Source organism: Dunckerocampus dactyliophorus, chromosome 9 (assembly GCF_027744805.1).
Source record: "Dunckerocampus dactyliophorus isolate RoL2022-P2 chromosome 9, RoL_Ddac_1.1, whole genome shotgun sequence".
NCBI lineage: Eukaryota > Metazoa > Chordata > Actinopteri > Syngnathiformes > Syngnathidae > Dunckerocampus > Dunckerocampus dactyliophorus.
This window is the reverse complement of record NC_072827.1, coordinates 2,564,073-2,842,500: the sequence shown is the minus strand read 5'-3', so window position 1 is coordinate 2,842,500 and position 278,428 is coordinate 2,564,073. Positions and strand designations below refer to the sequence as shown.

Genomic DNA, 278,428 nt, shown 5'->3' with positions numbered 1-278,428 from the left:
TGTTCAGGTTGTCTTTGAAGACCTCTTGCCTCTAATCCAAGCAGGCTTCATCAGTTCATGCCCGGACTGGATAGGACAGCTCTGATCTGAGGGCATGGTGCAAGATTCAAGCATTTACAGTGCCGTGAAAAAGTGTTTGCCACCTTCCTGATTTATTTTTTTGCATGTTTGTCACACTTAAATGTTTAAAATCAAATGTTTGAAATCCTCAAACAAATTTAATTAGTCAGTAACAACACAACTGACCACAAAACACAGTTTGTAAATTGAACTTTTTAATATGAAGGGAGAAAAAAATCCAACGCTACATGGTCCTGTGTGAAAAAGTGATTGCTCCCTAAACCTAATAACTGGTTGGGCCCCCCATAGCAGCAACAACTGCAATCAAGCGTTTGTGATAACTTGCAATGAGTCTCTTACAGCGCTATAGAGGAATTTAGCAGAATTGTTGTCATTCAGCCACAATAGAGGCTTTTCCTTTTTAAGGTCATGCCACAGCATCTCAATAGGATCCAGGTCAGGACTTGGACTAGACCACTCCAAAGTCTTCAGCCATTAAGAGGTGGACTTGCTGGTGTGTTTTGGATCATTGTCCTGCTGCAGAACCCAAGTGGGTTTCAGCTTGAGGTCACCAACAGATGGCCGGACATTCTCCTTCAGCAGAATTCATGCTTCCATTTATCACAGCAAGTCTTCCAGGTCCTCAAGCAGCAAAACAGCCCCAGACCATCACACTACCACCACCATATTTTACTGTTGGTATGATGTTCTTTTTCTCTAATGCAGCGTTACCCTTACACCAGATGTGATGGGACACACACACCTTCCAAAATGTTAAACTTTTGTCTTGTCAGACCACAGAGTATTTTCCCGAAGGTCTTGGGGATCATCAAGATGTTTTCTGGCAAAATTGAGACGAGCCTTAATGTTATTTTTGTTCAGCAGTGGTTTTGGTCTTGGAACTCCGCCACGCAGGCCGTTTTTGCCTAGTGTTCTTCTCTCGAATGAGTCGTCTCTGCGCTCTTGGGGTCATTTTGGTTGGTCGGCCAGTCATGGGAAGGTTCACCACTGTTCCATGTTTTGGCCATTTGTGGAGGATGGCTCTCACTGTGGTTGGCTGGAGTCCCAAAGCTTTAGAAATGGCTTTTTAACCTTTTCCACACTGATAGATCTCAATATCAGTTATGTTTTAACAGGAGAGCAATCACTTTTTCCACACAGGGCCATGTAGGTTTGGATTTTTTTCGCCCTTAATAATAAAACGTTTCATTTAAAAACTGCATTTTGTGTCCAGTCATGTTGTCATTGACTAATATTAAAATTTGTTTGATGAACTGAAACATTTACGTGTATTCTCTCAGGTTGAGGCATGCCCCAACCAAGACAGGTTTCACTCATTTGTGGTGCAAAACGACAGTCAGTATGATCCTATCGGGTGAGACCTCTATCTGCCAACAACAGTGGTTGAGGTAGAATGACAGTAATTCTGCCCAAACCACCTCAGCAACAAAACACTCCAGTTGCATACAGTATGAGTTTTCTGTCAAAATTGACGGAACACATTTTTAATTTGCATTATTTCCAGGCTTTCGCAGGCCACAAAAAATGCTCGAATCTGGCTCCTGGGCCTTGAGTTTGACACCAGTGTTTTATGGCAAACTTTCCATCATTGTGCTCGGAAGATTTTACTTTTAGCAACAAATCCAGGTAAGTGAGCTTTTACTTTTCATGTTATTGTATTGTTACACTGTTTTTATATACAGTATAGAACTATTTGAAGACCAGTGAGTTCTGTCCTGTCATTCACTGTTTGCCAACTTGACTGCCGTCTTTGAATGTACGATATTAATGCATGGTCGACTTGGACTTGTACAGCTATTTGACGTGGAACAACTAAGATCAGGTTTCGCTAATCCAGTGGTTCTCAATTATTTTCTGTCATTTCTGTATGCACAGAAATGTTTTCTGTACTGTACAGGCTGAACTCGAAACTGAAACCAGGTAAATGCAACAAAATGGACAGCTGTGAAGCATACAAGCGTATTCAAGACTCGAATTGCATGTTGAGTACGATTTTAAATTTGTACGTGTTGGCAGGTCTGCAGTAACATTTGAAAGTACTCCCTGCCTCTCACGCACCCCCTACGCCTCCCCGACAGTTCACTGGCCCCCCTGCCACTGTTTGAGAAGCATTGAGCTAATGTAACACATTCTGTACAAATACCGTTCTTCAGGCTTATCCAATTCAATTGCTTATCTTCCACTTGTCGCCATTAGTATGCGTTACAACTGACGGTGTGTGTCCTTGCAGGGGGAACAGCTGTGGAGGAAGACACTGGCCAAAGCAAGAAAGTGGGCAACGAGCAGGTACATACTGTATATTCTTTAAGAACGTCAAACTCATCATTGCACATTGTGTGCACTGTGCCATGCACCAATCACCCTTCATGTCTTCCCGGATCAGAGTTTTAATTATTTCCAGTCATGCTGTAGTTCAAACTAGGGCTGTCAAAGGATTTTCTTTTTTTTAAACAATATTTATTTTTATTAATTTACACATATATTTATTACAAGAAACATGCCACTACACAGATCACACAACTCCACATCTTATTATGGTGTAGGTGATTAGTCCAGTAAAGGTTTCCACATATCTTCCAAGTCCCACTCTGTCCTTCCTCGGTCAACATAATTTTTTTCCAATGTCACATAGCTTGTCATTTCCTTTATCCATAGATTTATTGATGCTACATCCAATTTTTTTTTGCAGAACAGTGCAATCAACCTCCTGGCTTGCAGGAGTCCAAAGACAATCAAGGTTGATTTGATTTGAACAAACCACAAAATATTTTGGGTTGATCCCCTATCTAATGTAGAGGTACTGAGTAAAATTTTTAATCAGATTAATCACACTTTTCAAATTAATTCATCCAGATTAATCACCATTACCAATTGTCTGAAATATGCCTATTTTTTACTGCATTTCATTCACGGAAAGATAAGCAACAGGTCAAGTCTGATTTATATTTGTATGTATTAAAGAGCTCCAAATGAAATGAAATCAAGCTAAATGATGGAACACATGTCTGAAGATCGATTCGCCTCACACTAGTCTCTTTAATATTAGAACATTTGAATCACACATTACCTTGTTATTATTACCTTGTTATTATGTGCAATGAGGGGTTGCGCTCAAAGACACCACCATGATGTAGTTTAAGTTGAAATCACCTTTTGATTGTATTTTCTGGGATTTTCTCTTTAGTTGGACCACACACACACACGCATAATAAAGACATTGTTGTTGTGTTCGTGAGAGTGTCAGTGAATGCACCTCGCTGTAGTGTGACAAGAATGGGGACGACGGAAAGACGTGTTTGCGAGTTGGAGATACATATATGGTGTTGAAATTGCACTGCTGTTGATGTGTTCAGGTCAGAATAAAGTTATAAAAGAGCGTCAGACTCTGTGTGACTCTGTGGGGACGCTACACTGTGCCTCCGTCTGCCGTCATAACAGAGGTGTGGGCTGCCATGATGCGCATGCGTTAATCACACAAACAATGTGAACATAGTTGATGAAATGAATTAGTTACCGCCGTTAATGCGCAGTTTTTTTTTTAAGCCTTAGGTAAAACGTTTAAACACACAACTGTTACAGTGAACATTGTTGTTTGTGAAAGGCTCAACACAATTCAAGTTTTCCCCTGCCGTGCATGTGCCGTGCATATTTATTTATTTATGTATCTATTTATTTATTTATTTATTTTTGGGATGTCTGATATTGGCTTTTTTGCCCATATCAGGTATGCTGATATATGCCAACTCTCAATTTCCGATACCGATATGTGTAACATCACATATTTCCTGTCGTGGAAATAACACATCTGTTGTGAAGCTAATGGATACGGCATCAGCAATTAGCTTCTAAACATTGCTGTAAACAACATTGTAAAAACATCTGAGAAATACTTACCATTAGGCTTAGGCTGTGACATTTGTTTTAAAAGTCAACCGATGAGCCATCTACATTTTTTGGTCATCAAAAAGTCCAGGAAAGAGAAATCAAGTGTCATAATTGTCATGCTGAGCCTAGCACTCTTAGTGCAGCAGCACACTGTATTGGTTTCCGGGCCAAAATTAACATATTTTGCTCCATCAGATTTTCATCTGCAAATAGATATGTTTAAGTTCATTTATATCCTACATCCCTTTATGTTGCCCTGAAGCTCCGATCCATGAGTTGGACTTAACATTCGAAGGAGTCGTATGAGTTGTGGTGGTCCAACACTCAGTATAAATCCGATGCGAAATTGTAGAGGACGAAGTAATCTCCCTTGCAAACATGCATGCAAATGAAAATACACCCGATATCATATGAAAAAGCAGCATTTTCATCGACGTCCCCACAGAGCGCGCACACACGGTGTCAGATTTTACCTTCACTTACTTCTGGGAATTGTTACATTCCTACTAGTGAGAATAAGCGGCATAAAAAGTGAGCGACCGAGCTAGTTTGCTATTGACCACACACGGTTGTTTATACAGTTTAGAGGCAATTTGATGAGATCATCATTTGCGCGCTGGAAAATACGGGAGCCCGTAGCCCGATATACAACATTGTTTATTATCAGTGTTCATTATAGGGAAGAATCTCGATACCGATACTACATTTTTATGCCAATATCGGGCCAATAATATTGTTTTTGTTTTTCTTTAATGTATGTATACATACAGTATATCTCAACATGAATACTTTTTCTTTCTGTCCATTTCATTGTGAACACCCAATCACAGCATTTCCTTGGCTCCTGCTTATAAATTTACAGTGTCAAAGCACTGCTTGATCCAATAAAGCCATTAACTGTCCTTGAATGGTGACGTGGTTTTTGTGCTGGAGATTTTAATGGTGTCTTTTTGCTTGGCTTGGGCTAGTATGCGATGTGTGACCCCTGTTTGAATGAGCCTGGTTGAATGAGCCTGGGTCTTACGAGGGCATTGCCAAGGTGCTGGTGCATTACACAGTCACAGGAACATGTGCACATGATTTTGAAATTGCAGTAACGAGCATTTGTCATCAAGTTCACTCAGTGTAATTATGATCGGTTCTGCTTTGGCGGCGCGTCTTACGTGTACTTGTTCTTTTACAGGCATGTACAATTGGTGAGAAGAGGTCATTTGAAGGAAAGAGGAGCTTGATTGAAGAGAGAAGTCCAAAGGATGCTTTTATTCCACAGTGTTTAAATGGCCCGCGAGCTGGTGACTGTACAAGTGCAAACTTGAGAACACTTGACGACATCCAGAAATATGCGAGTGAATCGGAAAAAATTGCTTGTGGTTCATATTTACGCCATGAAAATCAAGGAAGTATGATTTCGGAAGACACAAAATCTGATTTCTCAAGTCATTTGAGACTGACCTTTGATATTCCAAAGCAACCCACGAATAGGCTGACAAAGGACTTGGACATAACAGAAGGAAACGTCAGACCTGAAGATGCAAACTACTCAAGCGAGAACACAAATGAGGTCGTGGCAGGTCACTCTGATAGCGCAGCCCAAGCCTCATGCGAAGAGGGCTCAAAAAACACAGGTCAAACAAGAAGATCATGTCGCACAAGGACAGCTGTTGACGTCAAACAACCAACACGAACAAGTCAAAGGGCGTGTAAGAAAGTGCTTCGGTCACCGGAACCCAGCAGTGAAGAGGAAGACATGGAAAAGGAGCCAAGCAAAAAGCACTTCTGCTTATATTGCAAGATGCCTTTCACCCAATTGGCAAAGCATTTGGAAAAGAAGCATGCCGATGAAACAGACGTGGCACATGCCATCCACTTTCCCAAAGGCTCCAAGGTCAGACAAACTTTGCTCGACCAAATACGCAATAATGGAGATTATGAGCATCATTCCAAAGCTCAAAAAAACAGAGGCGAAGAAGAAGTCACCCAAAAGGAGTTGACAAGTCCAAAAATATGCGTTCGGGATTTTCTACCTTGTCAGCACTGCTACACTTTTTACCGCAAAGCTGATCTATGGAGACATGAGCACTCTTGCAAGGCCAGAAAGGGAGATGAAAAATCCACAGAAACACCAAAAAAGGGAGGCACAATTCACAACACGACCTCACAGCTGCTTCCAATGTCTGCGTTCTTAACGGAAGGATGCAAGGAAATCATCCACATCATGCATCAAGATGACATCGCGAGGCATATCAGAAATGACCCACTCATTTGCAAGTACGGCAACGCCTTATCTGCAAAGTACGAACACGACAAGTCTCAGTTTGCTTATATTGGACAAAAGATGAGAGAGTTAGGTCGATTCATGATTGCGGTCAACGAGCTTGACAAAAGTGTGCAGTATTTGCATGAATTGTGTCTCCCGTCAAGGTTTGAATTAGCTGTTGAGGGGGCCAAAAAAGCGAGTGGCTTTGATCCAAGCTGCAGTAAGTTTAAAACATTTTCCCTCGTCTCAAAGATCGGGTACTCCTTGAAAAGAGCTGCAGAAATCGCCTTTGGCGAAAGTCGTATGACTGAAGATAGCCAAACAGAAAGTGAGGTGAAGCAATTCATACAACTGGTGGATACAAAATGGAACCAGTGTTTTTCTCGGAAATCTCTATCATTACCTTCAAAGCAGGAGGTCAGGAAAGTGGAAGTGGACACGTCAAGCGTGACAGAGGATTTGATGAAACTCTACAAGTTCATCACCGAAGAGGAAGATGAAGCAAGGAAAGAGCTAAAGGAAAGTCCTAGTGTCGCCAACTGGAAAAAGCTGAGCGAGGCCACGCTAGCCGATGTCTGCCTCTTCAACAGAGCACGGGTAGGAAATATCGGTAGACTGCTCTTGCATACTTACACCAGCAAAAAGCTTTGTGGTACATTTGTGCCTTCTGCGGATCAGATAAAGAAATGCACTAAGCTGGAGGTGGAACTTGGTGAACACTTCACTCGGTTGGAACTAGAAGGTCAGTATGGAAGGAATATGTTGGTTCTGCTTACCGAGAAGATGAGTTTGTCGCTCGACCTTCTCGTCGAAAACCGCCAGGATGCCGGCGTGTCAAAAAGTAACCCTTACCTCTTTGCACGTACTGAAGGGCCGTCCTTCATCCGAGGACTGGACTGCTTTCGAAGGGCTACGGTGGAATGTGGAGTGAAAAACCCAGAAGCACTCCTGTCCCCGTCATTGAGAGAGCAAATTGCCAACTGCTGGCAGCTAATGAGCCTCAGTGAGCGCGAGTTGGATCAAGTTGCCAAGCTGCTAAGAAAGAGCAGCCAGGAGTGTCACACGGTGGCCAAAAATGCGTCGCAGCTGGAGGAAGCGAGTAAACAATTGCTCCACTTGGACCGAACACGACTGGCAGTTTCAGATAACACGTCAAGCACTGGTGAGCATCTTTTACTTTGTGCTCATTGCTTGCAAATATAAGTCACATTTCCACCAAGAGGGACAATTTTATGTGCGGCAGTAGATTGTTGAATCCTGATCAGTCTTGTGTTTCCACATAAATTTCTTTGTCGAGATCTGTACTGTTTTCAAATTCTATTCCATTCTCAGGATGCTAGGGATGCTCCGATCAGGGTTTTATGCTGCCGATTTCGATACCGATCATGAAGGACTGAAATCAGCTGATACAGATACCAATCACATGGATTATACATTTTTCAATGTATGTATGACAAATTCTATTGGCCATATGGTATGAAAAATGAGCCATAAAATCACCTTAATTTGGACAAAAACACTACTTTTTGAATAGAACATATAGCACTGGTGAAACTGACAGAGGATGAGACGCCTTCTTTAAGGATACTTTGGATGTGAGAGTATATTGGTGCAGCTCTAGCAGGACTTCCAGGTGAGTAAGTGAGCACTCGGAGAACCCAGTGTCTTCCACCGTTGAGAGAGGCTGGTCATCTCATCTAATGAATTCAGTTATTTTTCGGGTTATTGGCTTAGCCTTCTGACTGTGACACATCTACAGGCGAGTGTCCACGTGGCTGCGTTAACTGCTGTTTGACTGATGACACCGTGAGCCTCGAAAACTCACCATACTCCGTCAAGTATCTGTTCTTCAAATGCCGTATTTAATTAAAGCTTTTTAACATGCTGCCCCCACAAGATTGTTTTCGTGGCATGTGTTGGTAGTTAAGTTCTACACAGCAGTTTTTCTTTGGTACACGTGCACACTGTGAAGGAAAGTGGGAGGAGCATGATGCCCAAGATGTTAGTTAGGGCAAGACACTACATGCACGCATGGATCGCTGCGGTCTGCGATAGTGCTGGCCTCAGGTGATTGGCTGTTGTGATAGGCATTGAAAGGCATTTATCGGCTTATGCCGATCACATGATTCTTCAAGGAAATCGGCCGATACTGATCTGTGGCTAATCAGTCGGAGCATCCCTATTCTGAATAAATCGACAGTAGCATGTCTAGTTCCAACCTACACAAGTGAACCTTGAAAATATTGTACAGTACATGTACTCTGGACACTCTACATTGGAAAAATGTGTCCTGAACGGTTCTCCTTGGTGGAACAGAGGCTATAGAGACAATCGATGAATATGTAGTTTACTGATGAATAATACTTCTCAAACACCTTCATGATTTATTCTCGCTTTCGCTTTTTAGGAACTCCATCAAAAGCCGCCTTGAAGAGACGACCCTGGAGTGAGAAGGAGCAGGGGGCCGTAAAACGTTACATGAGTGAATTTTTAAGAAAGATGAAGGTCCCAGGCAAAAAGGATTGTAACGCTTGCATAGCTGCTGAACCAGATCTCGGTGGAAGATCTTGGACAGATATCAAAAACTATGTGCACAACAGCATCCAGACCATACGTAGGAGAAGTAACCAGCACAAGGATGAAAGGAATGGCAAAGATGTGAATCCAAAGACACCAGTAGCTGAGGTCCAGACCAACACAAGGTCCAATTTGGAAGACCAGGCTGTTGGTTGTAGCATGTCTTCAGGACTTCCAGAACACTTGAGAGAAAGTTCAGAATGTTGCATGACCATGGTGCCACACACAAACCTGAGAGAACCGACCCAGTACACCCAAGAGATGCCTTTAACTTATACGTCCTTGTGTTCTACTAGCGCAAATATGGTCCATACAGGTCAGCCTTTGATGTCATCATTCACGCCGCTAAACGCTACGGATACTCAAGTAGTTCCGACTTTTACACCGCACAGCACTACAAATGCACTAATGTCTCCTGTGTACACAACAGACAACAGTATTCACCCAATGGCAACTCCATATTCACAAGATTCCTTGAGTATAACACAGCCTCCTATGTATGCCCCCCAGGAACATTTAAATGCCCCAATGCTGCCTAGTTTTAGTCCACATAGTGTTGCAAGTACCTCAATGCATCCTACGTACACATCATTGAACTCTACAAGTCCGCCAATGGTCCCTGCTTTCTCCTCACCTCTAAGTGATAGAAGTCGGATGATGATGTCCTCGTTCACACCTCTGAACCACTCCAGTGCACCATCCTACTCAACAAGTCCACCAAGGACTTCAATGACTGCACAGGTTGTCCCAACTGTGCACGGGGCTATCATTCACACCAGATTGCTGCCGGTTCAGGAAAGACCCTCCGCATCCTCCCCAAGGAAACAAGTCCCCCCGTCCGCTAAGCCTCAGAAGAGAAACAAAAGGTTGTGGAGTGGGGATGAGCAGGCAGCGGTCAGGCGTCAGTTTGGAGACTTTGGTAAACTGATCAAAGTACCAGGCAAGAAGGACTGCGATGCCTGCTTGGCTGCCGAACCTGCCCTAAGTAGCCGCACGTGGAGGGAGGTCAAATATTATGTACACAACTCAATTCAGGCAATTAAAAGACGAGGCCACGCAGCTGTCCCGCAACAAACGGAAGAACCGAAGCAGCAACTCGAAACGCCGATGCCTAACGTGGAATGGGACGGTCCTGTTTATCTGTCACTGTAATATAGTACTAACATGTTGGAATATGTTTTGTCATACAGTTTTTTAAATGTACTGAAACATTATTACTGTATGGAATAATATGCTTCCACCAATCTTTCATTAGCCATACTGATCCGTACAATGTGACCTGAGTGCCTGGTCATCCTGGTTTATTGGGAATCCAAGTCAACTGGATCCAGCTATTAGTAGTTTAATCATGCATGAATAACAAGTCAGTAGTAAAAACTGAGAGCATTGCTACCACAGCTGTGGCTGAGAATTAAACAGATCACTGTGTGCAGTGTGGTTAGTTTGTGTATACTCTAAGTGTGGAAGATCGTCTGTATTTTGGTTTATGTTTGTGGTCGCAGCAAACCTCATTGGTTGAGGTTAGCGAGCAGCATCCACTAGCAAATCTTTGCTCCCGGTCTTTCTGGCAGTTGTTAATTGATTACCTCAATATGATTCCCAAACTGTATTTTACACTTTAGCCGACTGCCCCAGTTGTAGATGGGCCTCAATAGTCATCGCACTTTGTATACACGTCTCATGTTAATTGTCCTTAATATTTATTCTTTTTCTATGTGTATTAAAAAGGTTGCTCAAAAGCAAGTAACAGTTTTAGTACTTACTCTGAGAGACACTACAGCGATGGTTTTACAAAAAAAAAAAAGTACTCTCAAATAGTCTTGCTGTTTTATGTTTTAAAGGGATTTCTAGCTTCTTTGTTTGCTCGTAACCATCCATCCGTCCTTCTACCACTCATCCGAGGTCGGGTCGTGGGGGCAGCAGCCTAAGCAGAGAAGCCGCATACTTCCCTCTCACTGGCCACTTCGCCCAGCGTGCCGTTCCCAGGCCAGTTGAGAGACATAGTCTCACCAACATGTCCAGGGTCTTCCCCGAGACCACTACTGGGAGGTGCTCGGGAGACATTCTGACCAGATGCCTAAGCCACCTCATCTGGCTCCTCTCGATGTGGAGGAGCAGCGATTCTACTCAAAGTTTCTTCCGGATGAAGAAGTTCGGATAGCCCATCCACCCTGCGGAGAAAACTCATTTCGGCCGCTTGTACCCACGATCTTGTCATTTCGGTCACTACCCATAGCTCATGACCATAGATGAGGGTAGGAATGTAGATCGACCAGTAAATTGAGAGCTTTGCTTTTTGGCTCAGCTCCGTCTTCACCAAAACGGACAGATGCGTAGTCCTGATCACAGCAGACGCCTCACCATCTTGTGTTCCATCCTTCTCGCACTTGTGAACAAAACCCAGAGGTCCTTAAACTTCTCCACTTGGGGCAGGAACTTATCCTCTGACCCCGAAAAGGGTGGAGATGGCACTGCACCCTTTTCCGGGCAATAACCATGGGCTCGGATTTGGAGGTGCTGATTCCCTGCTGCTTCACACTCAGCTGTGAACCGATCCAGTGAGAGTTTAAGGTCACGGCTTGATGAAGCCAGAAGGACTACGTCATCAGCGAAAAGCAATGCAGCTACCAAACCGGAACCCCTCAACGCCCTGGCTGCACTTAGTTCTGTCCAAAAAAGTAATGAACAGAATCTGTGACAATGTGCAGCACTGGCAGATTCCAAACCTCACTGGAAATGGGTCCAACTTATTGCCGCCAATGCGAACTAAACTCTGACACCGGTCATACAGGAAACGAACAGTCTGAACTAGGTGGTCCGACACCCCATATTCCCGGAGTACACAGAATTCCTCGAAGGACACGGTCGAATGTCTTCAAGTCCACAAAACACATGTAGACTGGTTGGGAAAACTCCCGTGCATCCTCAAGGACCCTGTTGGCTAGTAACATTTAGCTTTTTTTTTTTTTTTTAACACTGGCCAAGAAATGAAGTTTAGAAGTAACAGTTTGATTTGTTCTTCCAATCTTGTAAATGCACTGAGGGTCTGTCCACACGGTAGTGTTTTCAGGTCGAAACAGCAAAGTATTTTATCGTTTCAGCCTTTCATTCACATGGCGATGGCATTCTGGATATTCTGAAACGGTGTTTTCTGCACACTGCTTCCAGGGTAGGAAAATCTTGTCATCGTGTGGACAAGCAAAACACTATTTTCTGAGAATGATGACGTTGCCACCCCGTCGCTGTCAAGTGACCACAAAATTCTCCTGATTTTTTTTTTGCCTTGTGCTACAAAGTCATTCACAGAAGAAGTTCCACTTTGTTGTCAGACTAGACAAGAGACTTTTTTGGGCGCATTCTTGATCATCTCCTGGTTTTTGTTTGGTTGGGCCCGGAAGTCGACTGACTGACTTTACACGCATGCATTCTTTCTTCGTCTATAGTTTTGGTGTGTCCGGTGGTTTAGTGTCTGTGTCTGTTCACAGGGCCACATGTAAGTGTGCCTTATGTATTACGTTGTTTTCACCCAGGCTTCGTTATGCTTCAGCCTTGACCCCGAGACACCTCCAAAACATTTGAGCAACATGTTAAAAAAAAAAAAAAAAATTCACTTGGATTAGGTCCAGCTCCAACAACGATCTGAATGTGGTTGTGGTCACCATTGCTCACTACTACTACCTAGGAAGCTAAATAGCTAGTCAGTTGTGGTTGATCAATTGCAAGACAAGCACTCAATCTCCTGCAGAAGAGCAGGATCAAGACGCTGTCAGAAGTGTCGACTTAGCGACTACGCTGGAGCATAATGAAGCCTTTTACAGCAAGATTTGTTTGTTGTTTTTGTGCTTGTTTGCCACCAAACTGCCCATGGAACCCTTTAGAGGACAAGCTGAGCTAGCAACCGTATTGGTAAGTGACTTGTTATAATACTGTGCTTTTAAAACTCTTGCTAGCTGGCTTCCACACTTCCATTTGTTCATCTGCAGTGTTCCATTCAAACAAGCGTATTAGTAACTGTGCTTCTCACCCAGCATAGCTGAATTTATACATACAGTAAAAGTCACCTATAGCCTTTCTACCACTATTGTCCAGATATTTACATTATGTTGTTCCGAAATAGATGTTAATGCCCACTAATAAAAAGTATGTTTGTATACGTTGCCTTGTTGGCCCCAGTTAATGCCTTTTTATTATGTATTGTAAGAAACATAGAACCTGTGTTTGTATAATAAAACATTTGTTTCATGTTGATTTGCTTGGAGAAGTCAGTCATCACTTGGGGGTCAGTAGCCCGTTGTCTGTCGTCGCTCGTCTCCAGTACAAAGTAACAGAGGTCGGAGAAAGTCAGTGTTTTGTCTCAAGTCAAGACAAGACAAGACTGGTCGAGTCTTGCCTCAAATCACAGTCCATACAAGTCATTAGCACTCTTTAGTGTTAACCAAATTCCCTTTTTAACAGTGTAACACTTAAATTTGACAAATACATTGAATGCATTTAGAATTTTTATTTTAAATAAGACCAGTGTGACAAGACTTTGTCACAGAAAAAGAGTGTTTGTTCTTCAACCTGATTGGTCATTAACTAATTCAGTCCCAGCTATTTTTCAAAAGACAACCCCTTCTGTAGCGTCCATTTTAGCCATACTGATCTTTCAAGGCACACAGAATATTGAGTTCTCTGGCTATACTTGTATAAACATGGAACCTACCGAAAGAAGGATTAGACTCTTGTCTTTCATCAGAAAAAAAAAATGTTTTTCTGCTTTTTCGTTCTTTAGTAATCAGCAGTAGAACATAGGTAAGTTTCAGGAAAATATAAATTCTCGACTACAAAAGGGAAAAAAAACAGCTTTTTGTGAAAAGATCAATTTCTTTGACAAAACTTTGACACAAATTTTTTGCTTTTGTGACAGCTCAATTATCTGAACAACTATACCACAACATATAAACAACACCAAAATAACAATTTATTTACAAATATAACACCATCAACTATTTACAATTTTCACATTTTGAACTGAACTGTGTGTGCACGTGTTAAAATGTCCCCACAATGCGTAACCTTCTGCACGCTACAGTCCTCCATGCTCTCTCACTTCCTCCTTCCTGTCATGTGTGATTGTTCTGTCCACATGATCTCTGCCGAGGTCTTATCAAATGCACATCTGCCATCTTGTGGCCGTTTTTATGGCTTAAAATGGCTCTGAAGTGAAATCTGTGGAGAGTTGCGTCATCACCTCTTTGCCTCTCGGGCAAAAAGATATTAAATACGTCTAAATACGTTGTTGGGATTGGGAATCCGTTTTCTGTGCCGCTTGTCTTTGGGATTATAAATACGTCTTGGGTTTTGGAGGAGTTAATAGATTCATTCAGTGATGCAGGTTCTGTGGGAGTATTTGTTGTCTTGTTGAAAATGACGCAATAACGGTCATGTTCGTTGAGTACTTTGATTGGGGTTAGCAACACGCTCACTGAAAATCTCAAGTATTTTCAAGACAGATTAAATTCCAAGTCATTGATGTCAAAGTCCAAGTCGAGTTCAAAGTCATCAGAATTGTGACTCAATTCTGACTCGATGGAGGGGGTGTGGTCTGTTGTGGTAATAAAGTATCTGTCGAAGGTGATACTGCCCTCACATCTCAGCAAGCATTTTTATGACGGTACATGTTATCAAGGGGCAATGCTGTAGAAAATGAAGTTAAAATACCTTTCAACTAGGGTTATTCTAAAATCTCGTGAGATTAAAACGTTCAGAAAGATTTCTTGTTCAGAAAAAAAAAGTCTCATGGACACTAGGCCTGGGACGATAATAAATAAATGAATTAATCACACAAATGAAAATCAACTTGATACTTTTGCCAGCCTGAATATATTGCCATGTTCATGCGTGTCTGTTTTCCTCGTCCCCAAACAGACAAGAAGAGGGTTCACTCAGGGCATTGGTTTCAGCACTTTGGTGCGTTTGTTCCATAGAACAACGGCATGAACAGAGTGAGCCCTTTTGTCAGTTATACAGCCTCTTTGTCTCGGTGGGTGGAGGCGAGGGCGCGAGCATACACACATAGTGCAGATGAGTGTAACGTAGTAGAAATTAAATCACTAGATTACAATATTTTCTCATATTTTTTGGATAATTATTCATGATACTTTTCTTAAAAGTAGTCTTAAAATCTCTCATTTTCGTAGACCCGATCTCGTGTATCGTCTCGTGAACTGAGTGTCTCGTGACACTCCTCCTGGCTACACAAGCGAGTACCAAGACAGTTGTCTAGCCTTCAGTGAAACATGGTGGTGGTAGTGTCACAGACTTTTTTTTTAGCAACGAATGTAATTATGTTAAAAATATCAAAGTGGAAACTGTAAGTGTCAGTTAGATACTTGTAGTTAGTGAAAATAAACCAGGTTTTAGTAGAGGAAAAGAGCTGACAAAGTCCAGAGTAATGCCAGGGAGTCGCAGAGTACTTTTGCTTGCTAACTTCTAAAACGTTTGCATGTAGTGCTTCTGTTCTACATCTTTGAACTTTTTCCGTGTAGAAGGCCTCACTTTGGAAGCCTCTTAAGAGGCCAAAGAATGTTAGTGTGACAGGCATTGGAGGGAGTGATGCAAGTGTGTGTGCTGATACAGATAATAAGAACTCTACCTGGGCTCGTGTCAGGAGCTATGCTGTCTGCACATGTGCAAAATCCTCCACAAAAAAAATTTAGAATAAAGCTAGGGCTGTCAAAGTTAATGCAAGTTTCCTTTAACTGCATTTTTTTTTTTTTTGGCCCACACTGTAGTTTGAGGAAGTAGCAGTGACTGTGGAGCCACAAGCAGGAACCAAAATTGAGCAGAAATGGACAAAGAAAAGAGTGATTGATTGGTAAATTTAGCTTCAAAGGCCTGGCAGATGGCTGTCGCAACAAGACCAAAGTTATTTGTATCTACCGTCGCCGTGATTGGACTACGTTGACTTGTCAGCGAGAAGGTACTGAAGCACTGCCGTTTTTTTATTGTCATTTATACAGCACTACCTTGGCACACGTGTGTCCCAACTAGCAAGTGTTTATTTTAGATGCGAGCCATCTCTCGGTTGATTTTTTTTGGGGGGGGGGTGTTGGTTTTTTTTTTTTTTGCTTGACTGCAATTGTATGGTCCCAATCAGTTCAACAAAGAAGAGCAATGGAGGACATCTTTCTTGTACTACAAAGAGGCGGGTGGCCTTTGCATGCGGGTGTCACGTGCATCCAGAGCAGGAAGCATGTCAGGGCTGATTGTTTTTTTCTCTCAAATGTTACACATTTGTGTTTGTGTGTCCGTCTTCCACAGGATGTCAGCGGAATGTCCTTGAGCATGCTGGCGGCAGCCGGAGGACAGGACGACATCCTCAGGTTGTTGATACGGAAGGGCGTCAGGGTTAATGGGCGGCAGAAGAACGGCACCACGGCCTTGATGCACGCTGCCGAAAAGGTAACGGCCCTATCCTGGCTGATTGGTTACACCGCCCCGGCTAACGGGCTGTCATCTTTGCTTGCAAACATTTTGTCCTCTTTTTCAGAACTGTGTGACTACTGTGGCCATCCTGCTGGAGGCAGGCTCGTACGTCAACGTGCAGACGCTCGGCGGAGAGACGGCACTCATGAAGGTGGCGCTCCATTTCTTTCCTTGTATTGATTTGATTTGTTTTTTATTACAGCATACAAAATATGTATTTATTGCTGAATCTACTGTAATGTAATGTATTTCCCCCCATTATTCTAAGTGTACCTGTTCCGCAATATGTGCTGGCATGTGAAATTGGATCATGACTGGGGGGTGATTTAAAAAAAAAAAAAAAAAAAAAAAAGACAGAACACTAATGAGAAGGTTGATGATGGCAAGATGGCGGATGTTGTTTCACAGTGTTGCTTACCCTCTGTTAGGCCTGCAGGAGGGGGAACGCAGACATCGTGCGCCTCCTGCTGGAGAGCGGTGCCGACTGCAACATCCTGTCCAAGCACAAGACCACCGCCTTGTACTTCGCTAAGCTGAGCAACAACCTGGCCGTGTGCGACCTCATCAACAATCACACCAGCATGTGAGTGCCACAATGGAGAGCCTGCTTCTAATGATGATGCTTACACGCCCTTCCATCGCTACATGTCAGGCTGTCCAGCTTGGCCAAGGATGCCGTCCAAGCGTTTTTTGAGACCCACCTGGTGCTCCTGGAGCCCATCTTCCCTATGGCTTGCCACAGACTGTGCGAGTGGCCCGAATTCTCCGTGGAATTCACCTACAAACCGCAATCGCCAATAGAAGGTAAAGCACACAACTGTCACATGGGGGGAAAAGTGTTGGGTAACCAATCACTTTGGTAAACCACATACTAGCACGAGGTCACCAATGTTTTTCCTTTTGAGAGCTACTTTTACAAAATGAAAATGGCCAAGAGCTACTCATTTTTGTAACATTTCTTTTCAGAGCTTATTTTAAACCCAAACAAAGCGAATATGCTTGTTTTACCAGAACATGAACAAAATGCTGGTGTCCACAACTCACATGTTGTATTTCAGAATGCATTTCCTTCTACTGTTCTTTCATTATTAACTGAAAACCTGAATGAAAAGCAGGCTTGCGGGCACCTCATGTGGTCGTGGGGGGCTACCTGTTCCCTGCGGGCACCACGTTGGTGACCCCTGTACTAGCATAACCACAGTACTCTCACTCACTGTGCAATTATATCTTGCATGAAACCACGCAACTGGTGTTTACTTGTATACTTTTTACATTTGACAAAAATGAGCGTAGTTACGCACCCTGTTTTTTTTCCCTTCCCTCTTAGGCATGAAATAACAGCCCTGTAGTTACCTTTATACGCGTATTACACAATATAGTAGACTATATATATGGCGGTTTGTGTGTATATGTATGTGTGTATATATGTATAGATGTGTATACTATATAGAGTATGTGTAGACTATATACAGTGTATGTATATACAGTGTGTATCTCTATGTACGTGTGTGTGTGTGTGTGTGTATGTATGTATATGTGTGTGTGTGTGTGTATATATATATATATATATATATATATATATATATATACATGTATATACTCAACAAAAATATAAACGCAACACTTTTGTTTTTGCTCCCATTTTTCATGAGCTGAACTCAGATGTAAAACTTTTTCTGTGCACACAAAAGGCCTAGTGCTCTCAAATATTGTTCACAAATCTGTCTAAATCTGTGTTAGTGAGCATTCATGGTTCATAATCTATCCACCTCACAGGTGTGGTATATCGAGATGCTGATGGCACAGCATGATTATTTCACAGGTGTGCCTTAGGTTGGCCACAATAAAAGGACACTCCAAAATGTGAAGTTTAACTGTATTGGGGGGGTGGTACAGAGGCATCTGAAAACCAGTCCGTATCTGGTGTGACCACCACTTGCCTCAAATACCGTATACACCGATCCAGACCATGCCAAACACGCTCGCTATCTTCAAAATGCCATCAGTAGAAGATACTTGTGTTTGTTGTCTATAGCATACGCGCCTGCCCATGCCATGACCCCACTGCCACCACGGGCCACCCCATCCACAATACATTTTACTGTATTGATAGCATTTTGAATGCACAGAGATACTGTGACCTATTGTGTCCACCTCATGTTGCAGCATGATAATGCACGGCCCCAGGTTGCAAGGACCTGCACACAATTCCTGGAAACGGAAAACATCCCATTGCTTGCATGGCCATCATACTCAGCCAACATGTCCCCCATTGAGTATGTTTGGGATGCTCTGGATGGGCGTATACATGGTATAAGAGAAATGGTGGTCATAGTAGATACTGATACCATCCCCAATACAGTTAAACTGCACATTTTGGAGTGGCGTAAGGCAGACTTGTGAAATAATAATGCTGTCTCATCAGCATCTTGATATGTCACACCTATGACATGGATAGATTATGAATGATGAATGATGAATGCTTACTAACAGATTTGTATACAATATTTGAGATAGGCAGGCCTTTTGCGTTCATAGAAAAAGTTTTAGGTCTTTGAGTTCCGCTCATGAAAAATGTGAGCAAAAACAAAAGTGTTGCCTTTATATTTTTGTTGTGTGGGTGCGTGTGTGTGCGTGTGTGTGTGTGTGTGTGTGTGTGTGTGTGTGAGTGCGTGTATTAGGGATGCACATTTTTTGGCTTCCAATCTGATCCAATATTTTTTTGTTATAGTCTTGCTTATCCAATCCGATCCAGTACTGATTTTTTTTTTTTTAATAGTTATAAGCTTTTGTTGCAAACATTAATTTGTGGACCTGAATATGGTTATGAAAATAGCTCTTCAAAGTATAATGAAAACAAAGTATTGCTGAATGCACTTTTTTATTACACAGCATGACCAACAATATTACTCTAATATACTCTGTGAGCCAGGTCCCTAATCCAATAAATGATCCAATAAAAGCTCAAATAGGAAAAAATGGCCATGCAAAATACTTTTAGGGTAGGACTTATCATTTGATGTGATTATAGATCAATTTGTGGTGTGTTTTGGATTAAGATTTTTTAAACAAACTCTCTAGGGCCCTATGAAATCAATTTTATTTTTTTCCAAAATTCCATTTGGATTTTTTAGAATTCAGTTTTTTTACCTTTTCCATTTGTTTTACCAGCATAGAGTGTGTGCTATTTGGGTTAGTGAATAAAATGCAAAAATCCTTCCATTTATTGATGCAAAACATCATTGGCCCATTTTGTCCAGTCATTGAGAAATGGATGTAGCTTAGCTAACTTTTCTAAAGAGATGTCAGCCTCAGCACATATTGCTACAACATCTTCAACAAACTGTAATACCCGTGCTTGTGATTAAGGAAGATGGAGTCACAGATGTCATTCCAATCGTGTTATCAATGTAAGATATTTTAATGACACCCTTATTTTGTTGACACAATTACAACAATGAGAACTATGACGAAGAGCGCTTATTTTGAAAGCCGGAATGTGTTGTGTGTGTGTGTGTGTGTGTGTGTGTGTTGAGAATGACAATTGACGGTTTATAGGCGCCGGGTGCAAGATAAACGTGCCTCTCGTCTTTTTTCGCTCAGAACCTGCACGTCGTCAGTGGGAAATGTAAAATGGTCCTTAAATTAAAGCGGTAAAACACAACACAGTGAAAATATACTCATCCAACCTGACGCGCCCGCGCACACACACACGCAGCTGCACTAGCTAAACTAAGCGAACCCCGCTAGCTTCCATTCACGCTCCTTAACAGGAGTTTCCAAGGTTTTTGCCGCGGTTTCGACATGTTTCGTAGTGTTTGTGCGGTCCCTATTACCAACCAGCGGTTAGAGCGGCACTTCCCATGCGAGCTCCCTTCACCATGACGCGGCAGTCCGGGCACAATGAGAGGGAAGTACCGCTGTAGCTACGAAGCAGAGTATCCGACGTCCAACGTGAAACTAACCTAACAACGGTACATTATGGACGTGTTTACATGTTGGTGTAGCGTTTTGTTCTTCTTGCGGGTGGCACGAGTCAAGTGGCAATCAGCTTTGAGGCGCAATACTGCACCTACCATGTTGGAGTGTTGCTCAGAGTTACGAACGGCAACCACATCGGGAATATTGGGCGGAAGCCGATATTATGCCAGCCTGTGAGGCTGTGCAAGTGTATGTTGGTAAACCTCACTCCCTCTACCTTAAGAGCTGCGCTGAACACACGGTCGACAGTTCGGGCTTTTGGCCGTGTGGTCAGCGCTCTCGCCTCCCATTGCGAAGGTACTGTGTTCGAGGTGCGGGCGGGTTACAATTATCCGATCTTCACAAATACAGGATCGGGACATCCCTAGTATATACCGTATGTATATGTAGGTGTGTGTGTGTGTGTGTGACTCACACGTGTTAGCATTGGGAGTGTTTGCAGTGGCTATTGTCTCATCAATGTGACATTACTGACACTTAGTGACCAGTGTAGAATACTTCATATCATTGCGTCTTCTGAATGCCTTATATTTGTATTTTAGTTCATTCCGCCGTTTTTATGCTTGGAAATGCTTAATTTAGCCCAAAAAAACACCTACAATTTGCTTAATATAAGGTAATGAGGTAAGCGAAGATTTAGTAATGAATATATTTTGACACATCAAGAGAGTGCAGCCGTCAAATTCAGAGTGGCGAGATTACCGATACTGTAAACCGCTGTAAATGACCAAGTCCCAAAGATCTACCTCCTATTATAACTACAGAGAATATATACTGTATATGTAGTATATTTATAAATTAGTATTTATGTACATTATACATGCATATCAGGGGTGAAAAAAGGTTTTCAGCATGCAAGTTACAAGTCAAAATGGTCTACCTCTTATTATAAAACAACTTTGCAACTACTACACTAAATACTAATGATTAGTATTTCACATTCACCGTTTCAAAGTTGACATAACCCGAGTAGTATGTCAGTCAAAATAGCTATGTAGCATCATTTATACATACAGTTCATGTACTACGTCCAGTTAGCATTTGCTGCCAAACATTACAGATGTACAAGAAGTGAAAATGATGATGCTAAAGACAATGCAGCTCAAGTTAAGGCAGTACAGTATATTGAAATGTTTCAGCAATGGGCACATTTTCAAATTAATCATGTTACACCAACTAATGTGTAGAAAACACACATTTCTACAGTGGAGTTCAGGACACGAAGCAGAGCCACCAAACTACTTTCTTCTACATAACAAGCCGCTACAAGTGAACAGATGACTTGTGTTATAGATTTGGCATCTGTTACGACCCAGGGTAACATACCATATTTGAGGAGGGCACAGGAGGCAAGAAAATCAAGTCAGCCAGGTTGGTTAATAAATAAACTAAAAACAAACCCCACTTCAACCCAAAATAAACACGTTCTGATGCGCCAGCCCAAACGAACAAAAAGACGGTGAGGTGACAAGCCAACCCAATACATGGCTGTCGTCTTGTTACCTCACTGCTACATCTAAACAAAACCGACAACAGGACGACAGAGCATGGCACACCTGCACACATTTATATGCTCCAGAGAAGGCGGGGCCAATCAGCTGCTTCCTGCAAAATTTAACACAAAAAGATGAAGCACACATGATATACTGTATATACAGTGGTTTGAAAGATCATCAAATTCAAATATAACTCCATGACAACACAACTGAACACAAAATGCAGTTTTTAAATGTTTTTTTTATATTATGAATGGAGAAAAAATCCAAAGCTACTGTGTGAAAGCTAATAAGTGTTTGGGCCACCCTTAGCAGCAACAGCTGCAATCAAGCGTTTGTGATAACTTGCAATGATTGTCTTACAGCGCTGTGCAGGAATTTAGCAGAATTGTTGTCATTCAGCCACATTGGAGGCTTTTCCTTTTTAAGGTCATGCCACAGCATCTCAATAGGATTCAGGCCAGGACTTGGACTAGGCCACTCCAAAGTCTTCATCCATTCAGAGGTGGACTTGCTGGTGTGTTTTGGATCATTGTCCTGCTGCAGAACCCAAGTGGGTTTCAGCTTGAGGTCACCCACAGATGGCCGGACATTCTCCTTCAGCAGAATTCATGCTTCCATTTATCACAGCAAGTCTTCCAGGTCCCCAAGCAGCAAAACAGCCCCAGGCCATCACACTACCACCACCATATTTTACTGTTGGTATGATGAGCTTTTTCTGAAATGCCAGATGTAATGGCACACACAACTTCCAAAAAGTTTAACTTTTGTCTCGTCAGACCACGGAGTATTTTCCTAAAGGTGTTGGGGATCATCAAGATGTTTTCTGGTAAAATTGAGACGAGCCTTAACGTTCTTTTTGTTCAGCAGTGGTTTTGGTCTTGGAACTCTGCCATGCAGGCCGTTTTTGCCCAGTGTCTTTCTTATGGTGGAGTCATGAACACTGACCTTAACTGAGGCAAGTGAGGCCCGCCGTTCTTTGGAAGTTGTTGTGGGGTCTTTTGTGACCTCTCGGATGAGTCGTCGCTGCGCTCTTGGGGTTATTTTGGTTGGCCGGCCACCCCTGGGAAGGTTTACCACTGTTCCATGTTTTGACTGTGGTTCGCTAGAGTCCCAAAGCTTGAGAAATGGCTTTATAACCTTTTCCACACTGATAGATCTCAATTAATCTCAGTTAAGTTATGCTGTAATGGGGGGGGCAATCACTTTTTCACACAGGGCATTAATAAAATGTTTCATTTAAAAACTGCATTTTGTGTTCAGTTGTGTTGTCACTGACTAATAATTGAATTTGTTTGATGCTCTGAAAACAAGTGTGACAAACATGCAAAAAAAAAAAGAAATCAGGAAGGGTGCAAAAACCACTGTGTACCCCTACACCCCTGTTAGTTTATTCGTAATCGAAATAATAAAGATGAAAGTTGCATTTCCATGTGCCTTGTCTGTTCACCACTTACTTTGCGGCGGTGGCGCAGCAGCGAACCAGGTGTTGAGCTTAATGTCCGCTGACTGATTTCACATGACGTCTACAAAGTGACGTTAATGACGTGGGGGACAAATGCGATCGATCCACACTACCTTTGAGGTCTCCTTTCCTTCACACCGGCCGTAGTGACGATGCATCGTTTTCTCCACTGCAGCCACAGGCATCGTCCTCTTCATCTTCCACGCCAACTTTCTGAGCGAGGTCACCGTCCGCCTCGGCGGCCCGTGCAGCGTTCACGCCGTGGTCCTCAACGAGAGATTCCAGCTGCCCATCTTCCTGGTCGGTTCTGTCAAAAATGTGTTATTTTGGCCTGACACGTGGACAGCTCACATGGATTTGTGTGTTCACGCTTGTAGGACAATCACTTCATCTACTCCTTCAGTCCGGTGGTGGGAAACAACAAACTTTTCATCCGTCTGGCCGAGGCGCCGTCAGCCAAGGTGATGACCTCACACACCAACACTGATGTTTTTTTTTATATATGTATATATACTATCTGACAAAAGTCAGTCACATTTTATGACAGTATGCTTTCCAAATAAATGTGCATATGCTTTGGGGTAGTCGATGTACAACAGTATACAGTATAATGTATATTTACCATCCACTGAAAAGGAATCAACACGCAGCCATTTTGTCTAAATAGCTGGCAACACAGGTGAGCAGCAAGGTAATTGTCCTCATGTTGGTGGTTGTGTCATGGTCTGGGGCTGCACGAGTGCTGCAGGCACTGTGTAGCTGCTGTTCACTGAAGGTAAATGAATTCCAACATGTACTGTATGGTTTATTTGTTTCAGGCATGCTTTATAAGTTACATTAGGAACATCACATGGTTACATTTGCTTTGTTCATTTTCTGTGTCAAGAAAAGAATGGTGTTGAAAAAAATGAAATCAATACGCAAATAGGAGTTTTACGGCCCGTCACTGTTTCTTTCTTTACATTCTAACATACAGTAAACAAAAAAGCCCAGCAAAAATGGGAAAAAAGACAATAAATATGAAATACACTCAAGGAAAAAAGAAACTGGCCAGACATTCTCCTTCAGCAGAATTCATGCTTCCATTTATCACAGCAAGTCTTCCAGGTCCTGAATCAGCAAAACAGCCAAGACCATCACACTACCACCACCATATTTTACTGTCGGTATGATGTTCTTTCTCTGAAATGTGGTCTTACTTTTACTCCATATATAATGGGACACACACCTTCCGAAAAGTTCAACTTTTGTCTCGTCGGGATCATCAAGATGTTTTCTGGCAAAATTGAGACGAGCCTTAATGTTGTTTGTGTTCAGCAGTGGTTTTGGTCTTGGACCTCTGCCATGCAGGCCGTTTTTGCCCAGTGTCTTTCTTATGGTGGAGTCATGAACACTGACCTTAACTGAGGCAAGTGAGGCCTGCAGTTCTTTGGATGTTGCTGTGGGGTCTTTTGTGACCTCTTGGCTGAGTCGTCGCTGCGCTCTTGGGGTAATTTTTGTTGGCTGGCCACTCCTGGGAAGGTTCACCACTGTTCCATGTTTTTGCCATTTGTGGATAATGGCTCTCGCTGTGGTTTGCTGGAGTCCCAAAGCTTTAGAAATGGCTTTGTAACCTTTTCCACACTGATGGATTTCAATTACTTTCTTTTTGGTGGGGGGGGCACACACAGGGCCATGTAGTTTTGGGGGGCGAACACTTTTTCACACCACTGTATATGGGTCACTTGTAGGTCAAAACAAAAACGGCATTACTTAATGTCTTAATGGAACAGGCAATACTCCAGTATTTTTCTCCCTTTTCACACAGTTTGTAAATAATTTATGTACATTAATTGGGCAATAACTTCTTGGTAATGATCAATTAATGAAATGTATTGCTTAACATTGCTGAAGTCTGCAAAATAGATTGCGACATTGTGAAGCAGAGCCTTACCAAAAGCATCTTTGCCACAGACGTACTGTAATAAGAACATTCTGGACACATGCTGGCCCGTCAGTTATCCAGTCAAGTGCCCTGTCATGATGTAAACGCCATCTCAACTGGCTGTCCTCATGTTTGTCTTCCCTCAGGTGAAGCTACTCATATGTGCCTACAGAGTGCAGCTGCAGTGATGAACAAAGACACACACACACCGTCATGAGAGACAAATGACGACATCCTTCATGGTCCCACAAGGTCCCACAAGCAGAGCTGGTGTGGTCTTCCTGGCCCCCCCACAGGACCAGGCCTTCCTCCAAGTCAATGTGCATGATACACGTTTGTGTTTGGATTTTGGAATATGCAAGAGCAATTTTTTCTCCCCCAAGGGTTTTTTTGTTTTGTTTTTTTTGGGGGGAGTTTCTGTTGGGGGTTTTTTGGGGGTTTTTTAGCTTTCGAGAGTCAAGATAACTGAAGACACAAATCCTTATAAAGTGTGCCACTGTCCTTGAGTTTTTCTTTGTTTTTATGAAGGAATGGAGATGCTTTGTCATACCTTTTGTGGTGTTTGTAGGTGTGTGTTTTGTATATGGTGACATAAATGTAAATAAACATCTGGATTGTTGCCACCTGTGCAAGTCAACAATGTCACACTTTTGACCACTGCCTTTTTAGAAGTCATGTTTTACTGCATGCTTTAAACAAAAATCTTTGTTTTTGGACTACTGCTCAAGGCAGATGGCCGCCCAATGTTTCTTTTTCATGAGGTGCTTATGTGTTTAAGGCTGGTCTAGTGGTTAGCATGTTGGCCACACAGTAACAGTCTGGAGATTGGGAAGACCTGAGTTCGATTCTCCCTTGGGCATTTCTGTGTGGAGTTTGCAAGTTCTCCTCGTGCGTGGTTGGGTTTTCTCCGGGTACTCCGGTTTCCTCCCACATTCCAAAAACATGCAAGTTTGGTTAACTGGAGACTCTAAATTGTCCATGAATTGTTGTTTGTCTATATGTGCCCTGCGATTGGCTGGCGACCAGTCCAAGGTGTACCCCGCCTGTCGGCTGGGATAGGCTCCAGCATACCCCCGCGACCCTAAAGAGAAGTGTTATAGAAAATGGATGGATGGATGGCTGTACAACCAAATATTGGCCCACTCATGATGTTCTCTTCCTGAGGTAGAAGTTGCACCAACATGATTGACAAACTTTGAATTGACTTTATTTTCCAAGTACTTCTTGTTTTAACTATTTGACTAAACCGCGTGTTTGATAAAGGAACTCTCAGCTCACAACCATGCGAGGGCAGAGCACAAAGGCCTCCTTGAGTCAGTCTTCACAGCAAGAGACCCAACCCTCTTTGCTGCCTTCTGCGTGACGAGATGGAAATATTACGTAATTCCGGTTTGAGCATTTGAACGCACCTGGTAGGTACGTTCAGGTTATACAAAGTAAAATGCGCCATATTGCATAATAGATTTACTCATGTGTATCGGCAGTCGTGGGGGCCATTTGTAACCATTTAATGTATTTTATTTCCATTCATATGCGGTTTTATTAAAATATCCGCCGAATTTCGAGGTGAATCCTAAATGTGCAGATTAAATTGGGTGAGCTGGGTGTTCTTCGTTCCGCATTGGACCCGAACCCCGAAGGTTTGTGATCGGTCCGACCCAGCCATTGGTGTCTCTGTCGTGCAAATGTGAGAGTATACTGTACATGTGCTAAATATCTCCAAGGTTAAATCTGCCTAATGGGCCAGTTTAATTGAGCGCTATAAGACGTTCTGCGCACGCGCTGGACTAAAAAAAGGGTTGCATTGATGATGTGGGCTGAAAGAGGGCTCACTCTGCTTAAATATCCCAAAGTTTTCATAGGGGACCTCTGGTTTATAGTTTAACCTAAGTTGGTTAGTACAGTTATATCGGTAATGTTTGTCGTAGCAAATTAGACAAGTTTATGTGTTTGTAGGGATCGTTTGTTGCCCTGTCGTCGACTTTGATGTTTTATTGACGTGATTTGGGCGTCTTAAGATAGATGGTGTTTGTTGATGTAACCATCTCACAAGATGTCTGGTTTACATTTAAACCATCTTACAAATGTCAAGTAGAATGAAATCGCAACAAATTGGCTATTACGTTTGAAGAACCAGTCACGTTTTCCGTGTGCGTACAAAATGGCTGTCGTGCATGGAGAGAAGGTCACTCTTGGTAGGATCGATAAGATACAATAGTTCGCTCGTGCTAGTTCAAACGAAAGCAATTATCCTTGTGTACTCATGTGGTTAATTAATGTGGGTAAGGGTGTGTCGTAAAGTGAACACAATATTAGATACGCAAAGATTTTACGTTTGAAACATCACCGCGACACAGAGTGACTGATCTAACCGATGAACAATCTTTGCGTGTAAAGTGGCTAGTTGGGCGTTAGGCGCATGCGCTCCCCGGGATTAATGTCAAGGCACAAAAGTGGCGCTACACCGTCTCAAGCTCTACTCCGGTAAGCTAAAATCACACGCAAATCTTGTTTTTATTCTCTCCCTAGCCGACCGTGGCAAAGTTTGGGCAACTTTTGTGACGTTTTGGGAGGACACCTCCCGCTACAGAAGTGCCATTAGTGGCGAAGAGACGTTTAGGCAACAGCAAACAGTTGAATTTAAAAAGATGTGTCCCCTTCCTGTGTGCGCTGTGGCCACTCCAGTATTGTTCATTTAGCTCCCTAATGGCGGACGCCAGGCAGTGCTGTTGTTTACCGCTGGGGGGTAGGTGTCGGCGGCGGTGTCGGTGGTGTTATAGATTTATATTGTGCTTTGTGAATATAGTGGACTCATGACGAGGCTTTTGTCTGTGTGGCTGTTGGGGCTTACGATGCTTGTGTTGGAGGCTGCTTGTTTACCGCCGCATGACACAATTGAGCACAGTTCATGTGATATGTAACGCCAGGGCGCCCCTAGCGACGGCTTGCCGCCACTGTCGCTGATTGCGCCAGGATGGACTGAGCGTGGAGACTAACTTTTCAATTAAAGGTCCGGCCTTACAGGTAACACTAAAATCACCTTTTAACCCTCCAATATTCAGTCATCTTTACGTTATTTGTGCGTAGGGGAGATTAGCATGTACTAGATATGAGGATTATAAAGTAAAAACATCGTGTTGTCACGCGCGTGTAGAGGGGGGCATATGGCTTTTTGCATTTGATTTTATTTTTATCCATTCGATGAGTTTTACTTGTGATCATCTGACTTGCATTGGCGCAGTTAGCGTCCACGTCTCCTCCCTCCTTCAATCTGCCGCTAAATCCACTCGCCGTTGTGCGCCAGGAAATGAAGGGAACGGAACAGATTACGTCGGACCACGTTTCTTGTGGACCCCCAACTTGGCAGCCCCCACCCCCAATCCCCTCTCCATTTAGCTGGGAGTGGAGGGGGGATGCCCAGCTCTAGCTGGTTGCTTGTAAAGTTTTGGACCGGCCCGTCGCAGCCAAGTTTGTTGGGGGGGGTTGTCGGTTCGACAGCAGGACGCTTTAACGACGGTGTTGGTGATCAAGGGCACGATCAGGCAGTTTGGAACACGTGCTGATTTATAAGATAGAGGTCACAATAATCAGAGCATTGTGCGCTGAGGAGCGGTGGCCTTGCCTTGTCAACGTTTGACGCACATATTTGTGTCCCTTTTGTGTGTGTGTGTTGTTTTTGCGCCACATGCGGCGATGTGAGCCATGTCTCCACCTTGTGGGCAGATGTGCAAATGACGTCACTGAGGCGTCGTGCGCAAACGTGCTGGCTTTGCGCCTAATGCGAGGTGACGATGAGACCGATGTTGTTGATCTTGTCTGCGTCTTGCTGATTGCACCATTATACCGCCCCCCCCCCCCCCCCCCCCCCCCCCATCCCTTAGCCGTCCACCTGGTGTTGACGTTGGCAGGTTGTATGCATAATCTTCATTTGTCTCATTCACCTTTTTTAATGCATGTTGTCTTACAGCTCTGCATTGCAGTGTGCACAGGCATTCACCTTATTTCCCCACATAGTGGCCAGGAGTTTTATTTACTCAACTGCAGAGAGTACACAGTGGTCATTAGGGGTAAGACATTTTACTAAGGTGGGGAGTTTTTGTAAAATGAATGCGGTGTCTCCTGCAGGTTACAGTTGATGACAACACCGACACAAACACGTGCACGATGCACAACGCGGCAGAGTCGCAGACCTGCCATGCGATCGCTCCTCGACAGTTATTAGGGTTGTGAAGGATAAACCGATGCGACCGGATATCCGTTTTGACGAGCGAGCCATGCAGCTGCATCAGTAGCAGCCTCTCGGATCAGCCTTGGATTAATGGATTGTTGAGACATGCAGCGGATGTTGCAAGACGAGCAACTGGTTGACAGCGTGTCTCTTAACGCAAGAGCCTGCCTGGGCTGCTGGCGAAACGATTGTCGCACATGGTCCTTAGCTTAGCATGACTGAAGACAAGTGTATTGAAATAGCATTAGCAGCGCGCTCGCTAGACACCTTAAAGATTTTTAACACGTCCATCAGTAGGAGCCTGGACTTAGTTTATCAAAGAGGGGCATCACAGATATGCACATTCGCACTCAGTAGGGTCATCAAATCTTACCTTTATGCATTCCCACATAGTATCAGCGTTTGGGACCAAAGATGAGGTGAAAGGGAAAAAGGGGGGTCCGTATCAGTCCAGTGTGGGAGAAAGTTAGATGGTGCGTTCAAGGACCTTTAAATTGGGAAAACTCGGCGCTCGCATGTAAAATGCTTGTACATGCAAAAACTGCGGGATTTCGAACTGTATTTCTTTTTTTTTTACATAATGGCCAGTATTTCCAAAATTGATATCCATTTATAGTACATCAAATCTGTAGTTATTTACAAATTACTTTATTTTTAATTTTTTTAAATTGTTGTTCTTTTACACATTTGAAAATACTGTAAAAATGCCATTTTTATAGACTTGGCTTCTTTATTTTATCATGTAAGATTTTAAGGGTCACTGGCATGATTTTTTTTCAACTTAGCTTAAATATGTTGCATATTGTTTGTAATTATGCTGTACATTATTTGTTTTTTTGAAAGCAAACATTAAATTAGTAAAAATTGCATTTTTGTAAGTCTCGGGGGGGGGGGGGGGATTCTGAATTTTCTGCCCAGAAAAGGGGCGTTTCCGGAAGTGACGTGGGTGAAGCTTAAGCCTAGTAAATAACTGTTCAAGAGGCAGCTTGTCGTCTTCGTTCGGTATATTTTTCATCAAAATAATAGTCAAGCCACAACATTTTGTTGCCGTTGGCTGTTCAGTGTCCGAGTGATACTGTAAATTTGTTTTCTTTAAAAAAAAAAAAAAAAACTATTTTAGGATATAGGATTAATGAAGCAAGTCTATGGACCGCCGCCTCGCGTTCATTTCACTGAAAACTGCTATGAGGAAACACCCTTTCCAAGAAGCATTTGGCTTGAACGTACAGTATAAACACATTTCGGATGGTGGGAGCTATGCTGCACAGGACAAAAGGAGGGGAATGGCATCAAAGTTGCCACAGAACACAGCAAGTCATGTCTTATTTACATATTGTGTTTTAAACACTTGGCCACCATAGCGACAAGCATTCAAAGCATTATACAGACCCTTTCCAAAAAATTTGAATGTCATGGAAAAGTTGTTTAATTTCCATAATTCCATTCAAAAAGTTAAACTTTCATAGATTATAGATTCAGGGCCCACAATTTAAACGATTTCAAGTGTTTATTTGTTTATTTTTACGTAATTTGGGCTTCCAGCTCATAAAACCCACGAAAACAGGAATTCAAAAAATGAGAATACTGTGAAGAAATCACCATTTACTTCTCAGTTTTTGCAGAAAAAAAAGAAAGAAATTAAGATCACATCAAATCAATCAAAATATGGTACTTTCTAAACGATATGTCAATCTTCAGTACTTGGTTGGGAATCCCTTTGCCTTAATCACTGCCTCGATGCCACGTGGCATTGAAGCAATCAGCCTGTGGCATTGCCTGGGAGTTATGGAAGCCCAGATTTCCTTGATGCTTGCTGTCAGCTCTTCTTTGTTGTTGGGTCTGGTGCCCCTCAGGTTCCTCTTGAGAATACCCCATAGATTCTCAATGGGGTTTAGGTCCGGTGAGTTGGCTGGCCAGTCAAGCACTGTGATGGCATGGGCATCAAACCAGGTTTTGGTGCTTCTGGCGGTATGGGCAGGGGCCAGGTCCTGCTGGAAGATGAAATCTGCATCTCCATACAGATCCTCAGCAGAAGGAATCATGAAGTCCTCTAAAACATTCTGGTAGACTGTTGCGGTGACCTTGGATTTAAGAAAGCAGACTTTACCAACACCTGCACCGGACATTGCACCCCAAATCATGACGGACTGTGGATATTTCACACTGGACCTCAGGCAGCTTGGGTTCTGTTCCTCACCCGTCTTCCTCCAAACCCGTGGACCTTGATTCCCAAATGAAAGGCACACTTTACTTTCATGGGAAAAGAGGACCTTGGACCACTGGCCAACAGTCCAGTCCTTCTTCTCCTTGGCCCAGTGGAGACGCTTCCTACGTTGGCTCAGGTTCAGAAGTGGCTTGACCCGAGGAACCCGACAGTTGTAGCCCATCTCCCGGATGTGTCTGAATGTGGTGGTTTTTGAAGCTGTGACTCCCGCCTCATTCTACTCTTTCTGGATCTCTGCCAGATTCTTGAATCTTCCCTGTTTGATAATCCGCTGAAGCCCACGGTCATCTCCTTTGCTGGTGCATCTTCTCCTGCCACATTTTGCCCTTCCTCTAGACTTTCCATTGATATGCTTGGACACAGCACTCTGTGAACAACCAGCCTCCTTTGCTATGAACTTTTGTGGCTTACCCATCCTATGGAGGGTATCAATGATGGTCTTCTGGCCAGTTGTCATGTCTGTAGTCTTCCCCATATTGAACCCAACTGAAGCAATTTAATGACACCTGGGGAAGCCTGTGCAGTTGATTTGAGTTTAGTAGATGATTAGTGTGCGACACTCAGTTTAAAACATTCATGCCCTGCAAAATTTGGGCTTTCTTCACAGTATTCTAATTTTTTTAATTCCTGTTTTCGTGGGTTTTATGAGCTGGAAGCCCAAATTATGTAAAAATAAACAAATACTTGAAATCGTTTAAATTGCGGGCCCTGAATCTATAATCTATGGAAGTTTAACTTTTTGAATGGAATTATGGAAATTAAACAACTTTTCCATGACATTCTAATTTTTTGGAAAGGGTCTGTATGTGCAAAGACATGCGCCCTCTGAGCTCGCTGGAAGGTGATGGCTTTCGTTACGTGATGAACACTTTAGAGCCCCGTTATTCCATACCGTCCCACCAACACTTCACGGACGTTGCTTTGCCCCGATTGTACAATGAAGTAAAAAACGATGTGCTGGATGATCTGCATTTTGCGGAGCGAGTTGCATTAACATGTGATGCCTGGACTTCCAGGGACACAGAGTCATACATAACAGTAACAGTGCATCACATCAATGACATGTGGAAGATGCGTTCTCATGTGTTACAAACACGTCCAATGTATGACAGTCACACAGGAGAGAATATTGCAGCTTTGCTGAGTGAAGTTGTGGCTGATTGGGGCGTAAGTGCAAAAAATCCTGTAGTAGTTACTGACAATGCTCCCAGCATTGAAACCTAAAACATAGTCTGCAACTTGTAAAATACACTTGCTGCTGCAGTTATGTTTCTGACATTTCAGATCATAAAACATTTCATACAAATTTTCTTTTGAATGTGTACTAGATTAGTCATTAGTTGTTTCCAGAATCATATATTTTAAAAAATCGCAATAATTGTCTTGCACTTAAGTATCGCGATATATCGAAATCGAATCGTGACCTATGAATCGCGATACGAATCGAATGATAATAGTCAATGCACACCCCTAGTATATATGTGTGTGTGTGTGTGTGTGTGTGTGTGTGTATATATATTTATGCATGTATATATGTATGTGTATGTATATATGGATATGTGTGTGTGTGTGTGTGTGTGTGTATATATATATATATATATATATATATATATATATATATATATATATATATATATATATATATATATACACACACACATGTATGTATATACACTGCTCAAAAAAATTTTAGGACATTTTAGCAAAATGGACCAGTGTGCTGCATCATTTTTTCACTTTCATTTTTGGGGTGTCTTTGATTTCCCCCCTCTATAGGGTGATCATTTTGATTTCTATCAAATTATGCAGCATCATTTTGTTACTAATACATCACCCACTTATCAGGAAAGATATTCAACATCATTTTTCCCCCAGTTTAGATCTGATGTGTTTTGAAGTGTTCCTCTAATTTTTTTTTGCAGTATATATATATACACGTATATGTATATATATACACGTGTGTGTGTGTATACGTATGTGTGTGTGTATATACACACACACACACATATATGTATATACATATACATATACACAGATACATGTATACGTATATACATATACAGTACATATAGAGGTGAAAAGGAGCGTTTGATTTGCACACTCCCACCTACAGCACAGTATGGGTAGTCACACCTCATTGGAGCGTTTCTTTTCTTATTTGAGTTGTTTTTTAATGTTAACGTCATAATTCTTCATATCGGCCCAATAATTATCGGTCTGATACCCATACTTTTTTTTAACAGTGGTACGTGTATGCTGTACATTTGTATTATCAGAAATTTATATACAATCTATAAAAAAAATTTTCTGAGACCATTTTTTTTTTTAAAACAGAGTAGCGATTTACAAATTAGCAAATTTGACTGTATACAGCCTTAATGTGGTGGTCCAAACAGTCCAGCTTACTGCTCTGACTTCCTGTCACGTGATCCCCCTTGTGACCTGTGGCCCATCGCTTCTGCACACTCAGGGAATTGAAGAGGACTGAAAACCTGTATTACAAACAAGAAGGAATAGCTTGATTAATCGCCCTCTGCTTTAGTATTGCTTATAAAGGGGAGCGCCTCTCAGGGGCGCTCTTATCTTGTTTGATTATTTTATGTTATACAACCTCTGAATGATAATCGATTAATCGTGCCTATCCCTCATTCCGGTGCAGGTTTTTGACCCCGATGCAGGCGCCGCTCCTCCATGTTACGATGGTGTGTGTTGCGCCGCGGTTGTCAGCGGTGATGTGAAGCTCGCCGCCACCCTTGTTAGCGCGAGACATAAAAAGGGCATTTAGACACAAACGGCTCCATTGTGGTGTCAATAGTTCAGTGTTAGTAGAGCCACACGGGCTGACGTGCACGTATCAACGGACGCTGTAACCAGATGTAGAGCTTTGAGAACGTGTCCCTGTGGTGATGGTGGGCTTTGCTGTCACCATGGCAACCAAGGTGTAGCTTCATGGGTGACTGAGGCAACAAGGAAATTTGAAAAAGGGGAAAAAAGAAGGTTCAGAGTGACGAGCAGCAAAGGGAGGGATGAGAGCGACAGCAGGTGAGAGGAGGAGCATGCTACCTAGCATGTCGGGTCAGGATGAGGAGAGGAAGAGCCACGATGAGGAGGAGGATTAGCAACGTTAGCGTGCGGTGGAGATATCACAGGTCTTAAATACAAGCAGCCATTAGTTGTTAACACATAGCCTATTGTCATCGCTGGCTTTTATTTTGAAAGTGTGATGGGAAGTGCACACGATTGAGTGCAGAGAAAATGAGTCTGGTTCCTGTCTGGAACACGAGTTTGATTTTGCTTTCAGCATTCTTGCTCATACCAACAAGGAAGGTTTCATGTGGATGAAGGTGTCGAGCTTCGGCTGGTGTCGGTGTTCGCCAGGAGGGGGATGGCCTTTTGTGGGCACGGCCTGTCTCAGGGGTCACCTGCTCTACCTGTCCAGCTGTCAGACTCCATAAAACCAAAGGCGGCTGCCAGGGTCGCCTAATTGCCTTTTTGTTTGCGTTGCCAGGTGGTTGCCTTAGTGATGGATGGGGAGCTGGAACCAAACCCTGCTGTTGCAGAGGGGGTGGGGGAGCCAGAGGAGCACATGGATGCTACCCCTTCCCCTTGCCAGCAGGCCACGCCCCCCATTGCTGCAGCTGCAGAGTCAGTTTCCATGGCAACAGATGACGACGCTCCAAGGAAGGGCTGTACCGACGATGACGATGATGTGGTTCTGGTAGACGAGGAGGCACCCAAGCCACCAGCATCAACGTCTTCCCAAGACACGCTAGTGTCCAAGGATCCAGAACCCCCCGCTGCCACCGCAGACATGTCTGCAGCGGCGACACCTACGTCCATCGGCGTGTCCGAGTCTTCGAACCCGGCTACGACTGAACCCATCGTCATTGATGACGAGGAGGAGTCTGAGGAGAAGCAAGCCTCTTCTCCCTTAACGGCGCCCACTGGTGGCTCCTCACCCGGCACCTTCAGCACTACAGACCCGAATTCAGATATCCAAATCGCCAATGTCACAACGCTGGGTCAAAAAGAAGACGCCAAAGCAGAACCAAGTGCAGATGCCCAGGCGGACCTGATGATAACCTCTGTGACATCACTGCAGGGAGGATCAGTGGTAAAGACATGACTCAGTTTATTGTAAATACAATACAGGGATATATTTATCTGAATTACACTGAAAGTAATGTGAACGCATTGTCTTCAGGCATGTGAAGGCCGAGCAGAGGAAAACGGTCTTCAGATTTGCAGCGCATTCAGCTTGAATACCGACAACGTGTGCGGAAAACCAAGCGCTTCCTTCAACCCCGGGCGAGGTTCGACGGTGCAGAACGGTGACGCAGGGACGCACAACAGAACAGGTGGAGTCATCCACACCAGATGTCAGCTCTTCTTCATATCTTGTTGTATTTTGTGTTCAACGATTGCTGTTCCATCTCAAAATTGTATTTACAACTGACTCATACAGAGGACTCTCTCCTTCCCTGCAGACTCGTGGATTTCCCAGTCGGCGTCGGTCCCTCGCAACCAAAAGCAGACAGGTGTGGACTCTCCTTCGCCTGCCACCTCCCTGCCCAAACCTCCAGGACAGTCTTCCTCCTCCTCACCAGGTTCCCAGCCGCAACCCAGGACGGTGAAGGTGATTCTCCACTCACTCGTACTTGGTGACAGTAATTTGTGGTTTTAAGTTTGTATTCATTGGAGGACGGTGCTAAAATGAAGCTGTGGTGGGTTTACATAAGGACCGTGGTAGGGATGCTCCGATCGATCAGTCACCAATCAATATCTGCCGATTTCCATAGAACACACGTGATCGACGTATGCCTTTCAAAGCCGATCACAAAAACCAACCCGCGTGCGGCGGCAAATCATACATGTCTGCTGTGTCACGTAGGGTTGCCAGCAAAATGCCGCGTTTCGCATTGAGCTTGACACAGGCTATGCCAATCCATGCCAGTGTGTTGGATCACTCCCTTACGGGATAGTTCTGATTTTTTGACATGAAATTGTATGACATCCCTATCAGCAGTGTAGTGTATCAACAGCGACTTACCCCCCACATTGTTCTGCGAGAAGAGTTCTGGTCAAATTTTGGTGAGGAGGAACGTAGTTGGGGATTGCTGCGACGGGAGACTCTCGCCTCGCAGTAGCCTCTATCCGCACAGGTGAACACTGTGGAACACACACAAAGTAATCCGCTTAGGTTCTGGTCTTTGGACTCCAAATGTGACTTTTTACCACAGTGACATTTCGTTTTTTAAAACAAACAAGCAATTCGGTTAGTTCGGAGCTCGTTTTTGTCCCACAGGGAAGTGGATATCACGTTCATGGGATACGTACTAACTATATGTACTTACTATCTTGTTGTCATTCTACTAATTATCTCTTGTCCTCAAAACACTATTTGTCTTCGGTTGAACATAATGAACATAAACACACAGTGTGTTCAGCCTTATGATGGTGATCCTATCACAGAGGTCCTATCCTAGCCTGGGTCCTATCCTCCTATCCTAACTCGCCAGGTGATTTTGAGTAGTTCTCAAAGGTGTCGGGGAATAGTTGCTTCAACTCTTAGTAGTTTTTTATTATAACTGTTGACTGGAGACTTTATGGCTTTTATATAATGACCAATGAGCACAAAATAGCATAAAGACAATGGCCACATTGTTTGAGTGGCGAGCTGCTTGGTAAATTTAAATGTTGCCAGTCATAAATAAAACACAAATAGTTGACAGCTGTAATAGTGATGGAAGTTGGAGACCCCTGCAACCTGGACACTCAGTTTATTCTGTTTTAAGTTGAGCTGGACAGATTTCTATTTAATAAAGATATTTGTTTGTATTATTTTATTCTGTTCATTTTGTTACCTTGAGCTAAAAATAATTATTGAACACTTTATGTATTCGTGTTACTACAAAACATGCATCAAATTAGATTCAGGTTTGTGTCAAATAGTACTTGTAATTGTTTCACACAAAAAAAAGCCAATCCACCAGAAGTTATTTTTTCATAAAAACTAATTTGACAGGGAGGCTTAGAATTGTTCATTAATGGCACCCCTGACCAATAACCGTCATCACAAATAAATAGAAAAATGTACAGTTAATCCATGGGATCGGTATCGGCATTGGCCGATCTCACTCATGGATGATCGGAATCGGCAGCATAAAACCCTGAACCCTGGAGCATCCATATTGTCTGTGGTAATGGCCACACAATAAAATGCTTGTTTATTTCTTTCAGGTGACCTGTGCAAACTGTAAAAAGCCTCTTAAGAAAGGTCAGACGGCGTACCAGCGCAAAGGCTCCACACACCTCTTCTGCTCCACCACTTGTCTCTCCGCCTTCTCACACAAGCCCGCCCCTAAAAAAAGTTGCACCATGTGCAAAAAGTGAGCTTCTGCTGACTCATATTTTCAAGTCTGTGTTTTGGAGTTGTTTATTTTTCATTGCTAATGTTCTGGTCGCTGTCACTGTGCCTTCCAGGGACATCACAAACATGAAAGGTACCATCGTGGCCCAAGTAGACTCCAGCGAGTCCTTCCAGGAGTTCTGTAGCACCGGCTGCCTCGGTGCATACGAGAACAAGCAGAACCCGCCCAAGTCCAGCCTCAAAACCAAATGTACCGTCTGCGGCAAGCTCACAGAGGTCAGTGCTGGTGGCCTAGGGGATGCGCGGTGGAATGACAAGCAGGCCTTGGACACTCTAAATCAGGATTCTCCTACTAGTAGCTTGCCAGCAGATTTTGAGCAGCTCATCAAAGGGTCAAATATTCTAACTGTTAAATTCAGACTTGACGTCTGCATTGAATGACAATACAAGATGCAAATGAACAAAATTTCCCATGCTGGCACAGAACCGAGGAAGTTTAATACGACCAAATTCATCGCGCATTTGAAGCACACGGGAAACTACCACGGGACGACAAGATGTCATTAGCTGTAAAAGAAAGGATGACCAGCCCCTGTCAGTGGTGAGTACAGTCGAGTTTAAACTAGGGGTGTCACGATTAGGCATCGCCCGGTGTGCAATTTTTATGGTATGATAACCTTGAGCAAAAAATATAACGGTTTCACGGTATTGTAATTACAGCTCTACGTAAATATGGGTGTCACAAGATCCCGCAAGATTAAAAAAAAAGACAACCTTTTTCAGTCTCACAATCACTAGAATTAGGACGATAATAAATAATCACACAATAAAGCAAAATGAACAGGTTAATTTTGCCGGCCTCAATATATCTCCACATGCATGCGTGTCTGTTTTCCTCCAAAAAGGCAGGAAGAGGGTTCGCACTTTTGTCATGCGGTCTCTTTGTCTCGATGGGTGGAGGCGGGGCCGCGAGCAGAGACACGGTGCAGAAGAGTGTAAGGTAGAAGAAATTAAGGGAGGAAATTGCAGTATATTTACCTCCACAAAGCGCAGCCCCGAGGTTATGTTTTTGCTGCCGTTTATCTTTTTGTGTTGTGTTGTGTCAATAACTTGAAAAGTTCAGAATGGATTTGGATGAAATTTTCAGGAATTGTGGGAAATGGCATATGGAAGAAGTGATTAATTTTTGGGGGTGATCTGGATCACCGTCTGGATTCTTTAACATTGCGAGAGAGGACCATTTTTGGCATTTGTGCGTATACCTCCACCAAAAACAATGGTCAGAGCACTTTGGGGAAAAAAATGGAGCACAATTTTCCAACGGGTTCTACAAAATGACAAAGACTGAAAATGATATTTTTAGTCAATAAACTACTGAACTAATATGGATATTATTATGAATCCTATTGCTAATGGTATGTTTTCATGGTCAAGGAATCTAAATATGTAGATAAAATAAATGTAGGACTAATATTTATGCTGTAAATCGCAATATGGGGGAAATTATGGCGCTTGGCGGAGGTCTGCGCTCTGAGTGCTTTTCTACTTTTTCATTGTGCTTTTCTTAAAAATAATGATAAAATCTTATAGATTCAATCGCGTGTGTCGTCTCGTCTCGTGGCACCCCGAGCTCTAAAATTTTATTTTGAAATACCTTTATTGAAAGAGGAAAAAATGTCAAGTCAAAACAGTCGTATAATGTAATATGTTGAAAGCAGAACATATGTATTTCAATTAACAAAAAATAACTGAACTCTTTCTAAATAAATCAAATGCGTTTCTCAGTGCAGTCTAATATGGCTAATCCTGCAACAAGTCAAATTACAAAATATTTTCTTTGAAAAAATTTAAAAAAAAAAAAAAAAAGCAAAATGCAAATATAAAGGCAATGAAGTGGCTCAATAAGTCACAACATAATTAAAAAAAACAAAAGAAAACTCATAATGTTACGTTATTTCATAGTGGCTGGTCGCACTATTCCACAGACTTCTGTTTCCAGGTCATGTGGTTGTTGCTTGTTGTTCAGTGGAGAATAAATGCTTTCTATCACTGATCCTCCACTCCTGTCTCTTCCTGAATCACATCTCGACGGGGGTAATATGTCCATCGACAACAGTGCGGCCGCACCAGCACCGCGCAATAGTAACGAGGCAGCTAACTGCTTTTGGCAACACAGTGAAGCCCAGTTCCGACAGTGAGGAATAACACAGGCCGTATTTCCACGTAGTGGCTGCGCTGGATCTCCGCTTTCTCTCATATCGGGAAACGGTATGACACACAATTTTAGTGGTTTTGAAAGTGTGACTTTTTCATACCGTGGTATACTTTGAAACCGGCCCATGCCTAGGACTACTTTTCTGACTATTCTTCTGACTTTTCTGACTATTTAGTGAGGCTCGAGGTGCTCAATTAAGCATTTAAACCCGACTTTACTCACCACCAACAGGGGCTGGTCATCTTTTCTGTTCTGGCTAATGACTTCTTGTCGTCCCGCGGGAGTTTCTCGTGTGATGCTGCTTCAAATTTGCGATGACTTTGGCAGTATTAAACTTCCCCGGTTCTGTGCCACCACGGGAAACTTCTGCATGACAAGTTTTGCACTCAGCTGCAAGGTCCTTTTCAGACTTTAACAAGACAGCCGACATCGCTCCCACTCCATGTTTAACACGTTAGTTAGCACACGCTGTTGTTGTGATCACGTGGGCTCTACCCAGCCGCTGCTGGATGGACGTGTTGGAATCAACTGCTTGTATCGGAGATATTAGATGCAGGACGAGCCACACAGTGGCCTGTTGGTTAGCATGTTGGCCACACAGTCAGAAGATCTGGAAGATCTGGGTTTGAATCTCCGTTGGACATCTGTGTGGAGTTTGCATGTTGTCCCCGCGTGTGGATTTTCTCCAGGGCCTCCTCCCACATTCCAAAAAACATGCATGTCAGGCTAATTGGCGACTCTAAATTGTCCATAGGTATGAATGTGAGTGTGAATGGTTGTCTATATGTGCCTTGCCATTGGCTGGCGACCAGTCCAGGGTGTACACCACCTCCTGCCCAAAGTCAACTGGGATAGCCTCCAGCCTACCCTCACGACGCCATTGAGGATTAAGGGGCATTGAAAATGGATGGATAGATTTTTTGCTGATATTGGCTCGATATACGAATTCAATATTGGATCAAAGAGTACTACAGATGCAGTATTTGCTTTGAGGATGTTGATAGAGAAGTACAGAGAAGGCCAGACGGAGCTGCATTGTGTTTTTGTAGATGTGGAGAAAGCTTATGACAGGGTGCCCAGACAGGAACTGTGCTATTGTATGAGGAAGTCTGGAGTGGCAGAGAAGTATGTTAGAGCGGTGCAGGACATGTATGAGGAATGGAAGACAGTGGTGAGGTGTGCTGTAGGTGTGACAGAGGAGTTCAAGGTGGAGGTGGGACTGCATCAGGGATCAGCTCTGAGCCCCTTCTTGTTGGCTATGGTGATGGACAGACTGACAAACGAGGTTAGACAGGAATCTCCATGGACTATGATGTTTGCAGATGACATTGTGATCTGCAGTGAGAGCAGGGAACAGGTGGAGGAGAAGCTAGAGAGGTGGAGGCTTGCCCTGGAAAGGAGAGGAATGAAGGTTAGCCGCAGTAAGACATGTGTGTGAATGAGAGGACCCAAGTGGAAGAGTGAGCTTACAGGGAGAAGAGATAAAGGTGGAGGATTTGAAGTACTTAGGGTCAACAGTCCAAAGCAATGGAGAGTGTGGAAAAGAGGTGAAGAAGCATGTACAGGCAGGATGGTATGGGTGGAGAAAAGTGTCAGGTGTGATGTGTGATAGAAGAGTTTCAGCTAAAATGAAAGGAAAGGTGTACACAACTGTGGTGAGACCAGCGATGTTGTTTGGTCTAGAGACAGTGTCCATGAGGAAAAGACAGGAGAAAGAGCTGGAGTTAGCAGAGATGAAGATGCTGAGGTTCTCTCTGGGAGTGACCAGAAAGGATAGGATCAGGAATGAGTACATCAGAGGGACAGCACATGTTAGAGGTTTTGGAGATAAAGTCAGAGAGGCCAGACTGAGATGGTTTGGACATATCCAGAGGAGAGAGAGGGAATATATAGGTAGAAGGATGCTGAGTTTGGAACTGCAGGGCAGGAGGCCTAGAGGAAGACCAAAGAGGAGGTTTATGGATGTAGTGAAAGAGGACATGAAGGTAGTTGGTGTGAGAGAAGAGGATGCAGAAGACAGGGTTAGATGGAGGCAATTGATTCGCTGTGGCGACCCCTGAAGGGAAAAGCCGAAAAGAAAAGAAGAAGACACCCCCAGTGTAAATGCTTAATAGAGCATCTCGAACCTCTCTATATTATGCCAAGCTGCCGCTACATATCGGGTATATATTACTGTATATATATACCTGCTATATATTATACCCCGGATGCTCAAAGAAGTAAACAGGTCTATTGTTCACATATCTGCTGTTGCTGATTATTGTCCTCTGCCTTTTCTGACATTCCATACTGCAAAATAAGTCATAAAAGTATGTACTATTCGTTCTGACATCGGAATGATATCGGTATTAGCTGATATTCAAGGCTGCAATATCGGTATGTGATTGGAAGTGAAACAGCTGTATCAGGACACCCCTAAAGAAAATCATTTATTGCTGGTCCTTTTAATGCTAAATGTGATTTGTGGATACAAACATTTTGTTCATATTTTGGCAAAACAAGCTTATTCAGTTTGTTTGGGTTGAAATAATCAAAATAATTTTCACAAAATGGCATAGCTCCAGGCCATTTTCATTTCTCACAAGAGAAAAAGTTGTATTGGAGACACCTGCAGAAGCTTGATCAGACGCTCACAGACCACTGCTAAATCCTTGGGTTTTTTTGCTAGCTTCATTGAGGCTAGCCCTTGCTCTTTGCCGCCACTGTCACCTCGCAACCACAAACCCCCCAATCCCTCCTCCTCATCTCCGGTGACTTCAATCATGCTTCCCTGTCCTCTGCTCTTCCCACCTTCACCCAGTATGTCAAATGCCACACTAGAGACAATAAAACTTTGGACCTCCTGTATGCAAACATCAAAGATGCATACACCTCATCCCCCCTCCCCCCGCTGGGTCGTTCTGATCACAACCTCGTCCATCTCGTCACAGACTACACTGCAGTAGTGAATAGACAACCCCCTGTGAAGAGGCCTGTGAAGCAGTGGTCTGAGGAGAGCAGTGCTAGGCTCAGAGACTGCTTCCAGACAACAGACTGGGAAGCGCTCTGTAGTCCCCATGGCAGTGACGTTGACAGCATGACGCACTGCATCACAGACTTTAAATTAACTTCTGTGTGGAGAACACTGTGCCCTCCAAGTTGGTGCGGTGTTTTCCCAACAACAAACCCTGGGTGACCTCTGAGATTAAGGCCATGCTGAATAAGAAGAAGAGGGTCTTCAACTCGGGGGACAAGGAGGAGCTGCGCAGAGTCCAGAGGGAACTCCGGCATAAGATCAGGAAGGGGAAGGACTGCTACAGGAGGAAACTGGAGAAGCGGCTGGAGCAGAATAATGCCAGGGAAGTCTGGAGAGGCCTGCAGACCATGACAGGCCATGGCAAAGGAGTGGGGAGAGACCAAGCCAGTGGGGACAAGATATGGGCAGATGAACTCAATCTGTTTTTCAACAGATTTGAGCCCCCCCCCCCCCGATACCAAAGACACCGCGTCCCAAGGAGCCTAACCACTTCAGGCCTGTTGCCTTGACCTCTCACCTGATGAAGACCATGGAGAGGATTATCCTGCAGCACCTGCGACCCATGGTGGGCACTCAGCTGGACCCCCTGCAGTTTGCTTACCGGCCTGGGATCGGAGTGGACGATGCACCTACACCTGGAGGACAGCAGGAGCGCTGTGACGGTCATGTTTTTTGACTTCTCCAGTGCCTTTAACACCATCCAGCCGTCACTACTCAGAGTGAAGATGGAGAGTGTGGGAGTTGACCAACACCTGACTGCATGGGTTATAGACTACCTCACCAACAGACTACAGTATATGAGGCTCCGTCACTGTGTGTCTGACATGGTACTCTGCAGCACAGGTGCCCCTCAGGGTACGGTGCTCTCCCCTTTCCTCTTCACCCTCTACACCTCGGACTTCACACACAACTCCACACAGTGTCACATCCAGAAGTTCTCCGATGACACAGCCATTGTTGGTTGTGTTTCAGAGGGGAATGATCTGGAATACAGGACGGTCATCAGGGACTTTGTCAGCTGGAGTGAGCTTAACCACTACAACTCAACACCAGCAAGACAAAGCACACCGGTGAACATCCAGGGAGCGGACATAGAGTTGGTAGACAGCTACAAATTCCTGGGTGTTCACCTTAACAACAAACTGGACTGGTCCGTCAACATCCACGCCCTCTACAAGAAGGGCCAGAGTCGCCTCCACCTGCTGAGGAGACTGAGGTCCTTTGGTGTGTGCAGAACTCTCTTACGGACCTTTTATGACTCTGTGGTGGCCTCAGCCATCTTCTATGCTGTCGGCTGCTGGAGAGGGGACAGCACGGACAGAGACAGAAGCAGGATCAATAGACTGTTTAGGAGAGCCAGCTCTGTCCTGGACGGTCCTCTGGACTCCGTGGAGGAAGTGGGGGAGAGAAGGATGTTGGCTAAGATGACATCCATCATGGACAACACCTCTCACCCTCTACATGACACTGTGGGTTCCCTTAGCAGCTCCTTCAGCAGCAGACTGTTACACCCACGGTGTAAGAAGGAGAGGTTCCGCAGGTCCTTCATACCGACCGCTGTCAGGCTCTACAACACCTGCACCACCTGAACCATGACGTAGTCACTATGTATTCTTTACTTGCGTATCTTGCTTGCTGCTGTAACAAGTGAATTTCCCTGCTGTGGGATAAATAAAGTACAATACAATACAAACATGACAGCTCCATAATTATCTTAATAATTATGCACCCTCTATTTTAATTTGCATATAAAACAAGGGAAATGCATATTGCATATTACTTAGGGAAAACACACACACACCCGGAACATCAGTGGCGTTTGGTTACTATCAGGTAAGCCAGTGTAATCTCATGAAATGCAATACAAGAGCTGTATGGAGGGGAAAAACAAAACGTCTCTCATAAATGTAATACTGCTCAATCCTAATTGTGCTTTCATTAGCTTGCATCAAATTGGAATACGTGAGAGTCTACAAGATGCCTGGTGGGATACATGGTGGGCATCCACCACAGTGCATTAGATTGTCCCGAGTTTTTGTAAAGAATCGCAGTTGATGTCAAATGAATGACAAATCTCTGTGCGCAGATCCGCCATGAAGTCAGCTTCAAGACGGTGACCCACAAGATCTGCAGCGACATATGCTTCAACGTGTACCGCCGCGCCAACGGCTTGATCATGAACTGCTGCGAGCAGTGCGGTGACTACCTGCCCAGCCGAGTCTCAGCCAACCACTTCCTGCTGGTCGATGGCCAACAGAAACGCTTCTGCTGCCAGAACTGCATCAGGGACTACAAGCAGGTAGTGTAGGCCCCGACTCGGGCCGCTCGCTTGCCCTGATAGCAGGGTTGTTTTTAGGTCCATTCTTGCGCAACCGCACGCACCCTCTTCACAGCCAATTCTCTGGTAGAACTTGAAAGGCAGACGGAAGAGCAACGATGTCTCAGCATGATCTCAAAGCAGCCAGTCAGCTTTGCTCTGTCATTGCAGTGTTGGGAGTACAGTATTTCCACGCCATCTGGGGATTGCCATGGCGTACTGTCATGGAACATTCATGATATTTTCTGTCTGGGACAATAGCTCGGCATCCTCACACAATTTCCCCATCTTTGGTTTTATGATTTTGCTCTACGCTTAAGGAATGTCACCGGCGACAAGCGGCCTCTCCGCTGGATAGTTTGCTGGTCGCCACAAGTTAAAGGCTGAATTGTAGTTGTTGCCTGGCAACACCAGCTCATTAGACCGTCCACTAGTAAGCGGAGGAAACCATCTTGATGTTTGTCATCACAACTAAAATGCATGGTATAGGGACACGTACAGAAGGTGAAATGTGGAGTTCTCTTCTACCTCTTTGGGAAGTGCATGTCTTGATTTGTTGTTTTTTTTTTTCCATTTGTGAGGTCAGGTCCAATTTCTTTTGTAGTTAAGATCTTTAGTCCAAAAACATTCCTGCTGGGATGAAGAATTAAGATCCAGGGACAAGCAAGGGCTCCAGTTCAACCTCTGATTGAAACTGCTCGTTTTCGGCATCTGTGTCGCAGGCTCACAGTAAGCTAGCGAGCTGCTTGACTTGTAAAACGCTGATCAAGACGGGCGAAGTGGTGCTCGGCCTCGGAGCGGACGGCGCCATGGGCTCCTACTGCTCCGCCAACTGCATGAACAAGGCCAAGTTGTCGGCGGTGAACTACCACAGTGAGTAACCTAAAGCACCAGCTTACGCTTCATAAAAGCTGAAGGCTCTCACAAAAATAAAATGCACTTCAAGGCATTCTAGGAAATGTTACTATGGACCTACAACTGACCAAGTGACCAAAACATAAGGTACACCTGCATAGCGACGCAAACCAAAACTCTGTATGCACGTAAACTGTAGTAACCAGACGGAAAAGTTAAGTAGATATTGAACTGTGGATGCAATAGTGATACTGGGGTTGTCACGATACCAGGATCTCAGTATTCTATACCAATACTGTGAATTTCCACAATTCTCAATACTTGCTCGATACCACAATAAGAAATAAAATAATCATCAAAAATTTGTATTTTTAAATTCACTACCTAATTGAAAAGTCTTTCAAACAGTCAAGTATTTAATATCACTGTGCTTCCAACATCTTTTTGTACAGAATTTGAATTGCAGTACCAGCTGCCGTAAATGCTGATAATTATACACTGAAAAAAGAACAGCTGACACCTACTGTATAGTGTCCCAGTATATAAACACAAATAATGCTGTGCTTATAAATAACAATACTCAGTTATTTTACATTCCAAAAACAACAGCAGTTCTTTTTCTGTGGAATTGTATATATTTAATGGCTCAACGCCAGAGCTGTTCTTTATTTTTCCTTTTCCGTTTTTGTGTTGGCAGTTGGCACCGTGGTTGCAGTGTGGGCTGCAAGTTGCAGATCCTCTGCTTTACAGTGTTAAGGAAAAATAAAGTTTTAGATCAAATAACATGAGCTCGGAGACTGTCAGACAGTAAGGGTGTCATGAGACACTCAGTTCACAAGACGAGACGATACACGAGATCGGTTCTACGATGACGAGACGAGATTTTAACATTACTTTAAAAAAAAAAGTAGAATGAAAATATATACAAAAAACAAGATTTCGTCTTGCGCATGTGATCCAAGATGGCGGCGTAAACAAACTACACCCATTTTTAATGCCAACCCAGCAGGCGAACGCAAACCAAGGCCAAATTTTAGCAGAAATTGTGGATGTACACCGAAAAACGCGCTAACCAGGGCGGGCGTCAACCAAGTAACAAACTGTGACTTAATTTTGCTGAATGAATATAACACTCTTCCATGTAGAATTAACTATTACCTATTGTAATGCTAGTCCAACATCGACACAATTGCGCATCGATGATCAATTTCTGCACTTTAGAGGGTGCTCGCCTTTGAACGAGCCGCCAGCATTATATCCCGCCCTCTGCCTGGGCCGACCATGTGAGCTACGTCCCACTCGTGCACACCCCATGCAACAAAAGGATCATGTTATGTTACAAAAGCATTTGATTTCACTCAACGGTTCAACAGGACTATGACAACCACAATAGGATCCATTTTTAAATCCTTTTGTTAGAGCCTAGACTGTAGAAACCTTTTGTTCTCAAAGAACTCTTTTGTGACGTGCGCGCACGACGCATTTGCACAATACACCCTGAGAATTTGTCGTGAATACTGGCAATTTACTACTTAACATTTTTACTTATATTATTGAAATGTTTAAATTACTATTCTGTTCAACTTGTCACAACATTCCATTAAAAAAAAAAAAAGGCATTTTCTTTTCTTTTTTTTTAAGTATCGGTTCGAGCACAATCCAATGAGCTCCAATACAATCTCCTGTTTACAGATGCGGAGCCCACGTGTCACTTCTGTAAGAGGAATTCTTTGCCTCAGTACCAAGCGACTCTGCCCGAGGGAAACGTGCTCAATTTCTGCAGCTCACAGTGCGTCACCAAGTTCCAGGTGGATTCTCGATTCTCATCATTTTGCCACATCTCCTCCCCCTTTATGCCGGGAGAAAGAATCTTTTTAATACGGTGTGGGATGTCGTTACAGAATACGACTCTTCAGACGGCCACTAACGGACAGACGCCGCTCTCCACGACCAACAGCGCTGTCCAGCTCAAGTGCAACTACTGTCGTGGAACCTTCAGCATGAAGCCCCAAACTCTGGAGTGGGAGGTGTGACGGGAACCCGCGTGGGCTGCTGGTTTAACAAGGTGCACCACACCTCACATTGGGTGTCTCTCCTCCCTCCTCCTGTCCAGGACAAAGTGTACCACTTCTGCAGCAAGGTGTGCTGTGACGACTACAAGAAACTGCATTGCATCGTGACCCTCTGCGAGTACTGCCAGGAGGAGAAGACTCTGCACGACACGGTTAAGTTCTCAGGCGAGAAGAAGCCTTTCTGCAGCGAAGGTATCGATGCGTGTGCAATATGTGGGTTAGGATTTGAAATGAGAATAAGGTTTTTCATTTAAGGATGCTTTCGTGCTCCAGGTTGCAAGCTGCTGTACAAGCAGGACTTCATCAAGCGTTTGGGCCTGAAGTGTGTCAGCTGTAACAACTGCAACCAGCTGTGCAAGAGAGCCGTGACCCGGCAGCTCGGCGGCATGACCCGCGATTTCTGCAGCGACGAGTGCAGCAAGAAGTTTGACGACTGGTACCACAAGGTTTGTCCGCTGATGTTGCTGCTGCTGTTGCTGTTGTTGTTTAGTTTTTTTGCTTGAATGATCCTAAAATGTCCTTATGTGGCCACCAGGCGGCACGATGTGACTGCTGCAAGGTGCAGGGGCAGCTGACAGAGTCCGTGATGTGGAGGTCAGAGTTGAAGCACTTCTGTGACCAGCAGTGTCTTCTGAGGTTCTACTGCCAGCAGAACGAGCCCATCATGGCCACACAGAAAGGCCCGGAGAACAGCATCACGGGTAGGAAGGAACATTCACAGGCGTGATAGATTGTCATTCTCGGTTGTTTCAGATGAGTGGAATTAGTTTGTGATGTGTGTAGTCGCGCCGTCTTGAAGCAACTTGGGCATAAAAGATTTTTGTCTTTCAGGAACTGAATTACAAGGTTCCAAACTTGGGGTAAGGAATATTTTTAGGTTCCAGTTTAATTTGGTTAAAACAGTCATATGTCCCCTGTTAAACCCTAAAGTGTCTCTTGTTGCAGTTGGTGGGCCAGGGCACGTACACGGGCAGTGGCCTGATGAGGGACGTTAAAAACAAGGCGGTGCTCTGCAAGCCGCTCACCCTGACCAAGGCCACCTACTGCAAGCCACACATGCAGAGCAAACCAATACAGACAGGTACAAACAAAGTGTTCACAAAAGTGAGCATAATTCTCTTTGTAAATGCTGAATTTCTAATGGTTCTTCTTAGACTGTGTCCCTAACGAATCAAGGTATGTTTTTATTTCATAAGTCTGAGTCTTTCCACAGATGTTGATGATGGTGTAAAGAGAGAGTATGTCCCTGTTCCCATACCTGTGCCCGTCTTCATCCCCATGCCCATGAACATGTACTCCCAGGTCACGCCCACACCGCTCTCCATGCCTTTACCGGTAAGAACCCACTCTGTGAGTAAACGTTTACGCTACCCAGGCAGAGGAATTAAGTGTTTGGTTACTAAGCACAACTTGTCCCGCCCCGGCCAGCTTCCTGTGCCCTTCTTCCTGCCCACCACCCTGCAGGGGGCAGACCAGATCGTGCAGGCAATCAAGGAGCTCAAAGGCAATGTGCCCTCTGACCTCGCAGAGATGGACCTGCTGGCCGAGGTGGAGAAGCAGAAACCAGGTACCTTAGTAGTCCATAATGCCTCTTCCGGTTGGGTGTGGGTGTCCTAAGAACAAATATGGAAGACCTTTTCTGCATGTGTTTCAGACGTGAAGCCAGTGGAGGTGAAAAGTGAACACGAAGATGAGGAAGCCAGTAAGACAGTGGAGGACGACGAGGAGGGCAAATATGAACCTGATATGGACCTGGAGGTGGACTTCCCTCAAGGTAAATCAGTGCTTCAGTGTGAATAAACAAGATTTAAAATTTAGTTTTCCTCAGATAAGGGATGGGCGCAGTATGTCCTAAAATCCATATTACGCTGTACCGTGCGGCCTTTTCAGATAACGCTATATATCACCATATTTTCTTTGGCAAATAAATAATAGAACCCTTTCAGAACAGCTTACATCGGCCCTAACGAAAGCCAAACTATTAAAATATATGTATATGTTTTTTTAAAATGTTTAAAATTAAATGTATAGTCGTCCCTCCTTTATCGCAGTCAATTGGCGCCGGACCTGACCGTGATGAGTGAATTTCTGCAAAGTAGCATTCCTTCTTGATAAATACAGTATTTTTGTAGTTGGAGCATAGAACACCTGTTTACGACCTTCCAAATACATTTTTAAACATTATTAGAGCCCTCTAGACATGAAATAACACCCCCTATAGTCACCTTTACACTCCTATTAACCAATAAAGTAAACATAATAAGGGAAAATATGACAGACATGCACACACCCCTTCCTATGGTTTGTTTCATTTGATACTCTTACTACAGGCTTGCATAGCAATAATATTTACGTACAGTACCTGTCTTCTGATGCCTTTAAATTTGTGTTTTAGTTCATTTCGCCATTTTTATCCTTCAATGCTTAATTAAGGTAATATGCGTAATTTGACTAACAGGCCGTAGTCAACTGCAAAACAGCGAGGAACTGCGATATGTTTCATGAATGTATTCAGAAACACTATGGTAGAGTCAAGCAGTGCAAACCATTCCAAAAGGTTCCCCTGTTCGCTTTCAGCCATGTTTATAGTACTTTATCACCAAATACTTCAAGTCCATCGTAGACCAAATTTATATTGTTCCTACTGCACATCGTCTCTGTCACCCAGTACTACCTGAGATAAGTTTTGTGTTGAGGCGTCGCTTAATTGGAGCTGAAGACGGGATTTTGCTCAGTTGGATGTAGGGATGTAACGGTTACCGGTATTGATGATTACCGCGGTAAAACTCCCTGCGGTTAGTATTACCGCAGAACCAAACCATGTTTTATAACAATCTTGGATGAACTCACAGACCAGTGCCTTTGGTCATTTCCAGGAGAAACAGCCGTCAGCTACCTTGTATATCTCCTTCCCGAAGCACCAGCTCTAATGTAAACACAAACTCTTGCTCTAAAAAATGGCACCCTCATCCCACAATGTGTTGTACGATCACGTACCCTAAGCATTCAGACGTTTTTAATAAAACTTAGACTTCAGTGTGTGTATCAGTACTTTTTTTTTTTTTTTTTGCGCACCTTCAACAATATCGTGATAATAATCTTGATCATTTTGGTCACAATAATCGTGATATGAAATCATTACATTACATCATTAAAGAGAGCAAATGGCCTTCTCGTCTTGTAGCTTATGAGCTACTGCTGACTCATTGATGCTGAGTCATCCTTGGTCTAATTGACATCCCTTGCCTCAGCTTTAGACCCGCTTCCTGTCCCAGAGGCAATGGACGAGGACGTGAGCTCGGCGCTACCGCCAGTTCTGGCAGAGGAAAGGGAGCACACAGACGAGTCCATACCCCGACCTCAGCCAAGGACACGAGTACGCACACCAGAATTGTTTAATTGATCATCGCCCGAGCATGCCTCGGTTCGCAGATCCAAGCTCACACGCCTACACTACCGCAAACACCATCTTTGTGTTGCAGGGCAGCAAGAGGCTAGCAGTGGAGGAGGGATTTGATCAAGCCTCGCCCTCACCTCCCACGGGGCGTTCGCTGCCTCTTAAAGCTCGCTACGGCATCAACGCCTGGAAACGCTGGGCGTTATCTGCGTATGACCAGACAGACGACGGCAACAAAGACAGCAGTTCAGAAGCAGGTCAGCGTAACCTCGCAGAAGCATGTTTGGACATCTTGACCAGCATTTTGTCCTGTTAGCTAACAGGCGTGCTTGTGTTGCAGCTCCAGGAGCACGACTCACGAGTAACTTGGCGTCGCTGAGTGCGGAGGAGCTAAACATGGCACTGTCTCGCTTCGTCAGGGAGGCGTGCAGGCCCAGTGGGGAGCGCTACTCCCCGGACAGCATCCTCTACCTCTGCTTGGGCATCCAGCAGGTTGGGCATGGTTTTTACTCTTTTAGTCTTTAAAAAAAAAAAAAAAGCTGTTGTTGTTGTTCAAGTGACTTTAAAGTAGGGCTGCATGATTTTGTTGCTTTAGACTTGAGATCGCAGTTCTGTGGGGTGATTTATATTTATTTAGATTATTTTTTGTTTTGTTTTTACACACACACACATTGAGGGCCATGTCCTTTCCTCTGAAAGAAATCACTGTTTTCATTATCATTATTGTTGGACTCTTCATTGTCTTCCTCTGGTTGAAATAAACCTGCAATGGCCTTTCTGACATTTTACATGGAAGGTCCCGGAAGGACAGTTGATGGAGGGCTTTCTAAGGAGGAAAAACCACTGCTCGTTCAAGCCACAATACACCCATGCACATACACTTGTGCACAAAGTTTGGGAACACCTGCAGGTGTTCGCAAACGTCTGGAGGGGAGTTTAATAAAGAAAAATCAAAGAGCGCAGTGAACTTCACCGGCCAGGCTAGCAGAGCCAACTCGCCCCGGCCAGTGAGGTTTGCTGGGGGATGAGGAGAGCGAGCAGGAAGTGTCGGCTGTCATGTGGTCAGTGCAGTCCTTGAGTACAAAAGAAGTGCTTTTAAAAAGTCTGTTTACAAATTAGGTCATATGTTAATGTGACTCGAGTGCAGTTTTTTTTTAATATATATTTTTTGGTGCAGCCCTACTTTTAACTCATTCAATCCCAGCCATTTTTCAAACGACAACGCCTTCAGTAGTGGCCATTTTAAACTATTTTGACTGATCTTTCAAGAATTTTGAACACAGAATATTGTGTTGTATGGCTATATAAACATGGAACCTACCAAAAGAAAGATTACACTCCCGTTTTTCCTCCAGGAAAAAAAAAAGTTTGTACCTTTTTCCGTTCTTTAGTAATCAGCAGTAGAACATAGGTAAGTTTCAGGAAAATATCAGTTCCTGACCTAAAAAAGGGAGACTACAGCTTTTTGTGATAAAGATACATTTCAAGCATAACTTACACTTTGACACATATTTTTTACTTTTGTGACACCTCAAATATCTAAACAACTATACCAACACAAAAATTGGGTTGTTTTACATCAAAATAACCATTTATTTACAAATATGACATCATTTCAGTATTTTTCCAAACTATATATAAGAGCTTGTGCTGAGCAAAATATTTTTAACCAAAAACATTTTTATTTAATTGTGTCATTCATAAATTGCTTGCTTGTTTTAATTTGTGAAACTTTAAGCTTAATTTGTTGCAGAATACAATTTTAACATTTTTAAGTTAAGTGCGTCTGGGCTCTTACTTTGAAGGCTGGTTAAGTAGTTCTGGTATCCGGGGTAGGGCCTGAGGTTCATTTTGCTGGTAAGCTGGAAACTCTTTTAAATATTGCTAACTTTAATAAATAACATTAACATAACAAAAATATTTTTGTTTAATTTGTTGTTTTAATTTGTTAAATTGTATCGCTATCAGTTTTTTTTTTTTTTTTTTTTTTTTTTTTTTGTTAAACCGGAAGTCAACAAAATGAGGAATTGTGGCATATATTGGCTCTGACCAGTGACGTCAACCACACAGTTAACTTTGACGGTGCCATTAATGAACGACTCGACCAACCATGTTTTGAACAACGCATATTTAACGGTCGGTGAGCCAACAGCGGGCTCAGAATTTAACCGGTGGCTAGGGACAAACCAGTGGTTAAAATAACCGTGTTTTGAACGACCGTGCCCTGCTCCACACACATTCCTCCATGCTCTCTCACTTCCCTCCTTCCTGCCATGTGCGAGTTGTCCGTTAACATGATCCCTGCCGAACTCTTATCAAATGCATTTCTTCCGGTTTTATGGCTTAAATTGCTCTGAAGTGCTAATGCATTAGTGGAGGGTTGCATCATCACCTGTTTTTGCCTCGTGGAAAAAGAATGTATAAATACGTTGTTGGGATCAGGTGTTCTTGATTCTAAAAACGTATAAATACATCTTTGGTATTGAATGAGTTAATCATATCCTTTTTTTGTGGTCATGTGATTTTTAAAATAAGGAAACATCCACAAGAAAATGTTTTTTATCATTTGCAACAACAGAGTCCCTCAGTTTAGAGGTGCTACTTTAACATTAAAACAAACATTAAATGATGTGTAAAAAAAATAAATGTATTCACATAAATAAATACGCGATATTTTTTGGCCGACAAGAATGTGCGTTCTTTGCCTAAATCAAAAGAATTGGTGCCATTTTGGGACGGGGAACCAAAGTTTGTGTGAGTGTTTCTCTTAGGATACATTGAGCGATGCGCAGCTCTCCCTCCTGCTCCACATGGCAGCAGCTCTCAGCATGGCTGCCGATTGCCGCTCACTCTTTTCTGTACTTTTGGAGGCGGTGCCAAGACAACTCTAGTTTTGTGACTTGGGATTTTGTAACAGGTATTTGTAGCTTCATGGACAGGTTTATCTCATTTCTATTCCTTTTTGCATGTTCTTCCAGGCCTCATTGGGATTTACTGTTGATTTTATGTTGAATAGTTTTTGTGGTGGTCATTTGGTGTCCAGTGATTTTAACATTTTGCTGTTCACATCCTGACAAAAGTGATGATGATTTTAATATGAGGACACTCTTGTGGCATCCATCTATTGGAGCCTTTAAAAAACAAAACAAAAGTAAAACCTGTTGGGGTTTTTTGTTTGTTTTTTTGTTGTTGTTTAAAGCATCTCCACACCAAAGGCCGAAAGGATGACCTCTTCAGCGATATTTGCTACCAGCAGTTTGGGGAGGAGCTCAACAAGGTCCTGAAGGACTGGAAACCCAGCGTGCTTCTTGATGGTGAGTGAACCCACGTTGTTGTTCTATAATTTTAATTAGTGTCTAATGATTATAATTATTTTGCTGTTCACATCCTGACACGCTGTGATTGTACATTGTTATATGAAGACAGCTGTGTTGTTTTTGCACAACCACACAGCTAATAAGTCTTAAGTTTCAATGGATTTGTGATGTACGCTGCCCCCTGCAGGCTCTCTGTGGGGTCGCGTGGAGGAGCAGAGTCTGTGGAGCAGCCGTCAATTGGGAGACCAGACCCCTGCCAGCCTACTGCGCTCTCTGGTCTACCTGAACACCAAATATTTGGGCCTGCGCACTGCCGAGCAGCACATGCGCCTGTCCTTTGCCAACGTCTACGGCCCAGACACGGTCCATCCTGTCCTGTCCATCAAGTCGACCAGCACCTGCATCCGCGTGCCTTCCGTCTCTCAGGATCACAATGGTGTGGCCTTCGTTGCTGCAAATTGAATTTCTATTTCTGTTTGCTGATGTGAACAAGCGTAAAAGTGCTCCACTTTGACATTGACGTTGTCTTTTAGTTGTAAAGGAGTCTCGTAAGAGAAAGTTGGATGATGGTGACTGTGAAGCGGGTGACGACACAGGACCACGTGTCCCCATCAGGAAGCACGAGCGTCACCTTTATGAGCTCTACAGGTCCAAGTGGTACGTTTGTCACTGTTGTCATACGATGGCGTAAGATTTTGATTTATTACTGTTAATTCTACAATTGCTGTTTATTTAGCTAAAGATGACAGGATTTTAAATGGAAGCAGAAAGGCTGCTATTTCCTAAATGTGAAAATTACTAGGGATGTCCGATATGCCGATGTTGTCCATCTCTCAATTTCCGATACCGTCATCAGCCGATAACGATACCGATATGTGTAAAAGCACACGTCTCCTTTTGTGGAATTAGCACGCATCTGCTGTGAAGCTAATGGATACAGCATCAGCGGTTAGCTTCTCAATGTCACTGTAAACAACATTGTATAACATCTGAGAAAATACTTGCAATTACGCTTAGGCTGTGACATTTGTTTTAGAAGTCGACAGAGTAGCCATTTACATGTTTTTGAACATCAAAAAGTCCAGGGAAGAAGAAAATGTGCCATAATGTTCATGTATGCCACGCACCCTTAGTGCAGCAGCAGGCTGTATTGGTTTCCACGCCACACTACAAATTGCATGTACACAGTAATTCCGGGCCAAAATTAACATTTTTAAAGATTTTACATTTCATGAAATTACATCTGCAGATATTAAAGTGAATTTGTATCCTACACACCTTTTGTCTTGTCCTGCAGCTCTGATCCATGACTTTGAAAGGCTTAAAGTTGAACTTAACATTTAAAGCCGTCGTATGAGCTGATGTGGTCCAACACTAAACATGTAAATCCCATGCCAATTGAACAGAAATAAGTCATCTACTGAACAAACATGTATACGAATGAAAATACACCCGATATCATTTGAAAAAGCAGCATTTTCACGGATGTCCCCACGAACTCTCCTAATCGAGCACGCGCACATGGTGTCAGATTTTACCGTCCCTTACTGCTGGGAATTGTAATTAACTACTAGTGAGGATACGCAGAATTAAAAAAAAATGGATGAATGGAAGGAGTGAGCTAGCTTGCTACTACCCACCTATGGTTTTGTTTACACGTTCGGTGAGGTTGTCATTCGCGCCCCGGAAAATGCGGGAGCCCATAGGCCTATACAGTATACAGCATTATGTTTACTATTGGCTTTCATTATAGGGAAAAATCCCAATTTGATATTGATACTGACCGATACTACATTTTTAAGCCAATATTGGGCAGATATCATCGGTGGCTGATATTATCGGGCATCCCTAAAAGTTACATATAACATTACATATGCCTTCATATTTAAACTAGCTCAATCGATTAAAATATGTAATCAGATTTTGTCCATAGTTAACTCATAATTAATCACAATTAATTGCAGATAGTTTTTATCTATAATAAGTAGGGTTGTAAATCTTTGAGGTAAACGATTCAAAATGAATCTGGATACACAGGATAAGATAAGATTAAAAAAACACTACTATATTTTAAAGACTGAACGATTTGATTTGATACGATTCAACGGCTACATCTGTAGATGTAGACATTAATCTTATTATAAAATACAGAAGCCAGTTCTATAAAAGTAGCATTCTTACAATATTCTCAAATGTGTGAGACCACCGGGCCACGGGAAACATTCAGGCGCAATGATTGAAACAAAAATGAACACTTAAAATGATGTAGTTATTTACTAATTATTTTATTTAAGTAAATGGTTAGGAATTTTGGAAATATGGGCCATTATTTTATTTTTAAAAAATAATACACAGTTAGAAATCTCAGTTTTTGCCTGTTTAATGCGTGCGGCAATGTGTCCCACTTTGTTCGGCCGCCCTTGAACACACCATCTAACTTTCTTCCACGCTGCACAAGATAGACTACTATACTGTATTTTTCCCCCTTTGACATATTTGTTCCATATGTGCGAATGCATCAAGGTAAGATCTGATGACCTGATTGAGTGCTAATGTGCACATTTGTTCGCCACATAATCAACAAAGTTCGGGCTCCTGCTGGTAGATGGTGGGTCTGTGTTCATTTAGTGCTTTTAAGTTGATGGTGTTCCTGTCTTAATTTTACACAATACGTCATAAGTAAGATCAATTAAATCCCTACAATGTACACTAAGTCTCCAACTTACGAACACAATTGGTTCCAGACGACCGTTCTTAAGTAGGGGAAAAGGTAATATTACCAATGATATAGGTACTGCATGTACATGTATACATATACAGTATATGTGTATGTATGTAAATATGAGTTTGGATGCAGTAGTAATATTAAACGAGGATAATTAATGAAAAAAACTAATAAAAATGATATAATAATACGTAATGATAAATGTTATTTACCTTTGAAGAGGAGTGGTCGAGCATGCGTGGTGGTGGAGGAGGAGGAGTTATTGAAAAAAAGGACAAATCGTCGTCGTTAGACTCTTCTAAAAGAGGTAGTGTTCTGTGGGTGGTGTAGAATTAAGCAGGCCTATTAACTCTTCATAAACTTTAATCACATGCTCTGTCCGGGTTGTATCATAAAACTCAAAGCCTTCCTCTCTCCCTGTGTTCCTGTATCTGTTGGTCCCATTAGCAGTGTCACAGTGCCCTCTGCTGGTCAGGCATGTATAAATATGGGTTTGCGTCAAGCATGTACCAGTATAAATATGGACTTATAAGGCAAAACACATGAAAAAATAGACCAGTCGGCTTGTGTTCGTATCTCCAAATGTTCGCACGTCGGATGTTCTTTAGTAGGGGACTTAGCGTACGCATGTTTTGCTGATGTGTATCTTTCTTTACCGGTGACTAGTTAGTGTGCTGCTAATGCTATTTACGTCCATTCTGGTCTTCTGTCATGGTCACATTGACACAACCCTACAAGTAGCTGTCCTTTGGTTACCTTACAGTTGTTAATGCCAATGTTTTCTGACCCGGCGCTAATTAGACTGCAGCGGTTATTTGCCTGTTTAGACCACGCCCACGGCGACTCTGTGGTTAATTGCGTAGAGGCAATCATCGGATCCTTCTAAAAATATTTGTCAATGGTTTTGCCTTGAAGGATCAGGGCCTGTAGAAAGTCCTGTGATTAGAACTTCATGCTGTTCACATCCTGAAGCTCAGTGATGACTGTTTCTCATGAGGACTTCCTGCGCATCTTCACCATATGAGCAGTCACAGCTTAAACATTCACCATTGGCTCTCACCACTCCTCCTTTCTCCTCCCCTCTGACATTCTCCTCCAAACCCCCACAGCCCGCCATTGCTGCAGGAGCGCTCGGATGTCTTCTACGTTCAGCCCGATCCCACTTGCGACCCCAACGGGATGCTGTGGTTCACCTCCACGCCAATGGAACCCCAAATGCTGGAGAGCCTCCTCGCCAGAGTCCTCCTGGTCCGCGATGTATACACGGACACGCCACGCTTGGAGGAAGAGAAGGGGGAGGAAGGTGGAGATGAGGGGGAGTAGTAGCGAGTCTTATTTGGACCGGTAGATTGTTAGTAGATCCACAGGTGGGCGATAGTGAGTAGCACGTGTGCTCTTCCAACATTTTGTTATGTAATCTGCCTTCATTCCTTCCGCCACTACCCGCCGCGTCCTCCTGGCGAGGGAACGACATCCGCAGGGAAGCTGGATGAGCCGCTAAGAACGGGAAGAGAAAGGACTGGGATTCAAGTGGGTAAAGAGGGATGTGTGTTGCTGGGGCTGGATTCACTTGTTTTAAAAAAAAACAAAAAAAAACGGTTCTGTAGGATCCGGACCACCGCTCAGAAGACAATTAGGGAATGTTTTTGCTCGCTCGACTCAAAAGACAAAGTCTAAATTTGAATGCCGGTGAGGTGATTAGCAGGTTAACCGCAGCCAATGGGAAGCAAGTTGGGAACAGACAATCACTGCAACTTTGGTGTGTCCTCTTGGCATCCTTTTCACCCACAAACAGAGGTCCTTGAACGCCACCTCAGATCCCATAGTAGACACGCCCGCCCCCCCCCCCCCCCCCCCCCCCCCCCCTTTATAGCGTTAGTTAATCCAAAGTAACCCAAATGAGTCACCTTTGGAGACATTAAACCACGCAAAAAGAAAACAATGACTGCAACCAGCCACCAGAGGGCGTAACAGTGTGGGATCACTACACATGCTAGGCTAAGCTGCACGCTAACATGCTGCCTTTCTCCATTCATGTCCTGTAGCATTATTGTACGCGCTGGCGGCCTTGGTAGGTTTGGCGGCTGCTCTTCAAAAAGGAGGTCACATGAAGTGGGCTTGTCGCAAAAGGGACAAAACACCCTTCTATTTTCTTTTGAATATTTATTTATCCTCCTGTTTCTGTGTCCTCTTTGCTTTGTTTTGGTTTTTTGTTGTTTTTTTTTTTTTTAAAGGGGCTCCAAATTCACTCCACTGATGTACACGTGCACAACGAGCTACTCAACTTGAAGGATGTGCTCATCTGTTTTTTTTTTTGTTGTTGTTTTTTTAAGTTTGAAATTGTTCTCAGCCTCAGTGAAGCTGATTTGCTTTGAGCGTTAATTCATTCGTTATCGGAAACAAGTTTCTCCTAGAACTAAACTCAGGTTTGCTTTGAAAAGATTTGCCATGAAATAACTCCGGTTTGTATTTCTTCCAGGCTCTTCTGGCTTGAAATGATCTTGATGGCCATTAAGGTCGAATTGATGAGTTCTGGAGCATCTTTGGAGTTAACTGCAGAACCTCAGCGCCACTTGGCTGCTCCTCTCAGCAGAGGACGTATGCATGAGGTTCTGCTCTTTAGTCCACTTGAACCTCTTACAGGGACACTGGTCGGGTCGCTTCCTCAGTACCGGACTCAAATCGGAACCTTTAATAAGCGAGCCCCTTGGAGGCGACACTGCTGCAGCGGGCGGCGGTGTTGCCGGGCTCAGACTCGGGTCGGCGCGTGTGAATGTGCCTCAGTGTAAATAGTGAACGTCTGACACGTCTGGTGTGTGTGTGCGTGGACTCCTCTGCTGGTGCGCTCGTGTTCAATAAATGATTTCTTTTCTTTTTTCTAACCGCACGCCTCACTTGTCTTCATTCCTCTAGTTCTGGAAAGAACCAAACATGCCTTTTTATTTGTACGTATAAGGTCATACTCCAAAGAATGAACTTTTAAAATTAACTCATTCAATCCCAGCCATTTATCAAAAGACAACCCTTTCAGTAGCGGCCAGTTTAGACTATTTTGACTGATCTTTCAAGGCACACAGAATATTGTGTTCTATGGTTATATAAACATGGAACCTACCAAAAGAAAAACATCTTTCATCAGGGGGGAAAAATGTTTTTCTACCTTTTTCTGTTCTTTAGTAATCAGCAGTAGAACATAGGTAAGTTTCAGGAAAATATCAGTTCCGGACTAGAAAAGGGGAGGAAAAACGGCTTTTTGTGAAGATACATTTCAAGCATAACTTTCACTTTGACAAATATTTTTTGCTTTTGTGACAGCTCAAATATCTAAACAACTATACCAACACACAACACAAAGGGGTTGTTTTACATCAAAATAACAACTTACAAATATAACACCATGAACTATTTAGAAACTTCACATTTGGAGCTGAAGTGTGTGTGTGTGTGTGTGTGCGCACGTGCGTGCACATGTTTACATTTCCCTACAATGCGTAAACTTTTGCACGCTACCCTCCACGCTTTCACTTTCTTCCTGTGTGATTTTTTTGTTTGTTTTCCCATTCACATTATCATTCCCTGGGTTGGGGGTAAGGTCCGGCCCCCACCTCTGGAGGAGTTAAAGTATCTCGGGGTCTTGTTCACAGGTGAGGGAAGGGTGGAGTGTGAGGTCGACAGGCGGATCGGCGCAGTAATGCGGTCGCTGTACCCCACTGAACTCTATACTGCAATGACCCGGATCGCTTGCTGCGCATTGTAGAGTCCCTCTATATAGAGGGATTCTTGCGCATTGGAGGCCTGAAGCCACCGGAAGTATAAAGTAGCCATGTTGATTCACCCGAAACAAGAAAGCCTAATAACGAATGAGTTCGAGATGAGTTCGAGATGCCGTCTTGTGCTGCTATTAATGGCACAAATCGTGATACTTGTGAAAATCGCGAGAAGGGACTTACATTTCACAGGTAGGTAAATGCTTATAAATAATACAAATAGTTTTAAAAAAAAAAGATACTTTAAATCTGTAAGCATCTTTTCATCTAAGTAGTTGTAAATTACCCCTTATTCTCCTTTAGATTTCCACACTGCAATGCTCAACTTCTAAAGCAATGGGTAGTAAATATTCGGAGAGACAGGTGGATTCCTGCAGCCAGATCGCAACTCTGTTCGTCATTTCACCGAGGAGAGCTTGGACAGGACCGGCCAGACTGTTAGATGACGACAAAATGCAATTCCAACAATATTTGACTTTCCTGATAATAATAAGGTATGCCTTGCATTTAACTTTGATACTACGTTCACATCGAGAGGAGCCAGTTGAGGAAGCTTGGACATCTTGTCCGTGAGGTGTTCCGAGCATGCTCAGCCGGGTGAAGGCCCCGGGGCAGACCGAGGACACACTGGTGGGATTATGTCTCACAGCTGGCCTGGGAACCCCTTGGTGTCCTCCCAGTGGAACTGGAAGAGTTAGCCGAGGACCAGCAAGTCTGGACTTCCCTAGTGAGGCTCCCTCATGAAGTGGTAGATTATTTTTATTGTGCCTAGTTCACATGTAGTTGCATTATTTAGTTGACTTGCATTGCTAACGGAGGTGTATGAATGTTTTGTCACTGGCTTCTTCTTCCTTTTGTATTGTTAATTTGTATCTGATTGGTCCACGATCGCCAGACTTCCTGCATTCCACACAATCTCAAAATGTATAAAATGCCGGGCAGGGAAAGAAAGGATGCTTATTGCAGCTGCGCTGTTGTAAGACCCGCTTAGTAGTAGGCATACAGGAACTGTTATAGGCCCGGACGTCTGTACTAGATCTTTTTGTCAGGAATAAATCTCACCGGTTCATATTCTTTGGTTTGGTTATTTAGACTCTCATATCCTCCGATAGAAACTCACGCTTCACTCACTGATCTGTATAATATATCTGGATAGAAAATGGATGGCAGGATGATCCCTGCCGAGCTCATATCGAATGCACTTCTGCCACCTAGTGGCCGTTTTTATAGCCTAAAATTGTCCTGAAGTGAAACGTATCACTGGAGAGTTGCGTCATCACCTCTTTGCCTCTCGTGCATAAAGATGCATAAATGCATTGTTGAGATTGGCCGTTGGGGTTTATAAAAACGTACTACGGCATAGCTATTGAATTAGTTAACTTGAAGTAGAAGTGCACTTTTTGGAATTTTGCCCATCATCCACAATCCTTATGAGACATGAACACACGTCTTTCTCTTTTCTGTGCATTCTAAAGATATAAAAAGTGATGAAAAAAAAGAGGCAGCTAAGGATGCAACTATTTCCACCTATAAAGCCTTCTAAAAAAGCGCCAACGCTCCATTTACATAATGTGACCTGCATATTAACCAAGCTACTGCAACATTGTTACGCCCACAAAGTACATTACGGGCGTAGTGACACATCACCCTCGTGACTAACTTCACCAAAGTGGTGATAATGCCTCTTTTTAGCAGTTTTTGTATCTTTGGAATGCACAGAAAAGCGAGATGTGTTCATGTCCATCATAAGGATTGAGGATGATTGGCAAAATTCCAAAAGTGCAGTTTTCCTTTAAAAGCTAACTTAGAAAAGAATGAATACTGTTACACAAATGATGAGGGGGGAAATCAAAACAAGATGTGATCTTTCAGTGAACTGCTGCCAAACAAAAACGTACAATGAATCTCCTAGCCGGCCCCAAGAATGCAGGTTTTTGGTCCAAATGATTTTTTTTCAGCAGAAAACCATGTTCCCTTTTAGTGGCAAATAATTGACAAATATGTGATAACACACTACATACAATTTTTACATGTTCTTGATGATTCACTGATGTTTTTTCCTCAAGCTTTCAGATTTTGCACTTTGTTCAGAGGTCCTTAAATGCACCATAGTTGCCATGAGACGTGAAAGTGATACAAAGTCCATATATTTTGGAGCTGACAAGCATTGGGGCTACGATGGGTGTCCAAAGTGTAGCCCGGGGACCATTTGTGTCCTGCAGGTTGTTTCTGAATTGGCCCGAGGCTTATTCTAAAAATACAATTCAACTAGAGTTAGAGGAGGAAAAGGTTGAATATGAAAGGTTAATACGAATACCGTAACACTGTCTTAGAGCTGCAGCATCTCCAAGTTGAATCGCTGATTACCGTAATCGTTTATCCAATTAATCGACAACTATTTTGCTATTTGATTAATCGTTTCATTTAAAATACAAATGTGCTCGGATTTCAGCCTATTTCCTTACTCAAATGCAAAAAGTTTAAGCTCATAGCTCAACTAAAAAAAAAAAAAAAATTAAAAAAGGTTACTGAGTAACTGCGCCATTCTTTTTAATGAGCTGAAAATGGGTATGTGCGTGCTTGATGCCAGTGTTTCCAGGCTGCTAGTGGGAATGTTGCTCCAGGTGGTGAAGATGGCTTCACGGAGGGCATCCGCTGTCTGGAACTCATGTCCATTTTTGTAAACTCCCCAAATGTTCCTAATTGGATTTAGATCAGGATGGTGGTCCAAAAGAGTGAGCTTATTCAAATCAAATCAATGTTTATTTGTTTAGCACCTTACAACATCCCAATGGTGCTTCACAAGAGTAAAAACAGGTTATAGCAAATGAGATCATGGTACGATCTAATAAGATAGAATAAAAACAACTAAAACAAAATAAAAAATGAAAATACAGGCACAGAATCACAACTAAAGTACAGTAGTACCTCACATAACGTAAACCTCCTTTTACGGAAATTCCACTGAACGTAAAGAATTTATGTAAAGTTTTTGCATCGTATTGCGAAAGAAATTCCATATAACGTAAAGCGTCAAGTCGGTGCAAGTTCAGAAATTCTCATTGGCTGATTATCAGGGCACCGCCTATGCTCTCATCTCATTGGCTGACTTATCCAGCGTGTCCGTGTGTCTGTGTGAGAGACATGCTGCTCCCTTCAACCTCCTTTCATCATAGTCCCCCCTAAACTAGTTTGCACGCATTGAAATCTCTTCTTAATGTTTCTTAATGCAGATGGACAACTCCTGTACGACTGAGAGCCTACACAGATACTTTTCTTTGTGTTAAAATGGCCGTAGTCATGGGCCCTTAACCAAGTGTAAGTGAGAAGAAAAAAGGGAAAAGTTGTCGATAGAAACCAAGCAGGAAGTGATCCAGAAATTTTGATGCTTCACGCTCTCATTGGCTGATTATCGGGGCACCACATCTGCTCTCATCTCATTGGCTGATTATCGGGGCACCGCCTACGCTCTCATCTCATTGGCTGACTCAGACAGCGCATACGTGAGTTTGTGTGATTGACAGGCTTGTCCCTTCAACTTCCTTTCCTCTTCGTAGTCGCCCTTAAACTAACTTAAACAATTAAGTTAAGTTACAAATTAAAATTTTGCACACAGCATTATCGTGTAGTGCGTGTGCGTTTGTCTGTGAGATCAGCTGACTCTTCGACTTCGACTCGACTCAGGCTAGTCCTCCTCCTCCTTCCTGCCTCCACTTGCGCTCCTGATCAAGACATCTCATGAACGATAAGATTGTTTTTGTTTTTCAGTTTTATTCATTTACAGTAATCTTATTTATTACCTTATTTTATATTGGAATGTTATTCTACTATGTTTATGATAACGTTTTCTTATATTTTCCCACCATATTTGGTGGACTTTGAATATTTTGAAGGCCCAAAGGTGTGAGTTTGGGAAGATCTTGAAACGGATTAGGCTATTTACATGTATTTTACGCTTCGTATAACATAAAAACCATATAACATTAAAGGTATAACGCATTATTTACGTTGTAGGGGCGTCTACTGTACTTATAATCATCATGTGTCATAAGCCAGTCTGAATAAATGAGTTTTTAAAAGAGGTTTAAAAACTGACAACTCTAGTAGTAGATCGTAGTGCAGGTGGAAGGGACTTCCAAAATGTGGGGGCAAAAGCACGATTGCCCCATTTTTTGTATTTCATCCTTGGGACTTCTAATGTGTGTTGAGAAGAGCGCAGGGCCCTGGAGTGGTGACGGACAGTTGAAAGTCACGTAGGCCAACACAGTGTTCTAGGTGGGAGATGAGGACTGAGTGAAGGTCTAAAAGCACCAGCACTACAGAGTTTTGAGCATCAAGGGCTGTGAGGATGTCATTGTGTACTTTCAATAACACGCATTCTGTGCTGTGACGGGTTCTAAAGCCAGATTGAAAATTTGTTAGCAATATTATGCATAGACATATGACTGGAGTTGTGAGAAGACAAGTTTCTCCATGACCTTGGACAGAAAGGGCAGATGTGAGATTGGACGCAAGTTGGACAGACTTGATGGGTCTAGGTTCGTTTTTTTAAGAAGTGGTCTAACTACAGCTTGCTTAAGGGCAGTGGGGACAATACTCAGCCTGAAGCAGCTGTTCATAAATAGAACAAGGCTGGGACCAATGGTATCTATAACCTCCTTTATCTTTGCAGGGATAACGTCTAGAGGCCAGTTGGTGGGGTTTAACTGTTGGACTGATTTTTTAGGAAGAGAAGTGGAGATTGGCTCAAAGTTCTCAAAAGTGTGTTTTACAGGCGAGTCAGGCAGACTAGCAGTTGAGACCTTCGGGATGGAATGTCTGACTGTTGCAACCTTGTCCATAAAAAATTGTTGAAGTGTACTACATGTGCGTTCAGAAACATTAAAAACAGCAGTGACAGGGTTCATAACAGAATGAATGGTGCTAAATAACACTCTGGGGCGATAGCTATTGCTAGAAATGATGTTTGATAAATATTTTGTTTTTGCTTCCTTCACGGTTTCATAGTAAGTGTCAAGACTGTCCCTTAAGATGCCCAGTCATACAGGAAGTCCATCCTTCTTCCATTTGCGCTCAGCCTGCCTACACTGCCGTCTCAGGGCGCGAGTGGTTTCATTTAACCACGGGTCAGGTGTGAGTCTGGTAGCTTTGTCCTTAAATGGTGCCATGGAGTGCAGGATCTGGGAGCATGTGGAATGGATAGAGGAGAGGAAGGCTTAGGTCTGTGCCTGAGAATGCAACAGCAAAGCCATTGGCTGTTGTGGAGGTGATAACCCAGCAGCGGGAGGTGGGAGCAGGTTTAGGCGCAGCTGGAGGTGCTAGCGTCTGGAAGCAAATGAAGCAGTGATCAGAAATAGGAACATTCCGTATATTAGTAACTGACACAGATAGTCCATGGGAGATGACAAGGTCCAGTGTGTGCCCAAGCTGATGAGTGGGACAAGCAATAGACTGGGTGAGATCCATAGATTCCAGCAGAGAATTAAAGCATCAAGCCAGCTGATCTGAGGGCGATCAGACATGGATGTTAAAGTCACTACAGATCAGTATATTATCAAACTTTAACATGATTTCTGCCAAAAACTCAGAAATCATTTATAAAGTCTTTAACTTGGGTGGGCGATAAACCACAGCACATAAGACGGGACTGGACAGTGTGAGTACAAAACACTGTAGCTCAAAGCTGGCATAGGCTTTAGTGGAGAGTAGGCGCCACTTGTAGGTCTGCTTGTAAACAGTAGCAATACCCCCGCCCCTCCCAGACGGCTGCGGCGTGTTGAGGAAGAAATAGTTTGGGGAGGGGCGTCTCTGAGAAAGCGCTGTTGTCACGTGGGCAAAGCCAGGTTTCCGCCAGGAAAAGCAAATCAAGTTTGCTAGAATGGATAAAATCATTGATAAAAGTCTTATTATTCAGTGATCTGGTGTTAAAAAGAGCCATACGAAGTGAGCTCCAGTTATCCTGCAGCGGAGTGGAGGGAGCCACAGGGCAGAGACAGTTTTGAGCACGTCGCCTGGAAGCAGACTCCGGGGCTAACTGGTTTTAGCCACCGGTAGTATTAGATCGTTGTCCCACGCTGCTATGGCTCCAGCCAGCAACAAATTGCTCTTACGAGGGGGCGGTAGAGCCAGCTAGGTCCTCATTCTGATGTGTAATTCACCCCTCTTTCCGTGTCTTCTGTGGCGAGATTTACCGGGAAGTGGGCTGATACGTCTCAGGTGTGGTGGTATAGACGCCAGAAATGGTGGTGGAACACATTGCATGTGGTGCCGATGTCAAGGAGTGTCAGGCGATCATAAACAATAACCGGCGACACAACATTAAAAACCACTATGTATAGGAGCAGGCGGCGAGCCACACAGCGGCGCCATCTTGCTTCCTCTGGAAGAAGTCCTTTTGTGAAGCGCAGTGTTCTGTTGAAAAAGCCGGTCTTATCACGCAGACGAGGACCTTCAGTCATGAGGAATGCCTCCAACATCGCCACATAGCCGGCTGCCGTTTGACACCCCTGCACAACCTGAAGCTCCATTGTTCTATTGAAGGATCATGATCGCGCCTCCTCCACTGTACCATGTGGAAAACATCTCAGTTTGGATCTCCTTCTCATGGCAGCCACGTTGGAAGCCATCAGGACCATCAAAAGAGAATTAAACTTTCACCTTTCAATGTCCCATGTTTGGTGCTGTCCTGCAAATTGCAAACAGTTTTTCGTTCTTAAAAGCCTTCTCTTTCTCTGGCAGATGCTGTCTGGTGGTTACTGGACTGCACTCGGCCCCAGTAGCAACCTTCATGTGGGCTGAGGACGGTCCTGTGTCTTGAAGGGCAGCCAATGGGATCCTCCGGCTCATTTTTTTGGTGGGTCTAACGATTGACTGTTTTATTCCATGACCCTCAGGATGTTTGAAATGTCTTACTGCGTCCAAACTCTGCTTATGCAGCTCAACAATCACACCACGTTCAAAGAGAATGTTTTTTTGGTGCTTTTGCTTTAGCAGGATAAGCCGAGCATATTTGTTCAACTTTTGACAATTTTTTGTGATGTTTTGTATTAATTTTTTTTTTTTTTTAAACCTAGTGATGAAGCGGTTCAGTGCCATGACTGCCAAAATGTCCTGGGAGGGAAAGGTGAGCTCATCCAGCCGTTCATGCATGTTTGCTACTTGCTTGTTGTTGCTTCTCATCGTTTTGTGGATTTTTGAGGGGTAAATGAAAACCCAAATCACCAAAATGCACAAGTGCACTTCGGGTTTGCTCATCAGAGCTAGCTGATGTGCTTGCTGACATATTTAACCTGTCGCTTGCACAAGCATCTGTACCGACCTGCTTTAAGTCCACCACCATAGTGCCCGTACCCAAGAAGAGCAACGTGACCTGCTTGAATGACTATCGCCCTATAGCACTCACTCCTATTGTTATGAAGTGCTTTGAAAGAATAGTCATGACCCACATCAAAAAGAGCATCCCGGACACTGTGGACCCTCTACAGTTTGCATATCGCCAGAACCGGTCCACGGATGATGCAGTCAACACTGCCATCCACACAGCCCTTTCTCACCTACAGGGCCAGGACACCTACGTCAGAATGCTATTTATAGACTATAGCTCTGCTTTTAATACAGTCTGCCCCCACAAACTCACAAATAAGCTCCTCCCACTTGGCCTGTCACCCTCCCTCTGTAACTGGGTGTTTAACTTTCTAACAGGCAGGCCCCAGTCAGTCAGAGTCCACAATCGCACATCCAGCTCAAGAATCGTGAGCACTGGGACCCCACAGGGGTGTGTGCTGAGTCCGCTCCTCTACACGCTCTTCACCTACGATTGCGTGGCCTCCCAGAACAACACCAGCATCATTAAATTTGCGGATGACACTACAGTCATCGGACTGATCACTGGTGGTGTTGAAACATCATACAGAAGAGAGGTGGCGGACCTCATAGCTTGGTGTCGTGATAACAATCTCCTTCTCAATACAGATAAGACTAAAGAGATGATCATTGACCCAAGAACAAGGGAAAAGGAGCCGCATAGACCCCTGTTTATTGATGAGACTGAGGTGGAGAGGGTGAAAACCTTCAAGTTCCTTGGCACACACATCAGCGAGGACCTCACCTGGTCTCACAACACCCAACAAATTCTGAAGAAGTCCCAAAGGAGACTGTACTTCCTGAGAAGACTGAGGAAATTTGGCATGTCCACCACAATCCTGAGTTGCTTCTACAGATGCACTATGGAAAGTGTCCTTACCGCCTCCATCACTGTTTGGTACGGTAACTGTACAACACGTGATAGGAAGGCACTCCAGCGGGTGATCAAGACCTCACAGAACATTGTTGGGGCAGCCCTCCCCTCACTGCAAGACATTTATAAATCTAGAGTCCTACGAAGAACACACAACCTCATCAAGGACAGCACACATCCACAACACTCATTATTCACACTCCTACCGTCAGGCAGACGCTACAGGAGTTTGAAGTCCAGGACCACAAGGCTGGCAAACAGCTTTTACCCACAGGCCATCAGGCTTCTCAACGAAGCACTCGCACACGCCGCACGCAACACACGCACACACCCATAGCACTTTATTTATTTATTTATTTATTTGTATTATTTATTTGTATTAATATCTCTTCTGTTGTTGTTGCTTAATTTATTGGTATTTATGTTTCTTATGTTCTTATTCTTTCTTGTGTTTTCTTTCTTTTCTTGGGAGAATAAACAGAATAAGAATATCATTGCATGGTATAACTGCCTGTTTTACTGTGCACATGACAATAAAACTCTTGAATCTTCAAAATGTACTGGGTTACTGTTGTGATGGCTTCAATACCAAACTAGTCACGCCCCCCAGAGTTATTTTTGGCCTACAGGTTTAGCAAATGACTTTACCAATGTGGTTAACACTACTACATGCATAGCCAAGTCATTACCTGTGCAGCCTGCAGTCAGCAGGTGGCGCACTGCAACTGCATTGTAAAGTTGGCAACCAAAAGAAAGCCGTGTATGAGAGATGATGCAACCTTTTTTCTAGATTAAAGATGGAATTTTAGGAGAATCTAGTATTTTTTGGGGGGACAATAAAGTTGTTGTATTGCTGGTATAACTTTTTTTTTTTTAGATTAAAAGTCTGAATTTTAGGAGAATAATCTGTTAAGGTTCGGCTGTGCCGGGTTTTGGATTCCAATATGCAGAGTCGAAGCAGTCCGTTAAACAACGTTCATTATAACAAAAGGTGACCACCTAGCCGCACAGTGGCTAGGTGGTTAGCACGTTGGCCAATACAGCCTGGAGATCGGGAAGACCTGGGTTCGATTCTCCCCTGGGCATTTCTGTGTGGATGCATGTGTGGGTTTTCTCCGGGTGCTCCGGTTTCCTCCCACATTCCAAAAACATGCATGTGAGGTTAATTGGAGACTCTAAATGGTCCATAGGTATGAATGTGAGTGTGAATGCTTGTTTGTCTATATGTGCCCTGCCATTGGTACCCCGCCTGTCGCCCGAAGTCAGCTGGGATAGGCTCCAGCATGCCCCCGCGACCCTAATGAGGAAGAAGCGGTATAGAAAATGGATGGATGGATCTTTAATTACCCACCCAAAGCTGTTACTTTTAGTTGTATTATCCTCCCAACATTCCTCCATCACATCCTTGGCCAGATGTCCATGCCTACATCCTTTAAGTCTACTCCAGTATGTCAACATAAGTTGATCTCTTCTCAGGTCATACGCTACTTCTCCTAACTCCACCTGCATTGCTTTCATTGGTGTTGATGTGATTGCACCTGTACTTATCCTAAATGCTTTGGGAAGATTTCTTTCTATTTTCATTAAATGTGTTTTAGCTGCAGCTTCATAAACAAAACTTCCATATTCTATAGTTGCTCTCATCAAAGCTCTATATTTACACATCAGTGATTGTTTATCTGCCCCCCACTCCTTACCTGTGACAGCTCTCATTAAGTTTATTATCCTCTTACATTTCTCTTCTACCTTTTCCACATGGGTCTTCCATGTGCCTTTCTGATCGAGCCACATACCAAGGTATTTCAAATTGTCTACGTTTGCAATGTTTTGTCCATACAGCATCAGGTTCTGATTTTTCATGCCTTTTTTCCTGGTAATCATCATGTAACATGTTTTATTGGGTGATAGCTTAAATCCCCAGTCATATGACCATTGTTCTATCTTCTTTATTGCTTCCTCCATTTTACTTGTCACATTTATAGAATCTCGTCCCCTTGTCCAAATAACTCCATCATCTGCATGTAGGGCCGACCCAATCCTTCTATCCAGATTCATGAATATATCATTTATCATTACGTTAAACAAAACTGGGCTAGTTACACTCCCCTGTGGAATACCATTTGCTATACTGTATTCTTCTGACATCTCTGATCCTATTTTTACTTTGAATTTTCTGTCCGATATGAAATCAAGGACCCAGTTATAGAACCTACCTCTAATTCCCATCCTATTCATCTTAATCAATAAACCCTCCCGCCACATGGAATCATAAGCCTTTTCAACATCAAAGAATACAATATTCATCAAGTCTTTCATTTGAAAGGTTTTCACTATTTCATGACTTACTCTCACTACAGCGTCCATTGTTGATCGTCCTTTTCTAAACCACACTTATAGTTTGCAAGTAACTCTCGACTTTCAAGGAAATAATCAAGTCTTCTGACTAGAACTTTCTCCATCCATTTGCACAGATGTGATGTTAGAGCAATAGGTTGATAGTTCACACAATGCTTTGGATCCTTACTGGGTTTATTAAATGGTCAAATTAAAGCACTTTTCCATTGCTTCTGTATTTTCCCTTCTTCCCATATCTTGTTAAATAAATAAAATATTTTTCCCAACATATTTTCTGGTAAGTTCTGGAACATAATATAACTCAACTGGTCTTCTCCTGTTGCAGTATCTTTACTTTTATTTCATCCTATTAGCAATTCATTGATATTCATTTCAACATCCACCACACTCTCCTCACCATCCTGTTGTAGAAACACATCCCTATTTGGTTTTAACATCCTCTCCTTCCCTCGTCTATGATTAGCATCCAGATGGTCTCCACTACGCACCCCCGCAAACTTTTCCCCCCGCACATTTGCTTTTTCTTTATCAGTCCCAGCCATTGTTCCATTATCTTCTAATGCAGGTATTTGAACAAACACCTTTTCCCACTCATCTTCAGCATTGACCATACATCTCCTATCTTGATTTCCCTTCCAATGGCAGAGCAATAATCCCTCCATGCGTTTGTTTACTGTTTTTAATTCCTCTTGGGGCTATAGCTTTTTTCCTCTCACCTGGCTGAGGTTCTTCCTTAAACTTCTTAGTGCGCTATTTCTTTCTTTTCCCGCTGTTGTGCACTTTTCATTCCACCATGGAACCATTTTCCTTTCCCTCCAACTCACTTCCAAGGTATACTTTTCATTGCTGCATCTAAGATCTTATTTGTCATCTTAACTGTGCATTCCTCCATATCACCAATGCTTTGCTACATTCCTCCCTGAATTTTCCCCAATGCGCTTTTGAAAAGCACCACTTTTTATGTCTGGGTCTTTCTTGGATATCTACTTCTGCGTTTATTGTACAACTTCTGGGGAAATGATGACTTCCTAAACTTGTGCTTTCATTTCCGTACCATTCACAGGAACTTGCCAAGCTATGTGAGAGCAGAGTTAAGTCAATGCATGACATTCTATTTGAGCGTATATCTATTCTTGTTCCATTTCCCTTGTTGAAGCAGACTAACTGTCTGATATCCATGAGTTCTTCTACTACTGCTCCATTGTGATCCGTTTGCTTACTTCCCCATCAACTATGATGTGCATTAAAGTCCCCACACCAGATCTCTCTACCACCATGCCTCCTTATTATCTTCCCCATTGGTTCAACACCTAGTAGTTTACAGGGGTTATATATATTCATAATGATTATATTTCTATTTGCTTGATGTATTTCAACAATCACACATTCTATTTCATTTGCTGTTGTTATTCTAGTATATATTATTCCATCCCTCACAAATGTTGCACACCCTCCCCCTTGGTTGTCTTTTCTATGGAATGGTCTGATTCATAGCCATGCAACACATCCTCCAGACGGGGTCTAAGCCACGTTTCTTGCACACATATCATATCAGGTCTTTTGCTACTTTCTCTTCTACATTTCTTAAGTTCTTGTCCATTTGCTATTAAACTTCTTGCATTCCATGGTAGGATGTGGAGTACCATTATGAACTTAATGAACGTTCTGAGGTCCTGCATCATCGTGTATAGTCAACATACTATGTATTTCTTCTGCTTTCCTGTCTTTGATGTTTAAATATTGTTCTGCCGCTTCCACAACCGTTTTGATCCTGTCACTTTTCCTTTCCTGCCTCGTGGCCACATTGATGACTTTACATATAAAAGCTACAAAGTTCTTTTTATTTACTACTAATGTGTCTTCTTCAATTGCACACTTATGATTACATTTCTGTTGGGGAGCATTCCATTCTGATTGAGATCTTCTATGGCGTGTTCTCTGAGGAAGTCCTGCTGCATGTTCTGCATGTTCTATATGAGTTTCCTGATTCTCTACTGGTTTATTTTGCTTAATTACACACATACCTATATTCTTTACTGCTTCAGCATATGATACCTTATTCTCTCTTTGGTATTTTTGCACTTCTTTGGCATGTCTTTGCACTTCACAGCCGCCATATGCGGCACTATGTTCTCCTCCACAATTGCAACATCTTAGTTTAGCATCGCTAGCACACTTCCCATAGTCATGTTCTCCACCACACTTTGCACACCTTTGCCTCCACTGACATTGCTGTGCTGTGTGTCCCATTCTCTGGCATTTGTAACATCTTAGTGGTTGAGGAATGTACTCCCTCACCCTAAAATTCATACATCCTATACGCATGTCTGTCGGTATTGTCTTTTCAAATACAAGTAATACAGACAAACTGTCACTTTTTACTCCTCCTCTGCTGGTTTGGAGTCGTCTAGCTTCTGTTATTTTGCCACCTCTTATTTCTCTCTTCACCTCATCCATGGACATTTCCATCGCTACGTTTGATAAAACTCTTATTGCTGCTGCCTCTCCTGGTATGTGTACTTTTATTTCTCCTCCATCAAGGTACTTCAATCTCATAATGTTTTCTTGCTGTCTTTTATTTGCTGCTGATATTAGTATTCTTCTGTTATTGAGCATTTTGGCGTATTTAACTTTCCCTATTTCTTTTTCAATTGCTTTAGTCAGATGAACTGGATGAAAATGTCCTTTATCTTTGCTCATTGTAATAATAACTACAAAAAGGTTATCAAGCTGGAGGAAGTGGTGGACATATTTTCCAAGAAAGATGATGCTGAACGAGCAATAGGTAAGGCTGAAACACATTGTAGTGGTTCATATAGTGTAGGCCTGTGGAAATAGCATCCCCCACTGAAGCCATGGCATGCTCATCGCCCAGCAAACTGATGAACTTATCTAAATAGGGCAAGCTTGATGTTGGCATTTTGCCCTTAAGCTTGTCATTTGGAGGAAATAACATTGTTGTTATGTCTGTCCAAAATATGCATCACAAAACTTTTTTCGGGCTCCAAATGCAAAATCTTCCCTGCTCCGGGAGGGGCGACACCCACCTCCCACACCCTCCCCCCCCGCTCGGTTGCTTCGCTCCCTCGCAAAAGGTCCGTTCATTCAGATTTTTGAAAAATATCTGGTTACGGGCCTGTTGTGACCATGACTGTTTCCTTGCTGTTTTAACGTGTGTGTACTCCATCTCCTCTGCCCCTTCGTCGCTAACATCATCTGAGCTACAGCCCATTGTTACACTCACGGTACAGTTTGGTTGCACCCGCACTTTAGCTCCCTCCGCTCCACCGCCACCAGCTCTTCGTATCTCTTTTGGTTTGTTGTAGGTCGTGGCGCACCGGTCTCGTCGTACCGGGCCCAAATAGGCCGTCGGCCGAGACCTATGCACTTCCCGCAACCCACCTCCAGTCCAGATATCAAACCTCTCAACTGTATAGTCAACACTTATTGAATTCCTTATCTCGCACTTTTCACGCTTCAATTTCGGCGCCGTCCCTTGCGCTGTAGTTTAGGAAGGGAAGCTGGCTAATTGTCTGCAGGTGTGTCCAATTCGCCCTCCTGCAGACTCAGGGGTGTGCTGCAAAGAGATGACACCAGAGGGCAGCAGAGCAGCATCATGACATAATCGTGTTTTTTTTTTACACTTACAGTAAATTGTAACACTGCAGGTATAAAGTCGTACTTTTATGATAGATTAAAGATACGAGAATACGAGAATAAAGTAGTATTTTTTCTGACAAAGTTTTGCAGGTGTAACAAAATTTTTGGTAGATTGAAGCTGAAATTTTAAAAGAATAAAGTGTATTTTTTTCCTCAAGTTGGAAGTTTGCAAGAATGTGTTTTTTTTAGAATAAAGTAATATTGCTGGTAAAAAGTCATACATTTTTCTAGATTAAAGATGGAATTTTAGAAGAATCTAGTATTTTTTGGACAATGAAGTTGTTATATTGTCAGTATAAAGTGGACTGGTGGCCAGCCAATGGCAGGGCACATATAGACAAACAAGCATTCACACTCACATTTATTCATTCATACCTATGGACCATTTAGAGTCACCAATGAAGCTAACAACCCGGAGAAAACCCACGCACACACGGGGAGAACATGCAAACTCCACACAGAAATATATATATATATATATATATATATATATATCATCAAATGATCAAAATGATCAATCATCATCAATGATCAATCATCATCTCGTCAATGAAGTTTTTAATTTGCTCCGTGATATTCTCCTTTGCTTCTTTCTCTTCCTCAAGGGTGGTGTGAAAGGCAGCATTATCCTTCAATAGTGCCTTGATATCATCCTGTAGAATGTTGATATCATTGCATCATGATATTTGTTTTTTGTTCAAGAATAAAGATGTAATATTGAGGCTATAAAGTTGTACTTCCCCCCCAAAGTCAATAAAGTAGTATTGTTTTTTATCAATTTGTTTTTTAAAGAATGAAGACGTACTGTTGCTGGTATGAAGTCACTTCTCCCCACTCGATTAAAGTGGGAATTTTATGGCAACAAAGTAGTTTTTGTTATTATTTATTAATTCATTTAATTATTATTATTTTTTCATGATTAAAGTACTTGAGTGTAGTTGTTGTTTTTTCGTTGTTGTTTTTAGATTGAATTAGGTTTTTTCCAGATGAAATATTGTGTATTTTTTGTTGCTTGAAGGAGGAAAAGGCTTCTTGAGACGTCATCTGTACTTCTGTGAAGAAGGTGTCGGACGTTTCGCTCCTCATCCGAAGAGCTTCGTCAGCGAACTATCAAGTGCTGGTAGCTTAGGCCTTAAATACAGTAAGAGTGGGCGGAATTGGTGTGCCAACACCCTCCTCCTATTGGTTCCTTACACTAAGACCGACACCTTATTCACAGAAGTACAGATGACGTCTCAAGAAGCCTTTCCCTCGTTGGACAACTCCTGTACGACTGAGAGCCTACACAGACGCGTTTTTGTTGCTTGGTGAACAGAACCCAACAACCCTCTCACACTTTGTCATGCCATGCACACTTTTCTCCAGTAGGGGGCGATGTGGTGGCGCTTCTGAGCTCCGTATGACCTCCACTGACCTCATTGATGGGGGAGGAGGAACCAGGATCAGAGGTGGGTGACACCATCTTGCTCTGTTGGCTTCTCTTGTGGATCAAAGTGAAACCAACATGGACGCACGTCCCCCCCCCCCCTCGCTGCTTATCACCTTCCCTCTGACGCTGTAATCCTGCAAGCACATGAAATGTAGTCTTTTGTTGTTGCTGGTACCAAACTGGTGACAAATTCCCAATCATTTCATTTATTTTTTTTTTTACAGATAAGCTTTTTTCTGGGAGGTGTGCAGGGTGTCAGAGTTGGCCAGACTCCAATCACTGGTCCCAAGCAAGCGCCGCCTGCGAGGGAGCGTGCTTGGATGTAAAAACATTTTTTGTCACACCCCCGTGGGCTCCCCATCCCGACCCTTTTTTTTGTTTGGGCTCAATCCTCGGCCCTTTCAAGGGTTGACAAAGAGAGCGCTTCGCTCAGCAGGGCGGTGTGGACGAGGCGCGGGGGGCCAGACTATAGGTGGCGATTAGGGCCTCTAATGTGCCACCAATCCTCCCATCACATGATATGAACTAATGTGGCTCTTTCATGGTAAAATGGCCACTGGGTGGGGGCAGGGTCACAGAGGACAGCTGCATTTGCCAGGTCGGGTGCTGCTGTGACGTATGGGCAAATGTGGGGGCGGTCTGAGGGTGGCATGTTGAGCCAGGATGTGCATTCCTCCATCCTTTTAATGTTCTCTTTAAACACAAACACGAATATATAAATGATGCAATAAGATGAGAGCAAATGGGGGGGGGGCAGTGCTGGGGAAGGGGCGGCGTCCATGGGTCAAGTTCATTTTAGTTTGGCCCAATGCTGTCTATGAAACCCAGTGTGCCAAAATGAACACTGAAATGGGTCATGTGTCTGACAGGGGTGGTCACCTTGGGCATGGGACTGCCCACCCCGGACCAGCCCCTGACCCTAATTTAACAGAGGAGGTGTGAGACCCAAATGAGTACCGTGCTCCACGTCGGTTGTTGCGTTACACTTGATTCGAGGCACTCCAGTCCTGTTCAACTTTGATGTCACAATAATGAGTGTTTTTATCGGAGATGCAGCTTTATTTTGTCATCCTTTGAAAGTCAAATATTGTGTAAATACTTTTTAGGATCAGGAATGGAGTCCATAGTGTCACATAATGCAACGTCCACTTGTCCATTCCGAGTCCTGGCCTAACCTGTAGGTGTCCCCGCAGAGCTGCTCTGGTCTTCCTTCAGGCCGCCTGAGCCCCCTTTTGCATCCTTGTTAAAACTTATTGCTGCTGTCGTCCTTATGCTGTTTTCCTCCTCCTTTACGCAACGAACCAAAGATTTATTTATTTCCTAATGGTGCCCTCCAGTTGCGTAACTTCTACCTTCCTTCAGCTTGTCCAGAAGTCCAACCGTTTGTGCGATGGTTAGCATCTTCCTTTGGCATTTGGGTGTGACCGCAGGTGCCTTTGTCGGTGCAGAACGTTTTGTCGGGGAGAGAACTTGCAAACATACAGTACAGTACTTCAGAGCCACACTGCTAGCGAGCGAACACAACAGGAGACACGGCATGGAGGGGTTTGATGACAACGGTCCCTTAGCCGATCAGTACGCAGAACACCATGCGCGTTCATACGCTGTAAAAAAGAAAAGAATGGAAAATGTAGCGAGGGACGACTGTGCTACGGTCCAAACAAGCCAAGCGGCATGACGGCAATGTTACTTCAGCACACATTGTTAGCGTCTATTAAGGGTCAAGGCCTTTATTAGGAGGGAGGCCTTTACTGGTACTCCACATAAAGTCATATGCAGAAGCTGACAGTTTCCATCCTTTTTATCAATAAAACATTGGGTGTTTGGAGCTGCCATTTCATTTTGACAGGCCACATAACTGATGGACAGGGTGGTATTTCAGGAGTGAGTCCAGTGACACCTTAAGGTGTGATCCACGATCTCGTTCTTTGGGTTCTTTCGGCTTTGCCTTCCGGCTCAGCTCTCTCTTCACCACGACAGTCGGTACCACGACCGCATTACTGCAGATGCTGCGCCGATCCGCCTGTCGACCTCACGCTCTAACCTTTCCTTGCTCATGAACAAGACCCTGAGATACTTGAACTCCTCCTCATGAGACAGGACCTCACTCCCAACCTGGAGGGTGCAATCCACCCCATGGTCTCAGATTTGGAGGCTCTGAGTCTGATTCCACAAGCTGCAAACCTCCCCAGTAAACGCTGAAGGTCACAGCCTGATGAGGCCATCAGGACCACATCATCTGCGAATAGCAGAGACGAGATCCTGAGGCCCCCAAACTGGACTCTCCGATGCCTTGGCCGTGCCTAGAAATTCTGTCTATAAAAAGACTCAGTGACAAAGGGCCGCCTTGGCGGAGGTCAATGTTCCCGTAAACAGACTGGACTTACTGCTGGCAATGTGAACCAGGCTCCTGCTCCGGTTGTACAAGGACGTAGTAGCGCGCCACCAATCCCGTACTTCTGGAGCACCCTTCACAGGACACCACGAGGGACGAGGGACACGGTCAAATGCCTTTTCCAAGTCCACAAAGCACATGTAGACCGGTTGGGCAAATTCCCATGTACCCTCCAGTACCCTTACCTGGAATAGACTGTCCCAGGACGGCTGAGAAGTGTGATCCCCCTGTAGTTGGAGCACACCCTCCGGGTCATCCTTCTTTAAAAGGTGGCCTACCAACCCGGTGTGCCAATCCAGACGTACTGTTCCCGACTCCCACGCAACGTTGAAAGACGTGTCAGTCAAGGCAGAGCCTTGAGGAATTTGGGGGGCGAAGGAGGAGGAGTTTTTTTGGCAACCTCAGATACCTCAGCCACGGTGATGGAACTGTCTGCGTTCATGTCCTCAGACTCTGCTTCCTGTCTGGAAGGTGTATCAGTGGGACTGAGAAGTAGTGTTTTATTCGAAAATAAAGTTGTAATATTGCTGATATAAAGTAATTTCCCCCCCTTACAGTAAAACGGTCATTATATGAGAATAAAGTTAGAATATTGCAAGTATAAAGTCAGTCGGTTTTTTGATTACAGTTAGAATTTTAGGGGAATATTCTTTTTTTCCACAATTAAAGTAAACCAGAGAACAGTTTGTTTTTTTATAAACATTTTTTAAACAAATTAAATTGTACTTTTTTGAGAATAATGTGATGAGTGAACCTAATCAAATTACATTTTTTCAATATTAAAGGCGTAATTGTTACGAGAATTAAGTCGTATTTTTGGAGCTTAAAGTCACTAATCACGTGAGAATAAAGTTGTATTTTTACGAGACGGTTAAGTTGTAATATTGGGCATCGACAGTCGTAATGTTAAGAGAAGGAAGTCATTTATTGCGTTAGTGTATGTGTCACAGTGCGGCTGTTTGCAGTGCTTCCCTTAATTCTCTAATAATCATAACAATAATAACGTATTGATGGTGTTTTCTATGTAAAAGCGTGTCGACAAGGTAGAAGTCTCTCAGTGTCCACGCTTTCCCACACACAAACAAATTCATGTGACACCCTTGAAATACATAAAGGAGGCGGGGGAGGGGCCTGAGGTATTTATGCTGCGGGCAGAGTGTGAATTTGTGATTAAAGGCTAAAAATAACCTGTTGGTGGCACTGATGTTAATGCTCAGTAACCTTTGCTGGGGGTTATCCTTAGTAGAAGTAATATACACTATATAGACTTGGATCTTGAGGAGGTTCTACGTAGAGCTTCAAAATACAGAAAGAGGAAATGGGAGTGAGACAAAAACTATTTTGAGTGAGCAGTTTATTGCAAACAATCATCAAAGTGAAACAGGCTGGTATCAGCTGATCAAAAGTTGAAGAGCACAGCCTTTAAAAGGCAAAAATGTGGACTGAATGTGATTTAGTGTCAGATATTCACACTGCAATGATCTCTTGACGGGAAAGGCAGAAAAGCTTTCAGTCTTTGAACGCGGTGGGATTGTTGAGCTGCGTAGGCAAAGCCTCTCGCGGCGCGCCATCGCTACTGAGGTTGGACGCAGTAAGACACTCATTTCAAACTTCTTCAAGCATCCTGAGGGTCCTGGAACAAAAAAGTCAAGTGGTAGACCCAAAAAAATGTCACCGGCTCTGAGCTGGAGGATCCCGTTGGCTGTCCGTCAAGACACGGGACCATCCTCGGCCCAAATGAAGGTTGTTACTGGTGCCGAGTGCAGTCCAATAACCGTCGGACAGCATCTGCAAGAGAAAGCTTATAAGAACGAAAAATGTCTTCAAAGGCCTTGTCTTCTTGAATGCCACAAAATTGCTTGTTTAGAATTTTCAGAAGCGCACCAGACACGGGACATTGAAAGGTGGAAGAAAGTTTTATTCTGACAGGACAAGTACATATCATTTGAGATGTTTTTCACGCGGCACAGCGGCAGGGGTGCCATCCTGATCTGGGGTGCTTTGGAGCTTCAGGTTGTGTGGGGGCATCAAATGGCAGCTGGCTATGTGGACATGTTGCAAAGCCCGCCGGACAAACGACTTCTCCCAGAGGGATAAACTCACTCTTTTGGACCATCCTGATCTAAATCCAACTGAGAACATTTAGAAGAGTCCTTTTTTGAGCATTTTTTTCCTGCAGTATTTTAGGGCGGTTTTAGGGTTCTTTGAGATAGGGTCCTCAGCCTCCCTGGGAAAGTCTATTCCAGGGTGCTGGAGAGAAGGGTACGACCGTTAATCGAACCTCGGCTACAGGAGGTGCAGTGTGGTTTTCGTCCTGGTCGCGGAACACTGGACCAGCTCTACACCCTTGCAAGGGTACTGGAGGGTACCGGTCTACATGTGCTTTGTGGACCTGGAAAAGGCATTCGACCGTGTCCCTCGCGGTGTCCTGTGGGGGGTGCTCCGGGAGTATGGGATTGGTGGCGCGCTACTACCTCCCATTCAGTCCTTGTACAACCGGAGCAGGAGCCTGGTTCGCATTGCCTGCAGTAAGTCAAGCCTGTTTCCGGTGAACGTTGGCCTCCGCCAAGGCTGCCCTTTGTCACCCATTCTGTTCATAATTTTCATGGACAGAATTTCTAGGCGCAGCCAAGGTGTCGAGGGAGTCCAGTTCGGGTCACTAGGATCTCGTCTCTGCTATTTGCAGACGATGTGGTCCTGATGGCCTCATCGGGCTGTGACCTGCAGCGTTTACTGGGACGGTTGGCATCTGAGTGTGAAGCTTCTGGGATGAGACTCAGCACCTCCAAATCTGAGGCCATGGTTCTCAGTCGGAAAAGGGTGGATTGCTCCCTCCGGGTTGGGAATGAGGTCCTGCCCCAGGTGGAGGAGTTCAAGTATCTCAGGGTCTTGTTCACGAGTGAGGGAAGGTTGGAGCGTGAGGTCGATAGGCAGATCGGCGCAGTGTCTGCAGTAATGCGGTCGCTGTACCGGACCGTCGTGGTGAAGAGAGAGCTGAGCCGGAAGGCAAAGCCGAAAGAACCCAAAGAACGAGATCGTGGATCACACCTTAAGGTGTCACTGGACTCACTCCTGAAATACCACCCTGTCCATCAGTTATGTGGCCTATCAAAATGAAATGGTAGCTCCAAACACCCAGAGCCGGAAAGCAAAGCTCTCAATTTACCGGTCGATCTATGTTCCCACCCCCACCTATGCTCATGAGCTTTGGGTCATGACCGAAAGAATGAGATTGAGGATACAAGCGGCTGAAATTAGTTTCCTCCGTAAGGTAGTTGGACTCACCCTAAGAGATAGGGTCAGGAGCTCGGCCGTCCGGGAGGAGCTCAGAGTAGAGCTGCTGCGCCTTCACATCGAGAGGAGACAGTTGAGGTGGCTCGGGCATCTAGTCCGGATGCCTCCCGGACACCTCCCTGGTGAGGTGTTCCAGGCATGCCCAGCTGGGAGACCCAGGACCCGCTGGAGGGATTATGTCTCATAGCTGGCCTGGGAACGCCTTGGTGTCCTCCCGGTGTAGGAGGTGGCCGGGGACTGGAGGTCAGGGCTTCCCTACTGGGACTGCTGCCCCCGCGACCCGGACACGGATAAGCGGAGGAAAATGGAATGGAATGGAATGAGATAGGATCTGTTGAACAGCCTATTTCACTCTAATGCTTGTTTGCAATAAATAGCTTACTCATTATTTTTTGTCTCACGGCCATTTCTTCTTCTTGCATTTTGAAGCTCTACTTATAACCCCCTTAAGATCCAACTGTGCAAAATGTAAAAAACTACAGCATATACTGTATATTTTTATGTACTACCATGAACTAAGCTGTATTGGAAGACCACCTATGATTAATGCTGCTGAATTTTCCTTTGGGGCCTTGAATGCAACACGCCAGCTGCAGCAGATGACATGATAGTATGTTAATTAGCCGGGTTGACAATCACGCCACTAAACATGCCGCTGCTTTGCAAACTGTTCGCGCCTGCTGTGTGTCACGCCACGTGGCCTTTGACCCCTGCCAGTCTGCCACTGAGTTGTGGTGCGAGTCAGCCTCAGGCAAAGTGTTCTCAGCACTTCACACTACATCCATCCATCCATTTTCTATGCCGCTTCTCCTCCTTGCTAACCACTACACCACCGTGCAGCCCCTCACACTATATCATGCAGCCTTATTCCAAAATGGAATACCCCCAGTAATGACAGCAAGTACTGTACATAAGTATTCACAGACCAGGAAGAGTCCTGTCGGTTCTGAAAACCCACTTACGGCTGATGGAGGGCCACCGAGCTCACCTGGAAGGTTCCTTCTTGAGAACACACAAGCTAAGAGTTAAATAGAACTCATTGTTACACTGTTCCTTTTTACAAAGAGCACTTTAAAAAAAAGGGTCAATAGGTTGCTAAGCCTGTAGCTCTCCTCCTGGGTGGGCGGAGCCACATTCTTCCTGAAAGGGCGGAGCCACCGAGCTCACCTCAAGCCAATCGTGTTCCTTCTTGAGAACACACAAGCTAAGAGTGAAGTAAAAGTGATGGTTACGCTGTTCCCTTTTAAAAGAGTCAATAGGTTGCTTAACTTGCATCTCTCCCCCTGGGTGGGCGGAGCCGCATACTTCCTCAAAGGCCACAGAGGTCACCTGCAGCCAATCGGTTTCCTTCTTGAGAAAACACAAGCCAAGAGTTAAGCAGCACTCATTATGTTTCTTTAAAAAAAAAAATAAAAGAGTCAATAGGTTGCTTAACCTGCATCTCTTTTACTGGGTGGGTGGAGCCACAGAGTTCCCCACTAGCCAATCAGCTTTCTCCCTTGTAGTACCATCAACACAAGCAGTTAACATTCCAAAAGTAGTTTTAGACGTAAATGAACAAATAAGTGACCTTATTATGATATTATATTACACAATGTGTGTATATATATATATATATATATATATATATATATATATATATATATATATAATTTTTTAATATTTGCTGATGTTGATGCAATTGAGATGTGACTTCTTGCTCAAGTTTGTCCTCCCAGGCTTGCAGAAAAACAAACCGTCCCGGGCCACAGTCGCATGGAGGTGCCGTGGTGGCCATCATACTGCAGGAAGCGGTGACAGACACGTCTCCCATCACTCCTCAGCCACTGGACCCCAGCGCTCGCCACTCATGTACCGGACCCGTGAAAGTGAGTCATCAGCATTGCATTGTTCTTTTTTTTTTTTTTCTTTCCGTACACACATTTGGTGAAGTCAAAGGTTTGGACTGCGCTCAAATCAATGGACGCTTCATTAGGTACACAATATGATGCGATCCAGTACAAGATGATAGTCATGCGTGCTGTTGATTGACACCTAACGATATGTTCATTGTTGAGCGGGGTCTAATCGCTGGGTACGGCTACACAACAGGGTCAAAATGCTCTCAGTTCGGTGCGGCACAATCTACAGTAGCTTTGGGATGGGGTCGGGGTTCGGGGGGTGGAGGGGCAATAAAATGGCCTGCTTTTGTACTTTTTTTAAACATCCATTTGCTTTTTTGTAAGATTTCATTAAGCAGAGAAAAAAAAGCATGATAATTACTACGACAAAAGGGCTCACTCCGTTCATGCCGTTGTTCTATGGAGCAAGCGCACCAAGGTGCTGAAAGCAATGCACAGAGCGACCCCCCTTCCTGCGGAGGCAGGAGAAGAGGACACGTTTGCCTCCACATCGTAGGGAAATGTTAACGCAGGTGCATGCGTGCACACACGTGCACACACATGGTTCAGTCCCAGCATGTTGCATGTGGCAATATATTCAGGCCGGCAAAATTGGATTGAATTGAGTTCATTTTCATTTGTTGTATCATTTACTCAGGCCTAGTGGCCACCAGAAATCTTGTCACGTTTTAATCTCGCTAGATCTTGTGGCACCCCAAATAATGACTCATTCACGTCATTTAAAGATGACACACATGATGTTCAAGGTGTGTTATGTCTGTGGCGCCAAATTACTATTTTTTAACCAAAAAATATAAAAAGAAGACCTTGAAGAACACCTTGCATACGTATGTTACCAATAGTGGTTTAAAAAAATAAATGAATGTATTACAATGGTATTTATATTAAAATGACAATATATCATCAAATAATTCAATAATATACAATACATTTTAAATTATTACATTATAATTATTAAACTTGATTTACATTTAAATAATATACATTATTATTAAGAGATTATGTGTACTACAAATAGAACATTATATTATCTAAATAATATATGATTTAAAAATATATATTATTGAATAAATAATATCATATTTAATACAGTTCGAAGTTAAACTTTGTAAAAAAAAAAAAAAAAAAAATTGGCCCGGATCAAATGATTGGAGTTGATGGCTACACATTATTTACATTCATTTATTTATATTAATTTTGGCATATCATATTTATGAGAATTGTTTTTCATGTTAGTGGCATTTAATATTGGTTTAACTGCAAAGCGCCTACAAGTCAAATATTATTTTACTATTATATTTTAAAATAATATAAGTATGTGTGTGTGCGTGTGTTGTTATTTGGTTGTATGTAGATCATGATTTATTTATTTTGTATTTGTTTTATTTGTACAGTCTTTAGCGCCTTCTTTTAAAGTAAAAAAATGTTCCTTTTTTATTGGAAATGTCTGACCACAACTTGCAAATGAAAATATGAATGAGAAATACTGAAAAGTCACTTTGAGTTAGAGTTGCAAGCAACAGCCACACGTCTGGTACAAAAATGTTTTATTTAGGAACAGTTTTGTAAACATTTGAGGTAAATGAACATTTACATCAACTTGTTGTTACAAAAGGATCATTCACACACACACACACACACACACACACACACACACACACACACACACACACACACACACAGGCACTTGCCCACTTTAAGACAGCGTGGCGACTCAGCCGGCGAGATCATGCTCAGCATGTAACGGAACAGGAGGGTGTGGAGGCGCCGCGGGGTCAAAGGTTGCCAGGAGGGAGGGGGGCTTTTGATTCTGACGTCCAGTTGTGAACACACACGCCGACATTCTTCTCTTCAAGAACTTCAGATAAATAAAAGTGTTTTCTATTTAAAGTGTGAGTAGCCGATGGGACTTTTAAGACATTTTTTATGATGATTTTTTTTTCATTCCTTTGAGGATCATCGATAGCAGTGTTAGCATTTTCCTCCTACGTGTGCAAATCAACTACCAAAATGCAAACCGGAGGGAAAAACTGTCTGCAGCAGTGGTTATATGGTGTAATAGTTAGTCTCTAAGCATACAGTACTTTACTATCTTTGTGTGAGAGCTGCATTTGGTGTAAAAACGTTGGGAGAAAGACTACAACAACAGTACAGTGTTTTTCTAAAAGCCCCCGAAGGTGGCAGTGCTTGATGGACAATTGGTGTATTTTTTACACTTTGGGAGGTGGTCAGTGAAGCCAACAGCGCCGCAGCGCAACACAGACATGAGCGGGGCTCACAGGGTTTGACTTGTCAAACTTAGGAAATAGAAAGACGTCCCACCCCACATTGTTAGTTGTTTTCCTCCATAAGTATTTCATGTCGGAGTGAAACACAATGCAGTTTTGAAAAGAATTTTTTATTTTACAAAAATAGCACTGAAAGGTGAGCTCCTTTATCTGGGACGACGGAGTCTTAGGGCCACATTGAGGGGAAACAAATCTAAGATTTCGAGAATAAAGCCGTAAATTTACGACAAAAACTCGTAATATTACGGGAATAAAGTTGTAGATTTACTAGACTAAAGTAATCCATTTACGAGAAAACTCGTAATATTACGAGAATAAAGTCGTACATTTACGAGAATAAAGTCATAAATTTATGACAAAAACTCGTAATATTGTGAGAATAAAGTCGTAAATCTAAGAGAATAAAACAATAAATTTACAAGAAAAAAATCGTAAATTTACGAGAATAAAGCAACAAATTTACGAGAAAAAAATGTAATTTACGAGAATTAATTAGTAAATTTACAAGCAAAAACTTGTAATATTATGAGAATAAAGTCGTCAATTTACGAGAATAAGGTAATACATTTCCAAGAAAAAAACTTGTAAAGTCGTAATTTACGAGACTAAAGTCGTGAATTTACAGGAAAAACTCGCAATATTACGAGAATAAAGTCGTAAATTTACAAGAATAAAGCAATAATTTACTAGAATAAAGTCATACATTTACAAGAAAAAACTCGTAATGTTACCAGAAAAATAAATAAAGTCGTAAATTTACGAGAATAAAGTCGTAAATTTAAAGAGAAAAAACTTGTCATATTACAAGAATAAAGTCGTAAATTTACGAGAATAAAGTCATTCATTTAGAAGAAAAAACTCGTAATGTTACCAGAAAAATAAATAAAGCTGTAAATTAATGAGAATGAAGTCGTAAATTTATGATAATAAAGTCATTAATTTACGAGTATAAAGTTGGAAATTTACAAGAAAAAACTTGCAATATTATGAGAATAAAGCCGTAAATTTACGAGAATAAAGTCATAAACTCACAAGAAAAAAGTTGTAAATTCATGAGAAAAAACTCCTAATATTACGAAAATAAAGTCGTAAATTTACAATAATAACGTCCGAAATTTAGGAGTTAAAAACCTTGTAATATTACAACAATAAAGTCGTAAATTTACGAGAATAAAGTAATAAATTCCCGAGAAAAAAATCGTAATATTAGGATGAATAAAGTAATAAATTTACGAGAAAAAACTCGTGATAATGAATCCGTACTTTTTTGAGAAAATATATTAGTACATTTATGAGAATAAAGTCGGAAGGCGGAAGTGAGAAGGGCTAGCTGGACATGCTAATCTGTTGGTGCTCAACTGCTGTGTTTTGCTGCCACGTTCTAAATAAACGCTTGCCTGAAGCAAGAGGAAAGTTAGTCGCCGGACTAAAAACCCATGACACGTAATCTTACGACTTTTTTCTTGTAAATTCACAACTTTATTCTCGTCAATATACAACTTTTTTTCACTCAAAATCTGTTTTGTTTTTTTCTCAATGTGGCCCCAGTGCTCGAGACGGGGGGCCACTCTGGGATGGCAAGAAATTCATTTTGCTGTGTCTCAAATGAAATACTTCCCTCAGTACACTTGAACAAGTACACTGTGTACTTAGTTCCTGAGTGTGCTGTCGTCACCGGAAATGAGGCTTGCAATATTTGCCGGCTTCCTTTCTAACTCATTCAATACCAAAGACGTTTTTATACGTTTTAATAGTCCTGAACGCCCCATCCCAACAACGTAGTTATACGGCTTTTATGTTTTTTTGCGTGAGAGGCAAAAAGAGGTGACGACGCAACTCACCACTAATGCATTTCACTTCAGAGCACTTTTAAGCCATTAAAACGGCCACAAGGTGGCAGCAGTGCATTTGGTAAGAGCTCGGCGGGGATCATGTGGATGGAAGAATCACACACGACAGGAAGGAGGAAGGGAGAGAGCGTGGAGGAGTGTAGCGTGCAGAAGGTTACGCATTGTAGGGAAATGTTAACGCGTGCACACGCATTGTTCAGTTCCAAATGTGAAGACTGTAAATAGTTCATGCCGTTATTTTTTTAAACTAAATTGTTGTTTTACCCCTTTATTGTGTTTATGTTGGTGTAGTTGTTTAGATATTTGAGCTGCCACAAAAGTGTCAGAGTGAAAGTTCAACTTGAAATGTATCGTTTCACAAAAAGCTGGTTGTCTCCCTTTTGTAGTTGGGAACTGATATTTTCCTGAAACTCACCTATGTTCTACTGCTGATTACTAAAGACCGGAAAAAGGTAGAAACAAACTTTTTCTTTTCCGATGAAAGACGGGAGTCTAATGTTTCTTTTGGTGGGTTCCATGTGTATATAACCATAGAACACAATGTTCTGTGAGCCTTGAAAGATCAGTCGGAATAGTCTAAAATGGCCGCTAGTGAAGGGTTGACTTTTGAAAAATGGCTGGGATTGAATGAGTTCATTTGGCTCGCCCCATAAAATATCGTTTTCTGACTTGCGTGTACCTCCTGCTTCAAATGAGACGAAGGGGACGCTGTCTCTTTTTGTGAGTTAACCCCTCCCCTTCCGACACGTAGCCAAGATGGTGACTACTTGGCGTGCATCGCTGCACGCTCAGTATTTTGAGTGCACTGTGTTTTGCCATATTAAACGCACTTAAGCACTCAAAAGACGGCGTGTAAGTACGGAAGTACATCACTTGCGTCACGTTTGGGGGCGTGGCCAGGTACATTCTGGATTTTGCCCCGGGGTTTTTCGGAGGGCGCTGAAGCAGGCGCTGCTGGCTACCGGTTTAAAAGGTGCCGCTGATTAGTCCATCCGGCGCAGTTAAAAGAAGACGACGTGCATCTTCCTCGCGGTGACTCCAGGTCATGTCCTAGGCTCCGCCCACCACGGCGTGCCCTACAAGGCACAGATTCGTCCACTGCTGCCGCCTCCTCCGCTTCTTTTATTCCGCTCATACCGCCAGGTCGTCGGGTCGGGCCCGGACGCTGCTGCTCTTGCTGGCCCGACTTAGCCGCCGAGGGTCAGTGGCGGCCGTTACCGGGGGCTTGTGCATCTCCACCGTGGTGGCGAAGTGGTTGTCATCCGGCTCGCTCTTCCCCTCTGCCCAGCTGCCTGAGCCCTGGCTGGTGCTGCTGCTGGTGGGTGTGGTGATGCTGGCAGGAAGAGGCGGGGCAGCATCAGCAGGCTGCTGGGTGCCAGCAGACGAGGAGGAAGAGGAGGAGGAGGGCGTGGGGGAAGTGGCCTTCATCTCCCGAGTCTGCTGCTCGGTGGCCAGGTTGGCCCAGTTCTGCTGCGCGGCCAGCCTGTGGTTGTTGTTGTTGCTGATGTAGTAGTGGGAGGCGGGGCCGTGCTGGCGGAGGGCCTCCTCCTGCTGGAGGTTGTCCATCTTAAACTCCGCCCCCGAGGGCGCCGTCCGAGGCAGGAAGGCCCCGCTGCCGGCCGCCACGTCTGTGTACCTGGAAGGGTAGCTCCCGGTTTTGGAGGCCGAACACTCTGCCTCGACATCGGCTCGGCGCGCCGCCTCTTGCTCGGGTGCGAAGCCGTTGGTCATGCCTTGCTTGAGCTTCTTCCAGCCCAGGTGGTAGATCTCCAACAAGTTGAGGAAAAGCGACACGCATGCCACCACAAGCATGAAAATGATAAAAATGGTCTTCTCGGTGGGCCGTGAGATGAAGCAGTCCACCGTGTTGGGGCAGGGCCAGCGGGCGCACTTGTAGAGCGGCCTCAGCTGGAACCCGTACAGGAAGTACTGGCCCAGAATGAAGCCCACCTCAAAGAGGGTTTTGAAGATGATGTTGAACACGTACGTACGCAGCAAGGCGCCTCGGATGCGGATTTTGCCGTGCTCGTCCCTGATGGGAGGCTTCTCCCTTTTAGTCCCGCCGCCGCTTCCGCCGCCACCGCCACCGCCACCACCATCATCCTCGCCGTTTCTAAAAAGCAGTTCCTTCTCCTCCTGGAAGCGGTGGGCTTTGCGCATGTTCTCCTCCTTCTCCTTGCGCTTCTCCTCCATGCGCACGATGTGCAGCACGTGGCCCAGGTAGATGAGCGTGGGCGTGGACACGAAGATGATCTGCAGCACCCAGAAGCGGATGTGCGAGATGGGGAAGGCCTCGTCGTAGCACACGTTCTCGCAGCCGGGCTGCTGCGTGTTGCACGTGAAGTCGGACTGCTCGTCGCCCCACACCTCCTCGGCGGCGGCGCCCAGCACCAGGATCCTGAAGATGAAGAGGACCGTCAGCCACACCTTGCCGATGACGGTGGAGTGCTCCTGAGCGTTCTCCAGCAGACGCCCCAGAAAGCTCCAGTCACCCATGCTTCAAGATTCCCAGCCTGCGGAGAAAGTCGCGTCTGGAGGGGCGAGAAAGCGGGAGGCAGGAAGTTACATTCAGGTTATTGCAACGCTCAGAATCGGCCCGAGAAGGGCCCCGGCGCCGCACTTTGGACAACCCTGACGTTCTCTTAATAACAAACATGATGTCGTGATCTTCATTTCGGAATGGTTTTACCCCCCCCAAGCTCTAAAGTGCAGCCCGCGGCACATTCTAAAAATAGACTTTAACAAGAACACTAAAAAAAAGCCCCCAACTGCAGCAACAATGGAAAAATATGCAGAAATTTGACAAGAATAAAATGAAAATATGAACAGAAAAAGTCGCAATCTACTGAGGAAGAAGTGGGAGTTTTACGAGAATAACGGCGTAACATTAGGAGGAAAAATAACGTCCTTTTATAGCATTAAGTTGAAATATTCAAGAAAAAAGACTTTTTAAAAGATAAAAAAAAAGCTGAAATATTATTTGAGAAACAAACAAAAGAACAAAGTTGTAATTTTTGGAATATCAGGTTGCGTAAAAAGATGTTTGATGGGAGTAAAGCCATGATAGTTCCAGGAGAAAATTTACAAGTGAAATATTTTGGGGGGAAAAAACAACAGAAAGGGAAACTACAGTTGTCATTTGACGAGAATAAAGTCAAAATAGCAAGACAAAAAAGACGCATTCTAACGAGGATGAATTACGAGAATAAACTGATGATATTATGAGGGTTTCAGTAGCACAGTGTGAAATATTCAAGAAAAAATTGTGTATTGTTAATTTTATTTATGTTATGTGATTTTTGGTTTTGTGAGAGCAAGCAAGACATTTTTAAAATGTTGTAATTTTTGCTAAATTAGGTTGGGGAAAAAGTGAATGTTATAGGAATAAAGTCATAATATTACAAAGACCAAAAAAACCACAGCAAAAATGGGGGGAAAAAGAGCAAAGACTGAAATTCGTACTAATAATCGTCTTTTTCATCGATGTCAGTTTTTCTTAAAACATGTGTCACTTCTTAGCATATTTACAAAACATCACTTTTCATTTTTCATTATGTGGCCTATGCTGGAAAAAAGTTTGGACACCCCTGCTGTAAAGAAAAAGCTATTGTTGTTTTTCTCCCCGCTGGATGACGTTGGATGATGTTGGCAGCTCGGGCTTTTAGCTCGTCGCCTAGCGCTGCTCAACTCATCTGCGCACCCCGCTTCGAGCCCTGGGCGGGGTGCAGGGACGGACGTTAACTGTTCAAAGGTGTCGATTACTGAAAATGGGAGTGGGTAGAAACAAAGTCTGTAGGGAGAAGCGCTAACTTGTTAACTCATTCAATTCCAAAGACGTATTTACGCGTTTTTATAAACCCGAACACCCGATCCCAAAAAAACTATTTCCACATCTATTATGTTTTTGTGCACGAGAGGCAAAAAGAGGTGATGATGCAACTGTCCACACACGTGCACACACATAGTTCAGTTCCAAATGTGAAAACTGTAAATAGTTGATGGTGTTATTTTTGTCAATTAATTGTTATTTTGCTGTAAAACAACCCCTTGTTTGTGTTGGTATAGTTGTTTAGATATTTGAGCTGCCACTAAAGCAAAAATATTTGTGTCAAAATGAAAGTTATGCTTGAAAAGCTGGTTGTCTCCCTTTTTTAGTCAGGAACTGATATTTTCCCGAAACTTACCTATGTTCTACTGCTGATTACTAAAGAACAGAAAAAGGAGGAAACAAACTTTTTTCCCCGATGAAAGACGGGAGTCTAATGTTTGTTTTGGTAGGTTCCATGTTTATATAGCCATACAACACAATATTCTGTGTGCCTTGAAAGATCAGTCAAAATAGTCTGAAATGGCCGCGCGATCTTTCTCAGTTCAGAGTCACATGATCACCAAGTGCTTCCCTCTGTGAATGTTTTCGTAACAAATGGGGGTGCAGAGTTGAGTTTTAGCTTGTAGCCTGGTAGCCTGCAACAGTGGCCCATGATGTTGTTGCTCCAGCGACCAAGTCTCACCGAAAAGCTACTGACACCTAGTGACCAACGTAGAGTACGACATTCAATGCCTTATGTTCGGATTTCGGTTCATTTCGCTGTTTTTATGCTTGAAAATGCTTAATTTATTTATTAACGCTTAATGTGTACAATCTGCTTAAATATGCATATTTTCTGAATGATAATAGGCCGCATTCAACCACAAAACAGCGTGATTTATTCATGAATACAGCACAGGCCGAACGTTTGGACACACAACACAACCGAAGGTCCCAGCTTCGTTAATAAGGCAAGAAATCCCACTCAGTGACCCTGACGAGGCACACCTGTGAAGTGAAAACCATTTCAGGCGACTCGTGAAGCAACAAAAAGCAAAGTGTGGCTACTTAAAACATGAGACATATTTAGAGTTATTTAAAACATAAGACATTTAAAACATAAGACATATTTAGAGTTATATAAAACATAAGACATATTTAAAACATAAGACATTTAAAACATAAGACATATTTAGAGTTATATAAAACATAAGACATATTTAAAACATAAGACATTTAAAACATAAGACATATTTAGAGTTATATAAAACATAAGACATATTTAAAACATAAGACATTTAAAACATAAGACATATTTAGAGTTATATAAAACATAAGACATATTTAAAACATAAGACATATTTAAAACATGAGACATATTTAGAGTTATTTAAAACATAAGACAGATTTAAAACATAAGACATATTTAGAGTTATTTAAAACATAAGACATATTTAAAACATAAGACATATTTAGAGTTATTTAAAACATAAGACATATTTAAAACATAAGACATATTTAGAGTTATTTTGCACCGTTTTGTTAAGTGCATACTGTCATTCCACATGTGGTCATTCATAGTTTTGACACTCTACAATGTAAGTAGTCATGAAAATAAATGAAAAAGCAAACTTTTGGCCTGTACTGTGTGTCTGCAAAATCATGGTGGAGTGAAGCAGTGAAATTTCAAAGCGTGAAATGGCGAGGGGCAACGGCTTGATTTGTACTTGATTTGACTTTTATTCAACGCATAACTTCTTTACAACACACGATGTGACTTGAGACAGTGGATAAATAGTTTTATGATGGCCACAGCTTGACCCCGGAACAGACGAATCCACAGATCTCCTATGGGGTCCAGTCTTTTTCCAAATCCCAACCTATCGCGAGACACAAACAGTGTATGGAAGCCCTTTATGGTAAACGTCAGCAACACACGGTGGCTGCCGATTTACTGTACAAGCCACCTGAACACCCCTACCCCACCCCCATTTCTGTTTCCCCCCCCACCCTCACCTCTCTCCATGGCGTGCTAGCCTCGCTCGCTCGCTCACCTGCTCGCTCCAGTGCCCAGCAGGCATGTGCTGAGATCAACATTATCATGGTGGAAAATAGCATTTACACACACACACGCACGCACACACACACACACACACACACACACACACGCACGCACACACACACACACACACACACACACACACACACACACAGAAACAAATAGAGACGCCACCCTCCTTTCGATTGGCTGCCCACTGTACATCGTCCCAAGAGAACTGTCATTGTAAAGATGTGATAATAACAGCGCTGATAAAAGAAACACTATATTATTTGCACTGTTCATATTCCACATGTCACACTTATTTATGTTGCATTTGAAAGAAATATTTTCTCATTTGGCGAACTCAGCTAGTAAAAATGTGTTGGGTGCGAGTTTTATCATCTTAAAAGCGAATTTGCAGCCATACTGACGGTTAAGTATGAGACGATAACAGGACCATGTTGGACTCTTTACATCATTCAGTTGTTCAATTATTGAAGAAAAATGACTTTTGAAACACGCGCGCGTGTTAGATCAATGCAGCAGCTGCTTATCAGTCATCACGCTTGACATTGACAACCATTCAAAGACGAGAGAAACTTACTCAGAAGTTGTTTTAAAGGTAATAAATCCATCGACCGGGGTTCACGGGGTTTTCCGCACCTGTAACGAGAAGAAGATCGTCGCCACTTATTTCTTATGTATCATTAAATCTATTTATCTCACCTCCGATGCCCTTTTTGTGTGTAAAAACCATCTTTGCAGCCTTATTCTGACCGTGTGTGGTTATACATATATAACCACTGCACGCACATAGCGTGTATGTCTTATGTAGTAAAGCATCACCCTTTTGATGAGTATTTTAATGTTATGTATATTAAATAATAATAAATGTATGTTTTTTTATATAAATAAAAAATAGTTTAAATTCACACAAAAGCGTAGCAAATACATTTTTAAAAGTTAGTGTTGGAGTGTGTGAAGTCTAGCATACGCACACACACACACACACACACACACTATAGTGACAATGCAGAAGCTACCAGAGAGCAGCCACTATTGTGAGCTTTGTGTGCATTCCAAAAAAAACACTCATTTTTCTCACACGTTGTGTAAGTCAGTGGTGGCGTTGTGTACCTTTTACACTGCGAAGTGACACACTTTAACGTGGGGAAGCTGAGCAGACCGCCATCCTTGCTCACATCCTCTGAGGAAAAAAAGTCCCAAATTTAAAAAAAAACAAAAAAAACACTGAGTAAAAAGAGCTCCTGGACAAATTAGTCGACACACCAACTCCTCTGGGTAATGACCCCTGACCCCGACAACCTGGGCTATAAGAAGACAAAAACAAAACAACCTTTGCACACGTCTGCTGCGAGTTCTAGGGGGCAGCCGGGCGGCCCGGGTGGACTTGCCTGCCGCTACCAGCCATGTCTGCGCTGTCACAATGCGTGGACATGCATGACTGAACCCACGGAGTCACCACACACACACACACACACACACACACACACACACAAAGAAACACACACCACGCCCCTGCCAGTGCTTCTCAAAAAGTGGGGTGGGCCCCCCTTGGGGTCGGCAGGGGGCAGGGGGCGCTATGCTACGCACCGCTGTCTATGTTATACCATATTTACATTTCTTCTATGCTTGAATGACGCGGGTGCCAGCAACTCATACCGTGGTTTGTACAGAGCATTACTGCAGGTTCTCAATAGTATTCAAATCAGGGGGAAAGAACTCTGTCCCCTCAGGGGGGCATCCACATATAACACATGCAAGTCTTCAAATCAAAAGTCTAATTCCTCGCTTTTCTTTCCCAGAGGTCCAAATCAAGCCAGGCTATTCCTGGACGGACGCAGGGAGGACAAAGACAAGGTTCCTCATGCCGGGGGTGCGATTAGCACGGCGTCTAAAATAAGACACACGTTGAAAGCTGATAGGAGCCACTGCGCAGCACCACAACTAGACAAAGTTCACACACGGCTCGCCCTCCACGTGTCGCCTGGGAAAGGAAAGCGTCTCTGGAAAAGTGTGAGGAAGACTCGCTGTCAACCGTCGACACGGGACCGCCGCGAGCCGAGCTGCCGCTATTCGCTCTCGGGCCCGCTGGCAGGCTCGGATGCGTGACTGCATTTCAATTCAAATTCAGACGGAGGTCGGCGAAGTCTCAAGTTTGTCACCACTTGTTACTCTCTGCTATTACGTTCCGCTAAAATGTTTTTCACGACAGCCACATGGCCTGTAAATTCATCTCCAGAGTGGGACATCACTAATTTGAAGTGGATGGTCGACATAGCCTGCAAATTTTACTCAGCGTGAGACATCACTTTTGAGTCTACAAGTTTTACTCCAGAGTGAGACATCATTCATTAGAAGTGGATAGCCGACAGAGTCTGCAAACTTTACTCAGAGTGAGACATCACCCATAAGCTGACCATTTTTTCTCCAGAGTGAGACATCATTCATTTGAAGTGGGCCGCCAGCAGAGCCTACACATTTTACTCAGAGTGAGACATCACAGGTGATTGGATTTGACAGCCAGTATATGGGCTGTAGATTTTATTCCAGAGTAAGACGTCACTTGTGAGCTTACACATTTGATTTAAGAGTGAGACATCCCTTATGAGCATACTGTAGTTTCACAGAGCCTGCAAATTGTATAGAGAGACATTGCTAATTTGAAGTGGACAACCAACAGAGCCTGCACATTTTACTCCAAGTGAGACATCACTTGCGCGTTTACAAATTTTACTCCAGAGTGAGACATCACAAAGTGGACAGCCAGCAGAGCCTACAAGTTTTACTCAGAGTGAGACATCACTTGTTTGAATTAGGGAGCCAACAGTGCCTGCAAATAATACTCCGAGTGAGACATCACTTATCCATCCATCCATTTTCTATACCGCTTCTCCTCTTAGGGTCGTGGGACACCACTTATGAGCCTACAAATGTTACTTCAAGCGAGACATCACTTATGAGCTTGCTAAGTTTACTTCAGAGTGAGACATCGCTTCTTTGAATTAGGCAGCCAACAGAGCCTGCAAATTTTACTCCAGAGTGAGACATCACGTATTTGAATTGGAGGAGAGCCATAAAATTGTACTCAGAGTGAGACTTCCTTTATGAGCTTACAAATTTCACTCCAGAGTGAGACATCAGTCATTTGAACTGGATAACCAGCAGAGCCTGCACATTTTACTCAGAGTGAGACACACCGAATTATTACATTTGACAGTAGGTAGATCAGGGGTGTCCAAAGTGCGGCCCAGGGGCCATTTTCAGCTGCAGCTTGTTTTGTTTTTCTTATTGGTGGTTGGCATATTGCAAAAATAAATTCATCATCAATGAGATGAAATATGAGATTTTACACCAACTAGCTTTGTCACCTATTGAGCTGTATTGGATCTTTAATGTACAGAACGTCCCAACGTGGCCTCCCACCTTTTCATTTTTATTCATGCCGCCCTGGAGTGGAGGCTATGTATTTTACTCCAGAGTGAGACATCCCTCGAAGTAACTGATGCTGACTAAATAATAAGAAGAAAAACATGTCAGGCCAATCACAGTATCACACAAGGCCAAATTTTATTAGAAAAAGCTGAAAAAACACGTTTAAATGCAGAACACCGCAGCAGATTAAGCCTTCATGTTAACACCGAACAAAGAATCACCTCTCAAGTGTTTTGGTGCGCGTTAGCGTACATTTCATTGTAAACCACTAGATGCCGATGTAGACGTCGGCTTGAAAAATAATACAGTAGAACCTCCAAAGTGGAACTTTGTTTTGTTCTTCTTTGGCTTTTTTGTAGGAAAACTCTTTCACAACCAGCAACTGCTGGGTTTCCGACAGCACAGTTTTGTAACATTTGCAAACATTTTTACACAATTAAATGTTCAAATGGGACTTGAAACAATTCTATGATGGACACAGTTTGACCCCGGAACAGACTAATCCATTTGCCAGGATTTCCTATGGAGGAAAGATACTGTATAAGAAATGGGCAGTTTGAGAAGCTCGCGTGCGGCTTTAGAGGTTCCACTGTATTGGATGGAAAAGCAAAAAGAACATCGGTGCAACTTCATCCTGAAGTTCTTTCAAAGTGAAGACGCTTCATCAAAGTCCCTCAGAGGCAGAACAGTCACGCCACATGGCTTTCCCCGCAAATATTTGCAAGAAACGAACCGCACGGGAACGCATTTCACGCAGGGAACCATCTGCATTTGATAATAAGTGTTGCAACACTGTGTGGACAAAAGTATTGGGACACGTGCAGGACGGTGGAAAGTGAAGAAAAATGGAGTTGTCCTCCTCGTTTGCGGCTGGAGTCCACCATCAACACGAGATGTCGAACTGGGCCATTTGTCACGGCTAACCTTTTTGTGTTTTATATTTGTGTGACCAAACTGACCTTCTCGTGTCCTAATGCAGCATTTTAAATCTGCCATTTTGAGAGAACACGTTGTGTTTTCATAGACTCGTAGTGTTCATGGTTAGAAATCACATTTTCATGTCAAACTACGCCACGTTGGAGATCCTATGTCCCTTTTCTTGTGGCAAACTACGGCACGAGCTACAACATTTTGGAATGCGTCTACGGGAATTTTTGTGAGGCGTTTAACAGGCTTGTTCCTTCACTCCATTCTCCTCCAAGGAGGCCATTGTGGACCACGCAATCTTGGAGAAGGGTCTTCCCTAAAGTGTTCCCAGACAACTAACGTCCAAGTTGTGATTGATCCATTGATTGATTAAGAGTTGTGTCCCAACACTTTAGTCCAAATGTCCTGCAAAAGATGTGAAAATTGCTTATTTTGTGGCTTCAACCTGTCACCATGATGGCTTTTCAAGAGCAATGTCCTCCAGACTTAAGCTCATGTTCGGGACTTGTTCCCCTGGTGTCATGTGGACACAGAAGGGCCCTCACAAGCCAAATGATGGAGACCTGTGGAGATTTTGCTGGTCCCGTCCTTCAACACACGGTCTTGCGGCTGGAGGAGTCGGAGGAGGAGGAGAGCAGCAGCTCGTTCTTCTTGTTCTGCACGACGGCGTTGTCCCTGATCATGGTCTCCTTGTGGTTGTAGGAGAGTTTCCTCTTGCTCCGGCTGGAGCACCTCATGAGCGCCTTGGCGACCAGGTAGGCCAGCTCGGCCACGTTGAGCACCATGCAGATGGACGAGGAGGCCACCATGAAGATGGTGAAGATGGTCTTCTCGGTGGGTCTGGAGATGAAGCAGTCCACCTTGTTGGGGCACGGCCACTGCTCGCACTTGACCAGGCGGGGCATCTGGAAGCCGTCGTAGACAAAGTAGAGCGCGTACATGAAGCCGCCCTCGAAGATGAGGCGGAAGAAGAGGCTGCAGGTGTACGTCCACCACAGTGTGCCCGTGATGGGAAGACGCCGCCTCTTCAAGGTCTCCAGGTCAGTGTCGGTGGGCTTCTCGGCTCCGTTGGAGGCCAGGATGCTCCTCTTGTCGCCGCGCTTCCTGTAGGCCACGTGCATGGCCACCAGCAGGGCCGGCGTGGACACGAAGATGAGCTGCAGACACCACAGGCGGATGTGCGACACCGGGAAGAAGTGGTCGTAGCACACGTTCTTGCAGCCTGGTTGCTGCGTGTTGCACGTGAAGTCGGACTGCTCGTCGCCCCACACGCTCTCGGCCGCCAGCACCAGGATGGTGATGCGGAAGATGAAGAGCACCGAGAGCCAGATCTTGCCCAGGCTGGTCGAGTGTTTGTTGACGCCGCCCAGCTGGGCGTAGAGGGCTCCCCAAGACATGCTGGCCCCCGGATGACCTGCAGGGGGAGTTTCAACATCCTCAGAGACGATCACATTACTGCAATACACGTCCTGTGATGTCCTACTACGTAAAAGGACATATACTTTCCAATTCTAGAACTCCTTATTAAAATTAAACAATGCAAGCTTATATTCAAGAAATGATATATTATCTTATCTTATCTTTAGTATCTTATGTTTCAGTGTCTTTTCTACATTATGAGGGCGATGGAAGTAATGCATTTCACGCAGTATCGTTTTCATTTACATGCTAGTAAAAGCTGCGTTTGTTGGTAAACGGTGCAGTTCCACTTTCAGTCACTGGGCGGTGCTGTCGTACCAGCACAAAAATCAAACTCGGGCGAGGAAGAAATTGGCTAGCATTAAGTAGCGTTCACAAAACAACATAAAAACAAAATACAAAAAAAATCAATAAATAAATAAAATAAAAACAAAACACAAATCGGCAAAAAAGGCAAGTTATATTTATATATAATAAGATAATAGATAATAAGTTTAAAGTCTATATACTGTATATATATATATAGCGATATATTGTGGAATATGTTTGTCTTAGAAGTCATTATTGCACAATGTTAAAATACACTAATTGATGTAAAAACCACCTAAACTAGCATCTTCAATTAACAGTTTCGACGAACATTTTTAATGAATGAATTACCCTGCTAACAGTCGTTACTAAGATGAAAAAGTCGAAACAAATAGAAATGACAGCATTTCCGTTTTACAAGTAACTTAAGAAGTCAGATACATGCATTTTTCATACATTATTTTAAAGAACTTTCTCAACGAAATTTTTAACCAATAGTTTTAGCAATTAAATTGTTTGTTTAATCGTATGAATGAGCGCAAAGTTGAATGACTTCACTAAGAAGACTCACCTGTCTGCGTGGAGGCAATCCAATAAAAACAATATATCTTTAATTTTCCAGTAATAAAGAACAAAATCAGTCCCGTGTTTTGATGTCAGGATTTAAAAGAGGAACCCCCCACCCACAAAAGCAAAGGCTGCTCAAGCGACACGAGAGTGGCGCTGAAAGTTTACTGCAAGGACACCTGAAACTTTCCAAGCTCTTAGTCGTCTTCAAGCCGAGGGGCGGGGCTACTAAATCACTGCTCGTGCAGTGATTTAGTAGCCCCAATTCAAAAGTTGACAATTATATTTTACATTTATATTTATTTACATTTAGATTTTTACAAATCTTCACAATTCTAATATTAAAATTAGGGCTGTCCAATGATTGAAACTTGTAATCAAATTCACGAGATTTCTAATTAATTATCATTTATTTTCTGTACTGCTTAATGCTCATCATGATTTATCACAATTTGAATACACTAGAATATATATATAATGTATGTATGTATTATCAGTTCCAAATGAACTGAAAGAATAACTCGAGCTAAAAGATAGCACACGTCCGAAAATGTTTGCCGTATTTGTATTTGAATCACACTTTAACCGCTTTATTACCAGCCGTGAAGGGTTGCGTTCAAAGACACGTAAGTTGAATTGACATGTTTTGAGTGGGGATGTATATTATGGGATTTCCGAGCACACATCAAATTGTACTTTTGCAGTAAGAGTTATGTTAGTGAGAGATAAGAATATCCACTCACTCTTTTTCCTTTGTCTTTGTTTATTTAGACCAGGGGTGTCAAACTGGTGCCATGGAGGGCCGAGACACTGCAGGTTTTCTTTCCAGCCAGTCACTAAAGCAGGTGATTTTAATGATCAACACCTTCAGTTGGAGGGAAGGAGCTCATCAATTAAATCACCTGCTGAAGAAACTGGTTGGAGAGAAAACCTGCTGCGTCTCGGCCCTCCAGGGCACGAGTTTGACACGTGATTTAACCCACACATACCATAATAAAGTCGTTACTTTCTGAGTGTCCGTGAACACACCTCGATGACAACGAGGAAATGTCACTTAACAGCCCCGCTGCACATTCTAAAAATAGAATTTAACAAGAAAACTAAAAATAAAACAGCAAAAATGTTATATTTTACATCAATTAAAGCGACATTTTTACAAGAAAAATTGTGTAATCTAATGAGAAAAAGTCACAATTTTATGAGAATTTTTTTTTCCATTAAACTTTATTAATGCCTTACAATTTACAATAAAATAGTGTCAAACCATGGGCATGAACAAATAACAATTGGATAACAACAACATACAATAAGTCATATAGAGATGAAGGAAATAAAAAAGTAACAGAAAAGTGATATATAAATACATATAGAAAAAAGAAGATAATAAAAATAGTAATTAAAGTAAGATACACCAGGGGACATGAGCAATGAAAATTTAATTTAATTAAGGATACTGAAGTGGGAGCACAGATTTATAGTCTTGATAGCTTTTTTGTTATTAGCAGAGGATATTGATTTGAGGTACAGCTTCAGTTCTTTCATGAAAACATAAAAGAGAGGTTTCACTTTGGCAAATTTACTTGTGGATGTAGAATTTTGCAAGAATCAAAACAATTTCATGAGAATACTGTAATACTGTGAGGAAAAATAACGTCATTTTATTAAAGAGGGAAATTATTGTTTCATTAATACAAAACAACAAATCTTCTTCTCCTTTGGGCTTTTCCCTTCAGGGGTCGCCACAGCGAATCAATTGCCTCCATCTAACCCTGTCTTCTGCATCCTCTTCTCTCCCACCAACTACCTTCATGTCCTCTTTCACTACATCCATAAACCTCCTCTTTGGTCTTCCTCTAGGCCTCCTGCCCTGCAGTTCCAAACTCAGCATCCTTCTACCTATATATTCCCTCTCTCTCCTCTGGACATGTCCAAACCATCTCAGTCTGGCCTCTCTGACTTTATCTCCAAAACCTCTAACATGTGCTGTCCCTCTGATGTACTCATTCCTGATCCTATCCTTCCTGGTCACTCCCAGAGAGAACCTCAGCATCTTCATCTCTACAACAAATAAAGTTGGAATTTTTGGAAAAGTAGGTTATGATGCTACGAGAATAAAGTCAAAGTATTACAGCAATAAAGCCCAAATTATGAGAAGAAAATTTACAAGAAGAAAGTTGAAATAGTTGGAAAAAAATTTAAAACAGCACAAAAAAAACAGCTCTAATTTTACAAGAATAAAGTCAAAAGATTAAAGAGAACAAAAGTTGTATTCTAACATGAAAAGAATGAATTTTATGAGAATAAACTTGTATTACTATGAGGAAAAATAATGTAATTTTAGTAGCATTTAGTGGAGTTGAAACATTTAAAGAAAAAATATTTTTTAAATTTCATATTATGAAAAACAAAAATGGCATTTTTGGAAAATTAGGTTGGGGAAATTATAATATGATGGGAATAAAGTCATAATATTACAAGGAGAAAATTTACAAAGATTGTTGAAGAAGAAAAAAAACCAACTACAGCAAAAAAAAGGACAGGGCAAAGTTGATATTAATAATAGCTTTTTCACCCATATGACAAAGCTGAGGTGCACGTTTTTCTTGAACCATATAGAACTTCTTAAAATATCCACCTGTTGCTTGACAAAATACCTAAAAAGTTGCATCCTTTCATTTTTCACTATGTGGCCCTCGCTGGAGAAACGTTTGGACGCCCCTGCTCTGAGACTAAATTGCGCGTGGGGGGTTCATGAGGACGAAATTATCGAGAATTACGCGTGGCCGCGAGTGTGAAAGGTTGCCGATGACGCCGCCGCTCTCGTGACTGCTTCTCGGCATACAGGAAGTCATGTGAGACCAAATAATGCAACGCGCAACATCGATACTGATCTGGTCCACAAACACACCGCATGATGGACACCAGGCTGGACACGCGGCTCCTAATCCATTCATAGAGAGGGACTTGAGTCCTGAATTGTTGTTGAATCTTGGTAACACTTGGGAGAAGCCCGTTTCTGTTTCGATGTGGTGTTATGTGGTGCTTTGCTCCTGAATACGACATAAATTAGATGCTCCCTCACTTAAAGCAACGATGTGTGATAATTGGAGCTCATAAATGATGGCAACACTGTTTTTTTTCGTTGTCATGACTTGTCTATAGTATCAGTGGACCAGCCTGGACATGTTGTGTGTATTGCTCATACAATAATCTTCACTGCACACTAAAATGAACAGATGAGGTTTATTTGATGTTTTTTTGTTTCGGGGACTCGGCTATTCCTGACTGCTGCTTTAAGTGTGACCCGTCCATCTTCACTTATAGCAAAATGGTGTCAGTTGACTGTGAAAGTATTGTGCATTACAGTTAGGGATGCACCAAACAGGATTTTTTCCACTGCCGATCCAATCCCGATACCTTGGATTTGGATATCTGCTGATACCGGAGCTGCGCTGCAACCACGGCAAAAGGATATCAGCAAACGTGGCTGTCTCCGATGCGACATGCAGCGCAACACGTGCACACGTGCGTAGCACATAACTTCCTGTTTGCTACGTTATCATAAGTGTTGATTTGATATAAGGCTGTGCTGAACTCCTCCACAGGCAAGTATGTTATTGTAGCCACCCGCAAGCGTTGTGTTGCGTAGCTGTCCGACTAGGCCTGTCACGATAATCGATAAATTGATTAATCGAACGATAAAAAAACCAAAAACAGGTTGATAAATTGACGTGCATGTATCCGTGTGTTTCATCTGCTCGTCTCTCTGTGCCACACAGGCCGGATGACAAGAGGGTTCACTCTGCATCTGTCTGTGCGCATTGGTTCTATAGTGGAATGAACGGAGGGAGTGGGCCCTCATCTCTTTTAGCCTCTTTGTGGAGGCGGGGCTACTAGTGAGTGGATGCAGAGGTTTGAGCAGGTAGCTTCGTGAGGAAGCACACGCTAACATGAATGAAGGTGCGGGTTGCTGAGGCGAATGCCACATCTGACAGGCCCAATGGAGGAAAATTTCGGTTTTAAACAGAAAGAACACAGTGAGCGCATGAACACCAATGACCGACACGGACGTTTTTTGCAACCTGGGGGAAAAAACAAAACAAACTACTGATTGAGGTGCCTCGGGCGGTGGAGCCTTCGTCCCAACACTCAACGCTTACTGAGGCGTTTGGTTGGCAAATGGTGCGCACTCACAGACAGCAAAAACATAGATACAGGCAACTTCTGTGTCAAGCTAATGTCTCACACAGATACCCTATACACTATACTTGAGTACCATCTAGTGGTTCAACTGTGAATTACACCTCTCATGACAATTAAGGAAAAAATGGTCTCAAAAAATGTCAATAAAATCGATTATCGCCGATGATCTGTTGCACAATTATCTACCAGCAAAATTTATCACGACAGGCCCATGTCCGACAATTTTGTGTGGCCGTCAGTGCGGTGCATGTGTGGAGACAGCTACGTTTGCTGACAGCATTAAAGCACAGACGTGGCTCATGCATCAGAAATCGCCGTATTGCGCTGGTATCAGAACCCGACACAGACACTGGATCGGATCGGCCCCATCCCTAGTCACAGCTTTGTCTCCAAAAAGAAACTACAATTATGGCAAGGCTTCCTGAAATGAATTAAAGTTCTGGCTTGATGTGGTTCCTGACACGATTAGTGGTCCTTCTTGAGTTTGGCCAAGCCCATGAGAAGCTGGTCTCGTCTCTCCCTCCTGGCTGACAGATGCTGCTGGTCGTTGGGAATCAGCTCGCACATCTCCTGCACACACCACGGGTAGTAAAAGTGAATAAAATAATCCACAACGTGAGGAAATTAGCCGTAAACCGGTGTTGTATTACTAAGTGATGGCTGCTGACTGAGATAAGTGCATTTCCACTCAGGTAAAAGACCATGAATTAGGCATACTTACGCCAACAATGCTCTTGGCATCTTCAGCACAGAGGTCTGGGACGGGACCGAAGGACCTCAGCACCCTTTGGATGCCTTCTCCGTACCGCCTCACGTAGTCCCCAAGACCTGGACAAAAATGGCGGTTCAGAGCAGGTAAGAGAAAAACCGAGAAGAGTATGGCCGAAGAACACTAAAGCGGCGAGGCTAGCACTTCCAGGTGAAGTCGTATACAGTATTCCCTCGCGGTTCACCCTTAGCGGACTCACTGTTTCACAGATTTTTTAGTGCAATTTTAGTGCTTTTTTAGTGCCTGGCCCTTTAGGAAGAACTGCATTGTGGGAAGTTGACTGTTGTAGTTCTGCGGTGTCTCTCTAAATTCTCTCTTCTGTCTGCACTGCCCATTGTCTTCTGTGTCCTGATTGGCTGTAGACCACTGTCACTCAATCTCCTTCATGCCCTCTCTTGTTGCGCTCATGGCTACCAAACTAGCTAACCGTGTGAGCTTCTTGCTCACTGCTAAGAAGCTAACCGTATGAGGAAACTACAACGAGAGGAGGAGCAAGGATACAAAGACACGACAGCTGAACGGAGCCAGGATGAAGAGGCACGGCCAGAGGAGTGAAATATGCGAGTCACTTAATCATTTCTTGTGTCCAAAATTCTAATGAAATTTGAACTTTGAGTGTTTAAACATGAGAGAAATGTGAGAAAATGTTCATGCTTGTCTGAGAAAAGTCTCTAAAGTGTATGTTGAGGGCTTTTATAGCCTTAAAACATATATAATCATATTTAAAAAATATACGTGGCTACTTTTCAGATTTTACTTATTGCGGGCTATTTTGGGAACCTGTCCCCCGCGGTAAACGAGGGAACACTGTACATTCAGGAAAGGCTGTAGATGTGCTTCAGAAGTATTCACATGGTCAAAAAGGTAGATAAACCCGAGAATGACCTGGTAATGTTCTGAGGAAAAATAACGTCATTTCAGGAGCATAAAGTTACAATATTGAAGAAAAAAAAACAACAAATAAAGTTGTACTTTTTGGAAGATTAGTTTTCAGAAAAAGTTATGTTACAACAATAAAGTCAAAATATCATGTGGATAAAGTTGTAAGTACCAGAAGAATATTGACAAGAAATAGCTGGGGGGGAAAAAACAATAGCAAAAATTGAAAAAATAGCTGTAATTTGACAAGAATAAAGTGCAAATATTTAGGGACAAAAGTCGTATTCTAACAAGGAAAAAAATTGTCCAAAAAAAACCTTGTAATATTATGAGGAAAAATGATACCATTTTAGAAGCAGAGTTTTGTTTGTTTCCTCATAATATTACGACAATTCTTTAAGAGTTGAAATATTAATACTCATAATATTTTTTTGTATGATATTTTTTACAATTTTTTCCTCGTTAGAATACGACTTTTGTCCCTTAATATTTTTACTTTATTCTTGTAAAATTACAGCTATTTTTTTCAATTTTTGCTGTTTAAGAGTGTAAATATTGAAGAAAAAGTATGTCAAGTTTTTAAAAGTCGTAATATTACCAGGAAACAAACAAAGCAAAATCCATTTTTGGAGAATTAGGTTGGGGGTAAAAAACTTATAATGTTACAAGAACAAAGTTCAAATATTATGGGTATAAACTCATAATTCCGAAAAGAAAATGTACGAGAAGAAAGTTGAAATAGTTGGAATATAAAAAAAAACAAACAACCACAGCAGAAATGAAAAAAAAGGCTGTCATTTTAGGAGAATAAAGTCAAAATCTTGAAGTTGCAATTTTCTGAGAATAAACACTGAATATTTAGCAAACAGCAAAAATTGGGAAAAAACAGCAAAGAGTGAAGTTGATACTACTAATAACAAGCGTTTTCACCTTCGTGACAAAGCTGAGATGCAAAAAAACATTTGGACACCCCCCGACTTAAATCATCACAATGGCATCAAAAGTATGCAAACCTTCATAACAAACATGCTTACTTCCTGTCATCGCCGTCATTGATTGTGCTTTCATCATTTCCTTGTGACGAAGACGGCGGTCATTTTGTCTGAAGAATGATTAATGTGACGCGCCAATAAACCGTTAAAGATTAATGCACAACGGCGGTGTGGTCGATGACCGCCTTCCCTGCGGAACAGCTTCCGGATAGAACATTGGATTTGGTGGAACGTAACAAACTACATCAGCGGTGTCCAAAGTGCCACCCAGGGACCCTTTTCGGCCCTCAGCATATAAAATGAAGTATTAATGCCATATATTATTCGATTTTACCCTCATTAGCTTTGTCAAGCTAAGATGTGGATGTTTTGTCAGATAAGTTCACATATACTGACGCTAATTCTCAGCAATATACAGTAGAACATCATATTTTAGTCTACGTACGACAGGATGACTTATGATAAGCACATTGGTCTACCATGTAAAAAACTATCTAAATATATTTAGGAAAAATAAGTATGTTTAACCTTGCTCGGATTTCAATTGTGGCAGTGTGGTGCTTAACCCAACCTTGTGTGTAGTGAGACACAGTTGTACTGTATATGAGGCACAAAACAAACGATTCATTCCGCATGCAACAAATACCAGCACGCAGGTCGTAAACGCCTGTCTGAAGAGCAGCCAATGATTAGACGAGACGTCGTAAAGGGACGCCCGGTGCTTTTTGTTGACCCTCAGAGCCAAGAAATGTGCGAGTGTAAAGTTTTAAACTACTAAATATACGGCGATCCCTCGTTATTCGCGGTTAACTGGTTCCAGACCCAACCATGATTAGTGAGTTCCCGCAAAGTAGCATTCCTTCTTTATAAATGGAATATTTTTGTAGTTAGAGCATAGAAAACCTGTTTACGACCTTCTGAATAAGTTTTTTAACATTATTGGCGCCCTCCAGATGTGAAATAACGTCCCTATAGTCACCTTTACGCTTCTACTACCCAATATCGTAGACATAATGTAGAAAATAAGACATTTAAGACACAAATATAACTCGTGCTCGTGTGTGTTGCTGTAAATATGTTCCGGTGGCGCAGACCGGAAGCGACATCGGGGCTCCAGAGCTGAGTTTCAGCTTGGCATATGTTACGGCCAAGACAGTAGACCGTGTTATGGGGAATTATTGTCCCTGTTGGGAGATAATTCAAACTGCAATAAACGCCTGTTGTTCTGGTGATCAAGTCTGGTGCTTGTGTGTCTCACCCAACACTGCAGTAAGACTGACACCTAGTGACCAGTGTAGAGTACTACACCGCGTCTTATGAATGCCTTATATTTGTATTTTACTTCATTTAAGCTTTATCCAGCGAGGGCCACATAGTGAAAAATGAAAGGACGCAACTTGGATATTTAGTAAAAAGCGCATCTCAGCTTTGTGAAAAAGCCTATTATTAGGATCAACTTGGTTCTTTCCTCTTTTTTCCCCATTTTTGCAGGAATTTTTACAAATATTTCAACTTTCTTCTTAAATAATCTTTGTACGAGGGGTGTATGAAAAGTTTTAAGCATCAGAAAAACTAAAAAGGGATAAGGGATTTTGAATTTCTGAGGCAGTCACGCCTTTCTAATGCAGGTGCTTTATGACTGCACCAATTTCTGTTTTCTCCAATTTTCACTGAATCCTTGACCCCTGCTTATTCAAAAATCCACAAAAATATAAGATGCATGTTCGAATGTTAAAATTTGGCAGGAATACTTACAAAAAGTTGAACATAGGGTTGACCATGTACGATGCTTCATACACCCCTCGTAAATGTTCTTGTTGTAATATTAGGGCTTTATTCCCAGAATATTTTGACTTTATTCCCATATTCTAACTTTTCCCCAACATCATTTTCCAAAAATGATAACTTTATTTTGTTTCTCATATTAATTTTAATGTTTTTAATTTAACATTTCAACTTTATGCTACTAAAATCACATTATTTTTCCTCATAATATTAAATTATACTTGGAAAATTATGACTTTTTCTCATCAGATTAATATTTTTATTTTAATCCAATTTTAAAAATTGGAAATGCTTAATTTAGGTCAAAAACACACAAAATGCTTAATCATGCATATATTTTTGTACTAAGACTAGGCCGTATTCAACCATGAAACAGCACGATTTACTAATGAGGATATTTTCGAAAAACCATGATAGAGTGAAGCCGCAAAATTGGAAGCGCAAAGTGCTGAGGGGTTACTGTATTTCTTTTGATGCCCTTCTGCGTATTAGAAATAGTGGGGTTAATCATCTTTTTCTGCCCAATTCGAGCCTCAACAATGTGTTCAGAACTTTTCCGATGTACTTAAAGGCTGTGGGGAAAATCCAAGTTGTGATCCGATTCGAAAAGGGCACCCGACAGTGGCAGGACCGTCTCCAACATCCTGCAGTGGGCTCTACCTGCAGGTTGGCACCTGCTTTGATGGCCGCCATGTGAGTTTTGGGTTACTGGTGTGAGGGGCAGCATTCATCAAAAGGCGCCTTTGTTGGGCCGAAGCGTCTTTTTTTTTTTTTTTTGTCCTAAGCGAGTGACTGTGCGGCTTTCACACCCCCCGCTGACATTCTCCATCTACCTGAGGTTTCGCTCTGACGTGTTCGGTGGCGCGGGACATGACATGTATGTACCGTATGTGGACTGTCAGGGCTTTGACACCCACCGGACGCTTCATTAGGCACAGCTGCGGAGTCACATGAGGTGCGATACAACAGTTGTTGGTGAAGGTGGCCTGTACACCCTCTCAACAAGTCATACAGGAAATAATGGGGAAAAAAAGCCAACCAATCACAGCCACTACAGTTCACGCCTCCGCCATGCGAGGTTATATTACGTCTGAGATGCACGTCATGCTATGCAGGAGGGTTTGGAGGGGTAGGAGTGAACGGGTGTAGGGTACCCTGGCCGCTCGACACTTAATCCAGGCGTTGAGCAGCATCGGGAGATACCACGCTTTAGCAGTTACGGCGGCAACATTACCTTCAGGCGCATTGAGGTGCATGGTTTCCATGGGACCAATGAAGGCGTAGCGCATTCCCAGTCCCTCTGACATCACCAGGTCAATGTCCTGCACTGAGATGATGCCGTCCTGATGGAAGAGAGGTGATGGAGAGTCACAGCACCAACAAACACACACTACTGTTTGATACGCTGTTTTCTTGTGGGATGAGAATGGAGGGATGAGGACTAAGAATGGAGAGATGGAGGATAGAGGAATGAGAAGAAATGAATGGAGAGTCAAGGACAACCATGGGAAGATGGAGGTTGAGAATGACAAGATAAGAGTATGGCTAGAGGACTGGGGACCAGGGATGGAGAGGTTAGGACTACAAGATCAAGAGTCCAGGGCTCAGAAAGGGAAGACTGACGGAGAGATGAGGACTAAGGCTATATTGGGGCTATGGAGGGGTGAGGGCCTTTAAACGCTGATGATGGAGTGATGAAGCAGAGAGACGTGGTGGTGTAGGACTTCAGGTAACTGCCGAGGTCCACGTTGGAGGAAATCAAAAGCTCAAAGCAGATTTGGATTGCGGGCGGCAGGGGGCACAGGACAGGCCGGTCTTTGTTCCTGCCTAGCGTTCAACAACAACGAGCCTCTTATCTTAGCTAAGTGGACAGGTGGGCGGGGCCTTTCCTCCACAATGATCACCATCCGCTTTCTCAGCCGCTCTGCTTTCCGATGCTGGCCTTCACTCAATGAACCCATCTGTGTGTGTGTGTGTGTACACAATTGGAAGGGTTGGGTGTGGGGGTCTCTGTTGCATAACAAGGATCAGAGGTTCACTCTCACACGCCAAACCTTTTACTTTAAAAAACATGCTGACTGTTGTCATGACAACGGTCAGCATGACAACTTTCAGCTATGAATAAGTTCGAAATACAAAAAAAATCAGTTTTAATGTTTGTTTTTTTAAATCTATTTTTCATTTCCTATTTTTAGAATAAAATAAAATAATTTTAAAAATTGAAATGAAGTGAATGTGAAATATTTTGAAAATAATTTTGGTATGAGCTGGTCACAATCGGGCGTGGTAGATTTTGGTGAGTGTATGGATAGAGGCGCAGATGCAAAATTGACTTTTGAGTTGTTGCAGCATGAGTATGTTTACACGCACCAAAACAACCCAAGCATTTTTGCATGAATTGGCCTAAAATCAGCCTTTCAACACACATGTAAACACATGAATTTGAGCTTGATTGGCTTTTAAAGATGGGCTTAACATACTTGGATTATGCGATTGGAAATTTTTTTTCTCCTTGTGCATGTATGTGCTACCACTGTTTTGCGCACGTGTCAGTATCCAGGCCAGGATATTACCCGAAATTAATTGTGGCCAGGTGGTTCATGATTGCTGGATTAACATGAGCTGTATGCACAATAGCTGTTCAAGCTAATATGTGTCCATGTTCGGTGGTTGGTCTTTGCTCCTTTTCCCAATTTTTGCTGTTTTACTAATTTTCCAAGTAATATTTAAACTTTCTTCTTAAATAATCAATAATCTTTCTAAACTTATTTTTAGTATACAATGACCTTATTCCCATAATACTATGACTTCATTCCCATTATAACTTTTTCTCCAACCTAATTTTCCCAAAATGAAAACTTTATTGTGTTTTGTTTCTCATACTATTACGACTTTTTACAAAAACCTATTTTTTCTTGAATATTTCCACTCTCTTCTGCTAAAATGACATTATTTTCATAAAATTGAGATTTTTTTTCTTTTTAGAATACGACTTTTTCCTCTTAATATTTTGACTTTATTCTTGTAAAATCACTTTTGAAACAAGTTTTTTTTCCCATTTCTGCTATTGTTGTTTTTTTAATTTTCCAACTATTTCAACTTTCTTCTTGTACATTTTCTTCTTAAAATATGATCACTTTATTACCATAATATTTGGACTTTTTCTGCAACCAAATTCTCCAAAAATTACATTTGTTGTTTGTCATATTACAAGTAAAAAAAACAACAACCTTTTTTGTACTTTTTTCTTTATTATTTCCACTTTATGCCGCTAAAATTATGTTTTTTTTCTCCTAATATTACAACATTCTCGCAAAATTACAACTTTTTCTCGTTAGATTGCAACTTTTGTTCTTGTAAAGTAACTGCCGATTTTTTAAATTTTTGCTGATGTTTGTTTTTTTGTTCTAGTTTTCTTGTCAAATTACATTTTTAGATCGTGCCGTGGGCCAATAAAAAGACAGCCACGGGTCACAAATGTCCCTTGGGCTGCACTTTGGACACCCCCGATAAATTGTTCACTGGAGAAGAACAGACAACTGTGTCTACTGCTAGTGGCTACGAACTCATTCAATACCAAAGACGTATTTATACGTTTTTTAAACCCGAAAGCTCACTCCCAAAGACATATTTATACTTTACACTTTTACATTTTTTGCATGAGGCAAAAAGAGGTGATGACACAAGTGCACAATAAAAGCATTTTAGTAGAAACTAACTTTTTTTCTGATGAAAGACGAGAGTCTAATGTTTCTTTTGGTAGGTTCCATGTTTATATGACCATACAACACAATATTCTGTGTGCCTTGAAAGATCAGTCAATATCGTGTAAAATGGCCGCTACCGAAGGGACTGAATTTTGAAAAATGGCTGGGATTGAATAAGTTAAAGACAAAATTAGCATAGTACATATAAATGGAAGCAGCCAAATGGTTGCACTTGGTGAAAAAAGTAGCCATCACACTGCGCCGACCTGTACTGTTTCTGTGCAAATTGCTACCCATCAAGATGCTCATCATAAACTGAATAAAAGGCTAACAGATGTGTCTGGCTTGTAATTGTTCCGTATAATCACTTCACCCGAGACACAGTTGAGAGCGCAATGTGACTCGTAGAAGTCCTTCTCATGCGTACTTGCCGCCGAGACAGTGTTGCCAGGTCTCTGAAAACTAGCCCAAACCAACAGAGAACTTGGGAATTTACAAGAGCTTTACACAAAGTAAGCCCAAACAACAAGAAGCTTGAGAATTTGCAAGCGACTTCACAAAAAAACAACAACACTAAGCTGAGATGCTTTGGTTATATGTGACGTACCAAGTTAACTTCACTGTTGTTGTAGTTCTAGTTTTATTTTTAGGTTTAATCAAGCTATGGATCCACGTCCCGTCCACATGCGTTCATTTCTGCAAGATTGCGGCCCGTTGTTGAGTCCGTCTTTGTCACACAACGTTGTGTGCGTGAGCCGTCTTTGCGACTTTGAAAGACCCCGGAGGACAACACCGTCGGGCACGACGGCATTCAAATGACTTTGACAGAAAACCTCCTACATTCTCCAGCGTGACAAGCGGCTAATAATCCTGATGGACTCGTCGGCCCGCTCCGACGAGAAGCAAAGAAGACGGGAAGATCCTGCAAGTCACACGAGTTTGTGTCTGTTGATGAGACACACGTTGAATTGCTAATTGAACATCAGGAGTCAAGAAGTGACTCACAAACGTGAGGGGAAATAACCGACTTCCAGCCGACAAACATTGGAGAGCAGCAAGGATATGCGACAATCGTTAACTTGACTCTGACATTAATTATTAAACGGTCTTTAAATACCTTCGCACATGAGCACAATCATCTCGTTATTGTTCCTGGCTAACGAGTGGGAAAATGCCCGAAAGTGTACAACAATGAAAACATTTGACAAGTTGAGGGGTGGGCAAACTGGGGCCCGCCAGGCGTCTTAAGCCGGCCCACCAGGCATTTCCAGATTCCTTTTTTTAAACCTTTAACATCGAAACTGTGGCCGGCAACATGACTTGCAGTGCTACTGTGGCACGCTTGAGAAAAATACATGTCAGATGCAGTCTGTAGGTTGTACAAAAAAACCATCCAAACAACACAACTCAACACAAACGACGCTCAAAGTAACCTACAGTACCTACTGCACCATGTGGACATACAAATAAATATCTTCACACAATACCCATGCCTATATTCCCGTCGCAAGGCATGCTGGGTAGCTTCTTTCGCCCAACATTTTGCCATGTTTGTCGCATTTTTGCTTGATCATATCCACAGTTTTATTGTTCATACTGTTCTTGCCGCTGGACTACCCAGCATGCTTTGCGGGCATTTTGAAATAACAGTTGTAAGTTACATGTTACGTTTAGCGCTGAGTTGTCGTTTGTCACCTATGTAGTAGTTGACTTACGTGACACGTTAACCTTCTGTGGATGTGTTGTGTTTTTGTTTGGTGGCACCGTGAGCGAGTATGTCCTTCTGTTTGATGACCATCTATATATCGACGGCCCCTCCGCCAGATTTTTTCAACCCAATGTGGCCCACGATTCAAAACGTTTGCCGACCCCGGACAAGATCATTCCTGAAGATAATGACTTTGCAAAAAATGTCCAAATGTGGGGACAGAACTCATTTTAAAGTATTGAATGCTGGAAATAACACTTTAAAGAAGTCATGTTAGAGATACACTCCTGATCAAAATCTTAAGACCAGTTGAAAAATTGCTCGAATTTTCATTTTGCACATTTGGATCTTAATAAGGTTTTAAGGTTTTAAGTAGAGCTACAATATAAAAAACAAGAAGGGGGAGTGAGACAAAAAGCACTTTGAAAAAGTCATTTATTGAAAAGAACAATTCAGCTGAAATAGGCTGTTTATCAGCTGATCAAAAGTTTAAGACCACAGGCTATAAAAGCCAAAATCTGCTCCCAATTTTCATTTCCTGTCAGGCAGAAGATTTTGACACGGTGCCTTGCGGTTAGCATGTTGGCCTCACAGCCAAGAGATTTAGGGTTTGAATCTCCATTTGGACATCAAGTGGAGTTGGCATGTTCATGCATGTCACAAATAAACATTGTGCAAAATAAGAAAAATACTGCAATATGCAATGGAACTTATAGTAAAAATGCCATATTTACTTGAAATATTTTCTCTCAGCAAAATAGAGTCATCCCTCGCCACTTTGCACTTATAATGCAGCTTCACACTACCCTGCTTTTTATAAAATGTCTCAATTAGTAAGTCAAGCTGTCTCGTGGTTGAATACGGCCTATTATTAGTCAAAATATGCATATTTAGGCGAATTGTACATATTGTTTGGCCTAAATTAAGCCATTGCAAGCACAAAAATGTTTAAATGAAGTAAAATCCAAATAAAAGGCATTCAGAAGACTCTTTCAGAGATGCCGGATGATATGTAGTATTCTACACTGGTCACTAGATGTCAGTAATGTTACCGTAATGTTCAGTGAGGCACACAATCACCATACTTGATGGCCCAAACAGGCTTTTTTGCAGGTTTGAATGATCTCACAACAGGCACAATAATCCCGAACACGGGCTACTGTTGCAGCCGTAACCCATGCCAAACTGAAACTCAACTCTGAAATCTCGACGTCACTTCCCCTGGCACGAAACACATTTACAGCAACACACACGTGCACCAATCTTATGTGCGTCTAATGTGTCTTATTTTCTCTGTACAGGGGTGTTGTGTCATGTCTAGAGGGCTCTGATAATGTTAAAAGCGTATTCAGAAGGTCGTAAACAGAACGTTGTCTTTTACACTGTACTACCTGCTGTGGCTGTTCGAGCACATTACGTGAATCTCAATGTTCGGCACTAGTGTGGTCAAGACGTTTTTTAATTTTTATTCACGTACCCTCCATGACAATCTGCGTACCCCACTTTGGGAACCCAGGGTCTAGCACAACCTACACTATCTTACTTGACATGCACGTAAAGAAAAACATGATACGTTATTTTCAACATGGAACTTTGTCGTTAATCATAAACAACAAAAACACCAAATATATTTCATGAATATCTCTTAACCAACACTTTAGAGTCTTGCCACTTTTTTGAGTCATTTCTAGCTAAAAGATACCCATGAAAATAAATAGCATTCAAATTGAACTCAAAGCTCACCCAGGGTACGAATCGTTTTGGGTTTATACTTTTACAAGGGGGAACAAACAACACAAAATCTCTTGTTTGTACTACGTTGTTGTCATGTGAAGCCCAATAAAGTCTCTATGGGGACGGTCCACGACTGGCTCTATTCTGGGAAAAGTTGTCCACCTTGACAGCACGGTGGCATTTTTAGCATCTGCCACTTAATGGAGCACGCAGGGTTAATTCCCATAACAGGAGCCTCACAGGGAGCCTGAACTTCCACAGGCCAGTGTGAAGACACCTCTCACATGCTACATCCACATTTATTCTACACACACATTCCGCAATACCGTGACCTCGCGCCGCCCTGCCTCATTCCAAACCCATCAAATGAAGCGGGCGCAATGCCGCCATCCTGTCGTGTGATTTCTGATAACCAAGATGGCTGTCCCTGTTAAAGTGTGCAAAATTCCAGCAATATCACAGCCAGTCTCAGGTCAGGTGAGAGAGCAACGCCACCATTCCCTCAAGTCCAGTGAGAGCTTCAGGTCTCGGAAGTGAAGCGCTACGGACGTGTTTGTCTTCATGCTCTCTTAAGCGGTTAAAGGCCAGACAAGCCCACTTGGTTCGTCAGTGAGCCAAGAACCTTTCAAACAAAGAATCCACTTCAGGAACAAAAACAAAGTGGAAGCGACAAAGACAGATGCGTCTGTAACGTACGTGGTACCTCGGTTTTCGTTTATAATCCATTCCAAAGGGTCCGACCAAAACCGGATCAATTTTTCCCATAGGAACTAATGTAAATCCAATTAATCCATTCAAACACCCAAAAATATTAGCACAAAACACATTTTATAGACAATACTAAAGTTTTACATGCAGAAAACAAGGCGAAAGAGGAAAAAAATGAGGAATGAAATGAATAAATTATCATTAATATCACTTTTACCTTGACTGAAGACTCTTTTTGGCAAAGACGGCGATGAGTGAAGAGGGAGGAGAGGAAAGGAGTTTGCTATGAGTTATTTCTTGAATTCAATAGTGTTTCTCACCTTTCCTTGGCCCCATGGTGGGTTATTTTGCAGCCAAGCTCAATAAGAAAAGCAGAAACTTGTGGTGTAACGGTGTTAGTTAGCAAAAAAACTACACAGTCAACCGCTGATGGCATCATGGGGGAAAAAAAGTCTGCACCGTCCGTGATTGAACGGTGACGCAAAGTAATAACTGATCTCATGCTCATGTCAACTGATGTTGTTTACGTCCATTTTTTTTTTGTTCATACGCTACACCCCCATGGAAAAAGAGCAGTGAAACGACCAAGGCCACATACAAGAATGTATTCATGCAGAGTGACTTGGTGTGAGAACACAGATAGACATGTTTGACATATTTTCATCTGGTAGTGGAAGATAAACTTCCACGGCTGTTTGATTGCCTTGTTTTCGCCTTTGTGCTTGTTTCATGTCTTTACGCAACACACCACGCACACTCGCACAATTGGAACAAATCTCGTCACGACTACTATGAACGACTATTCGCTTTATCTGCCAAAAATTGTGCAAAGACACTGGGTGTGCATGTGGTCGTATTCAATGTTTGAATCCCATCCGATCACTGAAGTGACGCAAATTGCCTCTACGTCACGTGGTTGCAGGCCAGGTACAGAAATTTGGAACAACGTCCCAACTGCTAGAAGAGACTCTACTAACCTCAATACATTAAAAACCAATCTTGATGACTTAAGAGGAACCACATCTGCGGTCATTCATTTTACAATAATGTTATGTCTTATTCATTGTTGGATGTTGTCATTGTGTTTTATCATTTAATTGTCATCGGCACATTGCTGTTCTGTGTGGTATCTTGCTGTCACTTCCTTTGACCTGCTAGGAACTACTAATGTGAAGTAGCCTTTGGGCTAATTCTGGCACGTTTACATTTAAATCTTCATGGCTATGCACAGGCCCTTTAAGAAATATACATATATGAAAGAGAGAAAAAAAAGAAGACTATGCATGTCAAGTGTACATTATGTCCCACAAGCAAGCACTTGTTTACGGCTGTTGTAAGCAACACCAACCTCAAAAAACATCTCTCACACACGGCGCTACAGAGCACTTCGACATATTTGAAGCTTCAGAAAGGGTGGTCGGACGTGGAGCATTTTTGAACGCATTTTTGGTTTAATGTCGGCGATTATGTGGCTATTTGAAAGCCTACTACATAACCATTAGTTATCCTATACGCCAAGAATTTGGAAAATTGATGAAAAGGGGAAAAGTAAAAATGTTCTGTGGCTGTAATATCTCTCAGCCTGCTTAGCTTGATATTAATCAACAGGTGTTCATGTGCAACAGCTGCAATACAGAAGTGTGCGATGAAACGCATGTAAAACACAGAAGGCGTGTCCAAACCTTTTCCAGGGAGCACAAGTCAACAAAGGCGTTCTTTCACACATTCATAGAACCTTTTAAAAAAAATAAACATGTATAACAAATGTGTGAACAACGGCTCTTCGTGCTTGTTTTGTCTTTTCAGACTGTGGACAATCTTTTGTGTGTGATGTCTCACGAGGAACGGACAGTTTTTAATGGGCACCGTGACCTTGTCCCACACAGCATCCTATTGCGTATTTTAAAAATAAAATGAATGTTAAATGTTCATTTAACCCTTACATTCATCATTTATATGCATTTTGAATTGTTTTAGGCATGTACAACTAGAATAGTAAATCTTTAAAAGCATTTTTTTTTTTTTACATTTTTGTCTTTCTGCAACGGATGAATTGGATTTACACAATTTCTTATGGGAAAATTTGATTCGGTTGGTCTGGAACGAAGGAATGACACTAACCAAGGTTCCGCTGTACATGTTTTTTGTGGAGTAACTGATGCTGAACCGCTGTCAATCACTTCAAATGTGAGTCACTACCACCCCGTGAGGAACAGAGTGGTATTACACAACAAGCTAACGATATTATTTTTGTCTGGTAACTAACACACCCAAGGAGCTCAGGTTCTGACGCCGACTGAAGCACTGACCTGGACCAGCCGCCAGGATTCAGCAATGATGGCCGCCTGCACTCTGTTGACGGTGAAGCCATCAATCTCTTTCTTCAGGCGGACGGGCACCTGACCAACCTAATAGCAAAGTTGGGACAAGCACAAAAGTGAGTGATTGCTCAGAAGTGCTTTTGAATGTACCGCTAGGTTACGCTATGCCATTGCAATGTGTTCCTCTCGCTGAGCTTGTTATACGTGCAAAACCAGTAGAACGCAACAAGCTAGTTTTAAATTCTTATTTGGATTGATAATAACCTCATGTTGCAGCTTCCACGCTTAAATGTGATGTAAGATTGTTGTTGGGGTTGTTTTTTTTTACCCGAGTCATCAGAGCATGGGTGTTGTCCATCACGGCTGCCGTCGTGTCAGGGTGAGGTACCAGCTCCACGAGTTTGACAAGGTAGGGGGGGTTGACCTAGCGAACAACAGAATCCCATCACACATAATAATTAGAAAAGGAGGTATGACAACATGATAAATGTAAGCAACTTTAAAGAACCAATAGGGAAAAATTTATCATTGTTGTTGGGTTGGGATTTTTTTTATTTATTTATTTATTTTTAATGTAGAACTAACTCCCCCTACTGGAATGAAGTGTACTAACCATTAGGCCACTGTGGTAAAAGAAATGGGACTATGAAGCCAAGTCAAATAATAAAATAAATACAAATATTAGCAATATAACATTACCAGTTATGCTAACACTTGTGCTCAACATGTAGGTCTTTATGTTTGTTATGGATCTGACTCTATTCATTGGCGGGCGGTGCATTTGCTACCTGGGCTTCCAGGGGCGACCCAATCCACCTCCTAATACCACGACTATCACGTCACATTATTAACTAGATGATTGCAATGTCTGAGGACGTTGCGTGTGGATGCCCAAGCCTAATGAGGTGGGGGGGAAAACAAAGGAATAATAAAAGGAAAAAAAGGAATACAAATGGTATGTGACGTATAAGAGTACTGAAGACTATGACATCATGAAAGACAAAATATGTATGATGTATGTTAAATGTTACAGGTAGCCTTAATGTCTGGATTGTGCTAAACCATTTGATGTTGGAATTGGTTGAAAAATGTTGAAGTGCTTGAGTAATTAAGATCAAAGGAATATCCTTCAGTTAATTCGTTTTCTGGAAAAATTGGACTTTTGGGAAAAATTTGAACTTTTTTTAAATGTTAAAAATAGATATCCGTAATTGTGCTGAAAGATTTGATATTGGAATTGTTGGAATTGGTTGAAAAAGGTTGAAGTACTTGAGTAATTAAGATCAAAGGAATATCTTTAAGTTAATTCGTTTTCTGGAAAAATCGGAATTTTGGGGAAAATTAGAAATTTTTAGATGTGAAAAATAGATATCCTTAATTGTGCTGAACGATTTGTTGAAGTAGTGGAGTAATTAAGAACAAAAGAAATGACAGTAATTAAGATCAAAGGAAAAGTGGGAATGTTGGGAAAAGCTGGAATTTTTGGAATGTTGGTTTGAAGCCTTGGATGTGTGGAACGTTTTCATGGTGGAACAGTTTGAATCGGTTGAGAAATGTGCGAATGGTGGGAGTTTGCGAAAATCTGGGAAAAAATTTTGACAAAACTGAAATGATCACATAGGGTTCCCAAACAAGCTGAATGATTTGATGCTTGAATGGTGTTAATCGGTTGAAAAATTAAGGAGGAGTTGGCGGACAAAAAAAAGGCGCAATAAATACAAAAAATGGCGGAGAAACTTAAACTTAAACAACCAACGAAGCAACAAACCCAGTTAACACTTTATCCTCTAATACATTGTCTCTAAACAACTCCAAACTAGAAATGTCCACACTTCAGTATCATCTGGAGCAGTTCACAGTCAATATTTATTTAATAATGTGACAAAAACTTCAAAACTTCATTAAAATACATCACACTCACTCATAAGCATTGGTCTACTAGAAGACTTCCAGTGGAACTGGCGAACAAACCCTTTCCCAGGCTGACTTATTTCTAAAATATATATCAACTCACTATTTGTTCATATAAACGCACACAAAATTGTTGAACAACTCCATGTCTATCTCCTTTCTTCACATCTCAACAGGATTAATTAAGCGTGGGGCTGTTCTTGTGATGATGCGTTCAAGCGCACTGGTTAGTGTCAGCCCATCACTCTTTCGTGAGCGAGTGTGTGGTGAAGCTAGTCGCTAGCCGGCTAGTAGCTAGCCGGTGTGGTGTGGTGAGGTGTCACTACGCCAGTAACGCAGTTCTTCGGCATAACAGTTTTAATAACAGTAATGATAACAGGCCACACGGTGGTCTAGTGGTTAGCACGTTGGCCACACAGTCACAGTCTGGAGATTGGGAAGACCTGGGTTCGATTCTCCCTTGTGGGGTTTGCATGTTCTCTCCGTGTGTGTGGGTTTTCTAACCTAACATGCATGTTTTTGGATGTTTTGGGAGGAAACCGGGTACTCCGGTTTCCTCCCAAAACATCCAAAAACATGCATGTTAGGTTAATTGGTGACTCTAAATTGTCCATAGGTATGAATGTGAGTGTGAATGCTTGTTTGTCTATATGTACCAGTCCAGGGTGCACCCTGCCTGTCGGCCGAAGTAAGCTGGGATCCAGCATGCCCCGCGACCCTAATGAGGAGAAGCGGTATAGAAGAATACAAGAAGCGGTATGGTAATAATAACAATGTCGCTGTAGCTTGGTTAATATGCAGGTAACATTATGTAAATGTAAATGGAGCATCGTTGGCGCTTTTTGGAGGTTTTTTCAGAAGGCTTTAGAGGCGGAATATGTGCATCCCATTACGTGAATTCTTGGCTGCCTCTTTTTATATCTATAGAATGCACAGAAAAAAGAAAGACGTGTGTTCATGTCTCACAAAAGGATTGTAGATTATGGATAAAAATTCCCAAAAAAGTGCACTTTTCCTTGAAGTGACATGGGCCCGCATTACTGATTCCGGAGGCTCTGGGCAGATTACTGGGAGGATAATAGACTGTTTGGAATAAATGACTCAAATTCCATAGAACAACTAGCAGAATTTAAGATCTAAATGTACTGTAGACTATTGTTTCTGATCGTGTTCAGGCCAGCAGAGAAGGTCGTTGGCCTTGCTGGACCTGACTGCACACCACTGACACACTCATTACATTTTTGTGGGATTCAAAGGTCACACAAACCGGATGGGAGACGATGCAGCGGCTCCTGTTTTGGACTTTGGAGAAGACGTTGCTGGGCACCAGGCAGGAAGTGGAGCTGCTCAAGATCACGTCTTTTCCCACAAGACACTCCACTTCCTGGAAGATGTTCTGCTTCACCTCCAGCTGCTCGAACACACACTCCTAAAAAGAATCACGTGGAGCTGTACAATGTTACCAGGTACATTAAGTCAGGCTTGTAGGTGTATTTCTACGTCACACTTTGGACAGGAAACAAGCTAACCAAGTCACATTTTCTCCCAGTCACCGTCTTCGGGATGTACTTTTCACTGATTACATATATACATACTGTATACAAAACATATTTCAATATTCATGTAGAATATGGATGAATTGGATGAAACTTGTATTCAAAAAGTAAAAATGATTCAAGTACGCACTTCCTACAGCAATAAAATGCTGATCCAGCAGCAAAGAAAAGCAACAGGAAATGCTGCAAACCCAGACGCAGTATCTTAGCCATACTACTTGGAAAAAGTTTTGAGGCACAATTAACTATGGATTCTTTGTAAAAACAAAATAAACTATTGATTTATAAGCTAATGTAGTCTAGTTTAGTCAAGTATGATGAGGAATCTAGCGGCAGGAAGCATGACGCTGAACATCTACTGAAGAAAAAGTGCATTTTTCCCCAACACGTATTTCCGTGTGTCCATCAAGTGCTCTATTGTTTAAGTGAGAGCTGACTGCAGGATATTGATTTATTTACACTTAATGTCTGCTTTTTATACAGTCTAAGTCTCATGGGAGAGCCGAATTATTCAGCTCACTCATGTAGAGTGAACGCTGAAAGACTCAAGCATTCGCACATATGCTTTATGTATCAAAAAATAGCATTCTACTGCTCATTTTTACTGTATTTTGTTGTGAAATAGACATTTTCTTCCGGAAAAAAGTGAGCTCACAGGAAAATTAAATCAGATACTTAATCAGCAGCTTCACTCTACCACTTTTCTTCAAAATATATTAATAAATTATTGTTATTTTGTGTTTGAATACAGCATATTAGGGAAAAACGCATATAGTGGTGTACAAAGTGTCTGCCCCCTTCCTGATTTCTTATTTTTTTTGCATGTTTGTCACACTTAAATGTTTAAGATCATCAAACAAATGTAAATATTAGTCAATGACAACACAACTGAACACAAAAAGTAGTTTTTAAATGATTTTTTTTTTTTTTTTTATTAAGGGAGAAAAAAATCCAAAGCTACATGGTCCTGTGTGAAAAAGTGATTGCCCCCTAAACCTAATAAGTGGTTGGGCCCCCCTTAGCAGCAACAACTGCAATCAAGCGTTTGTGATAACTTGCAATGATTCTCTTACAGCGCTGGGGAGGAATTTTGCAAAATTGTTGTCATTCAGCCACAATGGAGGCTTTTCCAGCATGAAGCGCCTTTTTAAGGTCATGCCACAGCATCTCAATAGGATTCAGGTCGGGACTTGGACTAGGCCACTCCAAAGTCTTCAGCCATTCAGAGGTGGACTTGCTGGTGTGTTTTGGATCATTGTCCTGCTGCAGAACCCAAGTTGCTTTCAGCTTGAGGTCACCGACAGATGGCCGGACATTCTCCTTCAGCAGAATTCATGCTTCCATTTATCACAGCAAGTCTTGCAGGTTCTGAAGCAGTAAAACAGTCCGAGACCATCACACTACCACCACCATATTTTACTGTTGGTATGATGAGCTTTTCTAAAGTGCGGTGTTTGTCACATTCTGTGTCTGTCCTTTTTGCTGCCGCCTGTCTTCTGTGTCTCGGACTTGTCAGTTGCCAGATCGTACCTTCAGCTACGTCGCTCTTCGAGCTCCCGTCCTAGCTATTCCCAATTGGTCCCCTAGTCTTTGACCTACTGCATTTGTGAGTACTTCTTCCTGCTTGGCTACCCCAGCAGCGCCTCTGTATCTGACTCTCACCTGTTCCCTGCTACCTTTTGTAGTGGTGCTTTTTAGTTGTCCAGGCCTTTTCCCTACTACCTTATGTAGTAGTGTTTTTTTGTTACTTCTGCTAGGCTCGGCCTGTGTGTTTTGTTGGACTCTCTTGCCGCCTTTTTCTGTTCCTACCCTCTGTTGTACATTAAAACTTTTTGTTAAACCTTCAAGCGTCACTCTCTGCATTGGGATCCTTACTCCGGCTTAGCCGTTCATGACAGTGTTACTTTTTTTCCAAAGGTCTTTGGGATCATCAAGATGTTTTCTGGCAAAATTGAGACGAGCCTTAACGTTCTTTTTGTTCAGCAGTGGTTTTGGTCTTGGAACTCTGCCATGCAGGCCGTTTGTGCCCAGTGTCTTTCTTATGGTGGAGTCATGAACACTGACCTTAACTGAGGCAAGTGAGGCCTGTAGTTCTTTGGATGTTGTTGTGGGGTCTTTTGTGACCTGTTGGATGAGTCGTCGATGTGCTCTCTCTTGGGGTCATTTTGGTTGGCCGGACACTCCGGAGAAGGTTCCATGTTTTCACCTTTTGTGGATAATAGCTCTCACTGTGGTTCACTGGAGTCCCAAAGCTTTAGAAATGGATTTACAACCTCTTCCACACTAACAGAGTCTCAATTACTTTCTTTCTGGGGGGGAGGGGGGGGGGCATGTAGGTTTGGATTTTTTTTCTCCCTTAATAATAAAATGATTAATTTTGTGTTCAGTTGTGTTCTCATTGACTAATATTTAAATTTGCTTGAAAAAACAAGAAAAAAAAAAGAAATCGGGAAGGGGGCAAACACTTTTTCCACACAACTGTATTTACGCTTATTGTATGTATTTTTGTCCTAAATTGAGCATTTCAAGCATAAGAATGGCTAAATGAACTAAAATACAAATATTAGGCATTCTGAAAAGACACTGAAAGGCATGATGAAATATTTTGTATTCTATTAAGTATTAATGTAACCCGCCCTGTTTCACACTGCCCGCACCGGGGTTTGAAGACAGGACCTTCGGAATGGGAGGCGAGGGCAGTGACCACGCGACTAAAAGCCGGGACTGTCTGTCACAGTTGCCAGTGATCGCTGGTGGTTGAAGTGGTTGTTGCCTTGGTACCTGCCTTCTCCTGGCCTGTTTTCTCTTTTCTTTCAGTCACACCTTGAGCGGGCTGGAGGCGGGGACGCTGGGCACACCTGTAGCTTATTACTCTTTACCTATTTAAGCTGACTACCCGCAGCTGGCAGCCGCTGGTTTATTGTCTCGCTATGGCTGGCTACTCGTCCGAGGACTTCTGCTACACAATCCTCGTGCTATGCCTTTTGGACCCTGTCGCCTCCCTGCCATCCAGCTTTACTCCCAAGTTTGTACTGCTCTTCATGGTGTTGCCTTTATTTGTTTTTCTGTTCCTACTTTTGCCAAGACACCATCGCTTTCTGTTTGTGGAACTGCCTTTTTGCATTTTTGTTATTAAAAGTTCCTTTACCACCACACAAGCTCTCAGCCTCTGCATCTGGGGTCCAAACCACAACAAGTACTTAACACTGTCGGCCGCGTGTTCAGCGCAGCTCTTGAGGCAGAGGGAGTGAGGTTTACCAACGTACACTTGCACAGCCTCACAGGCTGGTATCCGTTACATTAATTCTATTAATACTCGGAGGAAAAAAGTAACAAGGAAGTCACACCATGCTAACACGTGTGAGTCTATATTATGTCTTATTTTCTCTTAATATGTCAACTATATTGGGTAATATGAGTGTAAAGATTACTATAGGGTGTTACTTTATGTCTGGAGAGCTCTAATAATGTTAAAAAGCGTATTCAGACGGTCGTAAACAGGTTTTCTATGCTCAAACAATGAAAATATTCCATTTATAAATAAGGAATCCTACTTCGCGGAAATTCAGTTATCACAGTTGGGTCTGGAACCGATTAACCACGATAAATGAGAGATGACGTTATTTACAATATTTTGTGATGTAACAACTGGTGTTATTGTCCTTAACTGATGCACTACCACAACAACACTTGTTAAAGACCTACAGCAGCCTTCGGTGTTTATGCTTGAAGACTCCTCATGGATAGATTAACTAACACTTGAACAAATTCATCCAAGCTATCAGACTAAAGCAGCAATTACCTGGACGAAGAAGGTGCCATGCAGTGCGAGCGGCAGATCATCGTAAGTGCTGAGCAGAGCGAGCTGCTGGGTGGCGCTAAGCTGCCCCCTCAGCATTCCGGCTTCCTCCAGCTCCATCATCTGTTTCCTGAGCAAGCACACACACTGTGAACAACATGCACTCCTAACCCACTACTGAGCGCCTTGTAGACAACAAAAAACAATACTATAAAAATACTCCAAAATACTTTTTGAATGACTCTGACGTTTGAACAAGTGTTCAGCGTTAACATTGGGGTCTGTGTCGCCATCTAATGTTTAACCAGCCATGTCACTACTCTGCGAGCCTCGTGTCCCCACAGTAGAACACAGCCGCTGATCATGTGAGGCCTATGTGTCACCTCTGCCCTTGCGTTGCACCATGTTGTGGACTTGTTAATGTTCCACTTGTGTTTTAGCACGTTTAGCAACCTGTCTCACCAGCAGAGAGGCTCTCATGGAGGCTACATTTGGCAGCAAAGGTAGATTTGAAGTCCACAGTTACCACGTTACATAGTGTTGGCACTAATGGAGTGTCAAGAAGTAATCAAACAATACTAACCCCATCTCCGTGACCGCCTTGGCTGCTTGTCCTGGTTGGTTGTCATACATCTTCACACTGTAGCCTCCACTGGCAAACACCATTGCCCAAGAGCGGCCAATCAGACCACTGTGGCAGAAAAAGTTTCAATCACTCAACATATTGTGCGGTGTTGTGCATATTCTTGTTGTCTCTGCACAATATACTGGAATATAGCCTGTACATCTGCTGTATTTTGATGACTTGACATGAGTTTTACGCACCAAATCATGCAAGTAGCTGAAAAAATATGTAGGCACTAGTGTACGGATATGCAAAATCTTGCAAATGTGGGTTTGTTGTCATTTCACATTTTCATACCACCTATGAGTCAGTAAGTATCTGATGCGTTTAGTTAAAATGCAATAAACGAAAATTGACCTTATTACTGTATGTCTGTAATGTTTACTTAACTGAATACGGGTCACTTTGGCCCAAGGTGTGCATGAGTTAAGGCCGGTGTATATGCATAACAGTGTACAGTATGCTTTACAAGTATATAACTAAGTCAATCGCATGTTAACTTTCATTTCAGCAGACTAGTTCGACAAATGTAAAGAGTGAGAGGGTACTGCAACTAGGCAGCCTGAAAGATCTTGTCTCGCTAACCTGCCGATAATGGCGATCGTCTTCATGTTAGGACCGCTCATTTCCATGATCACAGTACTTGGATTTGCCCAATTTGTTGGAAGCGTCTCTCCCTGCCTCTCTGGCGTCACGCTGCAACGTGCTGCTACGGATACCCGAAAGGCCCAAAACAGCCAGACTAGTCCGACAAATACACTTTTACAGCTTAAAAACATAGACGCCTTCACTGACAAGTACTGTGTTATAACAAGAAGGCTAAAAAGAAAAACTTTGAGCTGTCAAAGTACCTGGTTAGCATGTCCGTCACGCTTGTATCCTAGCAACTACTTAAAGACTGTTTTGACCAATGTGCGTGGAACTGGATAATGATTGACACCCAAGTAACGAATTGGGTGTCTTAAAACGAAAAGAGTCCCGCCTATACGACGAGAATACCTGGGATTGACAACAAACCCTGTTCGGCGACTACTTTCGCCGTTTTCGCACCAATTAGCGTTTTAAAGTTGCGCTTTTTGAGGAGACAACATGGAAAATGTACACCTGGCCGTTGAGGAGGATGATATTTACTCGGGATACAACGACTATAATCCAACTTTTGATACCGAGGTGAGTAGCGTACTCTCAGTCAGTCAGCTAGCTAGCCTAACTAGCTACCCATAGTTAGCGGAAAAACATCTGATAGCTTCTGTCTAGCGCAATATTACAATACGTACTTAAACCCTCGATAATTTGAGTGAGAATAATAACTATTCCAATTAATTAAAGGAGCTGGATAATGATGTGGGCTTCCAAGAAGCAGTTAGGACCAGTCATGGAAGAAGACCCCCGGTGAGTATTGACAGTAGTCTCGATGTTTCTGTCACTACAATGAGGAAATGATGAGGAGGGAATTGAGCTATTAAAATTAAAACTCATGAAGTACTTTTCCTTCTCATCTTGTCTTCAAACGTCCAGATAACCGCTAAATTTCCTGGCACCGCCACAGGAGGACGCCCTCTACCTTCTTCCTTTGGGGTAAGTATCACAAATGAGTTTGAATAATAATCAAATTCTATCTGATTACTATACACAATATGTACTATTTGACAAAAGTAAATATTGCATTGATTTGTTGTGACAAAATACAATTTTGCTGATTTTCATGATTTATTTTGCGAACCTCTTTTTCTAGAATCGGATGCCCATGACGTCTTCAATGGGCCGGCCCGTGACTGGAACTGTACTGGTAAGTTTGGCTCCTTTTTAGTAAGCTTGTCTGCTGGATTACAAAATGTTACACTTGCAGCATTTTCTCCATTTTTGATGGCTCAGGATGGAGCGGCTCGACCCATGTCTGCAGTCAGAGCCGCTGGCTTCACTTCGTCACGAGCGCGTGGTGAGCTTATTCAACATTTAACTGCAATTTGTTCTATGCAACTTCTGATTATATTGCGATATGCAACAACAAGTACTTCTACTCGAGAGATAACATGTCGGTTTCATGTTTAGGCTCAACCTTTGACCCGCTGGGCCAGTCCAGAGGCCCTGCACCTGCACTTGAAGAAAAGAAAGAAGATTTGTGAGTTATCAGTAGGCCTACTGAAGAGCTTATTTGAAGATTAGAGCTCTAGAAACGATCAAGTCTTCAACAAACCGTTACTATCATTTACATTACAGTGACGTGTTTTGTGGTGTTGCAGGCCTGAGGAGAAGATCAAGATCTTGGAAAAGAAAGTGAACGACCTGATAACAGAGAGCTGCATGGCACAAAGCATGGGCAATTCACAACTGGTCAGACACATCTACATTTCATGTCCAGGCACCGTATGTGTTGTCTTTCAGCTAATCAGCTGGGATCGTTTGTGTGATGCCAGGCTCTTGAAAAAGCCAAAGAGGCCGAGAGGAAGGAGAGAGCACTGGTGAGACAGAGGGAGCAGTCTGGCAACGTAGAACAAATCAACGTAGATCTGACCTACGCTGTAAGTGCACAAACTTAGCAGCCGTGCTTTCTACACGTTCCATACGCTGACGTTAAATCCATGCCTATCATCATTGTTACCGGTCTGGTTCTGTTGTTTTGTTGACAGATCCTTCTCAACCTGGCTAACCAGTATGAAAACAATGAAATGTATCCAGAGGCCCTGAGTAGCTACCAACTCATCGTGAAGAACAAGATGTTCACCAACGCAGGTGAGCGAAAGGCTGCGCGCTCATCACTCTGTGCCCCTTTGTCGCTTCACTCATACTGTTTTTTGGTGTGCTTGCTTTCCAGGACGTCTGCGGGTCAACATGGCCAACATCTTTGTCAAGCAGAAGAACTACCCCAAAGCCATTAAGTTCTACCGCATGGCGCTGGACCACATCTCAGACGACTACAAGGAGATGAGGATCAAGATCATGCAGAACATCGGCACGGTCTTCGTCCTGCTGGGCCAGTACTCGGACGCCATCACGTCCTTTGAGCACATCATGAGCAAGAGTCCCAACATCAGGACCGGCTACAACCTCATCCTGTGCTACTACGCCACCAGAGACGGGGATGCAATGAAGAACGCCTTCCAGAAGCTCCTCTCTGTCCCGCTGGGCATCGACGACGAAGACAAGTACATCTCCGCTAATGTGAGTGACCTAATAAATGTATGTCACATAGGAAAATTGTGACTTCATTGTTTGTGGGGGTTAATGTCTCCATCATGCCTAATCAGCCATGACGTATGTGAATAATTGTAATGGGCGCTGTAGGAGAAAGAGAAATGACAAATGGCCTTTCTTCTGTCGCTTGTTTTTGTTTTTTTTGTAATGTCACAAACAAGACGGAGCCGCCTGTGAGTGCCTTTAGAAGGTGGAGGGGCCCACAGCAGTTGAGAAGAGCGATACGTGCTTTCAGGTCAAAGTCTCCAACAAGACCAGAAAAAGGCCCTAGATTTATCGTGAGTTTTTTTTTTTTTTTTTTTTTTTTTTTTTAAAAAGGAGCATGCAGAAGGGTCTGAATACTTGCTAAGTATACCGTCATTTCCGGTGTACAAGCCGCTACTTTTTTCCAATGCTTTGAACCCTGCGACTTGTACAGTGATGCTGCAAATTTATGGCTAAAAACTACATTTCCCATGATGCCTAGAGTACAACTACAAGAAGTAGTGACGTGGACGAGTGAAGTGGAGGCTAATATTGTGTTTTGAAGACATATGCAGCGATCACTGACACATCTTAAGTAAGTTTGGTCAAGTGTAGAATTACTACAGCTTCTGTTTGGACTACTCGGACCGCCAGAGGGCCACTATCACCGATGGGTTTAGAAAGGCTCGACTACTGTGTGATGAAGAGGATAGCTCGAGCTAAATAATTTGCCTGGAGACAAAAGTGACCCCAAGAGCGCCAGCGAGAGAGACTGACAAAGTGTGTGATGAAGGAATTACGAGGCTGTTCAATTGGTGATGCTGAAGAACACTACTCGAGTGGTTTTATTTCCCAGGGGGTGGAGGAGGACGGCGATGAATGACTTTTCTGGGAGGCTACTGTTTAACTAGCCATGATACACGCACTGTTTCGGGGCGGGGGGAAAAGCATCTATTTAATCAAAAGGTATACAAATATTTCTGTGTAACATCTTTCTGTGTACTGAATATCCCATGTTACAACATGGACACCTGCGGCCTATAGACACATACGGCCTATATATGTACAATTCTTTTCTCTTCAAATTTAGTGGGCGTGGCTTACATACCGGTGCGCTCTATAGTCAGTAGCAACATAGTCGCTAAGTCGGCAACATTGATCTCGCTACATTCATAGACGGATAGTGCCAAGTCTGTTTAAGGCGGTCCCAATATACTTGTGGCGCACCACCATAAATAAATGAATGTATGGCAAACACTGAACTTTACGAACTTGGTTGAATGAATGGTTTTGTGGTGAAAGTCAGCAACGACAACTTATCCAGTGGCTCTTCTGCCAGCTGCGGTGTTCACCCTCTCCAATGTTATTTTCACCTTTTGGACTGTTGCTGTGAATTCCGCCGTGTTCACCACTTACCTTTTCCGACCCGACTCTGCCTTTTTAGGATGACATTAGATCCAACATGTTGGTGGAGGCCATTAAGAATGACAAGCTGCACCAAATGGAGAGAGAATTGTAAGAAAATCATTTGTTAAACCCAAACACCAGCACTTGCAAAAAAACAGCTATACCCTAAAATCATTTTCTACTAACATAGAAAAGCTCGGGCTGAGAAGTACGTGATGACGGCCGCCAAGCTCATCGCTCCAGCTATCGAGGTTTCTTTCGCCGCTGGATTTGACTGGTTTGTTTGTCGCATGGGGTGGGGCACAAAAAGAAGAGATTTTTTTTTTTATATATACAGTATATATCAAAAGTTCTGAGGAGCATACCTGCCAACTTAAAATTATGTACTTGCTCCCGAAGGTGCGTAGACATGGTGAAGAGCTCTCAATACGTTGAGCTGGCCAACGATCTGGAGATTAACAAAGCCATCACCTACCTCAGACAGAAGGACTTCAACCAGGTGAGTCTCATCAAGGGAAACAATTAAACACTTGTGTGTCTGCCGCTGTCATTTCAATCAAAAGTATTGGATAATATTGCATTTGAAGTGTGCTGCAGTGTTTGTTTCCCAATATTGTGCTTATATTTTCATCTTTTAGCTTTACAACTGTTTTCTTCACATCTGCTGGATGTGTCAGGCTGCTCATTCCTCATTGACTGCATTCTCTCTGTCTTTTGTGCCCATTCCTTCCTCATCTGCATGCGTTAGGCCGAGGTATGTGTGCCTTTTTGCTTCACATTTGGATTGCGGTGTTGTGTTTTGGAGCATATCTGTGTTGAAAAAAAAGAGTACACCAATCCCTAGTTTAACGCTGTTAATTGGTTCCAGACCCAACCATGGTAAGTGAATTTTTGCAAAGTAGGATTCCTTGTTTATAAATCCAATATTGTTGTGGTTAGAGCATAGAAAACTTGTTTACGACCTTTTAATACGGTTTTTAACCTTATTAGAGCCCTCTCGACATGAAATAACACCCCTATAGTCACCTTTACGCTTGTGTTACACAATATAGTAGACATAACGAGAAAATAAAACATAACATAGACTCGCACATGTTAGCATACGGAGCGTTCCTTTTTTTAATTCCTGTTTGTAAAGTACTTCCTGTGGGGGTTATAGTCTCATCAATGTAACATTACTGACACCTAGTGACCAGTGTCCAGTCCCATCCAATCCACTTTATTTATAGATCACATTTTATAAACACTGTTTTCAAAGTGCTGCACAGACTAGTAAAACCATAAATAATAAGTAAAAGTACAACTGACTACAGTAAAAACTAAAAGAGCAAATAAAAAGAAAGAAACTTAGAACAGTAAAATATCTGAAACAAGTAAATACAAGAAGTAGGTAAAAAATAAGTAAGTAAATAAAAAAGACTAAAATTAAATTAAATAAAGCAAATAAAATAAATAAAACCATTAAAAATAAAAAAAGAATAAAAGACACAGAGGACCACACGACTCACGCCAAGTAAAAAGCCAGAGAATAAAAGCAGGTTTTAAGACGAGACTTAAAGCTTTCAATTGTGGGGGCCGTTTTTACATGAGGGGGGAGAGTGTTCCACAGCTTTGGGCCAACTACGGAAAAGGCCTGGTCTCTCCTGGTCTTAGGCACCACCAGTTGGCGCTGGATGAGGTCCGAGATGTACTGCGGGGCCAGCCCATTCAAAGCCTTAAAAACAAACAATACAATCTTCAAATCAATTCTAAAACGCACAGGCAACCAGTACAGGGAGGCTAAAATTGGGGTAATATGCTCCCTCTTTTTTGTTCCTGTTAAAAGCTGTGCTTCAGAGTTCTGGACTAACTGGAAGCGAGGGAGTCATTTATGGCGTAGTCCAGAGTAAAGCGCATTACAGTAGTCCAGGCGTGATGAAATAAAAGTGTGCATGGCTTGTTCAAAATGTCGCAATGATAAACACGGTTTAACTTTGGATAGAAGCTGAAGATGATAAAAAGAGGATTTTACAATGGCGTTGATTTGTTTATTAAGTTTAAAATCACCCTCGATTATGACGCCAAGGCTGGTGGCTGTACAACTGACTTGGTTCTTGATAGGGCCCAAGTCCAAGAGGGGTCACTATTATTAAGGAGGATAACCTCTGTCTTCCCCTCATTGAGCTTTAAAACATTTTGAGCCAACCAGACCTTGACGTTGCTGTGTAGGATATTACATGTCGCAACATCTTTGAATGCGTCTTCTGAACGCTTTATATTTGTATTTTAGCGCATTTAGCCATCTACACAACACATAAACAAGGCGCCTGTCATGCCCACCTCCCACCCTCAAAAAAGGGACACCTGACAGTAAAAGACAGACTAATAGAAAACTGACAATGGAAAAATAATAAATGTGCATATATATTTTTTGGGCCAATAATCGTCCGTATTCAACCCTGAAACTTGACTTATTACTTAATATATTTATTAAAAACGTGATGGAGTGAAGCCGTGAAATTGGAAGCAAGCTCTACGTTTGGCCCTGACATCTTTTTACGTGTCATCACATCAGGCAGTGGCAATACTGAAGACATTTGAGAAGAAAGACAGCAGAGTAAAGAGCGCCGCTTCCACCAACCTCTCTGCTCTGTTCTTCCTGGTGGGTCTCATTCCTACTTCTGAGACAATCAAAGGAGATTTTTTTTTTTTTTACGTTCAAGGTGTACCTAATGTTGTGGCCAATTAGTGTACGTGTGTAGTAGTATTTTATATGTCATTTTCCAGGAGAAGGACTATGACCAGGCAGAGCGTTACGCCGATCTGGCCATGATAGCTGATCGCTACAATCCAGGTGCTCTCGTCAACAAGGGCAACACAGAGTTTGTCAAACAGGACTACGTGAAGGCAGCAGAGTTCTTCAAGGAAGCCCTGAGGAACGACTCCTCCTGCACCGAGGCCCTCAGAAACCTGGGTAACACCAGCTCGTTTCACACCCTAATGTGCTGGATCATCATCGTCATCTTTCTCTCTGCAGGAATGGATTCAGTTGTGGCCATAGATGTGAACTAAAAAGTGGTTGTTGTTTTTGTCTCCTTTTTCCAAGGTCTCACTTACAAGAAGCTGAATCGTCTGGAGGACGCGCTGGACTGCTTCCTGAAGCTCCACGCCATTCTCAGGGATAGCGCCGAGGTCATGTATCAGCTGGCCGACACGTATCCTTCTCAACATCATGCTGAGTGCACGAATGACCCTGAAACAGAATACTTTATTATTGTTATTTCATTTATCCAGACCAACTTTGTGGTTTGGGGAAGGCCCATTTCTGTTCCAGCATGACAAAATTCCTCTAGGCACACTCTTGAAACCTTGTAGAAAGTCATCCCAGAAGAGTGGAAGCAGTTCTAACTCCAAAGTGGGGAAACAAGTCTCCTCATAAATGCATTTAAACTTGTAATGGGTTGCTGTCCAGGAGGGGTAATGTGTGACTGTACTTGTACTGTACTACATATTTACCTTTGACCAGTGTGTGCCAGCTATGAGCTTCTGGAGGATCCCCAGCAGGCCATCGAGTGGCTGATGCAGGTCATCAGCGTGGTCCCCAACGACCCCAAGGCTTTGGCCAAACTGGGAGACCTGCACGACGTGGAAGGGGATAAATCCCAGGCATTGCATTACTACTGTGAGGTACAAAGCTTTGTGTGCACGCTAAATGTTGAACAGTAGCATGCGTCACATCCTGTGCTCTTACCGTCCAGTCCTTCAGGCTCTTTCCTTGCAACATCGAAGTGATCGAGTGGTTGGCGGCCTACTACGTCCAGACGCAGCTCTATGAGAAGGCCATTCAGTACTTTGAGAGAGCCATACTTGTACAGTGAGTCGCAGCTCCAACAACTCTTAAACCAGTCTTATTGCTTGATCTAAAGATGAGGTTGATGCCATGTTGTTCCTCAGGCCAAGCGAGGTGAGGTGGCAACTCATGGTGGCCAGCTGTTACAGGAGAAGTGGTGAGAATCAATGTGACTTCTTAATGCACGCCGTACCTGTCATGTAGTAAGGTACATGCACTAAGATAAGACCTCTGGTGGTGTGGTCCTGTCTTTTTTTTTGCTCTGTCATGTTTCTACCCACCAAGATGTGTTCAAGTGTCATGTCACGTATTAAAAGGGTCTTCTTTGAGATCATTGTGCCACTTATTAAACAGGCTTTTATTGTATCCATATATAGTAATCCCAAGTTTATCGCAGTTAATTGGTTCCAGGAAGTAGGATTCCTTGTTAATAAAAGGAATATTTTTGTAGTTAGAGCATAGAAAACCTGTTTACAACCCTCTAAATATGTTTTATTTTAACCCTAACGCGAAGTATGTTTTTTTTTACATTATTAGAGCTATTATTACATTATTATTGTACTGTTTTGAGATCATTTAAACCTGCAATAAAACCTATTGTTCTGGCGATCAAGTCTGATGCTTGTATGCCTGACACCTAGTGACCAGGGCAGAAAACTACATAGCGTTGCATATTCTGAATGCTTTATATTTGTATTTTAGTTCATACAGCCATTTTATGCTCGACAAATACTTAATTTAGCCAAGAAATACATACAATTTGTTCAGATTCCCTTGTAGTCAATGCGCAATCGCCACTGATTGATACAAATCTGTTAGAATAACAAGAAAGGGGAAAAGTAGGTTGGAATCAGTATCGGGCAATACGCAACGTTTCAGTATCGGTATTGGACATGAGGAAGTGTTATCAGGCCATTCCTAGTTAAACACTTGTACATGATTATCTAATGCATTTCATTGTGTGTGTTTTGAATGCTAACATTTCCTTTTTCTTTGTAGGAAACTACCAGAAATCTCTAGATACATACAAAGAAATCCACCGCAAGTTTCCTGAGAACGTGGAATGTAATTTTTTTTCCACCCCCCGGCATACTTATCAGTATGGCTGCCGATCAGCTGATTGAAATCTTTTTCTATGCGCGCATGTGTGTGTGTTTGAGTATAGGTCTACGCTTCCTGGTGAGGCTCAGTCAGGACATGGGCCTGCAGGAAGTCCAAGACTATGCTGCCAAGATGAAGAAGGTGGAGAAGATGAAGGAGCTCAGAGAGCAGGTACAAGTGATGCACTTGGAGTTGAAGCTTCTGTGTAAAATGGATGCCAACACATAGTGTGTGCCATCATTTAAATTCATATAGGCATAATATTAGGAACAGCTCTCTGTATAATGTATTGCAGTCTTTCCTCATGTATGTTCCCGCCCTCCCTGATAGAAAACACCTGGGTGTATCTTGTGGCCGAAAAAGGGGGTCACTGGTCAGTGCAGCTCCACAATGAGGATGAGAAACATCTGTTGTTTTTTTCCCCCCTTCCTTCTGCGGCGTGCACTGGAGAGGAGACTTTTTACGGTGTCAAACCACTCAACTTGCGCAATTGTTGAATCCAGTTTGTTTGGTGTGACTCACATGCTCTTATTCACTTACTGTGTCAGATGGTTGGAGTCTCAGTGTGTTCTATTCTCACCATAATTGCTTGGTGTGATTAGTTTGTGTTGTCATTCTTGGAGCAGTACTGGAAGGTGCGGCCTGTGTTGTGGTGTGACCACGTTCATTTCTGGCATATATGTCGCAGAATAGAATAATAGAACCACGTGCCGCGGCCCTGTGCACGTCTCCAGAGCCAGGAGCGGCTGCCGGGTAGGATGACTTTGTCAAATCACATCCAGCTGCTCTTCAGTGAGCTCAGAGAATGGTCTGGATGACAGGAATGCTAAATCAAAAGTCCACAAATCCTCCTCCGGGTTGAGAATATGTGACCGCAACGATCTGACAAAAGAGTCGGTGCTGTCTAGTGTTCCAGCAATGCTGTCATAGCTCTAATAAGCATCATACTGTGTTCACTCATTATGCGTTCCATCGCCCTAATTGTGATGGGCTTTTTCCACAGAAGACACGAGGACATGTCTGATGTAAGGAACGCTGTGGTGTCGAACTCAACCTGGCTGTATTCGTTTCAGGGCTGGCGGTGTAAATTGTGGATGTCACAATGAGTATGTTTACATGCAGTCAAATAACCCTATCATAACCGGAATATGAGCAATAACCCGGTTGCGCACGGCCTTTTTAAACACCAATAAGCCTTAAAAACCGGAATATGCTCATGCTGTTTTTAAAACCCGAATACTACCCCGGGTTATGCCTTTTCTAGCCCGAATATTGGGTCATGTATACTCCTATCAGGATATCCCGATCGAAAGGAACATCCGTTTGTGTTCTGCGCATGTTCTATTTGAACGGAATCTTGTGTCTTTGGCAGGAACTACTGGTAAACATGACGACACGTAAAAGCCCACACTTTTGGAGCGAGGAGGAAACGAGTCACCTTGTTAGTGGGGTGAAAGACAGGAACCTTATGTCTTTTATAGATAGTAGAAAGTGCAGTGATAGCGAAATCTATCAAAAGGTGAGCGATAAGTTACGGAAAGCTAGGTTTGTATAAACGCACCTTCATCCAAAGTGTCTGGGGGGCTCTGGTTGAAAGGGTAGCGTGGTAGCATTTGCTTCTTTTTCACGTCACATATGTAAATGGGTTATGTTTCAGAAACCGAAATATTGACCTTAACCTGAATATTGACTGCATGTAAACGTAGTGAATGTTTTTGTAAACATTGAAAACAACTGAAACAGTGAAACAATTTCTTACAAAGATCCTCGCATCACCAACACTTATAATCCCATGTATGGCACAGAAAATCCTCTGTGAAATGTCCAAATCTCCTCTTTTTTTTCCCGCAGAGGGTGAAGTCTGCACGAGAAGGCAGTGCACGAGGCCGGAGAGAAGGCAGCGCTGGAAGTGTCGGTGAGTCCAACTTTAACGTGCATCATACAGATATCACAGAGTCAACATAAAGCCCTAGCCCTCTCTACACCCTTGCCCGATGATGGATGCTTAGAAGCGGTGACACGGGATTGCAGTCTTCACTTTTCCTGCAAACACGCCTTCATGCTGCGGGTAACTTGCTGGAAGAGATATTCTCAGGGAGCAAATCTGAACTTGAGAAACCGCCTGACGGCCGGTCGTGATGTTTGAGGCGCTTTCGGATATTTGTGAAAAACTTCGAGAGTACCTGAGAGTTTTCCCTCTTTTCTGTAAAGTCTGTGTCGTGGCACCCCTCCGTACAAGAAACAATCACTCTTGTTCATCTGTTTACATGTACCTTTTTGGAGTTTTATGTCTTTCCTCCTTCCCAAACCTCTGCAAGCAGGAGTGTCCTAACCTTTCCACCAAGGGCCACATACTAAAAAAAAATGAAATCAGCCATCCCTCGCCACATCACGGTTCGAATTTTGTGGCTTCACTCTGTCACGGTATAGATTATATATAACAAAAACTGCTCCAAAAATCCTGTACAATAAGCTTTGAATCAGTGCAGTCTGTGCATCGCGACCCTTGAAAGTCACTGCGCCATCGCTGGTAGCCCTTTCAGGAGAATCACCCTTTTGCGTTTGCTTGCTTGTTACTCCCCACGACACTCACTCGCAGCACTCTGTGTGTACACTGGCTTGCGCCTCGCCAGCGCCAACAAACTGGCAAAATCATCGAGTTGATTTTTATTTATCGTGCGGATTTTAGCACATTTTTTTTGTGCCTAAATTAAGCATTTTCAAGCATAAAAATGGTGAAATGAACTAAAATACAAATACCAGGCATCAAGAAGACTCATTCAAATTGTGAATGTAGTATTCTACACTGGACCCTAGGTGTCAGCAGTGTCGGTAATGTTACTTGAATTGTTTGGTGAAGTAACAATAGGCTTTTATTGCAGGTTTGAATTATCTCCCAACAGGCACAATAATAATAACATAGTAATCATAATAATAATAATCATAACAACACGGACTACTTTTGTGACCGTAACCAATGCCAAACCCTAAACCTCCGACCTCACTTCCTGTCCTCCACACATCCAAAACACATTTACTGCGACACACAATCGTGAGTTTTATTTAGGTCATAAATGGCTTATTTTCTCTGAATATATCCACTATATTGGGTAAAGGTAACTATAGGAGTGTTGTTTCATGTCTAGAGGGCGCTAATCATGTTAAAAACCCTATTTAGAAGATCATAAACAGATTTCCCCTGCTCTAGCTATGAAAATATCGATCCATCCATTTTCTATACTGCTTCTCCTCTTTAGGGTCGTGGGGGTATGCTGGAGCCTATCCCAGCTGACTTCAGTCGACAGGCAGGGTGCTATGAAAATATCCCATTCATAAATAAGGAATCCTACTTTGCGGGAATTGACTTATCACGGTCGGGTCAGGAACCAAATAACTGTGATAAACGATGGATTACTGTACGTCTGTGTAGGCTCTCAGTCGTACAGGAGATGTCCATCGAGGGAAAGGCTTCTTGAGACGTCATCTGTACTTCTGTGAAGAAAGTGTCTGAGCTTCGTCAGCGAACTGACAAGTGCTGGTAGCCTAGGCCTTAAATACAGTAAGAGTGGAAGGAATTTGTGTGCCAACACCCTCCTCCTATTGGTTCCTTACACTAAGACTGGGCGGAGTAATCCTGCCATTAGCACCTCCGAACAAAGGGAAGTGTAGCTCCCTGTAGTTGGGTATGAACGACTCTGATACTGGCTAGTTAGCATCTATTGTTCTGGCTTGGCCCTGGCTCTACCTCATTTGCAAGACTAAGAGCTGTGGGTTTTGGTCTCAGTAACCTGCTGAACACAGGTTCCAAATTAAACCTCAAACCACCATTCCGATTCAATGATGGGTTCTGTTGTTTGACAAAAATAGCTTCCTTTACTCCTCTTTCAAACCATCTGTTTTCTTTGGCCAAAATCTTTACCTCGCTGTCCTCAAAAGAGTGATTGGTTGCTTTAAGGTGTAGATGTACTGCTGATTGAGGACCACTAGAATTGTCCCTGCGATGTTGATAAAGCCTTTTTTGGAGCATTTGCTTAGTTTCCCCAATGTAGTGCTCTTTGCATTCCTCATCTTTACAGTGGATGGAATAGACCACATTGCTCTGTTTTTGGTTTGGAGCCTTGTCTTTAGGATGCACTAGTTTTTGTCTCAGGGTATTTACTGGTTTAAAATAGGTAGGAATTTTATGTTGCCATAAGATCCTCTGGAGTTTTTCGGAGACCCCCGCTACATAAGGGACTACCACTCCTCTCCTTTTTGCTTCTGTGGGTTTTTGGGTTTCTTTCCCTACTCTCTTCTTTTGACATTTGTTAAAAGCCCACCGTGGGTACCCACAGGTAGAGCGCGCTCTCTGGACATGTTGCGTCTCCCTTTTCCTTCTTTCAGCACTAGTTGGTATTTGTTCCGCTCTATGTTGGAGGGTCCTAATAACCCCCAGTTTATGTTGTAGTGGATGGTTTGATTCAAAAAGCAGGTATTGGTCAGTGTGTGTGGCCTTTCTAAAGACCTCTGGAAGTAGCTGTCTGTCCTCTCCTATAATTACCTTGCAGTCTAAGAAGGCTAGTTGGTTCTCTTTAGCGTCCTCGCGAGTAAATTTGATATTGGTGTCCACCGCATTGATATGATCTGTGAAAGACTGAATTTCCTGTTTTTTGATTATGACAAAGGTGTCATCCACGTATCTAAACCAGTGCCTTGGTTTTGTCTCTGAGAAGGATGTGAGAGCCTGTTTCTCCATCTCTTCCATGTACAGATTCGCCACTATGGGTGAGACTGGTGAGCCCATAGCACAACCATGAATTTGTCTGTAAAATTTCCCTTTAAACTGAAAATATGTAGTGTTAAGGCAAATTTCCAATAATTGGCAGATGTGGTCAGCACTAAGTTTTGTTCTCCGATACAGAGTTGAGTCCTCGGCATCGGAGAACATTTTTGTCAAACAACAGAACCCATCATTGAATCGGAATGGTGGTTTGAGGTTTAATTTGGACCCTGTGTTCAGCAGGTTACTGAGACCAAAACCCACAGCTCTTAGTCTTGCAAATGAGGTAGAGCCAGGGCCGAGCCAGAACAATAAATGCTAACGAGCCAGTATCAGAGTGGTTCATACCCAACTACAGGGAGCTACACTTCCCTTTGTTCGGAGGTGCTAATGGCAGGATTACTCCGCCCAGTCTTAGTGTAAGGAACCATAGGAGGAGGGTGTTGGCACACCAATTCCGCCCATTCTTACTGTATTTAAGGCCTAGGCTACCAGCACTTGTTAGTTCGCTGACGAAGCTCTTCGGATGAGGAGCGAAACGTTCGACACTTTCTTCACAGAAGTACAGATGACGTCTCAAGAAGCCTTTCCCTCGATGGATTACTGTATATATTTAAATAAAAAACAGCCTACATCTCAGCTTTATGCTACAGGTGTCAAAGTGTATTACAGTAGATCCGCACTTTTATACCGTCTGGCTCAGCTGTCTTTGCATCACAGTGGTAACAGCGACCGCATTACTGCACTTGCCGCACCGATTCGCCTTTTGATCTCCAGCCTTCCCTCACTCGTGAACAAGATCTCGAGATAATTGAATTCCTTTACTCCGGGCAAGACCTCACTCCCAACCTGAAGTGTGCAATCCACCCTTTTCCGGCCAGGAACCACGGCCTCGAATTTAGAGGTGCTGAGTCTCATCCCAGAAGCTTCACACTCAGCTGTGAACCGCCCCAGTAAACGCTGAAGGTCACAGCCCGATGAGGCCATCAGGACCACATCATCCGCAAATAGCAGAGATGAGATCCTAAAGCCCCCAAATTGGACCCCCTCAATGCCTTGGCTGCGCCTAGAAATTCTGTCCATAAAAAAAAATCTGAACAGAGTCTGTGGCAAATGGCAGCTTTGCTTTGGCCCAACGTTCACCATGAAAAGGGCTCATCTTACTGCTGGCCACTAAAAAAGGAGCTCCAGACTGGGCCCCCGGGCCGCACTTCGGACGCCCCTCTCTTAAAGGGTACGAAAATCGAAGTAGAAGCTTGAGTGTTACTTTCTTGTCATCCTTCTTGTGTGTCACTTCGAGTTGTGTAACAGCACACGTGGAGCAGAGGTCTCACTCTGAGGCTTTGTGCCAGATGTTTGGGACTTTCAAGGAAGACAGAATATGTCCTAATTTATGTTTTTTCAGCCCTCGGTCACCGTGGTTACCTGGCAGCCACATATGGGCTGCTGGACTCTCTGAGCATGTCTGTCCTGATAGTTTAGAAGGACACACAAATTCCTACAGACACTTCAAAACAGTAAAAGTCTTCTCAGAAGTGCGCAAAGTTACCTTAACTTTTATTTCCTTTCCTGTTTGTGCACCAATACTTTTGTCTATATGGTGAACATTATTGGAGAAAATTCCTGTAGCCATTCTGTCTGCTCCGTACTAAAAGTGACACCCAGATGAGATACACGTCCCCACCGTGTTGACTTGAGTCTGAGTCGCTGAAACTAATTCAACTAGAGGGTAAGATGGTGAATTGCAAGTAATGTACAATAGAGGTCAAACGTTTTAGAACACCTCCAATTTTAACGTAGGTTTTTAAGTGTTAATGTGGTGTGTCTCTCTTCCATTATTAATTGCCTTTTTTGTAGCAACACATTACTCTCTGCAGTACAATACCGATGCCCAGGGGAGTATAGTACCACAGCATGTTCCAAACACTGCTTTTATGCAGACGGAGGAGGTTGTAAGTACTCCCAAATAATTAAAACCTGTATGAATTAGTATCACCAACTGTCAAGGCTTGATCAACCTCCATTTGTGCAGAACGGCTTAAATTGTTGACCCATTTTGTGGTCCCCGAAAATGGCCTTTTCGGATAATTCAGAGATTTTTGGGTAAACGTACCTTTTTTATTATTATTATTTTTTTTTAAACATCTGGCAATTCAACACTTCAAGATATTCATTGGTCTTGAACGACTTCAATTGCAATTAAAAATATATATATAAAAATTGGGTTGTTCTAAAACATTTGACAGGTAGTGTATGTTGTGTTTAGACAGTGGCCGCAGCAGCAGCAGTAACAAAGGAGAGCGTTTGGGCGCCCAGGTGATGTCACTTCCTGCTTCCAACGAGCCCTACGAGAGCAGCACCCCTAAAGAACTCGGTGAGGAGCCTTCAACTCTCCAACCTGCCAATCACGCTGCTTTTAACATTATGGTAGCACGTATCTTCACTTTCTTGAGTCATCATTCGTTTTGTCTCGTGTAGACGCTTCCTACGTGGACCCACTGGGGCCCCTGATGGAGCGACCAAAGACGGGGGCCAAGGTACGAGTGGATGACGACGACTTTGCGGACGAAGACCTTGGAGATGAGCTGCTGCCTGAGTAGCTTCACCACAGTTTGCACAAATCTTCTTTACAACTACAACTTTTTACAGCTACCTCTTTCCTAAACCTAAACCTGAACCTGAACCTGGACTGGTTTCTGTCCAGTCTTGTGCACAAAACTGCATTTCAAGACAAATCTAAGGAAGTAACGCGAGCATGCTCAGGAGTGGGGTGCGAGCTCACTTCCTGTTTTGCCTCGTTTACGTTTGTAAAATACAAAGTGCTTTCATGAGTCTTCGTTTGTATAGACATTATTTTTTTTGCAGCTGTTATTTGATCCATCGCACATTTAAATGCTAGGGCAGTCAAAAATATAGTTTTAACGGCGATAACTAATTTTATTTCATTAATTAACGCATACCTCAAGCCACACCTCTCTGTTATGACGGCAGACGGAAGCACAGCGGAGCGTCCCCACACAGTCACACAGAGTCTGAATATTGTGCTACTTTTGAAGAGACTAGTGTTAGGCACGTGTGCTATCTCTTTGCTCGAGTTACATTTTTAGTAAATTTGGAGCAGTTAATAATAATCCTGTCCTGTTGTTGAATCGTTTTGTTCTTAAAAGGGAGTAGAAATGAGCATATTTCACACATAGTGGCAAATGGTGAATAAGCATGATTAATTAATTTGAAAACTGGGATTCATTTGATTAAAGTGTTTAATCATTTGACAGCCCTAATAAATACGAGTTATACACTCACTAGTACACTTACAGTCAAATGAGATCAAGCAATAAAATAATTTTGCCTTTACAAAGTGCACTGGATCACACGGACACTTGTGTGTAATATGTTAATATTAATCACTTCAGCTGCATGTTATAACGAGCTGCAGTCATACAAGCACAAAAAGCATTACTACCTCTCTGACTGCCAATCAAAAGTGAGCATTATCTTTGTAAAGTTTCTCTTAGAAGTGTGTGTACCTGACGAAGTGGGTGTAAAAATAATTTTAAAAAAAGAAGCAACCAATAATCGACAATGGTTTTACGATGTGAAAGTATCAGGTCATATTTGATCCTGAGAGCAGCCGCACAGCTGCAGTGTGGACCGCCCACTCCCACGTTAGATGTTTTATTAGCTGCGCTCGATCTGCGTGGCAAAAAGACAGGACCTCGCTTTGAGTTGGATTGGACTTTACAAGCATTTTGGTGGAAGGCAGCATTTGAAATGAGAGCGTGGACAGATGGTCCCACTGTGTCCACGCCGGAGTGGCTTGTTGTTACAATGTGACATTCTGACGCTGCAAAGAAGCCCGCAGGAGCGAGCTCAAAAGTCCAAGCGCTGTCTTGCGTCTCAAGGCGAGAATATCGGTGAGGGTTTCCTGCGTGGGCTTGAGGACACTTGACATGCAGCGTGGGTTCCGTGTCCTGCTGGCGGCACTGCTGCTTCTCCACACCGCGGTGGGTGGCCGGGTGAGGAAGAAGGTCCCGCGGACGCGCTCGTGTTTGGACCTTCCTGAGGAGATCCTGGAGCAGATGTTCGGGCGTCTCTCTGTCGGAGTGCTGAGCGCCTTCCACCACGCCCTGCAGCTGGAGCCCCGGGACAAAGTCAACCTGAACTGCCCCAGCACTGCGCGGTCCGCGCCGGCCGAAAGCAAGAGCCGCCTGCCTGTCAACCTGCTCAGCGTCTCGCCCTGGGCATACAGGTCAGAGCTCCTCCGCGAATAAACTTAACATATGAACATCAAAATTGTTTTTACATGAAAATGATGACCCGCGGACAAAGTAGACTAAACACTACTGTGGTCTAGGCGAGGGGGTGCAATGCCCACGAAGAACCACCTGATGTTGCTGTGTGTCCAATAAATTTGTAGTGGAGTTATTTGGCTGCAAATGTTTAAGTTCACTAGCTGGCACCTGTTACAAAAGCTAAATATTTCCAAATTATAGTAGGAGATGGAACCCTGCTTTACCTGTTTTGTTATCTTCTCAAGAGGGTAATATTTGAAAATGCCAAGCAAGCTAGCTAGCTAGCCTACCATGACCAGAATTGTTCAGCTTTTTCTGGTCACATGTTTTGCCAGCCACTCGTTGCTAGGCAGATTTCATAGGGCTCACTCTAGCTAGCTAGCCCATGGGTCAATTAAATAATTGTAATGTCAGCCAAGCCCACAGTTGGAATGACATATTAAGACCTGACAGAAACGGGAAATTGATCCAAAAAACAATTTTACAATTGAATCATTGCTCTGTATTAAATATAAACACTCACTGATGCTTTCTAAAACTACGTCTGCAGGATCTCTTACGACCCAACCAGATACCCGCGCCACATCCCAGAGGCTTACTGCCTGTGTAAGGGATGTCTGACCGGACCTGAGCGCCAGGAGAGCGATCAGTACCGCAGCACGCCCGTCTACGCTCCCTCCGTCATACTCAGGAGGTCCGGATCCTGTGTCGGCGGCCGCCACTCCTACTCCGAGGTGTACGTTTCCATCGCTGTGGGTTGCACGTGCGTGCCTCTTCTGGACAAAGACAGGATCGTCCGGAACGGCAACCAGAGCCTGGAGTCTTGGAGAACAGAGTCCAAAGCTGGCGGGTCCTTCTCTGCAGCAGGAAGCAAGCGAGTGGGATGAAGATAAGTCCGTTTTGATGATCTCATCATCACATAATGAAGTATAATGTGAAAGTTAGAGTAAATATTCAGCCTTCACAAAGATAATGTTCCTCTTTGGTTGACACTGTCTGAAAGGTATTCATTTGTTTATTATTGTGCATTGCATTGTCGTTTGCAACTGCTGTTTCTAATATTTTGGTCAGTGTGTTATAATTCACTTTTCTGTAACCATGTGAAAGGGACATCAATTAAATAAGCAGACTTTTAAACAAATCCATCCTTTTCAGCATGCTTTGTTAATATTCTATATTGTTTTTACCATTTTTGTTTACGTAGTGTGACCCTGTGTCCTTCCTGGGCTCGCACCGCTTCCACAGACCCCACTAAACGAGCGCTCCCCACCGCCCCCAAACTGTAAAATACAAGAACACCGCCACCGGCTAGCAGGTGTTACCAATAGTGGTTTCACAGAACAGATTTTACAAAAAAAAAAGTCAACTTTCTTCACAATTACGAGTTAAACTGAATCAGATCTGTCGTTCTGCCCTTTCTACAGTTGCCCCTCGCCACATTGCACTTTGAATTTCACAGCTTCACTCCATCATGGTTTTTCAATATAAATAAATTAATAAGATATCGCTGTGCTGTGGTTGACTGCGGCCTATTATTAATTAAAAAAATATGCATATTTAAGCAAATTTGACTTGGCGGGCAGAGGACCCACTCCATTGTATCCTAACCATTGTCATTTGACACCACTAAAGAGCCAACCATTCCCGTCTGGACCTGCCTCCTCCTTATACAACCCCTGGCAAAAATTATGGAATCACCAGTCTCGGAGGATGTTCATTCAGTTGTTTAAATTTGTAGAAAAAAAGCAGATCACAGACATGACACAAAACTAAAGTCATTTCAAATGGCAACTTTCTGGCTTTAAGAAACACTAAAAGAAATCAAGAAAAAAAGATGTGGTAGTCAGTAACAGTTACTTTTTTAGACCAATCAGAGGGAAAAAATTATGGAATCACTCAATTCTGAGGAAAAAATTATGGAATCACCCTGTAAATTTCCATTCCCAAAACTAATATCTGCATCAGATTAGATCTGCTTGTTAGTCTGCAGTTAAACAGGAGTGATCACACCTTGGAGAGCTGTTGCACCAAGTAGACTGACATGAATCATGGCTCCAACACAAGAGATGTCAATTGAAACAAAGGAGAGGATTATCAAACTTCTTAAAGAAGGTAAATCATCACGCAATGTTGCAAAAGATGTTGGTTGTTCACAGTCAGCTGTGTCTAAGATCTGGACCAAGTACAAACAACATGGGAAGGTTGTTAAAGGCAAGCATACTGGTAGATCAAGGAAGACAAAGCGTCAAGACAGAACACTTAAAGCAATATGTCTTGAAAACAGAAAATGCACAGCAAAACAAATGAGGAACAAATGGGAGGAAACTGGAGTCAACGTCTGTGACTGAACTGTAAGAAACCGCCTAAAGGAAATGGGATTTACATACAGGAAAGCTAAACGAAAGCCATCATTAACACCTAAACAGAAAATAACAAGGTTACAATGGGCTAAGGAAAAGCAGTCGTGGACTGTGGATGACTGGATGAAAGTCATATTCAGTGATGAATCGCGAATCTGCATTGGGCAAGGTGATGATGCTGGAACTTTTGTTTGGTGCCGTTCCAATGAGATTTATGAAGACGACTGCCTGAAGAAAACATGCAAATTTCCACAGTCATTGATGATATGGGGCTGCATGTCAGGTAAAGGCACTGGGGAGATGGCTGTCATTACATCTTCAATAAATGCACAAGTTTACGTTGACATTTTGGACACTTTTCTTATCCCATCAATTGAAAGGGCGTTTGGGGATGATGAAATCATTTTTCAGGATGATAATGCATCTTGCCATAGAGCAAAAACTGTGAAAACATTCCTTGAAGAAAGACACATAAGGTCAATGTCATGGCCTGCAAATAGTCGGATCTCAATCCAATTGAAAATCTGTGGTGGAAGTTGAAGAAAATGGTCCAACCTGCAAAGCTGATCTGGCAAAAGCAATCAGAGAAAGTTGGAGCCAGATTGATGAAGAGTACTGTTTGTCACTCATTAAGTCCATGCCTCTGAGACTGCGAGCTGTTATAAAAGCCAGAGGTGGTGCAACAAAGTACTAGTGGTGTGTTTGAAGTATTCTTTTGTTGTTGTTTTTTTCATGATTCCATAATTTTTTCCTCAGAATTGAGTGATTCCATAATTTTTTCCCTCTGATTGGTCTAAAAAAGTAACTGTTACTGACTACCACATCTTTTTTTCTTGATTTCTTTTAGTGTTTCTTAAAGCCAGAAAGTTGCCATTTGAAATGACTTTAGTTTTGTGTCATGTCTGTGATCTGCTTTTTTTCTACAAAATTAAACAACTGAATGAACATCCTCCGAGACTGGTGATTCCATAATTTTTGCCAGGGGTTGTATAAATAAATAGATTGGATGTTGCACCAAGCTCTCAGACTAGAGCTGTCCCATTTAGTCTGACCGGTGTTTGTCCCACCAAGTCTTTGAGCATGAACTAGACTAGAACTGTCCTATCTATGAGATGCGAAACGTCTTCAAAGATAACCCGAACAGTCCAGTTGCGATGGACTGAATGCCCTGAATGCAATGACCTGCATGAATGAGAATGTTCACAGCATATTCACAGAGACATGCATTTCACTCCCAGTGTTAAAAAAAAAACACTTCATTGACAGGTCATTGGTATGTTCTGTTGTGGCCCTGCCCACCTACCTATTTTAGAACACAAACACACACACACTCACACACACACACACACCTCCCCGCATATCCACAGGCTGACTGCATCGTCATTGGTCATATGACATCACGGAATGAAGGTTGAAAATGATGACATCATAAAGGCCTCCATTTTTCCAACGCGGCATTGGCCTCAAGTTTTTCTGAGTGAAAGGATCTCACCTGGAAACAAGACAAATGAACAAGCGACATCTTGCAATAGAAGAGGATGACCTCTACTCTGGCTACAACGACTATAATCCACTGTTTGACTGCAAGGTGTGTTTCTTTTATTATTTACTTTATTAAAAGCCATCAAGCGTCAATCATCATTTTTCTTAAAGGAGCTGGACAGTGATGTGGGCTTTCAAGAAGCAGTCAGGAGCAGTCATGGAAGGAAATCAGTCATACAGTCGGTGTGTGCGTGTGTGCGTGTGTGCGTGTGTGTGTGTGTGTGTGTGTGTGTGGTGTTATTGCAAAACATTTTAAACATGCTATACACAAGACTGTCAAAAAAAACTCTTGTTCTCCACATTTTCTAGGGCAATGCACATCTTCCTGACATTAATACAGGGGGGCGACCTTTAACTTCTTCATCTGGAGTAAGTACGCCATCTTGGGATACAGTAGATAATAACAGTTGTGAACAAGAAACACACATGCCTATGTTTGATAGGCTTTGATAGGGGTGTCCAAAGTTCGTCCAAAGGCTGTTTTTCTTTTTAAGATTCTAAATACACTGCTTAAAAAAATTAGAGGAACACTTGGAAAACACATCAGATCTAAACTGGGGGAAAAATGATGTTGAATATGTTTCCTGATAATAAGTGGGTGATGTATTAGTAACAAAATGATGCCACATCATTTGATAGAAATGAAAATGATCACCCTATAGAGGGGGGAAATCAAAGACACCCCAAAAATTAAAGTGAAAAAATGATGCAGCACACTGGTCCATTTAGCTAAAATGTCATTGTAGCAACTCAAAATGATTCTCAGTAGTTTGTGTGGCCCCCACGTGCTTGTACGCATGCCTGACAACGTGGGGGCATGCTCCTAATGAGACTACGGATGGTGTCCTGGGGGATCTCCTCCCAGATCTGGACCAGGGCATCACTGCGGTACCTGGACGCATGGAGGAGATTCCAGGAGACAGGTAGTTACTCCAGGAGAGCTGGACAGGGCCGTAGAAGGTCCTTCAACCCTCAGCAGGATCGGTATCTGCTCCTTTGTGTAAGGAGGAACAGGATGAGCACTGCCAGTGCCCTACAAAATGACCTCCAGCAGGCCACTGGTGTGAATGTTTCTGACCAAACAATCAGAAACAGGCTCCATGAGGGTGGCCTGAGGGCCCGACGTCCTGTAGTGGGCCCTGTGCTCACTGCCCAGCACCGTAGAGAAGATTGGCATTTGCCATAGACCACCAGAATTGGCAACTACACTACTGGTGCCCTGTGCTCTTCTCTGATGAGAGCAAGTTCAACCTGAGCACATGCGACAGACGTGAAAGAGTCTGGAGATGCCGTGGAGAACGTTATGCTGCCCGCAACATCATTCAGCATGACCGGTTTGGTGGTGGGTCAGTGATGGTCTGGGGAGGCATATCCCTGGAAGGACGCACAGACCTCTACAGGTTAGATAACGGCACCCTGACTGCTATTAGGTATCGGGATGAAATCCTTGGACCCGTTGTCAGAACCTACGTTGGTGCAGTGGGACCTGGGTTCCTCCTGGTCCACGACAATGCCCAACCTCATGTGGCTAGTGTATGCAGGTAGTTCCTGGAGGATGAAGGAATTGATACCATTGACTGGCCCCCACGTTCACCTGACCTAAACCCAATAGAACACCTCTGGGACATTATGTTTAGGTCCATCCGGCGCCGCCAGCTTGCTCCTCAGACTGTGCAGGAGCTCATTGATGCCCTGGTCCAGATCTGGGAGGAGTTTTCACTTTCATTTTTGGGGTGTCTTTGATTTCCCCCCTATATAAGGTGATCATTTTCATTTCTATCAAATTATGTGGCATCATTTTGTTACTAATACATCACACAATTATTATCAGGAAAGATATTCAAGATCATTTTTCCCCCAGTTTAGATCTGATGTGTTTTTGAAGTGTTCCTCTAATTTTTTTAGCAGTATATATACCTTAACAACAATGCTAATACTACAACAACAGCAAAAATGGAAAAATCAACAATAATTTTTCAAGAATAAAGTCAAAATATTATGAAAAAAAAAGTTGGAATGAGCTCATTCAATCCCAGCCATTTTTCCAAAGACAACCCCGTCAGTAGCAGCCATTTTAGACTATTTTGACTGATCTTTCAAGGCACACCGAATACTGTATTCTATGGCTATACTGTATAAACATGGAACCTACCAAAAGAAAGATGAGACGTCTTTCATCAGAAAAAAAGTTTGTTTCTACCTTTTTCTGTTCTTTACTAATCAGCAGGAGAACATAGGAAAATATTCAGGAAAATATCAGTTCCCAACTAAAACGGGAAGAAGCTTTTTGTGAAAAGATACATTTAAAGCATAACTTCCACTTATATATTTTGCTTTTGTGACAGCTTTCACTTTTGGAACTGAACTATGTGTGTGCATGCGCTAAAGTTTCCCTACAATGCGTAACCTTCCGCATGCTACAATCCTCCACGCTCTCTCACGTTGTCCTCTTTGAGTGCTTTTACGTGCAAAAGATCCCGAGCTCTTATCAAATGCCTTTTTGCCACCTTGTGGCCCTTTCTATGGCTTAAAACGGCTTGAAAAGTGACTTCTTTTAGTCTGCAGTTGCGTGACCACCTCTTTTTGCCCCTTGTGCAAAAAAACGTAGAAGCTTTGCTATTGAATGAGTTAACGAGAAAAAACGCATTATTTTATTGGAATAACGTAATATTATGAGGAAAAATGTCATTTTAGTAACAAAGTTGAAATATTATTTTTTTTTTAAGTCATAATTTGAAAAACAAAATACAATTAGAACTTTTGGAAAATTGGGTTGCGCAAAAAGTTCTAATGTTACCAGAAAAAAAAGTCAAAATATTATGGGAATAAAGTCAAAATTATGAGAACAAAATTTTGAAAAAGAAAGTTTAAATAGTTGGAAAATAAAAAATATATATAACGAGAAACTCATTTAAGTAGCATAATTAAAAGAAAAATACTTTTTTACAAGAATAAAGTTGCAATATTAATAAATTAAGAAAAATGCTGTAAGATTATGACAGAATTATTGTACTTTTTCTGTGATTATAGATGTAATATTATGAGAAAAAATGTGTACTCTTGCCAGAAAAAAAGCTATAATTTTATTACAATAATGTAGTAATATTACAAGAATTTTTTTTAAAATACCACAAGAAAAAAGTTTAAAGATTGCGAGAATAGGGCTGTGATTTTATAGGAATAAAGTTGCAATATTAAAAGAAAAATGCTGTCAGATTACGACATAATTATTGTAATTTTTCTGTGATTATAGATGTAATATTATGAGAATGAAGTTGTACTACCACAAAAAAAGGTATAATTTTATGAGAATAAGGTAGTGATATCTCTTCCCTGAGCTACCACCTTATCGTGGTGGAGGAGTTTGCGTGTCCCGATGATCCTAGGAGCTAAGTTGTCAGGGGTTTCTATGCCCCTGGTAGGGTCACCCACGACAAACAGGTCCTAGGTGAGGGATCAGACAAAGAGTAGCTCAATAGACCTCTATGATGACAAAAAACATTGGACCACGTTTTCCCTTGCCCGGACACGGGTCACCGGGGCCCCCCTCTGGAGCCAGGCCTGGAGGAGGGGCACGATGGCGAGCGTCTGGTGGTCAGGGCTACGCCCATGGGGCCCGGCCGGGCACAGCCCGAAGAGACGACATGGGTCCCCCCTCCAATGAGCTCACCACTCATGGGAGGGGCCAAAGGGGTCGGGTGCAGAGTGAGCTGGGTGACAGCCGAAGGCGGGGACCTTGGCGGTCCAATCCTCAGCTACAGAAACTAGCTCTAGGGATATGGAATGTCACCTCTCTGGTAGGTAAAGAGCCTGAGCTGGTGCATGAGGTTGAGAAGTTCCGGCTAGATATAGTCGGACTCACCTCAACGCACAGCAAGGGCTCTGGAACCAGTCCTCTTGAGAGGGGTTGGACCTTGTTCCACTCTGGCGTTGCCAGCAGTGAGAGGCGACGGGCAGGGGTGGCAATTATTGTTGCGCCCCGGCTTGTGGCCGGCATGTTGGAGTTTAACCCGGTGAACGAGAGGGTAGTTTCCCTCCGCCTTCGAGTGGGGGGACGGGTCCTGACTGTTGTTTGTGCTTATGCGCCAAACAGCAGTTCAGAATACCCACCTTTTTTGGAGTCTCTAGAGGAAGTACTGGAGAGTGCTCCCTCAGGCGATTCCCTTGTTCTGCTGGGGGACTTCAATGCTCACGTTGGCAGCGACAGTGAGACCTGGAGAGGCGTGATTGGGAGGAACGGCCCCCCTGATCTGAACCCGAGCGGTGCTTTGTTATTGGACTTCTGTGCTCGTCACAGATTGTCGATAACAAACACAATGTTCAAGCATAAGGGTGTCCACATGTGCACTTGGCACCAGGACACCCTAGGCCGCACTTCCATGATTGACTTTGTGGTCGTATCATCGGACTTGCGGCCATATGTTTTGGACACTCGGGTTAAGAGAGGGGCGGACCTGTCAACTGATCACCACCTGGTGGTAAGTTGGCTCCGATGGTGGGGGAGGATGCCGGTCAGACCTGGCAGGCCCAAACGTATTGTGAGGGTCTGCTGGGAACGACTGGCAGAGTCCCCTGTCAGAAGGAGTTTCAACTCCCACCTCCGGGAGAGCTTCGACCATGTTCCGAGGGAGGTGGCGGACATTGAGTCTGAATGGGCGATGTTCCGTGCCTCTATTGTCGAGGCAGCTGATCGGAGCTGTGGCCGTAAGGTGGCTGGTGCCTGTCGTGGCGGTAATCCCAGAACCCGTTGGTGGACACCAGTGGTGAGGGATGCCGTCAAGATGAAGAAGGAGTCCTATCGGACCTTTTTGGCTCATGGGACTCCGGAAGAAGCTGACAGGTATCGGCAGGCCAAGCGGTCTGCGGGTCTGGCAGTCGCTGAGGCAAAAACTCGGACATGGTAGGAGTTCGGAGAAGCCATGGAGAACGACTTCCGGGCGGCTTCGAAGAGATTCTGGACCACCATTCGGCATCTCAGGAGGGGGAAGCAGTGCACAGTCAACACCGTGTATGGTGGAGATGGTGTGCTGCTGACCTCGACTCCGGATGTTGTGGATCGGTGGAAAGAATACTTCGAAGACCTCCTCAATCCCACCGACACGTCTTCCGGTGAAGAAGCAGAGCCTGTTGACTCCACGGTGGGCTCTCCTATCTCTGGGGCTGAGGTTGCTGAGGTTGTCAAAAAGCTCCTCGGTGGCAGGGCCCCGGGGGTGGATGAGATCCGCCCGGAGTTCCTTAAGGCAATGGATGCTGTAGGCATGTCTTGGTTGACACGACTCTGCAGCATCGCGTGGACATCGGGGGCAGTACCTCTGGATTGGCAGACCGGGGTGGTGGTTCCCCTTTTTAAGAAGGGGGACCGGAGGGTGTGTTCCAACTATTGTGGAATCACACTCCTCAGCCTCCCTGGTAAGGTATATTCAGGGGTTCTGCAGAGGAGGATCCGCCGGATAGTTGAATCTCGGATTCAGGAGGAGCAGTGTGGTTTTCGTCCTGGTCGTGGAACTGTGGACCAGCTCTACACTCTCAGCAGGGTCCTTGAGGGTGCATGGGAGTTTGCCCAACCAGTCTACATGTGTTTTGTGGACTTGGAGAAGGCATTCGACGGTGTTCCCCAAGGAATTTTGTGGGGAGTACTCCGGGAGTATGGGGTATCGGACCAGCTAATTCAAGCTGTTCGTTCCCTGTATGACCCGTGTCAGAGTTTGGTTCGCATTGCCGGCAGTAAGTCGGACCCGTTTCCAGTGAGGGTTGGACTCCGCCAGGGCTGCCCTTTGTCACCAATTCTGTTCATTATTTTTATGGACAGAATATCTAGGCGCAGCCAGGGCGTTGAGGGGTTCCGGTTTGGTGGCTGCAGGATTGAGTCTCTGCTTTTTGCAGATGATGTGGTCCTGCTGGCTTCATCAAGCCGTGAACTTCAACTTTCACTGGATCGGTTCGCAGCCGAGTGCGAAGCGGCCGGGATGAGAATCAGCACCTCCAAGTCCGAGTCCATGGTTCTCGCCCGGAAAAGGGTGGAATGCCATCTCCAGGTCGGGGATGAGATCCTGCCCCAAGTGGAGGAGTTTTGGTACCTTGGGGTCTTATTCACGAGTGAGGGAAGGATGGAACGCGAGATCAATAAGCGAATTGGTGCGGCGTCTGCAGTGATGCAGACTTTACATCGGTCTGTTGTGGTGAAGAGAGAGCTAAGCCAAAAGGCAAAGCTCTCAATTTACTGGTCGATCTACGTTCCTACCCTCACCTATGGTCATGAGCTTTGGGTAATGACCGAAAGGACAAGATCGCGGGTACAAGCGGCCGAAATTAGTTTTCTCCGTAGGGTGGCTGGGCTCTCCCTTAGAGATCGGGTGAGAAGCACTGTCATCCGGGAGAGACTCGGAGTAGAACCGCTGCTCCTCCGCATTGAGAGGAGCCAGATGAGGTGGCTTGGGCATCTGGTCAGGATGCCTCCCGGACGCCTCCCTGGGGAGGTGTTCAGGACAAGTCCGACCGGTAGAAGACCTCGGGGAAGACCCAGGACACGTTGGAGAGACTATGTTTCCCAACTGGCCTGGGAACGCCTCGGGATCCGCCGGGAGGAGCTGGACGAAGTGGCCGGGGAGAGGAAGATCTGGGCCTCCCTGCTTAGGCTGTTGCCCCCGCGACCCGATCTCGGATAAGCGGTAGAAGATGGATGGATGGATGGAAGGTAGTGATATCACAAGAATAAAGTTGAAATATTATGAGAATAAAGTTGAAATGCTGTAATATTGTAATACAATAATTGTCATAATGACAACTAGGCAAGTATCTGCTGTACTGTAATATGATGTATGATCGAGTGTGTACAATAATTTAGGCAAGAATATTTGGCGCACATGATGATTTTTCGGCATATTTTCCAAGTCCAAGCCGTACGAGTTGATAGCTATTTGAGTTGGAGCATATTTGCTGACGTGTGCTTGTTGTTTGCAGTCGAGGACGCCCATGCCGTCATCAGGTAGCAGACCAGTGACGGGAGCCGTGCAGGTAAGAAGAGGAGCTGAATAGTTTAGCCAATTTTATGTATGTGATTATAAAATACACTGTTGCTGTGCAACGTTCGGCATTTACAGTCCCGCTGCCATTTTGCAGTGTTTGCGCTACTTTTAATCAATGTGATTGATGTGTTTGACTTGAGCAGGGCGGTGTGGCTCGCCCCATGTCAGCCATCAGTGCAGCAGGTTACTCCTCCTCCCCCACCCGCAGTGAGTCGCCAACCACAACTATTTTTAGTCATGCTGTTGTCACACTATTACCATACATTGTTAGTAGGAATAACTGGATTGTGTCATTAGCTTCAGTCTTTGACCCTCTGGGCCAGTCCAGGGGCCCGGCACCCCCGCTTGAAGAAAAGAAAGACGACACGTGAGTTTCTATTCATTCATGATTCACCCTGTTTCTGTCAAAATCACCTTTTTTTTCCTCTCTGTGGAATTGTGTGGTGTTGCAGGCCTGAGGAGAAGATCAAGATGTTGGAGAAGAAAGTAAATGACTTGACAACAGAGAGCTGCATGGCACAAAGCACGGGCAACTCCCAACTGGTCAGACTCAACTGTCATTCCGACTCAACTTCATCCTCATGCAGACTGCCAGTCGTGTTGTTTGTGTGATGCCAGGCTCTTGAAAAAGCCAAAGAGGCTGAGAGGAAGGAGAGAGCACTGGTGAGACAGCGGGAGCAGTCCGGCAATGTAGAACAAATCAACGTAGATCTGACCTACGCTGTAAGTCTGATTCAGCTCCACGCGGTCGGGTCTGGAGCCAATTAACTGCTCTAAACGAGGCACAACTGTGCTCACCAGAGATTTCTCCTCAGTCAGCCGTTGTGAGCGTAACTTATCTTGTGCAACAATTTTCTCTGATCAACCAACCAGGACAGTGGGCCTGCCTCTCTGCTCTGATCAACTAATGGGAGAACTGAACTGGAAGGCAAATCAGAAGTCTGAATGGCTAAAAAAAAAAATAGCCCCATTACTAATTTTGTGTATGTGACAGCGACCTGTCAATCTTGCCAGGATGTCCGGGAGCCTGATTCTGAAGGCCCGGGTTGATTACATTGATATGGCAACACATAAAAACTGAAGTCTGATTGGACAAACATACACATACACTTCTGAAAGAAAGCACTGCAGCCAAGAAACACACTACAAAATGAAGATAATAGACTGTTGGGAATATAATTTAGTTAATCACATACTACAATTTAAGTTTGAAATGTATGTCAGTGCTTCTGGTAAGGGTTAGTCCAGCACAGAAGGCTTTGCTGGCCCCTCTCTACACACCACTGCTTACGATAGGCAAATTGATCTAACATACAAAGTGACTGAAAACCATCTTTGCGTCTGTGTAGGCTCTCAGTCGTACAGGAGTTGTCCATCGAGGGAAAGTCTTCTTGAGACGTCATCTGTACTTCTGTGAAGAAGGTGTCGGACGTTTCGCTCCTCATTCTTATCGGAGGTGCTAATAGCAGGAGAGGATTATACCACTACTCCGCCCAGGCTTAGTGTAAGGAACCAATAGAAGGAGGGTGTTGGCACACCAATTCCGCCCACTCTTACTGTATTTAAGGCCTAGGCTACCAGCACTTATTAGTTCGCTGACGAAGCTCTTCGGATGAGGAGCAAAACGTCCGACACCTTCTTCACAGAAGTACAGATGACGTCTCAAGAAGCCTTTCCCTCGATGAAAACCATCTTGTTAGTCAAAAGAAAGTTGTTGTTTTTTTTACCTTGATTTCATATACAGTGGTGTGAAAAAGTGTTTGCCCCCGTCCTGATTTCTTATTTTTTTGCATGTTCGTCACACTTAAATGTTTTACATCATCAAACAAATATAAATATTAGTCAATGACAACACAATCAAACACAAAATGCAGTTTTTAAATGAAACTTTTTATTATTAAGGGAGAAAAAAATCCAAACCTACATGGCTCTGTGTGAAAAAATGATTTCCCACCCCAAGAAAGAAAGTAATTGATCTATCAGTCCGCAAAAGGTAATAAAGCCATTTTTAAAGCTTTGGGACTCCAGCAAACCACAATGAGAGCCATTATCCACAAACATGGAACAGTGGTGAACCTTCCCAGGAGTGGCTGGCCAACCAAAATGACCCCAAGAGCACATTGACGACTCATCCAAAGGGTCACAAAAGACCCCACAACAACATCCAAAGAACTGCAGGCCCACTTGCCTCAGTTAAGGTCAGTGTTCATGACTCCACCATAAAAAAGACACTGGGCACAAACGGCCTGCATGGCAGAGTTCCAAGACCAAAACCACTGCTGAACAAAAAGAACGTTAAGGCTCGTCTCAATTTTACCAGAAAACATCTTGATGGTCCCCAACACCTTTAGGAAAATACTCTGTGGTCTGACGAGACAAAAGTTGAACTTTTTGGAAGTTGTGTGTGCCATTACATCTGGCATTTCAGAAAAAGCTCATCATAACAAACAGTAAAATATGGTGGTGGTAGTGTGATGGTCTGGGGCTGTTTTGCTGCTTGGGGACCTGGAAGACTTGCTGTGATAAATGGAAGCATGAATTCTGCTGAAGGAGAATGTTAGGCCATCTGTTGGTGACCTCAAGCTGAAAGCAACTTGGGTTCTGCAGCAGGACAATGATCCAAAACACACCAGCAAGCCCACCTCTGAATGGCTGAAGACTTTGGAGTGGCCTAGTCCAAGTCCTGACCTGAATCCTATTGAGATGCTGTGGCATGACCTTAAAAAGGAAAAGCCTCCAATGTGACTGAATGACAACAATTTTGCTAAATTCCTCCACATTGCAAGTTATCACAAACGCTTGATTGCAGTTGTTGCTGCTAAGGGGGGCCCAACCACTTATTAGCTTTAGGGGGCAATCACTTTTTCACACAGGGACATGTAGCTTTGGATTTTTTTCTCCCTTAATAAGTTGCATTTAAAAACAGCATTTTGTGTTCAGTTGTGTTGTCACTGACTAATGTTTAAATTTGTTTGATGATCTCAAACATTGAAGTGTGACAAACATGCAAACCCTAACCCAAACCACCGTATGTCCGACATAATACTTAAGATAAGCAAATTGGTCTAATCTAGAACATGCCTATTTTGGTATTTCATTCTCAGCTACCTCCATGCGCCTTTGCACCTACATTTTTCACCAGCAGGCTACTAAGAAAATAAAACATTAAATCAATAAAATACTGCATTGAAACTTACTCACTGACTCAGGCAGCATTTCTGTAAGTCCTGTCTGGACTTAACTGGGTCCTGATGTTTGTTGTTGTCTTTGCCAGGTTCTTCTCAACCTGGCTAACCAGTATGAAAACAATGAGATGTATCCAGAGGCCATGAGTAGCTACCAACTCATCGTGAAGAACAAGATGTTCACCAATGCAGGTGGACTAAAGTATTCTACCCCCCCCAATCCCATCTCAAGGTTGAACTTCTCTCACGTTGGTGTTGGTGTTTTGTACTTGCCCTCCAGGACGTTTGAAGGTGAACCTGGCCAACATCTTTGTCAAGCAGGAGAACTACCCCAAAGCCATTAAGTTCTACCGCATGGCGCTGGACCACATCTCAGACGACTACAAGGAGATGAGGATCAAGATCATGCAGAACATCGGCACGGTCTTCGTCCTGCTGGGCCAGTACTCAGACGCCATCACATCCTTTGAGCACATCATGAGCAAGAGTCCCAACATCAGGACCGGTTACAACCTCATCCTGTGCTACTACGCCACCAGAGACGGGGATGGAATGAAGAACGCCTTCCAGAAGCTCCTTTCTGTCCCGCTGGGCATCGACGACGAAGACAAGTACATCTCCGCTAATGTGAGTATGCTTGTGGTCTGTTTATACCAGGGATGGCCAAAGTGCAGCCCTCGGCGCGTTGTAAAAATAACATTTCAATGAGAAAAGTAAAAAAAAAAAACACTGCAGTCAGGACATCTGCAGTGTTGGCAATAATCTGTTCCAGGGTCAAACCGTAAGGCAACGTTTCATCTTATCTTTCAGGATGACATCAAATCAAACATGTTGATTGAGGCCATTAAGGATGACAAGCTCCACCAAATGGAGAGAGAGTTGTAAGAAAACTTGATTTAATTACATTTTTTTTTTATTTTTTTTTTTTGGTACAGTTCACCAGATTTTCGCCCTGTTTGTTCACACAGGAAAGCTCGGGCTGAGAAGTACGTGATGACGGCCGCCAAGCTCATCGCTCCAGCCATCGAGGCTTCCTTCGCCGCAGGATTTGACTGGTTTGTTTGTTTGAAGTAGTAGTTTATAAAGCTGAAGCCTTTAAAACAGGGGTTCTCAAACGGTCTCAACCTGGGACTCGCATTCCAGTGGTCATTAAGTCGGATCCTACTTTTTTTTTTGGTATGAAGTCAAACCAAATCAAGCCAAGTGTTATATGTCTATATGTGCTGCCATTGGCTGGCGACCAGTCCAGGGTGTACCCCGCCTCTCGCTCGAAGTCAGCTGGGATAGGCTCCAGCATAATGAGGATAAGCAGCATAGGAAATGGATGGATGGAAGTCAAACCAAGCAAATGTACTTGTTTTTTTAATCACCTGTCATATTTTAAAACATTAAAACACAAAAATACATGTCCAAAGTGCATTTTAGAGGAATTTAAGGCATGTTTTCCAAGGAAATGAGAGACAACATAAAAGGCATACATACAAATAATGCACACATTAAAACAAATGACCAAAATTGCACTAAATAAGAGCACAAAATCAGATATTTCCCTTATAACCGTGCGGTGAATATATACCAGAGAGGAAGATGACTAAAATATTGCTCCATTTTACTTCAAAATGTAAAAAACAAAAACAAACCAGTCAATACCTGTGCATGACATATTTGTAATTTAATCATGTAATTTTTTACTTGCTGGTTGTGACCCACCCAGAATGGATCAGTCATTTTCTATGTCTCCAATGATGTACTTTGCTCGGACGCAATGCATTATTGGAACATGTTTAAGATTTTATGATTTTTATGAACTCGTATAGGTACTTGTTTATATATTTATTAGGTCTACATTTTAAGTGTTAAGTTGCTGTGTGACAAGTTTAGTCTTCTTTGTAAGATGACACCGAGACTGTTACATTGAGTCATGACCGCCTGCGATTTCCAATGGGTTGACAAGATTGCTGTGAGTTTTTTCTTAGCTCATGATTGGCTCCTGTCAAATAAAGAGCTGCCTGGTCCTCACGGACTCGTGCACGCCACAATATGCCATTTTTATGATGTGAACACGTGCAGCTTATACACTGGTGTGGCTTATATACTTACAAATCTGTTTTTTTCCTAAAAATGTAGTGGGTGCGGCTTATACACCAGAATTTATGGTTGTTTTTTCTTTAAAAGGTGTGTTGACTTGGTGAAGAGCTCCCAGTATGTGGAGCTGGCCAACGACCTGCAGTTAAAAAAGGCCATGACCTTTTTCAGACAGATGCACTTTGACCAGGTGAGAGGCGCTTTTCGATGAGAAATCCCCTCCACTTTGAGATCAGACACCTTTTCTTGTGTCGTCAAGGCCATGAAAATCCTGAAGGATGTAGCCAAGCAGGACAGCAGAGTGAAGAGCGCCGCCTCCAACAACCTCTCCAGCCTCTTCATACTGGTAGGACTCGTCTTCAGATTCCGAGGAAGAGAGAAAGATGCTTGGATGGTCTTGTTTTTTGTAATGTGCTGTTCCAGGAGAAGGACTATGAGCAGGCAGAGCGATATGCTGATCTGGCTATGAACGCCGACCGCTACAACCCAGGAGCTTTTGTATGCAAGGGCAACACAGAGTTTGTCAAACAGGACTACGTAAAGGCAGCAGAGTTCTTCAAGGAAGCTCTGAGGAACGACTCCTCCTGCACCGAGGCCCTCAGAAACCTGGGTAACACCAGCTTGGAGAAAGATGCACCATCCACAAATACCACAGAGTGGTGAAAAAATGTTTGTTTTTGTCTCCTTTTTCCAAGGTCTCACTTACAAGAAGCTGAATCGTCTGGAGGACGCGCTGGACTGCTTCCTGAAGCTCCACGGCATTCTCAGGGATAGCGCCGAGGTCATGTATCAGCTGGCTGACACGTATCCTGCGATATCATGCTGACTGCGTAGATCTATTGCCATTTTTTCTGCATTAACAACAGAACTTATAAAATCTTGTTTACTTTGCTCTCTGGGCTTGATTAGCTGACCTGATTGTATCAAGATACAGCGGAATCCATTTTAATGACTTTGCTGTAGTACTGCACTCTTTGTTCCCATATTTGCCTTTGACAAGCGTGTGCCAGCTATGAGCTTCTGGAGGATCCCCAGCAGGCCATCGAGTGGCTGATGCAGGTCATCAGCGTGGTCCCCAACGACCCCAAGGCTTTGGCCAAACTGGGGGATCTGCACGACCTGGAGGGGGACAAGTCCCAGGCATTGCATTACTACTGCGAGGTCTAAAGCTTTGTGCGCAAGCTCATTGATGAACGATAGCGTGCGTCACATCCTGTGCTCTTACCGTCCAGTCCTTCAGGCTCTTCCCTTGCAACATGGAAGTGATCGAGTGGTTGGCGGCCTACTACGTCCAGACGCAGCTCTATGAGAAGGCCATTCAGTACTTTGAGAGAGCCATACTTGTACAGTGAGTGGCACTTCTATAAATTCCTTACTCCTGTCCACATGATAAGAATTCCAGGCGTAACTGTGGTGCGTCACGGCAAGCCATGTGACAATGCTCAAATCTCCATTTGGTCAGCTTTGAGCACGCGACAACGTCAACCGGAAAAAGGAAGCAGCGCAACGACTGCACCCTAAAGTGACTCGTTTGTTAGTGTATGTTCACAACTACACATGAGCTACACACCCTAAACGAACCCTAAACACGTCTTTAGTTTAGAATGCTAGCGTTTAGGATGTCGGCAGTCGTCTTTCTAGTGTGTTATGCCCGCAACGTCTTCTTACCACACACTCGTCCTTTTTGCCGTTGTACTGTGGTCTGCTAAATTGTCAATTATCATTATTGAAGTGATCAACAAACTACAATGTTTGCTAAGTCTTGGGTTTACTAGCGATAAGTCAGTCAGGACTCCTGCCGGCTTCCTGCTTACGTTCGTGCTCTGACCAATTGGAGAAGAGAGCGATGTCACGTGGCTTGCTGTGACGCGTTTGCTAACGTGGCTTTTCAAGTAGCCCTTCAGTCAGTTGTCAAAATAATGTAGTGAAATGAAAATGAAGTGAGGATGTCCCATGTCAGATTTATGAGAACAATATCGTGAAATAAAAATGAAGCGAAGATGAGGTTGATGCCATGTTGTTCCTCAGACCAAGTGAGGTGAGGTGGCAACTCATGGTGGCCAGCTGTTACAGGAGAAGCGGTAAGCATGTGTTGACTTAGGTAAGAAGTTGGCCACTTGTTCTTAAATGTTTGCTTTTTCCGTTGCAGGAAACAGCCAAAAAGCTCTGGAAACATACAAAGAAGTCCACCGCAGGTTTCCAGACGACGCTCAGTGTAATTAACTCATTCAAACCCAGCCATTGTTCAAAAGACAATCCCTTCAGTAGCGGCCAATTTAGACTATTTTGGCTGATCTTTCAAGGCACACAGAATATTGTGTTCTATGGCTATATAAACAAGGAGCCTACCAAAAGAAACATTAGACTCACGTCTTTCATCAGGAAAAAAAGTGTGTTCCTACCTTTTTCTGTTCTTTAGAACATAGGTAAGTTTCAGGAAAATATCAGTTCCTGACTAAAAAAAAAAAGGGAGAAAAACAGCTTTTTGTGAAAAGATAAATTTCACGCACAACTTGGACACATTTTTTATTTTGCTTTTGTGACAGCTCAAATATCTAAACAACTATACCAACACAAACAACACAAATAAAGGGTTGTTTTACAACAAAATAACATTTTATTTACAAATATAACACCATGAGCTACAGTCATGGGAAAAATGATTAGATCACCCTTGTTTCTTCAATTTCTTGTTCATTTTATTGCCTGATACAACTAAAGGTACCTTTTTATTTGGACAACTACAACAATGACAACAAAAATAGCTCATAAGAGTTACATTTTATGGCAGTACAATGCTATAGCTATTCATGTAAGAACTTAAGTGATTTTGGTTGTCATCAAGAAAACCATGGAAGTTGCTAGATATCAGTTCTTAAATTCCACTCTTATGAGCTATATTTGTTACCACCATTATATTTGTCCAAACAAATGTACCTTTATTTGTACTGGGCAGTAAAATGGATCAATAAACTGAAGAAACGAGGGTAGTCCAATCATTTTTCCATAACTGTATTTACAATTTTCACATTTGGAACTCAAATGTGTGTGTGAGCGTGTGCATGTGTTAACATTTGCCTGCATGCTACACTCTTCCACATTCTTTGACTTTCTCCTTGCTGCCATGTATGTTTTTTCCATTCACATTCACATGGCGAGCTCTTGTCAAATGCACTTCTGCGACCCTGTGGCCGTTTTTATGGCTTAAAACTTTATGGCTTAATCCGTTAGTGTCCAGTTGCGTCATCACCTCTCGTGCCAAAAAACGCAAAAGACGTATAAATATGTCTGTGGGATTGGTCATTCAGATTTATACCCATCCAGCCATCCATTTTCTATGCCGCTTATCAGCAGCAGGGTCGCAGGGGTATGCTGGAGCCTGCGTTCGGGTTTGTAAAAACGTACAAATACGTCTTTGGTATTGAATGAGCTCATCTTATTGTGTTTATTGACCGTGTGGCTGCTTGTACTTGTAGAAGAACTGTGTCTGGTCTGAACAGGTCTGCGCTTCTTGGTGAGGCTCAGTCAGGACATGGGCCTGAAGGAAGTCCAAGACTACACCGCTAAGCTGAAGAAGGTTGAGAAGATGAGGGAGCTCAGAGAGCAGGTACAAATAATTACTGTGAATAAATGGCAGTGCTTTAATGTAGAGTCATAGATACTTTATTCCTCTCCAAGGGAAATGACCAAATAGTGTTTTGAAAGCACAAGATTTTCGTATTTATTGCTTGCCTTTCTCCAGAGGGCAAAGGCTGAGCGAGAGGGCAGCAGAAGCAGGAGAGCAGACAGCGCTGACAGTCCTGGTGAGGCCATAGACCACATTTAAAGGAAAACTGCAGTTTTTTTGGGGGGGGGGTTTCGGCCATCATCCACAATCCTGATGTGAGACATGAAAACATATCTTTCTCTTTTCTGTGTGTTGTAAAGATATAAAAGAGACAGATCATTACTGAACACATGGGACCCACTTATTCCACCGATAAAGCCTTCTGAAAAAGCCTCCAAAAAGTGCCATCAATGCTCCATTTAGATACAACATGACGTGCATATTAAACAAGCTACAGCGACATTGTTATTATTATTATTATTATTATTATTATTATTATGTTACCCCACCTCTTGCCCGAAGTCAGCTGGGATAGGTTCCAGCATACTCACGACCCTAGTGAGGATAAGCGGTATAGAAGATTGATGGATGGATTATTGTTACGTGCACTACTCAGCTGTCTGTTTTTATATCTTTAGAACGCACAGAAGAGAGAGACATATGGTATGTGTTCATGTCTCACATAAGGATTGCGGATGATGGGCAAAATTCCCCCCAAAAAGTGCAGTTTTCCTTTAAGCCTGTCCAACATGCAGCCCACAAAAACTTAGCCTTAATAAGTAGACGTAGCATTAATTCACAATACAGTATTAATGATAGACTCATAATAGTGTGCCAAAGAATTAAATGGATCATTAAAATCTAGGTTAGTGCATTAAAATCTATTTTATATATTCTTTGATTGTCCATTGGTGCGGCGTCTGCAGTGATGCGGGCTCTGCGTCGGTCCGTTGTGGTGAAGAGAGAGCTGAGCCGAAAGGCAAAGCTCTCAATTTACCCGTCGATCTACGTTACTACCCCCATCTATGGTCATGAGCTATGGGTAGTGACCGAAAGGACAAGATGGCGGGTACAAGCGGCCGAAATTATTTCTCCCCGTAGGGTGGCTGGAGATAAGGTGGGAAGCGCTGTCACCCGGGAGACACTCTGAGTAGAACCGCTCCTCCTCCGCATTGAGAGGAACCAGATGAGGTGACTCAGGCATCTGGTCAGGATGCCTACCGAACGCCTCCCTGGGGAGGTGTTCAGGGCACGTCCGACCGGTAGGAGGCCTCCGCAGAGCCAGGACCCGTTCAAGAGACTATGTCTCTCAACTGACCTGGGAACACCTCGGGATCTGCCGGGAGAGGTTGGACGAAGTAGCTGCGGAGAGCGAAGTCTGAGCTTCCCTGCTTAGGCTGCTGCCCCCGCAACTCGATCTCCGATAAGTGGTGGAAGATGGATGGATGGATGGATGGTTGTCAATTGATGATATTATTATTTAGTCATTGATACATATCATAAGCCTTTTTTTAAATTGTAATAATAAGCAGTCTTATAGTTTTACAATAGAAATAATCTAAAGATGGATTTAAGAAATAAAATACAGTTTGTAATTTTAAAGATTTCGAATCAAGAGATGATTTAATTCCTGCATAATTCAACAAGAATCTGGACATAGGTCACACTTTTCCAGCATTTGTGTTGCAGACAGTGGCCGCAGCAGCAGCAAAGGAGAGCGTTTGGGCGCCCAGGTGATGTCACTTCCTGCTTCCAATGAGCCATACGAGAGCAGCACCCCTAAAGAACTCGGTGGGAAGCCTTCATCATTCCATTCATTCTGAAGACACGCTTCACAACAACAACAACACAATGAACATGATGTTTTGTCCCATTTAGACGCTTCCTATGTGGACCCACTAGGACCACCTGCAGACACGCCCAGGACGGGGGTCAAGAAACGAGCGGACGACGACGTCTTTGCGGGTGAAGATGTCGGCGAGGAGCTGCTGCCTGAGTAGCATGTCCGTCATGTGTGACACATACACCCGAGGGGTGTCACGAGACGCGACGATGCACCAGATTGCGTCTACGAGAACTAAACAAGGCGAAATTTTTACATTACTTTTATAAAAAGTCAAATGAAAAAATATAAAACATATATCTGACAATATATTGCAATCTACTAACTTAATTTCTGCTACGTTACACTCCTCTGCACTGTGTGTGTGTATATGCTAGCAGCCCCGCCTCCACCCACCGAGACAAGACTGTATGACTGACAAAAGGGCTCACTTCGTTCATGCCGTTGTTCTATGGAAGAAACGTGCCAAGGTACTGAAAGCGATGCTCAGAGTGAATCCTCTTCATGCCTGTTTGGAAGCGAGAGACGAGGAACACAGACACGCATGCACATGGCGATATATAGAGGCTGGCAAAATTATCCACTTCATTTTCTTTTATTGTGTGATTAATTACTTCATTTATTACCGTTCCAGGCCTAGCGCCACAAGGCAGTTTTTTGCTAAACAATAAATCTTGTCACATATTAATCCTGTGACACACACACACATACATACAGTAGTGTATACTGATGTAATGTGGTTGTGACATAATTGTTCAATTTGCATAATTTGGTATGACATTTTAGCAAAAAGTGTGTTACACATTAACTTTTATCGGTTGCTTCATTTTGTTATTTTTTTTAAGTGTCACAAACAAGACAGAGTCGCCTGTGAGTGCTTTTAAAAGGGGCGGGGACCCACAGCATCATTTGCTGCTTGGAGAGAAGAGCGATACATGCGTTCATGTCAGTCGCCAAAAGTCTCTTCACTAGATTTGGCACGAGACGCTTTTTTGAAAAAGTACTGAGAGGGGTCTGAAGATTAGCTAAATATAGCAACAAAGTTGGAAACGCTGATCCCTTCTGCTAGTCAGCGCTCATCATATACAGGTATGTGTGGCTGATGGGCGCCCTCTACAGGCGTGATACTCGCGTCCCCAACTAGTAGCAACTCGCAACAAATCACTACTCAGACGTCCACCGCGTGATGTGGATGAAACCGGAGGAGGTGGGTTCCGCTGGGCCTCAGTCCTCAGGTTAATTACAAGGTTAAAAAAAGTAAATTAAATTACAACAGTAATTGTAATTTACAGTAACAGTAAGGATTTGTGCACTGTGAAAAAATAATTTCCATTCAATTTGCTTCGGTCCGCCCAGGGCGTCATTCAAGTCACAACCGCGGCTGTCTGGGAGTGAAAAAAGGTGAGAGAAAGGCAAACGAAAGGTGTTTTTTTTTGTTCAGACTTCCTGGCGTCGACCCTGGTAACGGGTACATTCATTATAACATTCGTTATAACATGTAATACACGCACTATTTTGCGTATATTGGCCATTCTAAGCATTACCGGAACTGGTGCCTCGGCACATTGACTTCACATAGCAGAAACGAACGCCTACTCATAGCATTAACTTTTCCTCAGAAACCCATAAATTTAAACACAGCAGTAGTGGTGTCAGCTCAGATATGTAGCCTTACCTTGTTTGTAATGGTCTGAGGCGTTGTGAGCGCGACACTGGTGTGGTGAGGTTCGTCACGAGCCGGCGAGTAGCTTTTTGGTGTATTTTTCAGAAGGCTTAATAGGCAGACTATAGAGGGTCCCATACTTGCAGTACTGAGCTGTGTGTTTGTATCTGTTTTTATATCTTTAGGACGCACAGAAAAACACAAAATCCCCCCCAAAAGTGCTGTTTTCCTTTAGACCGTTACTTTATTTATCTCAGAGAAATTCATATTTCCAGCAGCTCTGCAAAAATGTAATGATAAACTCAATCACTTAAAAAAATAAAACAAGGCAAGATAGGAGAGGATAATAAAAATGAGAATAAGATAGTAAGGCTACACGAAGATGAAGAGGTTGCTAAAGGTGTTGTCAAGGTTGAAAAATGACCATCACTCTGTCAACATCAAGTGTGAACGCAGGAACAAAGGTTCTCCATCGGCAAACACATTGTCTTTTGTCTGCTGTGCAGTGTCGTGTGAGGTCATCCGTTGACAAATCAAATAAGACAAACCTCTCTTGGCTTTTAATGATCAATGCACGTGCACCAGTGCACGTAAAAGTCCAAATTGAACTGTTAAAGTGGAGTTAACCTTCACATTTTGACATGACAAAGAAAAGGTTCTAATGCAAGACTCATGTTTATTTTTCTTTAAATAAATAAACACTAAGAAATTGTGTCTTTTACCTGTGATTGGCTGGCGTCCAGTCCGGTGTACCCCGCCTCTCGCCAGAAGTCAGCTGGGATAGGCTCCAGCATACCCCCGCGAAATGTATGGCTGGATGTGTCCCTTTAATACACATCTCTCAAACTCGTGCCATGGAGGGCTGAGACGCTGCAGGTTTTCTCTCCAACCAGTTTCTTCAGCAGGTGATTTAATTGATGAGCTCCTTCCCTCAAACTGAAGGTGTTGATCATTAAAATCACCTGCTTTAGTGACTGGCTGGAAAGAAAACCTGCAGTGTCTCGGCCCTCCATGGCACGAGTTTGACACCCCTGCTTTAAAAAAAACCATGACATCATCCTTTGGTTAATATAGTCAAGAAATATGAGGAACCAATTGTTTTCTTTAGCCTTATAAAAAACCTTTTGATTTTGAGATGAATGTTTATTTTATTGTATCCATGTGGTTAGACTTTTTTGTTGCTTTATCTAAAAGTTGGTTGTCGAGGAGACATTTGCAACTGTTGTTGTACGCAGTCTTGGCCGCGTGGTGTCACTGTTTCCTCACAATTTCATATCAACATGCGGTTGAGAAGCGTAAGGGCATCACAAGTTGGACTAGTGCACTTAGTTGTCCATCTTAGGGGACAGTTAGACACTAGTATGCTTCCTAATTTGTGGGAACACTTTTGGGAAGGCCCTTTGTTGTTCACACTGAACACAGCAAGGCATGTTAGGAGGAGTTTGCTGCTGAAGAACTCGAACAGGGCCAACATCATTGACCTCTGACTTCTGAACTGGGCAAAAAAAAATCCCCACAGACACACTCCAACATGTTGTAGAACGTCTTCTAGTTGATTTGGGGGGTTTCTCATGTGAAATCATGTAAATAGAAATAATCTGTTCCAGGGTCAAGCTGCGGCAAACATAACGGCTTTGCTAAGTCTACAGGCAATGTTTTAAGTCACCTTTTAACATTCTCAACTGTCATACAAGTGTACAAATAAGTTAAGTGCAGTTAATGGAATATGATGTGATACTGGAGTCTTGCTGCTTTGAATTTCACATAACTCCCTGTCTATTGTCCCCTTTTTCTCTTACCCGCTCCTTGTCGATGCTGATCTTTTCCCACAAAAGAATCAAGAAAATGCAGGGTTAATCATTTGATGCTTGCTGAGCTGAGGTGTCGTTGACCTCTTGATGTACTAAACTGCTTTGTAGAACATTTAAAGGTCCCCTAGTATGCAAAATGGACTTTTTAACGATGCTACGACAGTAATTCTGTATGTGTTTCTGAGCACCAAACATGATAAAAGAGGCACTCAAATGCTCACTTTTGAAGTTGCACTTTTTCATGTCGTCATGAACATGAAAAAAAACCCCTGCCCCGATGAGCCCAACCACAGTGTTAAAAAAGGCTTTGCTACACATCCTAAAATAAAAAAAAACAACTGCCACTCAGCTACAGATAAAATCAGGGGCCTATTCTGTCATATGGGGGCCTCAAAACCCTTCTTTCTTTAAAAAAAAAAAAAAATTACAAAATGTAAGCATGCCATTTCGGCCACTTTTTTCTTGCTTTTGAAATCTGTTAGTTATCTGTCAGCTTAAGTTGCTAGTTACGCATCCATCCCCCCAAAAACGATTTGAAATATTCATGTTTGTCATCTTCTAACAAGTGTGAATATGACAACATTCTCCTATTTAAAATCCTCCTGGGGGATGATGATTACCTAACAAGCGAACCAGAGTCACAACGCTTTGACTGTAATTGATAACATTGAAGATTCATCTACTGCATTCTCCTCTGCTGCCCTTGTGTCCATGTTTGTTGTGACCGTGAAAAATGTTGACACCTTCACTCTTGTCTTCCGGAATCAATCTGCACACGTGCGAAAGGTGGAATAGTCCGTTGCATAAGAAGGGAGCGCAGTGGTCGAAATGCTTATGAAAAATGACGCACTTTGATGTCTTTTTAAGCATGTGGGTTAAGACTAAAACAGTAGTATGCACTTTAAATTGATGAAACAAATAAATAATCAGTTTTTCTGAGATGTTTGGCGGCCCCTGGAAATCTCGGGGCCCCAGGCAATTGCCTGCATTTACCTAATGGTAAGTCCACCCCTGTAGGTGATGTATAGCATCTAGATCACATAGAACGTTGAGCAAGTGCAGAGCTACAGTGTATGTAAAGTATGTGTGTGTGTGTATAATGAAGACAGGTGTGGACAAACAGTTCATTAGCATAAGAGCTACAGACACAAACAAGCTACAGACACAAACAGGCGTGGTCCTAGGAGGTCTTGCTAAATGCACTTTAAAACTATTTTGGACAATACCATACAAAAAAAAAATAAACATACTATAATATGGGATCTTTAAGCACTGCTGAGTGGACGTCCACTTGAGGGGTAATACCGGAAGTGACCTGTATGGAAGGTGTAAAGTTTTGCATCGGGGAGGGGCAATGAAGGGGTGAGGAGGGCGAGTTTACCACGCCTTGTCACTACTATCACTACCAACTTTGTCAGCCATATTGACTGTCACTGTGGGCACTTTTGCACGGCTTGGCGGAGGGGTCTCGGCCGTATCAGTGAACTCCGTGTCCGGTAACCATCGCCGAAGAGGACGTGGTGGGGGGGAGGTGGACGCTGCTATTTTAAGTCGCTGTGGATATATAAAGCCGGGCAGGCAGAGGAGGAAGGAGGAGTGCTGCTGGGCTGACAAGCTAGCAAGCATCCTTTTACCTTGACGCAGCGGCGGTGCTGGTGAGTTGGACCTCACCTCCTCATTTCAACTCGTTACCTCAAACATTGTTCGCCTCAGCCAGGTTCTTGATCACTGCGGGGACGGGAGGACGGGTGAGTGGATCCCCCGGTGCCACATTTGGCGCTTAGGTGATGGTGCGTCACTTCCAAGATGTTACGCAAGGAGCTTCCATTAGCGGCCAGGCTAATTAAGACGCGCGTCCTCGTTCCTCCACAGACACCTCCAGGGCACATTTTTAGGACTTGTAGGCGTCATTTGGAGAGGACATTTAATTGTTTTTTGGCTGATGATAGCATCTATAAATATGGAAAACTAGCTAGCAAGCAAGAAACTTAATTAGTAGGCTGCTCCATTGAACCTGTTTGGGCGTAGGTTAGCATGGATGTGTTTACATTTCGAACATAAGTGCTGTGCTTGTTATTGCATCCAGAATACGTTAGCTGCTGTCTCGTTTTTAATGTTTCTTTCCTCCTTGAATAAGTTTGCTGCAATGACTCGTCTATAAACCGCTCTGAATCATCACCCCTGCATGTCGGAGCCTCTATTTTAGCCATTTCTCACGTCAGCAGCTGCTATTGAACCAGCTAGCCGCTGCATGCATCAAGCCTATAGCGCTGAGTTTAAGAGGCGCTGATTGGCCACCGTCAACCGGGGAGCATGGTCATTGGCTCATTCCTTTGTAGCTCACGGCCACGCCTCCTCGTCAGGACCAAATTACATCTCATTTGAGAAAGAGGCTTTCTGCTTCTTGACATAAGATACCTGTGCAGCATGGTTTTAGATTTCTCTCAGCAATGACAGTTTTTATGACCTCTTTCACAATCCCACATTGTGTGGAGGCTTAAAAGGACCTTGTTGTCTAAAGTTGGCCATTTTGGACCTGATGTTAATAAGCTGTCGCTCTGCCTCAGCCATGTCCGGACTTTCCTCGGGCCGCATGTTGGTTAGCCCTGCCCTAGATGGTGAAGTTACATGCAGTACAAGTACAAGATACACTGCTGACTTCCTCAACTTGTTACCTTCCCCTCCCCTGTTTTTAAACTGCTTTGATGCTGTGATACACAAACAGAAATGGATTACATTCGTTATTATTCTGCCATCTGTGGTCAAAAGTGACTTCCTGCAAACTGCAGCTGCAGCAAGAAGATTACATCTTTAGCCGTTACAAGAAGAGAGCGATGCCAACCCACTTCAAAAAGCAGTTCAGCGTGCATTAGGTCAAAGTTGAAGCAGGAAGTGTCTGTGTGCTGCAACGGAAATCAAAATGCGCCCAAGAGGAATTATTTTAACCACTCTGTGCCTCCTATACTGTTTTATTTGCTGCTGAGTATGAAAAAGAAAGTACGTTGTTGTAATACGACAAGACAGTCTTCTTATTAGGAGTGCATGTAAAAATACTCTCAAAAAAGCAAATGCAACAACATAACCAAATGTTTTTACTTTATTACCGTAATATTAGGGTTTTATTCTTCTTAATTTGGGTCTTTTTGTCTCCTAATGTTTCCACTCTATTCTCATAAAATTACCATTTGTTTCCCATAATATTCTGTCTTGTGATATTTAAACAACCTTGTTGTAACATTGCAAGTAGTTTTATTATAAAATTACACCTCGTCTTGGAAAATAACTTTTTTTTTTTTTGCTTGTAAACTTCTGACTTGTTTACACTTTAATTTGCGTACCTGAAAAATCAAAGCATGTGAGGGCCACTTAGATTTTTTACAATTTATAAACCATCCTGTGTATATGTGCTGACAAGCTAAACGTATTTAAAAAGAAAATCAGCCTGCACCTCAGGTTTGTCTTATGGCTGGTGAAGGGTATTATGATGATGAACTTTCTCATCTGCTTGTTTTTCCGTTTTTGCTTTTGTTGCTTCTATTTTCCAAATCTTTCAGCTTTCTGTGACTTTAATCCCATAAAATTTTGACTGTTTTTGTGATATTCACATTTTTTCACAACTTCATTTTCCAAAAATTGCCACTTTTTCTTTTGTTTGTAATATTACGACTTTTTTGGTGTAATTTTAACTTGATGCTTCAAAAGTGTAATTTTTTTTCTCATAGTGTTATGACTTTATGCTCGTAAAACTACTTTTTTCTCTGTATATTATGACTTTATTGTAATACTTTGCGAAATTACTGCTGATTTTTTAAAATTTTGTTTTCACTTTTTTAATGTGCCGAGGGCCAATTTATAAAAAAAAAAAAAAAAAAAAAAAACAAAACAGCCACGAAAAAGCCACACATGGTCCCCGGGCCGCAGTTTGGACACCCCTGCCCTAGATGGACCAAAGGAACTAGGAACCAAGCTGGGAACACATCAGAAACAAGGCAAAAATGTTGGCCACTGTTCTCCAAAGTCAAAGCTGACGTGTGTGAATACGAGGCAAAACCACTAAAATTGTGCGTCATACCGTTTCTACAATATGAGAGAAAGTGGAGGTCCAGCGCGGCCACCAGGTGGAAATACGGCCTGTGTTATTCCTCGCAGTCGGAACTGGGCTTCGATGTCTTGTCAAAAGTCGTTACCTTCCTCGCTAGCATTGAAGGGCGTCCTTGTCGGCCGACGTGTTACTCACGTGGAGATGTGATTGAGAAGGAGACGGGAGTGGAGGGTAAGTGGTATAAAGCGTTTATTCTCCACTGAACAACAAGCAACAACCACTTAACAACATCTCAGTTGCTAACAACAATCACACAGCCCGGAAACGAAGGCTTGTGGAAAAGTGTGACCTGCCACTGTGAAATAATAACGTAGCATTGCAAGGTTTTTAAAAATGAATTACGTTGTGACCTTCTTGAGCCACTTGATTGCTTTAGTTTGCATTTTGCTTTGTTTTTTTAAAGAAAATATTTATTGTGTTGTGACTTGAGTGGTAGGATTAGCCACCGTAGACTTGCATTTTATTTGTTTATGATTTTATTTAGCAATAATTCAGTGATTTATTTGAAATACGTATGTTCCACTTTCATCGTGTTTTATGATATGCTTTAAAAATGACTGTTTTGACTTTTTTCTCTTTGTCGGTTCCCTCGTTTATCACGGCAACAAATAAATGTGCTTGTTTGAGCAATTGTATTTACTGATATGGGTTAAGGTTTGTAGCTTTTTATGCAAGACAATATCATTTAATTACATGTGATACATTCTAAAAAGGTCCATATCGTCCAACACTAGTTTAAACACTCTCAAAGTTCAAACCTTCCTTTGAATTGTAATGATCAACCTACAAGGTTGGACACAAATTATTACATGACTCGTGTGTATTTCACTCCCCTGATTGTGCCTCTTCGTCCCGGCGCCGCTGCGCTGAAAAGTTATCGTATCCTTGTTAAAACATACTGTTGCTGTCGTCCTATTTTCCTCCTCCTCCTCGAACCGAAGAGTCATTCATTCCATTATGTCTCCCTACAGCCGCATAACTTCTACCTTCCTTCACCATGTCCAGAAGCCCAACTTTTTGTGCGACGGTTGGCTTTTGGGTGCAGAAAGTTTCGTCAACATTGTGGGTTTTGTCGGGGGAGAAAACGTGCAAACATAACACAGTTTAGTGCTGTAATTACAATTCCGTCAAACTATAAAAGCCTGATATTTTTGCCCAAGGTTATCATACCGTCAGAATCTCATACTGGTCCATGCAGAGGGAATACCTTGAAATAATAGGTCTGCTTTCACGAATGGCTAAGGAAATTAAAAAATATTGACTTCTGAGAAGCTGAAATCAGAGGATATTTACATTTTTAGATAAAAGAACGATGAATCGAATAACGATATTCAAGAGATTCAAGATTCAAGAGAGTTTTATTGTCATGTGCATGGTAAAACAGCAGTTATACCATGCAATGAAAATCTTATTCTGTTCATTCTCCCACGAAAAGAAAGAAAACACAAGAAAGAATAAGAACATAAGAAACATAAACACATAAACATAAATACCAATAAATTAAGCAACAACAACAGAAGAGACATTAATACAAGTAAATAATACAAACAAACAAACAAATAAATAAAAGTGCTATGAGTGTGTGCGTGTGTTGCGTGCGGCGTGTGCGAGTGCTTCGTTGAGAAGCCTGATGGCCTGTGGATAAAAGCTGTTTGCCAGCCTTGTGGTCCTGGACTTCAAACTCCTGTAGCGTCTGCCTGACGGTAGGAGTGTGAAGAATGAGTGTTGTGGATGTGTGCTGTCCTTGATGAGGTTGTGTGTTCTTCGTAGGACTCTAGTTTTATAAATGTCTTGCAGTGAGGGGAGGGCTGCCCCAACAATGTTCTGTGAGGTCTTGATCACCCGCTGGAGTGCCTTCCTATCACGTGTTGTACAGTTACCGTACCAAACGTGAAGAGCGTGTAGAGGAGTGGACTCAGCACACACCCCTGTGGGGTCCCAGTGCTCACAATTCCTTAGCTGGATGTGCGGTTGTGGACTCTGACTGACTGGGGCCTGCCTGTGAGAAAGTTAAACACCCAGTTACAGAGGGAGGGAGACAGGCCAAGTGTGAGGAGCTTATCTGTGAGTTTGTGGGGGCAGACTGTATTAAAAGCAGAGCTATAGTCTATAAATAGCATTCTGACGTAGGTGTCCTGGCCCTGTAGGTGAGAAAGGGCTGTGTGGATGGCAGTGTTGACTGCATCATCCGTGGACCGGTTCTGGCGATATGCAAACTGTAGAGGGTCCACAGTTGCCGGGATGCTCTTTTTGATGTGGGTCATGACTAATCTTTCAAAGCACTTCATGACAATAGGAGTGAGTGCTATAGGGCGATAGTCATTCAAGCAGGTCACGTTGCTCTTCTTGGGTACGGGCACTATGGTGGTGGACTTAAAGCAGGTCGGTACAGATGCTTGTGCAAGCGACAGGTTAAATATGTCAGCAAGCACATCAGCTAGCTCTGATGAGCAAACCCGAAGTGCACGTCCTGAGATGTTGTCTGGCCCTGCTGCTTTTCGTGGGTTTGTTTTGTTTAGAACCCTGCGCACATCAGCTGATGTCACCATGAGAGGTGAGTCCTGTGTGCTCCCCAAGTCCAGCCACCCTCTCTGCTCATCAGGAGTTTGGGTGTCAAAGCGGGCATAGAACTCTTTCAGCTCATCTGGAAGTGTGGTTTGGCTGGACGTGGCTACGCTACTCCGCTGGCGATAGTCTGTGATGTGCTGGAGCCCCGCCCACATGCGCCGAGGGTCTGAGGTGGAATAGTAGCCCTCCAGCTTCTGTCTGTACTGTCTTTTGGCCTCCCGTATGGACCTCCTCAGGTCATATCTGGCCTTTTTGTAGTCATCAGCGGTGCCCATGACAAATGCAGTCGAACGAGCACGTAGCTTAGCCCTTACATCACAGTTCATCCACTGTTTTTGGTTAGGGTATTTTCTGTAATACTTGGTGGTGGTAACAGTCTCTATGCATGTGCTAATGTAGCCAGTAACAGCAGAAGCATATTCATCCAAATCAACAGTACAATCTTCCCTCCCCGCTGCAGTTTTAAACACATCCCAGTTTGTGCAGCCAAAGCAGTCCTGAAGTACTTGATCAGTTTCTTCATTCCACACTTTAACTGCTGTACTTACAGGGGGAGCTTGTTTAAGAAGTTGTCTGTATGTTGGATAAAGGAATATAGAGATGTGGTCGGCCTTTCCAAAGTGGGGTCTTGGAACAGCCTTCAAAGCACCTTTCATGTTGCTGTAGACTTGGTCCAGGATGTTATTTTCCCTTGTGGGAAAGCTCACATGCTGGTAATATTTGGGGAGGACAGTCCTGAGGTTACAGTGGTTGAAATCGCCAGATATGATGAATACAGCGTCTGGGTGTTTGGTCTCGTGTTTATCAATGATGTCATGCAGGAGGCCTAGTGCGTTAGCAGTGTTAGCTCGTGGTGGGATGTAAACAGCAGTTAAATACACAGCGCTAAACTCACGAGGTAAATAAAAAGGTCTGCATTTCACCATCAGCAGCTCAATGTCCTGCGAGCAGTGCTTTTCCATCGTCTGTACGTCTGTGCACCACCGTTTGTTTACGTAAACACAGACGCCGCCACCTCTGTGTTTACCAGACGCTAAAGTCCGATCTCCCCGGTAAGCAGCAAATGTTTCCAACTGGATCTCCGAGTCCGGTATATCCTCCGTCAGCCAGGTTTCTGTGAAGGTGAGCACACAGCATTCCCTGATCTCACGTTGAGCTGTAATCCTTGCTCGTAGTTCGTCCATCTTGTTTTCAAGAGAGCGGACGTTGGCTAGCAGCAGGCTTGGTAGCGGTGGCCTCGTCGCTCTATCTTTTAGCCTAGCATGCAGGCCGGCTCGCTTGCCTCGTTTACGCCTCGGATGCTTTGCTCGCCGGGTATTCAGCTCACCGGACCCGCAGGCTGCTGCGTTCTCCCGGCGCAGAAGAAAGGCAAAGTCTGAGAGGCTAAATGAAAGTTCATGGTGAACCCTGCCGATGTTCAAAAGTGTCTCCCTGTTGTAATGTACTGCGTGAGTGTGTTGAATGTCCAAAATGAACAATATAATAGCAAAAAATATATATATATTACAGTTGTAGATTGATCAATTCATTATAATTTCATTGATTCATTGCTACAGCTCTTGTCAAGTCTGAGTATTTTGACTGTTTCTAATAGTATTTTTTTTCTTGTCACACTTGTGACATTTTTGCACTAAAAATGACAACCTCGCTTCACTTCAGAATATGGCGACCATATTCCTGAAATACTAATTTATGGCTTCTGTCTTTTACAGTAAAATACAGTATATATTTAATATTCAAAAAATATTCTATAAAATATGTTTTTTCTTGTAATTCTCTGACTTTGGTTTCATAGTGTTGTTTTATTCTGTCCATGTTTTACCAATAGTCGTTCATGTGATTAAAATGATAAACTGAGCGCGCGCACTGCAGACCCTGCAGGTTTACACATGCCGTTGTTGTGGCTGAACAGAGCAACACACACACACACTTTAGATGTGTGTCAGCCACTGCTGGTTGTGTGTTGCTGTAAAGCCTTGGCCATTAAGTGTATTGCATTTTGTTGTCTGCAATCACATTTGGCGGTGCTGGATGGGGAACAAAGCTGATTGTTGTGCTTGATCCAATCAAAAGTAATCACAAAAATGACCAGTGTCGGTGTAACAGTAGACGGGAACATGAAGTATACGGATGAACAAAGCCCCGCCTCCCCCACGGAGCCATCATGTAGATGTAGAGTGCCTTTGTTAGGTATTGTCAGTCCTCCTGGTGCAGGTAGACTATATAGAGTATGTAGGTCAAGGTATGCTTTGGGTTCATCTCAGTGCTCGTTCTCTTAGCTTGGATGAGGCTTAATGGGACGGGGGGGGGTGTTGTACCATCAGGGCTTTAACTTGGAGGTTATTATGACGACTGACGACTTCCATGTCGGGAATTAGTCAGAGGAGGGATTAAAAATTAGCATATTCCTCATCTCGCTGAAAGAATTCATTGGGTCAGATATGTTCAGCAGCAGCAGACATTTATTATCAGTGCTGACCTAACTGAAAATTGGAAAGAACTTTTTCGTTCGGGGCGGCCGGTTAGCACGACGACAGCCAATTGGAGCCTGAAAACGCCGCAAAGCAACTTGCTGACGTATGATACATTTCAGCAAGTGATAATTGGACAAAGGTTCTTATTGTGAAAACTCCCCTTTTATATTGAACATATTGTTTTTTCAGCTTGAACAAGGTTCTGGAGTACATGAGCAAGTGGAAAGGGAAACAGAGGAAATTAGAACCAATGTTGTAAGAGTGGTAATGCCGAGCCAGCAATAATAACGCTGATAACTACATTGTAAAGCAGAGGTGTCCAAAGTACGGCTTGCAGCTGCCCTCAGCACACGTTCTAAAAATGCAACAAAACTTAAAAAAAAACAGCAAAAAAGGAAAATAAGAGCAGACATTTTACGAGGAAAAAAGACAACTATTACGAGAATAAATTTGTAATAACTGAAAAAATAGCATATAAATGAAATATTAGAGACTAAAAATTTATTTTTTTCAACATTTGTAATATTATGAGAAACTTGTTGCAATTTTAGGTAAAAGTTGTAATGCAGTGTTCCCTTCGCGGTTCACCATTTGCGGATTCACTGTTTTACGGGTTTTTTAAGTGCAATTTTGAATATTTTTTTAACAGCATATGAACACACATTGTGTTCTGCGTCCTTGTGTTGCATTAGAGCGATCTATGGGTGCTCTGTTGTATGTGTCTGTTGTTGTATTTACTACTGCTACCAGTAGAGGGTAGTTTCATGTTGAAGACGTGTGCAGCTCCACCTCGTCTGCGTGTGTACGTGCCTGTACGAGCATATTAGGAACCCACAGCAGACAATAAATACAGAGCCACAACAGTCCTTATTGGCTAAGGGAGAACCCGCCCATTGTGCTATGCGTCCTGATTGGCTGTAGACCATTGTCAGTCAATCTCTTTGGTACTGTTGCTAGCAAACTGTGTGAGCTGCTTGCGAACCGCCAATAAACAATAGAAGAAGAAGAAACTAAACCGACTAAATGACTGTTCGGTTCAAGGAGGACGACGACAGCGGCAGATAAAGTTGGCTACTTCACGGATTTCACTTATTACTATTTTGGGAACCTATCCACCGTGATAAACGAGGGAACACTGTATTACGATAAAGTCAAAATATTATGAGAATGAAGACACACTAACTCATTCAATACCAAAGATGTACTTATACGTTTTTATAAACCCACGCGCCCGATCCCAACAACGTATTTATGTCTTTTGCGTTTTTTTGCACGAGAGGCAAAGAGAGGCGATGACGCAACTCTCCACTAATGCATTTCACTTTTTAAGCAATTTTAAGCCATAAAAACGGCCACAAGGTGGCAGAAGTGCAATTGATAAGGGCTCGGCAGAGATCACGTGGATGGAAAAATCACACGACAAGAAGGAAGAAGTGAGAGAGCGTGGAGGCGTGTAGCGTGCAGAAGGTTAGGAATTGTAGGGAAATTTTAATGCGCGCACGCTGGCACCCACATGCACCCACATAGTTCAGTTCCAAATATGAAAATTGTAAATAGTTCATGGTGTTATATTTGTAAATTGTTATTTTGACGTAAAACAACCCTATTTTTGTGTTCATGTTGGTATAGTTGTTTAGATATTTGAGCTGTCACAAAAGCAAAAAATATTTGTGTCAAAGTGAAAATTAAATTTATCATTTCACAATAATCTGGTTTTCACCCTTTTTTAGTTAGGAACTGATATTTTCCTGAAACTTGCCTATGTTCTACTGCTGATTACTATAGAACGGAAACAGGTAGAAACAAACCTTTTTTACTCATGAAAGACGGGGGTCTAATGTTTCTTTGGGTAGGTTCCATGTTCATATAGCCGTAGAACACAATGTTCTGTGTGCCTTGAAAGATCAGTCAAAATGGTCTAAAATGGACTGAAGGGGTTGTCTTTGGAAAAATGGCTGGGATTGAATGAGTTAAGAGAAAAAACATATGAGAAGAAAGTTGTAAATTTGAAATAAAAACGAGCAAAAAAGCAAAACATAAGGAGAAAAGGTTCCTTCATACCAATAATATGCTTTGTCACCGATAAAACAAAGCTAAGATGCAGGGTTTTTTTTCTTGAAATATAAAAAACATCTCAGCATATCTACACGGGGTGGTTTAACATGGTCGTGGCCCCCACATCCTTTGGATTTTTTCAGTATGTAGCCCTCGGTGGAAAAAGTTTGGACACCCTCTTTTGTAGAGAATACGATGGCCAGCGTGTAGCACGCATGACTTTCACGTGGACAGCTGAGGAGCAACATTTTAAAGTGCATGTAGAGGTAGATAAAGTTGCTGGATGCTGCCCACCCATGGTACATCACATCCAGCCAATGCCATTTTAGTAAAAAATAAATAAAAACAGGAGGCTGCCTACAGCCACAGCTGTATGACATTGGGCTAATTAGAGACATGGGCAGTTGTTTGCTTTTGGAGAGACTCTAATTGAGTAGAGGTGTTAATTGGAGCATTGACAGTACCTTCAGGGCTTCAGGCTTGACCTCACGATGCAGTGATGGAATGGTGTCACATCAAAGTCAATGTCCTTAATCTTGGAGTCTTGGATGAGATTCCAGAAATGTCAGTTTGCTCCAGGAAGGTTCATTTCCGTATGTAAATCCTCCCTTTCAGAATAGCTTGTGGTGGACATTTGATAAAATTAGAAGTGAGCTGCACAAATCTTTGGTAAAGTTTTTTATTATTTTATCCGTAACACAGCGTGAAGGGCCTCATTGTCCTTATGCGTTGTCGTTTTTTGTCATCCTGGCAGGCGCTGGTGGCCCTGAGAGAGGCAGGAAGACGGAGGACGACTTCTTTCTCTTTTCTAAGCATCAGGGCAGAGAGAGGATGAAGATGCCCAAGCCGGTGAGTGTTTTTTTTTAACTCGCCTGTCATTCTCACCTTGGTTACTGAAAGTTTATGTTAGGTTTTGTTATTGTCGGTAAACCATGTTTGTCCAATTAACCTTTTTTTATTGTCTTAACAGCATAATAAAACATTTTTGATAGAGACATTTATGGCCATGTTCCAATCTCGTGAAATATCCTTTGCTTCAGAACTACTACTAATCTTTTAAATACTGTGCCGCTCACGACTCATTTGAGGAAACCTTCAAAGGTGGAAAAACGCCAGACCGACTGTTCCCCAATTCCCGAAAAGGCAGGAAAAAGCTATAGTATTAAAAGGCAGTGTGAAAGATGTTATTGATGGTTCTTGCAGCCAGTGGAGACGCTCAATAAGAACACAGTGTCATAACATGCTTTCATCGGTTGTTTCAGACATTTAATGATGTTTCCAAATAAATACTTTTTGAGGTTGGCCAGTTTTAAAGAGCAATGCTGTTTTTGTCATGTTCTGCAGCATTCAATGGGATTTTTCTCTTTTTTGTTTTTTATTTTTTTTTTTTTGTTTTGCTGTTGCAACGTGGGCTTCTTTTTCCTCAGCGGGGAAACAATGTTTCTCAGGACGGGGGTCAGGAGAAAGCATCACACAAACAAGAACCAGAGAGAAGCACTTTGTTCACCTCCGACATCCAAGCCGCCTTAAGGGGAACTCCCACTCTGGTTACACTACAGTATATGCTGTGCCTGTGACCTCAACACGCACACACACACTGCGCCCTTTCACTGCTCGGTGTGTGCGTTGTGCAGCACTCCGCCGCGGGCCCTGCAGTCACACTTGTTAAAATCATGTCAGCTAGCTTGTTAGCCGCGTAGCAGGTGAAGCCGGCGAACCTCCCACGAGGACCCTAACGTTCCTGTCTTTGTCTGCACCGGCCGTTGAAAAAAGTGAATATGCGTCTCGGCGCACCCCTGAGGTTGCGTTTTAATGGTGTCCTCCAGGCCTGGAATTCAAAGCTGGTCCGCACAAAGAGGCTCAGCGTCCAAGCAGACACGCTTACCGAATGTAATATGCTCAGCTGGTCCTTGCTTATCTTTTATCTTGTGTTTCATTTGATAAAAAGCCCACAATGCAACGCTTCACACAGGAGCAACTTGATAGTTTCCTTGTTCCTACATGGTGGGGAAACAAATAAGAGCTGAAGTGTGGGACAGCAGTTCCGTAATAATACTTTCATTACCTTTTATTCCCACCTGGACGGGTTAGCTTCTGTGTAGCACCTGTGAGTAATTGTATGTGTTTGCTAGTAAATGTGCTTAAAGCTAACAAAGAGAACAAAAACATGGTAACAATACGACAAAAGAACAACATTACACCCTGGGGGAGGTCACATGTTGCTGTAGAATCTCTTCAAAGGCGTATGGATTTTCTATATACTTGGATCAGCCCCTAGGTGTGTGTGTGTGTGTGTGTGGTCTGTTAAACCACGCTGCGAGACGTGCAGAGTCGTACATTATTGATCTCTTGTGGCGTATTGCACATGGTGTCGGGGCTGTAAATATTTCAAAAGGATTATTTAAGTTTGTAGAATGGCAATTATACAAGTCACTACGTCTAATTAGAGCAGGGGTCACCAACGTGGTGCTCGCGGGCACCAGGTAGCCCCCCACGACCACATGAGGTGCCCGCAAGCCTGCTTTTCATTCAGGTTTTCAGTTAATAATGAAAGAACAGTAGAAAGAAATGCATTGTGAAATACAACATGTGAGTTGTGGACACCAGCGTTTTGTTCATGTTCTGGTAAAACAAGCATGTTTGCTTTGTTTAGGTTTAAAATAAGCTCTGAAAATAAATGTTACAAAAATGAGTAGCTCTTGGCCATTTTCATTTAGTAAAAGTAGCTCTCACAAGGAAAAACGTTGGTGACCCCTAATTAGAGGCATCAAACCTCACTCATTTGGCTGTAACCTCCTCAAGGAATAATAATCATTGCTTCATTTACTGTAATAATGACAGAACATCATGAATGGATGACCAAAATACAGTCATAAATTTGCAGATCAAACCGTCATCAGGCGCGCATTCAAAAGTTCCTTATTGCCGCCCTTATGTCTCTAGCCAAAGTCACGGAACTAAGTCGTACAGTCAGTGTTTTCCACAGGACTGCAATCTATTTGTGGTCACAAGCAGGAAGTGAGTGCTCTGTGATGGGGGGGCAGGGTGGAGTTGGAATCTAGCGTGCTAAATGTAGCAGTTGCTAAGTTGGCAGTATTGATCCCTCCTGCTACGTCTTCTTTGGCAAATAATTCATTGACAAATGAGCGCTGTTTTGGGCTTGATTATGGCCTATTATTAGGGATGCGCTGATCTGGGTGTTATGCTGCCAATTTGAATACCGATCATCCACGAGTGAGATTGGCCGATATGATCACATGGATTGACTGTTGGCCAGGGCCATCATTAGACAATTCCAAGGGCCCCTGGAAAATACATAATACAATATTAAAAAATAAACTTTTGGGCGGATTTTTTTTTTTAGTTGTTTTTGTGTGAAATCATTTTTGTACTATTTGACGCAAACCTGAATTTCATTTGATGCTTGTTTTAGTGTAGTATGAATACATGGGAAATTAATTTTTTTAGCTCAAGATAGCAAAATGAGCAGAATAAAATAATACAAATAAATATCTTTTATTAAATAGAAATCTGTCCTGCTTAAGTTAAAACAGAATACATTGGGTGTCCAGGTTGCAGGGGGTGTCCACCTCTCATCACCAGTAGAGCTGTCAAGTATTTGTGTTTTCTTTATGACTGGCAACATTTCAGTTGTGCACTACTTGTACTTTATTTACCAAGCTGATCTCCATGCAAACAGTGCAGCCATCGTCTTCATGCTATTTTGTGTTCATTTGTCATTATAGAAAGGCATAAGTCTGAATTCAACAGTTAGAATAAAAAGAAACTACTAAGAGTTGAAGCAAATATTCTTTGAGCCTTTTGGTGAGCTATTCAAAATCAGCTGGCGAGCTCGGAGACCCCCTGTGATAGCATCACCATCATGTGTTTATGTTCATTAAACCACCACACACAAATAGCGTTTTGAGGACAAGACATACAGTAATTACTTTAATGACGAGAGCAAAATTGTTCCGTGACACTTGAAAAAGTTACTACGTACTAACCCATGAACGTCCAACATTGCTTGCTGGTTTTAAAAACAAAATGGGGTCCGGAGACCAGAAGCTCGGTTGATAACTCTTGCTAGCTCGCTAGCCGCCACCAGTGATAGCTAGGCAAAGCGTGTAAACAAAGATGCATGAAACAAACGGCAAGAGGTTTGATAAGAGAGTGATTAGCGTAGCCTGTGGCAAGCTGTCCAACTGAAGCCATTGAGGTTTTCCAGACTAGTTTTGATTCTCGCAGCAAAGTACGCCCCTTGTCGGCTCAATATGAGTGTTTGCAACCCAGCGTGACCCAGCAGACATGTAGCGTTTGTCGCCGCACGCCGATTGTTTTTTGTGATTGGCTTTGAAAGGCATTTATCAGCATACCGTATGCCGATCATGTGTTTTTTTACCGAAATACTGATCGGTGGCCAAGTGATCGGAGCATCCCTACCTAATATTAGTCCAAAATATTGAAAGACAAGTCACATGTAGTATTCTGGTCACTAGGCATCACTAATGTTCCATTAATGAGACATTACATTACCGTCACACTACATGATGGAGTGAAAAAAAGTTAGCCCGTTCCATGTGATTGTGGAAGTGGTACATCTGTGGTACTTCTTACTTTATCCTTCTTCCCCACTCCGTTTGAAACACTTTCTAAAATTGAGAACAAATAAATTGGAGGCTAACTAGTTAGCTTGGTAGCTTGCTATATGTTATGAGAGGTGTGCACCTGCAGTGATCCCATAGCCTGCACATTGATGGCAACGTGGTGTAAAGAATGAATAATAGGAGTGCAAAGGTGACTATAGGGGTGTTATTTCATGTCTGCAGGGCTCCGTTAATGGTAAGACCCGTGTTTAGAAAGATGACGTGTCGCATTTCACCATTTGTCCTGAGTCCTTTATTGTTTTTCCATCTTACTATTCACATCGCTTCACTTCTTTTTACACTTACTGTATATGAGAGTTTGGATTGATAAACATGCGACTTAAGTTTACAACTGTTTTATGGTGGGGGAGTTCGACTCAGGAACAGACTGTTTCTACTTAGATTATTCCGTGTGGGGGAAAAAATTACATTGTTTAGTGTGGGGTGTTTTATTGGAGGTTTGGAGGTGGTAAACAGCCGAGTGAAAGTGGACGGGGTGAGGAGGTGATGGGGGTGGGGGTGTTGTAAAACGAGGCACAGGTAAAGATGTTAACGTGGCTGTCGTTGCCCTCCCAGCCTGCTAACCAGCTTAGAGGCAAAGGGCTTTTAATTATGGCTGTCTGAGTCTGGACTCGCACACACAAACAGTGTCACCGGGCGGTCCTGATGCCTCGGCAAACCCCCTCCACACACACGGACAGGCGTACATGCTGGCAGGCTGGCCTGGATTGTTACGAGACAGGAAGGTTACAAGTCACTGCATCGAACACGTCTTGTATCTTAACTACAGCATTCTTCTGTAGAAGGACTGCGTTTATTATGCTTCTTGTAACCTGGAACTCCTTGCTCTTTCTCGTTAACCCGTAAGACAATCTGGATAATCCTGGTTGACCACTTCACCACGTCTGTCTGAGCCTTTGAGCCGCCCGGTGACCTCTTTTACCCCCGGCACCCAGATTGGGGGCGAGCATTCGAGGAAATGTCCTTTTTTTGATCATTGGGAAAATGAATGATCCTTTAATGGCACTCTGGTTTGTCTAGCAAGCACAAACATGTTTCTGCAGTAGTTTTACAGCCAATGCCATTGACTAATACACTCATTCAAGCTCTGGGTCTGAAACTAGCATTTTTCGCTATTTGATCCAGCAAAAATGGTGCAAAAATATTAGAAAGCTGCAGGACCTGAGGATCAGAGCTAAATGTCTTCACTTCTAAATAGACAAGTTACAAAATAAGGTGAGGTAATGTGGAGTACTAACATGCCATCACGTGAGACAACCAAGAAAACAATGACATTGTGGTGCTTTACACCAGCATGCTCTGTGGCTGTATACATTTCATGAAAAGTCGGCATTTTACGAGAAAAACATCGTAATGCGATGAGGAAAAATAACGTCATTTTAGTAGCATAAGGTTAAAGTAATGTTATTTTTTTAAAAGTCGTAACATGATGAGAAACAAACAATCAACTGTTATTCCCTGTTTACAGCACATTGCGCAGGCTACGGGATGACTGCAGGGACATAACAGGCGGCCTCCACTAAACTGGTTAGCTAGCCTTTCCAATTTACTTATTCTAAACGTAAGTGTTTCAAACGGAGTGGAGAAGAAGGACAAAGAAGCCAAAAACTTACCACTTCCACACGGAATGAGAGGAGAACCTTTTTTTCCCCATTCGATCTCAGCCATGGCATGTTGGCTCGGCTCTGCTGGCTCAGTAGCCAGTCTCCATATTATTTCAATATTTGAACTAATAATATGCCATAATCAACCATGACACAGCGATCATTTATTAATTATGTTTTGGAAAACCGCGATATAGCGAGGGCCGACGACTGTATGTGGCTCTCGATGGAAAAAGTTTGGACACCCCTGTTTTTTAAGTGTTAAAGCAATATGTGACATGCTCAAAAATAATGTTGATTGAAGGTATTCTGAAGTTTATCATCCATCGTTAACCATCGCTATTAAAAATAATGATATCAGATGGATAGTTGTGGTGTGCCGTACAGGCGGACAAACATGGCTGCAAAAACTTGACATGTCCTTCATTGACTCCTCACGTTGCAACCACAGGTTAGCAGGAATAGCATCTTGCCTCATTGATTGGCCGAAGATTGGAAACCCCCACCCTGTTTGTGTGCCACACTGCTGTGTTTGCAGGAAAATGGATGGAAAAGGTTACCACCCGCTACCGTGGAAACCTTATCAACAAGCTGCAGCGATGCATGCACATTAAGTGACCTTGAAGGCAACATATGGCCCTGCTCACACGCGCTCCCAAAAAGATGCACTTATGGGGGTTAGCTTTTGTCTGCAAAATGTGGTGTGTTTGTTGGTCTTATTGTGTGCATCTTTTGTCTTAACTGACCACTGCTCTCTTGTGAGTTTCATCTCAGGCCTTTTCTGTCTGCCTCCCCCATTACACACGCACACACATACGTGCACACACACAATGCAAGGACGTGATGCATGTATTTAAGCAGTTCACGGTCCATGCTGCACACAGTAGACAGTGTGTATGTGTTCTTTACGTGTGAAGCCTGTTTGTGGAGCGCTGATAAGCACGCAAACACACACACACGTGCACACACACATCTACACACAGACTGTTGCACCATCTGAATGTCACATAAAAAACATCTTTGCTCCTTGTTCCGTTTGCCTTCCATTTTTACAAACATTTCCTGGAAGAAAAGTTGTTTTTTAATGCTGCTATCTCTGCACAGCTGCACTTTTTTGTGCGTCATTATGCTTAAATGTAACTCATTAAAACCATTTAATAACTTCCAACCTTTTTCTTTCAACACTTATTCTCACAGGAAACAATGGAAATGGAAGTAACCTGTTTAAGGGTCAACCTGTGGTCATTATGAACTCATTCAGTACCATAGACGTAGTTATGCGTTTTTATAAACCCGGACACTCGAGCCCAACAGCGTATTTATGCGTCTTTTATGGGGTTTTTTGGCGTGAGAGGCAAAAAGAGGACTCTCCACTAATGCATTTCAATTCAGAGCAATTTTAAGCCATGAAAACGGCCACAAGGTGGCAGAAGTGCATTTGATAAGAGCTCAGCAGGGATGATGAGAATGGAAGAATCATGCATGACAAAGGAGGAAGTGAGAGAGCGTGGAGGAGTGTAGCGTGCACAAGGTTATGCGTTGTAGGGAAATTGTAGGAAAACATTTGGATCTTAATGAGGTTTTAAGTAGAGCTACAGTATGCAAAAACAAGAAGGGGGAGTGAGACAAAAAACATTTGGAACTTGTAATTTAAACAAAAAAAACAACAAAAAAATACATTCAAGATTCAAGAGTTTTATTGTCATATGCACAGTAAAACAAGTAGTTCTACTATGCAATGAAATTCTTGTTCTGTTCATTCTCCCCCCCCAAAAAAAGAAAACACGACAAAATTAATAAGAACATAAGAAACATAAATACACTAGGTCCCCAACTTACGAACACCTGACTAGCGAACATTCGCTGATACGAACACAAGCCGACTGGTCTATATTTTATTTTATTTTGCCTTGTAGTCGCTCAATCAGTATTTATACTGCTATTGTACATGCTTGACCAGTAGAGGGCACTGTGACACTGCTAATGGGACCAACAGAAGAAGAGTTAGACGCTAGGGAGATAAAGCTAAATGGAAAGCTAAATTATACAACCAGGACAGAGCGTGTGATTAAAGTTTATGAAGAGTTAATAGAACTGCTTAATTCTACACCACCCACAGAACACTACCTCTTTTAGAAGAGTCTAACGACGACCATTTGTCCTTTTTTTTCCAATAACTCCTCCTCCAACTCCACCACAACGACGTATGCTCGACCACTCCTCTTCAAAGGTAAATAACATTTATCATTACGTATTATTATATGACTTTTATTATTGTTTTTTTCATTAATTATCCTGGTTTAATATTACTACTACATCCAAAGTCATATTTACATACATACACATATACTGTATATGTATACACCTACATGTAGTACCTATATCATTGGTAATATTACCTTTTCCCCTACTTAAGAACAATTCCACTTAAGAATGGTCGTCTGGAACCAATTGTGTTTGTAAGTTGGGGACCTAGTGTACCAATAAATTAAACAATAACAACAGAAGAGACATTAATACAAATAAATAAATAAATAAAGTGCTATGAGTGTGTGCGTGTGTTGCGTGCGGCGTGTGTGAGTGCTTCGTTGAGAAGCCTGATGGCCTGTGGGTAAAAGCTGTTTGCCAGCCTTGTGGTCCTGGACTTCAAACTCCTGTAGCGTCTGCCTGACGGTAGGAGTGTGAATAATGAGTGTTGTGGATGTGTGCTGTCCTTGATGAGGTTGTGTGTTCTTCGTAGGACTCTAGTTTTATAAATGTCTTGCAGTGAGGGGAGGGCTGCCCCAACAATGTGCTATGAGGTTGTTTATCAGCTGATCAAAAGTTTAAGACCACAGGCTATAAAAGCCAAAATCTGCTCCAAATGCTCATTTTCTGTCAGGCATTCCCACTGTCATGCCCTCCTGATGCTAAAGCTAAGAAGCTTTCTCTTTTTCAATGTGGTGGGATTGTGGAGCTGCATAAGCAAGGCCTCTCGCAGCGTGCCATGGCTGCTGAAGTTGTGAGCAGTAAATCAGTCATTCTACATTTTTGAAAGATCCTGAGCATTATGGAACAATAAAGTCAAGTGGTACACCCAAAAATTGGCTGTCCATCAAGACACAGCGCGGTCTTCCACCCAAATTAAGGCCCTTACTGGTGCCGACTGCAGCGCAATAACCATCAGATGCCATCTGCGGGAAAAGAGTTTAAAAAAACAAAAATTAATTCAAAGACCTCGTCTCCTTCAACGCCACAAAACTGCCCGTTTAGACTTTGCCAGGGAGCATCAAACATGGGACATTGAAAGGTGGAAAAAAGTTTTATTCTCTGATGAGATAAAATGGAACCTTGACGGTCCAGATGGCTTCCAGCGTTACTGGCATGACAAGGAGATCCCACCTGAGATGTTTTCTACCTGCACAGTGGAGGGGGGTCCATCATGGTCTGGGGTGCTTTTTCATTCAGTGGAGCACCGGAGCTTCAGGTGGTGCAGGGTCGTCAAACGACGGGGACTTACGTGCAGATGTTGTAGCAGGCATCCCTCATGACTGACGGCCCTCGTCTGTGTGGTACCAGCTGGGTTCTTCAACAGGACAACGCTGCAGGTCACAATGCTGGCTTGACCAAGGACTTCTTCAGGGAGAATAACATCACTCTTTTGGACCATCCTGCATGGTCCCCTCATTTAAATCCCATAGAGAACATTTGGGGATGGATGGCAAGGGAAGTTTATAAAAATGGCCATCAGTTCCAGACAGTTGATGCCCCTGGTGAAGCCATCTTCACCACTTGGAGCAATGTTCCCACTAGCCTCCTGGAAACACTGGCATGAAGCACGCCCAAAGCCATTTTTGACGTGATGAACAAGAACGGTGGAGCTCCTCATTACTGAGTCCTACTGAGAACATTTGTTGTTCTGGTTTGAAGAGATTTTTGTTATTTTTTGAGTGATGGTCTTAAACTTTTGATCAGCTGATAAACAGCCTATTTCAGTTTAATTGTTGTTTTCAATAAATGACTTTTTCAAAGTGCTTTTTGTCTCACTCCCCCTTCTTGTTTTTGCGTATTGTAGCTCTACTTAAAACCTCATTAAGATCCAAATGTGCAAAATGCAAATTCTAGCAATTTTTCAACTGGTGTTAAGATTTTGATTAGGAGTGAAGCAAAAAATATTTGTGTCAAAGTTAAATTTATGCTTGAAATTTATCTTTTCACAAAAAGCTGGTTTTCTCTGTTTTAGTCGGTAACTGATATTTTCCTGAAACTTAGCAATGTTCTACTGCTGATTACTAAAGAACCGAAAAAGGTAGAAACAAACCTTCTTTTTCTGATGAAAGACGGGAGTCTGTTGGTAGGTTCCATGTTTATATAGCCATAGAACACAATATTCTGTGTACCTTGAAAGATCAGTCAAAATGGCCGCTACTGAAGGGGTTGTCTTTTGAAAAATGGCTGGGATTGAATGAGTTCAGCCTTAACTGCACAGGCAGTATTTTAAGTCACAACTTCACATTCGTAACTGTCAAGTATAAACATAAGTGTACATTCTGCCAACACGCTAACGTGTACATTCCGCGCTCTTTTTGCGCCGACGTTGCAAGCCACACCCCACATCACCCACGCGCATTTGATATGTTTGTTGTCAGCTAAAGATAGCCATTTCGCAAATTTTAGCTATACGCTATACGCTTGGTATCACTGAATGTATAGCCTATCATAACCACACAATGACTCCAAATTGTCTGAGACTATTGTGTGTGTGTACACATACTACGCGCATGTACACCGTTCATTTATTCGGGTCGGACAAAATTCTTCCACAGTTCACCATTGAATTGTGACAAATATAGACATTTATTTGTTCAGTCTGTTCTTTTAAACCACTGTTAGCAGCATAGGCTAGCCGGTGGTGGAGTTCTTTATATTGTTTTGCTTGAAACAAAGTGCGTAGTACCTTGTAGACATAATAAAACATGAATGACACCGGCGACACAATGAATGAATCACCTTCTTAATTGGTGCTCGAGTGCATAAAGAAGTTAAAGAAGTTTTTGCACGATGACGCCGGAGTCTCACGCCTTTTGAGTGTGCTTACGTCACGTGAGGAACATTGTCACGTTCTTCACTGTCGTCAACGTGTAAAAGGAAGCTAACTATTGTGGGAATAAATCATATCACATGATGCAATAGAAGATGAAAGTTTGAGTTCCAATGTTTTGTCTGACTTATTCCTAAAAAATGTCATATTCTGAATCACACATCCTTATCTGCGGCTTTAGCAGTTTAGCAGGATCATTGTCCTGCTGTAGAACCCAAGTTGGTTTCAGCTTGTGGTCACCAACAGATCGCCCAACATTCTCCTTCAGCATTTTTTGGTAGACAGCAGAATTCATGCTTCCATTTATCACAGCAAGTCTTCCAGGTCCTGAAGCAGTAAAACAGCCCCAGACCATCACACTACAACCACCATATTTTACTGTTGGTATGATGTTCTTTTTCTGAAATGCAACTTTTGTCTCGTCAGACCACAGAGTATTTTCCCAAAGTTCTTTGGGATCATAAAGATGTTTTCTGGGAAAATTGAGAGGAGCCTTAATGTTCTTTTTGTTCAGCAGTGGTTTTGGTCTTGGAACTGCAGGCTGTTTTTGTCCAGTGTCTTTCTTATGGTGGAGTCATGAACACTGACCTTAACTGAGGCAAGTGAGGCCTGGAGGTCTTTGGATGTTGTCATGGGGTCTTTTGTGGCTTCTCGGATGAGTCGTCGCTGCACTCGTGGGGTCATTTTGCTTGGCAGGCCTCACTTGGGAAGGTTTACCACTGGTCCATGTTTTTGCCATTTGTGGATAATGGCTCTCACTGTGGTTCGCTGGAGTCCCAAAGCTTTAGAAATGCCTTTATAACCTTTTCCAGATTCCAGGACCATGTAGGATTGGATTTTTTTTTTTCCCCTTAATAATAAAGTTTTATTTTAAGACTGCATTTTGTGTTCGGTTGTGTTGTCATTGACTAATATTTAAATTAGTTTGAGGATCTGAAACATTTAAGTGTGACAAACCTGCAAAAAAATAAGACGTCAGGAAGACGTCAAACACATTTTCACACCAGTGTATATTGTATTTTGTAGCTTTTGTTGATGTTAATAGTCTTATTATATGACAGCGCCTAGGCCTGTCACAATAACAAATGTTGCTGGACGGCAATTGTACTGAAAATTATTGCAGATAAACTATCTTATAGTCCACATTTTTTTCCGTTAATTTAATGATAAAATTTGGCATAATAATGTGAGTACAAAAGCAATGAACTTGAATTTCTGAAGAGTATTTAATATTGTAATTGGAATGTCAAGAGCTTTGAAATAAATTAAACAAACAACATAATAAAATAAGCAAGACAAAAAACACCCCAGTGAAAATAAAATGGACTCTGTCTCTTTGAGCAAAAATTTTACTTTAAATAAAAATCACAATAATTCTGATTTTGAATCAGTGTCACTTTGGTTATTATCTGTATATTGACAACCAAATGACCCAGAAATACTCTGGAGGGCACATTGTGTGTGAATGCAGATGTCCGCTCATTAGCGTGTCCTCTTCCTTGAGTCACATGTAGCGACACTGCGGAATATGCTGCTTACGTTTAATGAGGAGTAACGTTTGGTCAAAGTACACGTTTTGGATGCTGCAGAATGCACAATGAGGTGTACAATATGATCAAAAATCCCAAGTGTAGCCTAAAACCAGGTCATCCATAAATAGGTAGCTGGTTCTGGTAATGTGCTACAGCATGGATATACTGTAGTAGTGCTGTGGAATGTTGTCTGTCTTTTTGAGTTTGAAATGAACCCAAACTTTTGACAGCTTGTGTCGTTTCCTTTGGACCCTTTCGTCCCGGTTTTCTTTGAGCCACCTCTCTCCATTGTCACTCTATAGCAGCTGTGCAGACAATTTCTGCGTATTTTACGCTACGGTCACTCTCTGCCATCCGGATGTGATTGATTTTTATGAGTTACACTTGTTAAATGAATCATCGATGCAACAGAATAGAAATTTTAGCTTTTTTCAAATCAAATTAATCAATGAGATGTTGCAGCTCTATCCTAGTCGACATTGATTTGGAACGATATGAGATGACACGAGATGCCAGAGGTGGCTGGCTGACAAAATACGTGCATAATAAAACATACGGTGTGTCTGGTAGTTGCCTTATACGGTATGCTGACCAAAGACATCTGAGTGGCACATACTATAGGCCAGGGGTGTCAAACTGGTGCCATGGAGGGCTGAGACACTGCAGGTTTTCTTTCCAGCCAGTCACTAAAGCAGGTGATTTTAATGATCAACACCTTCAGTTTGAGGGAAGGAGCTCATCAATTAAATCACCTGCTGAAGAAACTGGTTGGAGAGAAAACCTGCAGCGTCTCGGCCCTCCATGGCACCAGTTTGACACATGTGGTATAGGCTATTGTCCAATTAAAGCATAAAACAGGCCATAATTGATCATCCATCCATCCATCCGTCTTCAACCGCTTATCCGAGGTTAGGTCGCGGGGGCATCAGCCTAAGCAGGAAAGCCCAGACTTCCCTCTCCCCCGCCACTTCGTCCAGCTCCTCCCGGCAGATCCCGAGGCGTTCCTAGGCCAGTTGAGAGACATAGTCTCTCCAACGTGTCCGGGGTCGTCCCCGAGGCCTCCATCGGGGAAGCATCCCAAGCCACCTCACTGCGAAGGAGCAGCGGTTCTACTCCGAGTTTCTCCCGGATGACAGTGCTTCTCACCTTACCTCTAAGGGAGAGCCCAGACACGCCACGGAGAAAACTCATCTCGGCCGCTTGTACCCGCGATCTTGTCCTTTCGGTCACTACCCAATTGATCATTAAAAGCCAATTATGAAAAGCGGCTTCTCGCAAACAGTAAGTTAGGTTTTTACTGTATATTTTAATTTTATTTTTCCTCTTTATTTTGCGCAGACGAACGTCCGTGTTACCACCATGGATGCTGAGCTGGAGTTCGCCATCCAGCCCAACACCACAGGCAAGCAGCTCTTTGACCAGGTTAGACACACACACACACACACACACACACACACACTAACACATTCAAGCACTTTTCTCCCAAGAATCCCTCTGAGTCATCTTTTGTTGTTCCTTCCACACTCGAAATGTGTGCCAGTAGGTGCTTGGTCGGGTCTGGGCGGTTTCTGGTTCTGTAGAACACAAGACTGACAAAGATCTCTTTGTGTGTTTGTAGGTGGGGGTGTGCATGTGCTAAAGGGCAGCTTTCAGCATTGTTCAGTGACTGAAAGGTTTCAATGATGCAAAGGAAGGAAAACAAGTGTGTGTGTGTGTGTGGTTCTTTTTATGGGTTCTGCTTTTTATGAGGACACATCACAGCTTCAGAGACGCTCGTGTAACAATACATCTGTCGTCTTAAATCATGAGCCAATCCGTCTCCACATTTAAATTCGCAAGTGAGTCTGAGTATTGTAGAGAAATACGAGCGCATCAACATCCGGACTTCACCAGCCTGGGGAACCTCAATTAATTGACTTTATCTTATCAAAGCAAGTTCTTTGATCAATTGTGTGGAAAATGAATGATCTACTGTAGTCTTTATTAACTACCCTGTCGTAAAGTATTTTTCAAAATGGCTGTGACATCAGGGCAGCAGAATTAGAGGTTCTGAGCTAAGCATCACATTCAAACTCAAATGCCAAGTTCAAGATAATATAAGAATAAAGAATAAGTGACAGTCAGTCCAGCAGATGAAATCAGACGCTCACAAGGTACCAAAGTTATTGACATGCTAACTTCATTAGCCTGGGGAACCTCGCTGCATTTACTGTATAACACGTTGTTGCTATTGTCAAAAAATGTTCTTGTTTGATGATTTGGACAGTTCATAAATAAGAATGAAAGTGTAAAGGCATCCGATTCTGAGGTGCCAGGCTAATTCCCATTCACATGTAAGGGGAACCTCACTCCGTTTTGCTTTTTTGTGTCCCATTGTGATGATTTCAGTTGTCAAGTAGTGTGTTTCCTATAAATGAACGGCATCCTCTGTGATTGCTGTCATGCGAGCAAACCAATGTCTGCTTGGTCCCGAGGGTTGCTTTTATCCTGGAACCACGAATGGAGAGAGAAGTTCCAGACTAAGAAGACACACCTACTCAGAAATACACGCCTGTAGTCTGAACACCTGATGGTCCACTCAGATGTTTGTACCAAGCAGTTTGGACTTCTTTTAAAGCGTTTTTGAAGGAGACCTTTGTGTGCCGCCAGGTGGTGAAGACGGTGGGTCTGAGGGAGGTGTGGTTCTTTGGCCTGCAGTACACTGACAGCAAAGGCTACGTGACGTGGTTGAAGCTCAACAAAAAGGTGGGCGACACGACTCCCTTCATTTGTCATTTCCTCAAGGAGGATATTGTCTTTCACATTCCGGGTGTTTTTTTTCTGTGCAGGTGACGCAGCAGGACGTGAAAAAGGAGAACCCGCTGCAGTTCAAGTTCAGAGCAAAGTTCTTTCCAGAGGACGTCTCAGAGGAACTCATCCAGGAGATCACGCAGAGACTCTTCTTCTTGCAGGTACTCTGACACAACACACTCACAGATGAAGGTTGCACCGCACGGATGCTAAGGTGTGTGTGTGTGTGTGTGTGTGTGTGTGTGTGTGTGTGTGTACCTGCAGGTGAAGGAAGCCATACTGAACGATGAGAATTACTGCCCTCCTGAGACCGCCGTGCTCTTGGCCTCCTATGCCGTCCAGGCTAAGTATGGAGACTACAGCAACGATGTCCATAAGCCTGGTTACCTGGCTGCAGACCGTCTGCTGCCACAGAGGTATACACACACATGCACACACACACACAAGCATGTTTACATCACACAATTACCTGTTGGATTACGTGTGTGTTTGTGTTTGTGTGTGTTGCAGAGTTCTGGAGCAACACAAGCTGACAAAGGAGCAGTGGGAGGACAGAATACAGACATGGCACGAGGAACACAGGAGCATGCTCAGGTGTGTTTGCGTGTGTACGCACGCGTCTACCTGTGTGTGTCTCGGATACCAAATTGACATCATACTTACTGGTCTAAATACATCTAATGTATCATAGTTACAGCATGTTTGACATTGTGTTTGGTGTACGTCTAATGTCGCAAATTTACATCATACACCGTATTGAATGTAGTTCCAGTACAATGGTCTAAGCACCCGGAATGTACCCTATTCACATCACTTTTAATGTGCCATATTTACACCGGCATCATCCAATGCACAGCATCAACTCCCAACAGAAGATCACTGGCCTGCTCAACCGAAAGACTGAGCAGGTCTTTTCAACATAACAGAGGGGGGGAGCGATTAAAACACACAGGACAGGACTTATTACCTTATCATGAATGCTTATTATTATTATTACGCATTATTATTATGTATTATTGCGCTACAAATTGGAAGTGAACCGTTCCATATTATTCATTTATGTATTTATTCTTATTCTATTTCCTTTTTTCTTTTGTTTCTTATCTTGCCTGTCCTGCCTTTTATTGTTAATTATGACTTTATATGATTTTTGGAGAGCTGCTCGAAACGTGAATTTCTCTATTTATCTAGATCAGGGGTGTCCAAACCTTTTCCAGCGAGGGCCACGTACTGAAAAATGAAAGGATGCAAGGACCACTTTGATATTTAGTAAAGCAGCACGTAGAGATATGCTAAGAAGCTATACTGTATGTAGCTCATGAAACAACTGCATTCAGCTACAAGTAGGTAATAAAGGTGAACTGCTACTAAAAATGACTTTTCCATAATAATGAGTTTATTCTTGTAAAATTGCGACTTTTATTCTTTATTCGATTATTACTTTTTTTCCCCATGTCTGCTGTTTTTCCAACTATTTAATTTCAACTTTATTCTTGTAAATGTTCTCCTCATAATTAGAACTTTATATCTTTTAAAACAAGAATGTATTTTTTCTTTATTTCAACATTGTTACTTAAATTATATTTTTCCTCATTTTACAAGTTTATTCTAATAAAATTGCAACTTTTTTCTCATCAGAAAACTATTTTTTCTCTTAATATTTTGACTTTACTCAATTTTAAAATAAAAGTAAAATTTCTGCTGTTGATTTTTTTTGTATAATTTTCCAAATATTTCAACTTTCTTCTTGTATATTTTCTTCTCCTAATATTTTGACTTTATTCCCATGTTATACATTTTTCCCCAACCTAAGTTTCCAAAATGTACAACTTTATTCATTGTTTTCTTTAATATTTTTTAAATATTTATAATTAATATCTTTAATATCTTATTTCTTTAATATTTCAGCTTCCTCGTATTATTACTTTATTCTTGTGAGATTATGGCTTTTTTTCCTTGCTACATTACAACTCTTTTCTTCATATTTTGACTTTTGATTGATTTTCCCATTTTTGCTGCTGTAAGTTTCCTTGTTGTATTACATTTTTAGACTGTGCTGCGGGCCGATAAAATCATAGCCGAGGGCGGCAAATGGCCCCCGGGCTGCACTTTGGACACCCCTGAGCTAGATGTACTATATTTAGGTCATATTTAATGGTCCACGCAGCTCTTGTGTACCGTAGTTACATAATGTTTAATGTACCATGTTTACATTCATATTTATTGCTCCTTTGATCTATCATAGTATATTTAATATATCTTTTATCTACCACAGCTACATCATATTGAATGTACCGCTAATGTACCACAGTTAAATCATATTTAATGTGCCTCTAATGTACCATACTGTACTTCATATTTAATGTACCTTTATTGTACCACAGTTACCATTATCTACGCTAATGCTCCATATTTGTCCTATGTAATGTACCTCTAATGTACCAGTTAACATGGTACATTAAATATAATGTAACATTATAGTTAATGCACCACAGTTACTTCATATTCAATGTACAGTACCTCTGCTGTACAATAGTTACGTCATATTTAATGTAGGTCTAATGCACCGTATTTACACTGTAGATATTGGAGGTGGTATGGTCTAATGATAAAACGTATTTATGTGTGCAGGGAAGACGCCATGATGGAGTACCTAAAGATCGCTCAGGACTTGGAGATGTACGGTGTCAACTACTTTGAGATCAAGAACAAGAAGGGCACAGAGCTTTGGCTGGGTGTCGACGCCCTTGGGCTGAACATCTACGAGCATGAAGACAAGTAATATGAAGCTTTGGTGGATTTATTTGCTGCATGCATGCAACAATGTTGGTTGGCTCTTGGTTGGGCGCATATATTCACCTTTCTTGTTGCATTCCTTGGGATGGCATTTATTTGGTGACAGTGCCCTCTTGTGGTGCTGACGAGTACACGGATTGGAATTATTGTACTTAATGATACTGATTTTACACACTTGTCTCAGCAGCCGACATTTAAAAATACTTTAAAAAAGTTGTTACTTCTTTAAACGCTCACAAACACAACCCCGCCTCCTCAGGCTGTCGCCAAAGATCGGCTTCCCGTGGAGTGAGATCCGAAACATATCCTTTAACGACAAGAAGTTTGTCATCAAGCCCATCGACAAGAAAGCTCCGGTAAGATCTGAAAGGACTAAGCATCCGTGCATTGTGTGACCACTTTGCTGCGTCTGCGCCGCAGGACTTCGTGTTCTACGCCCCGCGCTTACGCATCAACAAGCGCATCCTGGCGCTGTGTATGGGCAACCACGAGCTGTACATGAGGAGGAGGAAGCCCGACACCATTGAGGTTCAGCAGATGAAAGCTCAGGCCCGAGAGGAGAAGCACCACAAGCAGATGGAAAGGTTCGCTCGGAACTTTTTGGACTGTCTGTGCTTTCCTGCACCACACCTCTCAGCTCATACGATAACACACTGATGATTTTATTTGGTTTATTTGCTTCACACTATCAGGCTTTGAAAAGCAAGTTTAGTGGGTTAGCGAGCTGTGTTGAGTGTAACGCTGTTTAGTGAAGGTAGCTCTCTTTTTAAGCAGCTGTGTCGTCATGGTAACTTAGGCTGAACTCACCAGGTTATGTCCAGGCTTTCAGCTTAAAATGAGCTATGAAAGTGCCGGTGTTTCACTGATTGGGAGATGGCGTCACCATTTATTGAGAGCCTACGGACATGGAGAAAAAGAAAATTGAAAAAGAAGAGCATTCCCTGATGATATTATCAATCTGTAAGCGACATAGCTTTTCAGTTGAGGGAATACGCTAGATATGCTCACTTTTTGAGCCGAGCACCAGGAATAAAATGCAATATGAAATATTATTAGGGCAATGTTAGCAGACGTATACGTCACAGCAGTCCTTGCTTGAGCACTTGGCTCGTTAGTCTTCTTATATTACAATATTTGCTGCAGGAATGAGCAGTCTGAGGCATCAATCAACTGGAAAACACTTCTTTTATTATAACAGGGAAACAATTGTCACAAATGGAAAAGGTCATCACAACACGTCAACACTGCCATCTAGTGGTCACAACAACAAACAGCATTTGAAAACAATATTTACTGCATTTCATCATGAAAAGAGATGCATTTTTTATGGGTAAGTGTTAATATTTCAAAGTTTTGCAGTGTTGAGTGATGAAAAGACTAGTAGGGTATAGTTTCTGTAATAATCAGTGTTAACTTGCACGCCAGCGGTCCTCCAGCAGTCATGGGGGTATACGCCGAAAGTGGCTCCACAAACCCAGGCTTTGTGCTCAAGATCCAACTCGACAAATTCCATCCATCCATCTTCTAAGCCACTTATCCTCACTAGGGTCGCAGGTATGCTGGAGCCTATTACAGCTGACTTTGAGCTAGAGCAGGGGTGTCCAAAGTGCGGCATGGGGGCCATTTGCGGACCGTGGCTGTGATTTTATCGGCCCGCAGCACAGTCTAAAAATGTAATTTAACGAAAAAATGCTATAATTTCACAAGAAGAACAGCATGAAGTTGAAATATTAATTTTTTATTTTAATTTTTTATTAAGTCAAAAACAATGAATAAAGTTGTCATTTTTTAAACTTAGGTTGGTGGAAAATTTATAACATGGGGATGAAGTCAAAATATTAGGAGAAGAAAATGTACAAGAAGAAAGTTGAAATATTTGGAAGATTATACAAAAAAAACAAAAAACAAAATTTTACCAGAGCAAAGTCAAAATATTAAGAGAAAAAAATTGTTTTCTAATGAGAAAAAAGTAGCAATTTTATGAGAATAAATAAACTTGTAAAATGAGGAAAAATATCATTTTAGTAACAATGTTGAAGTAAAGAAAATATACATTCTTGTTTTAAAAGATATAAAGTCATAATTACGGGGAGAACATTTTCAAGAGGAAAGCTGAAATGAAATAGTTGGAAGATTTAAAAAAACAAGAAATGGGCAAAACAGCTGTAAATTTACGGGAATAAAGTCAAAGAAAAAAGTCATAATCGAATGAAGAACAAAAGTCGCAATTTTACAAGAATAAACTCGTATTATTATGGGGAAAAAACGTCATTTTTAGCAGCATTTCACCCATACATCAAAGTGGTCCTTGCATCCTTTCATTTTCCAGTATGTGGCCCGCGCTGAAAAAAGTTTGGACACCCCTGGGCTAGCGGCAGGGTACCCTGGACTGGTTGCTAGTCAATGGCAGTGACATATAGACCAACAACCATTCACTCTTGGACAATTTAGCGTCACCGATGAACCCAACCTGTTTTGGACCTGGAGAAAACCCACGCGCGCACGGGGAGAACACACAACCTAAATCCTCCCGATCTCCCGACCATGTGGCCAGCACGCGAACCACTAGGCCACCGTGCGGCCGCAATCAGACTTAATTGGTCCCGCGACAACTTCCTTTGTCGAGTCCGGTTTTTGGCTTTGTGCTAAGTGTGTGTTCACATGTCATATTATTCTACTTGAAGTGATCCCAGCCAGTGTATTTGACAAAAAATGAGTACGGAATTATAATGGCGCGTTATGAGGAGTTCCCAAAAGATTATGACTGCTAAAAGCTGCCAATACAGCGATTGAGGACTGCTGGCGTGCCAGCATGCAGCGTGTGAATGTGCAAGTTAACACTGATTATTATAAAAACTATACCCAACTAGTCTTTTCATTTATCAACACTCAACATTAACACTTCTGCATTTAAAAAAAGAAACACATTGGAGCAACAGGTTTCGTTGTTGATGTTATAAGGTCATGAAATACATTCAAACCTGTCTTAGCAGCCACCTGTATAGAACGGCCACCTGCCCTGCCTATAGCGGCCACTGACAAATCCCCCGCAGAAAATGTACATGTTATAGACCCTGTGTATAGCAGTCACCTGTCCAACGCGACCAGCGGCCACCCATTTTGTATCCCTTGGTCAATATCTGACTGCATATAGCGGCCAAAATACCGACTCAAGTAGAAGCTTCATGCACGAAAAAGTTTGTTTTTTCAATCAATGAAGCCGTCGTGTGTAGACTTTAATTACTGAGTCCTAGCTCAGTCACAATCATTCACAAGATCCACACAAACTGTCAGTTGTTCCACATAAAAAAAGCCGTCTTCTTTGGAGCTTGTGGGCAGACAGTGACACCGTTTATTTCCCGGTGTGAGACAATGTGCACTGGTCAATACTGTAATGCCGCTTGTTGTGGGGAAGGAGAGACTCACGTCGCCGATGCACTTTAATGGCTTTATTAACAGCGGAGAACACTGCAGGACTTTACATCCACGCCAACATAAACACACTTCCCAACTCTCTCCAAACTCACAGCTAGCACTGAGCCTAGCTCTCCTGCTCGGGACGCCCACCGTCACTTCCCGTCACTTCCTGATGAACTAAAGCTGTAATGACACTCTGCCGTATAAAAAATAAAATATTAAAAACAAGCGTAAGACATTACTAGCACAGCTTTGTTCTGTGGGTTGTGTAGAATAACAAGCCTGGTAGTTCTTTACAACTTTTATCCGCAGTCCCACAGTGCCCTCTACTGGTCAACATGTAACAGTATAATTATATGTATCTGCAAACACAACAAGCTTCTAATCACAGACATGTTAATATGTGCGCGCACAAATTCAAAATGGCCGCCAACGTGTCCATAACGGCCACCTGCCTATGGCGGCCACTTTTGCCGTTTCCCTTTAGTGGCCGCTATAGACAGGTTTGACTGTATTTGAGTAATCTGGTGTAGCTCGTTGTGACCACTAGATGGCAGTGTTTTGATATCTAGCTCACTTCTAGATGGATAATATCATCAGGGAATGCTCTTTTTTTGTGGGTTCTAAATAAATATCACTTCAATATTAGTTTTGGGCTCAGTAACAAGTTAAGCTACTGCCACACTTAAATCTTATCAAATGGGCAATAGCAATTTTATAAAGGCTTAACAACCTAGTTAACACTCAGCTAAGTAAAAGGTGTTATAAAGCGGTACCAACAACTTTGAAGTGAGACTGAAGTCATTTTTATCGACCTGTGATACATTTATTTGTAGACTAAAGACCCCAAAATTAGTATTAAAAACAGAACGATGCCTGTTCATGAAGCGAGTCTGTGTGATCAGTAGGGGGCCGTGTTCAACAAACACCCATGCTCCTCATCAACGAGCAGACTTGTAACACCAGGTGGCGCCACACCGGCCCGTAGGCCTCATCAGGCATGGTTCGACTTCTTAACGCCGACGAGTGACCGCCATGTCTCCTGGACAGAGCTCAGCTGGAAAACGAGAAGAAGAAGCGCGAGCACGCCGAGAAGGAGAAGCAGCGGATAGAGCGCGAGAAGGATGAGCTGATGGAGCGTCTGCGGCAGATCGAAGAGCAGACGCAACGGGCTCAGCGAGGTGGGACGTCAGCGTCTTGCTGCTGTCGCCTCAAAGTGTGGCCTAACTTGTGCTGATGTGTGCGTGTGTGTGTGTGTGTGTGTGTGTGTGTGTGTGTGTGTTCAGAGCTGGAGGAGCAGACCCGCAAGGCTCTGGAGCTGGAGCAGGAGAGGAAGCGAGCCAAGGAGGAGGCCGAGCGTCTGGAGAAGGAGAGGCAGGCGGCTGAGGAGGCCAAAGCGGCGCTCGCCCAGCAGGCTGCCGACCAGATGAAGACACAAGAACAACTGGTACACACTCACCACTCAGTCAGTCTGTCACTGCAGCTTCACAGATGGTGATTATGTGTGAATGGAGTGCACTACTCGGCTGTAACCAGCTGAGGCGCTGTTGAGTCACTTAACTAGTTTTTTTATCTTAAGCTGTCAAGTGAGTATTTTGAGCAGGAGCAAACTTTTTCCACAGTAGACCAGGGGAACATTTTTCTATTTATATAATTAAAGCACTACTTTTGCTATGCTTGGAATTTATTTTTCAAACAGGCTGCTGAATTAGCAGAATTTACCGCCAAAATCGCTCTGCTGGAAGAAGCCAAGAGGAAAAAGGAGGAAGATGCGACCGAGTGGCAGCACAAAGTAATGTCATCTCTCTACTCTGTGCCGTAACAAAGTCCTAACATGAAAGCAACACCGTGGTGTCTTCGCCCTGCAGGCCATGGCGGCGCAGGAGGACCTGGAGAAGACCCGCGAGGAGCTGAGGGCGGCCATGACGTCCCCTACGGCCCCCGAGCACGACGAGCAGGACGAGAGCAACGCCGAGGCGAGCGCCGAGCTGCTCAGTGACGGCGTCAGCAGCCAGCGTAGTGAGGAGGAGCGCGTCACCGAGGCGCAGAAGAACGAGCGCGTCAAGAAGCAGCTGCAGGTGGAGCGCCGTCACCTTCCGACGCAGCCACCTCACCCTGCAAAGCTCTCACCTCCTCCTGTCTGCCTCGCTTTCCAGGCTCTCAGCTCCGAGTTGGCAGAGGCACGGGACGACAGCAAGAAGACCCAAAACGACGTCCTGCACGCCGAGAACGTGCGGGCGGGCCGAGACAAATACAAGACACTGCGGCAGATTCGCCAGGGCAACACCAAGCAACGCATCGACGAGTTTGAGTCCATGTGAGGCTCCGCTGAAAGGAAAGGAAAAAATAAACTCTTTGCTGCCGCAGAGACTCGGCCTCCAGGCTTCTGTAGCTTCGTCAAAGATCTGCACAACGGCGGCTCGCCAATCTCTAACAGCCCCCCCCCCCCTCCAACTAAAGCACATGTCTTTTTTACCAGAAGAGAACATCTGGACTTGCATCAGGACTAAGTGACGCTCAGCCGGCTTCACCGTAAAGCTTTAATGTCGCTTGCTAACTTTTATTTCTTTCTCTTCTCGTCTGCTTTTGGTTTCTGTGTAGGACTCTTTGTTTGTAGTCTTTCCTTCCATTCCTGTTCATGTGGCACCTGCTCTGCCAGTAAACTCGTGCAAAACCAAACCCTCAGTCCTCCGCCTGTTTGCCTCACAATTGCAGGTACCTACTCGCTGCGGGCGCATTTCCATTGGCAAAATCAGGTACTAGCTGATACTATTTCAAGTCTCTGTATCATTTTAGCATACACAGCTAGAAATGACACCAGCAAACAAACATGCTAGCGTTCGCTTAGCCTGCTGCTGGGTCATAGCTTTTGGATGCTGTCGTTTCATACTCCAGTCTCCGCTTTTCTGCACATCCTTATCCTCCGCTAGGATAAGATTAGTATGTTTCAACGTGAGGTCATTACAGCCCCTCCGTTGTCGTTTGTTCCCACGTCTGTACTGACTGATGCGTTCAATGCTGCCTGGTTTTCACAGTTTATTTTGTGTCTGCAGCATCAAACCGAGCTGAGTGGTGCCGGCACCGCGCAGTGGACGACCCAAGTGACGGGGGCCGCTCGCTGGCAGGGTAGCTTGATCTCTTCTTCATCCAACACAGCTTAGGAAGCATCGTCATCAAGACGACCAGACCAGACCAAACAGGTGAACAGGAGCACTTTTTTATTGCCATCACACAAGAACAGTCAACTTGTGGGGATATGAAAGCTTCTTTTTTGTGCTTTTTCATATTTGGGCTTTTATTTGAAGCACCTAAAGCTTAGGCCTTTTATGATGCCATGTAGAAAGAAAATAATGCCCTGTCAGCACTTTCGTATGGCAGCTTTTTTTTTGGCATTTAAGATGGAGCGGCCACAGTCCAATATTTTGGTTTGCTTATTAAAACTGCCGTTAAGGAAAGCAGTCAAACCTTTTTGTGAGTAGGATTTGAGTTAAAGCGCAGTAAAAGTGGAAATACATTAAATGCAGCATTTGCTGGGAGAATTATCAATTATTTTGAAAACGTTTGTAATATTTTAGCAACATAACTTTCGTTCTGCGGTGGTCTTTATCATGAACAAGTGGTGGGAGCGATCACATTAACGATATGACACATCCATGCTCAATACGTGCATGTGTGTGAGCAAACGCACTCTGGGCTTTTTTACGTGGTGGATTGTTTTCAGTCTTTCTAGTCATCTCTGTTATGTAAGGTGGCCTTTTATCATTAACAAATGGTGCGCTTCCATTGGTTATATGACACGTGTGAGCACAGTGTTCCCTCGCTCCATCGTGGTTCACCTTTTGCTGACTCGCAGTTTGTTTGTTTCTTAAGCGCAATTTTAGTTTTTTGTTTTTGTTTTTTACAGCATATGAACGCTGTTACAGGCGGGGCCTGGCCCTTTTAAGAAGAATTGCATTGTGCTTTTGCACGAGGAGGAGGCGTCTCTCTATTCTCTCTTCTGTCTGCACCGCCCATTGTCTGTGATTGGCTGTAGACCGCTGTCAATCCTTCGGTCTGTCTCCTGTTTTGGTGGCGGCTGCCAAACTAGCTAACCGTGTGAGCTGCTTGGTAACCGCCAATACTGTAAACAATAGAAGACAAAAATACGACCACAGGAGCAAGATGTTTTAACAAGGATACAAAAACGCTGCAGCCGAACGGCGCCAGGGCGAGGCACGATCAGAGGAGTGAAAACGTGTGAGTCACTCAAGAATTTCTTGTGTCCAAGCAGGTCGATCATCATTGAAAGTGTTTAAATAAGAGAGAAATGTGAGGAAATGTTAATGCCTGTCTGAGAAAAGTGTATGGCTTTTACAGCCTTAAACCATATATAATAATTAACAAATAACCTTGGCTACTTTGCGGATTTCACTTATTGTGGGCTATTTTGGGAACCTATCCACCGCGATAACCGAGGGAACACCGTGCTGTGGGCTTTGTGGCTTCTTTTGAGTGCTACTGTGTATTTGTATCATGCAAGTTAATAACTCATTATGTCACAGGTCTACAGGTGCTTGTGTGTGAACAAGCATAACGTGCTTTTACTTTGTGGATTATTGGGATAGACTCCAGCATGCCCCCGCGACCCTAAAGAGGAGAAGCGGTATAGAAAATGGATGGATGGATTATTTTGAGTCCTTTTATTTTCTTACACAAGCTGTTGATCATGCTGCACGGCGGCCCAGTGGGTAGCATGTTGGCCACATTTGGGTTCCAATCTCCATTGGGCATCTCTGCACGCACGCGTACATGCATGCTGGGTTAATTGGCGACTCTAAAATTGCCCACAGGTATGATGTGAGTGCGAATGGTTGTTTTTGTACAGGTGCGCTGCTATCGACTGGCGACCAGCTCAGGGTGTACCCCACCTCTGGCCCATGTCAGCTGGGATAGGCTCTGGCATACCACCGCGATAAGATGGCATAGACGATGGATGGAAGCTGGTTATCATTAACTGGTGGGAGGAGCAATCGTATTAATTATACTGTATGACCAGTCTACCTGTGTCTTTCTGTGTATTTCTATTATGAACACATGAATAACTGGTGGGAGGAGCAATGGGATTCATCGTGTGACACGTCAACATAGTGCACGTTCTTGTGCGTGAGTTGTGTATTTTTGGCTCGTGTCAAGTTTCTCCATTTATTTCTACTATGCAAGGTGGGCATCTCATGGATAACCGGCAGGAGGAGCAACGACATGCATGATGAACAGAAATGACCACGACATTTGCAGACACGTTTGCCACTTTTACCACCTGACATGAAAACAGTTTTTCCATTAGAGTGTCCCAGTCGTGACCTACGACCTGCAAGTCTGCCTGAGACTTTGGGGATTTCGAGCTCAAGAGTCATGTTTTGTTGACGAGTGCCAACATGACGCACCACTCGCATACAGTCGTAAGAACACCAGCATCTTCATAGTCATCATCACTGGGAAATGACATCATTAGTGGCTGGAGCATCAGCGCGCACACATGGCGGCGACCCCTGAGACGAAGAACGTGAGGACGTGTTTGTCGTCACGTGAACACCAACACACACTCTTATGAATAGCGGTTTAACCCTTTAAGCGCCGAAGTCGCAGAATTGCACAAGCGACGTTGCTGAATTGTTGTCATTTGAAGTCATGTCTGCAAATGTGGTGCTTCAATGCGAAAATAGCGGCATACGCGGGAGACTCCTTGGCAGAAAATGCACTGCTAATAGACAGATATGACCTGTGAATACAACGACCTGGATGAATTAGAACAGGGGTGTCCAAAGTGCAGCCCGGGGGCCATTTGCGGCCCGCGGCTGTGACCTTTAACGGCCCACCTCACAGTCTAAAAACGGAATTTAACAAGGAAAGTTAATTTTTTAAAAAAGAAAACAGCTGCAAAAATGAGAAAATCAATCAAAAGTCAACATTTTAAGAGAAGAGTTGTAATCTCACAAGAATATCATTTTAGTAGCATGAAGTTGAAATATTAAAGAAGAAAGTTCTATTGTCAAAAACAGTGAATAAAGTTGTAATTTTTAGAAACTTAGGTGGGGGGAAAATGTATAAAAGGGATAAAGTCAAAATATGAAGAAGAAAATGTACAAGAAGTAAGTAGAACTATTTGGAAAAATGTGTTTTTTTAAAATCAACAGCAGAAATTTTACCAGAGTAAAGTGAAAAATATGAAGAGAAAAAATAGTTTCAATTTTATGAGAATAAACTTGAAAAATGAGGAAAAATATTTTAGTAACAATGTTGAAATAAAGAAAAAATACATTGTTTTAAAAGAGAAAAAAATATTCTGGGAATAAAGTTATAATTACAAGAAGAAAATTTGCAAGAGGAAAGCCGAAATGAAATAGTTGGAAAATTAAAAAAAAATACTAGAAATGGAAAAAAACAGCTGTAATCTAATGGGAATAAAGTCAAAATATTAAGAAAAAAGTCACAATTTTACAAGAATTCTCGTATACTAAGTATCAAAGTGGTCCTTGCATCCTTTCATTTTTCAGTATTCGGCCCTCGCTGGAAAAGGTTTGGACACCCCTGAATTAGAATATTCCCAGGCATAATAGATACTTTATATCCATCTCCAGTATGTAATAGCGGCTGAGGCAGCAGTGGTGTTCACGATTCCGCTGTAAACGACGACGATGATGGCTGAGTATCGCAAGTGGATCAGATATGAAAGTGATCCGGTATCTCAAATTCCAAGCCTGGTGATGTCATAATATGCAAATTAGATGACTACATTTACTCCACATTTACTCCCAACCTGAAGGTATCCTTGGGCATGATATTCAACCCCCAAATGGTCCCGATGCTGCGTCATCAGTAGGCAAACCCGCCTACAGTGTCAAAGCGCTTTGAGTGCCTCGGAGGTGGAAAAGCGCGATCCAAGTGAAAGACCATGATGATTCTAATTTACAGTATGCCTTTATCGCTAACCATTTTCAAGCTACAACCTTTTGAAAGAGTACAGTAATGTCAAAGCTGGAAAAAAACTCTGGCACCTAAAGGGTTAAAAAAAATGTGACAAACTTTGTCACAAATACTCAACATATCTTATATTCTCATATAAAGACAAGAACATCGCCATTGGATACAATTTGTATCAACAAAGAACAAGTTTGTAGATGCTGCATGAGCGACTAAGTCTGAAAGTTATTCAGTATTTCGCACTGGAAACGCGGCCGCAAGTGCTTGGAAGCGAAATGAGACCCGTAGTTGCTCATTTAAAAAGCCTAAATTAGAAGTAAATCTGTCCAACAACCTAATAAAAGTCATGGCGCTATGAGACAATATATACTGTATTGTACAGTAATCCCTCATTTATTGCAGTTAACTAGTTCCAGACGTCACCATGATAAGTGAATTTCTGCAATTCCATATTTAGAAATGGAATATTTTCCAGTTAGAGCATAGAAAACCTATTTACAAGCTTCCAAATCCGTTTTTTTACCATTATTAGAGTGCTCTAGACATGACATGACACCCCTATGGTCACCTTTACACTCCAATATAGTAGACAGAACAGAAAATAAGCCATTTAAGACGTAAATACTCCTGCTCGTGTGTGTGCAGGCCGACAGGAAGTGGCGTGGGGGGTTTCAGCTTGGCGTGGATTACGGCATCCAAACCTACAAAAAAAAAAAGCCTTTTGTTCCGGCGATCAAGTTTGGCGCTTGTGTGTCTCAGCGAACATGACTGACACCTGGTGACCAGTGAAGAATGCTACATATCATCAACGTCCTTGACTGAATGCCTTATATGTGTATTTGAGTTCATTTAGCCACTTTTATGCTTAAAAATGCTTCACTGAGGCAAAAAATATGTAACGTTTCCTTAAATATGCATATTTTTGACGTGATTCCAACTGTAATAAGAGTGAAGCAGTGAAATTTGAATTGGCGAGGGATTACTGCATATACTGTATATACACTCGTAGGATTTATTTCTAACACAACTACTGCCTTGCCGTTGATGGTGCTTTCGCTGTGGATGGATTCACTCATGCACTTAAAAAGAACAACCAAGAAAAGGCAGCTGTGAGGAATACATTTGGAATTGACCAACTTTGTGTGATATACTTTAAAATAAATATTTCACTAAGGTAAACATTCTTTGTTCTCTAACTTAGTCAGTGAATTACTGCACTGAAATGTAATAGAATGATTTTGATATATTAGGTATTTTTATTATTTTACGGCATGCATTGCATGAGCACAGTCTTGCGTGGCGTTCATGTTGAACACAAAACTCTCGTTGGTGACCTCCGAAAAGACAAGTATACTAAATAATCCTCACCTTACTGAGCTATGGCGCCAGCAGCCTTACACAATTGAACAAAAGTCACAGGAAATCAAATCAAACGCGAACCGGCTGGGGGTTTTGATGGAAGTCCCCGCCCCCCCGCCTCCTGTTTGGCACCGACTGAGTTTCACTTCCCTTTTTTGGGGAAACCCGTGTCATCTCGATATGGAACATAAGTCGACTGGTGCACCGTATTTGAGTGTGTTTTGTCAAGGAGCAGGAAAAGTCCGAGGTAGGCTTCAGTCACGACTTAATACCCTGATATGATTGCCAAAAAAGAAAAAAACATAACAAAAAGTGCCCAAATCAAAATAGTATAAATAACTTAAAAGTATGACAAATAAATATTTGTTTCAAAAATGCACCGTTACCCTTGAAAGCCTGGACTCACAAACGTGCGCATCACGACCCCCAAACACTCCGATCTTAAGTGCTGAAGTAGCATATTTTTGGAAAAATGTCAGTTTGGGGAAAGAAATAGCGCTGATATTAGGGATGCTTTCACATGAAGTCTCCTTTTTAAACCAAACAGACGCAAGTGGACCAAAAAGTCACTCAGCCGAAAACACACTTCTTTTTGGGTTCACATTGCAATTTCAAAGAGGAGTGACTTCTCTTTCTTGATCCACTTCAGGTCTGAGGCACTACAATGCAAGACGAGGCTAAGTGAGCCCGGATCCAAGGATTCCAAGCTAACCGAATGCCGTTTCGGCGGTGTAGAATGAGTTTGATGGCTAAAAGGGACCAAGTGTGAAGGAGCTTGAAGTCTTCAGCCTGAAGTGGATCCACCTGAATGATTACAAAAACGTTCAAGAACTCTCCTGCGCTTTCTCCTTCAATATGGCGGCAGCAAGCTCCTGAGCATCTATCAGGTGAGGGTTCCTGGTCATCACCACCCTCACCATATCAGCTGGAAAGATGCCACAGAGGTTAAGATACACCCTCTCCCTTTGGTCCTGGTACTGACCCATGTAGGAGGGCTCCTGTTGCAGGATGGCGGATGGAAGGGGTGGTTGCACCGCGAGGTGCCGTGGTGAGGAATGTCTGCTCCAAGGAGAGGACCAGACTTTCTCAGGTCCCTCGGGAAGGTTCTCGAAGGGAAAGAGGTCATAACAAGGTCTTGGGGGATGCTGGTAGTGCTGGTCCCAGTTCAGCTGATGCTGCTGCTGCTGTTGTTGTAGCTCTGAGTAGTTCCTCCTGGGAGGAAAATGTGACCCTTCATATGCTCTGGTGTCCTGCAGCCTGTCTTCTTTCCAAAGGGAATTTGTCAAACTACAGCCCAGAAGGGATCCCTGAGAAAATGTGCGAGCACTGGATGTTTGGAGTGGACGTATGATAGGACCGAGGCATTCACCTGGATATCTGCTCAGCACTGAATGCTGAAGATGAGTAGGTGGGATGTGAGCGGATGCAGCTTGGAAGGGATGTAGAGGACTCAGAGAAGGAGGATCTTCTGCATCAAAATCATGTCTTCTGCTTCCAGTGTGGTGGCTCAGACCAGGAGGACTACGGCTAACAGGTCGGACGTACTGGTTGGAGCAGCAATGAGGGGTGTGATGATGACGAAGCTGACGGTGGTGATGGTGGCACGAAGCCTTGTCGTCAAAAACGGCATCAGGAGAGAAGGTGTCAGAACCGACACTGCTGTCGCTGCTGCAGTCTGAGGGAAGATGCCGTGCTTGCAAATCGTCTGGGAGAAAGCGCTCTTGACTCTCCAGAGCGGGAAGACTGAGGATGGAAGAGGTCTTCACCATGGAGTTGTAGGCCAACACCGGACACTCGGATTGATGGTAACTTTCAGCATGGCGTGGTGGTCTTGTGGATCCCCCGAATCCACCCCCAATCCCTCCTGGATAATCCCATTCATCCAGGTTTCCTGAGAAAGAGGGCATCCCTTGCGTGGGTTGCCCAAAAATACTTCTACTGCAGCCGTTGCTGCCCCTGCGGGCTTCCACTTTGGACTGCACTCGAAGCTGCTCCTCCAAGAGATCAGTGAGGGAGCTCAGAGGGCTGAACTGTTTCTTTGGGGTTCCCCGGCAGGACTCGGACCGATCCTCTGCTTGGACTGACGTTTGGTTCTTCACCATCAGGGCGTCTTCCACCTGGTCTTTACACGCCACTGAGGACATTTTGGCGCTGGCACGGAGCTCATCAGCTACAGAACGTTGAGGCTGGCTACCCCGTTCAGGGTGGTAGAACTTGCACTTGTGGCCGTATGTACACTTCTTCCCTAATGGAGGAACAGAGTCAAGGGCTTGTGATTAGCGTGGCACTGGTACCGAACAGCAAAAACCTTTATTGACTCAAGAGGACTCTATCATTTTTACCGTAAGGACACGGCTGCTTCCTGTGTTCCGGTATAATCGGTCTTTTCCTGAGGAAGTTCTCCAAGCTGGGTCCGTGTCGTCCGAGCGGGTCGTCTGGGGGCATGAATCTAAATGTGCAGTCAGTCGGGTGAGAAGTTTAATAAAATCATCAACCTTTCTTTGGGATTCTTAGAATGACACGAGACACTTTTGTACCGTAGACCCCCGGAAGGAACTTCATACAAAATGTGACGGTAAGGTTTTGCTTGTTGGCTATCGCCACGTATATTTGTACATGTATGACAAGGCTCGCACATGGCTTGTAGGAGGGTCAGGGGTTTGTCTTGCTTTCTTCCGCTTACTTGTCGTTGACAAAGGAATACATCAGCAGCCGCTGGTCGATGAACTTCTTCCATTCCGGTTTCTCATTGGCCAGATCGCGGTAGTTGTCGTTGGACACGATGATGCCGTCGGACTCGTAGGCCAGCTTGACGATGAAACGGTCGTCGTAACAGACAACTCTGCGTCCCTGCACGCGGCGCGACGGCGTGAAGACCAGGATCTTGTCCTTTTCCAGTTGCCGTAGAACTTCCTGGTCTGTGGACAAAGTTTATTTGAGGAACGGTCTGAGACTTCACTGAAAGCTCGGTATGTGCTTACCTGTGATGAGAGCGTCCGGACGGGATTGCTCCTTCCTCCAGGCAGGGACAAAAACAGTGATGTCACGGTGACCTTGCTCCAGGAACCAATCAACAGCCAGTTGGATGCCTTGACAGGAGAACACTTCCTTATTGCCATGACTGAAAGAGTAGAGTGACATGAATGTAAATCACAAGAAACCAACGTTTTCTAGTCTTTGTTGTAATCATGTTGCTGTTTGGTGAACCTGAAGACCGTCTTCTGGTTTGGCAGAAGACTTTCAAAAATGACCTATGACGAATGTTATAAAAGTGTTTTATTTTTCCAGGTTCTGATTTTTTTTTTATGGATTTTTCAAGTAAACTCGGAAGACACTCGGCCTTGTGAGATGGTTCCGGCTGTTGAGGGCGACCAACTGCTTATTCAGTGTATCCACTTCTTCCTGCGTTTCTTACCTCATGGCCACGTTGCTTCCGTCCACCACAACAGGCCGAAGGTTGTCTTTGTCCTCCAGCAGTTTGGACGAGCACAGCAGCCTGCAGGAGTCACTTGAAGATGAGGAGGCGTATGTTAGAGAGGAAGAAGGAGACTGTGCGCTTCCACTTCTGTGCTGCTCCACATCAGCTTTGGTCCCCAGTTTGACCAGTTCTCCCAGGATATCATTGATGAGTGCAGCCGGGCCCAGTTTGTGAAGCACCAGCAGCACCAGTTCTTCAGAGTAGCCCAGTTTCAGAGCAAAGTCCACTTTGCTGCGCCAATCAGTGGTAGCCTGAATGTGAGGGGATGTTTCCACTGGTTGGTTTGCCGCCAGGTCCAGCCTGGTGAGGGGTTCTCTGTTTTGAGCCTGGAGACGTTCATCTTCACTTTCTCCGCTCTCCTCGGAGAAGCTGCTAAAGCTAGCGCTGCTGCTATCCAAACTGCTGGTGCTGTCACTGAGGGCACCAGAGCCCACCGCTGTGACATTCCCAGCTTTCTTTGCGGCGCCCAGACCTTCGGGTCGCTCAGCGCCTTCCACGTGGAGGTAGTCCAGATCCAGCCCCAGGCCTGTCCCATCCTCCAGATGGTCCCTCAGGCCCATGAAGCCCTTTCACACATCCAGACCCACGCCCTCTGGGACCTCCAGGGCACCTGAGCCACCTCCCTGACCTTGCCACCGGCCTGTCAATCAGAAGACTTACCTAGGAGCAGAAGAACAAAATTTGGTCAAACTTTTTCATGCATTGCAGCCGACAGACAACCATGAGGACTGAAGCTTTTCTTCGCTCGAACTGAGACGCGTGCTGACGGCTATTCCTGTCAGCTTCGGCAACCGAAAGAGAGAAAAGGTTAACATCTCCCTCGCTGGTTTGCTCCACGCTCAAATGCTTGCTTTTGAAGTTGTGGAAAAACCCCCTCCCTCATGGACCGTCCCTAGCGAGATAGAGCCCGCTCTGCATATACGGCCACCATTTTGCAAAAACAAAAAAGGCTTCTCTACACATATTAAAATCAAGCTCTGCCGTCTGTCTCAGATGTGAGAGTGTATTTAGTTTACTTTGAACTTCTTCTTGAGTGTAATGTTTGCACTGTAGCTCACACAGCTATGCTAGTGTCGGTGTTGCTAACTTTGGCGTATAAAAAGACGGTTGTACTGGAGGTTAGCATATCAAGCTAGCTTCCCAAAGTTGTTCCACTGCGTGTGTGTTGGTTCAGGATTATCTATTTATGTCACAGCGGGTTGACTCCTCAAACAAAGAGCGTTGTGTTGAGGAGGAGACAAAGAAGTGACCCCTTTTTAAAAAAGAAAACAACCCTCATCTCTGCAGCGTTGTCACAAAGCCTCCTTTGAGTCCAGCCTCGGCTTGGTTTGTTTGGTGCATCACCTCGATCTGTCGCTTCCTGCCCATGCAAACTAGCTCAAAAATGATGTGAAACACAAAGAGGAAGCTGCAAAGAGAGGCTTCCTTCCGCTTGCTGTGGAAATCCCCTCAATAGTAGAAAGTATTCCCTACCACAAAGAGTAGCTGAAAGACTTCTCCACGTTATTTTGTGCGATGAACATAAATGTCCTCAACAACAAAGCTAAAGTGAGAGTGTGTGTTGTGGGGGTTGTGTGTGGGGGGGTTAGAAGTGTGTCTGGCTTTTCAATCAAGCAGCTGCCAGCCAATCTGTCTTTCTGTGAGGAAGTATTGTTCCCTCAGCCTGGACGCTGTGCACAGACGGAGGCTGCAGGAGATTTTTTAAGACCCAAACCCGCCCCCCCACCCCCACCAACACACACACACACTGAACTGGCTATGCAGCTGCCAGGCGTCGCGGAAATATGACGCAGCAGCTTGTGCACAAACCAACGCAGTTTTTTGGGGTTTTTTTTGGTAAAATTTTGTAAAGTCACATCCAATTCCAATTCCAAACTATGCGGGGGCCGCTTTTACTTTTTTTTTTTTTTTTTAAAGCAACCCAAACAAAATATTGAATATAATGTGTATATACATATATTTACACGTGTAAAATACATGTATTCATTTTATCAGTGACAAAGCATATTGTTATGAATAGAATTATTATGGACTGTTTCTCCTTACATTACTTGTACATTTTTTCCTCGTACTAATATGACTTATTCTCTTAGTATTTTGACTTTATGATGATAAAATTGTAGCATTTACCCAAACTCATTTTCCTAAAATGTCAACTTAATTCTTTGTTTGGTTTGTTTCTTATATTACTTTTTTCCTTTAATATTTCAACAATTTAATATAAGGACTTTACTCCCTTACATATTTTGTCTTTATTCTTGTAAAATTGCTGTTTTTTTCCATCTTAATTTTATTGTTTAATAGTATTTTTAGAATGTGCTGAGGGCCAATAAAAAAGCAATGGCGGGCCATAAATGGCCCCCGGGCCGCACTTTGGACACCCCTGATCTCCAATAATAAAGCCACATTTGGAATCCTAAAGTTGAAGGGTTTAGGGAATGTTTGTAATGACATTCCTCCATTGTTTCAATGCTTTACTTGACTGTTTTTCCTTTTTGGAGACATCTCTGCAAAATGGTGGTTCTTCAAACTTTACACGTGCTTATTATGATGTATTGTATTGCGTCTACAGTGAAGTAAGGTGCAAGTGTGGGATCTCCCACACAAAAGTAGTACAGTGAACCTCTCAGACTGTGTTGTTTTTGTACATAAATAAAAAAAAACAGTAGGAGTGACGTCTCATGAAATAACTCATCTGCTGAGCAATATCTGATGGGGGCGGGGGTGCCGAGTGCCTCCACAGCGAGAGCAGATGCCTCCTGGGTGACCCGCCTGCTTGCTCGCCTCGCCATCACTGACCTCCCTCGGGGGGCACCCGGGGCTCCCCTGAGGCCTGGAAGCCCGCACAGGGCTCAGGCCTGCTGCACGGCTGCCGTCCGCACACCCAGCCTGGCCCACGGACCAGCCCACCAGGGACCGGCTGGAAGGGGGAGGGGGGTTTAGTTAGGTAATACAAAAGCTGTGCTGGGGGACAGGAGGGGAAACAGATGCCTACTGAGACCACATGGGACCCCCACACTGAAAGCATCCTCATCCTCCTGCAACTGGTGGTGTGTGCGTGTGTGCACGTGCACTCACTTTCACCTCTGACGTGCACACACCCTCAGATGGTCACGTCTGGTTCACGAACCCCCCCCCCCAGCCCAGCCCAGACCCCTCTAACTAAAAATACAAGCTCAAGAAAATGTTGCTGTGACCAGGTTGTTAAATACTCCCGACAATGTCCGGTGGGATACACTGTGGTGGTCTACCGCCATGTTTCCATTCTTATTACTGCTATTCCAGCAAATAGATCCCTTTTTGGGACAATGGCTTACTTACTTACAAATTTTGGGAGCATGCGTAACATGCTGGTGACAATGCACGCGTTTTAGTGGTCCTGGGTGGGCACCCCCAACCCAAAACCTGCTCAGTGGTGCCCCCATTAATGCTTATATTATGTTTTAACCTGTTACATTTACTTTTTTTGCTTGTGTAATATATACCTGTATATATTATATATATAACATATACAGTATATGTATATATATATACAGTACAGTATATGTGTATGTCTACATAAATATAAAGCTAAAAGTGAGAAAATCTGTGAGTGGCTGGCAAGCCAGTCTACGGTGCACCGTCTCCCCCTTGCCCAAAAGCCAGCTGGGATAGGCTCCAGCATACCCCCTAGCGAGGATTAGGCTGAACAGGAAATAAATAAAGTGAGACTACATATAAAGCACTTATTGGAATACCGCATATGGCAATTGTATTTTTATTCAAAATCATTTGTATTGTTTTTTCATTGCATATCTGCGTAATATTGTCCTTTGTTATTATGAATGAATTATTATTAATATTGTCCTATAGCTGTTAATGTGTAGAGCGAGAGAGACAAATGCTTTAGTGTGGGAAATCCCAACTTTCCTCGAGGTCACTGAATTTAAAAAGAAATTCAACAAGAAACAGGAAATGGGCATTTTGTGTAAATGTAAGCCCAAAAAGCTAACCAAATGGATAAGCTCATGAAAGGATATATTTAGTTTTTATGTGATGGCTCATTTGCACATAAACGCCTCTGTATTGTGTGGACGTACACAGCGCATGCTTTGAAACGGATATATTCCACCTTTCATTTCATACAAAATAGTTCAGCTTTTTTTTTAAATCAACTTTTGCCAAATATTCATTTAATCTCCCAAGAGCGTGGTTGATGTTTACATCAAAGAAGAGTTATCCATGTTAGTGTGTGCCAACAAAAATGAAGACTCACCGCACAAGCGGGGAGAAAGATCACTTGCTCCTAAAGTGTCCCTTTGAGGAAAAATAGAATTTCCCAGTGAAGGAGGTGATCGGGTGCTTGCTAGAACTTTCCAGGAGTCTTCTAGCAAGCAACGAGAGTCCAGTCAGTGTCCGTCAGCTTTCCACGTCCACGTCCGTCCTTAGCGGCAGTCAGTCTTCTAGTGACTCGTCAGTGTTCCATGTCCTCAGTGGACTCATGGACCTCCACCACTCCTCTGTCTCCTCCCTCCTGTCTCCTCCCTGCACAATAGAGACAGACGGGAGGGGAGGGGACCCAAAGGATGGTCCTCGTCAGGCAGCTGTACACACACACACACACACACACACACCATTACGCACGAATATGCAGACAAAGACACTTTTTTTTAAAATAAACGATAAAGCAAAGCCTTCAAAGTGGAACAATTTGATGACTTAACCAAAATGTTCTGGAAAACTCAGCTTCAAAACTCAAACAAGTCTTGCAAGACTTCAGCCTAGTCAGCACTTTGCTTTTTCTTTGGCTTTTTGTGTGCGTGAGGCCACCGCAGAGCAAGGGTCCAAGTGAAGGCAAAGTGTGATGATAACCATAGACCGGGACATGGAATTGAGTGACAGGGAATACCAATTTCATATCGAAATGAATTTTTGCGTGAATACATTTATTGTGCACTACAAACACTTATTAATCATAGCAGCACATCTGAACAGGTGGCAGTATTGCTCTGCAAACCCTCTCTGTGACGTGTCAGAGTAGTGTTACTGTGTTTTACTTTCAGCATACAGTGATTAACTTCTTTTTACATTTGCGTGACAGTCAGGAATGTTCAAGTGTGACATAAAACATTGCCTGTACTTGTAAATAAAGCTTTTATGATGGCCACAGTTTCACGGGAACAGATTAAATTCACTTTACATGATTAGCTATATGGCGGGAAAAAGGTTTTGTAATTACCACCATCATAGACTATGACTATCACACTATCATAGACCACCACCATCATTCTAGACCTCCCTCACCATCATAGACTATGACTATCACACTATCATAGACCACCACCATCATTCTAGACCTCCCTCACCATCATAGACTATGACTATCACACTATCATAGACCACCACCATCATTCTAGACCTCCCTCACCATCATAGACTATGACTATCACACTATCATAGACCACCACCATCATTCTAGACCTCCCTCACCATCATAGACTATGACTATCACACTATCATAGACCACCACCATCATTATAGACCTCTACCACCATCATACACCACCATCATAGACTATGACTATCACACTATCATAGACCACCACCATCATTCTAGACCTCCACCACCATCATACACCACCATCATAGACTATGACTATCACACTATCATAGACCACCACCATCATTATAGACCTCCACCACCATCATAGACTATGACTATCACACTATCATAGACCACCACCATCATACACCACCATCATAGACTATGACTATCACACTATCATAGACCACCACTATCATTGTAGACCTCCACCACCATCATAGACTATGACTATCACACTATCATAGACCACCACCATCATTATAGACCTCTACCACCATCATACACCACCATCATAGACTATGACTATCACACTATCATAGTCCACCACCATCCTTCTAGACCTCTACCACATCATACACCACCATCAGACTATGACTATCACACTATCATAGACCACCACCATCATTATAGACGTCCACCACCATCATAGACTATGACTATCACAGACCACCACCATCATACACCACCATCATAGACTATGACTATCACACTATCATAGACCACCACTATCATTCTAGACCTCCACCACCATCATAGACTATGACTATCACACTATCATAGACCACCACCATCATTATAGACCTCTACCACCATCATACACCACCATCATAGACTATGACTATCACACTATCATAGACCACCATCCTTCTAGACCTCTACCACCATCATACACCACCATCAGACTATGACTATCACACTATCATAGACCACCACCATCATTGTAGACCTCCACAACCATCATAGACTATGACTATCACACTATCATAGCCACCACCATCATTCTAAGCCTCCACCACCATCATACACCACCATCATAGACTATGACTATCACACTATCATAGACCACCACCATCATTCTAGACCTCCATCACCATCATAGACTATGACTATCACACTGTCATAGACCACCACCATCATTCTAGACCTACACCACCATCATAGACTATGACTATCACACTATCATAGACCACCACCATCATTCTAGACCTACACCACCATCATACACCACCATCATAGACTATGACTATCACACTGTCATAGACCACCACCATCATTCTAGACCTACACCACCATCATAGACTATGACTATCACACTATCATAGACCACCACCATCATTCTAGACCTACACCACCATCATACACCACCATCATAGACTATGACTATCACACTATCATAGACCACCACCATCATTCTAGACCTACACCACCATCATACACTACCATCATAGACTATGACTATCACACTGTCATAGACCACCACCATCATTCTAGACCTACACCACCATCATACACTACCATCATAGACTATGACTATCACACTATCATAGACCACCACCATCATCCACCACCATCATAGACTATGACTATCACACTATCATAGACCACCACCACCATTCTAGACCTCCACCACCATCATACACACCACTATCATTAGGGCCCTATGAAATCCGTTTTTTCCGTTTAAATTTTTTAGAATTCTGTTTTTTACCTTTTACACATATTTGACCAGCATAGAGTGTGTACTATTTAGGTTCATGAATACAATGTCCATGAATGAAATGCAAAAATCCTTCCATTTATTGCTGCAATACATCATTGGCCCATTTTGTCCAGTCATTGAGAAATGGATGTAGCTTAGCTAACTTTTCTAAAGAGATGTCAGCCTCAGCACATATTGCTACAACATCTTCAACAAACTGTAATGCCCGTGCTTGTGATTAAGGAAGATGGAGTCACAGATGTCATTCCAACCGCGTTATTAATGTAAAATACACTAGGTCCCCAACTTACAAACATTCGGAGATACGAACGCAAGCTGACTGGTCTATATTTTCATGTATTTTGCCTTATATATTTATGCAGCTACATGCCTGACCAGTAGAGGGCACTGTGACACTGCTAATGGGACCAACAGAGAGGAAGACGTGGGGAGAGAGTGTAAAGGAGAAATGAAAAGCTAAGTTGTAGCTGTATGATAGAACCCGGACAGAGCGTGTGATTAAAGTTTATGAAGAGTTAATAGGCCTGCTTAATTCTACACCACCCACAGAACACTACCTCTTTTAGAAGAGTGTAACGATGACAATTTGTCCTTTTTTTCAATAACTCCTCCTCCTCCTCCTCCACAACGACGTATGCTCGACCACTCCTCTTCATAGGTAAATAACATTTATCAATACGTATTATTATATCATTTTTATTATTGTTTTTTAATTAATTATCCTGGTTTAATATTACTACTGCATCCAAACTCATATTTACATACATACACATATACTGTATATGTATACACGTACATGCAGTACCTATATCATTGCTAATATTACTTTTGCTGGACGGTCGTCTGGAACCAATTGTGTTCATTAGTTGGGGACCTCGTGTATTTATTTGACACCCTTATTTTGTTTACACAGACAAATGTGGCAAACAGCGCTCTTATTCTGAAGGCCGGAAGTGCGTTGTATGCGTTGAGAACGGCAGTTGACGGTTAATATGAGCCGTAAGAATAAACGTGCCTATCGTCTTTTTTTCCACTCAGAACCTGCACGTTGTCAGTGGGCATTGTAAAATGGTCCTTACGTCAAGGCGGTAAAACAGAGCACAATGAAAATATACTCATCCGGCCTGAGTCGCACACGCACACACAAACACACACACACACACACACACACACACAGCTGCACTGGCACGCTCTGCTAAACTAAGCTAACCCCGCTAGCTTCCATTCATGCGCCGTAGGAGACGAGTTTCTATCACAGACTACCATCATAGACCACCACCACCATCATAGACACCACTATCATACTATCATAGACCACCACTATCACAGGCCACCACTATCATACCATCATAGACCACCACCACCATCATAGACACCACTATCACAGGCCACCACTATCATACTATCATAGACCACCACCATCATCATAGACAACACTATCATACTATCATAGACCACCACTATCACAGACCACCACTGTGATACTATCATAGACCACCACCATCATAGACACCACTATCATACTATCACAGACCACCACTATCATACTACTTGTATCATACACCATCACCATCATCATAGACACCACTATCACAGACCACCACTATCATAATATCATACACCACCACCACCATCATAGACACCACTATCACAGACCACCACTATCATACACCACCACCACCATCATAGACCACCACTATCACAGGCCACCACTATCATAGACCACCACTATCATACACCACCACCACCATCATAGACCACCACTATCACAGGCCACCACTATCATAGACCACCACCACCATCATAGACACCACTATCGTACTATCATAGACCACCACTATCACAGACCACCACTATGATAGACCACCACCACCATCATAGACACCACTATCATACTATCATAGACCACCACTGCGATACTATCATAGACCACCACTATCAAAGACCACCACTGTGATACTATCATAGACCACCACCATCATAGACCACCACCACCCCCACGACCTCCTCCCCAGTCTGCAGAGTGACTCTTCAATGGGGGCTCAGTGACAGGTTCCCCCCTCAGGGAGCAGCAGCTCTGTGGACCATCTGCTTGCCACAGGATGAACAGGTGTCCCCATCGCCGGATTGCTAGCTAGCCGCCATGCTAACGCCACGAATCTGCAAAGACCACATCTCTCTTTGGTTCGGGTGGAAATATAACTTCCTGTTGTCACCACGCTGTGAAAGGGGAAGCCGAGCCAGAAATCAGTGTCACACATTTTGTGACAAAAAGCCACCTGAAGTATTGTTCTGTTAGTAAATAAAGATGAGTTCGGAGACACGAGACGATGTCATACATTTCAGATTCTTGCCAAATGTTCACGTAAAGCTCAGATAAAAGGACAAAAAAGCAGTTTGTGAATGGCACAAGGTACAGTATATGCACTTCGTACACACCATCGAGCGTTCAATATGCAAACAAGCGTGGTGGACCACAGTGCTGCTGCTCAGAGCATAAGAAGACTCCTCCATCAGTCACGTTTAAAACTGCTTTAGAGGGACAGGTGGCGCCAACTACTGGCTCGGAATGCGCATTACAGCCTTTTCACTCATTTTTCCAGGTGTTTTTTTGGTGTAATGTGGGTGGAAAAGCCTGTTATTAGAAGCAACTTTGATTTTTGCTCTTTTTTTTACCCATTTTTTTTTCCCAAATATTTAACATTTTCTAGTTGTAATATTATGACTTTATTCCCATAATATTTTGACCATATTCCCATAATATAACATTTCCCCCAACTTAATTTTCCCAAAATGACAACTTTTGTTTGTTTTTCCTCATTGCTTTGCAACTTTTTTTGAAAATGTACTTTTCTTCATTATTTCAACTCTATGCTACTAAAATGATTGACTTTAAGCATTTTTTTCCTCATAATATATTGTTGTATATTATTCTCGTAAAATAGGGACCTTTTTTCTCGCGTGAATACGACTTTTTTTCTCTTAATATTTTTACTTTATTCCCGTAAAATCACAAGTGTTTATTTTCCTTTTTTCCCAACTATTTTAACTTTCTTCTTGTAAATTTTCTTCTCATAATTCTGACTTTATTCCCATAATATTTGGACTTTATCGTCGTTACGTTATAACTTTATTCTTTGTTTTGTTTGTTTCGTAATACTATGACTTTATTCCCATTATATGTTGACATTTCCCCCAACTTAATTTTCCAAAAATGACATGTTTTTTTTCTCATTGTATTGCAACTTTTTTGAAAACGTACTTTTCTTTATTATTTCAACTTTTTTCTACGAAAATGATTGAGTTTACGAATTTTTTGTCTCTTAACATATCATAAAATTGGGAACTTTTTTCTCATTTGAATAAGACTTTTTGTTTTTCTTCATATTTGACTTCTTGTAAAATTACAGGTGTTTTTTTCTCCCCATTTTTCTGTTTTTTTTCCCAACTATTTTAACTTTCTTCTTGTAAATTTTGTTCTCATAATTCTGACTTCTTATTCTTGTAACATTATAACTTTTTCGCAACCTAATTTTCCAAAAATTTGAACTTTATTTCTTGTTTTGTTTGTTTTTTGTAATATTATGGCTTTAAAAAACGTCTTTCTTTAATATTTCAACTTTATGCTACTAAAGAATAATAATACACGATTCTGATAAAATTATGACTTTCGCGTTAGATTACGATGTTTTTGTTTTAATATTTTCACTTTATTCTTGTAAAATTACTGCAGATTTTTCCCTTTTTTTTCTTTATATATTTCTTTATATATTTCAATATGCAGCAGGCCAATAAAAACAACAGACGGGAGCTGCAAAATGGCTCCTGGGCCGCACTTTGGACACCCCTGAAGCGCACTTCTAACTCAGCCAGCTGCTATCATAACAAACTTAAGTGTGTGTGTGCGTGCATGTGCTGCCTCTTTTGCGTCCTTAAGTGACCCAGAGGCCACCCCAGGCCTAAGGCCAACCTTTTGTGCCTTCAGAGTCCTCACTCAGCCCATTCCATCCCCCCACACGCACACGCACACACACACACACACCACCTGCCTTGGGGAGGCTGGCGCAGGCCGTAATGGAGATGGAGTGATTGGGCCGCCACACAAAGATGCAGACGTTGCAGAGATTTTGCACATAACTAACATCAGCATAGCAACACGTATAACATTTTCATGGATACGTACAGCTAGTTAGCTGGGTGGTGACACGCTAGCATGTGCTAATTGCCAGTAGAGGATACAGGAAACCACCAATATTTTCACTGGACTGGGGGGGGATGGTGTTCAGGCTATGGTTAGGGTTTGGGTTTGCTGAAGGGGTAGGGGTAGGGGTAGGGGTAGGGGTAGGGGTAGGGTCAGTTAAACTGCAGCTCTTTGTGAACAAACTGGAGGTAATGTTTGAATTATTCACAGACTTTTTGAAATGTACAACTCAACACACACACACACACGTACATGAACACACACGGGGCCCCCTAATGACGTGCTGATAGATGTTCCCCACTGGGCCTGATGGTGCGTGTGTCTGTGGAGTGTGCTAGCAAATATGCGTATGTGTGTGTGCGTGCATGTGTGTGTGTGGACGCGCTCTGAACGGACATGCGTCAGACGGAGTGCAGGTGTGCATGTGTGTGTGTGACATCGGGGCGAGTGCCGGGTCACAAAGGTCAAAGGGGAACAAAAGCGAGAAGAGGATCCCAGCTGCCGAGCTAAACATCATCCAGACCCCCCCACACACACACACACACACACAACCTCCTTCCTTTTCAATGGGAGTGTGCCAATGTCCTGCTTGTGGACACAGGCACACACACACACACACACACACACACACACACTTACAGCCACATCTGGGGGTGATGCGGTAAAGGTCATATGCGGCGCATGCTTGGATGGACATTATTACATTATCATTGTAGTTAATACATTATAACATTCATTAAGGCAAATGGGAAGGAAATGAGGGAAATATTAGCTTTCATTCTTTCTTTTTTTGCTTCTCAGCTGTTAAAGAGACACACGCTGCGTCCAGATGAGGGTTGGAAGTGTTCAGAAAAGCTTTTTCTGTCATCCATTCACATTTCAGCTGCTAAAATTGACTAAGGAAAAGACTGCAAGGGAAGAAGACAGTCAAAGTTGCAACGTTTAAAATGATTAAAATGTCTCCCTCTGGTGCCTGAAATCAGTAAAGGTTGACTACAACAGTGATTCCCTGCCAGGGGTACGTGGAAACATTTAATTTCCATGATGATAATTAAATATTCTCAATCATTTCATATGAACTCGTATTACGTCAAGTATAGTTCATAGACAGCTATAAGCAAGCATTCGGAACCATTTAGAGTGGCAGCTCGGTTTTCCCCACCAAACACGCGGATGCACACATATTCAAATATTAATGTAAATAAAACGTCTGATATTAAAATCAGTTTAGTTTACGTTACCCAGGCAGAACAAACGGCCAACATGTTATTAGCTTACAGAGAGTGAGATGAACTCCTCGCCGACTGCAAAACGCCGTGGTGAAGGTTCAAGCGCCCAGGGCGTGACAGGGCACGGGCAATCACAGGTTAGCAAGATACGGAAAGAGCCAATCGACGAGTTCGTTGGCCTTCTTCGACTTGAGCGACCATTTTCCGGTAGGTCTTAGAGCCTGGTAAGTATCGATTTCCATTTAACATAACGTAACAGTAACACGCGGTAATAAATAAGTAAATAAACGGTCGTTCACTGGCCACCCTTGGTGCGTGTGTGAATGTATAAACGAGAGGCGTTAACTTACATTTCTTTGGAGGAAGGCGCTTTACGAAAGTAAGTACATTTATTTGTATTCACTTACAGCGCAGCCTTGCCACATCCAATATGGCGGCTTACGGCTCAGCCCTCTTTGCGGCGTCTCCATATGTTTTTTTTTTTTTGGAGTTGTCCATTACTTGCCTTTATTGTTTAATATGTTGCTCTTAGTGCACCTACACTGAAATGTTGCAAAAACAAATAAAACAGTGAAGCTTCATTCAAATAAATTTTCCCATAGGAAGCGATAAAAATGGGTGAAAAGGTCACCATCCTAAATCTTTATGAACTATACACGCAATGACTGAAGTAACCGTCAAGTGGGGGGAACAGGCTCAATTCATTTTCCAAAGTGGTCCTCTGACCTTTAGGAGGTTGTGGAGAATTTCATCTCCAACAGTCCTCAGGTTAATTACAAGGTAAAAAATGTAAATTACAACAGTAATTGCTAAAGAAAAATAAAACATATTTAATTGCTAATATTATATGATATTAATTATATGATCAATTATATTAATTGAGACGCTTCGTGTGTCTCAAACACTACGAAAATGTGAACTAAAGGGTGGGAATTGTGAGTCGCTGTGAGTTGGTTTAGCTTTGACTGCTAGCTGGGTGACCGTGGGAGATGATGAGGAGAGTGCTGTTAATTTGTCAACAAAACATGGAAAAGACAAAGACAAAGAAGAGGAAAGAAGAAGAGGAGAAATGGGTCAGAGAGAAAGGTATGGAGCTGTAGCATCACTTTACTTACACCACATTAACCAATGTATATGACTACGTTATAGTTACTTGCTGGCTAACACTGTTAACAATCATGATTACGCAGCATCTGTCCGAAAGTCTACTTGTTTAACATTGATGCCTGTTATAAGTAGAACATTTTGTAACATCGACTTACTGTTATGAGCAGCAAGGCAGTGGCTTTCGTAAATATCACGTGATTTGGGCTGCACGTGCATGTGTGGGTGCATTTCCTGCGATTTCCAAGTGTCCGTGAATGCAGCAGTAACTTTTGCCCGAAGAGTTACGTGATGCACCTGAATGCGCCATTCTTAGAAAAAACGTTAGCTCAGCGCTGACAGCAGTTTGCTAGTTTTGATCGTGCTTGTTGAGTACGAAGTGTCAATCATTTGTGTGTGTTGTGTGACTCAAGAAGACCACACATACCATCCATCCATCCATCCACCCATCCACCCATTTTCTATACCGCTTCTCCTCTTCAGGGCCGCGGGGCGTATAGACAAACAAGCATTCACACTCACACTCATACCTATGGACAATTTAGAGTAGCCAATTAATACCATTTGGACAAACCCACGCTCCTCTGGCCGCACACATACTGTATACAGTATATTGCTAAAAGAGCTATCCACGTGCACAACAAAGATGATTTAATAATTATCTGACCGAAATCTTTCCATGGTGTCCCAACTCTAAAAGAACCACTACACCCTTCATAATAGAATCCGAAATACAAAAACACATACAACCAACGCCTCTTTTTCACCGCGTGGATTGGAACACCAAAATAAATGACATCTTCAAGATGAAACACTCTTGATGCATAAAATGACCATCAAACGTCTTTATTTATTCATACCACTGATCTGTATAAGTCTGGATACGCCATTGGTCAATGACTTGTGAAGCCACGCGGCCGCCATATTACCACTCACAAGAAACACTTCTCGGACAATGACTTATGTGAGAACTTGTGAGTTGTTAAGTGTGTTGTTAGTTTGTTAGCCACTCACACTAAATGCAAGGTTAGTCTTCAGACTAACCTTGCACAACAGGTGTGCTTGAGCTTAGTCATAAGGACTCGGATATGATCCTTTTTAAACATTCTGTCCATATCATACCATACCTGAGTCATAACGGCTTTACAATGGGGGCTGTGGGGGATATGGAAACAAACAACCACCACTAGACTACTAAATCATTTGGTTGCTTGCAAATATAAAAAAATAAGTTTATTTATTTATTTATTTAAATTTAAAGTGAACCCCCATATGGAGACAATGTTTATATATTATTACATATTATACTACATTTTATTCCTGTGGTTTTTGTTCAAATATATCTCTATATCAGAAAAGACGTTATTTCTATTTCATAACACAAACAAAAAACAACATCAAAATGTTAAATGATTTTAAAACTTGAATCTCCCCGCTTTTTAATGTCAAATCTAGATGTTCTGTTAGCCTCTTCTTCTGCTTTGTACACTATGTACGCTGTGCCAATGTAGTCTGCTACGTACGACATGTGAGTGGTAAGATGGCCTCTCTGTGGCTTCGGTGGCTTGCACGGGCACGTGCGACGTATGGTCTATCCAGATATATTATACAGATCAGTGTCCTGCTCCGGTCTCCTCGAGTCGTGAGGCGTTCAGGCGTACTTGTTATTGTGAGTGTTTCACGCTAATTTTTCACTTTTATTCACGTACCCCCTGTTACAATTGGCGTACCCACTAATATTTTTGATGTATGAACAAAGACATATTTGTGTGCATGCACACGTGTAACGTACGTGTTGTATTTGTGTAACGGACGCTGCCGGCTCAGCTGTGTGCTAGAATGTTAACTAAAGCGGGTCGGAAGCCTGACAGCCGTAGCCTCCGGTGCGTCACTGTCAGTCAGAGCGTGAGGTCGTGAGTTCGAGTCTGCTAGCTAGCTGTGTTCACAAACTGGCGTCTGGAAGGTCAGCATGGCGTCTCCTCACTGGTACTGAAGGCATGTGATACCTCAGCTTCTTCCAGAAAAGTCTGTTAGATTTCCTCCATGTTTGGCTTCCCGGGACGTCCGTCTTCCACGTCAGAGCTCCGTATTTCCTCCTGATGTAGCGCAGAGACTCTGGCAGGTGGCTGTCATCCAGAGGACCATCTGTCAACAGACGTCACTGTCACGCTCATGGACGAAGGACACTTTTCATCAGATGTGAGGTCACCTATCTCCACCAGGATGACTCTGGGCTGGTTGTGGGTTAAAGCGTCATGGAGGCCCAGCTGCTGTTCGTAGCTCAGCTGCTTCTGCTCATCGCTCAAGGGACGCGTCTGAGCCTCCGTCTCCCCAGAAAACACGATGATGATCAGCCTGCGACATCTGCGCATGATGGCTGCGATGGCGTCGTGCGTCGCTGCCAGACGTCAAACACAGGAAGTCAGCGCTCCTTAGATAGATTGTCTGTCATCTTGGTAGTCCATCAGTCAGTCCTTGGTTAGCTATTTACTTTATCAGTAAAATCCACAAAACAGTTTTTTCTGAACGAGAAATCTTGTCACATTTTAGTCTCGCGAGATCTTGTTAGTTATCTTGCTAGTTAGCTTACTAGTCAGTCAGTCACTTAACTGGTTACATAGTAAGTCAGATAGGATTGTGTAAACCATGCGTCAGGCGAGTGAGGGGCCTTCTGACCTTCTCCCGGGCAGTCGTCGCGGCCTGTGATGAAGAGCAGGTAGCCATGTTGTTCCTCCAGCTCGCAAGGCAGCGTCTGCAGTGCAAAACGGGCCGCGTGGGCCGAGGTCAACTCGCCAGCGCCGAGGAAGCTAACGAAGGCGTCGTAGAGGCCGACATCTCTATCTGTGGAGAGGACGCCGTCTTTATACGTTGACTGACTTGAATGAGCGTCTTGTGATGTGAGATGACCTCCTTGTTGGCCGAAATGTCCCCGCAGCTTCCTGTAAGCCAGCGTCACGTCCACCTTGAAGAAGACCAGCGCCGCCGTCACAAGCAGAAGAAGCAGCAGCGAGGCGGCCGTGCTGAGAGCCACGCTGGTGCGGAAGCAGCTGCGAGGGGCTGCGGAGGAAACCACGGTACACGATCTAACCACAGCCAATGGTAACAAGTCTGTCTTTACGAGGCAATGCAACAATACCTCTTATGGACACTGCCCGTCTTTGTTATTGCGCTTGGAAGACCACCCATATTTGGTAGTTCAAACCATGTGATCTATCCCAGCCAATCAATGACGAAATGTAACCATCGTCACAAAATATAATTCAATGAAAGAATCTTTTATGGATATGGATATGATATATTTGGGGCTTTTTTAATGTCAAAATATTAAAAAATTAAAAATGGTAAATGAGTCTTGTAATATCAAAATAAAGGTATTGAGTGTGATAGATGTAAATATAATGAAATATAGCATTATTTAAATATAACAACATCTTTGGGGATTTTTAAAAATAATTCTTAAAAAAAAATAAAAATGAATGATATTACACGGTTAAAAAAAATAAAGGTAGTGAGTGTGTTATATAAGTAGAATGAAATCAAATAAAAGTAAATTTGGGATAAATGTTGAGTTGAAATGAATTAACTCGGAATGTTCAGTATTTATTTGATTGGATTTCAATTTTTTTGGTGAATGAATGAATTTTCATGGCTTTTTTGCTGTTTTTCGGACAATCTTGAGGAATCTTCTAGCATGAGCGTGCATTAGACAGGACCTCGTTCACTTGACCGCCGCTTGAGGATCATATTGGTAATTCCTCATCACAGGAAGGCTGAAGATGTTCATGACTGCATTTCAAGAAGAAAAAGCAGAGGGACCTTCTACCAGCAGCTTGACGCAGTCCTTTTCACCGAGAGCGTTCTTGAATCGGCAGCTGATAGGCACGTTGAGGAAGCGAGGAAGAACTCTTGAAATGGTCAGATTGGACTCGCCGTAGACCCTTCCTTTTCTGCGAAGGCTTCAGAGGGAGAAAACGAGGACGAGGTTAAGAAGGCCGCTCAAAGTCAATCATTGCGGCAGGAATGGCCAAACAATATAAAACAATGAAATGATGTTGTTAAAGCTTATATATTATATTGATATTACGCACACTGGTGTTAATCAAACACGCTAAAACCAACCAATGCGGGTGAAGATCTGCTCAGTAGTCAAACATGCAGCTCAGTAAATGAGAATATGGTGCAGGAGTTCACTTCACATCAAGACAACAATGAAAGGCTCAGGAGGATTTTGCAGTTCATTTGCTGATTAGCGCAAAAACCTATTCAACTTCTTCTGTATTCATTTTCAACCATTTTCCTCATTTTATGGGATAATCAATTTGGACTTTTTGTTAGCAGTATGCTATAAAATTATGAAAGGACAACTGCCCTTTTGTTCTTAATTTTGTCAATCATCCGCAATCCTCATGAGAGACATGAACACACGTCTTTCTCTTTTCTGTGAGTTCTAAAGATATAAAAGCAGCTAAAAAGAGGCAGCTAAGAATGCACACACCTATTCCGCCTATAAACAACCTCCAAAAAACGCCTCATTTACATACTGTGACCTGCATATTAACCAAGCTTCAATGTCATTGTTGTTATTGTTATTAATATTGTTCAATTAAAATTGTTAAGCCGAAGAACTATGTTACTGCCGTAGTGACACCTCGTCACCCCAAACCAGCTAGCGGCTAGCTTCTCCACAAACTCGCTCACAATGCCTCAGGCCACTAGTGGAAAGGTAACGCTACATATTGCAGCTGCCACCACTGCTGCTGTGTTTTTGTTTTGGAGTTTTGAAAAGTTAACGCGTTCCTTTCTATGTTGCTATGTTCCAGTAATGCTTAAAATGACCAAAATACTGTTAGTATTACAAGTTATCATGAATGGATATTGATATTATTATTATTATTATTATACAAGATGACCTATTATATCCTAGAACACTGTTGGAGGTTTTTGGAGGGGTTTTACTAGCAGGCTTTGTAGGCGAAATAGGTGTGTCCCATTACATGCATTAATTAGCTGCCTCTTTTTAGCTGTTCTTATATCTTTAGAACTCACAGAAAAGAGAAAGACGTGTGTTCATGTCTCACACCAGGATTGTGGATGATGGACAACATTCCAAAAAAGGTGCGGTTTTTCTTTAAGAAATGAAGAACAACATTTTTGAAATATTTCACTTTGTGTGTAGTCAAGCTGTAGAACACAGGTGCTAAACTCAAGGCCCAGGGGCCGGATCTGGCCCGCCACATCTTTAATGTGGCCCTCGAAAGCCTTACGAAAAATCACGACATCAAAGCAAGTAATCTATCAATTTGTTAAAAAGAATATCCATCCATCTATTTTCTATACCGCTTGTCCTCACTTGGGTCGCGGCTATGCTGGAGCCTATCCCAGCACACTAACATTCATACCTATGGACAATTTAGAGTGGTCAATTATGCATGTTTTTGACCTTTGGCCTTCGGCAAAGGTTTCATTGCGACTTTTTTTACGACTTTATTCTCATAAATTTACGACTTTATTCTCATGAATGTACGTCTTTATTCTTGTAAATTGATGACTTTTTTTCATAAATATATGGCTTTATTCTCATAAATTTACGACTTTATTCTGGTAAATTTACGACTTTTTTTGGTAAATTTACGACTTTTTTGTCATAAATTTATGACTTTATTTTCGTAAATTTATGACTTTATTTTTGTAAATTTATGACTTTATTCTCGGAAATTTACGACTTTATTCTCGAAATCTCCAACTGTTTGAATGTTCTGTTGTAACAGGCATTGCCTGAGACAGCTACAGTATGAAAAAGGGGGACTGATGTCACGTTCGGCCTTTAGCAAAGGTTTCATTACGACTTTTTTTTCTCATAAATTGACAACTTTATTCTCATAAATTTACAACTTTATTCTCGTAAATTTACAACTTTATTCTCATAAATTTATGACTTTATTCTCATAAATGTATGACTTTATTCTTATAAATTTATGACTTTATTCCCGTAAATTTTAATCTTATGACTTAATTCTCGTAAATTACAGTATATTCGTATTCCCGTAACTTATGAATTGTTTTCTTTTCACTGTGACTCTAATCATCCTTTGCAGTATTCTGTCCGTGTTAATATTGTTTCATGTTAATTTGTGTTATTTTTCAAATAATATGCCGCGGATCAACAAAAAAACAAACTGCAGTTCGCACAGTGGGCCCCGAGGCGGAGTTTGGACCCGTCCGCATTGTGAGAAGCTTACAAGGAAAAGGAGGAGGAGTTTTGGAGCGCCTCGTCATCCTCAATGAAACTTCCATCGACCGTCCAGAAGATGGACATCTCGTTGTCCTCTTGTAAGCCCATCAAGGCCAGACACTTCAGCTCCTTCCTGGCACCTGTGAAGTCATCATTCACATGGAATTATACTTGCAATAAAACTGAACCGAGCACAGCAGAGTGAATAATTCTGTGTGTGCTTCCGCTGAACTTGCCCACTTCCACGGCAATCACTTCCTGTGCAAGGACGACCTGCGGCACAGTCAGAACTGTCTCTGCCAACAACAGGGGGGTCAGAGAGGGTTAAAATGCAACATTGACCGCATCTATTCCCAGTAACTGCACTGGTGAAAACCCAAGTCTTGTGGGAGTGAGCGCTCGTGCGTTTTTACATGTCTCTGCTTGGTGACGGCATTGTGACAAGTTCACGTCAAGTCTTGATATCCATGAGGTCAAATTGAAAATCAGTTGTCAACAGCACACAGAGTAAAGCAAAGGATGATTTCACACGGAAACATGAAGTTAGGTGCTAAAGTTAAGTTCCAAAAATGACAACGCTATTTTGTTTTGTTTGTTTTTCTTCATATTACAATAAGGATGTCCGGTATTGGCTTTTTTGCTGAAAACCGATATGCCGACACTGTGCAACTGTCAATTTCTGATTCAGATATCAACCCATACCGACATGTGTAACATCACGTGTTTTTTTTCTTGAGTATAATTCTTGTAAAGTAACAATACTCTTAAAGGAGTACAGTTATTTTGCTCTTCTATGAGTAGATAATTAAGTATTACATGTATTAAATATTCATTTGTGGTTATTGTGCCTTGATTTATGTTATTTTTGGAAAGATTTCATTTATTTTATCATTTTTTTTATGCCAGTATCAGCTCGAAAATTATCAGTGGCCGATAATATGAGACACCCCTAATTACAGCGATACAATTACAAAAATATCATATCTTTTTTATTTGATGTTCCGACTTACGTGAACTTTCTTCTTGTAATTATTGCTTTATTCCAAAAACATTTTGACTTTATTCATCGCAGCATTAGACCTTTTTTCCGCAACCAGGAAAATGTATACGTTTATTTTTTAAACGGCCCCCAGGCCACACTGTGGACAACCCTGTTGTAAGCAGCCTTTTTCATATGCCACAATGTTTTACTTCCTGTTGTGTACAGTACTTCCTGTGGTGGCTATTGTCTCATCAACGTCACATTACTGACACCTAGTGACCAATGTGGAATACTACATATCACCAATCAAAAATCACTCCACACTCTGTACTGTTCCTTAGTATTTCCATATCTAACGTATTGTGTGGAGATATGGGGAAATAACTACAAAAGTAATCTTCACTCACTCACTGTACTGCAAAAAAGATCTGTGAGGATCATTCATAATGCCAAGTATAGAGAACATACAAACCCTTTATTTTTAAAATCACAGATATTAAAATTCGCAGATTTAGTACACTTTCAAACCGCTAGAATAATGTATAAAGTTAATAATAACTCGTTACCCAAAAATCTAATCAAGTATTTCTCAATCAGAGAGGAGAAATATGATCTTAGAGGAAAATTAAACCTAAAACATTTATATGCGAGAACAACGCTGAAAACCCATAGCATTTCCGTGTGTGGAATTAAATTATGGAACGGATTGAGTAAAGAACTCAAACAATGTACAGAGATGAGCAAATTCAAAAAACAATACAAGCAGTTGATGTTTGCCAAATACAAGGCAGAAGAGTCCTGATTGTTCTGTCAGGTTTGTTATTTTATTTTATTTATTTATTTTTTTATTTTCTATTTTATTTTATTTTATTTTATTTTTTTATTTATTTAATTAAATTTTATTTGTTATTTATTTATTTCTATTTATTTATTATTATTTTTTTTTTATAATTTTCTTTGTTGTGTTTAAAAAAAAAAAAAAAAAAAAAAAAAGCTTTGTTCTTATTTATTTATTTATTTATTTAGTATTGTCATCATATTATCATTATTATGAATGTTCTCTCTTTTTTTGGGGGGACGGTTATCTCACCGTTATCTATTATGTGTTATCCTGACTATCACTGAAAACATGACATGGAATCCAGGAAGTGAACTACATGTACTGTACTAGATGTAGAATGGATGGGGGGTAGGATTAAATAAGCTTTGCTTCTTCCTACTCCTTTTGGACATGTGGAACTGTCAAAAAATGATTCACGAGATGTATTCCATTGTAACCTTCATGTTCAAATAAACTAAACCAAACCAAACCAAACCACAACTTGGAATGCATCTTCTGAACACCTTATATTTGTATTTTACATCATGTCCCCATTTTAATACTTGAAAATGCTTCATTTAGGCCTAAAATAGATCAAACCTGCTTAAATATGCGTATTTTTGGACTAATCAACCACAACCACGAAACAGCGAGGATTTATCCATGAATATATTTTTGAAATAGTGCTTTATAAGAGTAAACAGCTTCCACTAGTGAGGGGAGTAAAGAGTGTGCACTGTACTGCATGTGTTTAACATGTGAAATTATTTACAAATGAATCCATAGAAAATAAAATAGAGATATTAAAGAATAACGCAGACTATGGACTTCCCCATCCTTCAGTTTTTCTGTATGCGGCCCCTCCCTGGATAAGTTTGGACGCCACTGGACTACGCCATGACTCATATGGTGGATAAATGATATCACACTTTCAGGTTCTCAGCCTTCTTCTTCTTCTACATACCTTATGAACGCCAACAAGGACAAATGATAAAGCTATTGTTCAATAAATACCTCTTCAAACAGAGCTTTAGCTCTTTTTGTAACGGCGTGAGAACGTGCAGGTACAAATGAAAGTTATTTTTAAAAATGGTGATGGGAGAGAGGACACACCGTTGCTTATCTGCAGCTGGATGCTGCGTGCGGATATGTACTTCCTGCCACGGAGTCTGACCTCCACCAGGCAGGTGTATTTCCCAGCATCCTCCTGCGTGGCCTCAGGCAGCCTCAGGAAACCTCTCTCGGTCACAGTGACGGGTGCGCCCTCACGCTGCACTCCACGGCAGTCCTGCACACACACAGAGAGGAGGACTGCATAGACCACACGGTGTCCGACGCAAGGCCTGTGGGCACCCCTGCTGACCGTAAACAAAGAACATGACCGCCTTTGACCTTGAAGCTTTTCTTCACACCTTGAGCCATCGTATGTTTCGTGTCCGGTTGTGTCTCAGGACGTCCTCCTGCATGCAGGGGAGACTTTGGGTGACCCCCACGGGGATACGCCTCACATCAGCCACTGGGGGACAAATCCCACTGGACACAAAAACTCCAAAGTCCATCCTTCTTTGTCCACTCTGGTCCCTTCAGAAGGGACAGACAGTCAGAGAGCTGCAATCACCCGTCACGCAGGTGTTTTCATACCCGGTCTCACAGCTGTAGGTTCCGTTATGGGATGCCTGGACAGGTAGAAACCACAGCAGCCTGTCTCTGACTTCCACTCCAGGGGGCAGAGCCGGGTTTGCCCCCCCTCTGGTCCATGTTACATTGCTGTGAACATCTCCGATGGAACACTTGAGGAGGAGGAGGTGGCCTGCGCTGGCGTGGTAGGTGTCTAGCGCCGGCTTGTGGCCTGGATGAGGTGATGCAACAGGAGAACAAGACACTGAAACTTCAAAGATGACGCCAGGCGAAGCAGCTCCAGAGCTGCATCAAAATGTAACAAATTCCTCCTTTGCCCCTGTCTCACCCTTCGACTGTCGCTTTGCGACGAGCGACACAACAGCTTTTGAATAATGCTGCCCACCGACTAAGAAACGGCAACACAAAGGCAGCCATCATTCCTGCCATAATCGATATTTGTGACCCATATACTCTTTAGTGTGGCCTCATTCAGGTCAGGCACTTCCTGGAACACTCAAGGTGTTTCTTTTTTTGCTCATAAGTGAAAACGTCAAGCCGCGGAACTGACCTGCTAACCTTGTTACCTCCACTAAAAAGGTTTGTTTACCTGTGTGAGACTTCCTGTGTCATGTGACACAGTACAATCATTTTAGTTGGTCAAAGAGGAGCACAGCAAAACGCTGGCACGTTCAAGATTCAAGAGATTCAAGAGAGTTTTATTGTCATGTGCATAGTAAAACAGCAGTTATACCATGCAATGAAAATCTTATTCTGTTCATTCTCCCAAGAAAAGAAAGAAAACAAATGAAAGAATAAGAACATAAGAAACATAAACACATAAACATATATACCAATAAATTAAGCAACAACAACAGTAGAGACATTAATACAAGTAAATAATACAAATAAATAAATAAATAAATAAAGTGCTATGAGTGTGTGCGTGTGTTGCGTGCGGCGTGTGCGAGTGCTTCGTTGAGGAGCCTGATGGCCTGTGGGTAAAAGCTGTTTGCCAGCCTTGTGGTCCTGGACTTCAAACTCCTGTAGCGTCTGCCTGACGGTAGGAGTGTGAATAATGAGTGTTGTGGATGTGTGCTGTCCTTGATGAGGTTGTGTGTTCTTCGTAGGACTCTAGTTTTATAAATGTCTTGCAGTGAGGGGAGGGCTGCCCCAACAATGTTCTGTGAGGTCTTGATCACCCGCTGGAGTGCCTTCCTATCACGTGTTGTACAGTTACCGTACCAAACAGTGATGGAGGCGGTAAGGACACTTTCCATAGTGCATCTGTAGAAGCAACTCAGGATTGTGGTGGACATGCCAAATTTCCTCAGTCTTCTCAGGAAGTACAGTCTCCTTTGGGACTTCTTCAGAATTTGTTGGGTGTTGTGAGACCAGGTGAGGTCCTCGCTGATGTGTGTGCCAAGGAACTTGAAGGTTTTCACCCTCTCCACCTCAGTCTCATCAATAAACAGGGGTCTATGCGGCTCCTTTTCCCTTGTTCTTGGGTCGATGATCATCTCTTTAGTCTTATCTGTATTGAGAAGGAGATTGTTATCACGACACCAAGCTATGAGGTCCGCCACCTCTCTTCTGTATGATGTTTCAACACCACCAGTGATCAGTCCGATGACTGTAGTGTCATCCGCAAATTTAATGATGCTGGTGTTGTTCTGGGAGGCCACGCAATCGTAGGTGAAGAGCGTGTAGAGGAGTGGACTCAGCACACACCCCTGTGGAGTCCCAGTGCTCACAATTCTTGAGCTGGATGTGCGATTGTGGACTCTGACTGACTGGGGCCTGCCTGTGAGAAAGTTAAACACCCAGTTACAGAGGGAGGGAGACAGGCCAAGTGTGAGGAGCTTATTTGTGAGTTTGTGGGGGCAGACTGTATTAAAAGCAGAGCTATAGTCTATAAATAGCATTCTGACATATGTGTCCTGGCCCTGTAGGTGAGAAAGGGCTGTGTGGATGGCAGTGTTGACTGCATCATCCGTGGACCGGTTCTGGCGATATGCAAACTGTAGAGGGTCCACAGTTGCCGGGATGCTCTTTTTGATGTGGGTCATGACTATTCTTTCAAAGCACTTCATAACAATAGGAGTGAGTGCTATAGGGCGATAGTCATTCAAGCAGGTCACGTTGCTCTTCTTGGGTACGGGCACTATGGTGGTGGACTTAAAGCAGGTCGGTACAGATGCTTGTGCAAGCGACAGGTTAAATATGTCAGCAAGCACATCAGCTAGCTCTGATGAGCAAACCCGAAGTGCACGTCCTGGGATGTTGTCTGGCCCTGCTGCTTTTCGTGGGTTTGTTTTGTTTAGAACCCTGCGCACATCAGCTGATGTCACCATGAGAGGTGAGTCCTGTGTGCTCCCCAGGTTCAGCCACCCTCTCTGCTCATCAGGAGTTTGGGTGTCAAAGCGGGCATAGAACTCATTCAGCTCATCAGGAAGTGTGGTATGGCTGGACGTGGCTAAGCTACTCTGCTGTCGATAGTCTGTGATGTGCTGGAACCCCGCCCACATGCGCCGAGGGTCTGAGGTGGAATAGTAGCCCTCCAGCTTCTGTCTGTACTGTCTTTTGGCCTCCCGTATGGACCTCCTCAGGTCATATCTGGCCTTTTTGTAGTCATCAGCGGTGCCCATGACAAATGCAGTCGAACGAGCACGTAGCTTAGCCCTTACATCACAGTTCATCCACTGTTTTTGGTTAGGGTATTTTCGTTGATAGCAGTCATAAAACCACAATCAGCATTTCAACTCTCACACAAAGATAATAATGTACACAGTACTCCTGTCATTTACAAGATCTTTGACTAGCATTTTTGGAGTGCTTTCTTGAAATAAAATAAAATAAAAAAATACAGTGGGCAACTCCCGTTATATAGAGGATCTTTGACTAGGATTTTTTTTTTGGGGATAGGTTTGTAATAACAGCAGAGCGCTCCTGAAATTTGGACAATCTTTGACAAGCATTTTTGGCAGTAGATCCTTCAGAAAACAGCAGCGCACTCACGTTATATAGACGATCTTTGACGAGTGTTTTTTGGCAGTAGGTCCTTTAAAAACTGGCAGCTACTCCTGTCATACAGAATATCTTTGATGAGTGTTTTTTGAGAAATTTCTTGGGGGGGGAAAAAGAGCGCACGGTGGTTAGCACGTGGTTAGCACGTTGGCCAACACAGTAACAGCTTGGAGATCGGGAAGACCTGGGTTCGATTCTCCCCTGGGCATTTCTGTGTGGAGTTTGCATGTTCTCCCCGTGTGTGTGTGGGTTTTCTCCGGGTACTCCGGTTTCCTCCCACATTCCAAAAACATGCATGTTAGGTTCATTGGTGACTCTAAATTGTCCATAGGTATGAATGTGAGTGTGAATGCTTGTTTGTCTATATGTGCCCTGCCATTGGCTGGCGACCAGTCCAGAGTCTTAATGAGGAAGAAGCGGTGTAGAAAATGGATGGGAAAAAAGAGCAGAGTGCGCTTGTCATTTAAAGATCTTTGACTAGCATTTGTTTTGCAGTGGGCTCTTCAAAAACAGCAGAGAGCTCCTGTCATAAAGAAGATCTTTTTGCTGTAGTTACTTAAAAAACAGCAGAACACTCCTGTCATGTAATATAGAGGATCTTTGACAAGCATTTTTTTACAGTTCGTTCTTGAAAAATAGGATGATGCTCCTGTCATCTTTGATGAGCATTTTTGACAGTCCTTAAACAGCGGAGCACTCCTGTCATATAGAGGATCTTTGACTAGTCTTTTGGGCAGTAGGTCCTTAAATAACAGCAGCGTGCTCCTGTCATTTAGAAGATCTTTGACAAGCATTTTTGTAGTACTTTCTTAAAAAAAGTGCTCATTATATAGAGGAACTTTGACTATGATATGTATTAATTTATTTTGCTGTAGGTTTGTAAAAACAGCACAGTGCTCCTGATATCTGGAGGCTCTTGGCAGTGAGTGGGTCCTTCTGTCATATAGAAGATCTTTGATAAGTGTTTTTTGGAAACTTTTTTTTTTAATATAGAGGATCTTTGACAAGCATTTTTGACAGTTTGTTCTTTAAAAGTAGGATGATACTCCTGTCATCTTTGATGAGAATTTTCAACAATCCTTAAAAACAGCAGAGTGCTCCTGTCATAAAGAAGATCTTTGACGAGCATTGTTTGGTAGCAGGGCTGTAAAAGCAGCAGAGTGCTCTTGTATAGAGGATCTTTGACTCGTGTTTTTTGCAGTAGGCCCTTCAAAAACAGCAGCATGCTCCTGTCATATACCTGTAGAAGATCTTTAATGAGTGTTTTTCTAGAACTTTCCTGTGATATAGAGGATCTTTGAAAAGCATTTTTGAAAGTATGTTCTTTAAAAATAGCATGATGGCCTTGTCATCTTTGCTGAGCATTTTTGACAGTGCTTAAAAACAGCAGAGCACTCCTGTTATATCAAGGATCTTTGACAAGCATTTTTTTACAATAAGATTGTACAGCAGAGCACTCCTGTCATATAGAGGATCTTTGACAAGCATTTTTTTTTTTTACAGTAAGATTGTATAAACCGCAGTGCACTGCTGTCATATAGAGGATCTTTGACAAGCTTTTTTTAACAGTAGGATTGTATAAACGGCAGAGGACTCCTGTCATATGGAGGATCATATGGAGGATCTTTGACAAGTTTTTTTTTTCAGTAGAATTGTATATACAACACACCACTCATGTCATATAGAGGATCTTTGGCCAGCATTTTTTACAGTAAGATTGAATAAACAGCAGAACACTCCTGTCATATACAGGATCTTTGACAAGCAGAAAGAAAAAATAATTTCCACGATGTTTTCTTTTGAAAAGTGGCCGGGTTCTCTCTGTTACTTCCATCTCACTTGACGCATGTCCATTGTGCGTGTGCTAACTTTATCTCATGCCGCACAGATAGACTACTACTGTATTTTTACCATTTTTCTTTCACCTCATCTTTGGTGTCAAATGCTGATACTATGTGGGAATGCATGAAGGTAAGTTTGCTGACTTATTGAGTGCTAATGTGCACATTTATCTCAAGTGAATTCATGCTAGCCTTTTACCTCTGGAAGTCTCTCTGGAAAAACTCCAGAGATAAGATAAATTAGATCGCTATCATGTACAAACCCCAACCCCCCAACCCACCCCACCGGTCCGCGGGAGATTTGTGGGAACACAAGCCGGTCCGTGGGTCAAAAAAGGTTGGGAGGTTGGGGACCACTGATGTACTGTAGAGGATCTTTGGCTATCATTTTTTGGCAGTAGCTCTTTAAAAACAACAGAGCACTCCTGTCAGATAGAAGATCTTTGACTAGTGTTTTGGGCGGTAGGTCCTCAAAAAAAGATCATCAAGATCTTTGATGAGCGTTTTTGCAGTACTTCAACAGAGCGCTCCTGACAGTACAGGATCTTCGACTCGTGTTTGGGCCAGCACTTTCTTCAGCAAAAATCAGCAAAGTGCTATGACATTTGTTTCACAAGTCCTTTAAAAAACAGTGCTCTGCCCTGTCAAATAAAGGATCTTTGACAAATATTTTAAAAGGTGATCCTTACATACAGTGTGTAAGTATGTTAAATGTCAGTACTCACCGTGTGTGACCGCCACAAAGAGCAGCGTCGCGAGCACGCGCGCACACGCTGCCAACAACGCCACGGTTGCCGTCATGGCCCTGGTGTTTGTAGGGCAGCGGTTTTAGTCTGCTGCTCATGCCAGAGACGGAAGTGAGAATGAGAAGTGACAAAAAACACACAAGATACGTTTAGGAATTTTTTTGACAGTGGACTACTATGATTGTACTATACAGTCTACATCTATACAGTCATACATCATACGTCAGGGATGGACGAGGACAGTAACAGCACTATACGAAACAATATCCCTGAATACATAAATGAGAGTGAAATCATTTATGCTGGGGTCTCTGGTGAGAACATGTCCACAGGAGATCACAAACCTGCCCATGAAAAGCAGACTAATAATGTGGAATAGTAAAAGTCTGCATGCAATCAGAACTTTGACTAGTTGACTAAAGTATGGAAATCAATAACATAACCGTCTGCTTTTATTGTGTTATTGTAACAGACGTGTTTTAGTCATTGTAACTATCAAGGACCATCAACACTGACTTTCATGGCGCAAATTTGACTGTGGGCACTGAAACAGGAGCATGTTGACACTTTAAACACTTGAACTCTGCAGGTGACATGATGGGGGGGGCATTGTAGGTAGAAATGATTACCAAATGTAAACACTTGAAATATATGATGAAAATCATATGAATGATAACACGTGTGTCAAATACAGTACATCCTGGTGGCCAACTGTGATGAATTATTGCGATGAATGATCAATCATATAAATGATTAAACAAAGTGATGAATTATTGCGATGAATAATCAATCATATAAATGATAAAAGAAACTGATGAATTATTGCTATGAATAATCAATCATATAAATGATAAAAGAAACCGATGAATTATTGCTATGAATGATCAATCATATAAATGATAAAACAAAGCGATGAATTATTGTGATAAATAATCAATCATATAAATGATAAAAGAAACCGATGAATTATTGCTATGAATAATCAATCATATAAATGATAAAACAAAGCGATGAATTATTGTGATAAATAATCAATCATATAAATGATAAAAGAAACCGATGAATTATTGCTATAAATGCTAAATAATATAAACGAGGAGACGTGTGTTAATCCAGATGACAAACTGTCGTGAATTATTGCTAGAAATAATAATATAAATAACACAGAATGTAATTAATTGTTGCTATGAATAATCAATAATATGAATGACAACATGTTTTAAATACATCCAGATGAATCACTGCTACATGTAATCAATAGTATCAATGATTACACCAAATGTAATTCCTGATTGCTATAGAAACAATGACTCATAGAAATGATAAGACCAACTGTAGTGAGCCATTACTATAAATGATCATCACTGCTTACCTGTCAGATCTCGTCGCTTCTCGCCTCTTCTTCTTCTTCTGTATACGTTTTAAAAAGCGCTCGAGACCTTTTCAAAGAACTTCACCGCAACTATGAGACGCTGACTTGAAGCGGTGAAGTGTAAATCCCCTCCTCATCGTGTTTGTAGGCCACGCCGTGTGGTGTTTCAAACGTGTGCTGCACCGTATCCACGCAGTGGAAACTCCAGTTGTGCTCATTTCAAAACGCATTTTACAGCACATGCGGTAGAATGAATTCATCTGTTCCAGGGTCAAGCTGTGGCCTGTGCTAACTGTGCAGGCGACGTCTGAAGTCACGCTGTAGCAGCCCCGACTGTCATATGTGCTCAGCTATTTGAACAAAACATCCGCGTCTAAATGACAAAGCCAATTAGTGTCATATCTTTAATAATCTACCCAATTTATTTTTACAACATTGGAATTTGGTGGCTTCACTCCATCACAGTTATTCCAAATCATATTCATAAATTATGCTTTTTGTGGTTGAATAGGGCCTAAAAAGATGCATTTTGGAGCACGTTTTCCCCTAAATTATGCATTTAAGCATAAAAATAGCTAAATGAACTAAACTACAACTATAAGACAGTCTTACAGAGTCAGGGCAATTTGGCATGCGTGTTTTAGAAAGAACTATTTATGCCACAATCTATGAAAAGAATGCATTGTAAATATCAATACCACTATTCACAGTTAAATGACGTTTCCTTGCATTCTCAGCTGCTCGGGAGCCTGACCGCTGCCCCCACCACGTGGCCTCTGTGAGGAATCCACATGAACACAATATCAGCTCAGTGTTGTGACAGTGTGCGTCTTTGCATGCACAATTTGTTTTTTTAAGGTCCGTTACCTGGAATCTCTGCCTTCCTCTGTGCTCCCTCTCCTTCTCTGTGGTCACCTGATCACTTAGCGAACGTTCAAATGGTAACAGCCCGATTAGAAGTGACGTCACAGCAGAAGTGAAGGAAATACATTCAGGAATTTCCCATAGATGTCAAGATTCACGACATGAAGTCGCTCTACACTTCTCTCTGGTACGTAGTGTCACGTGAAGGAGCGTCTGTCATCACCATGGTTACCGCTGCGACCGCATCAGAAACTCCGCTGCATTCCGGTTTTAGAAATGCCTGGTAGCAAATAGTGAACATTGTAGAGAAAGCGGGTTGGGCAGTACCGAGCGTTCAGCGGCAGGGTTACATTCCCGGATGATTACGCATGCTACTGTTTTGCTGGCAAATGATATCAAGAAAGAAAATCAAGATATTAATGCAAGATAATGCATATTTTTATTAAATCGGAGTGCTGTGGTTATATTGGCTGGATCTGATTTTTTTATTCCCCCGTACAAATGCTTGGTGAGACACACAAGCACCAGACTTGATCGCCGGAAGCACAGGCTTTCATGGCAGGTTTGAATGATCTCACAACAGGCATAAAAATCCCCAACACGGACTACTGTTGCGTCTGTAACCCACGCCAAGCTGAAAGTCAAGCTTGAACACCCCACGTCACTTCCTGTCCGCCCCTCACTCAGCTCCCTTAAAACCGGAACGCATTTACAGCAACACACACGAGCACGAGTCTAATTTCTGTCTTATACAGTATGTCTTATTTTCTGCAATAATGTCTACGACATTGGGTAATAGGAGTTCAACGTTGACTATAGGGCTGTTATTTCATGTCTAGAGGGCTCTAATAGCGTTAAAAGTCGTAAACAGGTTTTCTATGCTCTAACTATGAAAATATTCCATTTCTAAACTAGAAAAGCACTCGGAGAGCACAGACCCCCGCCAAGGGCCACAGTTCCCCCATATTGTGCTATGCAGCATAAATATTAGTCCTGCATTTCCTTTATCTACCAGTGGCGAGCCGGGTTTGCTGCAAGACTGCAAGTGAAGCTCAGCTTCCCCTACAACGGCCAACAAAGCGGTGAACTAAACAGGGATGTGCTGCTGTGTGTGCAAGTCATTGACTGAATGTGGCTGAATACCTTCATCCTTTGTTCACAATCAGCTACTTATCACAGGTACCTGTAGACATTTACTGTGGACACCGTAATGTTAGTATTTACCCTACAAGGCTGCCGTAGGTCCACGCACGCGTAGAACGCAGGCGACTGGCTCATGGCTAGCAACATGATGTTCCTGTATGTGTCTCACTGACCACAATTGACATAAAAAGGCAAGTTGACTTACACCGCCGTTTTATTGTGCGGCAGCACAAAACAGGAACTGACACGATTTCCTTCTCATTCATCCACGCCACGGCGCTTTTACACAGTTGCCTGACTTGGAAGAGACAGCGTAGAGTGGGTTGTTCCACTGCATTGGACGCTCAACGTCTATGGGGGTCTATGGGGGTCTATGGGGGTCTATGGGGGTGTATGGGGTCTATGGGGGTCAATGGGGGTCTATGGGGGTGTATGGGGGTCAATGGGGGTCTATGGGGGTCAATGGGGGTCTATGGGGGTCTATGGGCAGTGGGCTGGCCGGAGGCTCGGCTTCTGCGTGATGATTGGATGATGTGCCCTTTTTGAATGACAGTGACATGAGCGACTCCGCGATGTTCAAGTAAAGTTTTTCATTCCGTGGATGTTTCTCTTTGATATTTTGCAGAACCTGTTGGAATCTTGTCCTGTATTTTTTTTCCAAGTGCTCTGACCATTTTTGTGGAGTTATATGCACAAATGCCAAAAATGGTCCTGTCTCGCAACGGTAAAGAATCCTTTTAAAAAATTCTTGGATCCAGACGGTGATCCGGACCACCCTCCCAAAAAATGATATAAATATCCCATTGACGACAATTCCTGACAATTTCATCCAAATCAATTCAGAGCTTTCCAAGTTATTTTGAACACAAACAAACGAGCAGATAAACGCCGGCAAAAACAGAACCTCCGCGCTGCGCTTGCACTTTGCGCTGCGCTTGGCGGGTAATAAGGAATCCTATTTTGGGGAACTTCCCTCATCACGGTTGGGTCTGGAACCACTTACCTGTGATAAACAAGGCTTTTATTCATTGAAGAAATGCTACAATATGCTGCGATGTGTGACGCAGTCGTTTTTTTCTTCCTTTCAGGGTCTTTTTTTGAAAGTGTCCCCTTCCAGTGAGTGCATGGCTGTTATGGAGCGAGCCAGCGTCATGCAGCAGAAGACGTGAGGAAAGCACACAGCTGTAGTGTTTCACATGTCCGCTTTATGACAGCAAACCTTGGTAGCAAAACAACATGGATGGAAGCCTACATGTTCTGTTTACGTATCTTATCAAATTACATGTGAATGTTGTTGCATTGCTGTTCCCCCCCCCTCCATATTTTTCAGTGGAGGAACATTGCAAATTGGCTCTTTCTCCATAATTCCAACGCTTCCAAAGCTTAAAAACCCTGCTACATTCAATTCAAGAACCCAAACCACTTTTTGGTCTATCCACACTGGCCGTCAGTCTGTTGTCAGGCTAACCAATGAGCTAACAGGCTAACCGGTGAGCCACCAATCAGCACACGTAAAAGCAGCGCTTGTCTCTGAGTCGTCAAACCTTCAGCAAGGCGGTTCTGTCAGGGGCCGCCCCCCCGGTGCCCTTCACCGGCATGTGATAACGCATCTCCTTCCAAAACCTGGAGGAAGGGGACAGCAAGGGTGACATGTCCTCTTTGTCTTGTGTGGTCACACATGTCCTGAAGGAGGACTTCCTCCTGGTCCTCTGGTTCTTCCACCAGCACACGGCGCCCTGCTTCCTCCTCAGGTGACGCAGCGACTCTGGGAAGACAGCCAGCTGGGCCGGGCTTACCTCTTCCAGCTCCACCAGAACCACCTGATGGAAGATGGAATAACGGAACTAATTGTAATAACCTCAGCTCCCTGGAGGAGGTAAGAAACACGCGTTGTGGTCAGGTGCTCACCTTGAGCGTTCCCTCCAGCAGCGCTCTGTGCATTGCCGTCACACACTCGTGCTGACGTCGAGGGTCCGAGCAGACGCTGATGTTGTTATTGTTGTTGTTGTTGCTGCACATGAAGGAGGAGGCGCTGTAGAGCAGCAGGAGGCGGCGGCTGGCTAGCATGTTGTCCTGCACCGAGTCCACCATGGCTGCAGGGGGCAGCAAATACACCAGGAAGAGATCACGCTCAGCCATGTTGTTTTCCAAAGTGGACTATTTCCTACAATACTGTCCTCCTTGATGGGGACACTTACCCTGCCCGGGCAGGGAGTCGCGGCCCGCGATGAAGAGTTTGTAACCGCAAGCTTTTTCCAGCACTTGAGGAAGGATGTGAAGGGCAAACGTGCACGCCTCGTCGCTGAAGTCCTCCTCGCAGTTCAGTGGGTACGTGACGTAGGCATCGAACAGCTTCCCGTCACAATCTGACATTCAAAAAGAAATCTACTCAAGAAAACCACTCAACCGCATTACTTAGCGTACTCGTGTTAGCTTAGATGTCGCGGCATTGCGTAGCGTGCTCATGTTAGCTGCAGTGTGGTATGTCTAGCCGCATTACTTGGCGTGCTCATGTTAGCTGCAGTGTGGTATTTCTAGCCGCATTACTTAGCGTGCTCGTGTTAGGTTGGTTCTAGCCGCATTACTTAGCGTGCTCGTGTTAGCTGCAGTGTGGTATTTCTAGCCGCATTACTTAGCGTGCTCGTGTTAGCTGGAGTGTGGTAGCTCGTTTTTTTCGCAGCCCTAGTCGGAAGTGGCACATTTCCTACGAGCTAAAGCACTGCTGAAGACGTGCTACGTGTGCTTACCCTCATTTGCATACAGGACAGGAAAGAACATCCGGAAGCACAACACGATGTCAATCTTGAAGAGGAAGTAGACGACAGCCGTAGCGATGACGAGCGCCGTGACGCCGCTGAGAGCACAGCTGATGGGGACAATGGGGGACGGCTCTGGGGGACACAATACTGGACGTGTAAAATTGGCACTAGAAGAGGGCATGCCTGGGCATCATGCGTCACGGCTCACCTTGCGGCAACACAGCAAAGTGACCCTCAGGGAGGCCCCGCCCACTGTACGCTCGACAGGTGTAGTTAATGAGGAAGTCTTCCTCCTTCAGGTGACCAATGGTGAGCAGTCGCTCCAGCCAGACGCCTTTACTGGGACCGCTTTCTGTCCACACGCTAACCAGCACACAAGGACAGAAGAGGACATCAATGGAGGACATCTTCTTGCTTTTCGTCTCTTTTGCCATTCTCTGTCCACCAATCAACACACTGCACCGTGTCTAGCACCGCCCCCTTGGAAGGGTGCCAAAAAGTGCTCCAGTCACGTTATCTTGCCAGCGGAAACGTTGTCCTGCTTCCTAAATGGACGTGGAACTGACCGCTGTTGTGACGTGGAGACGCGGTCGGAGACGTTGGTGCTGAAGACAAACGTATCGTCGGCCAACCAGAAGATGTCCACCATGGGATCTTCTGGAAGCTTCCCGATGCACGGAACAAATACCTGACACGCCCGCGTCAACCTGGAGCCTGAACACAAACGATGCAACACATTCAACTTTCAAAGAAAAGAAGACAAATGCATCATTTCAATATGATTTCAGTGCTTCAAACGCCATTTGTGATCATATTCATATTCATATTCATATTAAGAATTCCATGGAATGTGTTCCACCAGTTGATGTATTCCATGACCTTGGTCATTGTTTCATTATTTCCATATTTTACGTTCTATTTATTTTTTACATTCTATTTCTTTCAAATAACAATAAGAATGATAATAATGGTCTTTATTACGTGACGATGTAGAGCAAGAATTAATGAAATATAAAGACAAAATAGACCAAAAGAGATCATTCAAATATCAATGAGCTAAAATGGAAAATCATTTCAAATCACTGAATTCATATGCTGAGAAGTTACATGTAAGTTACATGTAAGTTACATGTAAGTTACATGTAAGTTACATGTAAGTTACATATAAGTTACATGTAAGTTACATGTAAGTTACATATAAGTTACATATGAGTTACATGTAAGTCACATATAAGTTACATGTAAGTCACATATAAGTCACATATAAGTTACATATAAGTTACATGTAAGTCACATATAAGTTACATATAAGTTACATATAAGTTACATATAAGTTACATGTAAGTTATATATAAATTACATGCAAGTTACATGTAAGTTACATATAAGTTACATGTAAGTCACATATAAGTTACATATAAGTTACATATAAGTTACATATAAGTTACATGTAAGTTATATATAAATTACATGCAAGTTACATGTAAGTTACATATAAGTTACATGTAAGTTACATATAAGTCACATATAAGTTACATGTAAGTTACATATAAGTTACATATGAGTTACATGTAAGTCACATATAAGTTACATGTAAGTTACATATAAGTTACATATGAGTTACATGTAAGTCACATATAAGTTACATGTAAGTTACATATAAGTTACATGTGAGTTACATGTAAGTTACATGTAAGTTACATGTAAGTTACATATAAGTTACATGTAAGTTACATATAAGTTACATGTAAGTCACATATAAGTTACATATAAGTTACATATAAGTTACATATTACATATAAGTTACATGTAAGTCACATATAAGTCACATATAAGTTACATATAAGTTACATGTAAGTCACATATAAGTTACATGTAAGTTACATATAAGTTACATGTGAGTTACATGTAAGTTACATATAAGTTACATGTAAGTTACATATAAGTTACATGTAAGTCACATATAAGTTACATATAAGTTACATATTACATATAAGTTACATGTAAGTTACATATAAGTTACATATGAGTTACATGTAAGTCACATATAAGTTACATGTAAGTCACATATAAGTCACATATAAGTTACATGTAAGTCACATATAAGTTACATATGAGTTACATGTAAGTCACATATAAGTTACATGTAAGTTACATATAAGTTACATGTGAGTTACATGTAAGTTACATATAAGTTACATGTAAGTTACATATAAGTTACATGTAAGTCACATAAGTTACATGTAAGTTACATATAAGTTACATGTAAGTCACATATAAGTTACATATGAGTTACATGTAAGTCACATATAAGTTACATGTAAGTTACATATAAGTTACATGTAAGTCACATAAGTTACATGTAAGTTACATATAAGTTACATGTAAGTCACATATAAGTTACATATAAGTTACATATAAGTTACATATTACATATAAGTTACATGTAAGTTACATATAACTTACATATTACATGTAAGTTACATGTAAGTTACATATAAGTTACATGTAAGTTACATATAAGTTACATGTAAGTTACATATTACATGTAAGTTACATGTAAGTTACATATAAGTTACATGTAAGTTACATGTAAGTTACATATTACATATAAGTTACATATAAGTTACATATTACATGTAAGTTACATGTAAGTTACATGTAAGTTACATGTAAGTTACATATTACATATAAGTTACATGTAAGTTACATATAAGTTACATATTACATGTAAGTTACATCTAAGTTACACATAAGTTATAAATAAGTTACACATATAAGTTACATGTAAGTTACACATATAAGTTACATATAAGTTACATATCGCATCTCAGCTTTGTGGAAAAGCCTATTGCCCATTTTTGCTGTTTTTTGGGGGGAATTTTCAAATATTTCAACTTTTTTCTTCATAAATTTTCCTTTTTTAGTATTATGACTTTATTGGCATAAAATTAGAACTTTTTCCACAACTTGTTTTTCCAAAAATGACAACTGTATTTTTTCCTTTACACTGTATATTTCCTCTCTATGCCACTAAAATTGGTATTTTTCCTGAGAAAATTCTACATTTATTCTCGTAAAAATGGAAAATTTTCTTCTCGTTAGAACACAACTTTTTTTCTCTTAAAATTTTGGCTTTATTCTCGCAAAATGACAGCTTTTTTCCATTTCTGCTGTTGTTTATTTTTCATTTTCCAACTCTCACAATATCGTGACTTGATTCTCGTAACATGAACCTAACGTTTATTTTAATGTTTGCCAACATTATGCTACTAAAACGACGCCGTTTATCCTCACAATGGTGCAACTTTCAGCTTTCTCTTCATATTTGGACTTTCTTCTTGTAAAATTACTGCTGATTTATTGTTGGGTTTTCTTGTTAAATTCTATTTTTAGAATATCCTGTATGCCAATAAAAAACTAAACAAATGCACTTTGGACACCCCTGACTTCATTCATTTGCGTCATATAATCTTAAGTAACTATGTTTTAATCAATGAACTAATGACAGATTTATATATGTTTCATAACCTTTTAAATTAGAAAAAAAAAGACTTACAGAGGGGTTTTTTGGTACCTAATTTTGCCACACAAATAAAGTCAGATTTTGTGCATGAAGCCAACAAATAAACACGTTAAGTAAATGAATCGGGCATCCATTTTTTAAATGTAACTCATTTAGTGTGTGCGTTATTTTTGTGTATGCAGCAAATAAATACATGAAATGAAATTCCCCATTCACAGAATTCCTAGGTGCATTCCTAGGTGCATTCCTAGGTGCATTCCTAGGTGCATTCCTAGGTGCATTCCTAGGTGCATTCCTAGGTGCAGCCAAGGCGTGAGGGGTTCTGGTTTGGTGGCTGCAGGACTGAGTCTCTGCTTTTTGCAGATGATGTGGTCCTGCTGGCTTCATCGAGCCGTGACCTTCAACTCTCTCGCTGGATCGGTCCGCAGCCGAGTGTGAAGCAGCTGGGATGTCCGTTGTCCTCCAATTAACACCTCCAAGTCCGAGTCCATGGTTCTCGCTGGGAAAATGTGGAATGCCATCTCAGTGTCGGAGATGAGATCCTGCCCCAAGTGGAGGAGTTCAGGTACCTTGGGGTCTTGCTCACGAGTGAGGGAAGGATGGAACGCGAGATCGACAAGCGAACTGGTGCGGCGTCTGCAGTGATGCGGACTCTACATCGGTCTGTTGTGGTGAAGAGAGAGCTGAGCCGAAAGGCAAAGCTCTCAATTTACCGGTCGATCTACGTTCCTACCCTCACCTATGGTCATGAGCTTTGGGTAATGACCGAAAGGACAAGATCGCGGGTACAAGCGGCCGAAATGAGTTTTCTCCGTAGGGTGGCTGGGCTCTCCCTTAGAGATAAGGTGAGAAGCACTGTCATCCGGGAGAAACTCGGAGTAGAAGCATTGCTCCTCCGCATTGAGAGGAGCCAGATGAGGTAGCTTGGGCATCTGGTCAGGATGCCTCCCAGTCACCTCCCTGGGGAGGTGTTCAGGGCACGTCCGACCGGTAGGAGGCCTCGGGGAAGAACCAGGACACGTTGGAGAGACTATGTTTCCCAACTGGCCTGGGAAGGCCTCAGGATCTGCCGGGAGGAGCTGGACGAAGTAGCCGGGGAGAGCGAAGTCTGGGCTTCCCTGCTTAGGCTGCCGCCCCCGCGACCCGATGTCATATAAGCGGAAGATGGTGGATGTATGGATGGACGAAATTCCATTTTTTTTTTAGTTCATTAATTTCGGCACACAAATCAAAAGCTGAATGTAACTAAGGTTGCATAGAATTTGAAATTCAACCAAGCTTTTCATTAAAATGACACTTGTTTAACTTCCTTTTACACGTGACTGTGTTCAAATGTCAAACACTGCCTGACACAAAACAAAGCTTTTATGGTGGCCACAGTTTGACCCTGGAACAGATGATTTCTATTCCCTTATTTCCTTTGACAAAACGAGTTTAGCAAAGTTGGCCTCACCCACGGGTGCCTTGAAGATTTCATTGGCTGGTTTCAAGACCTGTGGCAGGAAGCAGTAATCCTCTGCAAAGAAAGAATCAAATGAAATCATCTGTACCGCCCTCTAGAGGCCGGCAAGCAGAATAATGCTGTAACAACGAGCGCCACGTGAGGGCGCTGCAGGACATTTTGTTGTTGACCACTTTCATTCAAGTCTGTTGTTGTGGTCTCTGACCTTGGACCCAGGCCTCGATGGTCTCCGACACGGACGCTGTCACGCCGCCGAGGGTAAAGGTCAGAGTGCAGGTGTAGGTGTCGTTGTTTTGGGGGTCCACGTCCTGGATCTTCAGTCTGGCCTTGCTGCGGTAGACGTGTCCCTCGGAGCCGTCCTCTATGAGCTCGCAGCCCTGGAGGACAAAGTTCATGTTCATCTTCTCATTCATTCACCAAATCACCAAACGTCCTCCTTCATGTTTCCATGGCAACACACTGACTTTGTACCAGCTGACGGAGGAAGGGACGCGGTAGCTGTCCAGCTTTTCGATGACGTCCGTGAGTGGACAGGACAGGGTGTCCGTCACGCCGATGGTGAGGACCTGAGCGGCTTTGCGAGGCCTCCCGCATTCTCCGTCCGCTGGACGCTCCACCACCATCTTAGTGGACTGCTTGTAGCAGCCGGACGAGGTTCTGTTGGAGCGCAGCATCACGTCACGTCACATGACGTACAGAGAAGCCCCCACACAGCTTTCACATTTGTTGCCTCTCGGATTCACTGCACCTTCCAAGTGTGTTCCATTCATTTTCATGCCAGCCACATTTTATTGGATTCAATCAAAAACTCATTCTAGTCCACTTCAATTCATTTCAGCTAATCCCTTCACACCGAAATCATTCATTCATTCACGTGAAACGATGCCACGTAACGTGTTTAGCGAAAGGCACTCATTTGATTTCAACTCAATATTTCAATTTCAATTTCAGTTGATCCAAAAAGTGTAATTCCGTTCGATTCACTTCATTTAAAATCAAATTCAAACCTATTCAAGTCCACAAGCCTGTTAAAGTGCAGTTTAATGGAGTCATTTATTTCAATTGAAACCAAATTCATTTTAAATGAGTTCCATTCAAATCCATGAAATCAGCTTCCATTCAAAATGATTGCGTTCACATCAATGAATTCAACTGAAATCAATGAAACTGCCTTTTATTCCAAATCATGTACTTCACTTTAAAGCAAATGAATGACATTTATTTCTAATTAAACGAGCTATAAATAATAATAAAATACATTTCATTGACTTATATCGAAATGATTTCGTTCAATTTAAAATAATTAATTTCAAATGAAATTGCGGTCAAATCAACTCCAGTCTATGCAAAAGGATTTAGTTCAACTTAAACCAAACGCATTCAATTCAAAGCACATGACTTCCACGAAACCATTAAAGTGACAATTTGAACCAAATAAATTCAAATCAAATCAGCAACATTCAAAGTGATTTCATTCCAGTTCAACCAAATGCATTCCGTTTCTTTAACATTAAATTGATATTTAAATGGAGTTGCATTCTAAATTCTAATGAATTCTACTGATTTAAAATCCATTAAACCGACTTGTATTCCAAATAATTCTTTACAGCAAATTATTTCTTTTATTTCAAATTAAATTAGCAAAACTAAAATACATTAAATTGACTCAAGTTCCCAAATATTGAAGTTCATTTAGTTTCAATTAAAATCACATTTTAACCAAATAAATGCACTTTATTGAAAGTAAAATGAGCAAATTGAACAAAATGACACCAAAATACATTTGATTGACTTCAAATGAAGGTAATATCAATCCAGCTGACTTGTATTGGAAATGATGGAGTGAAATCAGCCTCAGTGACACACATTGGAAGTGTTTTCGTTCAATGAAATGAGTTGATGCCCGCGTGGTGGAGTACAGCTGTTTCAAGTTCACTTTGGTTAAAGTGACACTTGAACTGAATGGACCGTAGCGACGCTGAAGAAGAATAAAAAAGCATGCGTGACGACGGGGGCAGCGTCTCCTACCTGACCACACACTGGTATTGTCCGTCGTCCTCCAGCGTGACGTTGAGAAGCCACAGGGTCTCTCCCAGCACCACGACCCGACCGCTGACGTTGCTGAGCGGCCGCCGCGCCTCCAGGCGGTACCAGCTGACGTCGTACGGCGTGGCGGTGAAGTCGAAGACGTCGGGAGACACCAGGGTGCAGTTGAGCATGCCCACGTCTCCCGGCACCGTGAAGACCCTCTCGAACTGGAGGCGGTAGTCGGTGCAGTTGTCTGCGGCACAAACACGGATGTCTGCTGCTAGCTCGTTAGTTAGCAAGATAACGCAAAAACTAAGAAACCAACGTCCACCAAACTTTGCAGAGGGTCCGGATAAAGGCGCGGACTGAGGGGTTTATTTTCACTTTTGGCCGTTACGGTCCGCTGGCATTGGGGCCGAGTTGGGCAGGGACCCACCACATCCAGCAGGTGGAGCAGTGGCAGAAAAAAGCTTGCAGTGTGTGGCCTTACAGCCACCTAGAGGCCCGGAGTGGAACAGCACCAAGCAGCACGTCACGTTTAGGATGGTTTAGCCTTGGCGGAGGTCTACGCTCCACTCAGTGACATTCACCTTCGAAGCAAGCGATACCTGGAGGTTGTTGTGTCATTACATACCACAAGCTCTGTTTTGTACTTGAATAATGATTTGGAGTGCATGAGAAAGCGTAAAGGAAAACATGGTTATTTATGCACAAGAATATTGCACAACACGGAAGCAACAGAGCCAATGTTGGAATGGCTGCTGAGTTGCAAAGCACCGTACAACGAGTGTAACACGCGCGACCTTCGCACCAGATGCCGGCGAGCAACATTTTAAAGCGCACGCAGAGCTAGATAAAGCTGCCGAGGGCTGGCCACTTGCGATACTTCAAATGTGGCTACTGCCATTACATCAGGAGGTTGCCTACAGCCGCACCAATGTTTTTGAAACAGCACTAATTGGAGACCACGCACCTGGCGACTAGGAGACTGAGGTCATTGAGTAGAGTCAGGTGTTCCCCGGCGCTACCGGTTTGCCCTTGCCCATGAACACATTATGACGGGACCGTCTGTGGATGGAGCTTGTCATTCCAACTCCGTGCAGTAGGTGGCATCATAACTCTGCTAACACACCTCACACGCACCTGGAACGCTACAGAATAAGAAGACGTAGCAGAAGGGATCAGTGTTGCCAGCCTAGCCACTTCCGTCTCTAGATTTTGTTTTTCAAAAAAGAGACTTGTTCTGGTCTTATCGGACGCTTTTGGAGACTCAAAAGCACGCGTCGCTCGTATCCGGTGCTGCTGAGTCCCTCCGCCCCCTCCCGTCATGCTGGAGACATAAACAAACGAGGGCCCTACGATTGTCACGGAATGGCCCAATGGAAATGTAGTCTTCTGTTAAACACGGAATCTTGCGGAAACGAAGGAAGGTTCGTATGGTGAAATATTTCCCCGGCGGAATCTCCTCACAAACTCTAACGCGCCGCCTTCCCGAACACCCGTGACCTGAAACAGCAGCGAACGTCGCAGTAAAAAGTTACAAACTCATCTCTTACGTAGCCGAAGCTTAGTTTAGCAGAGCATGCTGGTGTGGCCGTGTGTGCGTGTGTGTGTGCGTGTGTGTGTGTGTGTGTGCGTGCATGCGTGCGTGTGTGACTCAGAATGTACGAGTGTTTTAACACCGCGTTGTGTTTTACCGCTGGTTAGTGCAACCGAGCGTTTAAGGATGCCCACCGCTGAGTGAAATACCGGCGAAAGCCACGGTAGCTGGGGGCACTTTTATATCTGCACGTCCAAGCTCGTTTCAAAATAAAATACGGGTGTCATCAAAAATATCTTCCATTAATAACACAACTGAAAAAAACACCGCCATCACAGCCAGCTGACACGTAGTTATCCGTCTTTAGAAACCCCGACGCCCGATCCCAACAACGCATTTAGGCACTTTTTTGCACGACAGGCAAAAAGAGGTGATGATGCAACTCTCCACCAATGCATTTCACTTCCGAGCAATTTTATGCCATTAAAAATGGAACGTGTGCACACACCGTTATCTATTATGTGTTATCCTGACTATCACTGAAAACAGGACATGGAATCCAGGAAGTGAACTACATGTACTGTACTAGATGTAGAATGGATGGGGGGTAGGATTAAATAAGCTTTGCTTCTTCCTACTCCTTTTGGACATGTGGAACTGTCAAAGGATGATTCATGAGATGTATTCCATTGGAACCTTCATGTTCAAATAAACTAAACCAAACCAAACTTAGTTCAGTTCCAAATGTGAAAACTGTAAATAGTTCATGGTGTTATATTTGTAAATAAATGGTTATTTTGATGTAAAACAACCCCTTTTTGCGTTGTTTATGTTGGTATAGTTGTTTAGATATTTCAGCTGTCACAAAAGCAAAAAATATTTGTGTCAAAGTGAAAGTTATGCTTGAAATGTATCTTTTCACAAAAAGCTGGTTTTCTCCCTTTTTTTAGTCAGGAACTGATATTATACTAAACAACGGAAAAAGGTAGAAACAAACTTTTTTTTTCCGATGAAAGACGGGAGTCTAATGTTTCTTTTGGTAGGTTCCGTGTTTATATAACCATAGAACACAATGTTCTGTGTGCCTTGAAAGATCAGTCAAAATCGTCTAAAATGGCCGCTGCTGATTGACTGAGTTAACAGACATTTTATTCACTAACCCAAAAAGCACACACTCCATGCTAGTAAAATAAGTATAAAAGCTAAAAAACGCAATTCTAAAAAAAAAGGTTGGGGAAAAATCTTTACCATAACGAGACTAAAGTTGAAATGTTACGGGAATAAAGTCACCATGTTAAGAGAAAAACATTTTATTCTAAGGAGAAAGAAAAGAAAAAACTCATTTTAGTAGCATCATGTTCTTAAAATAAATAAATATAAATAATATCATAAATAATATAATATAAAATAAATATAAAAATATAATAAAATACTATGCCGAGCAGATAAAATAAAGTTGGAATTAGGTTGGGAAAAAGGGATAATCTTATGGGAATATAGTCCAAATATTATGGAAATAAACTTATACTATTACAAAAAGAAAATGTGCAAATATTACATAAATAGAAAGCTTAAATATTTGGAAAAATAAAAAAAACAGCAAAAATGGGGACTAAAAGAGCAAAGTTCATACTAATAAAAGGTTCTGTCACCTACGTCACAAAGCTGGGATGCAGTTTCTTTCTAGAAAAATATGCAACTTGTACTATTCATATAATATGTTATGATATTATGAGAATAAAGTCATAATTAAGGGAGGATTTTTTTACAGGAAGTAAGTAGTTGAAATACTTGAAAAATGTATAAAAACCCCTCAGAAATGGAAAACAAACAGCTGAAATTGTATGAGAGTAAAGTCAAAACATGAAGAGAAAAACGTCATCATGGAATGAGAAGAGAAGTCTCCATTTTACCAGAATGAATATTATGAGGGGAAAAAAGCATCATTTTTGTAGCATTCCACCGATATCTCATTTGTGGCGCCTCCTTTCACTTTTCACTACGCGGCTCTCGCTGGAAACACGTTGGGACACCCCAGCTTTGGACGCACGCACCCTGTCAAGAGTAACACTGCGGTTTCTTGCCAAAGTGCAAAATAAAGCGAAATGTTTGTCCCGGCCAGATGTTCCGCCAGCTTCCAAGGATTCCAGCCAAGTGAAGAACAAGATTCCCCTCAAAACGCTGGTATTTTTCCACCCGAGGAAGCTGGCAATCACGTCTTGTTCAAGGTGAAGGTTTCACATCAACGCTTTGCTATTTTCACCCCACTTTTCCAGGATTGCAACACGCTCGTAGATAAACACGCACAGTCTGACCCATTGAGGACTTTCCCGTACCGGCAGGTCCGAAGAGAGGAAGGTAGGTGTCCAAACTCACCCTCGGCCCAAACAGCACCGGTCCAGTGGAACCAGAACAGGAGGGTCCCAACATAGACACCGAGGCCCATGACTGAAAGACACAAATATCCCAAAAAGTTACAAAAAAAAAGTTCAAATCAGGTCTGCACGTGGTTTTCAAAGAGCAGAAGGCTCCATGTCAGCCCCCCAGCACCTCCTCCTCCCAAATGACAAACTTCTTTACTGTTTGCTGCAAAGACCTCTGAGCAAACGCTGCGTAACCAACTGGAAGGAGGCCCAAATACCAGCTCAACGTCCCATTTCCAGCATTGCATTCATGTGTGTGTGTGCGTGTGTGTGTGTGTGTGTGTGTGTGTGTGTGTGTGACACATGACAACCAGACAACCAGAAACTGCACTTTTTGCATGAGAATAAGCTGTTGGTTTTTCCAGTTTCCAAACTATCCACCCGTCCATTTTCTATGCCGCTTATCCTCACTCGGGTCTTCGGCGAGAGTTGGGGTACACCCTGGACGGGTCGCCATATAGACCAACAATCATTCACGCTCACATTCATACCTACGGACATTTAACCTAACATGCATGTTTTTGGAATGTGGGAGGAAACCAGAGTACCCAGAAAACCCCCCCACACACGGGGAGAACATGCAAACTCCACACAGAAATGCCCAAGGGAGAATCCAACCCAAGGGAGAATCCAACCTAAGGGAGAATCCAACCCAAGGGAGAATCCAACCCAAGGGAGAATCCAACCTAAGGGAGAATCCAACCCAAGGGAGAATCCAACCCAAGGGAGAATCCAACCCAAGGGAGAATCCAACCCAGGTCTTCCCATCTCCAGACATGCTAACCACCCACAGAAGACAACATGCAACATATTAAAGGGTGTATGATTGACATGTGGTGTAAATAGACTTGTTGTACGCAACACAATACTTATTCATTCCAGCAATACCTATCCAAGGCCACTAGGTGGCAGTATCAGTCTGCAGTCACACCTTCCCTTTTACACCTGTATGACAGTCGACAATGTACGACGGCGTATTAGGGCCACATAGGAAAAAAATAATAATCGGAGATTTTGAGAATAAATTCGTAAATTCCAGACAAAAAAAGTCGTAAATGTACGAGAATAAAAGCTATAATATTAGGAGAATAAAGTGTTAATATGAGGTGTGATGTGTCATACAAGTCATGTTTGAATGCTCCGTCGTAACAGGCAGGTGTAAAAGGGAAGGTGTAACTGCAGACTGATACTGCCACCTAGTGGCCTTGGATAGGTGTTGCTGGAATGAATAAGTATTGTGTCGCGTACAACAAGTCTATTTACACCACATGTCAATCATACACCCTTTAATATGTTGCATGTTGTCTTCTGTGGTTGTCATCACACTTCTCCTCCATGACATGAAAGACACTGTTTTGTGGAGGCATTGCAGAAAAGCCAAAGAAGAAGCAATTTTTGAGGTGAGTACTATTAAAGACAGGGAAAAACACCAGACGCATCAGGGGGACATGCAGCCTTTTTGTGTTGCTACGAGCACGTGCCGCCCACGGACGCTCACGTCGCCGCGATAAAAAGCACGGTTGCTGTGGAACATTTCGACAGCTGTTCTGAATATCTTGGCTGCCCTGTGTCAGCCACACGGGAAAGGTCGAAAAAAAAGTCAACTTTAGCCATGGGTGTCATTAGACGGTGTACCTAATGAAGCGAAACAAACACGCCTGATCATGCGTGTGCTTGTTTGCTCTGCAGAGGTGACCCGGGTTCAAAGTTCAGCCAAACGATAACAGCGTGGACTTCTTTCATAGATAGATAGACAGATAGATAGATTATTGTATATTTGATTCTATATTATATAAGTTATTAATTAGAATTATTTATATTAAAATTTATATATTTTATTTATATTATTTATTCATTTTCTACGTCGTTTGTCCTTAGTAGGACTGGAGCCTATCCCAGATGACTTTGGGCGAGAGGCAGGGTACATTATTATGGTATATTCTTTATCTATTTATAATTATATCTATAGTTATTATTATTATTATTATATTCAGATGTGTTTATGTGTGTTCAACTATATTTTCCCAATGAAATTGTTCATTATTTTTACTGTACTCAAACAAACTAACATACTAACAAAATACTATGCCAAACAAATAAAGCTGGAATTAGGTTGGGAAAAAGGGATAATATTAGGGGAATATAGTCCAAATATTATGGAAATAAAGTCATACTATGACAAAAAGAAAATGTACAAATATTATATAAATAGAAAGCTTAAATATTTGGAAAAATAAACTACTATACTATACATAAATACTATACTCAAACAAACTTACTACAAGTCTTACAATAAACGGAACCATGACAAAATACATGCTTTTATTTTGAAATTCCCCATCAAATTACGATAATACTTCCTCGACGGCCTGCTGTGTCACAGAACATTGACAATAAAGGGCATTCTTTTTAAAGCAACCGTAAGCAATAATTCAATTTGGGTGTGGCTTTTATTTTGAAAAGCCAGCGCAAAAAGCCTTGCTACTTCCTGGGAGACACCCTGACGTGAGTGACTAAAATGAAGTCTTAAAACAAAGACAAAATATTGACAGTTTACTTTGAAATATCTCGTTTGCAAGTTTACCGCAATGCTTGCTATACACACGCAAAGTAAATCAAACCAAAGTCCTCCTAACCAGGTGACGTCACCGAGGAAGTTCACCGCCTCCTTGACCCTTTCGCGAGACAAACTCACTTGGATGAAGGTGATGACGACGATGATGGCCACCTCGGGTCACATGACAGCTTGGTCAGGTCAACGGTTGGCCAAATAATAGGTGAGCTCATGTGGCGTCCGCGGCGAGGACTTCCTGTTTGAGTGAGCACTCTTGTCGAGCACATGTTGTAACTTCTCCTGGGAGGTTGTGTTGAGCAACAACTGGGAGGAGAACGTCTCACCGTGACACACACACACACACACACGCGCGCATGCACTTACATTGTATACATTCCACCATGCTGCTTCATGTCGGCGTGTCCACGTGGCGCCCTCTGGTGGCCACATAGCACGAAGTCGGCCTTGTCCATGAAATTCCACCATGAATATACTGTAATTCCCATTTTTGGATTGTTCTGAAGGGAGTCATTATTTTGCCGCTAGGGGGCATACTACTACAATGTGCTGTGATAGACCGTATTAACCGATGTTTTTGGCCCCAAATGATTTCTTTCTTTGAGTTATCATTTTAATTTTCATTTTTTTCCATTTTTCATTTTAGTTTGTTATTTGAAATGTAGCGATTTAAGCATTTTAATAAGGCAGTAAAATAGAGTAAAATACCCATTTAAAATCATTTACAATTATTTGAAGATTAATACATTGAATTAGAATTCAATAATTACAATAAATTGAATATGCTGATTTCATGTATTTGTTTTCTGTACAGCCACCTCTTTTTGCTCACTACCATGTCTTTCAGTGTCACTTTAGTAAATCGGATGTACAAAATACATTGAATCTAAAATGTGTATTTAGATTAAATTACATGCTATACAAAAATAAAGAAAGTGAATTAAGCATAAACAGCAGCATTGTGCTATTTTTATATTTTGCCATGTAATCAATAATTAATGCTCAATGAGTACAAGAAGGTTCCTCAGATCATCTTTGCTTTATAGACGTACAGTACAGTATTATTTTTGTCCAAACCACTGAAATATAATGGAGGAAACTGTCTCCTCTTACAATGCTGCCCTCTAGTGACCACAGCAAGTATCGTCTGGTTGCGGACTGCCCAGTTGGAGAAGATAAACGAGAAGATCATCAGTCCTCAGTACTGTAGAAGGTGCTGTTCTGCCGGGCCAGGAAGTAGTCCAGTTTCTTCTTCTGCTGTTTGGGCCTTAAAAGAACGTAGAGGAAGATAGAGACCACTGCCAGGAAACAGGAAGCGGCCACGGCAGAGACCACCATCCAGGTGAACTTGGAGTCTGTGAGGGGTTAACAGAGGTCAAATGAAGGTTTATCTTTGCCATCACTTCCTGGTGGCAGCTGCTGTTGTTACAAGCACCACAAACATGTGACTTTTATACCCCATCATGAATGAAACTCACCCTCCAGCCCAAGGTGGATGACAACTTCCTGTCGGCCGCCTCGGTTGTTAGCCACGCAGCGGAGCTCCGCCTCCTTGTCCTCTTCCATCATCGCTATGACAATGAGCCTCACCTCCACCTGGCAGCCCCATGCCATCCTGCTTTCCCTGGCGGCAGTTTTTGATCATATTCATTTTTTAGAACATTTTTAGAACATTATTGGCTGGCGACCAGTCCATGATGTACCCCGCCTCTCGCCCAAAGTCAGCTGGTATAGGCTCTAGCATACCCCCACCACCCTAATTAGCATAAGCGGCCGGCATAGAAAATGGATGGATAATAATATTTATTTATTTTTATTGATGACGTCAAATGATTAAATTTTTAAATCAGATTAATCATGGGTTTCAAATGAATTAATCATGATTAATCAACATTTGAAATGATGTCTGAAATATGTCCATTTTTACTGCATTTTATTGAAAGAAAGATAAATGGATTATATATATTTGCATGTATTAACAGCTCCAAATGAACTGAAGCTAAAATATACCACACGTCTTGAACAATCTATTTACCTAACACTCGTTTCTGTAATGGGAGCAGAACATGTGAATCACACTTTAACCGTGTTATTATGAGCAATGAGGGGTTGCGTTCAAACACACCACGTCATTTAAGTCGAATTCACATTTTGAGTGTATTTTCCAGTATTTCCGAGAATACTAAAATGCAGAAATGCAGAAATTTACAGTTACAAAGTCAGTGATAACAATATCCACTTACTGTATTGTTTTTTCTTTGTCTTTCTGTTTATTTAGACGCGTAATAAAGACGTTCTTGTGATGTTTGGAGTGTCCCTGAATGCATCTCGCGGTCGTGTGATGACAATGAGGAAGTGTTGTTCCGACGACGGAGGGACTAAAGACGTGTTTGTGAGTTGCAAAGACACACATGTTGTTGGAATTGCACTGCTGTTGATGTGTTCAGGTTACATTCAAGTTCTAAAAGAGCGTCAGACTCCGTGGGGAGCCGCACTGTGCTGCCGTCTGTCGTCATAGCAGTGACACGGCTGATATTACATTTAAATACATTAAATGTTTGATATGTATGTGTCAGGATGAGTCGTACTTTTAAAAGACGTTGACATTAAAAGGACGTTTTTGAGAAGCTGAGATTTTTTTTGTCTCCTGAGGAACTCTAGTGTGTGTTTTTGTTTTGTGTTGATGTGATATTTGACATGCATGTTTCATGCAGAGGCAGTATTAAAACACTGATCTCATTTTTTACTGGACTTATTTGTCATTAGTTTGAGTGTATTTTAATGACTAATAATTTCAAGGGTTAAAAACCTCCTTACCTCCGACCCCCCTGCAGGGCACGTCCATCCAGGTAGGACGACTCCACCGTCAGGCCGTTGACCAACCACGAGATGGCGGTGGTTCTGGCAAAGTCGCATGCGGTCAGAACCTTGCAGTGCACTTCCAGCGCAGAACCTGAACAACAACAACCACCAGTGTTAATTAAACTTTATCATGTCACGTCTTCTGTGTGTGTGTGTGTGTGTGTGTGTGTGTGTGTTCTTGTCAATCGCTCACCATGCGCTGCCTCAAAGATGGTTCCATTGGATGGGGAGATGATCACCGGCGGCATATGCGTGAGGGCTAGAATGTGAAGAACCATCAGAACGTTATTGTGTAGAACCATCACACATTGAAAGCTTCTCACCCAAAGTCAGCTGGGATAGGCTCCAGCATACCCCACGACCCTCGTGAGGATAAGTGGCAAAGAAAATGAATGAGTGAATTAAAGCAAACTCTTACTGGGAGCAGCACTGCTTTTAATGAGCCAGGGGTCAGAGGTCACTTCAGAAGTCCGGTCCACCTCTGTGCGAGTTGGAACCGGGTCAGAACCTGCAAGATCACACACGGTTTCACAAAAAGATACATTTCTTGACAGGACCATTCGTAGTGTAGTGTTTCACGTAGCTGACTTACATGCAGCTGAAGTGTTACCGAACATCCTTATCCTTATGTGGAACATGAACACATCACTGATCTGTATTATATATCTGGATAGTTCATACGTCGCACGCCCGCCGTGCAAGCCTCTGAAGCCACAGAGAGGCCATCTTACCACTCACGTGTCGTACGTAGCAGACTACATTGGCACAGCGTACATAGTGTACAAAGCAGATGAAGAGGCTAACAGAACATCTAGATTTGACATTAAAAAGCGGGGAGATTGTCCCATTCCTTCAAGTAACGCAACCTTCGTCCCTTAAAAACCATTTGATACGTTATTCTCTATCTTTTGCTATATTAAATGTACTTTTCCCTTCCAATTCTCATTGCCTTTGGGACAAAATTCTACTGTGCACCCTGGCTCAGCACTCCCCTATAGCAATGATAGTTTTACTCCTCTAGAAAGAGATTTTCATTTGAACTGCATATCCCATCCCTTTTTTCCACTAAAATCCATGGTCATGATCCTTTACTTTTTATTCTTACTTTCATACAATTCACTATGCTCTCATCTGTACAAAATATGAATCATAAAAGAGACAAGTTTTAAAATCATTTCACATTTTGATGATTTTTTTGTTTGTGTTATGAAATAGAAATGACCTCTTTTCTGATATAGAAATATATTTATAATGTGTAATAAATACATACACACACAGAAAAAAAACAAAAACACTGAAACAAAACCATATGCTTTGGGTAAGACAATACGTTGTTTGCAATCTCAAACATACCAGTATGCCATCCATCCATTTTCTATACCGCTTCATCCTCATTAGGGTCGCGGGGGCATGCTGGAGCCTATCCCAGCTGACTTCGGGCGACAGGCGGGGTACACCCTGGACTGGTGGCCAGCCAATGGCAGGGCACATATAGACAAACAAGCATTCACACTCACATTCATACCTATGGACAATTTAGAGTCACCAATTAACCTAACATGCATGTTTTTGGAATGTGGGAGGAAGCCGGAGTACCCGGAGAAAACCCACGCGCACACGGGGAGAAATGCCCAAGGGGAGAATCGAAACAAGGTCTTCCCGATCTCCAGGCTGTTCCTGTATTGGCCAACGTGCTAACCACTAGACCACCGTGCGACCCCATACCGGTATGCATGTTCAGTAATATTATTTTCCAGAACATATCATATGAATGAATCCTTTTACGTCAGTCATTCAGCAGCAAAAAAAAGGTTGTTTATCCAAATGAAGGGTCAATTGTATGCCAACTGGCTTGCTAACTGCACTGTATACAATGCCTGGTAAGCATCATGGAAGCACTGAGATTCTCCCATTCCTTCAAGTAACGCAACCTTCGTCCCTTAAAGAAATACATATATCATGATAGAACAAAAAGTACGTACATTTCCTCTTAGCTATTATAGAGCTATATAAACAATCAATTCTGGACATACATTTAATCAGAGGAATTTTACACGACCGAAAACATCTGAGAGATCGACAGTGCAAAACCCTTAAATGATCAATCATAAATCTACATTTCAATCATAATTACAGGTGAAATGTTCGTCCACAGCCTTTGAACTGGCGATTTGTGCAGTTAATAGCTGCACATGCAGGCATCTTAAGGCGAAATTTGTGTCCAATCCGAATTAATAAAATAAGTTCACCACGAATGCAAAAGCTTGCCCGAGTTTCTTGCGAGTGGCAATATGGCGGCCGTTTGCCAACGAGCTATCCAGATATATAATACAGATCAGTGGAACACATATGTCCTTCTCTTGTCTGTGCGTTTTCAAGCTATAAAAACAAATAAAAAGAGCCAGCTCTTGACTGCACAAATGTGACGTAGTTATTCCTCCTATAAAGTCGTCTGAAAAAGCCTCCAAAAAGCGCCAACAACGCTCCATTGACATATAATGTGACGTGCATATTAACCAAGCCACGGCGACATTGTTATTATTATTATTAACATTATTCCGCCGATCGAACTACATTACTGGCGCATTGACACTTAGCCAAACCACACCGACTGGCTCCTAGCCGGCTAGCGACTCGCTTCACCACACGCGCGCAGGTAGCTCGTCAGCTTCACGCTCGCGACGCCTCAGTCGCCAGCAAAAGGTAAGGCTAAATACTCCACTGCCGCTGTCTTTTTATTTCTGAGTTTGGAAAAGTGAACGCCAGGTGTAGGCGTTCGTTTCTATGACGTCGAGCGAGGAAGTTCCGGTAATGCTTCAAATGGCCGAAATACGCAAAATGCTGCCAGTACTACGTGTTATGGTGAATGTACCTGTTACTACACGGTTACAGCACGGATATAAAACCAGAAAACCTGGTCGGTTTTTGTAGACGGCACGAGCGTACCCATTACCTGCACTACTGAGCTGCTGCTTTTTCATATCTTTAAAACGCACAGAAAAGAGAAAGACGTATGTGTTCATGTCTCATGTAAGGATTGTGGATGATGGGCACAATTCCAAAAAAGTGCGGTTTTCCTTCAAGGGACGTTTGGGAGGTCCTCCTCACTTGTAGTACACGCAAGCTACCAGCAGAGGGCAAAGCTAACACATGACATTTTAGCATAGCTCAAGATTGTCCAGTGAAAAGGCCAAACCTATTTTAAAAAGTCAATTTTACTTCAAAAAATATTTGTAAATTAATATGAATCAAAATAGAATTAATTAAATCATATTTTTAACAATACACACCTTTCGTTTTGTGGATTTTTAAACAAAATTTCTTTGAATTGCTTAATTTCTTCTTATCCCCCCCAAAATTACAGATATGTTTATTACAAAAAAGAAAGAATGAAAGAATGCAAAAATAAGTAAAATAACAACTTTGACATAAATTCTTTTTAATTTTTATGTATTTATTTATTTTAATTGCTTAATTCCTTGTTCTAATTATTATTTGTTATTTCAGAAAAAATGTCAGGTGTGTACACCTTGTTAAAAAGGTACACGCATGCCTTTTATTGGAAAGGAGTTTTCTTTTTTTTAATGAAGCAAAGTTAATACATATTTCTTAGAATTGCTTCATGGATTCTTATCCCAAAAATAATTAATTTATTTTTAAATGAATTTAATTTTATTCATTTTTTTTAATATCTTTATTTCTTAAATTGCCTAATTCTTTCTTATCATTATTTTTATTTCAGAAATAAAAAAAACATTACATATTTTTCAAGGTACTTTTATCATAATTATCATAATACTCAGCAAACTATGCATTAACTTTAATAACAAAATGTGTACAATTTGGTGCTCATCCATTTAGTTACTACAGTATATCTATTATGCTATTTTTATGTACTCAATGAATAAACCAAGTAAATGTGCATTTCACGCAGCACAGTACAACGTAAAACACAATATGATTACACAAATAAATAAAAGGTCAATTTGGTGGGCGTTGACCCACCTTGCACGAGGAGCTGATTGACCCTGCTGATGGAGAACTTCCTGTTATCGACGACCACGCCGAGGCGGCAGGTGTAGATGCCGGCGTCGGATGGCTTCACCGCAGGGATGAAGAGTTTTCCTCCATCTGTGCGGAAAGAGCGCCATCTTTGGCCTTCTTGGAGGCGGCCGAGAGCGGAGTTCTGTCGGGTATGAAAAAACTATTCATCTCCAAGACAAAATGGCGTTTTGAGCAGCTCTCCAAAAAGATCCTAATAAACATAATAAAACAAAATAAAACAACCAAGGCCAGATAGTAGAGATAAGAAAAGAGAAATGAGAAAATAGTGTACGTATAATTACTTAAGTAAATAAATACGCTTCACTTCCAATTTGTAGTGCAATAATACATAATAATAACTACTACTACTAATAAAGCATAATAATATCTCATTGCCATATAATATTACTATTACTATGGTGGGAGATGACCACAATGCACCCCATCTGGCCTTCCTAGGATTTCCTCAGGATTTCCATAGTGTTCAAGAGCAGTGATCCCCAACCCGCGGGCCTTGGCCCGTTACCGGGCCGTGGGTCATTTGGTACCGGGCCGTGGGTCATATGGTACCGGGCTGTGGGTCATTTGGTACTGGGCCGTGGGTCATTTGGTACCGGGCCGTGGGTCATATGGTACCGGGCTGTGGGTCATTTGGTACTGGGCCGTGGGTCATTTGGTGCTGGGCTGTGGGTCATTTGGTACTGGGCTGTGGGTCATTTGGTACCGGGCCGTGGGTCATTTGGTACCGGGCTGTGGGTCATTTGGTACGGGGCCGTGGGTCATTTGGTACCGGGCCGTGGGTCATTTAGTACGGGGCCGTGGGTCATTTGGTACCAGGCCGTGGGTCATTTGGTACGGGGCCGCACAGAAAGAAAAAATAATTTCCATGATATTTTATTTTGAAAAGTGGCCGGATTCTCTCTGTTACTTCCGTCTCACTTGACGCATGTCCATTGTGGGTGTGCTAACTTCATCTCATGCACAGATAGACTACTACTGTATTTGTGCCATTTTTCTTTCACCTCATATTTGCTATCAAGTGCTGATACCATGAATGCATAAAGGTAAGTTTGGATTAGATGCTATCATGTACGAAGCCCAACAGTTTCTCCACCCAGTGGTGAAGTTGGTAAATGACAGTTTCATCAACAATTTTGTCAAAAATTGTCATGACTTCATAAAAAATGAAGAAAGAGACACCATTTTTGGCCCATGTTGACATATCAAGTACTGCTACGATACGATGGGTATTAGGCCACACTGACAAAAATCCCCAAAATCGGAGATGTCGAAAATAAAGTTGTAAATTTATGAGGGGGAAAAAAGTCGCAATATTACCTTTGCCCAAGGCCAAAGGTCACATAAGTGCCCCCTTTTCATAGCTGTCTCAGGCAATGCCTGTTATGATGCAGAATTTAAATAATTTGAGATTTCAAGAATAAAGTTGTGAATTTAGAAGAAAAAAATGGTAAGTTTATGTAACAGGCATTGCCTGAGACAGCTATGACAAGGGGGGACTTACTGTATGTGACCTTTGTGGAGGGGGCGGGGTAAGGAAGGCGCAAGTGAGAAGGGCTAGCTAGCCATGCTAATCTGTTTGTGCTCAACTGCTATATGTTTTGCTGCCACATTGTAAATAAAAGCTTGCCTGAGGAGGAAAGTTTCCTTCCTTCCTGAAGATCTATGCTCTATTTTCCCTCTGACACGTACGACACATCACACCTCAGATTAACACTTTCTTCTCCTAATATTACCTCTTTTTCTCTCAGAAATGTACGTCTTTAGTCTTGTATTATTATAACTTTTTTTCTCGTACATTTACGACTTTATTCTCGTAATATTACAACTTTTATGTCATACATTTCCGACTTTATTCTTATAAATGTATGACTTTTTTCTTGTACGTTTACAACATTATTCTCGTGAATGTGCAACTTTTTTTCTCATAAATGTACGACTTTCTCGTAATATTACGATTTTTTTTCCATAAATTTACAACTTCATTCTCGTAATATTTAGACTTTTTTTCTTGTGAATTGACAACTTTATTCTAGGAAATTTAGGACATTTTCCTTGTAAATTGACTACTTTTTTCTCGTAAATTTATGACTTAATTCTCGTAAATTGATGACTTTATTCTCAAAACGTCAGATTTATTTTTTAAAGTGGCCCTGATACTCCGTGGTTGTATCCACTCACCGCCTGCCATTCTGTCTGTCTCTCTGGGTTGCTGAAGTGATTCCAAGAGGGACATTTGAGCGTGACGTCCTCTCCCGCCGTAGCGTTGTACTGATAGGACAGTTTGTTGATGTCCACGGAGGACGCCGTGTACACCGCCAGCGTGATGCTACCTCTGATGCAGTAGCTAGCATTTCTGAAGAAATAATACATTCATGAGCGTCACCTTCAAGTTGAAAGCCGTGAAAAATGAGCGGCGATTACCTGAAGGTGCACGTGTACTCCCCGGAGTCAGACGCCCGAGCCGGGAGGAGCCACAGCTGTGTTCCACGCTGTTGGACACGCCCCTCGTCGTCCGAGAAGGCGGCGGCGCTAGCGTCGCCCTTGGCGATGCGGTACGTGGCCGTGGGCGGGGCTATGTTGCGTACTTTGAGCGTCCTCTGGAACATGGGGAAAGACACGACCACAGCCTCGCTCTCCATGCGGAACAGCTCCACCTCTGGCAGCACCGTGAAACAGCCGTCTGTCGGGGACAACGCTGTTACTCGGTGATGTCATCGCGGCTTTCCGACGGCAGAAATGTCGGCTAGAATACTAGATAGTATGCAGAAAATATACCATCCAAATATGTGGGAATGCATATTTTAGAAACAAATATGGAATTCATAAACGAGTCAATGCTAATTCTAATAAATCATTTAAATCAAATTAAAAAACATAAAACTTAATTAGAAATGGAAAAGAAGAACTCATGTATATTCAGCCAAATATTTTCAAAATAATTGACTAAATAAATAACTCTGTAGTGTAATTCATATAATTATAATAATTCTTACGCAACAAGTTCAAACCAAATCCAAACTATATGTTGTAGAATAATAAATAATAATAAAAGTGTAATGTCATTCATACACTGTAAGTAGAATCATATACATAACATATACATAAGATACACAACAAATACAAAACTATACCTTTTGGAATAATACATCGAACAAAAACTAATATATATCCCAAAAATATTCTTCAAATAAAAATAATCAGTCAAAGGTACACTGTAATATAATTCATAATAAATAATACACATCAAATACAAAATCAATTCTAAAATAACAAATCCAAACGTGAGAACAAGAAAGATATAACAGCAAAAAGCGGGTAATAGCGCCACCATTGCTTGATGGATTGCAAGCGAGTCAAAGGGCAAACTGTTGAGCGCACTCAGGAAAGGCGTGCTATTACTTTTTACCACCCTGGGCCTTTTTTGCTGGTGACATTTTGGACTTTTTCTGCAAGACGATTGAGGGGAGCTCACGGTGAACGAGGCAATGATGGCGCTGGCGGAAGATCAAGCAACCAATAAGATTGGCTCTGATGTCGTCACGCTACTGCTCACAGCCACGGGAGGGCGTACTTGCGGGGCGTACGGGGATTGCTATGATATGCTGTGATGTGTTCACCAGCATCCGTCCATTCTCAGTGGAAAAGTTAGTACATTTAAAAACACAGCGGCGTCTCACCTTTGACGGACATGGCAGGCAGCGCGGGTCTTCGTCCGTGAGCGTGCTCGACAGCGAGCAGCGCCAACATCAATGCCCAGACGGCCATGGCAGCGCCCCGCCTCGACGCCAGCAGGGCTAAAGCAGCATCAACGCGGTGGCGCAGCGTGCTCTTCCAGCCTCCTGATGAGGGTCGGGCTCAGACGCGCACGCTTAAGTAGACTTTGGCAAAGCTGCGATGACATCACAGGTCGTCACGGAAACCCTGTAACCGCGGGATGTGCCAACGTCAGCGTGAGTCACGTCACACAAACGTAAACATCTTCCTCTTCGTTTATTTATGCTGCGCTACTTTTAACGCTTGTTTGAATGCTCATATTTGACTTTTTATTACACTTAAAAACCATAGAAATGTTATTTTTATTAACATTTGAACATATCTATATATACTGTATGTTATACATATATCATATATAACATATTAACATTTCCTTCTGCCGTTTGTTGAATGATTACTTTGGAAACAAGACAAACTTGACTTCTGCTTCCGTTTCATCAACTGAGATTACACACACGTGCGTACCTACACACACACACACACACACACACACACACACGCACACACACACACACACCGTCTAACGGGGGTGAAGAAGTTTCTGAAGTTTCTTTGTTATGAGACACATTTACACACTGAATTTATGTAACTGAATTTATGTAACTGAATTTTGTGCATTTTGAATTTTGCAACATGACTTTTTATTATTATATATTAAAATTAGTAATAATAATAATTATTATTATTATCACTATTATATTCTTCTTATTATTATTAATAGTAATAACTAAATTTTAAAATAAAATATAACATATGATTCTAATTATTTTAATAAATATAACAATAATGTATTAATAAGTAAATTAAATAATATATTCTAATTATGATGATTTATGATTTTATTTTATTATAAAAAAAATTAAGCAAAATGCACGTGTGTGGATTTAGCTTATTAAAATACACTAATAAAAATTCAGTGCAAAAAAAAAAACCCAACAGTGCAAATAAATTTGATGTTTCCAAATGGACATTTCTGGGGAATTCATACAGACTGCATCGATTGTGTCGCAGAGGCAGCCAATCAGGTATGAAGTGCGTAGTCACGTGATGCAGGTCCGGTGTGTGTGTTTTCAAATATCTAAATTAAGATTTATTTTCACACTGAAATTTTATGAACTGAATTTTTAAACACCGTATTGTCACAGCATGAATCTTTAAACGCCCGCACTCTGCTTATGACTTTCCAGTCGATGAAATATTCAGCAATTCAGTTGGCAAAGCTGAAACACAAAAAAGTCTGTTTAAATATGTTCAGTCTAAAAAAAATCTACAAAAGAAATCACAGGAAACAGACAGAAGGACACAAACGTTAGCAAGGTTAGCATAGCTATGCAAGCTACAATGCTAACATTTTGCTCACATTTTAACAGCAACATCGTGCTGGGTTAGCATATTCACTGCTCGCACGTCTGTAGCCGACTGACGGATAGCTGGCCAAGCGTTATTTAAGATGTGTAGCGAAGCCTGGGGGAGTGCTTTTTCCCCTTCACGACATCATAAAAAGGCAAAGAACTTCAACAATAATCAGGGACTTTTACCAGTACGAGTTAACGTAATCGATGAAAGTAAGTTCCTGACATGAAGTAATATTTGCTAGCAACTATGATCATATTGTGCAGATGACAAGCTGCAAGTAAGCTAGTTATGTTACGTTGTTTATAGTTATCTGACTCAGGTGCGGATTTAGAGGGGGGAGTGGGGGGCGTACACCCCTCCGTTTTGAGGCACCCACGATTTTTTTTTTGCCACAATAAAAGCTAATAAAATGATGAACCATCCTGGATTCCAGTCACCCAGTCCCAGTGAAGGTACGTGTATGTCTAAACATGTCTAAAGATGTCTAAACATGTCTAAACCGGTACACGTTGATTTGTTAGTACTGCTACTAGTACCAAGACAGATCACCCCAGGCCACAGTCAGTCAACTGACCCCAGAGCTAGGCCGATGTACCCCAACACACATAGGATCCTGTTCCTGATGCTGATCATCGATGTGACCAGTTCAGGCGTGGAGCGTGCCAACTCTGCGCTAAAGCAGGTGAAAAGTGTCATGAGGTCATCAATGGGCCAGGACAGACTGATTGGCCTGATTCTGATGTATGTCCATAGGGACATGATCTGAATTCTGGGCGCGTGGTGGACGCATATGCCAGAATGCAAGCGAGACGCAAGCTGTTCCTGAAGCCACTGTCAGGCTGATCATTGACATTGGACAGTGAAGGTGTGCTGTACATGGCTATTCAGGTGGAGGTGCAAAATAAAGGTTCTGGCATCGTGACTAGAAGGACAACTGTTGTCTCTTCTCAATGAAAATGAACCAGAAAGGCGATCCCC

At 42.7% G+C, this 278,428-nt stretch overlaps 12 protein-coding genes and 1 long non-coding RNA gene across 30 annotated transcripts in view; 7 read left to right on the top strand and 6 right to left on the bottom strand.

Annotated features, from left to right (window-relative positions):
* The window catches only part of mphosph8 (M-phase phosphoprotein 8), a 61,742-nt gene extending 35,987 nt beyond the window's left edge, over nucleotides 1-25,755 (top strand). Inside the window, exons 8-14 of one of the 3 annotated variants that reach the window (XM_054788025.1) lie at nucleotides 16,106-16,246; nucleotides 16,335-16,421; nucleotides 16,699-16,853; nucleotides 16,923-17,074; nucleotides 23,388-23,512; nucleotides 23,590-23,673; nucleotides 25,283-25,755. In XM_054788025.1, coding sequence (XP_054644000.1) covers nucleotides 16,106-16,246; nucleotides 16,335-16,421; nucleotides 16,699-16,853; nucleotides 16,923-17,074; nucleotides 23,388-23,512; nucleotides 23,590-23,673; nucleotides 25,283-25,324 — 786 coding nt within the window. In that variant the 3' untranslated portion in view covers nucleotides 25,325-25,755. Of the gene's footprint in view, nucleotides 2,368-5,149; nucleotides 7,386-8,630; nucleotides 10,399-16,105; nucleotides 16,247-16,334; nucleotides 16,422-16,698; nucleotides 16,854-16,922; nucleotides 17,075-23,387; nucleotides 23,513-23,589; nucleotides 23,674-25,282 lie in introns of those variants that run through there. The other 2 variants (XM_054788024.1, XM_054788023.1) reach the window with 2 other exon arrangements.
* Nucleotides 25,756-25,912: 157 nt separating this feature from the next.
* Nucleotides 25,913-59,706, top strand: zmym2 (zinc finger, MYM-type 2). Of its 3 annotated transcripts, none has more exons than XM_054788028.1 (25): nucleotides 25,913-27,620; nucleotides 35,097-35,702; nucleotides 35,793-35,946; nucleotides 36,076-36,224; nucleotides 37,829-37,977; nucleotides 38,072-38,234; nucleotides 45,276-45,488; nucleotides 46,229-46,379; nucleotides 48,054-48,169; nucleotides 48,263-48,388; nucleotides 48,475-48,625; nucleotides 48,707-48,879; nucleotides 48,969-49,134; nucleotides 49,265-49,293; nucleotides 49,379-49,514; nucleotides 49,647-49,768; nucleotides 49,862-50,000; nucleotides 50,088-50,207; nucleotides 51,685-51,809; nucleotides 51,916-52,087; nucleotides 52,171-52,322; nucleotides 55,030-55,144; nucleotides 55,335-55,583; nucleotides 55,681-55,804; nucleotides 58,982-59,706. In XM_054788028.1, the coding sequence occupies exons 2-25, from the start codon at nucleotides 35,112-35,114 to the stop codon at nucleotides 59,193-59,195; spliced, it is 3,999 nt and encodes a 1,332-aa protein (XP_054644003.1). In that variant the 5' UTR covers nucleotides 25,913-27,620; nucleotides 35,097-35,111; the 3' UTR covers nucleotides 59,196-59,706. The 3 variants fall into 3 exon arrangements, with proteins under 3 accessions (XP_054644003.1, XP_054644001.1, XP_054644002.1); XM_054788026.1 differs by having other exon boundaries at nucleotides 35,793-35,967; XM_054788027.1 differs by lacking the exon at nucleotides 25,913-27,620 and adding an exon at nucleotides 27,631-28,160 and having other exon boundaries at nucleotides 35,793-35,967.
* Nucleotides 59,707-86,449: 26,743 nt separating this feature from the next.
* Nucleotides 86,450-96,374, bottom strand: gja3 (gap junction protein, alpha 3). Of its 4 annotated transcripts, XM_054786621.1 has the most exons (4): nucleotides 96,254-96,368; nucleotides 96,034-96,103; nucleotides 95,501-95,559; nucleotides 86,450-91,578 (listed from the first exon to the last, which is right to left on the bottom strand). In XM_054786621.1, exon 4 carries the CDS (start codon nucleotides 91,541-91,543, stop codon nucleotides 90,179-90,181), a length of 1,365 nt encoding a protein of 454 aa, XP_054642596.1. In that variant the 5' UTR covers nucleotides 91,544-91,578; nucleotides 95,501-95,559; nucleotides 96,034-96,103; nucleotides 96,254-96,368; the 3' UTR covers nucleotides 86,450-90,178. The 4 variants fall into 4 exon arrangements, 3 of the variants coding, with proteins under 3 accessions (XP_054642596.1, XP_054642595.1, XP_054642597.1); XM_054786620.1 differs by having other exon boundaries at nucleotides 96,034-96,374; XR_008572414.1 differs by lacking the exon at nucleotides 86,450-91,578 and adding an exon at nucleotides 94,188-94,735 and having other exon boundaries at nucleotides 96,034-96,374.
* A 2,110-nt stretch (nucleotides 96,375-98,484) lies between these two features.
* Nucleotides 98,485-101,710, bottom strand: gjb8 (gap junction protein beta 8). Its single transcript, XM_054786624.1, has 2 exons — nucleotides 101,579-101,710; nucleotides 98,485-100,693 (listed from the first exon to the last, which is right to left on the bottom strand). Exon 2 carries the CDS (start codon nucleotides 100,674-100,676, stop codon nucleotides 99,870-99,872), a length of 807 nt encoding a protein of 268 aa, XP_054642599.1. The 5' UTR covers nucleotides 100,677-100,693; nucleotides 101,579-101,710; the 3' UTR covers nucleotides 98,485-99,869.
* Nucleotides 101,711-102,796: 1,086 nt separating this feature from the next.
* Nucleotides 102,797-129,026, bottom strand: cryl1 (crystallin, lambda 1). The gene is made up of 9 exons (XM_054787471.1): nucleotides 128,857-129,026; nucleotides 128,230-128,337; nucleotides 127,650-127,776; nucleotides 123,559-123,720; nucleotides 120,709-120,804; nucleotides 120,369-120,467; nucleotides 111,437-111,545; nucleotides 106,499-106,605; nucleotides 102,797-106,347 (listed from the first exon to the last, which is right to left on the bottom strand). The coding sequence occupies exons 1-9, from the start codon at nucleotides 128,901-128,903 to the stop codon at nucleotides 106,243-106,245; spliced, it is 960 nt and encodes a 319-aa protein (XP_054643446.1). The 5' UTR covers nucleotides 128,904-129,026; the 3' UTR covers nucleotides 102,797-106,242.
* A 228-nt stretch (nucleotides 129,027-129,254) lies between these two features.
* ift88 (intraflagellar transport 88 homolog) lies at nucleotides 129,255-145,357 on the top strand. Of its 3 annotated transcripts, XM_054787195.1 has the most exons (25): nucleotides 129,255-129,441; nucleotides 129,601-129,663; nucleotides 129,790-129,849; nucleotides 130,007-130,060; nucleotides 130,147-130,210; nucleotides 130,324-130,393; nucleotides 130,515-130,605; nucleotides 130,689-130,793; nucleotides 130,902-131,004; nucleotides 131,087-131,433; nucleotides 131,628-131,744; nucleotides 132,875-132,945; nucleotides 133,028-133,114; nucleotides 133,237-133,336; nucleotides 135,392-135,478; nucleotides 135,604-135,790; nucleotides 135,923-136,031; nucleotides 136,353-136,503; nucleotides 136,575-136,690; nucleotides 136,771-136,823; nucleotides 137,666-137,731; nucleotides 137,832-137,938; nucleotides 139,619-139,682; nucleotides 144,793-144,900; nucleotides 145,005-145,357. In XM_054787195.1, the coding sequence occupies exons 1-25, from the start codon at nucleotides 129,361-129,363 to the stop codon at nucleotides 145,124-145,126; spliced, it is 2,583 nt and encodes an 860-aa protein (XP_054643170.1). In that variant the 5' UTR covers nucleotides 129,255-129,360; the 3' UTR covers nucleotides 145,127-145,357. The 3 variants fall into 3 exon arrangements, with proteins under 3 accessions (XP_054643170.1, XP_054643171.1, XP_054643172.1); XM_054787196.1 differs by lacking the exon at nucleotides 131,628-131,744; XM_054787197.1 differs by lacking the exons at nucleotides 129,255-129,441; nucleotides 129,601-129,663 and having other exon boundaries at nucleotides 130,121-130,210.
* Nucleotides 145,358-145,520: 163 nt separating this feature from the next.
* Nucleotides 145,521-147,967, top strand: il17d (interleukin 17d). Its single transcript, XM_054787199.1, has 2 exons — nucleotides 145,521-146,775; nucleotides 147,369-147,967. The coding sequence occupies exons 1-2, from the start codon at nucleotides 146,477-146,479 to the stop codon at nucleotides 147,703-147,705; spliced, it is 636 nt and encodes a 211-aa protein (XP_054643174.1). The 5' UTR covers nucleotides 145,521-146,476; the 3' UTR covers nucleotides 147,706-147,967.
* Nucleotides 147,968-150,685: 2,718 nt separating this feature from the next.
* LOC129187637 (intraflagellar transport protein 88 homolog) lies at nucleotides 150,686-169,679 on the top strand. The gene is made up of 24 exons (XM_054787198.1): nucleotides 150,686-150,766; nucleotides 150,832-150,903; nucleotides 151,030-151,089; nucleotides 157,681-157,734; nucleotides 157,889-157,952; nucleotides 158,043-158,112; nucleotides 158,198-158,288; nucleotides 158,364-158,468; nucleotides 161,020-161,122; nucleotides 161,211-161,557; nucleotides 161,741-161,811; nucleotides 161,899-161,985; nucleotides 163,106-163,205; nucleotides 163,275-163,361; nucleotides 163,439-163,625; nucleotides 163,711-163,819; nucleotides 164,026-164,176; nucleotides 164,248-164,363; nucleotides 165,044-165,096; nucleotides 165,165-165,230; nucleotides 166,516-166,622; nucleotides 166,758-166,818; nucleotides 168,312-168,413; nucleotides 168,501-169,679. The coding sequence occupies exons 1-24, from the start codon at nucleotides 150,686-150,688 to the stop codon at nucleotides 168,620-168,622; spliced, it is 2,466 nt and encodes an 821-aa protein (XP_054643173.1). The 3' UTR covers nucleotides 168,623-169,679.
* A 3,658-nt stretch (nucleotides 169,680-173,337) lies between these two features.
* LOC129188015 (radixin) lies at nucleotides 173,338-222,113 on the top strand. Of its 9 annotated transcripts, none has more exons than XR_008572512.1 (15): nucleotides 173,338-173,594; nucleotides 183,893-183,987; nucleotides 197,360-197,443; nucleotides 198,671-198,766; nucleotides 198,850-198,972; nucleotides 199,076-199,227; nucleotides 199,322-199,405; nucleotides 201,443-201,589; nucleotides 201,867-201,963; nucleotides 202,028-202,191; nucleotides 206,075-206,205; nucleotides 206,311-206,471; nucleotides 206,724-206,816; nucleotides 206,893-214,751; nucleotides 214,842-222,111. XR_008572512.1 is itself a non-coding variant. In XM_054787970.1 (15 exons), the coding sequence occupies exons 2-15, from the start codon at nucleotides 183,970-183,972 to the stop codon at nucleotides 207,343-207,345; spliced, it is 1,725 nt and encodes a 574-aa protein (XP_054643945.1). In that variant the 5' UTR covers nucleotides 173,339-173,594; nucleotides 183,893-183,969; the 3' UTR covers nucleotides 207,346-222,109. The 9 variants fall into 9 exon arrangements, 4 of the variants coding, with proteins under 4 accessions (XP_054643944.1, XP_054643943.1, XP_054643945.1 ...); XR_008572509.1 differs by having other exon boundaries at nucleotides 206,893-207,780; nucleotides 208,078-222,110; XR_008572510.1 differs by having other exon boundaries at nucleotides 206,893-214,230; nucleotides 214,334-222,110.
* Nucleotides 207,161-221,222, bottom strand: LOC129188014 (probable ribonuclease ZC3H12C). The gene is made up of 6 exons (XM_054787967.1): nucleotides 221,077-221,222; nucleotides 216,759-217,481; nucleotides 216,325-216,464; nucleotides 216,027-216,261; nucleotides 215,686-215,792; nucleotides 207,161-215,588 (listed from the first exon to the last, which is right to left on the bottom strand). Exons 2-6 carry the CDS (start codon nucleotides 217,379-217,381, stop codon nucleotides 214,168-214,170), a joined length of 2,526 nt encoding a protein of 841 aa, XP_054643942.1. The 5' UTR covers nucleotides 217,382-217,481; nucleotides 221,077-221,222; the 3' UTR covers nucleotides 207,161-214,167.
* Nucleotides 221,128-263,022, bottom strand: LOC129187250 (uncharacterized). Its single transcript, XM_054786226.1, has 22 exons — nucleotides 262,775-263,022; nucleotides 258,859-259,132; nucleotides 257,295-257,487; nucleotides 257,036-257,207; nucleotides 256,822-256,884; nucleotides 252,409-252,556; nucleotides 252,051-252,205; nucleotides 251,831-251,974; nucleotides 251,282-251,449; nucleotides 250,992-251,176; nucleotides 250,628-250,903; nucleotides 245,684-245,786; nucleotides 240,115-240,322; nucleotides 239,886-240,054; nucleotides 239,587-239,761; nucleotides 236,908-236,967; nucleotides 236,679-236,811; nucleotides 234,256-234,395; nucleotides 233,116-233,496; nucleotides 232,649-232,837; nucleotides 232,446-232,584; nucleotides 221,128-221,404 (listed from the first exon to the last, which is right to left on the bottom strand). Exons 1-22 carry the CDS (start codon nucleotides 262,842-262,844, stop codon nucleotides 221,275-221,277), a joined length of 3,675 nt encoding a protein of 1,224 aa, XP_054642201.1. The 5' UTR covers nucleotides 262,845-263,022; the 3' UTR covers nucleotides 221,128-221,274.
* Nucleotides 263,023-265,331: 2,309 nt separating this feature from the next.
* LOC129188018 (uncharacterized) lies at nucleotides 265,332-268,366 on the top strand. Its single transcript, XR_008572514.1, has 4 exons — nucleotides 265,332-265,598; nucleotides 266,522-266,735; nucleotides 267,672-267,785; nucleotides 268,228-268,366. It is a non-coding gene; the product is annotated as an uncharacterized LOC129188018 (long non-coding RNA).
* On the bottom strand, nucleotides 265,523-276,679 carry LOC129188017 (interleukin-1 receptor type 2). The gene is made up of 9 exons (XM_054787973.1): nucleotides 275,998-276,679; nucleotides 274,742-275,000; nucleotides 274,499-274,673; nucleotides 272,261-272,441; nucleotides 268,674-268,763; nucleotides 268,449-268,514; nucleotides 268,211-268,346; nucleotides 266,872-267,017; nucleotides 265,523-266,748 (listed from the first exon to the last, which is right to left on the bottom strand). Exons 1-9 carry the CDS (start codon nucleotides 276,083-276,085, stop codon nucleotides 266,585-266,587), a joined length of 1,305 nt encoding a protein of 434 aa, XP_054643948.1. The 5' UTR covers nucleotides 276,086-276,679; the 3' UTR covers nucleotides 265,523-266,584.
* Between the last annotated feature and the right edge of the window lie 1,749 nt (nucleotides 276,680-278,428).

Coding starts and splice junctions, on each gene's coding strand:
- zmym2 (XM_054788026.1), top strand. CDS start 35,112: ATGGATGGGGAGCTGGAACCAAACCCTGCTGTTGCAGAGGGGGTGGGG. Junction 48,389..48,474: donor CCCAAACTCTGGAGTGGGAG/GTGTGACGGGAA, acceptor CCTCCTGTCCAG/GACAAAGTGTACCACTTCTG. Junction 48,626..48,706: donor GAAGCCTTTCTGCAGCGAAG/GTATCGATGCGT, acceptor TTCGTGCTCCAG/GTTGCAAGCTGCTGTACAAG.
- gja3 (XM_054786620.1), bottom strand. CDS start 91,543: ATGGGTGACTGGAGCTTTCTGGGGCGTCTGCTGGAGAACGCTCAGGAG.
- gjb8 (XM_054786624.1), bottom strand. CDS start 100,676: ATGTCTTGGGGAGCCCTCTACGCCCAGCTGGGCGGCGTCAACAAACAC.
- cryl1 (XM_054787471.1), bottom strand. CDS start 128,903: ATGGAAATGAGCGGTCCTAACATGAAGACGATCGCCATTATCGGCAG. Junction 123,721..127,649: donor ATGGCACCTTCTTCGTCCAG/GTAATTGCTGCT, acceptor GATTCTTTTTAG/GAGTGTGTGTTCGAGCAGCT. Junction 111,546..120,368: donor AATCCTGGCGGCTGGTCCAG/GTCAGTGCTTCA, acceptor CTCTTCCATCAG/GACGGCATCATCTCAGTGCA.
- ift88 (XM_054787195.1), top strand. CDS start 129,361: ATGGAAAATGTACACCTGGCCGTTGAGGAGGATGATATTTACTCGGGA. Junction 133,115..133,236: donor TTCGCCGCTGGATTTGACTG/GTTTGTTTGTCG, acceptor TTGCTCCCGAAG/GTGCGTAGACATGGTGAAGA. Junction 136,691..136,770: donor GAGAGAGCCATACTTGTACA/GTGAGTCGCAGC, acceptor GTTGTTCCTCAG/GCCAAGCGAGGTGAGGTGGC.
- il17d (XM_054787199.1), top strand. CDS start 146,477: ATGCAGCGTGGGTTCCGTGTCCTGCTGGCGGCACTGCTGCTTCTCCAC. Junction 146,776..147,368: donor GTCTCGCCCTGGGCATACAG/GTCAGAGCTCCT, acceptor CTACGTCTGCAG/GATCTCTTACGACCCAACCA.
- LOC129187637 (XM_054787198.1), top strand. CDS start 150,686: ATGAACAAGCGACATCTTGCAATAGAAGAGGATGACCTCTACTCTGGC. Junction 163,820..164,025: donor ATGTATCAGCTGGCTGACAC/GTATCCTGCGAT, acceptor AGCGTGTGCCAG/CTATGAGCTTCTGGAGGATC. Junction 165,231..166,515: donor GTTTCCAGACGACGCTCAGT/GTAATTAACTCA, acceptor TGGTCTGAACAG/GTCTGCGCTTCTTGGTGAGG.
- LOC129188015 (XM_054787969.1), top strand. Junction 199,228..199,321: donor GACCGTCTGCTGCCACAGAG/GTATACACACAC, acceptor TGTGTGTTGCAG/AGTTCTGGAGCAACACAAGC. Junction 201,590..201,866: donor ATCTACGAGCATGAAGACAA/GTAATATGAAGC, acceptor CCGCCTCCTCAG/GCTGTCGCCAAAGATCGGCT.
- LOC129188014 (XM_054787967.1), bottom strand. CDS start 217,381: ATGGGCCTGAGGGACCATCTGGAGGATGGGACAGGCCTGGGGCTGGAT. Junction 215,793..216,026: donor TATTCCTTTGTCAACGACAA/GTAAGCGGAAGA, acceptor CTGCACATTTAG/ATTCATGCCCCCAGACGACC. Junction 215,589..215,685: donor GAAGCAGCCGTGTCCTTACG/GTAAAAATGATA, acceptor TTCCTCCATTAG/GGAAGAAGTGTACATACGGC.
- LOC129187250 (XM_054786226.1), bottom strand. CDS start 262,844: ATGGGCCTCGGTGTCTATGTTGGGACCCTCCTGTTCTGGTTCCACTGG. Junction 257,488..258,858: donor CAATACCAGTGTGTGGTCAG/GTAGGAGACGCT, acceptor GCGCTCCAACAG/AACCTCGTCCGGCTGCTACA. Junction 236,968..239,586: donor CCAGCTGCAGATAAGCAACG/GTGTGTCCTCTC, acceptor TGTTGTTGGCAG/AGACAGTTCTGACTGTGCCG.
- LOC129188017 (XM_054787973.1), bottom strand. CDS start 276,085: ATGGCCGTCTGGGCATTGATGTTGGCGCTGCTCGCTGTCGAGCACGCT. Junction 272,442..274,498: donor GACAGACAGAATGGCAGGCG/GTGAGTGGATAC, acceptor CATACCCGACAG/AACTCCGCTCTCGGCCGCCT. Junction 267,018..268,210: donor GCCCTGCAGGGGGGTCGGAG/GTAAGGAGGTTT, acceptor AACTGCCGCCAG/GGAAAGCAGGATGGCATGGG.